General features: G+C 44.9%; 2 protein-coding genes across 5 annotated transcripts; one reads left to right on the top strand and one right to left on the bottom strand.

The window, feature by feature from the left end:
* The first annotated feature begins 48,808 nt into the window (after positions 1–48,808).
* On the top strand, positions 48,809–247,634 carry FARP2 (FERM, ARH/RhoGEF and pleckstrin domain protein 2). 2 transcript variants are annotated; one of them, XM_074964208.1, is made up of 29 exons: positions 48,809–48,993; positions 55,058–55,297; positions 105,687–105,791; positions 108,036–108,078; positions 121,900–121,978; positions 127,650–127,747; positions 129,564–129,678; positions 145,112–145,259; positions 160,450–160,545; positions 177,069–177,232; positions 177,448–177,516; positions 178,569–178,626; positions 179,247–179,502; positions 199,242–199,420; positions 209,422–209,511; positions 218,319–218,452; positions 219,612–219,693; positions 224,479–224,716; positions 229,534–229,664; positions 230,504–230,572; positions 231,001–231,090; positions 232,554–232,574; positions 232,854–232,936; positions 233,907–233,942; positions 235,932–236,050; positions 237,911–238,074; positions 241,295–241,402; positions 242,301–242,452; positions 245,728–247,634. In XM_074964208.1, the coding sequence occupies exons 2-29, from the start codon at positions 55,082–55,084 to the stop codon at positions 245,816–245,818; spliced, it is 3,234 nt and encodes a 1,077-aa protein (XP_074820309.1). In that variant the 5' UTR covers positions 48,809–48,993; positions 55,058–55,081; the 3' UTR covers positions 245,819–247,634. The 2 variants fall into 2 exon arrangements, with proteins under 2 accessions (XP_074820309.1, XP_074820310.1); XM_074964209.1 differs by lacking the exons at positions 232,554–232,574; positions 233,907–233,942.
* Positions 247,635–254,603: 6,969 nt separating this feature from the next.
* Positions 254,604–282,243, bottom strand: STK25 (serine/threonine kinase 25). Of its 3 annotated transcripts, none has more exons than XM_074964206.1 (12): positions 282,016–282,243; positions 281,348–281,472; positions 271,920–272,150; positions 269,963–270,019; positions 267,213–267,321; positions 265,938–266,095; positions 265,452–265,637; positions 265,055–265,200; positions 263,139–263,250; positions 262,466–262,537; positions 258,891–259,027; positions 254,604–256,533 (listed from the first exon to the last, which is right to left on the bottom strand). In XM_074964206.1, the coding sequence occupies exons 2-12, from the start codon at positions 281,375–281,377 to the stop codon at positions 256,494–256,496; spliced, it is 1,278 nt and encodes a 425-aa protein (XP_074820307.1). In that variant the 5' UTR covers positions 281,378–281,472; positions 282,016–282,243; the 3' UTR covers positions 254,604–256,493. The 3 variants fall into 3 exon arrangements, with proteins under 3 accessions (XP_074820307.1, XP_074820306.1, XP_074820308.1); XM_074964205.1 differs by having other exon boundaries at positions 282,075–282,243; XM_074964207.1 differs by having other exon boundaries at positions 281,348–281,428; positions 282,075–282,243.
* Between the last annotated feature and the right edge of the window lie 4,756 nt (positions 282,244–286,999).

Raw genomic sequence — 286,999 nt, 5'->3', positions numbered from 1 at the left:
AAACCCTTCTTGTTACTCTTAACATCCCTCGCTAGCTGCAACTCCAGGTGTGATTTAGCCTTCCTGATTCCATTCCTACATGCCCGAGCAATATTTATATACTCATCCCTGGTCATTTGTCCAATCTTCCACTTCTTGTAAGCCTCTTTTTTGTGTTTAAGATCAGCAAGGATTTCACTGTTAAGCCAAGCTGGTCGCCTGCCTTATTTACTATTCTTTCTACACATCGGGATGGTTTGTCCCTGTAACCTCAATAAGGATTCTTTAAAATACAGCCAGCTCTCCTGGACTCCTTTCCCCCTCATGTTATTCTCCCAGGGGATCTTGCCGATCAGTTCCCTGAGGGAGTCAAAGTCTGCTTTTCTGAAGTCCAGGGTCCGTATTCTGCTGCTTTCCTTTCTTCCCTGTGTCAGGATCCTGAACTCGACCATCTCATGGTCACTGCCTCCCAGGTTCCCATCCACTTTTGCTTCCCCTACTAATTCCTCCCGGTTTGTGAGCAGCAGGTCAAGAAGAGCTCTCCCCCTAGTTGGTTCCTCCAGCACTTGCACCAGGAAATTGTCCCCTACAGTTTCGAAAAACTTCCTGGATTGTCTGTGGACCGCTGTATTGCTCTCCCAGCAGATATCAGGATGATTGAAGTCGCCCATGAGAACCAGGGCGTCCGATCTAGTAGCTTCTGCGAGTTGCTGGAAGAAAGCCTTGTCCACCTCATCCCCCTGGTCCGGTGGTCTATAGCAGACTCCCACCACGATATTACCCTTGTTGCTCAGGCTTCTAAACTTAATCCAGAGACTCTCAGGTTTTTCTGCAGTTTCATACTTGAGCTCTGAGCAGTCATACTGCTCCCTTACATACAGTGCAACTCCCCCACCTTTTCTGGCCTCCCTGTCCTTCCTGAACAGTTTATACCCATCCATGACAGTACTCCAGTCATGCGAGTTATCCCACCAAGTCTCCATTATTCCAATCACATCATAATTCCTTGACTTTGCCAGGACCTCCAGTTCTCCCTGCTTGTTTCCCAGGCTTTGTGCATTTATATATAGGCACTTGAGATAACCCGCTGATCACCCCTTGTTCTCAGTATGAGGCAGGAGCCCTCCCCTCTCACACGCTCCTGCTCGTGTTTCCTCCCGGTATCCCGCTTCCCCACTTACCTCAGGGCTTTGGTCTCCTTCCCCCGGTGAACCTAGTTTAAAGCCCTCCTCACTAGGTTAGCCAGCCTGCTCGCGAAGATGCTCTTCCCTCTCTTCGTTAAGTGGATCCCGTCTCTGCCTAGCACTCCTCCTTCTTGGAACACCATACCATGGTCGAAGAATCCAAAGCCTTCTCTCCGACACCACCTGCGTTTCCATTCATTGACTTCCACGATTCGACGATCCCTACCCCGGCCTTTTCCTTCCACGGGGAGGATGGACGAGAACACCACTTGCACCTCATACTCCTTTATCCTCCTTCCCAGAGCCACGTAGTCTGCAGTGATCCACTCAGGGTCATTCTTGGCAGTATCATTGGTGCCCACGTGGAAAAGCAGGAAGGGGTAGCGGTCCGAGGGCTTGATGAGTCTCGGCAGACTCTCTGTCACATCGCGAATCTTAGCCCCTGGCAAGCAGCAGACTTCTCTGTTTTCCCGGTCAGGGCGGCAGATAGATGACTCAGTCCCCCTGAGGAGAGAGTCCCCGACCACCACCACCCGCCTCCTTCTCTTGGGAGTGGTGGTCGTGGAACCCCCAACCTTAGGACAGTGCATCTCATGTCTTTCAACTGGTGGAGTCTCCTTCTGCTCCCTTCCCCCAGACGTATCATCTGGGCCACTCCCCACAATGGTACCTGTGGAGAGAACATGAAAACGGTTACTTACCTGTATCCGCGTTGCTGGTACATGGACGTTCCCCCTTCTTCTTCTGGAGGTCACGTGTTGCCAGATTACAGACCAGACCCTTTCTTTAGGCCGTTAAAATCAATCAGGTTCTTAAAAGAAGAACTTTATAATAAAGAAAATGGTAAAAGAAGCACCGCTGTAAAATCAGGATGGAAGGTAATTTTACAGGGTAATAAAAAGATTTAAAACACAGAGGATTCCCCTCTAGGCTCAACTTCAAAGTTACAAAAACAGGAATAAACCTCCCTCTTAGCATTGGGAAAACTCACAAGCTAAAACAAAAGATAATCTAGCACATTTTCTTGCCTTTACTTACAATTTTTGTTAACCTAGATGCTTATTTCAGGTAGGGTTTTAGGACATGTTTTTTTCCTGCCCTGGTCCCTCTCTGTCCAAGAGAGAACAACAAAGAGAGTACAACCTCCCACCACAGATTTGAAAGTATCTTCTTCCGTTATTGGTCCTTTTGGTCAGGTGGCAACCAGGTTATTTGCGCTTCTTAACCCCTTACAGGTGAAGGAGGGATTTTATGCTACCCTAGCTATATGTTTATGACACCACTCAAGAAAGAGATCTTGGAGTCATTGTGGATAGTTCTCTGAGAAACTTTTCGGCAGTCAAAAAAGTAAATAGAATGCTGGGAATAATTAAGAAAGGGATAGATAACAGGACAGAAAATATCATGTTGCCTCTATATAAATCCATGGTATGCCCACATCTTGAATAGTGTGTGGCATATGTGATCGCCCCATCTCAAAAAACATATATTGGAATTGGAAAAGGTTCAAAAAAGGGCAACAAAAATTATTAGGAGTATGGAACGGCTTCTGTATGTGGAGAGATTAATAAGACTGGGATTTTTCAGCTTGGAAAAGAGATGGCTAAGGGGAGATATGATTGAGGACTATAAAATCATGACTGGTGTAGAGAAAGTAGATAAGGAAGTGTTGTTTACTACTTCTCATAACACAAGAACTAGGGGTCACTAAATGAAATTAATGTTCTGTTAATTCCCTCTGGGTCACCTGGCACTGGACATTGTTGGAAGACAGGATACTGGGCTAAATGGACCTTTGGTCTGACCCAATAGGGCCATTCTTATGTAAAGTAAGCAGAGAAGATGGGTGATGGGGAAGAGGCAAAATAGCTTTGGAGCATGAAATCCATTTTAGAATATGCCTTTTCAGATGTCACTTTTCTTCTTGAAGGGTGCCAGAGAACAGAATGCTTTTTTTCTTTTCTTTAAAGTATTAAGAGTTACAGAATGAAACCCATTTTGGTAGTTGCTGATCCCATAGACATCATCTGGGGGAGGTACTGTAATTTGTGGAACTAATAACTAAAACTTTCAGGGGTTCTCAGGACAAACTTTTTGATGGCCTCATTGCGGCCACCAACTCTTGCTGGTGGCCGCTTTCATACTTTTTCCTAAAATACTTAATTAGCTTCAGGAAAAACAAATAAATATGCACATATATGTGTCCAAATCATTGTAATTTATTTATTTTGCTAGCTAGTAAGTCTGTTGTGAAAAGTGATATTAACAGGCATACAAGTATCACTTTTCACAACGGACTTACTAAGCCCTGTCAAGCCTGGGGACAAATTAAGCCCTGAATGGGGGGGTCGAGGGAGGCAGCGAGGGCCAGAGGCAATGGACGGGGGGAAGCAGTGGGGAACTGGAACCTGAAGCCCTGTGGCCAGAGCCTGCCGCCTCCTGCCCAAAGCCTGAACCCCACCACCCCTGGGAAGTTGGGGAACTCACCAACTGGCTGGTCCTCCAGCATTGTGCCCCAAGCGTCCATGCGGGGAGCAGGGCCCAACCACTGCTGGCCGCCCCAAGGTGGTGCATCCAGGAGCAACAGGGAGGGGCTGCTACTCCGCGCCCCCCCCCCCCATAACAGCCCAGGAGGTGTGGTTGCAAGAAAAGCCTGTGGTGAGCAACACTGACTTACAGATACATTTCCAGTATATAGGAAGGTGAGATGGGAAAGCAATGAAGGACAGGTCAGATTTCCTTGTCTGATGAGTGGAGATGTCTTCCCTTTTCATAGCTTTTAATGGAAAGAGTATGAGAGAGTCTAAATGTCCCGATTTTCCAGTATGACATCCTTTGCATCAAGATGAAGCATGGAAGACAAACTGTATTTCACTCACTACAAGCCAGGTCCTGGAAGAGTGTGAAAGGAGAGCTGCTCCAGGCCCCAAGGTAACACATTTTTAATTTAGTATTAACAATGTAGCTGCAACAACCCTTTCTCCATTGCTATGGAGGTGGATTTGCCAGTATTGAGTGCTACTTCACATACTTTGTATCTTTGTAGCATATTTTACTATGAGCAGATAATGCACTCTAGCCTTAACTTCGAGGCCATTCTGTGCAGTTGCGCTAAGAGTGACACTGTGCAGGACCGATTCACAAAGTGACACCCACCCTCAGTGTTGTTTCTCGTACTAAAATTTCTTGTTTCAAGTATTCCCACCTGGTATGGCTAATGCAGTGGGTCACAACCTTTTCTGAGCAATGGTTGCTTTTTCCAGTTGGGCCCTAATGAAAGAAGGAATGTTGCAGTGAGATCACTAGTGAGATGACAGCCAGCTCAAGTATCATTCGTGAATACTAGTACATGTCTCAGTGTCTGGGAACCACTGATACAGCTCTTAGAGAGGTGCCATGGTCTATTAAATCAGACACTGGACTGGAAATCAGGACACCTGAGTTCTATTTCTCCTGTCACTTGCCTTTGTGATCTTGGCAAGTTTCTATATCTTTGTGCCTCTTTCCTCTCCCACCCTTCGTCTTGTCTGAGCTCTTTGGGGCAGGGGCTTGTCTCACTGTTTGTACAGAGCCTAGCACAGAGGGGGCTGGATGTTGGTAGTATCTAAAAGCTCTAACTGTAATAACGGAGGTTGCTTGCAGATATTTCTGGTCACTGAGACTTGTTAGCTCTCAGCGGAACAACAGCCATGAGCAAGAAGGGTGGCAATGAAGTTGCTGGGAGCTAAAAGTAATTGGGCAAAGCTGACTTATTCAGAGCCAGTTTCTAAAAGTAGGCAAAGACCTTGTAAACAGAGGTGGGCTAGAGACATAGGGTCTCAAAAAAAAATTTATAACGCTCCCTGGTGGAGCAGCAACTCTAATGAATTAGAGAATTTTAGACACTAACATGCATTCAGGTCATATTTTATCATTCCAAATACCCAGTAATTCCTATAAATAACTGGCTCCTAGACACAGTCTATAACACCATGAGGAATTTTACACTAATGCATTTCTATGGGCAGCAGATCAAATCTCTCATCCACCTGTTAGAGCAAGATGGTTACTTTTTGCTCTTCAAATATGCTTAACCCATGAGAAGTTGTGTAAAGTGCTGGCTGAATCACACCCCTCATCCCAGATGTACTAGATGCTGGCTTTATATGTAATGTGACAGGGTCAGGCAAGAGGTCTACAGGAGAGTGATCCTATTGGGATCCAGGAATTGGGCAGTCGGAAGGCCGCCCACTACTAAAGGATCTCCCACCAGGCTAAGGGGAGGATCCACAGGTCCGGGATACCAAGCAAGTACGGGGGACAGCTAAGGATAAAACAGAGACAGGTGAGGTCAGAAGGCTAAACGAAGGGAACCTGATGGGGACACCAAGCAGAGAACCCCGGACAGTACCCACTACTCCTCAAAGGTATCAAGGGAGCCAGCGGACACCACCCCGAGGAACTCTGCCCGGATGCATGAGCAGATGGAGGATCTGAAATAGGCCCCACAGTCACAGGAGACCCCGTCGGCCAACTTCCTCTCCCTGGTTTTGTAGATGGCCATTTTGGCCAGGGCTAGGAGGAGGTTGACAAGGAGGTCCTGTGACTTCGTGGGGCCACAGATAGGGAGTGCATAGATGAGAAGGTGAGGAGAAAAGTGCAACGAAAAACATAACATGATGTTCAAGAGGAGCCGGAATAGGGGCTGCAACCTGGCACACTCCAGGTAAACGTGCGCCAGGGTCTCCCTCACGCCGCAGAAGGGGCAGGTGTCCGAGACGGGGTGAACCATGCCAAGTACACGCCCATGCTCATGGCTCCATGAAGGAGCCGCCAGCTGATGTCCCCGGCGGGCCTTGGGATCAGGGTGGAACATAGGCTGGCCCACCGGGGCTTCTCACCCTCCAGAGGTGGCAGGAGGTCCCGCTACTTTGTGTCAGGGTGGGACGCGAGGGTGAGGACGTGAAGAGTGTGGAGCACGAGCATGTACAAATGTTTTCTTGGCATGGTCTGGAACTGAACTGGCTGCAAGCCATGCAGCCAGCTCACAGTAAAGGGGTGGGATGGCTGGGTAGGTCCATGGGGCAGGGGTCTGATGAAAAGGTCCGGAGGACCTGGGGTGGACAGTGGGCGGGGTATGCCCTCTTGCAGGACCTGGTCGAGGAAACCCCGAGCAGTGCACCTCCTGAAGTGTGCCGGGGAGTACGAGGTCTGGAGAGCCCCATGCACTGAGTGAGCATCAGGGGATCCAGCCAGTCTCCCCGGTCATAGTCCAGGAGGTCTCCAACTCTGGTGACTTCTGCCAGGACCAACCTCTGGTGCACTGAGGGGGACTTCAGCACCTGCACACGGAGCTGGGGGTTGTGTAGCAGGGGCTCCGCGAGGAGATCCGCCCCCTCAGTGACCGCCATGGACCTGGTCACCAAGAGCAGTTTCCAGGTCTGGAGGAGGTCCTGCTAGAACAGTGGTTCTCAAACTGGGGGTCATGACCCCTCAGAGGGTCACAAGGTTATAACATGGGGGGTCACTAGCTGTCAGCCTCCACCCCCAATCCCCACTTTGCCTCCAGCATTTATAATAGTGTTAAATATTTAAAAAGTGTTTTTAATTTATAAGAGGGGGTCACACTCAGGCTGGCAACCCGGAGAGGTCTCATGGAAGACCTCTTGGATGGATAAAAAGGAGCTGCCGGTAGTATTGGAGCCCTTGGAGTAGCTCAGGAAGGCGTGCGCCAGTACGCTCCACGCCAGACTACCCACACCATAAAGGAGCCTCTGCAGGGCCTGGAGGCGGAAGACGTAGACCTGAGTGCGCAGGCACTTCAGGTCCTGTCCTCCCTCCTCCAGGGGCAAGTGGAGGACCCCTGCAGAGACCCAGTGCAGTCCTGGCCAGAAGAACTCCAGAATCGATGTCTAGAGGTTGGCCAGTAAGCACGGGGCCGGGACCAGGGTGTTGAGCTGGTGCCAGCACATGGACAGGACTAGCTGATTGAGCACCAGTGCCCTCCCTCAGAGGGAGAGGCACTGGAGCAGTCCTGTCCATTTCTGGAGCCGCTATGCCACCCTGCCCTCTAAACCTTGCCAGTTCTTTGGTGGAGATGGATGTGTGGCAGAAAGGTAAATGCCAAGATTGAGCAGCGGACCCGTGGTCCAATGGATGGCTTGAAGCGCGGGTGGGAGGGAGCTCACCTGCCACTCGTCCCCGACCAGTAGGCAAGAGCTCTTGACCCAGGCAGAGGAGGTTGCCGAGTAGATGGCCTGGCAAGCCCCCACCAAGTCGCCCAGGTCCTGGACCTCGAGAAGCACGTCGTCGGCATACGCTGACAGGACCAGCCGCAGCTCCGGCTCTTGCAGCACCAACCCCGCCAGCCTCTGGCAGAGGAGACAGAGGAAGGGCTCGATCACCAGAGCATACAGCTGGCCTGAGAGGGGACACTCCTGCCATACTCCCCACCCGAAGCTGACCGGCTCGGTCAGGGTCCAGTTGAGCCTGACCAGGCACTCCGCAGAGGTGTACAGCACCTGGAGAAAGCCCATAAACTGGGGTCCAAAGCCAGAAGCTTGCAGAGTGCCCAGGAGATAACCGTGGTCCACCCTGTTGAACACCTTCTCCTGATCCAGGGACAGAAGGGCGAACAACAAACCATCCCTACACCCAAGCTCCAAGAGATCCCGGACCAAATAGAGATTATAAAAGATGGTACGGCCTGGGACGGTGTAGATCTGCTTGGGATGGACCACATCCACCAGGACAGACCCCAGCCGCAGCTAGATGACCTTCACTACGACTTTGTAGTCCGTGCTGAGGAGCGAGACGGGACGCCAATTCCGAAGGTTACGGGGGGTCCCCCTTCTTCGGAAGCAAGGTGAGCATGGCTCGCCTGCACGACAGGGGGACGACCCCGCTCTCCAAGGATTTGGCCTAGACGGTGACAAGGTCTGGGCCGAGAACATCCCAGAACACATGGTAGAACTCCACGATCAGCCCGTCCATCCCCAGGGATTTATTGGTGGGCATGCGGCGAAGGGCTTCCGAGAATTCGGCCAGAGTGAGAGGCAGCTCTAGCTGGTCTCAGTCGCCTGCGCTGACCGTCAGGAGTCCGTCCCAGAGCACTCTGCAAGCATCAGGATTGGTCAGATCCGGGGAGAAAAGGCCTGCACAGAAGGCCCTGGGCCTCCCACACAGCTCCTCCAGATCCATGAGGGGGGTGCTGTCCTCTGCGAGGAGGCAAGTGACGTGCTTCTTGGCTCCCCCTCTGTTTCTCCAGGGCATAGAAGAAGTGGGAGCTGCGATCCATCTCCTGAAGGAGGCAGATTCAAGATCGAACAAAGGTGCCCCAGGCCCAATGGTCCTTGAGGGCCTGGAGCTCCTCCCGCTTCTCCTGGCATGCTCCACAGAGGGATGGATCCACGGAGCTGGCAGACAGATGCCTCTCCAGCTCTAAGACCTCCCATTCCAACTGCTCTATCGCCGCATCCCTCCGTCGGCTGGTGCCGTGGGTGTAGTCGCAGCAGAAGAGCTGGGCACACACCTTCCCCACGTCCCACCACTGCCACGCTGAGGAAAAGGTGTGTCTCTGCCCTCACCAGGCCATCCAGAACTCCCAGAAGGACGCCACGAAGCTCACATCCTCCAACAAGCTGTTATTAAAGTGCTGGCCCCTGCCTCTCCCTGCAGAGAGAGGCTGTCACAGGTGATCCGAGAACGGGGCTTGCCGGATGCTGGAGGAGTGGGCCTGTGAAAGGTGACAGCATGATAAGTAAATGCGGTCCAACCGGGAGTGGTGCGACCAATGGGCCTCCAACCAGACAAAGGTGAACATCGAGACGTCATCCGGGTGGTGGTTGCGCCAGACGTCCACTAGGGAGTGATGGTTAACAATCTCCCAGAAGACGTCCGCAGCGGCCGGGCACTGCTCGGTCCCCGAGCAGTCCTGCTCATCGAGGGTGGTGTTAAAGTTCCCGCCCAGGACCAGGCACTCGTGAGGATCCAAGGAGCCGAGGAAGGCAGACGCCTGCTGATAAAAGCGCAGCTGCTCTGGGCCCGATGTCAGGGTGTAAACGTTGACGAGGTTGACCACTAGCCCCTCCATGCGGACCCGGAGGTGCAGCAGGTGGTCCGGCACAGCCTCAGCGACCCCCAGCACCTCGGGCCATAGGTCTGGGGAGAACAGGGTCGCCACTCCAGCCGTACGAACTGTGAGGTGGCTAAAATAGACTCTGTCCCCCCACTACAGCCACCAGCTAGCTTCAGTGGCCAGATCCGTATGGGTCTCCTGCAGGAAAACCACAGAGTACCCCCCCTCCCGAAGGAAGGAGAGCACCTGGCACCTGCGGAGACCCATCCTACAGCACCAGGCATTTAAAGTTGCAAAGATGATGTGTGCCATGGGGAGGGCTGGGTGGGATCCTTGCCGGTAGGGACACAGCAAACTGTGACCTCCAGCAAACTGGAGGCGAGCAAAGAGTCACGGAAGCTGCAGACCTGCTGGTAGGCTGAAGCGGCCTGCCTCCTGGTCCCTTTACCCTCCTCCAAGAGGGTCCTCACGGCCCGGAGGATTTGATGGAAATCCCCCTATCACTGGAGAGCGAGCCGCACCTTGTTGCGGGACCCATGGACATCTTCGAGAAACTCATGCAGCTCTTCTTGCAGCATATGGGGGGCAGGGTCACTGGCCCCCAGCCATCCTCCGTTGGGGCCCCTGTCACAGCCCCGTGGCCTGTCAGGATGGGCAAGCAGCGGACGGACCCCTGGCGTGGTGCCCGATGGACCGGTGCCACAGGGCCCGCCTCAGGCCTCGGTTCAATAGGGGGCGGCGGAGGGAAAATAGCAGCCCCTAGGGAGTCAGGACAGGGGAACACGAAGGCTGCTCCCTGGGGGTCGTCCTCCGGGAAGGGGAAGGAGATGGCCCCGGGGCGGCAATAGCAGCACGGGAGGTGGAGGAGAGGGTGGCGGAGTCTGCATCAGGGGCAGAGCAGGGTCGGGGAGAGGGGCGGAAGTGGGATCGTGGGCCTCAGCAGCCGAGCCACTGGGGGTTGGCACCTCTCGGCTGGGCTTAGGGGTCTGTGGAGTGGGAAGGGGGTCCTCGACAATACTGGGCTCACGCTCCAAGACAGGTGTTGTGGCCACAGCATCCTTAGGTGGAGAATCAGCAGTGGGGCCCCCGCCCGGGAAGGAGGTCGGCTGCCCCACAGCAGCAAGGGATGCCCCTGGTGACTCAGGTCCCGGCTGCGTGGCACTGGCCGTCACCTCAATAGGCTCGGTGGCCGTTAGCAAGGTGCCATTTGCGGCCGGGCTGGTGGAAGAGTCCAGGGGTTCCTCAGAGGCGGGAGCAGAAGCAGCGGTTAGGGGGAGGGAGCATGGGAAGAGGGGGGCCAGGGTGAGGTCGCCCAGATTGAGGCCCGTTGGCAGAGGATCGTCCTCCCCCTGGGTGACTGGGGTCAGACCCAGGGCCTCGATCTCCTTGAAGATGGAGGGGAAATCACCACCCACCACCCTGGGGACCTCTTCGCTGTCACCTGAAGTGACGCTTGCCTCGGATCTTGCGGGGGCCTTAGGTGGCAAGGGACTACATCAGTGGCCCCCTTGAGGAGGGACTCCGGAGGAGGGGCAGTGCTACCCTCCATTGCTGCCATGTCATACCCAGCAAGGCAGAAGGCTTGGTGTCGGTGGCCCCCTTCCTGGTCTTTCAGGGGGCCTCCGCATCAGATGGGAAGAGCGGAGCTCAAGCCTTCCGCTTGCCCCGCTTCCCCTCCACTTGGACCCAGCCCTCCATGGCGTCATCTGTGGGCTGGCTAGCAGGGGTCGGGTTGAGGGCAAGGGCAATGGCACGGGGAGGTAGCGGTGGGGTGGTACAAGGGAGGAAAGATTCCCCCTGGGCTGGGCCCTCTCCCATGCCTGCCAGTACCCCCACTGCACCTCCTCCACAGGCCCCGCCAGAGTGCACGCAGCAGAGGCAGGGCTCTTCCACTCATCTGGGCACACTGAGGGAGGTACCCGTAGGGCCCAAGCTGGGAAGGAGGAGGGCAGCTCTGGGTGCCAGGCAGCCAGGAGTGCCGGCAATGAAGGGGCTGGCACCTGGGGAGGTTTGAGAATAAACAAGATGAGCACAACCAGCCTTGGATTTTTAACACCCAGAAAACCCAATCAGATTCTTAAAAAACAGAACTTTATTAGAAGAACTAAAAAAAAAAAAAAAAAAAACGATAAGAGAACAACTCTGTAAGATCAGAATGGAAGATAATCTTACAGGCAGTCTAAAACATGGAGAATCCCTCTAGGCAAAACCTTAAGTTGCAAAAAGACACAAAAACAGGAATACACATTTCCTTCAGCACAAGCCAAAACAAAGAAAACCTAATGCATTTTCTAGCTAGATTACTTACTAACTTTACAGGAGTTGGAGGGCTTGCATCCTTGATCTGTTCCCGGCAAAGATATCACACAGACAGACAAAAGCCTTTTCCCCCCATCCAGATTTGAAAGTATCTTGATCCCTCATTGGTCATTTTGGGTCAGGTGCCAGCCAGGTTACCTGAGTTTCTTAACTCTTTACAGGTAAAAGGACTTTGCCTCTGGCCAGGAGGGATTTTATAGCACTGTATACAGAAAGATGGTTACCTGTCCCTTTATATTTATGACAAGGAGTAAGGAATGAAGTTGTTTGATCCAGTCCCTGTAGTCTGCCTCTTCATTAACAAACCACACAATTCTGCACCTGTGGCACCAATCCTGGAAGCTGTGGTATAGAAGAGGCTCCAATATTTTACCACCAGATTTTCCACAAAGGTTAGTAAACACTGGTGACATCTGAATCCTGTCTACATTAGTTTCCACCACTTCCTCCACTGGTGATGAAGCTTGCTAATGTAACAAGACCATGCAGCACATCTACTCTAGAGAGCTACTGCATTGCTAACTGAACCAGTGGGATTGCCCTAGTGCCAATGGCAAGGGTGCAGTTCTATCCGACACAACACAGCTCTCTAGTCAAATGTTACAGGTGTCTTCTCTTCTGTATACCTAGACCATAGCTGTCCACAGGGGCATATTGTGTCTCTTGTCTTTGGCTCTACAGAGCTCTTGCTTCTGAAGCCTTGTTTCCATGCCATGGTGGCACTCCATGGCTTTTCTGGGCTCGTCTCTGCACTTGTCTTGGTGCTCAAAAGCAGAGTGACTGTGTCCTCAAATTCTTGTTTCTTGAACTCCATCTCATAAATCCCTTTCAGTGTCACTCTGAAGGCCAAGATTCTCTCATTCTTTGCATGCAGTTTAGGCCAGTGGTCTGCCCCTCATGGGGGTTGGAGGCTAGGCTGATCTATTCAGTGTTGGGCCATCTTTCTAGAATCTAGATTTGTCCTTGGTGATGGTGGTCGTCTGAAAGGAGGAGAAAGAGGTAAGGAGGCACCAGCACATATCCAACACTAGGACCCAAGCAACTTTTTCAGTTCTTTATGGAAGTCATTCCATCTTGGAATTCAACACGGTAAGGACCATGGACTCCCTTACATTTGATTTACTGTTGTCCCCTTGATAGAGGTGCATAGGTGTGGGGAGGGGGGGAAACTGTATAGAGAAGTACAAAGGTACTGACATTGGGTTACTTAGTGCAGGAGTCTGGACAGAACCTCTTTACTGAGGGTTAACACCTCTCTGCTGAGGGTTTCTATTAGAGTGAATGGTGATGATCTCACACAGATGACACAGGATCCATTCTGGAACTGCTGAGGCCTAGTGAGTTTCTGCAGTGGCATGGGGAAATGAACATTCCCTCTTAAATTAAGTGCCACGCTAGATCTTGGGTTTTAATGGAGATTTTCTCAGATTACCCTGAGGACTGTGGGAGAGTAAAATCTAAAATCAACTGTCAGGTTAGTTTGTTGCCCCATACCTGATGGCTGGCAGTAGGGGTCTCAGAAATAGCTGTATTTCCACCAGCACCACCCCCTTGCCTGTACCCAATGACTGGAAGATAGCTAATGTAACACAAATATTTAAGAAGGGCTCTAAAGGTGATCCTGGCAATTACAGACCGGTAAGTCTAATGTCAGTACCGGGCAAATTAGTTGAAACAATAGTAAAGAATAAAATTGTCAGACACATAGAAGATGATTTAGTTGGATGATTTAGTTGGGGATTGGTCCTGCTTTGAGCAGGGGGTTGGACTAGATGACCTCCTGAGGTCCCTTCCAACCCTGATATTCTATGATTCTAAGATCATAAATTGTAGCACAGAAGTCAACATGGTTTCTGTAAAGGGAGATCATGTCTTACTAATCCATTAGAGTTCTTTGAGGGGGTCAACAAACATGTGGACAAGGGGGATCCAGTGGACATAGTGTACTTAGATTTCCAGAAAGCCTTTGACAAGGTCCCTCACCAAAGGCTCTTATGTAAATTAAGTTGTCATGGGATAAGAGGGAAGATCCTTTCATGGACTGAGAACTGGTTAAAAGACAGGGAACAAAGGGTAGGAATAAATGGTAAATTTTCAGAATGGAGAGGGGTAACTAGTGTTCCCCAAGGGTCAGTCCTAGGACCAATCCTATTCAACGTATTCATAAATGATCTGGAGAAAGGGGTAAACAGTGAGGTGGCAAAGTTTGCAAATGATACTAAACTGCTCAAGATTGTTAAGACCAAAGCAGACTGTGAAGAACTTCAAAAAGATCTCACAAAACTAAGTAATTGGGCAACAAAATGGCAAATGAAATTTAATGTAGATAAATGTAAACTAATGCACATTGGAAAAAATAACCCCAACTATACATACAATATGATGGGGGCTAATTTAGCTACAACTAATCAGGAGAAAGATCTTGGAGTCATCGTGGATAGTTCTCTGAAGATGTCCATGCAGTGTGCAGGGGCAGTCAAAAAAGCAAACGGGATGTTAGGAATCATTTAAAAAGGGATAGAGAATAAGACGGAGAATATCTTATTGCCCTTATTTCAATCTATGGTACACCCACACCTTGAATACTGCATACAGATGTGGTCCCCTCATCTCAAAAAAGATATACAGCCCTTCAGAAAAGGGCAGCTAAAATGATTAGGGGTTTGGAACGGGTCCCATATGAGGAGAGATTAAAGAGGCTAGGACTTTTCAGCTTGGAAAAGAGGAGACTAAGGGGGGATATGATAGAGATATATAAAATCATGAGTGGTGTGGAGAAAGTGAATAAGGAAAAGTTATTTACTTGTTCCCATAATATAAGAACTAGGGACCACCAAATGAAATTAATGGGTAGCAGGTTTAAAACAAATAAAAGGAAGTTCTTCTTCACTCAGTGCACAGTCAACCTGTGGAACTCCTTGCCTGAAGAGGTTGTGAAGGCTAGGGCTATAACAGGGTTTAAAAGAGAACTGGATAAATTCATGAAGGTTAAGTCCATTAATGGCTATCAGCCACGATGGGTAAGGAATGGTGTCCCAAGTCTCTCTTTGTCAGAGGGTGGAGATGGATGGCAGGAGAGAGATCACCTGATGATTACCTGTTAGGTTCACTCCCTCTGGGGCACCTGGCATTGGCCCCTGTCAGTAGACAGGATACTGGGCTGAATGGACCTTTGGTCTGACCCAGTATGGCCTTTCTTATGTTCTTATGTGATTGTTTTCGAGCAAATGGCAGGATGACTTAGTATTGTCCGAAACTAACTCCGAAATTAACACATCTACACTGGCAAAGATACAGAGCCGGCAGTTAAAGCGCTGCTCAGAGAGCACAGAAGGAAAACCGCTGTTGTGTGTTCTCACTGCCAGCTGCCTGCACAACAGCGTGTTCACGCTTGCAGCACTTGTGGCGCTATTTGGAGCGGTGCACACTGAGCAGCTATCCCACAGAGCACCTCTTTCTCTTCTGCCACTAAGACTTGTGGGAAGGCAGAAGGGGTCACAGGGCATCCTGGGTCCTGTCCCAATGCCCCGTGATGCACTGTTTTGCATCCCAACAATCCCTGTGCTTCTGCCTGCATTTGGCACCATATTTCAATGGTTTGTGTACTGCGCGCCCTGCCTCTTTCTGGCTGCAGGAATGGATCCCGAGCTGTTGACAAGAATGCTGTTCAGACTGACCAATACGTCATGAGTGGCAGTGGAGTTATTCCTTAAACTACAAAGGCAAGAGGAGTGCAACGTTGATCTCGCCACACATAGTAGCTGTGACACGAGATTGCTTGTAGCTCTCACAGAGGTGCTGACCACAGTGGAACACCACTTTTGGGCTCAGGAAACAAGCACTGAGTGGTGGGATCACATCGTGATGCACATCTGGGGTGACGAGCAGTGGCTGCAGAACGTTTGCATGAGGAAAGCTACATTCATGGGACTGTGTGATGAGCTCCCACCAGCCCTGCGGCACAAGGACACGAGAATGAGAGCTGCCCTGTCGCTGATTGCACTGTGAAAGCTAACTATTCCAGACTGCCTCTGATCGGTCACTAACCAGTTCAGAGTCAGGGAGTCGACTGTTGGACTCGTGTCGATGGAAGTGTGCAGGGCCATTAATCGCATCCTGCTCCAAAAGACTGACTCTGGGCAACGTGCATGACATTCTGGATGGCTTTGCACAAATGGGCTTCCCTAACTGCGGAGGGGCGATAGATGGCACGCGCATTCCAATTCTGGCACTAGACCACCTAGCCACCGACTACATTAATCGGAAGGGGTATTTCTCAATGTTTCTCCAGGTGCTTGTGGATCACCATGGGCATTTCACAGACATAAACGCAGGCTGGTCCGGAAAGGTGCATGACACATGCATCTTTCGGAACATTGGCCTGCCCAAGAAGCTGCAAGCAGGGACTTTCTTCCTGGACCAGAAGATCACCATAGGGGAAGTCGAAATGCCCATTGTGATCCTGGGAGATCTCGCCTACCCCTTAATGCCATGGCTCATGAAGCCATACACGGGGCAACTTGACAGCAGCAAGGAGCAGTTCAACAACAGGCTGAGCGGGTGCTGTACTTCAGCAGGGCCAAACTGCAGATGGATGGATGTTGAGTGCAGTGGGTATTGGGAGTCCACACTACTGGACTGTGAGGAGGGAGGAGTGGAATGCTGTGGGTAGAGAGTGGAGCCAGAAGGTTGATAAGAGTGTGTTGGCGGTGTGGGGGAGCGCACCTGGGAAAGAGTTTTGCAACAGCGGCTGCAGGGGAGGGCGGGCGCGGAGCTGCTCGGTTTGAAGAGATAGTATCTCCTGGAGCATGTCTGCTTGGTGCTCCATAACTGTTGAGAGCTGCTCCATGGCTTCTTTCTGGTGTGCCGCGTTCTCCTTTCATTCCCTCTTCTTGCTGTCCCGCCACTCTTTCACTTCCTTTTTCTCAGCGACGGAATGCATCGTAACCTCATGCATAAAGTCCTCCTTAGTTCTTCCTGGACGCTTTCTAATTCTTTGCAACCTTTCTGCCGCCAGTAACAAAGAGGGAGGCTGTGTTCCCAAGGTCATCTCTGAAGTTTAAATGCAACATTTTACAGAAGCAGTATTGTTTGCAACACAGACAACACTGTTTCTGTGCTTTAAAACACAGCCAGTACTCATACACCTGACACTAACTGGTTGACCCCAGGCAAACACACATAAGCCACAAAATCCCCAAAATGGTGAGTAGCCGCAGGGGCAGGGTCAATCATTGTTCCCGGACCCTGCTGTACACTGGGCACGTGGCTCGTGGGCACTTGGGGAGAGCCAGCACTGTAGGGGGGGCCTGATAATCATTTCTGTCCCACACTTTCCACAGGAGGTGATCATAATGGAAGATATCTTGCTGCTGAGGGTGAGCAGGGAATCAAGGGATGGTCTTCTCCAAGCCTGCAGCTTCCACCCTGGCCCCTATGTGGCTAGCCTCTGTGCAGCTATGGTCCCATCTGACCCCTCGTGACAGCACAGTGGCATGGGAAAGTTACCGTTAATAGGGCAAGAAACAAAGCAGCTCTGCTGAGGAACCTGCGGGAGCGGATTGCCCAGTATCTCCATGAGAGTTTCCTGAAGATATCTGGGGGAGATTCACATGACGTGAGGGAGTGTATCGAAAGCCTGTTATGCTGCTCAAACTAGGCATGAGGTGGGAGACAAGCCTGCTTTCTGCAACCCTCCTGCCCCCAACAACTCTCTTCAGCAATTCCCAAAATCAGATCCACTTACCAGGGGCCTCCTCTCCTGTTTGCACTTCACCAAGTTCCAACTGCTGTGACTGGCTAGCTCCTCCGGGGTAGAAAAGAGCTCCCAACTGCATACATCTCTGGCCTCCGAGTCATCCTCTGCCTCTGGGTCCCCCTCCCCCTCTTCATCCAAGATTGCCTCCTCCTGACTTGGTCCACTCTCGACTGGCAACGAAGCCAACGAAGTATCCACAGGGGACTTCAGAGTGGAGGTGGGGTCACCACTGAATATCGCGTCCAGCTCTTTGTAGACCGGAAGCTCCTGAGCACAGCACTGGAGCGGCGGTTTGCCTCCCGCGCCTTGTGGTAGGCATTCCACAACTCCTTCACTTTGACCCTGCACTGCAACGTGTCCTGATCATCGCCCTTTTCTATCATGCATCTAGAAATCTGTCCATAGATATAATAATTCTGACGGTTGGAGCGCAACTGTGACTGCACTGCCTCCTCTCCCCAAATAATGATGAGGTCCAGCAGCTCTGCATTGTTGCAAGTGGGGGATCGCCTGGTGCGTGGAGCAGGCATGGCCACTTTGCCAAGAAGGCCAATGGCATTTTGGGTTGTATAAGTAGGGGCATTGCCAGGAGATTGAGGGACGTGATCGTTCCCCTCTATTTGGCATTGGTGAGGCCTCATCTGGAGTACTGTATCCAGTTTTGGGCCCCACACTACAAGAAGGATCTGAAAAAATTGGAAAGCTTCCAGCGGAGGGCAATAAAAATGATTAGGGGCCTGGAACACATGACTTATAAGGAGAGGCTGAGGGAACTGGGATTGTTTAGTCTTGTGGAAGAGAAGAATGAGGGGGGATTTGATAGCTGCTTTCAACTACCTGAAAGGGGGTTCCAAAGAGGATGGATCTAGACTGTTCTCAGTAGTAGCAGATGACAGAACAAGGAGTAATGGTCTCAAGTTGCAGTGGGGAAGGTTTAGATTGGATATTGGGAAAAACTTTTTCACTAAGAGGGTGGTGAAGCACTGGAATGCGTTACCTAGGGAGGTAGTGGAATCTCCTTCCTTTGAGGTTTTTAAGGTCAGGCTTGACAAAGCCCTGGCTGGGATGATTTAGTTGGGGATTGGTCCTGCTTTGAGCAGGGGGTTGGACTAGATGACCTCCCGAGGGCCCTTCCAACCCTGATATTCTATGATTCTATGATCAAAGATGCGCTGAGACCACTGCACGCATCACCGAGCAAACAGGAAGGGGACTTTCAAATTTGCACAGGCATGTATGGGGTGGGGCTGACGGTTGGTCACCTGAGGGCAGGGCAGTAGAGTTCAAACCGATGGCCAGAGAGGTGAGAACAGGCATTGTGGGACACCTCCCGGAGGCCAATCGCAGCACTGTAATCACCACGGCATCTACACTGGCACCGCAGCACTGTAGCCATGGCGCAGAAAGCTCTACGCCTCCCCTCAAGGTGGTTTTTTTAGAATGCTGCATCTGCGCAGTTTCTGCGCAGTAAGTGGCTTGGCAGTGTGTGCACCTTGGGAATTACAGCACTTAAAGCTGCTTTACTGTGCACAAACTTGCCAGTGTAGATGGGGCCTCAAGCTTCACAGATGGCTGAAGTGCTAGAATGTTGTTCGGTTCAATACCAATGGGGCAGGTTTTTCTCCCAGTTCTGGAGCAGCTGATGGCATCCTATCTTTCTTGGATTGCACCTTCTTTTTCTTGCACAATGTCCTGAAATGATACTCTGCTGGGCAGAACCGTTAGGCCTGCAGTCGTAAACCAAGGTATTCCAAACCATAAGCTCAGTAGGGGCCATATCTCTTAATCACCCCGAATATGAACAAGTGCCTTGTCATCTGCCTTGTGCCAGCTTTCAGCTTAGTTGTATGATGGCTTTTTCTGAGACATGCCCCCAAATCGACTGTCACGCTGATCTAAAAGGAGTGGTTACTGGTGACAGGTGCATGCAAATGGGATCTAAAGTTTGTGGAGCCCAATAACAGGTGACGTTGGGCCAGCAAAGTCCAGAAATTTGCAGGAGGGGACACGTAAGGGTTAGTTGGTGCACTGTGGTGGAAAAGCTAATTGCACCAGTAGAGCTATTATGCCAGTATTTGATGTCTACCCTGGCACAGCACCAATGACACAGGGGGAAGGGGAGGGAGAAGGGAGGACTAGAGACAACACCGTATTGTTAGCCTTTCTCAGAGCAAGTGCAGTCCAGTTGTGGTATGATTGCCTGTATCTGGTTCATAGCAATTTTGGATGTCTAATGTAACAGGCATGCTGGGAAGTTCATACTTAGCATGCCAATATGCTCTCATGCAGACAGTTTGCCAGCTGAGTTTCGTTGCTTGAAGCATGCCAATCACTAAGTTCATTTCCTCCCACATGAAGGTGATTGCTGTACATCTGGCAAGTCAAGTGAGGTGTCACCTGTCTCTTATGGGGAGAACACTGTGTGTTTCACCAACTTCCTCTAGGCTAACAGAGGTGGCCCTGCAGACACTTCATCTTGACAACCTGGAAGATGGAACAGGTTCCTTAAACCAGGAAGTGTTGGGCGTTGATCATTGTGGGAAAGATTATAGACCCCTTGGCAAGCAAGGACTGTGGGGAGTTGCTAGCTCAGCAGAAACTGTGGCTAACCCCAGAGTTGTCTGGAACTCAGTATAGCTTCACAGAATAGACACAACCTACGTGTTTATGCTAAAGGAAACCCTACAGTCTCGCCGTCCTTCCGTGACAAGCCTAACTCTGTGCACATCAACTGCAGTGATGCAACACAGTTATGTAGGCTGAAGTATGGCCACACCCTAATAAAGCCCAACCTGCCAGATACAAAGTAGTTCTCAACCACAGTGGTCACACTGAGGAAATTGATGGCAGAAGGAAAAGGGCTCTGGATTGACATGTCCAGCAAAAATATCTTGCTGATGGTGGTATGCAGTCCCTCTTGTCTCACCTTTTGCTGAAAAACCTGCTAGATCACCAGTGGAAAAATTACCTAATTTTATAAGTTATAGCCAAAAATTCCTGGGAAAACTCCCACAGCAGTATGAGCAAGCAACCCCAATCTTTCACGGTGAGCTAATCTCTGTATCTGAGATATGAGTGAGTAGACACACCCTGGGAGCTAATGCAAAAAAACCATTAAAACCTAGAATGGGAATATTCCTCACTGTCCCTGTGCCTTTATTAAAATACACTAGGGGAAGTGCAGGCAGTAAAATGCTATGTCCAGTACATATCACTGTTGCTGAGCAGAATTAGGATCTCCTCTGTCATCTTCAGTTAAATGTCTCCACTTTTAAAATGTGCTATCAGTTGCATAGGATCAAGCCTGGATAACTCTGTCAAAATCTGCCCTTAGTGATAGGTTCTGTACATCCAGATGTACACAAGTGTTACAGAGAGCTGAGTTTGGTTTTCTGACTACTACGCAGTTTGGTAAGACTTCAAATTGAAACAGGTAAGCTAGTAAAAAACAACCTTTATAAATAAAAAATAAAACTAGCTCACAGCCACTAATTTACCTGCTTCCAAATATAAAAACTGTACCGCAAGAGTTGATACCACAACTCTATAAAGACTGCTGGATACATTCCATTTCCTTGATTTACACATCTGAAGGAAGTTATGTTCTCCAACCCAAATAATTGGAATCATTCCTCTGGAATGCAACAATTAAAATTCTCATTTTAAAAGTATCTTGCATATACTGAATAACATTGATCCTTTCCCTCTTTTTCTCAAGTTCTTTTGGCATATTGCATATTATGGCAGAGTCCTTAAATATCTTTGTATATATTTGTGCATACTTGTCATGTATAATGACAATTTCAGTCAGAGAAAAATTATATAATCCCACTGTCCATTTCAAAGTAACTAATACATACAATTAGAGAAGGTCAAAACAGAAAAAATTGGTGACTATTCTTGAGAAAATTTGTCCCTTTTCTTTTGTACAATTTTAAAATTAGTTATTTTCACCACCTATATGTACAATGTTCTTTACATGTTCAAAGTAAACCATGCAACCTCCCCTTTGAGGGAGCTAAGTGTTAGACCCACTTTGCAGATGGGAAATTGAAGCAAGTCTTTGTCAGAACCAGGATTAAAACTCAGGACTTCCCGACTCCCAAATGTGTGTTCATTTCTCTCGTGTAGGCCATGCTCAGTGGATAATCTCAATGTTTTGACAGTTCTTCTTCAAGTGCTGTTCCTGTCGGTGCTCCACTCCAGGTGACGATGCATCCTGGTGCCGTTGATCATAGATCTTTGGTAGCAGTGCCTGGTTGGGCTGCATGTGCACAGCTGTTGTCTCGCACCATTGTTTGAGTCTGTGCAGTGCGTGCACGGCCCGACCCTCTCGGTTCCTTCTCAACTGTCCTTGGCTGAAGATGGAGCTCGGGGCAGTTAGCTTCTTCCCCTATTAACAGAAAAATTAGATAAGATTAACTTAGTTTTACCCTTCCCTTTAGATAAGTTAGTTAATAGTTAAAAAAACCAACCAACCAAACTTTTTTCCCCGTTTTTCTTCAAGCTCTCTGCTCCTGTGGAGCAAAAACCTTGATACGTATTTTTGGTCCACTGTGACCTCTCACTCTTTTACTTTAACATGCCAAGCTCTCCTGGTTTTAAAAAATGCAGCTCCTTCATGAGGCAGTGCTGCAGTCCAACAGACACTCACTCTGAGTGCAGTGCCTCGGAGAGACGCACATTCCAGCCAAATGCGCCCACTTAAAAAACTTAAAGGTGAGGGCCGGACGGGACCAAGACCTGCACCTGAAAATGAACCTTATGGAGAAATCTCTCCAGCCCGGATCAGAGAAGGATGTATCTAAACCTTCTCCCAAGTGCTCTCCCTCCTGGTGGGAACCGACCAAGAGCACGGCTCCACCCTCTTAGGAGAAGAGGAAGCAAGCCTTGACCTCCCCACACAGGGAACTTACTAAATAGAAGCGGTCCCCTGCGAGGTTGCTATCAGTGGTGCCGACAGCCTCAACAGTCCGCATGTACGACTCTCCCAGCACCTCCGGCACCAGGCGCACTGCCCATAAGACGAAGGAGGCGAGACATGAAACTACCTATGTCTCCTCAGCGCTGACAGCACTGACACCCTCATTGGAACCAGTACTGGACACACAGCCACCTCCAGTGCTGACACAACCCTCGGTACTGGCACCGACAAACCTCCTGGCACCGGCAGACAGCACAGCAATGGGGCCACCGGCACCTACTAAAGCGAAATACAAGATACCTAAACCATTGGAATCCAATCACAACCCACCAGCGCCGAAACAATTCTTAACTCAGAAAGACATTTCTGTAGCACTGGTGCCAGAATCACCTTTACTCGGCACCGGGGGTTCTATTTTAACCCAACCAACTTCACCTATGGCATATTCAGTATTCACCGATAGCGATAATGATGACCAAAACCAAAAGGCGCAAATGTTCTCACCGCCAGATTCTCCTACACCCCCACAAAAACACACCACTGGGGCTTTACAATACAAAGAACAAGCGCAATGGCCATGGTATGGCCCGCCATGGATGGGCCCCCACATGCCATATCCAATGCAATGGCCACCTTATAAGGCTCACCATGCCTGCATTTCCTCACCACCCAGGGCACAACTTCGGTGCCAACCGGTATCCCCTGTGCAGCTTACATCCATAGACACAGAGGACCCATCAGAGGAGCCTGAAGAAGAGGCCATATCTGAGACAGTGTCCCCAGAACACAACTCCTCCTAGTCTCCAGATGAAGCTGTCATGCCACCTTCACCCACTCCGGCTGACTACTTCAAACAGTTTCAGGAGCTGTTCAAACGAATAGCAATCAGTCAGGACATTCCATTAGAGGAGGTTCAAGAGAATTAACACAAGCTCTTAAAATTTTTGCAACACTCTTTGGCATCAATAATTGCGCTGCCTATAAATGATGCCATCCTAGAACCTGCTGAAAACATATGGCAGACCCCGGCTAGAGTTCCACCAACATGTAAGAGGGTGGACCACAAATATTACATCCCGGCCAAGGGCATGGACTTCCTATTTGCCCACCCACAACCCAATTCCCTGGTGGTAGAGGCAGCAACCCACAGGGCAAAACAACCTCAACACCGATCCATGCCACAAGATAAGGACCACAAGCATTTAGACCTCCTAGGCTGCAAGGTATATACATCATCCACACTACAATTCAGAATAGCCAACTACAGCGCCCTCCTTGACAAGTATGATTTTGACAACAATGGCAAACTTTTCAAATTTACCATAGATATAGCAGAGGACAGGAGAGCCCAATTCAAATTGGTCCTGGTCAAGGGACAGCTGGTCTCCAGAATGGCCCTACAGGCTTCCCTGGACTGGCTGATATGGCAGCCTGTAATACAGCTTCTATGCACAGAGCTTCATGGCTATCATCATCTGGCATCACATAGGAGCTCCAATTAAGGTAGAGGACCTGCCCTTCAACAAGAAGAAACTATTTTTAGCAAAAACAGACAAGGTCCTGTACACAATGAAGGACTCACGAGCTACCCTGCATACCCTGGGCATATACACTGCACTCCCCAAAAGAAAGAGGTATCAGCCATACTGGAGACTCAGGGCACCACAATACAACTGCCTGCAATCCAGACTGTATGAAGCGGCAAGAAACTGCAATAGACCACCCATGCGCAGACAGAACAAATCACACCAGTCGGCGTCCCAACCATCAGGAAACAAACCACAATTTTGAAGGATTGGGTGAGGGTCTGAGTGACCACCCCCTAACACCAGCATTTACCTGCCCATCTGGCCACTGCCTACGTCATTTCCACAATGGCAGAAAATCACGCAAGACCAGTGGATTCTGGAGATAGTGTATTTGGGATACTCTATCCCTTTTACTTCCTGTCCACCTACCCTACCCCCTTCCCTGTCCCTCTGCAGGGACACTTCTAACAAGCACCTACTACGACTCAGCGTTTATCATCTTCTTCAGCTAGGTGCCACAGAACCAGTACCTGAGGGGACTGGGATTGTTTAGTCTACGGAAGAGAAGAATGAGGGGGGATTTGATAGCTGCTTTTAACTACCTGAAAGGTGGATCCAAAGAGGATGGATCTAGACTATTCTCAGTGACAGCAGATGACAGGACAAGGAGTAATGGTCTCAAGTTGCAGTGGGGGAGATTTAGGTTGGATATTAGGAAAAACTTTTTCACTAGGAGGGTGGTGAAACACTGGAATGCGTTACCTAGGGAGGTGGTGGAATCCCCTTCCTTAGAAGTTTTTAAGGTCAGGCTTGACAAAGCCCTTGCTGGGATGATTTAGTTGGGGATTGGTCCTGCTCTGGACAGGGGGTTGGACTAGATGACCTCCAGAGGTCCCTTCCAACTCTGTTATTCTATGATTCTATACCAACACCATACAGAGGGTGGGAATAGAATTCCTTCCATTTCCTAACCCAGAAGAAAAGTGGTGGATGGCGACCGATACTAGACCTACGAAGACTCAACAAATGCATATACTCCCAAAAACTCAAGATGGTCACATTGGGCACAATAATCCCAGTGCCGGAACAGGGGGACTGGTTCTCAGCCCTTGACCTACAAGATGCGTGTTAGGATATAGATATTCAGACCTGTCTGTAATGGCCTATACTCTAAGAATTTAGGTGTATTCTTATCACTTGGCTAGTTATAGAGGTATAAAAGAAAGAATCAAAATCAATGTCTGCCGGTGTAAGAGCCTTCTCTCTCTAAGAGGCCCTGTGCTTCGGCTAAGGCCTTTGGCTAAGCAGCAGAGGCAGCCATAAGCTGCGAAGCGAACGATCACATCCTCACATTCCAAACTAGTCACATTGAAATAAGGTGCTATTTGGCTATTAGGAATACAGTCCTGTCCTGATAATGCCTATCACCTCCAGAGAAAGAGAAGTGCCTAGAAGATGTAAAAGGAAACTTAGTTTGATAGCATCCTATCTGGCAAGAACTCACTTATTAATAGCTGGGATGTGAAATCCTCACTTCTGTATTGTTTTGTCATTATAGTTCCCACTTTGCTATTGTTTGTCTGTGTAATCTCTGTCTGGTTCTGTGATTGTTTCTGTCTGCTATATAATTAATTTTGCTGGGTGTAAACTAATTAAGGTGGTGGGATATAATTGGTTACATAATCATGTTACAATATGTTAGGATTGGTTAGTTAAATTTCAGTAAAATGATTGGTTAAGGTATAGCTAAGCAGAACTCAAGTTTTACTATTTAGTCTGCAGTCAATCAGGAAGTGGGTGTGTGGGGGGAAATGGGAACAGGGAATGGGGGTGGGGAAATTGGAATCATGTTTAGCTAAGGGCAGGAATGGGAACAGGGCCACAGGTAAGGCTCTGTGGTGTCAGAGCTGAAAAGGGGGACACTAAGGAAGGAAACTGGAATCATGCTTGCTGGAAGTTCACCCCAATAAACATCGAAATTGTTTGCACCTTTGGACTTCGGGTATTGTTGCTCTCTGTTCCTGCGAGAAGGACCAGGGAAGTAAGTGGGTGAAGGAATAAGCCCCCTAACAATGCATATTTCCACATCTCAATACATCCAGCACACAAACAATTCCTCCAATTCACAGTGGGACATGAACATTTCCAGTACAGAGTGCTCCCATTCAGTCTCTCCACTGCACCCAGGGTATTCTCCAAAACCCTGGCAGTAGTCACAGCTCACCTACGCAAACAAGGGATCATATTTTTCCCATACCTGGATGACTGCCTCATCAAGGGTCATTCATACAAGGAGACAGAAACAATCACAAGACTCACCATCAACCTCTTCCAGAGACTAGGGCTGCAAATAAATTTTCAAAAATCCACTTTGATACCCACACAACAACTAGAGTTTATTGGGGCTTATCTTGACTCAACTCAGGCCGGAGCCTGGCTACCTCACATCAGATTCCTGGCCATCAAACGCCTCATAGATACTATGTTGATCTGCCGAAGAATTGAGGCACGAAGGTGCCTACAACTGCTGGGTCACATGGCCGCCACCATGTTCATGGTGAAATACGCCAGACTACCCATGAGGTGCCTCCAGGGCTGGATGAGCTCTGTATACAGACCCATCAAACACAGACTTAACATGTTGGTAACACCACCCACCGCTGTACTAAAGTCATTACAATGGTGGACAAAAATAGAGAACATCTGCGTAGGTGTTCCCTTCCACCACAGACTTCCGTCCATCATTATCACTACCGATGCCTCCCTACTAGGCTGGGGAGCACACCTCGCCCACTACACGATACAAGGAAGGTGGTCAACGTCAAAATCACACCAACACATAAACCTTGTAGAACTCAGGACAGTATGAAATGCTTGCCTTCACTTCCCACTGCTCATAAGAAACAAATCAATCCGAATATTAACAGACAATATCGCATGGATGTTTTACATCAACAGACAAGGCAGGGCCCAATCGCGTTCCCTATGCATGGAAGCAATGAAACTATGGAACTGGTGCATCCAGCATCACGTCGACATCTCCGCTTCACGCCTACTGGGATGTCAGAATACTACGGCCGATACACTATGCAGACAATTTTCACAGGAATAAGAATGGGAACTGAATTCGATGGTCGCACAGCAAATATTCCACCTATGCGGATTCCCCATCTATTGACCTATTTGCCACAACATGGAACCGCAAATGCCTTCTCTTGCTCCAAAGTGGGGCTCAGCTCCCAGCTTTCTTGGAGACGCTTTCCTAATTCTATGGGACAAGACACGTATGTATGCATTCCCACTGATCCCACTAATATACAGGGTCCTACGCAAGGTCAGGGACGACAAAGCCAAGATTATCTTAATCGCCCCGGTATGGCCCAGGCAGACCTGGTACCCTTACATGCTGTGCATGTCAGTCTGTCCTCCACGAACTCTCCCGATGAGGTCGGACCTCCTATCCCAAGACAACAGTCAGATCCTCCATCCAGCTGCAGAAGCTGCACCTGAAAGCGTGGCTCCTCCATGGTTCCAAGTACACGAGTTAACCTGTTCGGAACAGGTCAAACACATATTACTGAATAGCAGACAGGACTCCACACACAATACTTACCTTCAAAAGTGGAAATGTTTCTCCATATGATGCCTGCATAAAGGGTTCACTCCCTACACCACACCCCTTCCTGTAGTGCTGGATTACCTGGTAGAGCTCAAGAATTCGGGACTATCATTCAGCTCTATCAAAGTATATCTCACAGCAATTTAATGCTTTTCACAACAGAATCAAAGGATTCTCAGCATTCAACCACCAAACGCTTCCTCACACGGCTTCAGAACCTTTACTCCAAAGTACACCCTTCCACGCCCACGTGGGATCTGAACCTAGTCCTCTGGGGACCCATGAGGCCTCCCTTTGAACCCCTAGCTACCTGCTCTTTATTACACATGTCAATGAAGGTAGCATTCCTAGTTGCCATCATATTGGCTAGAAGGGTGAGTGAAATAAACGCGCTGATGGCCAATCCTCCCTATACAATCTTCTTTAAGGATAAAGTCACAATGTGACCTCACCCTAAATTCCTCCCGAAGATGGTGTCCAAATTTCATATCAACCAGCTGATACACCTCCCCACATTCTACCCTAAACCCCACAGGAGGCCACATTACACACCCTTGATGTCAGAAGAGTAATAGCCTTCTATTTAGAAAGAACAAAATAATTTCGTAAATCCCCTCGACTCTTCGTCTCCACAACCGAATGATCCAAGGGTGGCGCTATATCCAAACAATGACTTTCCAAATGGATATGGATTGTATTCACTCATGCTACCAGACCCAGAACATAGAGCCCCCTGCCAGGGTCAGGTCCCACTCTATTTGAGCCATGTCAATATCTGTGGCATTCCTACACAACGTACCCATTCTGGACATTTGCAAAGCCACCATATGGGAGTCAGATCACACTTGGGATGTGTGACACCATATGGGAGTCAGCCAAGCACTATGCCATCACACAGGATGCCAGGGCATTACTGTCCTCTCCACTGCTACGATGCACATAACTCCAAAGTCCCCCCAGCCATAGTGGGTACTGCTCTACGTTCACCTGGAGTGGAGCACCCACAGGGACAACACTCGAAGAAGAAGAGAGGGTTACTCACCTTGTGCAGTAACAGGTTCTTTGAGATGTGTGTCCCTGTGGGTGCTCCACTACCCACCCTCCTCCCCTCTACTTTGGAGTTCAAGAACGAGGATTCTACAGTAGAGAAGTAACTGAGGCGGTCGGGCCGTGCATGCGCTGCACAGACTCAAACGACACCGTGACACAGCAGCTGCCCACGCACGGCATGACCAGGCACTGTTACCGAAGATCTCCAATCAAGGGCGCCAGGGCGCACCATCACCTGGAGTGGCGCACCCACAGGGACACACATCTCGAAGAACCTCAGTTACTGCACAAGGTGAGTAACCTTGTTAGCACATGTGACTCCATTTTGGTTTGGGGCCCACCATTGTCTAAAAGCAAGCACATCATGCACCAGGAGGAGTGTTCCTTAGATACTGCATTCCTGTGAAAATCCTCCTCCTTGTCTCCAGCCTGCCTTGACTCCCGGTATCTGTTCTTTGTCTGTCCCTAACTCCCTATCTCCTGGCCTTTGATGTGAGGCCTCCCATCCTGATAATAAAAGTTACTGATGCATCGCTTTAGGACCGTGCTGTGTAATTAACATACTAGTTTAGCACGAGAAATGCACCAAGCAGGGATAGGTGGTAGACAAGAAAAGGGTTTGTTTATTGGCTAAGGTTTCCGATGCACGAGGGCAACATGCTTTGCTAAGAGGTATATAACTTTTGTATAATCTGTATTCGGGGTCCCCTCCTGGCTAGCAGGGGGCACCACGCTCGAGCGTAATAAACTTGGTGTTTTTTGGGAACTCTGCAGTTGTGGACTTTGTTTATGTGCCTCAGCCTAGATTTGAACTGTGCATGACCTATCAGGTATAATTCGTAGCATTTGTGTGCGTGTCCTACCAGGTGTAATTCGTAGCATTTGTGTGCGTGTCCTACCAGGTGTAATTCGCAGCAGTTGTGTGCGTGTCCTATCAGGTGTAATTCGCAGCAGTTGTGTGCGTGTCCTATCAGATATAATTCGTAACAGTTTTGGCGACCACGAAGGGACCCTAGGCTCGCCCCGACAAGTGAGACCGCACTCCTCCTCTCGGACAGCTCCAGCCGGCACAAGGTGAGTTCACCTTTGAGAACTCCGAGGAGTGGGGGGTGTAAGCCGTCGCTTAGGCGATAAGTTGGCACATTTGGTGTCCTTTTGGTAGCCCATTATGGGTTCTGGGCAGAGTGTAAGTAAGGGGACCCCTTTGGCTGAAATTCTCGAGAATTGGAGAAATATTTCTGGTACCCTTGGGTTAGGTAGGAAGAAAGCTGTAATTTTATGTAAGGTTGAGTGGCCAGCACTAACAACTCAAACATCTATTGAATGGCCACTGGATGGGTCCTTTGCTGGGGATAAATTAACAGCGCTTAGGAGGAGGCTGGAGGACAAAGCTCCAGCCCAGATGGATTATTGGTATGTATGGGACAACTGGGCTTATGCGCGTGCGAAAGGACGTCCTCTTTCCTCCTCCTTTTCCTATCTGTCTCAGGGGTCTTCAGCCCCGCTCTGTGCTATGCATGTTTCTTCTCCTCCCCGGCCTGCTTCTGCCCCTCCCCCGGCTTACCCTCGGCTTTCTGACTTATGTCTATCACCTCCTTGCTTGCCACCGCCCAGCCCGTACGGGCCCACCATTGACCCGCCGGTTACTCTGCAAGCTCCCCTCATTCAGCAACCCCTTGTTACTCATGGTACGGACGGCAGTGAATGGCTAGCCTTCCCCTATGTTCACCGCCCCTTTGGCCCAGGCAATTTAGTAACATGGCAACAGCGGATGCCTCGCCTGCGTGATGATCCAGAGAAGGTTCTGCAAACCATTCGGTCTGTATTTACCACATTTAATCCTACATGGGGAGATGTCCAGGTAATCCTGGACACACTTTTTACCCCTGATGAGAAATATTCCATTCTGGATGCTAATAGGCGCTGGGCAGGGGAGGATAGTACCCGGGCTTCTTGGCCCCTGACTGATCCCAATTGGAATCCTAATGTGCTTACTCAAATGGGCCTTTTAAAGGCGGGTAGAAGTGGCCTTTTAGAAGCTATATGCAAAGCTGGTAGTAAAACGGCTAACTGGTCTAAAATCCGTGAATGTCAGCAAGAGCTTACTGAGCACCCCTCCTCCTTTTTGGCTCGGTTGTCCAAACAAGTTCGTGTATATGGGGGCGGTATAAACCCTGAGGCGGAGGAAAACCGTCCTATGATGGTCTCCTTTTATGTAGATCAGGCAGCATCAGATATAAAAAAATATTTTTCTAGGCATGTTCCCGATTGGGCAGGAAAACCCCTCCAGGAGGTAGTCTGCCTGGCCACCTTTATGTTTAACGGCAGAGACGAGGAGAAAGCATGGGAAAAATGTAAACAGAAGAAGGAGGAAGTAAGTATGTTAGTTGCTGCCTTGCAGGTTCCTTCAGGAAACCAGCATTGGCAAGGGCGCAGAGAGATGAGAGGAAGGGGGCATGGACGGGGGACAGGAGGAGGGGGAGGTTGGGGTAAAGTGAGGGATGGAAATTGTAGTTATTATAAGCAACCAGGGCACTGGAGGAGGGAGTGTCCCCTGCTTCCCCGAGGAGCTCCTTGGAAGAGCCAGGTAGAGGCTAATCCTTCTTTTCCCCCTAATGCCCCCCAGAACCTTGTTGACCCCCAGTGACAAAGGCGGAGGTTTTGGGAACCTTGGGAGAGTTGGAATGGGATTTGGGGTTACAGTCGCAAATTTATATGAAAGTTGGGGAACAGCGTGTGCCTTTTTTAGTAGATACCAGGGCCCCCTCTCCACTTTAACTTTTGTTCCGGGCTCTCTGTCCGATACCAGGGTTTGGGTGCAGGGTATAGAAGGCAATCCCTGCCCGGCTCCTTTATCCTACCCTGTCCCAATCGAGCTTGGTTCTTTAAAGCTATCACATAGGTTTGTTGTAATGCCGGAGGGCCCCGCGAACCTCCTCAGGTGGGATGTGCTGGGCAAACATATATTGCGCCCCCGAGGGGCTCCGCATGTCCGTTCCGGACTTGGCGGTTGCTTCTCTTATGGCATCGGTTACCCCTATTCCTGGTGTGCCCTCTGAATTGTCCAGTGTTCCCCACACTTTGTGGAGCACAAATCCTACTGATATGCGTCTTCTTAAATCAGCCATTCCAGTGAGTCTGGAAGCAAGGGGCGGACCGCCTCCGTCCGTAAAACAATACCCCTTGCCGAGGGAGGCGGAAGAAGGCATCTCACTTCTTATTGACAGCTATTTGACTCAGGGGGTTTTAGTCCCCTGCAGTTCGCCCTGTAATACCCCCATTCTTCCAGTAAGGAAGCCTAAACCGGGACAGATGGGCATCCAGTCTATCAATTTGTTCAGGATCTATGGGCTATAAATGGTTATGTTATAGCCCCCCATCCAGTTGTCCCTGATCCGAGCGCCATTCTAACACTGATTCCTCAGTCAGCCACTTGCTTTACTGTCATAGATTTGTGTGTGTGTCCTACCAGGTGTAATTCACAGCAGTTGTGTGCGTGTCCTATCAGGTATAATTCGCAGCAGTTGTGTGCGTGTCCTATCAGGTATAACTCATAACACCTTCTCTTTCTTTTTCAGTCATAAAATTAAAACTATACACTGGGGCAGATCTTCTTCTTGTTGTTGTGTTTGTACAGTGCCTTGGGCAATAGGATCCTGGTCCGTTAGAGGGGTTCCTAGATACAGCTGCAGTTCTAATAATATAGTTTCATTCTAAGGCTAATGTAGATGTTGGAGCTGATGCTTTTTTGTCATGTAATTAGGGTCACGTACCACTAGGGGCCAATATATTACTGTATTTCAGATACCTGACTCTAGTTTACTCATGCCTCTACATACAGGATATGTGTAGAACAATCTGCTTTTCTAGTCTCAATTCTCGACTGGGCTTCAGAATAAGATGTACATATGGATCAGTAACCATCTTTGCTTTTGCATGCCTCATTGTATGTATGCCTTTCATTTTGCATTGTTGGGACAGAACTGCTGCCTGCTGTAGGCTGAATTTTCCAGGCAGTAGGAACTAGTTTGATCATGTAAACTGATCAGCCTAGAAGGAGAAGTTGTATAGCAAGTGTCTGCATGTGTGCGTGTGCACATACTAACACATGTTGCATTTAATTTGTTTCTTTTAATTGTGTGACTTTCACTGATAACTGAAACTACAGACTTGTCTATGAAAAGTCAAGGTATGTGATGAAATCAAAGAACACTTTCTATAGCATCTGTTGTTTCTATCAGCATGCTTACAGAAATTTTTCCCACATGTATGTGCATGCACCAGTTTAACAGAATGGCAGAGTAAGCAAAGTTTAAAGCCAGACACATAGCCCAAGGCCAATGGGTTTTAAGATTTTAATTAAAAGTGAACTGTAACATGTTAAAAGTGGGTTGAGCAATTTTTATCTACACCATGTTTTTTTTTAAATCTGTGTTAGAGTTGTGTTCAGATCCTGCTAGGGGAAGTCTCTGGTGCAGTGTTCTAAAGGGGAATATTTTGAAAGCCTTGTTCAGCATTGGTGTGCTGTAAGGATTCTGAAACAACATGGTGGTAAAAACACCAGCGCCCAGTCTGTAGGATAGCTTCCTCTAGGGTAGAATCATAGACTCATAGAATATCAGGGTTGGAAGGGACCGCAGGAGGTCATCTAGTCCAACCCCCTGCTCAAAGCAGGACCGATCCCCGACTAAATCATCCCAGCCAGGGCTTTGTCAAGCCTGACCTTAAAAACTTCTAGGGAAGGAGATTCCACCACCTCCCTAGTGTTTCACCACCCTCCTAGTGAAAAAGTGTTTCCTAATATCCAACCTAAATCTCCCCCACTGCAACTTGAGACCATTACTCCTTGTTCTGTCATCAGCTACCACTGAGAACAGTCTAGATCCATCCTCTTTGGAACCAGCTATCAAATCCCCCCTCATTCTTCTTTTCTGCAGACTAAACAATCCCAGTTCCCTTAGCCTCTCCTCATAAGTCATGTGTTCCAGTCCCCTAATCATTTTTGTTGCCCTCTGCTGGACTCTTTCCAATTTTTCCACATCCTTCTTGTAGTGTGGGGCCCAAAACTGGACACAGTACTCCAGATGAGGCCTCACCAATGTCGAATAGAGGGGAACGATCACGTCCCTTGATCTGCTGGCTATGCCCCTACTTATACATCCCAAAATGCCATTGGCCTTCTTGGCAACAAGGGCACACTGTTGACTCATATCCAACTTCTCGTCCACTGTCACCCCTAGGTTCTTTTCTGCAGAACTGCTGCCGAGCCATTCGGTCCCTAGTCTGTAGCGGTGCATTGGATTCTTCCGTCCTAAGTGCAGGACTCTGCACTTGTCCTTGTTGAACCTCATCAGATTTCTTTTGGCCTAATCCTCCAATTTGTCTAGGTCCCTCTGTATCCTATCCCTACCCTCCAGCGTATCTACCACTCCTCCCAGTTTAGTGTCATCTGCAAACTTGCTGAGGGTGCAATCCACACCATCCTCCAGATCATTTATGAAGATATTGAACAAAACCGGCCCCAGGACCTGGGGCACTCCACTTGATACCGGCTGCCAACTAGACATGGAGCCATTGATCACTACCCGTTGAGCCCGACAATCTAGCCAGCTTTCTATCCACCTTATAGTCCATTCATCCAGCCCATACTTCTTTAACTTGCTGGCAAGAATACTGTGGGAGACCGTGTCAAAAGCTTTGCTAAAGTCAAGGAACAACACGTCCACTGCTTTCCCTTCATCCACAGAGCCAGTTATCTCATCATAGAAGGCAATTAGATTAGTCAGGCATGACTTGCCCTTGGTGAATCCATGCTGACTGTTCCTGATCACTTTCCTCTCCTCTACGTGCTTCAGAATTGATTCCTTGAGGACCTGCTCCATGATTTTTCCAGGGACTGAGGTGAGGCTGACTAGCCTGTAGTTCCCAGGATCCTCCTTCTTCCCTTTTTTAAAGATGGGCACTACATTAGCCTTTTTCCAGTCATTTGGGACCTCCCCCGATAGCCATGAGTTTTCAAAGATAATGGCCAATGGTTCTGCAATCACATCCGCCAACTCCTTTAGCACTCTCAGATGCAACGGATCCGGCCCCATGGACTTGTGCTTGTCCAGCTTTTCTAAATAGTCCCGAACCACTTCTTTCTCCACAGAGGGCTGGTCACCTCCTCCCCATGCTGTGCTGCCCAGTGCAGTAGTCTGGGAGCTGACATTGTTCGTGAAGACAGAGGCAAAAAAAGCATTGAGTACATTAGCTTTTTCCACATCCTCTGTCACTAGGTTGCCTCCCTCATTCAGTAAGGGGCCCACACTTTCCTTGACTTTCTTCTTGTTGTTAACATACCTGAAGAAACCCTTCTTGTTACTCTTAACATCTCTTGCTAGCCAGGTGTGATTTGGCCTTCCTGATTTCACTCCTGCATGCCTGAGCAATATTTTTATACTCATCCCTGGTCATTTGTCCAATCTTCCACTTCTTGTAAGCCTCTTTTTTGTATTTAAGAGCAGCAAGGATTTCACTGTTAAGCCAAGCTGGTCATCTGCCATATTTACTATTCTTTCTACACATCGGGATGGTTTGTCCCTGTAACCTCAATAAGGATTCTTTAAAATACAGCCAGCTCTCCTGGACTCCTTTCCCCCTCATGTTATTCTCCCAGGGGATCTTGCCCATCAGTTCCCTGAGGGAGTCAAAGTCTGCTTTTCTGAAGTCCAGGGTCCGTATTCTGCTGCTCTCCTTTCTTCCTTGTGTTAGGATCCTGAACTCGACCATTTCATGGTCACTGCCTCCCAGGTTCCCATCCACTTTTGCTTCCCCTACTAATTCTTCCCGGTTTGTGAGCAGCAGGTCAAGAAGAGCTCTCCCCCTAGTTGGTTCCTCCAGCACTTGCACCAGGAAATTGTCCCCTACATTTTCCAAAAACTTCCTGGATTGCCTGTGCACCGCTGTATTGCTCTCCCAGCAGATATCAGGGTGATTGAAGTCTCCCATGAGAACCAGGGCCTGCGATCTAGTAACTTCTGCAAGTTGTCGGAAGAAAGCCTCGTCCACCTCAGCCCCCTGGTCTGGTGGTCTATAGTAGACTCCCACCACGACATCACCCTTGTTGCTCACACTTCTAAACTTAATCCAGAGACTCTCAGGTTTTTCTGCAGTTTCATACTTGAGCTCTGAGCAGTCATACTGCTCCCTTACATACAGTGCAACTCCCCCACCTTTTCTTCCCTTCCTGTCCTTCCTGAACAGCTTATATCCACCCATGACAGTAGAAAAATGCTTATGAATTTCCCTAGTTGGAGCCAGCAGGTTTTTGCTAACGTTTAGCACATCTGATGCCATCCCCATGTGGATAATGTGGATGTGATCAGTCAGTGTTGAAAGTAGTTTCCTTTAACATTGTTTTGGTAATACTATTTAACTTTCTGAATTAAGCCCACCTTAATTGATTAGTCTCGTTATAGTTGATATAGGCAACACCCATTTTTTCATGTTCTCTGTGTATATGTATCTTCCTACTGTAGTTCCCACTGCATGCATCTGATGAAGTGGGTTTTAGCTCATGAAAGCTAATGCCCAAATAAATTTGTTAGTCTGTAAGGTGCCAGAAGTACTCCTCCTTCTTTTTTCTCAATCGAGGTTCACTTGGCATTAGTGGGGTCAGCACTTTTATTGGAATTTAGTGTTTGAAAGGAAAAGTCATGAAAGAATTCATATAGGAAAATTTGCTTTTACTACTCATCATTCATACTGGTCATTTGGATCAAAGCTCAGTTTGCCCAAAACAGTTCCTCTTTGCCTTTTGCTTATTATGGCCAGTGTAAGGATCAACTTAGAATTTATTTCCTTTGATATTATCACAGACAGAAACAAGCTTTGCACCATCTGGAGTACAACAGGGCTGCAAATAAAAAAAAATGTGACTAATTGTGCAGTGCTAATTGAAACTTGATTGACTTCCCTTGGCTCTCTAGGTGATTTTGTTTGGCATACACATGGCTGCCTGAGGAAGCTCATATGTCCAGGGATTCAAATAGGCCACATCTACTCTGAGGTGGCTGCATCCAAATGGTGGAGGCTGTTCCAGTGGGTGTACTTGTGAAGAGTTAGAGAGAACCCAGCAGTTCACAGAATTATCAATGCAACAGTCACTCCCCCGCCCCGCCCCCGCCCCCGCCCCCGGAATAGCCAGATCCACACACTACTTGAAGGATGTTATTCACCAGGTGGAGTGCTGCTTTTGGGTCAGGACCAAGATCACAGACTGGTGAGGCCAAATATATGCATGTGTTCCCCAAACTTGGGGCATATGGCAATGACTGCAAAACTTCCAGATAAGGAAGGAGAATTTCTGTACCTCTGTAGTGGGCTACAACTGACACTGCAGCATTGGCCCATGAGGGAGAGAGTTCTCCTCATGGAAAAGAATGGTAGTTGCCTTGCAGAAAATGTCTATCCTGGGGATTATTCCTAGCCAATTGATCATCAGATTGGGGTAGGACAGTCAACCGTGGGTGCTGTTGTCATGGAAGGTGTACATGGCAATACACTGTGAGCTGTAGCAGACACGTGACCAAAATGCTAGAGAATTACAGTTGGGGTGTTCTGCCTAAGGCCTTGTCTACACAGGGACATCCAGGAAAGTGGATTTGAAGTGAATAAATTAAACCACACTAACCTCCTGTGTGAACATCCTCATTCAGGTGTTCACACAAATACAGATTAATTTTCCTGGATGGCCATGTGTAGACAAGCCCTAAATTAGCAATGTGCAGTGCACACACTGAGATGGATGGTGGGGAACTGGGGATGGATTGTACAAATCATTGGCCTAAATGTTATTGGTTGTTTCTATTTTAAGTCATATCTTCCTCTTGTGGGGTGCTTCTGTGTGTGTAGTAAATCAGTTTTAATAGTTGTCTGTATGTTTCCCTTGCATGGTGAGGGACTTTATGAAGTAGAGAGAATCTGAGATGTATTAATTGCACAATACTCATTACCATTTGCAGCTCTGTTTCTATTTATATATGCCTTTTGGTTTTCTGTGACTTATTAATATTTTTTATTTGTTCTGGTGAGATATTAGGAGGAGGGAGTTGCTGTTGAATTGATATTAAACTATGGTATGATTATACTAGAAAGGCACTTTTAATCATCTACTTTGTTATACAAACTCAAGTATAGAGTGCAGTTGCAATATCAAACCAAGGTACCATATTTAACTACAAGGGCAATACAGCTGAGTCAGAGGGCCCTAGGTAGACATGGTTAACCGCAAGCTAGCAGGGTTTCTGTGGAATTGAGCCACCTGATAACCTGGCTGCTTTCAATAAACCACAGGAAGGAATGTGAGTAAGTACTGCCTCTTAGATGAGTGTTTATAACCCAGAGCAGTGACTTAGGTAGTGGCTTTATTTTGTTAACTAGAGTTCAGTGCTGTTTGCCAAAAGCCTTATGGAGACACAACCTGTGCGTCTGGATGAAAAAACCCTGTTGTTGTTTTTTGCTTTAGTCTGATCGAAGAAAGCCCATTTGTTTTTTGCTTTATGTCCAGACTGTGGCTAAAGACTTTTTCCTAATGCATGACTGGAGACCTCAAAAGGAAGGGCGTTTGTAAATAAACGGCATCTTGCTAGTATTAAAACACTACTCTGCTCATCATGGTCTCATTGCATAACTGCAGCTGTCCAGTTGACTAATTAGGCCTTGTCTGCACTAGCAAAACTCATACTTACATTTCTTCACTGGTGCAACTGTAGACAGAGTGTGCCAGGCTTAGACTACATGGGTGTTAAAAATGCCTGAATCCTATCTACACTACAGCTTGCACCAGTAGGGAATTACAGGTCCAAGTTTTCCCAGCATAAGTGCACCTGTGCATTTTTAAAAGCATAACTCAAGTGGTGAACAAATTGATAGTGAGTGTGTGTGCCTATTTACTCTAACTGGTTGGGTTTTTTGGTTTTGTTTTGTTTTTGTCTCTTTGAAGAGAATTGAGCTGGGTCTGTTTAGCTTGGGAGGGAAATGCCACAAAATAAAACTCCTTCAATGCATCAAACTTTTCATCCTCTACTGTGGTTGCAGAGATGGTGGCACTTCTCCACAGCTCTCGTTCAAGGCAGCTGTACTGAAACAGGAATGCTGGCTTTAAAATCCAAGGGCCAGGAAATGATCTGCAAGTATCTGGGTATTGTAAAATAACTCCTGCTAATGTGCATGGAAACACTTTTGGGGGGAGGGGCAGGGAGAGAATGGGGAGCAAAATACTTAAATTGAGGCAGTGTGCTGCAGAAACTAAGGTAATAGTGAAGAGGATGTGGTTAGGAGAAGGATAAGACCAGATAACACCGAACACAGCTTTAACATTAACTATCTGTAAAGTTTCAGAGTGGTAGCCATGTTAGTCTGTATCAGCAAAAACAATGAGGAGTCCTTGTGGCACCTTAGAGACTAACAAATTTATTTGGGCATAAGCTTTCGTGAGCTAGAACCCACTTCATCAGATGCATGGAGTGGAAAATACAGGAGCAGCTATAAATACATGAAAGGATGGGAGTTGCCTTACCAAGTGTGAGGTCAGTCTAACGAGACAATTCAATTAACAGCAGGATACCAAGGGAGGAAAAATAACTTTTGAAGTGGTAATGAGAGTGGCCCATTTCAGACAATTGACAAGAAGGTGTGAGTAACAGTAGGGGAAAATTAGTATTGGGGAAATTAGTATTAGGTTTAGGTAAAGTAAAGTGTCTCCTGATTATCCCCCAGTCCTGCTTTCCACATCAGAAAAGTGGTTTTGGAAAGAGACAGGTTGATAATTAGGTGAATTTATCTCAATTTAATAGCTCTGTGTCCAGCTAAACTCCACGTGCCATCATGAACCTATAGTACGTGTTCGGGAGATCCAAGTTTTCTGCTTCAGTGGTGAGCAAAATGGCTAACAATAGGCAGAACTGAGAAACCTGTGCACTGGATATGTGGATACAATAATAAGCAGAATTTTGTTTAGTGCCATCTCATTACTAGAATCATAGAATATCAGGGTTGAAAGGGACCTCAGGAGGTCATCTAGTCCAACCCCCTGCTCAAAGCAGGACCAATCCCCAACTAAATCATCCCAGCCAGGGCTTTGTCAAGCCTGACCTTAAAAACCTCTACCTTCCTAGGAATCCATTCCAGTGCTTCACCACCTTCCTAGTGAAAAAGTTTTTCCTAATATCCAACCTAAACCTCCCCCACTGCAACTTGAGACCATTGCTCTTGTTCTGTCATCTGCTACTCCTGAGAACAGCCTAGCTCCATCCTCTTTGGAACCCCCTTTCAAGTAGTTGAAAGCAGCTATCAAATCCCCCCTCATTCTTCTCTTCTGCAGACTAAACAATCCCAGTTCCCTCAGCTTCTCCTCATAAGTCATGTGCTCCAGGCCCCTAACATAGAGAGTTGGAGCTTAGGAAATTACACTAGATTGTGTAAGCAGCAGGGTGTTGACACTTCTAAGGAATTTGCTCTTTAATGATTGTTTCATCTCTTTAATTGTTGTTGTGTTTTTCTTTTAAGGGAGTTTTTCAAGATGGACTCTACAAATTTACCCTCATGGGTTGTGCCAACTGGCTGCAGCTGAGGCTATGCACTTAAACTGCTGCACTGTAGCACTTCAGTGTAGACACACCCACTACAATGACAGGAGGGGTTCTCCCATCACTGTAATTAATCCATCTCCCCAAGAGGCAGTAGCTAGGTTGAGTAAAGAATTTTTCTGTCAGTCTAGCACTGTCTACAGCGGGGGTTAGGTGGCTTAACCACATCGCTCCGGGGTGTTGATTTTTCACATCCCTGAGTGATGTAGCAGGGTTGACTTAAATTTTTAGTGTGGACCTGGCCTTAGATAATGTAACTGTAACAAGCAGAGCCCATTGGAGTGCTCACATACATCTCCCTTCAGCGTTCTGAACAGACTATAATCAGACGCGTGGTATTCCAGCCACCTCAGTTCTTTTTAATACTTTACCAGATCCCACTTGTGAACCAGTCGATTCTCACCAGCCCCAGGGAGTTTGGCAGATGATCAAGAAGATGATTTGACCCACCAGCTAAAACCCAAATCCCGCAGCTCCAACTGTGACAAAGCTATTGCCTGGTGGACTAGCATGATCCTCCAGGATCTCCAACTGTGCATTCTTTTCTGTAATGGGCCAGTTCTGCAGGAGGATATCCGTATGGCGCTTACATAGCTTCCTTTCCTGCTGCAACTCCTGTTTCAGAGAAGCTACATGAATTATTTGCATCAGTCTTCACTGCAGAGGATGTGGGGGATATCCCCACACCTGAGTCATGCTTTTTAGGTGACAAATCTGAGCAACTGTCCCAGATTGAGGTGCCAATATAGGTGGGTTTTGGAACAAATTGATAAATTAAACAGTAATAAGTTACCAAGACCAGATGGTATTTGCCCGAGAGTTCTCAAGGAACTGAAGTATGAAGTTGCAGAACTAACAGCTGTGGAATGTAACCTATTGCTTAAATCAGCCTCTGTACCAGATGACTGGAGGGTAGCTAATGTAAGTCCTATTTTTAAAAAAAGGTTACAGTGGCAATGCTGGCAATTACAGGCCAGTAAACCTAACTTCAGTACTAGGCAAATTGCTTGAAACTGTAAGAACAAAATTATAAGACAGAGGTATACACCATATGCTAGAAGTCAACGTGGCTTTTGTAAATGGAAATCATGCCTCACCAATCTCTGAGAATTCTCTGATGGAGTCAACGAGCATGTGGACAAGGATGATCCAGTGCATAATATAGTGTACTTGGACTTTTAAAAAGCCTTTGACAAGGTCCCTCACAAAGGCTCTGAAGCAAACTAAGCAGTCATGGGATAAGAGAGAAGGTCCTCTCATGGATCAGTAACTGGTTAAAATATAGGAAACAAACGGGAGGAATATAGAATCAGTTTTCAGAATGGTGAGAGGTAAATAGCAGGGTCCCTTAAGAACCTGTACTGGACCTGTGCTGTGCAACATATTCATTATTTATCTGGAAAAGAGAGTGAACAAGTGGCAAAATTTGCAGACAATACAAAATTATTTGGGAGAGTTAAGTCCAATGCTGATTGCATAGTTACAAAGGGATCTCACAAAACTGGGTGCCTGGACGACAAAATGGCAGATCACATTAAATGTTGATAAATGCAAAGTAATGCACATTGGGAAAACCTAATCCCAACTATACACACAAAATGATGGGATCTAAATTAGCTGTTACCACTCAAGACAGAGATCTTGGAGTCATTGTGTATAACATCTTGATCGATCGGTCCTTCAGCCCTCATATAGTTTGCACCAATCACAACACATCTTCCATTCTTCTCTTATCCTGGCCTTCCTTCTCCATGTGCGGCCATGCCTTTTTGCAGTAAAATCTTCCCATCTCTTTGGAAGTCAGCTGAGTGGTCGTTTTAGTTCCCTTGGGTACCACTTGGCGACAGTGAGCCTAGCTATATGCCCGGCCCATTGCATTTTACTGTACCTGCTTTCAACAATGACATCCTACACTCCATTCTGCTTCATTGGGGACTCAGTCATGGACTGAAATCCTCAAATTCTTCTTTCCATTGCCCTCTCTGTGACAGACAGTTGTTGCTCCTCTATCTTTGTCAGAGCCCATGTTTTGCTGCTCTACAACATTGCTGGCAGTATTGTTGAGTTAAAGAGGTTGGCATGTGTTGCCTTGTTGTTTTTTCCTTAGAGGACATCCTTGATAGAATTGAATGTGCACAAACCAGCTTTCTTTCTTCGTGAGAGTTCGCCTTCCTGATCGTGGCTCATGTTAATTTCTTGGCCCAAATAGACGTATTGTTCAACTTCTTTTATTTGTTCTCCCTTGACTATTATTTGGGCTTTTGGCAAGGCGTCAGATCACATAAATTTCATTTTAGAGCAGTTAATTTTCAGTCCTACTTGGCTGCTTTTTGTGTCAAGTTCTAGCAGCATTTTCTGTAGTTTGATAGTGTTTTCGGCAATCAACACGATATTGTTCATGAATCTGAGGTGGTTTAACTGCTCTCCATTGATGCTGATTCCACCCTTTCAGTTCATCCGCCTCATTACCATTTTGAGGCGGGTTGTGAAGAGTTTTGGTGACCTGTCTCCTTGCTTCACACCTTTTTTGACTGGAATGCAAAGGGGAGTGTCGAACAGAGTTTGCTTCCTTTAGTAGCTTGATGTAATTTGTGTTGATACCCTGCTCTGCAACAGCTTTCAGCACTGCATTGATCTCTACTCTGTCAAACGCTTTTTCATTGTTGATGAAGGCAATGTATAAAGGGAATTTGTATTCCCTTGGGCGCTCAAATAGCTGGTTTATAGTGAAGATATGATCCAATGTACTGAAATTCCTTCAAAAACCTGTCTGTTCTCTCGGCTGCTGCTCATCCACACTCTGTAAGAGTCGGTTTGTTATTATTTTGGTCAATAGCTTGTAAACTCCTTCCAGCTGGATAGTATCTTCTGCATTTCCAAGTAATGGCTAAACCTCTGAGCAAGGGTTTTCAAGAGGTCATGGTCTCCAGCTCTTATCATTTTGGTTGTCAGTCCATCTTTTCCTGGAGCTTTTCCTTCCTTCATTTGGTAAATTGCATGTCTAACTTTGCGGCCGAGAACTGGGAGTACATGCTCATTGGTCTGTTGAAGTGTTGGTAATGGGACATTTATTTGAGATGTCAACAATTCGGTGTAGAAATCTTTACAAACCACTTCCGTTTCTGTTCTGTCAATTACTGCTTTACCGTCCTTGTTCTTCAGTGCCATTATTGTTGACCTGTACAGCATCAGTCCCTGTTTGCATTTTTTGAGGTTTCTATGATCTTCAGATGTCTTTAAGAGCCTTTAATTTCAGTACTTCTCGAAGTCCTCCTTTAGTCATCTTCTTATCAGCTTGCAGAGGAGGGAGCACTTGAGTTTGTCACCATCATTTTGCTTTATATTCCTCTTCTTCTCTAGCAAGAAAAGCAGACTTTGACTCCCTTAGGGAACTGATGGGCAGGATCCCTTGGGAAGCTAATATGAGGGGGCAAGGAGTCCAGGAGAGCTGGCCGCATTTTAAAGAAGCCTTATTGAGGGCGCAGGAACAAACCATCCCGAAGTGCAGAAAAAATAGCAAATATGGCAGGTGACCAGCTTGGCTTAACAGTGAAATCTTCAGTGAGCTTAAACTCAGAAAGGAAGCTTACAATAAGTGGAAATTTGGACAGATGACTAGGGAGGAGTATAAAAATATTGCTAGAGCATGCAGGGGTGTAATCAGGAAGGCCAAGGCACAACTAGAGTTGCAGCTAGCAAGGGATGTGAAGGGTAACAAGAAGGGTTTCTACAGGTATGTTAGCAACAACAAGAAGGTCAGGGAAAGTGGGGGACCCTTACTGAATGTGGGAGGCAACCTAGTGACAGATGATGTGATAAAAGCTGAAGTACTCAATGCTTTTTTTGCCTCCGTCTTCACAGACAAGGTCAGCTCCACTGGGCAACGCAGTATGGGGAGGAGGTGAGCAGCCGCTAGTGGTGAAAGAACAGGTTAAGGACTATTTAGAAAAGCTGGACATGCACAAGTCCATAGGTCCAGATCTAATGCATCCAAGGGTGCTGAGGGAGTTGGCTGATGTGATTGCAGAGCCATTGGCCATTATCTTTGAAAATTTGTGACAATCGGGGGAGGTCCCGCATGATTGGAAAAAGGCAAATATAGTGCCCATATTTAAAAAAGGGAAGAAAGAGAACCTAGGGAACTGCAGACCGGTCAGCCTCACTTCAGTCTCTGGAAAAATCATGGAGCAGGTCCTCAAGGAATCCATTTTGAAGCACTTGGAGGAGAGGAAGGTGGTCAGGAACAGTCAACATGGATTCACGAAGGGCAAACCATGCCTGACCAACCTGATTGCCTTCTATGATGAGATAACTGGCTCTGTGGATATGGGGAAAGCAGTGGATGTGATACAGCTTGACTTTAGCAAAGCTTTTGATACCGACTCCCACAGTATTCTTGCCAGCAAGTTAAAAAAGTATGGATTGGATAAATGGACTATAAGGTGGATAGAAAGCTGGCTAGATTGTCAGGCTCAATGGGGAGTGATCAATGGCTCGATGTCTAGTTGGCAGCTGGTATCAAGCGGAGTACCACAGGGGTCAGTCCTGGGGCTGGTTTTGTTCAATATCTTTATCAAGGATCTGGATGATGGGATTAATTGCACCCTCAGCAAGTTCGCAGATGACACTAAGCTGGGGGGAGAGGTACGGATAGGGTCCAGAGTGACCTAGACAAATTAGAGGATTGGGCCATAAGAAATCTGATGAGGTTCAACAAGGACAAGTGCAGAGTCCTGCACTTAGGAAGGAAGAATCCCATGCACTAGCAAGGTAGAGAAAACGGGGAGCGGAGATAAAAAGGCGCCACCCACTTGTACTCACCCGGCAGTGCTCTGGGTCTTCAGCTGCGGGTCAGGCGGTGCTCCGGGTCTTCAGCAGGTCTTCAGTGTAGGGTCCTTCACTCGCTCCGGTCTTCTGTGGCACTGAAGGACTTCCCCACCCCCAGCCACCGAAATGCCGCCGAAGACTGGAGCGAGTGAAGGACCCGACGCCAAAGAGCCACTGAAGACCCAGAGCACTGTCTGACCCACTGCCGAAGACCCGGAGCACCGCCGGGTGAGTAAAAATTAAAAAAGCGCCAAAAACTTAAAAAGGCACCACTTGTGCTTGGTGGGGGAGTGGCCGCTGCCCTGCTCCCCCCCTAGCTACACTACTAGCACTGCTACAGGCTGGGGACCGACTGGCTAAGCAGCAGTTCTGGAGAAAAGGATAGGAGGATTACAGTGGATGAGAAGCTGGATATGAGTCAGCAGTGTGCCCTCATTGCCAAGAAGGCCAATGGCATATTGGGCTGTATTACTAGGAGCATTGCCAGCAGATTGAGAGAAGTGATTATTCCCCTCTATTTGGCACTGGTGAGGCCACACCTGGAATACTGCGTCCAGTTTTGGTCCCCCCACTACAGCAGGGATGTGGACAAATTGGAGAGTCCAGCGGAGGGCAACAAAAATGATTAGGGGGCTGGGCCACATAACTTACGAGGAGAGGCTGAGGGAACAGGGGTTATTTAGTGTACAGAAGAGAAGAGTTAGGGGAGATTTGATAGCAGCCTTCAACTACCTGAACAGGGGTTCCAAAGAGGATGGAGCTCGACTGTTCTCAGTGGTGGCAGATGACAGAACAAGAAACAATGATCTCAAGTTGCAGTGGGGGAGGTCTAGGTTGGATATAAGGAAACATTATTTCACTAGGAGGGTGGTGAAGCACTGGAATGGGTTACCTAGGGAGGTGGTGGAATCTCCATCCTTACAGGATTTTAAGGCCCGGCTTGACAAAACCCTGGCTGGGATCATTTAGTAGGTATTGGTCCTGCTTTGAGCAGGGGATTGGACTAGACGACCTCCTGAGGTCTCTTCCAACCCTAATATTCTATGATTCTATGAAACAACTTCAAGCCCGGGGGTACGGCAGCACCCCCAGCACTCCTAGTTCCAGCACCTATGCATTGAGGAGTGTTGTCTCTTAGGCATGCAATACACAAATTTCAGATCCTTCTTTGGAGTCAGTTTTCTTTAAGAATGTTGAATCCATCTGGCTTAGCTCTCAGTGACTCCTTCAGCACTATTACTTGTAACTGGTCTGCCTCTCTTTACAAGCCTTCTGAGTGAAAAGTGAACATGTCAAACAACTTGATGGAGTTTACTTTTCCAAAACATGCCAAGCATCTTGTGTGTGCATTGGAGTTGGGAAAACCAAAGGGGGTGAGTCTGTCTCTTAAATTCTAGCTGCTTGATCTTTGGATCCATATTCCTGGAATCAAAAGATGATTGTATCGAACTATGTCTAAAAACCTAAACTAAGCTATTTAGATAATGTTTTTGTTCTTAGTGTAAAACTTTCCCAGTCTAAAAGGCACTGAAGAAAAGGATCCAGGTGAAGCATAATGGAGCAGTTCCTGAACAGTCAACTAGACACAGTAGGAAGGAACTGTGGCAACTGGAGTACTTCACGTTCAGAAAGTTCATGAACGCTGAGGGGAGGGATGGAAGAAGTGTGTGAATGTTCCAGCGGCCCCCTACTAGTTAAACTGCCACTGTGTAAGATGCTCCTGGTGGCTGCATTCCATGAGCAGGAATATACAGAGGCTACTCGAAGACGGTGATTTCTCAGTTCAATTCCAGTTGTGCATGGAAGCATTAATGATGTGTATCTCTTGTTTTGTGCTAGATTTTCTGGGAGATGGCAGTGGTGCAGGGATTTCTGCTTACGAACTGTCAAATACAATTTGTAGTTTTTCTTTTATTGGACCAATGATGGGGAGATCAGTGAAGATTCTACAGGCTAAAGGCGCCGTGATGTCTATTTTGTTTGGTACATGGTTTACATTGCATGTGTGGGTTTTCTATTTCTATAACTGGGAACTACAGCGGATATCCGGGAGACAATGCAAAGTTATTCTCAGCATTTCCTTTGTCTTTAACCCCCAATTTTTTGTCTTATTCCTATTACCTTTACTTCCTGTTTAAGGGTAGAACCTGGTGAGATCACCCTATCATATAAAAAATGCTATTATGTAGCATTTCTAGGTGGGTGAAGTTTTTGTTGCTGGCCACTGTATGAAGGAATAAGGCCCTGACCCCTCCTGGGGCACCAAGTGGGTGGAGTTTTGAAATCCACAAGGCTCCATTGCAGCACCAATGTCCCAAATTGCAGTATTCACCTTTTGAAACAAGCATATAAGTGTGCATGAAAAAGCTGAATAACACACACAACTTTTAATGTTATGTTTTGTTTGAAGCAAAACACGTATTTCAGGATTTTTGTTTACTGGCTGAACCTAGGATCTATTGGATATTTGAATAATAACACCACAGACCATGGTATATCTTTGCAAATAGGATTGTCAGTTCCTGGGATTCGTCAACTCCTGTGTCTCCTGTGGGTTTCCTCTTCATCTACATTGCATTTGAACTGTTTCCCCCCACCTTCCCAGCAAGCCAACTGCCTTTTAATATTGGCAGGAAAGGCTAAACATTTTTAAAGGCAGCTTTAAGCCCTCACCCTGGAAAAGTACACACTGCTTATGCATATTTGAAAGTGATAGGGAAATGAATTAAACGGAGCCACCTAGGAGAAAAAATAGTCCCCTATACTGGAATAGGAGTTCTAGATCCTCTTTCATTATCAGGAATATCTTCCTTGCTTATGTATCAGTGGGTATGCCATACCTCCATCCTTTTGAGTGGCAGTAGATTGGTTCTTAGGGTGTGAGATATGTAGGGCCCTGAACCTGCAGTCTTATTCATGGGGCCAGACTCTAGTGTCCACGTAAAGCCCTATTAACTTCAATCCTACTCTGTGTGCATGGAAGGGTCTGTACACGTGGATCAGATTGTAGGCTTGGTGGTTAAGGTTGCATATTTGTAATTTGACAAAGACACAAACATGTCAATGGGTGTTGCATAAACGTTTCTTTTTAAAGTGGACTGTGAAATCTTAACAGTTTCAGTGGTATAACTATCACTGCACTTAAGAAAGTGGGATTGAACAGATAGAGTAGGCATATAGAAGCCAAACATACAGCTTGGGTTCATATGATTAACTTTTGTTTTAACTTTAACAAATTCTTGTATTTATTTCTAGAGGGAGAGGGAACCAGAAGAAAGGCAGGCTGTGGTAGTGTGGTGTTTAGATATTGCTTGTAATTATTAGAATGGGGAGCACTGGCTGTTGGGAGTCTGAAAGGACAGGAAACAGGAAGGGGGGGAGTTGAAGAGGCTGAGGGAGAGCTACTGAGGGTGCAACAGCAGCTTGGAAAAGAGGTTTCCACTTTAAAAAATAAAGTCCTGTTGAAGTTTGTTAGTACCTTGCCTGGCCACTACAACAGGTAGGTAGCTACCCCTCCTAAAGGGCACTGAGGTTTAAACGTCATTGCTTTGCTTCTGTTACTGTGCATGAGGCCCAGCTCCATGGCGCGGCAGCAGGTCCATGGCTATACAGTCCCCTTACTGTAGCTTGTGTGGGGGCAGCACCACACAAACTGGGAGTGAAATGGGCAGCCTAGTGGGCGTGGTACCGAGCCTGGCATTAATCTCATTGCTCGCTCAGCTACCCGGGTAACTGTCCCCACACAGCTAGACTCTTAACTATTCCTCCCGTCACAGAAGGAGAGTGACAGCCAGCGTCTGGACTTCAACCCGCACCCCTGATGCCTCCTGATGTGCTCTAGCCGCTAGGAGCCGCTCGGCTCGGCCCCGCCCCGCCTACGTGGGCTTGTGGGGAGCCAATTGGCAAGCTCCAGCCTCCCAACTTGTGGGAAGCGCGGGTGTGGCTCCTCCCCGTCCCACCAGATCGTGGGGTCGGTGCTGGCCAATCAGGGCTGGGTCCGCTGGGACTGCGGCTGGGCTCGTGATGGCCGCCTGAGGGGCCAGTGTGCGAGAGAAAGGGCCGGAATCCAGGGCGGGCGCGAGAGCCGGCGCGGACGGTTGGAAACAGTGGCGTATGAGGTAGGCGCGCGGTAGGCTGCGGGGGGGGCTGTGCAGACAGTGGGGGTCTGGGAGTGCTGGGACGCAGCGGAGCGGCGAAGCCGCCGCTCGCCCGGGACGGCTGAGTTTGGAGACCAGTCCCCGGCGGGGCTCTGGCCCTGAGCAAGGGCCACGCGGGTCTCTGCCTAATAGCCGGGCTGCTCCTCCCTCTCTTCGGCCCTTCTGGGGGTGGGGTGAGCTGGTACCTCTTACTTCCGCAGTTGAGAGGGGATGTGGGGCTCATAGGGCTACGGGGACCGGGAGCGAGCCTCTGTTCCGGGGGAGGTGAGGGAGCGAGCCTCTGTCCCGGGGCCCGAGGGGTCGAGTAGCGCTTGGAGACTCTGGATGCGGTGACAGCTCCTATCCCGCGCTCCTGGGGGGGCCGCACGGGAACCGGCCCTGCAGCTCCTTTCCTTGCCCTCGGTGCCCCTTTTCGTTTCCCCCATGGGACAGGCAGAGCCAGCAAGCCGAGGGTGTGCCGGAACAGATGGTGCCCACTGCCTTCTGGGCGTGGAGAAAGGTGCTCCTTTTCTGTCCTGTAGTTATGGCCCACAAGCTGGGTGGGGGCGGGGAGAGCCAGGGACGTGTTCATAAACAAGCTCTCCGTACCTGTGGCAGTGGCAGCAAATCAGTTTCCCTGTCTGGCTGCTGAAAGGGTATGCCCATCTTCCCTGATCATGGGTTGGCCGTTAACATTAGCTGGTGCCAGCTCCTTGGGGATATGTCCCGTGGAAATGTTCACTTGCTTTCTGACTAGCTTTTGGAAACTTAAAAACATCCCCTTCTTACCCCCCACCTAAAAAATCCAACTCCCCACACAACAAAAAAGTTGAGTGCATTTCATTGTTGTAGAAGCTTCTTTTATTACACTCTAAATTAGGGATGTAAAATATTAAATGGCTAACCAGTAAGGATTAGTCTTACTGTTAACCTGTCCTAACCATTAACCCCCTGGCTGGCCACCCCAGGCGTGGCCCCAACCCATCTCCATTTAATCTGGTTAAACAATAACCATTTAAACTGTTAAAATTATAACATTTTAAAAGATATTTACATCCCCTACTCTAAACACTTCTAACTGGCTTTTAGGGTTTAGCGCTTTGCCTACCGCTGAACTTCTGGAGGCTCCTATAGAGAGAAGGATCACAGTTGTTTAAAGTGCACAATGATGGTATTGTTTTGCACTGTAAGACAGAAAGTGAAGAAATATTGATAGTCTGTTTGAAAGAGCAAGATGTGAATGTGCCAGAGAATCAAGTTGTCATTTATAGTAGCTTATTTTCTTGCCAAACAATATTTTAAAATAAATTGCAAAATATGGAACATTCTTCAAAAAGTTCCTGCCCATGTGTATCAAAATCGTAGTGACGTTTTCATACTGACTTTGTGGGAAATGTTCTGTGTGTTCCAAATGAACCAGCTGGGAGATGCAAGGCACTCTGTAACATGTTTTTCAGGAATTATGCTTGAAAATTCACCACAGGTTCTTTTAACACACTGCACAGAGGGGTTTTTTGTTGCTTGTATATGTAAACTATTTTGCAGTTGTGACGTTTTTATAATAGCTTTAAATTTCTTAGCTAGAAAAAATGTTATGGTCTTATAATGTAGTGGCCCAAAATTAGAAATTACATTCTGCATTAAATATAAAAATTAAAGGCAGATTGCAAGTTTTTTCTTATTTTAAAAACTGCTTCAGATTTTAAATCCTTGGTTTAAAAAAAAAAAAAAAAGAAGGTAACGTTTTATTTTGAGTCCAGCAATTAAAAAAAATCAGAAGTACTTCTCACTATGTAAGGCTGGAAATCTGTTTCCAAGTAAAATTTTAAATTTGGTTTTCCAAGTATTGTACTTATACTGTGCTTATCACTATGGTATCTGAATGCCTTTACAGCATTATCTAAACATCTAATTGAAAATGGCATTTCAGAGTTTACTGCTGCTGCTGACTATCTTACTGCAAAGTATGTTTCTACATATCAAATTTGTTATTTATTATGAGTTTAACACTTAAATGATCACTTTTAAAGTTAAATATTTGTGTCTTTCCTAATAACTGATCATTTATTTGATTGTTATAGTGGAATCCCCACTTTAAATGTTGGTAGCAGTAGAGAGGACAGATTAGGGAAAGGGAGAAAAAAAGTAAAATAGAGGGGAACATAGGCAACTTCATGGCAACCACAGGGAAAGGTTTAATTGATTACGTGCAGTTTAAGGCTAGAAGGGACCATTAGATGATCTAGTATGACCTCCTGTATGTCACAGGCCATTCAATTTCACCTGGTTACTCCTGTCCTGAGTCAAAATTTCAGTCCTCAGAAGATTGAATTGTTGTGTGCCATAGGCAGAGAACAGGAGAGATGGAGATGCTGCCAGTTGTGGGAGCCCTTGCAAGTGTCAGGAAATTGATTAGATGGGATGTGACCCAATGATCCTAGCTAGTGATCCATGCTGGGGACGAAGGTGACAAACTTCTCAAGGTCCCTGCCAATCTGACCAGAGAGAAAACTCCTTCATAACCTTAAATCTGTAAATCAGTTGAACCGTGAGCATGTGAGAGAGAGACACCAGTTAAGCATTTAAGAGAATATTCTTTATACCACCTCAAATACGGTCCACCCTCTCTGGTGTCCCATGTTCAGCAGTGGCCAATGCCTGATGCCTCAGTTAAGGTGAAAAAAATAAAATAAGTAAATCCCAGACTATATCTGGCCAATTGTGCATCAGAGGAAAAAATTCCTTCTTGACCCCTGGCGGCAACTGACTGAAACCCAGCAGTATGAAATTTGGTTATACTCATTGTCTTCAAGTGGAGCTGCAAGTGTTACATGCATGCTGAGAGTGATGCAGAGCTACCTGTTCTCTCTGTGGCTCATGAAAGGAGGGAATGAACAGGGGGATTCATAGACACCAAGGCCAGAAGGTACCACCACAACCCTCCAGCCTGACCTCTTGCACCAACAGGTGATAGAATTTTTCCCAGAAGCTGGATTAAAGCACATCTTCTAGAAAGACATTTAATCTTGTTTTAAAGGCTCCAAGCAATGATGAGTCCAATACCTCCCTTTGTGAGGTGCGTGTTTCAATATTTAATCCCTCTCACTGCTAGGACACTGTCTTGTATCACGGTTGAGTGTGTATAACTTCAGTTTCCAGCCATTGGCTCTTGTTATGCCTTTGTCTAGGACAGGGGTGGGCAAACTACGGCTCGCTCCGAGAAGTGGCCGGTACCACAACCCTGCGGTCCCTGGGGGAGGGGGAGATCGAGGGCTCTGTGTGCTGCCCTTGCCTGTGGGTACCTCCCCCAAAGGTCCCATTGGTTGGGAACGGGGAACCGCGGACAATGGGAGCTTTGGGGTAGGTACCCAGTGCACGGAGCTCTCTGCCCCCCCTCCCCCAGGGGATGCAGGGATGTGGTGCCGGCCGCTTCCCAGAGTGGCGCGGGGTTGGGGCCCAGGCAGGCAGGCAGGGAGCCTGCCCTGGCCCCGGTGCACACTGCTGCCACCCTGGCGCTGCTCCAGGTAAGCAGTACCGGGCTGGAGCTCACACCCCAAACCCCTCCTGCACCCCAGCTCCCTGCCTTGAGCCCCCTGCCCGCACCCCAACCCCCTTCCGCATCCCGCACCCATCCTGCACCCCAGGCCCCTGCCCTGAGCCCCCTGCTGCACCTTGCACCCCTCCTCTGCCCCAACTCCTTGCCCTGAGCCCCTTCCTGCACATCACAGCCCCTCCCACGACCCGCACTCCCTCCCGCTCCCCAGCCCTACATTCATGGCCCTGCATGCTATTTCCCCACCCAGATGCAGCCCTTGGGCCAAAAAGTTTGCCCACCGCTGGTCTAGCAGATTGAAAAGCCCCTCACAATCAGATATCTTTTCCACATGTGATTACCTATGCACAGTGATCAAGTCACATCTCAACTGTCTTTCCAATAAGCTGAATAAACTGAGCTCCTTAAGCATCGTATTATAAGGTTTGTTTTTCAGCCCTATCATAATTTTTGTGGCCCTTCTTTGTACTCTCTCCAGTATTTCCACGTGCTTCTTGAAGTGTGGGCACAGAATTGGACACAGGATTCTAGTAGCAGTCTTGCAGATGCTTTGTACATAGGCAAGTTCACTTCCCTAGTTCTAATTGATACTCCCCTTGATATATATTCATTGGGAGTGGCTCTGAGATGTTACCACCTCCAGGGTTACTGATTAGCGAATGATACTGCTGTACATATTTCTCATCAGAGGCAATGGGTTGTCATTACATGATACAAGTAAGCATATGGTTTATCCTTGTAAACTTTGAATGGAGTGGGTAAGGGAGGGATAGGGGGACTCTTTGAGGAGCTGGCCAGGGTAGCAACTTCACCCCCTATCAAGGCACCTGCCCTCTGATCCTTAAAATGGCTTGTAATCTTTAGGTCCTATTGAAATTGTTATGAGGGCCAAAGTTAAGTGTGAATTACCTGATAATAACTAGTTGGGGATACTACCTGAACTGGGGCCAAGAAAAGCTGTGGCCCATTTCCAGACTGGGGGGTACTTCTTGGGGAAACTCAGATTATGTCATACTGGCACTTTGCATGCCTCACGGGCAGCTGTGTTAGATTGTGAATCCAATTCAGGGTCTTAGTTCTAATGTATAAAGTCCTTTATGGACTAAAGCATAGGTGTCTTGATGACCATATCTCCATCAGTGACTCCAAAGACTGCTGTGCTTAGAAGGGGCCCTATAACTGACTGAGAGCTTACCTAGGGATGAGTTCTTTAAAGCCTGGGCTGGGCATTTGGAAGGTCTTTGACTGTGGAAATGTTTCACCATGCATCAGGAGGAACCTGAGTCTGATGTATTAAATTTAAGGAGTGTTGCAGAGCACCTGAAATGAGGAGTCATGGGGAATGACAAATGTATTACATTTGTATTTTGTGCCTCGATACTATCATTAGGACTTGAAAAATGTACAAGATACATGTTAGCTAGAGACCTTTACATCCAAATCCAGAGATAGATACGATAAATTTGGGGGGTAGGAGAAGAGAGACTACTTCCCCATCAGTGTTCAGAAGCAGCACCCATGTGATAAGTCCAGCTCCCCTGATACCAGCTGCTGGGAAGTGGATTTTTATCACAGTGCTGATCCTACATCCTGCCTGGGACTTGATTTTCTGTTTTTGTTTTTTTCTTTTTTTTGTGTGTGCATTAGCTTCTGGCTAGTAGCCATATTGTAAATTTGAAGTTCTAACCACTGGCAGAAATTAAGAGTTTTCTGTCTCATTAGTTGCTTCAAACCCTTCTGGGTTCTGTTAGGTTAGACGTTTTTTGCTGCAAGATGAGATGTCTCCACTACTCTACTCCTTCCTCAGTTTCCCTTGTTTGGGTCTTTTTCCTCTGAGAATAACTTAACTTGCTACTGCTGCTAATAACTTTCTCTTCAGAATAGGGACCATGTCTAATGCTACATCTATATAGTGCCTAATATAGTAATGGTGCTGTAATATAAACAATAATTGCAGTAGAATGAAACGGACTTGATTCTTGACATTTCACAGTTGCCTGCAAGGTTCTGAATAGAAGTAGTGAAAACATCAGAGCGTTAATTTAATTTAAAGGGACACTGTCTCAATTTAAAGGGACATGTCAGTTTGAAATCCAGTCACTTTAAAAAAGGCAATAGACTTGGTGCTAGTCATTCCCTGTTCAAGTTTCTTCTCACTGCTTGCTCCCATGTTCTCTGCCCATACTTTCCTGTTTCCTGTCCAAATTCCTGATTGACTGTTTGGTTTGTTACTGCTTGTTTTTTGTCTCTGTTTTTGTTTTTTTCTTCCCTAATAGTTGGCTTTTTCAAACTCATTTTGATCAATTTTATTTTTTTAAATATTGAAATTTGATTATTTTGGTAGTTGAACAAATAAGTACATGAGGACTCCATGTATAATTTTTTAATGTAGAATTATGCTTTCCGTTTGTAGAATCTTCATTTTGAAATGTTATTTAATGAAAAATATCTATCTATTTTTTGTTAGCCATTAGTCTCTATATTCCCCTGTAGGTATTTGGACATTGCTGTTGAATAATGGGAGAGATAGAAGGAACGTACAGAATACTGCAGACTCCTGGTTCTCGTTTGGGAGTCCAGAAGAATACTGGAGTGAGTACGCTGGAGCCAGAGCAGAACCTTTCTACAGCAATGGCAATGACACCTTTCTACAGCAATGACAAAATGCCTGAGAGGGATCTACCGATCAAAATAAAACTGTTGGACAACACTGTGGAAGTACTTGGTGTTGAGGTAGGAAAGAGGTTCAGTCTGATTTCAGATAAGTTTAGTTTCAGGTAATGTAGAATTTACTGTATATACTGGTGTATAAACTGACAAAATTTCAAGGGAACTTCTGGAGTGGAGGTTCATATAAGACTCAAGGCAAGGGAAGAGAGAAGCCTCTGATCCTCCTTCAGATCATTGAGCAGGTCCCCAAACAGCTCACTTGTAAATATACCTAATTTGCTTATCTAAGACCTGCAAGTGTGGAGCTTATAAGGAGCATAGATGTTGGTATCAGAATTATGTATTTAAAATAACTTCAGTTTCACTGAACAAATATCATAAAGATGTCACACTGGTATGAGAGTTTGTTAATATGAAGGAATGTACAGTAATTAAGAATGTTAATGGTTGGGTGGTTTTTTTTTTTTTTTGTTTTTTGTTTTTTTTTGCATTGCTGGAGCTTCAGGTATCCAGATGTGACCACTTTGTTTTAAACTTTCATGTCTCTCTTGGAGATCTTGCAAAATTATTTTTAATTTCCTGATTAAAGACGTAGTGCTCTCTTGACTTGGAGGTGGGGAAAGCCTGAAATCTGTTTTCTTAAGTCCAACTTTTTGCACTTTCTTCAAATGAATTTGTGACATCAAACCACACAGCTTGGCAATTTTGAGTGTCCTTTCCACAGTGATCTGACAGTGCTCCCTTAAAGGTTAGCCTTGGCATCTAGGTCTTTGATGCTGAGTCAGTATTATGGGTGCTAAGTAACTGAGGCAACCTTTAAAAATTAAAAATTGTGGGGTTGCTGTAGGAACAACTGAACGTAATCTGTTTCTCCTCTTTACTTCTTCTCCCCTCCTCTCTTCCTCCCCTTCCCCACCCACCCAGAAAGTAAACTAAAAATATTTCACAGATAATAGGGTTAGAAAACACCTTTCTATTTCAGTTAAGATACACTCAACTTTCAGGTTATTCTACATTAGTAAAATCCTGACTCTTTTAGAGCAAATGTACAAAGCTTTAAATTGCTGTGCAGACTTCAGCCGGTTTTACTAAAAATAAGCAAGAAGAGTGACCTCACTTAGAAATGTAGAAATTGGTAGTTTTAATTTGCGTGATTGTCTGGATGTTTAATGGGGTAAGAAACAAAAGCAGCTCTGCCGAGGAACCTGCGGGAACGAATTACCCAGTATCTCCATGAGAGTTTCCTGGAGATCTCTGAGGGAAATTCCCATGAAGTGAGTGAGTCTATCAACAGCCTGTTCCGCTGCTCAGAATAGGCATGCTGTGGGAGACGAGCCTGATTTCTGCAACCCTCCTGCCCCCAACAAATTGCTTCAGCAATTCCCAAAATCAGATCCACTTTCCAGGGGCCTCCTCTCCTATTTGTGCTTCACCAAGATCCGACTGCTGTGACTGGCTAGGCTGCTCTGGGGTAGAAAAGAGCTCCTGACTGCATGCATCTCTGGCCTCTGAGTCATCCTCTGCCTCTTCCTCCCCTCCCCCTCTTCATCCAAGATTTCCTCCTCCTGGCTCGGTCCACACTCAACTGGCACATGAGCCAACCAAGTATCCACAGGGGCCTTCGCAGTGGAGGTGGGGTCGCCACCGAGTATCGTGTCCAGCTCTTTGTAGAACTGGCAGCTTGTGGGCGCAGCACCAGAGTGGCGGTTTGCCTCCCGCGCCTTCTGCAGCTCCTTCACTTTTACCCTATACTGAAATGTGTCCAGGTCATGGCCCCTTTCTGTCATGCACTGTGAAATCTGTCTGTAGTTATCATAATTCCTACGGCTGGAGCGCAGCTGGGACTGCACAGCTTCCTCTCCCCAAATGCTGATTAGGTCCAGCAGCTCGGCATTGCTGCAAGTGGGGGATCGTCTGGTGAGTGGAGCAGGCATGGCCATCTGGAAAGATGCGCTTGGCAGTGTGTACGCCTCGGGAGTTATAGTTCAGAAAGCTGCTTTATTGCACAGAAACTTGCCAGTGTAGACGGGGCCTAACTCATTAGCCTCCTCAAAACTCTTCTCTGCTGTGATGTCTACAAAAAACTTGACAATGTTTAGGCTGCTAGTGTGTTGAGACCACTGCTTATCATGCTTATTAATATTTTCGCACTGTCTGTATCCATCTGTTATCTCTTGTCTTATGCTTAGATTGTAAGCTCCTTGGGGTGGGCACTGTCTTTTTGTTCAGTGTTTGTACAGCACCCAGCACAATGGAATCCTGGACTGTGAATGGGGCTCCTAGGCAGTATGGTAATAAAAATAATAAATAAAAGCAGAGTAGACTATATGAATAGTGTCACAGCATAGCAGACATCCTATTGGGCTGCTGTATTAGTTGAGTACAAAGCTCCCCTTTCCTTCCTCTCTTTAAAAGTTAATTTGTCAGATGTCTGGAGAGAGGAGTAACAGCCACATACTGCTGATTGTGAAGAAGTATTTGACATTCTCCAGCTTCTCGGAGTGGTGTAGGGCTATGAATAAGGAATGATATTAGCACCAGCCAGCTAGAGAAGATGGGTCAGGGAATAACGACAAGCTGAGTGGCTACTTTTGTAAAGCAGCCCTGAGAGCAGGGGAAGAACAGTCCTCTGAGCAGCTGCTCCAGGATCAGACGCCATTAATATGTAACTCTTGCCCACTCTCTCTCTGTGCATGTGAGGAGTTTTCATAGAATTAAACAGGTGGAAATTACTAACCGTTTGTGTTTTTCACAAATACAAAATAACACAAAATAAAGTGAAAAACTGCTATTAAAATGATGCCTGTGTCTCCTGTACCATGGGGCTGGGCCTGGCTCTGGGCATTGTGATTTGGTGTGCAGGCTTGCAGTGCTGTTCAGGTTTGGCCCAGGTGCCCCCTATCATGATGATGGGTGGAGAGATGGCTGGCCAGATTTGAGTGAGTGGCTGGCACTGCAACCCTGCAGGCCAAGTTGCAATGCCAAGAGCAGGGGCTGGGGCCAGCCCTGCAGGACAGGAGCTGCTGCTGCAGGGTGAGTGCGGGGTGGTCTTGCTCTGTAGGGCCTCCCCTCCTCTGGGGGCAGGACACAACAAAATTCCCAAAAAATTAAGCAAAAAAATAAAATAAAAAGAATTTCATTGGGCTCTAGAAATTATTGAGTCTGGGAGTGGAATGCTGAATTTTTAGCTAACTAGTTCAGATAAAAATGCTTCTGCATGACTCATGGCTTGTTGATTCAAGTAACAGGGAAAGTTTTTGAATTATCTAGAGCCAAGAGCTCTGTTATGGAGGATTAAATAGGAACACTGCACATAAAGGACAAAAACTCATAATGAGTGGGCATGCCCATGAGCTTGTCTTCAAACTCCCTAAGAGTGGAGGGGGTGTGTGTGGAAGATAGAAAGAATACATCAGAGCAGACTAAGTGGATGTTTGATATCAGTTGCTGATAGACACACAAACTTGTATGTGCAAAAAGAGAGGTCTTAAGTGAACTAGTTATTTGTACTTCTGTCTGGACTTCACTTCTTACAGCTCTCTAAGGAGTGAAGGGGGAATAGAAGGTTTGTGAGACCAATACAGCTGAGAACAAGGGTTGTTGATTTTCAGTCAGTCACTGGAAGTTACATATACAGGAGCTTGTGAGCCTTTTGGAGTTTAAGATGGAAAGCAGGCCACAATTTCTAGGAATGGCTCACTCTGAGTTCTTAAGCATATCTTTATTATAGAGTGGAGCCTAACTGTTCTGGCATTTTGCACAAGGCAGAGTTAAGGTTGTCTGTGTCTGACCTGGTGACTTAGTAGAGCTGACTTGCTAAAGGACTTGAGGGTATGTATGACTTTATTCCTTATTTCTGTACTTTTGGTTTTGAGTTTGGCATTACTGTCCCTTTTGCAAACTTAAGTGGTTCTCACAAAGTATCTTATCTGAGTTTATTTCAATTTCTCTCAAAGGAGATGATTTAATTTACTTTAAATAAAATTTCTACGCACCTAATTCCTTACAGATTATAAATGCAGTCCGGTCAATGTTCAGGTGTATAAGCAGGCAAAATTGTACTGTTCAGTAGTTTTCAGATTTTTCTGTGGATTTGGAAGGCCTTGTTGCTTATCAAGTAAAAGTCCATCATTCCTGAAGAAATACTCCCTGCAATTTTATATGTAATACTTATATATTTAAGTTGAGGAAAAGAAATTCCACTGGATCCTCTTGCTTCTTCAGCTGGTAGCATCATTTGTATTGGCAAATTGTCACCAAATTGAGGATAAGTTTGGGTTTCAGAAACCATACCCTCTAGCTGTTGCAGGTATCTGTTGCATTCAGGCACAGTTGTGCAAGATTGGAAAAGGGTACTAGTAATACAAGCCAGAAAAATGATGTCCTGCAACGAAGGGCAAGATGCCAAAAAACACTTTCTGTACCAAACTGATGGATATTATTCACTTAGGACAAGGCCTTGCTTTTGAAATAAAGGCTTGGCAAATAAAAACCCAGAAATGTCTGTCATTTGTTATCTTCTGGATTTATATTTTATCACTAAATTTATTTTTTTCTCAGATTTTGAAACAAATGTAGCTGCTTGTACCTGCAACTTGGTAGATATCTCTGGGTTGTGCTTGATTTCAGTCCTGAGCTTATTACTTTGTTCAGTTCACTCACTTTTTTATTGTATCTGAATTTAAATTTCCAGTTCAGCTGAAGTTAGGCTCTTTTCGCTAACCTGCTTTTAGATTCCTGAAGGGTTGCTGTAGAGACTTAAAACGCCTTGGAAACCATAACATTTGAGCTCTTCAGTATGAATGAGGTGGATAATGGGAAAGCCACTTGAGATCAGATAGGTAGGAGCATGTCAAATAACTTTCATTTTACTTCATCTGATTTAAGGTAGTTGAATATACATGGCACAAAATATAATGGCTGGCATAAAGAGACAAGGCAGTACAATACACAACAGTGTAAACATTGTCTCTTGTTATGTTGAAAAGTTATGTTCTATGTACTTGAGCTTCTGCACTTATGTTAATTTTATGACTTTGTTTATAACCTTTGTACTTTTCCTAAATCTAATGGTGTAGTACAGCAACTCCTCACTTAATGTTGTTCCGGTTAATGTTGTTACGTTGCTGATCAATTAGAGAACATGCTCGTTTAAAGTTGTTCAGTGCTCCCTTATAACGTTGTTGGGCAGTCAACTGCTTTGTCCACTGCTTTCAGAAAGAGTACCCATTAGAGCTAGCTGGCAGCCTCCCATCAGCTCCCCTAAGTTTCCTGTGCAGCAGCAGCCCAGCAGGCTATCAATTGCCTGGCAGTTCAGGTATCCCTCCCCCCACTGCCATGTGCTGCTCCTGCCCTCTACCTTGGAGCTGCTCCTGGGAGCCTCCTGCTTGCTGTGCAGAGGAGGGGGAAGCGGGGTGCTAATGTCAGGGTCTCACAATATAAGTGTCCCCTGGGTAAGCACCAGCATTGTATATTGCTAATGCTTTTATATGCACTGGAAAGGATCTTGGGAAGGGTTGAAGGTGTGAATGTGGAGTGAAAGATTCCTTTGCAGTTTGCGAGAGACCAAAGGGGGAGGAAGGGAGAAAAGATCAGGTTAACTCGATGCTCCAGCTAGGTCCAAAGATAAGAAGCTGACTCCTGCCCAAGGCCACTGCACACAACAGATCCTCTGCTACCTGCCAAGAAAGACAGCCTAGATTCCAACCCCGACCAGCCGTGAGAAAGGAGAATTGAATGAACAGAACGCAGGGGCTGAGAAAACAAGTGAGACTGTGAAGGTCAGCGACTGGGGAAAACAACAATCTTGCGTCCCTGAAGCTGGTGTGTTTTGGGAAAGCTGAGGAAGCTGCGGAAAGCCGGTTTGGACTGGTACAAAGAGTATGGGGGACAGAGGTCCCTGAATGAAATGCCCCGAGAAGAACCCAGGGCTTAAAAATCCTCTCAGGAGCCAAAGTAAGTCGGAGATCAACAGCGGACCCTGGACGGCCTCTGCACAGGACAGAACTCTTGTCCACCCTTCCCCCTCTTCTTCTCACGTTAGACCTGGGCTTGGCCAGCCCTGGGTTGTGCGTCTGTGAGTATGAAAGTGGGTGCGGGCTCGGGCACTAATGCTTTCTTCCTTCCTCTGAGTGACGTGGGTAGAACCCAGCACTCACAGGCTTAGGCACTAACGCTCTCTTCCTTCCTCTGAGTGACATGGGAAGCACCTAGCACTCACCACTGTTATTTTATTAATAAAGCTTTAGAACTTAGTCACTCCCCTAAAGATCCTGCGGCCTCAGCCTGATCACCTGACGCCCCAGGCAGATTGGTAACTTAAATCTATCACAAGGGTGTCTCCCTTCTCCGCAGAGCAGGGGGCGGGACATGACAGGGCTCAGGATGGAGGGAGCTTGCTGGCAGCAGCAGCTGTCTCAACTTGCTGATCTACTTAAAAAGGCAGTGTACTTAGAGTGGGGTCAGCGTACTTAAAGGGGCAACATGCGTCCGTCTCTCACTCACACACACACGGTGTGTGTCTGTCTGTCTCTGCCATGCTGTGTCTCCTTTTTCCATTCATGCTGCCTTGTAGAGTGTGAGGCTACATTAACAACAATGTTAACCCTTGAGGGCTCATCCGAGTGCTAGTTCATCATTTAGCAGTAAGGCATTCCCTGGGAAATATCCCACCCTCTGACTCCACCACCTCAACCAAGCTTCACAATCATCATTGCTGTATACAGTATTAAATCGTTTGTTTAAAACTTAGTGTGTGTGTGTATGTTTGTGTGTGTGTATGTATGTGTGTTTATATATATATAAAAAACACACACACACACATACATACATAGTCTTTTGTCTGGCAAAAAAAATTTCCCTGGAACCTAACCCCCCCATTTACATTAATTCTTATGGGGAAATAGGATTTGCTTAACATCGTTTTACTTAGCCCTGGTCCACACTATGAGTTTAGGTCGAATTTAGCAGTGTTAGATCGATTTAACCATCCACACGATGAAGCCATTTTTGTCAACTTAATGGGCTCTTAAAATCGATTTCTGTACTCCTCCCCGACAAGGGGATTAGCGCTAAAATCAACATTGCCGGGTCGAATTTGGGTTAGTGTGGACGCAATTTGACAATATTGGCCTCCGGGAGCTATCCCCCAGTGCTCCATTGTGACTGCTCTGGACAGCACTCTCAACTCAGATGCACTGGCCAGGTAGACAGGAAAAGCCCCAGGAACTTTTGAATTTCATTTCCTGTTTGGCCACCGTGGCATGACCACGCAGAGCTCATCAGCAGAGATGACCATGGAGTCCCAGAATTACAAAAGAGCTCCAGCATGGACCGAACAGGAGGTACTGGATCTGATCGCTGTATGGGGAGATGAATCCGTGCTATCAGAACTCTGTTCCAAAAGACGAAATGCTGAAATATTTGAAAAAATCTCCAAGGGCATGAAGGACAGAGGCTATAACAGGGACCTGCAGCAGTGCCGCATGAAACTTAAGGAGCTCAGGCAAGCCTACCAAAAAACCCAAGAGGCAAATGCCCACTCAGGGTCAGAGCCCCAGACATGCCACTTCTATGATGAGCTGCATTCAATTCTAGGGGGTGCCCCTACAACTACCCCACACCTGTATGTGGACTCCTGCAGGGGAGTCTCACGCAACAGGGATGAGGATTTTGGGGACGAGGAAGATGATAGCGCACACTGGGCAAGCAGAGAAACCGTTCTCCCCGACAGCCAGGAACTGTTTATCACCCTGGAGACAGCACCCTCCCAACCCAGCTCCCGGACCTTGAAGGCAGAGAAGGCACCTCTGGTGAGTGTACCTTTGTAAATATAATACACGGTTTAAAAGCCAGCATGTTTAATGATTAATTTGCCCTGAAGACTTGGGATGCATTCGTGGCCAGTACAGCTACTGGAAAAGTCTGTTAACGTGTCTGGGGATGGAGCGGAAATCCTCCAGGGACATCTCAATGAAGCTGTCCTGGAGATACTCCCAAAGTCTTTGCAAAAGGTTTCTGGGGAGGGCAGCCTTATTGCATCCTCCATGGTAGGACACTTTACCACGGCGGGCTGGTAGCACGTAGTCTGGAATCATTGCATAAGAAAGCATGGCAGCGTGTGGTCCCAGTGTTTGCTGGCATTCAAGCAACATCCATTCTTTATCTCTCTGTGTTTTCCTCAGGAGAGTGATATCATTCATTCTCACCTGGTTGAAATAGGGGAATTTTATTAAGGAGACATTCAGAGGTGGCCGTTCCTGCTGGGCTGTTTGCCTGTGGCTGAAAAGAAATCATCCCTGCTGTTAGCCACGTGGTGGGGGGAGAGGTGAAGCGATCATCCCACAGAATCAGGTGTGTGGGGGGGTTTAGTTAGGTTTGTGCTGCATATTAACCTGAAAACATCAGCCCCTCCTTTTAAATGGCCAATATATCTTTTTCAGTTTTACTCTCCCTTTTTTTCTCCCGCAGCTGCAAATGTTTCAACGCTGCCACTAGCATCTCCGTCCCAGAGGCTAGCGCAGATAAGAAGGTGAAAAAAATGCACTCGTGATGAAATGCTCTCTGACTTTATGCAGTCCACCCAAACTGAAAGAGCCCAGCAGAATGCGTGGAGGCAGACAATGGCAGAGTCCAGGAAAGAACAAAATGAATGCGAGGAGAGGTGGTGGGAGCAGCAGGAGAGGTGGCGGGATCAAGAGAAAAGGTGGCGGCAGCATGATGAGAGGAGGCAGGATGCAATGCTGAGGCTCCTGGAGGATCAAACTGATGTGCTCCGGCAAATGGTTGAGGTGCAGGAAAGGCACAGACCGCCACTGCAGCCCCTGTGTAACCAACTGCTCTCCTCCGCAAGTTCCATCGTCTCCTCACCCAGATGCCCAAGAATGCAGGGGAGGGGCCTCCTGGCACCCAACCACTCCACCCCAGAGGACTGCCCAAGGAACAGAAGGCTGGCATTCAATAAGTTTTGAAGTGCAGTGTGGCCTTGTCCTTCCCTCCTCCCCCACCCCTCCTGGGCTACCTTGGCAGTTATCCCCCTATTTGTGTGATGAATTAATAAAGAATGCATGAATTTGAAACAACAATGACTTTATTGCCTCTGCAAGCGGTGATCGAAGGGGAGGGGAGGGCGGTTGGCTTCCAGGGAAGTAGAGTGAACCAAGGGGGTGGGTTTTCATCAAGGAGAAACAAACAGAACTGTCACACGGTAGCTTGGTCAGCCATGAAACTGGTTTTCAAAGCTTCTCTGATGTGCAGTGCGCCCTGCTGTGCTCTTCTAACCGCTCTGGTGTCTGGCTTCGCGTAATCAGCAGCCAGGCGATTTACCTCAACTTCCCACCCTGCCATAAATGTCTCCCCCTTACTCTCACAGATATTGTGGAGCACACAGTAAGCAGTAATAACAATGGGAATATTGGTTTTGCTGAAGTCTAACCGAGTCAGTAAACTGCGCCATCGCACTTTTAAAAGTCCAAAGGCACATTCTACCACCATTCTGCACTTGCTCAGCCTATGGTTGAACAGCTCCTGACTATTGTCCAGGGTGCCTGTGTATGGCTTCATGAGCCAAGGCATTAAGGGGTAGGCTGGGTCCCCAAGGATAACTATAGGCATTTCAACATCTCCAACAGTTATTTTCTGGTCTGGGAAGAAAGTCCCTTGCTGCAGCTTTTGAAACAGACCAGAGTTCCTGAAGATGCGAGCATCCTGTACCTTTCCCAGCCATCCCACGTTGATGTTGGTGAAACGTCCCTTGTGATCCACCAGTGCTTGCAGCACCATTGAAAAGTACCCCTTTCGGTTTACGTACTCGCTGCCTTGGTGCTCCAGTGCCAAGATAGGGATATGGGTTCCGTCTATGGCCCCACCACAGTTAGGGAATCCCATTGCAGCAAAGCCATCCACTGTGACCTGCACGTTTCCCAGAGTCACTACCTTTGGTAGCAGCAGCTCAGTGATTACGTTGGCTACTTGGATCACAGCAGCCCCCACAGTAGATTTGCTCACTCCAAATTGATTCCCGACTGACCTGGTAGCTGTCTGGCATTGCAAGCTTCCAGAGGGCTATCCCCAGTTGCGTGTGAACTGTGCTGGCTGCTCTCATCTTGGTATTCTTGCAGTTCAGGGCAGGGGAAAGCAAGTCACAAAGTTCCATGAAAGTGTCCTTACGCATGTGAAAGTTTTGCAGCCACTGGGAATCATCCCAGACCCGCAACACTGTGCGGTCCCACCAGTCTGTGCTTGTTTCCCAGGCCCAGAATTGGCGTTCCACGGCATGAGCCTGCCCCATTGCCACCAGGATGGCCAAATTGTCGGGCCCCGTGCTTTGAGAGAAGTCTGTGTCCATGTCCTCATCACTCTAGTCACCGCACTGCCATCTCCTTGCCTGCTTTTGCAGGTTCTGGATCTGCATATACTGCATGATAATGCGCGAGGTGTTTACAATGGTCATAACTGCTGCGGTGATCTGAGCGGGCTCCATGCTCGCTGTGGTATGGCATCTGCAGGAGAGCAGAGTTGCAGGGGAAGTGGTGGTTGGATGACCAGTTTTGCAGACCTACTGCACCGTCTGCTTCCAGGACACAACAGCTGAGCGGGCTGCACACTTGGTATGGCGAGACAAGAGCAGCCGAGCAGAGTTGCAGCGGAAGCAGCCCTGCGAGACCACCAGGAGAGCAGAGTGTCAGTGGAAGCGGTGGATGACGACAGTAATATTGAGGACCTGCGAGGTGGATTCATAGCATCAGGAGAGCGGAGTTGCAGCGGAAGTGGTGGATGACGACGATGGTTTGCAGACCTACCGCACCGGCTGCTGAACGCAGTAAGGCGCCTGCATGGAAAAAAGGCATGAAACGATTGTCTGCCATTGCTTTCACGGAGGGAGGGCTGACTGATGACATGTACCCAAAACCACCCGCGATAATGTTTTTGCCCCATCAGGCATTGGGAGCTTAACCCAGAATTCCACTGGGTGGCAGAGACTGTGGGAACTGTGGGATAGCTACCCACAGTGCAATGCTCTGAAAGTCGACGCTAGCCTCGGTACTGTGGATGCACTCTGCCAACTTAATGCGCTTAGTGCATTAGTGTGGGGACACACACAATCGACTGTATAAAATCGCTTCCTAAAAAATCGACTTCTATAAATTTGACCTAATTTCGTAGTGTAGACGTACCCTGAAAGTAGCATTTTTCAGGAACATAACTACAATGTTAAGCGAGCAGTTACTCTACTGCTAGATTGGATATATTGTGCTTGTCTTGTTACATTGTACTTTTATTTTTTATGATGGGTCATCAGAAGTACATAGCTTACATATAAGAATTTGATTTGACCTAGGTCAGGCTATATTACAATAGATAAGACAGTAATTTTAATCTGAATCTTTCCAAGATTTGTTTGTCCAGGTCAAATATATCCATGCTGAATTAAATTAAATGAAGTTAAGGCCAGAATATTTGGGCTTTCTGAATTTTGTGAAGAGCTTCCCAGCTGAGACTTCAGAACTGCAGGGGGGGTCGATTTATCGCGTCTAGTGAAGACGCAATAGATTGACCGCTGAGCGCTCTCCCGTTGACTCTGGTACTCCACTGGAGTGAGAAGCATAGGCAGAATCGATGGGGGAGCATCAGCAGTTGACCTACCACAGTGAAGACACTGCGGTAAGGAGATCTAAGTACATCAACTTCAGCTATGTTATTCACGTAGCTGAACTTGTGTAACTTAGTTTGATTCCCTCCCGCCCTCCCCGCAGTGTAGACCAGGCCTCAGAGTGGGTGAGGGGAAACAATCGGGTCTCCTTTATTTGCGGAAAGCACACTTGATCATTGTTGCATAATTTTTTTTTTTAATTGCACAGCTAACTGAAATAATCTGCACAGACTATTTGCATATGGGAGGTATGGTTTTGTGGCTGAACCACTGGACTGGGATTTAGAAGTTCTGGGTTCAGTTCCTGGCTCTCCCACAGACTAGCTGTGTGAACTTGGGGAAGTCACTGAAACTTCACTTCACTTCATTTTACCCATCCAAATAATAGAGAACTATATTCTTTCCTCTTGTTTGTCTTATCTATTTAGATCATAAGCTCTTTGGGACTGAAATTGTCTCTTATTGCATGGTTGTACAGCGTCTCAGCTGTTGGCGCTTTAAGTGCTACAGGAATGCAGTTTTTTTTACAATTTTATTTTTGTTGTAGTACCTTGTCAGATTGGTTTAGGAGTGGGTCAGTTAACATTAGCATCCCAGAAAATGTAATTTAATTAGATGGAGATCATGCATAATTTATTTCTGCGTAGAATATGACTTCAGTTTTCTTCACTGGTAACTTTTTTTTTTTTTTTTTTTTTTTTTTTAAATCATAGCAAATTTACATCTCTTGGTCTAGGTCTTAGACTCAAGTTAACAAGGTGGATAAAAATCAATGCTTTTTTTGGGGAAAAAATAGGATTTTTTGGATTTAAAAGAGAAATTGAGCAGTGTGCAAAAGGTCTAGAGGGTAAAATTGTTAACCTGAGTCTTGATGGGTGGAGCAATGTCCACAATGATCCTGTTGTATGTGCTTGTGTGACAACAGAAGAAGGGAATGTCTTTCTTACAGAAACAATTGATACATCAGGAAATGCACACACAGCAGAATACTTAGAAGAAGTACCAGTAAAAGCTATAACAAACTGGGGGAAAAATATTCAAATGTCTAGTATGCAGCTTGGTCACAGATAATGCTGCAAATATATTCAAGATGAGAAGAAATTATTTAGAAGAGAGTCCCAAACTAATAACATACAGTTGCAGTGCTCATTTGATGCACCTCCTAGCCAAAGACTTCAGTGTTCCAGAAATAAAGGCTAATGTTGTTGAAATTGCAAAATACTTCCGTAGCAACCACTTTGCAGCTGCTGCTCTGAAAAAAGTGGGAGGAACCAAGCTAACTCTCCCATAAGACGTGCAATGGAACTCAGTAGTGGACTGTTTTGAGCACTATATCAAGAGCTGGCCTAATTTGATGACAGTTTGTGAACAAAATCGTGAAAAAATAGATGGCATTTTCACAGCCAAAGTTCTCAACGTTGTGCTTAAGAGAAATGTTGGACACATGCTGAGTACCCTGAAGCCTATTTCTGTAGCCTTGAACAAAATGCAGGGAAATAGCTGTTTTATTTGGAAATTTGGAAGGAACTGAGTGAGATCTTTACAAAGAGAAATATGCAATGACAGAGTTAAATTACAAGCATTAAAAAAACAAATGGGACAAGCACTATCTCCAGCTCATTTTCTTGCAAATATTCTCAATACTCGGTACCAGGGTCAAACCTTAACTGCTGAAGAAGAGGAGTTGGCTATGACATGGACACCCAGCAATCATCCCTCCATAATGCCAACTATAATAAACTTGAGAGCTAAGGGTGAACCATTCAAGAAATGTCTTTAAAACAGCAAACATATAATCACACCAGCGAACTGGTGGAAGTCACTTAAGCACCTGGATTCAGAGACTGTTGAAGTGATAATCTCACTTTTAACAGCAGTAGCTGCTTCTGCCAGTGTAGAAAGAATCTTTTCTTCCTTTGGACTAATTCATTCCAAATTGAGAAATTGTTTGGGATCTGAAAAAGCAGGAAAGCTTGTTTTTCTTTTCCAGATTATGAACAAAGAGGAAAATGAAGGTGAAGACAACTGAGTTAGCTGCAGAAGCCAGTATTTTAAAAAGAACAGGAGTACTTGTGGCACCGTAGAGACTAACGAATTTATTTGAGCATAAGATTTCAGCCCACTTCATCAGATGCATAGAATGGAACATATAGTATGGAAACAGGAGCAAATTTACCACATCAATCTTCTAAAACCTTGGCACAATCATGAGGCATGCTTAGTCACACAGGAGACCCTTCCCCAGGAGGATAACTTACATGAGCAAGTGAGGATATCATCTGACTTGACGCCGATCCAAAAGATCGAGGCAGCCGACATGATTAATCGCAACCGAGATGTGTTCTCTACAAAACTGGGGCAGACGACTGAGACCTATCACCATATCCGCACGATCCCCGGAGCCAAGGTAACATTGAGACCCTACCGAATCCCAGCAGCCAAAAGAGAAGAAATCAAGGCTGAAGTAAAGAAAATGTTAGAATTAGGGGTTATTGAAGAATCTTACAGTCAGTGGTCCAGTCCAATTGTTCTAGTGCCTAAACCTGATGGTACCACGAGATTCTGTAATGATTTTTGCTGACTGAATGAAATATCCCAGTTTGATGCATACCCCATACCACGCATCGACGAACTGGTTGACCAACTGGGTAGTGCCTGATCCTTGACTACACTGGATCTGACAAAAGGGTACTGGCAGATTCCTCTGACCAAAGAAGCTAAAGAAAAGACAGGCTATTCCAGTACACCGTCCCCCTCTCCCCCCTACATGGGGCCCCGGCCACATTCCAGCGCCTCGTGGATAAGCTGCTGCGCCCCCATACTAGTTATGCATACCTAGATGATGTCATCATCTATACGCCAGACTGGGGAACCGACTTGGAGAAAGTTCAGGCAGTACTGCGCACCTTAAGGCGGGCTGGCCCCACTGTTAATCCCGCTAAATGCGCCATAAGGCTAGCAGAGGCTAGGTACCTGGGATATATTGTGGGAAGGGGCATAGTGAAGCCCCAAATGAATAAGCTAGAGGCAATTCAAAACTGGCCCTGGCCGACCCGAAAGAAGGAGGTCCGCGCGTTCCTAGGCGTGGTAGGCTACTACCGACATTTTATTCCCCACTTCACCACTAGGGCAAGTACCCTAATGGACCTGGTGAAGGCCCGAGGTCCAGACATGGTAAAGTGGACCGACGCAGCAGAGGGGGCATTCACAGACCTTTGGATGGCCCTCTGTAACGACCCCGTCCGTACTCATAGCCCCGGACTTTAACAAGGAATTTATTTTACAAACAGACGCTTCCAAGGTGGGGTTGGGGTGGTTCTGTCGCAAATGGTGGGAAAAGAGGAACACCCAATCCTCTACCTGAGCAGAAAGCTTATCCCAAGAGAACAGAAATACGCAGTAGTCGAGAGAGAATGCCTTGCTGTCAAATGGGCTATGGAGACACTGTGTTATTACCTCTTAGGCTGGCGATTTACTCTTGTGACGGACCAAGCACCCCTCCAGTGGATGCAGCGGAATAAGGAAAAGAATGCAAGGGTCACCAGGTGGTTCTTATCCCTCCAACCATTCCAGTTCTGCATACGGCACAGGGTTGGATGCCACCATGGCAACGCTGATGGTCTGTCATGAGCATACTGCCTGGCGTCCCAAGTTGCCCAACTCTATGGTGTTGAGTGGGGGGGGGAGGGGGGAATATGTGACGGGGCAAGGCCAGATGGCTATAGAGAAGTAGTGGGAGATAGATATATTAGCTCCAGGCTAAACAAATCCCTGGTGCCAGGATAAGTTAAATGGCATCTGCTCCAGGTCAATTAAGACACCTGGGGCCAATTAAGAACTTTCCAGAAGGCAGGGAGAATGCTAGGTTGATTGGGACACCTGAAGCCAATCAGGGGCTGGCTGAAACTAGTTAAAAGCCTCCCAGTTAGTCAGGTGGGTGCAGATGTCAGGAGCTGTGGGAGGAAGTTGCGCTGTTGGAGAGACTGAGCAGTACACACCATATCAGGCTCAAGGAAGGAGGCCCTGAGGTAAGGGTGAAGTGGAGCTTGAGGAAGTGGGGGCTGCAGTGAGGAAGTAGCCTAGGGAATTGTACATGTCATGTTTCTAAAAGGTCAGCTACCATAGCTGATACTATTAGGGTCCCTGGGCTGGAGCCCAGAGTAGAGGGCGGGCCTGGGCTCCCTCCTTTGCCACTCTCCCCCCCCCCCCCCCCGATTAATCACTGAGACTGGGAGACAACAGAGACTGTGCAAGGGAGGATAGCTTCTCCTCACCTCCCTTGCTGGATTATGATGAAAATGGCTCAGTAGACTGACCCTTGTCTCTAGAGAGAGAAGGTTACATGGAGGGTCACAGTGAGCCTCTGAGGTTAGCGAAATCCTCCAGGAAACGTGGGACCCACGGAGACAAGGACAGAGGTTTGTCACTAATATATATATACACACACACACACACACACACAACGTGAAAAGGTGGAGTAAGAGGCTAATTAATTAAAATGAGCTATTATCAGCAGGAGAAAAAAACTTTTGTAGTGATAATCAAGTTGGCCCATTTAGACAGTTGACAAGAAGGTGTGAGGATACTTAACATGGGGAAATAGATTCTCACACCTTCTTGTCAGCTAACACAGCTGCTACTCTGAAACCTGTCAATATTTTGGCTCGTTCACCTGCACATCTACCAATGTGATATGTGCCAGCAATGCCCCTCTGCCATGTACATTGGCCAAACTGGACAGTCTCTACGTAAAAGAATCAGTGGACACAAATCAGATGTCAAGAATTATAACATTCAAAAAGCAGTTGGAGAATACTTCAATCTCTTTGGTCACTCGATTACAGACCTAAAAGTGGCAATTTTTCAACAAAAAAACTTCAAAAACACACTCCAATGAGAGACTGCTGAATTGGAATTAATTTGCAAACTGGATACAATTAACTTAGGCTTGAATAAAGGCTGGGAGTGGATGGGTCATTACACAAAGTAAAACTATTTCCCCATGTTTATCTCCCCCCCCCCCCCTCGCTGTTCCTCAGACGGTCTTTTCAACTGCTGGAAATGGCCCACCTAGATTATCACTACAAAAGGTCCCCCCCCCCCCCCCCCGCTCTCCTGCTGGTAATAGCTCATCTTAAATGATCACTGTCGTTACAGTGTGTATTGTAACACCCATTGTTTCATGTTCTCTGTGTATATAAATCTCCCCACTGTATTTTCCACTGAATGCATCCGATGAAGTGAGCTGTAGCTCACGAAAGCTTGTGCTCAAATAAATTTGTTAGTCTCTAGGTGCCACAAGTCCTCCTTTTCAATATTTTAAGTTTCTCATGTTGACCTGGCTGACAGTCGATTTTAATTTTTTTTTAATTTCATTTAACTATTTTACTTAAAAACAATTTTAACAAAAACAAACCTGATTTAAAAAGACTAGAATGTTTACATTCAAAAATTCATATGCTTGTTTTGTTAAAATATTATATGTTTGCTGTTGAAGAAAAAAATCCAGAATACATAAACGTTGTTTTAGTTAAATAAAACAATTTAAATGTCTGTCTGGTGATGTTCTCCTCCTAATACAGCATGGCAAGAAAATCCTCCAAATATTAATTTTTAACCTGTTGAATTGGAGATTTCGTAAATATCTGCTTCAATGACCTTTGGTAAATGAAATAACCAACCAATCTTTCATTTTCTGATATAGCTGTAAAGCTAATCTGAAAAGTTTTCAAAATAGATAACTTAAATATATAGTGTGTACCTTCTAAAAATTAAACCGACATCTATCTCTGAGTTGTGAAGAATATGTATGAAGGTTATAACAACCAACAAGAATGTACTTTTATGTAGAAATCCATGATTAGATCGAGTCTTCGTGACTAGTGATTTAAATCATGATTTAAATCAAATCCACCCTGCAAGTTAAAAGGAAGTCTCTTCTCCCCTTCAAATATTGTATTCCAATTCTGGGCTTTGTTACTCCTCCTATTGTGTGCAATGACTCTATCTGTAGTATTATAAAATGTTAGAATAAAACCGTACCATTTGAGACCTCTGACCAACTCACGAGGAAGTCCTCTTCCATGCACGAGACTTAATTGTAGCAGAGCTTTTAAAATATTCAACAAATCCAAGTAGATCTACCAATTCTATTTTACATCAGCCCCAAAATTATGTTTTGTGCGAGAATTAGCTTTGTTGTTTCATTCTCCTCTCCCTTGTTATGATGCTTTTAGTAAGTGAATGAGAAGTGTCTTCATTAGAGGGAAATAGTGTGCTTCTCAACTAAGTGAAGGTATTTATCAGTGCGGAGTACATATTTATTCACTTCATTAAGTTTCATTGGGGTTTTTTGGGGGGGGGGGGGGAGTTTGCCCGACAGTTATAGTTCTCAAAAAGAAAAGGAGTACTTGTGGCACCTTAGAGACTAACAAATTTTACTCCTTTTCTTTTTGCGAATACAGACTAACATGGCTGCTACTCTGAAACCAGTTATAGTTCTGTAAATTTTCACTCCTTATGCTGGAAGAAGTACTTGCATCTTGTCACGTTTCCCTGCTCTTAATAGTCAGGGATTATTCTAGGTCCTTGCTGTGGGTTTGGCTGGTGTTGTAGGTGTTTTTGTTCCATAGACTCTGCAGTTATACATTGGGGAAAATAATTTTTTCTGCTTTTTTTTCACTTTTTGGCACTTCTGCCACTGACTTTGTTTTCATATAATTAACTTAAAGCTTTATGAGCTTATTGCAGACACTTTATTTTTTCTCATTTTTGAGTACTGTAAGGCCAGAGTATATTCAACATATCTACTATGTTTGATTTGGCTGTGTCCCTTTTGGACATTACAGGAAAAAACAGAAATAAAGTACTACTGTTGCCTACTGTACAATAGAAGAATGTAGTAGAGCTGGATTCATGTTTTTCTCATTCTTTTGTGATGCATTATAACTTTATGGCTTTTTCTTTTTTGGCATTGCATAAACTTTAAGACTCCAAAGTTGCATTAATACAGAGCTAAAACGTCCCTTCCCATGTTGAGCTGGGGGCAGTTACTTGATACGCAGTCTGGTGAATTTTTTGAAGCTCCCAGTATCCCTTGAAGGGTAACAGAAGGATATTAAAGAAGTCTACAGAGGGAGCATGATTCTCTAATCACATAGCTATCCTAAGATCCATGGAGAATCACACAGATTTTAGGGCAGTGGCACACCTGAGGCAGAACAGCTCACTCAGGAGCTGTTACTGGTTTCCTGCCCACATCTATGAACCATCTCCAAGGGAGGTAGGTGTAGAGTGGGAGTTAATGCTGAAAGAGGAGAGAGTGTTAATCTGTGTTGCAACTTTCTATGGAGATTCCATGGGTTTGCCAGGGCATTTAGGGGGTTGTCTTGGCTCCAGCCCCTATCCTTAGGGCTGGTAGCTCCAGCTCCAAAAGCTGTGGAGATTGATCATGGACTCTGGAGAAAGAGGAGGAGGAGGAATAATTCTTGTTGGACTCTGCTCCATCCCTGACCTAACTGGTGTATACATACTTTGTTCCTTTAGTGTCTCTTGCAGGGATGATTTGGCATGTATTTAATTTGCATTGTATAATGTTTGTTTAATATCCTTGTGTTGTCATAGAAACTAATCTATAACTGTGGAAGAGCTTCAAACTTTTGAATGCGTCACCTGAAATTAGGTGCATTTTAAAAAACCATAGAGAAGATGTGAGAGTTTGGAAAAAGATTTGAAATTAAAATTGCTCAAACTGCCTTTAGTTTGTGTTTCCAGTTCTGTTAAGGTTTCATTTCTTTATCAAAACAGATATTGCATTATTTCCAAGCTCAGTGGAATACATTGGTATCTTTTATTGTTGATAGCTATTCTATTTTAGCTAGATATCTTAACTATGCTAAGATACAGTACTTAGTGCTGGCAAGAAGATTCCCCCCCCCCCCATTTTTTCTTGGCATGTCATTTTGAAGTATTGAGCAAAGCAGATGATGTCTCCACAAATTAGTTTCACTAAATTTGCTTGACTTGTTTAAAAGCATGTAATTTTCCCCTTTATTAAAGCTACTTGTACTTTAACATCTTATTTGAAAGGCTTATTTTAGGCATATTTGTTTTTATATGGTTTTCATACACCTTTAATTTAAAAGGCGTGGAATGAAATTGTGTATACTTAGATATTCATTGTCATTTTAGGTCAGTGGTCTGCTGTGGTCTGTAACTCACCACATTCTTAGATCTTAAAATCAGGAGCTGGCTTAGGACCTTTGGGGCTGCTTACAGGGCAGGCAGTCATCTGGAAGGTTGTACGCCAGTCAGTGATTTCCTTGGTTTTTTAAAGAATTATTTTCAGCCTCTAGCCAGTATATGATGTTATTGATATTTTTAACATCAGTACATTCTAACAATAAACACTGCACTGAAGTTTAAGCATCAGCAAAAATTGCCATAATTTATTACAGGGAAGTTGTGAAGAAAGAGATGTAAATACTAATATATACTTATCAAGGAATCAAAATGCAAATTTGCTGCAATGGGAAATGTGTAAAGGGAACCCCAAAAAGCTTACTTGGACATAACTATTGAGAGATGCTCTGTATTGTATATAATGAGTGTAGTTTGGGAGAAGGCCTGGCAAATCCTCAGTCTTTCTAAGAAGAGGCCCTCCTATAGGAGGAAACAGTGTAACTTTTGGTCTTTCTGGCAAAGAGAGAAAGCTCTAAACATGAAGCTTCTTTTGTGCTCTCTCCCCCCTCCCCCCCTTGCTCTCTCTTGCTTCATGTATTTAGGACTTCATTTCATAGTGGATTTTTCTGTGTTGTAGAGTATTAACAGCTTAAATATGTGGGAAGTGGGAGGACAGACTGCTTCTGAATCCTATTAAACAATACACTAAAAGAATCTAAATGCTATATTAGTAAGCTCAATGTTTTTCTTTTTGACAAGGGAAAAATAATCAAAGAAAGAATCATAGCCAGATGTTTGTCATTGCTCCTGCTTGACTATCCTAAATATGGCAAATAAACGGCCATACAACTTTTTTGTCTGACCTCAGAAGAAAAAGTTAGTAATTCACTATTTGAAATTTGAAGATATTATAGGGTTTAAAAAGAAAGTAATTCAAGCTTTCCAATCTACATATTATATGATTCTACTGTACTTTTTGAAACCTGTTATTTTGTGTTTGGTGGCTTGACTTTCATTTTTCCCATCAGTGCCACTGTTCAGTCTAAGATTCCTGGGACCTAAACATATCCATAATAGTGGACCTTTGACATATTATTATGTGGGAATGCTGTAGTTTTTGTAGTAGTTAGTTTCTTTTATATCAGTCCAGCCAGATAGCATAAAGTCTAATTCAGTCCCTTTTAAAATAAGAGACTTGCAAAGAAAAATAGCTGCTATAAATTGTCACTGGTTACTCTTCTGATTGTATTAATCTGTACAACTCAGTATGTTAGGGGAATGTGATTAGTACTGTCTTGAAAATGAGATTTCTTCTGCATCATGCTGAAGACCGTCGTTTTGTGTTAAGCTGGGGCTTGTGTGAAACCTCTGCACGTGATACCTGCCCGTCATTCAGGAGAAATGTAAGAAATGCAGGTAAGCTCCTTTTGAAGTAAAATAGTTAAAACAATAGATTCATAGATACTAAGGTCAGAAGGGACCATTATCATCATCTAGTCTGACCTACTGCACAACGCAGGCCACAGAATTTCACCCACCCACTCCTGTGAAAAACCTCTCACCTATGTCTGAGCTGATGAAGTCCTCAAATCGTGGTTTAAAGACTTCAAGGTGCAGAGAATCCTCCAGCAAGTGACCTGTGCCCCATGCTACAGAGGAAGGCGAAAAACCTCCAGGGCCTCTTCTAATCTGCCCTGGAGGAAAATTCCTTCCCAACCCCAAATATGGCGATCAGCTAAACCCTGAGCATATGGGCAAGATTCACCAGCCAGATACTACAGAAAATTCTTTCCTGGGTAACTCAGATCCCACCCCATCTAATATCCCATCACAGGCCGTTGGGCCTATTTACTATGAATATTTAATTACCAAAATCATGTTATCCCATCATACATCTCCTCCATAAACTTATCAAGTTTAATCTTAAAGCCAGATAGATCTTTTGCCCCCACTGCTTCCCTTGGAAGGCTATTCCAAAACTTCACTCCTCTGATGGTTAGAAACCTTTGTCTAAGTTCAAGTCTAAACTTCCTGGTGGCCAGTTTATATCCATTTGTTCTTGTGTACACACTGGTACTGAGCTTAAATAATTCCTCTCCCTCTCCGGTATTTATCCCTCTGATATGTTTATAGAGAGCAATCATATCTCCCCTCAACCTTCTTTTAGTTAGGCTAAACAAGCCAAGCTCCTTGAGTCTCCTTTCATAAGACAAGTTTTCCATTCCTCGGAATAGGAGCCACTTCCCAAAACACAGGCCACATACAAGGCCTGTCAGGAACTCAGGTGTGGGCAGAGGGGTTACACTGGGGGCTGAATGCAAATGTTGAGGGCCTCACGTTGTTTTGGTGGAGCTGGCTGTGAGTGAGAGACGGCAGATGCAGCCGTAAACACTAGAGAACCAGACGGAAGGAAGCAGAAAGCCAAAATCAGGCATAGAAGCACATCAGAGAAAGCTTTTGGGTCAGGTGCTGGCTGGAAAGAGGCTTGGAATATTGAGCAAGGAGGCTATTTCCTGTTGTTTGATTCTTACTATGTTCAAGGAAACAGGACATTGTGTGCATTGTTTATATATAAACAGTATTGCATCAAAGAAACACCTGACTCTATCCTCAGTTTCTCCTTCTAATGGAAATAACCTGCAAGACCTCAAACATTAGTTTGCCTCTTGGGTTGAAGGATAACAACATAAAAACTAACATGGAAAGCTAAACAGCTATGTGCATGAAGTACATTATCTTATAAGTAACATCTGATTTTCTTATCTAAAACTCTAGCTTTGGATATTTTGAAAAAGCCTTTATCTTTGTGCATTTGACATCAGGGTGGATTGATTTTAATTTAAATAAATGATTTTAATTGATTGATTTTATGATTTTAAATACAGTAGGAAATACTGATTTAAATTTATTTTAGTTGTTTTGCATTTTTACTTTTTATTTTCCTAAAGAAAAGTTGATTCTCCTTGTTTAGTAACCATTAAAACATGTTTAAGTAATTACATAGCTTACATTTATTCAGATACTTAATTTTTATATTTTGTTAGAAAATGGTGAATGATGCATTTATTTTTTAGATTAATTTTTACTTGTTTGTGTCAAGCTCTATTTGGATGGAAATTCAAACTCAAAAGCGCACAAACAAGCATTTCAGGTTTTTTTTTATTAAATGAAATGTAATCTGAAATAAGAAAAGTATCAAAACATGTTTTGCATTTAAAACTAACTGATTTATTAAGCAAAGGAAGTATTATCTGTAATTAGTGAACTGAACTGATTGTTTTTGGTTACTTTGTCCCTCAAGATTTTAGAAAGAGTAGATCTCATCCCCTCACACCTAGTTTTTATTCATAGGTTTGAAGAGAAAAACAAAATTTCTGGCTTTTTCAACTTCCAGTTGGCTTCTTAACTTTGTATGAACCAGTCTTTGAGCTGAACCAGTTGAATAAACAGAAATGAAGAAAATATTTTCTCTGCATCCACAGGACAGGCTACTGCCGTTAAAAGCTGGTTTCACATTTCAGGACACTCTGGTTACTTCACTATTTACTTCCACTGGTTCGGTGGTTTGACTTTCTTTAAAATTTGGCAAGGCATATGTACTACTTAATATTTTATTTTATTTAAATAATTTTAATAAATTATAAAAAGTTTAGGCCTTAACATAAATTTTAAATTTCAAATTTAAAGATTTATCTTAAATAAGCCTTTATCTAATTTAAATAAACAGACCAATTAAATCACAAAAATCAGATTTAAATAAAAATCTGACTTTTAAAAATATACTTTAAAAAATAATTGATTTTTATCCACCTTGCTGGAGAATTTATCTGAAAACTAAAGACTGATTTAAGATTGACCTTATTCTAACGCTAACGTCAGTTGCTAATGTTTGAATGCATTACACAGGCCCATATTCTGGCTTTGGGTATCTGCACACGTTGCACAGAATATAACCCATGGTCTTTATTAATGTTCTAGATTTAGAGCAAAAAGTGAAACTTGTGGATGGAGACCCGGATATTAGCATTGAGGCCCAGGCAATAGTAACTGAAATAACTTATGTTGTTCAGTAAACTTTCTTTAATTATTCATCATATTTTTGTGAACGTACAGTGGTAAAAGTCTGCATGTACAAATGCTGTTAGTAAGAACCATATAGCACATGTAAATTATCTGTGTTATGTAAATGCCTGGAGACTTCAAAAGTGAGATTAGGACCCCATTGTACAAACACACAAAGACCCTGAAGAGCTTTTAGTGTAAGTAGACAAGACAGATAGGATGGGAAAGGAAACAGGCACAGAGAGGTGAGATGACTTGCCCAAAGTCATATAGCCTGGCAGTGGCAGAGCCAGGAATGGAACCAGCTGTCCTGTGCCTGTCCAGTGCCCTTCTCACTACACTATGATGCCTCCCTAAACCCTTTGGGGGATTCCAAAGTAGTTTTTTCAGGAAAGGCTGATCTCTTGGTAGGGGGTGGGAGGGAAATGAAAATGCATTGTTAAAAATAAATCCAAGTTCACCAATCCATGGTACTTGTTTGTTCCATTGTTGTCAGCTGCATGCTTGAATGCATCCTAGATGACGATTCAAATGCTGGACTGTTGAAATATTTGACATTTCAAATAGCTGAAACTATCAAGCCTGTAAGGTAACACATCCATGAGTCTAAGGGTAAGTCTGCACTGCAATTAAAAAAAAAAAACCGAGGCATCCTTGTGGCACCTTAGAAACTAGCAAATTTATTTGGGCATAAGCTTTTGTGGGCTAAGACCCACTTCCTCAGATGCATGGAGTGGAACATGCAGTAGGGAGGTATAAATACACAGCATATGAAAATATGGGAGTTGCCTTACCAAGTTGGGGGTCAGTGCTAACGAGCCAATTCAGTTAAGGTGGAAGCGGGCTATTCTCAACAGTTGACAAGAAGGGGTGGAAATCACTTTTGTAGTGCTAATGAGGCCAATGTAATCAAGGTGGCCCATTTCAAACAGTTAACAAGAAGGTGTGAGTATCAGCAGGAGGAAATTAGTTTTTGTAGTGACCCATCCACTCCCAGTCTTTATACAGGCCTAATTTTCCCTCCCAACTGTGGTGGAACAAAGTTGCCTCTTACTTGCTCAAGTAATGAAGGTAGTGAGCTTTACAATCAAAAGGTTATTTCTCTAAATGAGTTCCTGCTCCACCTTCAACAAGCTCTGTGGATCTGTTGAGTATTGACCTTCTTTAGGTCACAGAGGAGAGATTGTTGACTGGTTGCACCTTATTCAGTATGACTTCTGTATTTTCACAAGTACAGATTAGTACAGTTGCTGTATGGTATCTCTAGATGCCCAAATACTGCAATGCTAGAGTTCTTTTGAAACTCAGCGTTTAGTGTCAAATAATGGTCCCCTTTACTTAGATGTACCGGAAGCCAAAAGTACAGTACAATTTCATCCCAGTTTCTCTTTTGCATAAAACCCCCATCTTTTATAACCTCCCCATGTCAACAAATGAGTATCTGAAATTAGCAAAAGGTCCAATATACCTAGCCACTCTGGAAAAATGTATTTGCTGTGTAGAATTGATACCTCCAGCAGTGAAGTGGTTCAACTCTTATAAGCCTTTAAGTGGTCACAAGTAGGTTTGATGCTAAAACCTCATTAAGATGACCACAGAAGTCACCTATTACAGGACAGGTTCAACAAAGAAAATAACAGAACGCCACTAGCTGTCACCTTCAGCCCCCAACTAAAACCTCTCCAGCGTATCATCAAAGATTTACAACCTATCCTGAAAAATGATCCCTCACTCTCGCAGATCTTGGGAGACAGACCAGTCCTCGCTTACAGACAGCCCCCCAACCTGAAGCAAATGCTCTCCAGCAACCACACAACAAAAACACTAAACCAGGAATCTATTCTTGCAACAAAGCCCGATGCCAACTCTGTCCACATATTTATTCAAGTGACACCATCATAGGACCTAATCACATTAGCCACGCCATCAGGGGCTCGTTCACCTGCACATCTACTGATGTGATATATGCCATCATGTGCCAGCAATGCCCCTCTGCCATGTACGTTGGCCAGACCGGACAGTCTCTACGCAAAAGAATAAATGGACACAAATCTGACATCAGGAATCATAACATTCAAATACCAGTAGGAGAACACTTCAACCTCTCTGGCCACTCAGTAAAAGATTTAAGGGTGGCAATTTTGCAACAGAAAAGCTTCAAAAACAGACTTCAATGCAAAACTGCCGAGCTTGAATTAATATGCAAACTTGATACTATTAACTTGGGTTTGAATAGAGACTGGGAGTGGCTGGGTCATTACACATTGACTCTATTTCCCTATGTTAAGTATCCTCACACCTTCTTGTCAACTGTCTAAATGGGCCATCTTGATTATCACTACAAAAGTTTTTTTTCTCCTGCTGATAATAGCTCATCTTAATTAATTAGCCTCTTACAGTTTGTATGGCAACTTCCACCTTCTCTGTATGTATATATATATATATCTTCTTACTATATGTTCCATTCTATGCATCCGATGAAGTGGGCTGTAGCTTCAATAAATAGCTTATGCTCTAATAAATTTGTTAGTCTCTAAGGTGCCACAAGTACTGTTCTTTTTGCAGATACAGACTAACACGGCTGCTACTCTGAAACCTATTGAGATAAATGAGAGACTGAATTTGTAGCCAGACTGAAACAAATTACACAAGACAGCAGATTTGAGGAGTTAAGCTTTCTTGTAAAGAAAAGACTTAGATCAGGTCTACACTTAAGAATTAAAAGGACTTAGCTGTGTTGCTCAGGACTGTGAAAAATTTTGCTCCCTGAGCATTGTAGTTAAGTTTACCTAACCCCTGGTGTAGATACAGAAGAATTCTTCTGTTGATCTACCAAACAAGCCTTGGAAAAGGGGATTAACTTTGTTGATGGATTAACCCCTTCCATTGATGTAAGAAACATCTACAGCTGAGAATTTTAGAGCTACTGCAATTTTGAGTGAAGTAATGTAGATTTTTTTTTTAATGTTACTAAAGGGAATGTTTGTATTTAATCAGTCCATTTTAAATTGTGTAAGGAAACAAATAGAAGTTTTGGTTGGTGACTTTTCATTTGAAAAATGTTGTATCATACTTTGAGATCTATGGATGGAAGGCACTCTAGAAATGCAGAGTATCTTCTATCCCTGTGAGATAGATGGTATTAGTCCTGTTTCACAGTTGAAGAAATGAGGTCTGTGGGAAAAATGTGATGTGTCCCCGAAGTCACAGGTCTGAAAATGAAAATAGAATCCTGGCTTCTAATTCTCTGCTTTAATAACTAGACTATGCTCCCCCTCTATTTTGACAGAGTTGAATGTGGTTATGGGAGTGCCCTGGCATACAGCTGTGCATACGTATTTTATTTTAGCAGGCATATAATTTTATATTCTATGTAACGCATGCTAACTTAAGTTTGCCACAGTGGCAATTCAATTATAAATGTTGTTAAAAAGGAATGCTTGGGAAAGATGACTGATGGAAAAACTGATTCGCTTTGCCTTTTTATTTAAATAAAAATTATTTAAAGAAAAATTAAACTTGAATGTAGTCAGGTCAGAGGTACCAGACCACAGCAGTGGAAGCTAAGGAGCTCTTTATTTTAGCCATAGAACAGATACAGTAGCACTGGCAATGCAGGTTTCCCCACATTTTTTCATTGCTAACTTGGAAGTTTTTTCCCTTTTTTGGAAGGCTCTCTTACAGAAATGTGAGTCACTTAGTTCTGTTGGCCATTTAACATTCAATCCTTGGACTATTGGCTGACACTTTTAAGTTACTATTTGTCATGTATTTGAGGACATTGGTACTTTAGGAAATGGACTGAGATTACCAACTCACTTCACATAAAGCCACTTAACAGCCATCTAATGGTAATGATTTTCAGTCACTGCTTACCTGGAACAAACTCACACTAATGACCAAGAAGCTAGAATGTTCTTCAGCTTTTAACAGTACCATTCATCCATTTCCTGGTGATTGCTCTAATTCAGGGATTCTCAAACTTCATTGCACACATGACCTCTGGGAGGGGGTGGGGGGCAAAGCCCAAGCCCCTCCATGCCAGACTGGGGGCCAGGAGGGGGAACACCCAAGCCCCCCCACCCAGGGTGGGGGAAAGGGGGGCAAAGCCCAGGGGCTTCTGCCCCAGGCGGAAGGCCTGTAACCTGAGCCCTGTGTGACGGGTTCGGTCACAGAGACTCCCTTAGGACTGCCACCTGACGTGCTGAATTTACCTCTGAGCCTGTTTTCCCTGCCAGCTTGGGACTCCAGAACCCTACCTAGTTGAGCCAGACACACTAGCCTGTTGCAACACAGATCCAGGTCTGGTCCATGCCCCCAAAGCGGCAGACTTTAACCAAAAACTGCTCAGCAGGTCGCGTATCTCCAACATCCAGACGCCCAGCTTCCAATGGGATCCAAACCCCAAATAAATCTGTTTTACTCTGTATAAAGCTTATACAAGGTAAACTCATGAATTGTCTGCCCTCTATAACACTGATAGAGAGGGATGCACAGTTGTTTGCTCCCCCAGGTATTAATCTCTGGGTTTGTTAATAAACAATAGTAATTTTATTAAGTATAAAAAGTAAGTTTTAAGTGGTTCCAAGTAATAACAGACAGAACAAAGTAAGTCACCAAGCAAAATAAAGCAAAAACATGCAAGTCTAAGCCTAATACATTAAGAAACTGATTACAGGTAAAATCTCACCCTCAGAGATGTTCCAATAAGACTCCTTCCTAGTCTGGGCCCGTTCCTTTCCCCTGGAACAGTCCTTGTTAGTTCCTGCCGACAGCTTAGTTGGAAAGCAGGGGTGTTCTTATGACTGGCAGCTCCCTTTGTTCTGTTCCACCCCCTTTATAGCTTTGGCACAAGGCGGGAATCTTTTGTGTCTCTGGGTCCCCACCCCTCCTTCTAAATGGAAAAGCACCAGGTTTAAGGTAGGTTCCAGTATCGGGTGACCTAATCACATGTCCTATGAGATCACAGCCTCCATTCTTCCTGGGTTGGCCTACACGTACACAGGAAAGTTTGTAAGTAAACAGAGCCATTTACAACCAATTGTCCTAGTCGATGGGAGCCATCAAGATTCTAAGCCACCATTAATGGTTCACACATCGCATAATTAGAATAGGACCTTGGAGTTATACTTCATATTTCTAGCTTCAGATACAAGAATGATACGTACATACAAATAGGAGGAATATATTGAGTAGGTTGTAACCTTTGTTATGATACCTTACGAGAGACCTTTTGCGTAAAGCATATTTCAGTTACATCATATTCACACTCATAAGCATATTTCCATAAAACATATGGAGTGCAATGTCATACCCTGCCAGCCAGTGCTGAAGCCTTCGGGCTTTGGCCCTGAGTGGGGGGGCTCGGGCTTCAGCACCAGCCCTGGTGACCCTGGACATAGAGGTGGTTTTATTGATTTGTAGACTTTTTTTCCATGATAAGAGGGAGACAATGGAGAAAGTGTGAAGATGTCTTTCAGCTCTTGCTGTCAATTAATTGCAGTTAACTCATGGGATTAGCTCAAAAAAATTAATTGCAATTAATCACAGTTTTAATCGCACTAGTAATAATAGACTACCAATTGAAATTATTAAATATTTTGGGATGTTTCTACATTTTCAAATATATTGATTTCAATTACAACACAGAATACAAAGTGTACAGTGCTCACTTTATATTATTATTTTTCATTACAAATATTTACACTGTAAAATGATAAAAGAAATACTAGTATTTTTCAATTCACCTCATACAAGTACTGTAGTGCAATCTCTTTATAGTGGAAGTGCAACTTACAACTCTTTGTTACATTACTTCACTCAAAAACAAAACAATGTAAAACTTTAGAGCCTACAAGTCTACTTAATCCTATTTCTTGTTCAGCCAATCGCTAAGACAAACAAGGTTGTTTACATTTAAGGGACATAATGCAGTCCAGTTCTTCTTTACTGTGTTGCAAGGTATTTATGTGCCAGATATGCTAAAAATTCGTATTCCCCTTCATCCTTTGGCCACTATTCCAGAGAACATGCTAACATATGAATCTTTAGCGCATCTGGCATGTAAATATTTTGCGACACTGGCTACAGCAATGCCATGCGATGCCTGTTCTCACTTTCAGGTGACATTGTAAACAAGAAGCAGGCAGCATGGTCTCCCACAAATGTAAACAAACTTGTTTAAGTGATTGGCTGAACAAGAAGTAGGACTGAGTGGACTTGTAGGCTCTAAAGTTCTACATAGTTTTATTTTTGAGTGCAGTTATTTTTTTGTACATAATTCCACATTTGTAAGTTCAGTTTTCATGATAAAGAGATTACACTACAGTACTTGTATTAGGTGAATTGAAATACTATTTTTTTTACAGTGCAAATATTTGTAATAAAAAATAGTGAGGACTGTACACTTTGTATTGTGTTGTAATTGAAATAAATATATTTGAAAATTTAGAAAACATCCCAAAATATTTAAATAAATGGTGTTCTATTATTGTTTAACAGTGCAATTAATCATGATTAATTTTTTTAATCGCTTGTCAGTCCTACTTTCAACACAACAAAACATTAATAGTAAGAGTACCCAAAAGTTCCATGCTAGAATGTTTGCAGTAAAGTGGCAAAACCTGCTGATGATACCCTTGCACAATTGTTTAGGTTAGCTGAGACTAAATAACTTTATAAGATACTTCAGAATCCTAACTGAGAACTTGTCTTTACTGCAATATTTGCTTTAGGTATAACTTGCCCCTAATAAGACTCCTGCTCTCACACACAGATCTCTATCTTGACTTAAATGGTGCTTTAAACTCAAGGTAGCTGGCCTTTCGGGAGGTGTAGCTTGATGCTCCAGTGCTGCTGATACTTGAGCTAGTAGTGTCCTGGGGATTCAGCTACAGATTACAGTTTGAGTTAATGCACCTCATTAGTTGCTAATCTAATCACTGTGTGTGGCTCAAATTGTGTTTTGCAGCGTGGCTGCTCCTTTGAAATGTGCTAGCTCAAGTGGAGTAACTTGACATAACTGTTGTAGTGAAGACAAGCCCTGAATGTGTAGAATGGGGCTGATGAAATTCAGTGTTGACTGATGCCATGATCTTGGTGATTCCCTAGGCCTCTATAATACAAATAATACACTGTTCTTCTCTGTATAAGTGGCATTTTGGGGTTCCATATTTGTTTCCAGTGACTCAATCGTGAACATTTAAGATGCTTTTTTATCTCTTTGCAGGCCCAGAAACTCTACCTGAGATCTGAAAACCAAGTTATATTCTTTCTGGCTCATGTGCTATCACCAATAATAAAAATTCCGTATACTAAATTCTGTCCTTATTTACATCTGTTGTCTTAATTGGTTTGCATAGGTGTACTGGGGGCACAATATGGTTGTGTAATTGGAATTTGGTTACCAAATCTGATGATGCATGAGCTAGAATAGGTTCAAACTCACGCTCCCATAGATGTAGTGGCTCTGCAAGGCAATGCTGGGGGTGGGGAAGAGGTGACAGAATTTACTTTTGTGATTAAGCAGGTAGGACCTACTTTATGATATGAACCTATGACAGGAATCTGACCTGTGGAGGGGAAAGGTGCTGTTTTCAGGTGGACAGTTTTCTTATCATATTGCACTTTACAATTATTTGGTGTCTTTTTCAATCATTGAGTGTATGATTCTAAAAAGGTTAGTTCTTAAAAAGCCAAACCTTACATGTTCTTAGACTTAACTGATTAATGTGTGCTTTGCTAGATTTGTAAGAACTTGATAAAGTTTAGGACAGTTTGAAAATAACTTATTGAGCGTGCACAGTACGATATTTTCCTGACAAGATAAACTTCGACTTTTTGAGAGTTTAGACGAAACGAGCATTCTCAGGAACACGTGGGCTCCCCGCAGTGCAGCACTACATTAATATTACTTTGTTTTCTATCTTTTCCTTTTGTGGTGGTGTCCATAATAACTTTGTTTGCTATAGCCTTCCTGCATTAACAGACAGTGGAGAACTATGTGCTCTCACACACATGCAAAGCATCCTCAAACTGAGAGAAGAGATGGAAAAGCAGAATGTGCCTTAATGTTCTGAATGGAAAATGCTCTAAAATTGTAAATGTTTTAAGTGCTAACATACTTCATGGACATATGTGCTATAAATATCTTAAATAAAATAGAATTTAAATATTAAAGTTAGTAGTAAAAGAAACCCAATTAAATATCAGATGCACTAATAAATTCTGGAATATATATATATTTTTTGAACGGGGTATTGGCATTGAGGTTTGGAGGAGAGCGTTGGCCTGTACAGTAGTGGAAGCTTGAGCTTAGATGTCTAGGATACTCCCAAGGAAAAACTGCTTTAGTTAGTTATTATTTTGGGATAAAGTTCTGTGAAAACTTCAGCTGGAGCAGCTTCTTACAAGTGAAATTGTTTAAAAAAAAATTAATTTTTCCATTTGAAAATGTGATTTGACACTCGTTTTGGCATCATTTCATTGCACACAGTGTGGATCTTAATATCACCAAAACTATGTGCTATTAATTTTTATTAAACAAGTAATTGTATCTGAAACATTTGCTTTTAAACATTTTTATTGTGTTTTTTGTTGTGAAATGCTTACTATAAGAGACTTTTTCTCATCGTCTAATGAAAAACACAAAAATACTCTCAAATACTTAAATTGTTGTCAAACTGCATATGAAAATATGTAATTAAAAAGTAGCATCTTGAAGCGAGGTGGTGACAACCTTAAATAAGCTCCATAATGTGTCATCAGAATTAGAGATGAATTTGAGTGGAGGGGCATACAAAACAGGTTGTGGAATTTATTTTATGTTTGCATTCAGAACTCCGATGAGTCATATGAAGGTCTATTTAGGCATTGTATGGAAGATGTCTGATATGTCCAAGCATAGAAATCTATCTGTGGAATGCAGGGGCTTCTGTATCAGTCCATTTTGTCAATATACCTTTTTTTCTAAGTTAAGGATACAAGTTACACTCCTTACTTTGGGAGATGGTGTAGCGATCAAAGTATACACAACATGGGAGATGATAATATATTAATCCAATGATCTGCTTCGTAAGTTATTTGAAACAAAATATTTACATCCCAATAGTTCTAGTAACAGGGGTGAAAAAGGACCGCACCTGGTATTTATATTGGTGACATAACTGAGTCTCAAATACCCAGTTGGAAATGTTGAGCTTCGTTGTGTGGACGGATGTAGGTTTAATTCGATTTAACACTGCTAAATCTGACAAATTCTTAGTGTAGACCAGGAGACTTAGGTTTTCCTTTAATTTGCTTGCCAACAGAGGGTCAAATCCTGATGCCATTGAAGTCGAGGGAAATTTTACCATTGACTTCAGTGGGAGCAGGATTATGCTCTAGGTATTTGAGTTATAGGTGAAAATAACTGAGCTCCAATTTTTCCATTAATTAGAATCATAGAATATCAGGGTTGGAAGGGACCTCAGGAGGTCATCTAGTCCAACCCCCTGCTCAAAGTAGGACCAATCCCCAATTTTTGCCCCAGATCCCTAAATGGCCCCCTCAAGGATTGAATTCACAACTCTGGGTTTAGCAGGCCAAGGCTCAAACCGCTGAACTATCCCTCCCCCCATGTTGTTGAAACATCATTCATCCTTTGTCTTTCTTTACATATACCAAAAATGTTCAATTCTTCACAAGGTCAAAATTGTAGCAGCATTTTTTATCTGGTTTCATCAGGTGCAGTGGCTGCCACATATCTCTGGTATCTGTATATTAAAGGAAGCAGTATCCTTTCCCAAATTCTAGGGCTATCAAAGTCTCGCAAGTTACTTATTTGTATTCAGTATTTGAGTAAGTCTGCTAGTTATAATTGGTATTTGAATATCAAAAAGTGGATTAGTTATTTTATTCTGAGATATGATTAGATTCACAACAGCATTTTTTAGGAGTCTAACAGACTAGCTTTACCAGAAGGTTCCTCATATCATTAAAAGAATTTTATTTTAAGGTTAGCTGCTCCATCACAGTCCATTCCCACAACCCTTTTATGCTGGTGCTGCCATCTTAGGCTTCTGGCAAGTTGCCCAGGCAACAAGTGGCCATCACTAGCGTAATTTATAGGGCTGTCATGCAATTAAAAAATTTAATTGAGATTAATCGCACTGTTAAATAATAGTAGAATACCATTTATTTAAATATTTTTGGATGTTTTCTACATTTTCAAATATATTGATTTCAGTTACAACACAGAATACAAAGTGTACAGTGCTCATTTATATTTATTTGATTACAATTATTTGCACTGTAAAAAAACATAGTATTTTTCAATTCACCTAATACAAGTACTGTAGTACAATCTCTTTATCATGAAAGTTGAACTTACAAATGTAGAATTCTGAACAAAAAAAACTGCATTCAAAAATAAAACAATGTAAAATTTTAGACCCTGCAAGTCCACTCAGTCCTACTTTTTCAGCCAATCGTTCAGACAAACAAGTTTGTTTACATTTGCAGGAGATAATTCTGCCCGCTTCTTGTTTTCAGTGTCACCTGAAATTGAGAACAGGCGTTCTGATGACACTGTTGTAGCCGGCATCGCAAGATAGTTACGTGTCAGATGCGCTAAAGATTCATATGTCCCTTCATGCTTTAACCACCATTCCAGGGGACGTGTGTTCATGCTGGTGATGGGTTCTGCTTGATAACAATCCAAAGCAATGCGGACCGACGCAAGTTCATTTTCATTATCTGAGTAAGATGCCACCAGCAGAAGATTGATTTTCTTCTTTGGTGGTTTGGGTTCTATAGTTTCTGCATCGGAGTGTTGCTCTTTTAAGACTTCTGAAAGCATGCTCCACACCTTGTCCCTCTCAGGCACTTCAGATTCTTAAACCTTGGGTTGAGTGCTGTAGCTATCTTTAGAAATCTCACATTAGTACTGTGAAAAGCTCTGCCCTTGTCTCTGTGGGTCCCACGTTTCCTTGTGGATTTTGCTAGCCTCAGAGGCTCACTGTGACCCTCCACATCGCCCTTCTCTCTCTAGAGGCAAGGGTCACAGCCTACTGAGCCATTTTCATCATAAGCCAGCAAGGGAGGTGAGCAAAAGTTACCCTCCCTTGCACAGTCTCTGTTGTCTCCCAGTCTCAATGGTTAATTGGGGGGCAAAGGAGGAGCCCGGGCCCGCCCTCTGCTCCGGGCTCCAGCCCAGGGACTCTTATAGTATCAGCTACGGTAGCTGACTTTTTTAGAAACAGGATGCATACAATTCCCTAGGCCACTTCCCCACAGCAGCCCCCACTTCCTCAAGGTCCACTTCACCTTTACCTCAGGGCCTCCTTCCTTGTGCCTGATATGGTTTGTACTGCTCAGTCTCTCCGACAGTGCAGCTTTCTCCTACAGCTCCTGACACACATGCCCACCTGACTAACTGGGAGGCTTTTAACTAGTTTCTGCCAGCCCCTGATTGGCTTCAGGTGTCCCAATCAACATAGCTGTCCTATCTGCCTTCTGGAAAGATCTTAATTGGCCCTAGGTGTCTTAAATTGACCTGGAGCAGCTGCCACTTGCTTATCCTGGTAACAGGGATTTGTTTAGCCTGTGGCTAATCTGTCTGTCTCCCACTACTTTCCTATAGCCCTCTGGCCTGGAGGGAGGTGGGAGGTGGCTGCTGCTGCTAGGCCCTGGGCTCTTGCTGCTCCTTCTCCAGCTACTCCCCTTGCTGGGCCAGACAACCCCCCCTGCTTCTTTGCTACCTAGCTGCTGGACTCCCCCCGGGTTGTTGCCGCTCTTGCTGCGGTCCCTTGGGGGTGGCCTGCTCCCCAGAGGAGGGGAGTGAGGGACCCCAGCCCCAGCTGTTGCTACTGCTGCTGTGGACGACGACACCACCACCACCACCTATGAGTCCCTCCTGCTTGGCCGGCTGGCTGTTGCTTGCTGCTGCTGCTGCATCGGAGCCACGGCTGCCGTTGAGGAGGACTACTCCTGCTGAGGGACTTTGTGGTGGGGGTTTGTTTACAAACTGAGTGACTTTCCACATCTCTGCTCCTGAGGTGGTGGTGACTTCTATTGCTGCTGTGGGGAGCCAGGGGGAGAGGCATGGAGCCCACCCCCTCGCCCATCTGCTCTCCCCCTACCACCACCACTGCTGCCCCCTCCACCACCCTGCCTACCAACTGGACCTGCTCTTTGCCCCTCGACGTAGCTGTTTGTTTCCCCCCATTTACCATCTGGGACTGTTTGCAGCAGGGAGCAGCACGGACTGAGTTACACAGGTGCATGTGGGTGCACTTGCCTCCCCACCTTGGACTTACCCTCCCACCAGCTGCTTTTGGCTTGTGGGGCCCCCTTCCTTCTGTGCCCCCCAGCGTCCCTGCATTAGTTTGCTCCTCCCCTCCCTGCAGCCTGCCCCACCCGCCACTTGCTTTGACCCTCTGGGATTTTCTCTTTCTGTTAGTTTGCCTGCCCCGCCCCAACCCTTTAGTGTTTGCTACCTGCCCTGGCCCAAACGTTTGGTTTTGGTTTGGTTGCCTGCCCCTCCCTTACACTTGAAGTTCCCTCTTGTGGTTTGCCTGGCCCCCCTGTTTCCCCTGCCCTCCCTTGCTCCCCCCAGCTCAGCCCCTCTTACCTGTGTGCCCATGCCTCCTCCATAAGTGCTTGTTTTCCCTTTCAATTGCCCCTCCCCCACATTGTTCACAGCCTTCCCGATGAAACTGTAGTCCCTGCCCTTCCCAGTGCAGCCGGAGCAGCCAGTATCCCTACCCCACGCTTGTAATTATGCCCCCGCTTTTTGCTCCTGAGCTCCCCCCACCTCTGGCGCCCTCCTCCCCTGCCTACAGCCTAGCAGGGAGGAGTGGTTGCTTCTTCCCTTTCTTCCGGTGCCCCCTGCTGTACTTTCCACCCCCCCAACCTGGTACCCTCCTTCACTGAACACAGCCTAGCAGGCAGGAGTGGTTAGCCCTGTTCCCTCTTCCCCCACCCCCCTGCCCCTCCCACTGGACCCTCTTCCCATACATGTTGCTTAGTGGAGAAGATTGGTTGCCCATCTCTCCACCCCCATATTGGGGCCTCCTTTTGCTACCATGGAGGAGGACCCTGCCCCTGCTCCCACCCCTGCTCCCACCCCTGCTGACCCCGTGGTCCCCCCTTTGCCACTGTCCCTGCCTGCCCCTGCGGCTGACCTCTTGGCCACCACTGGTCCAGACTCTGCCGCTGCCATGGCCCCCCCCTTTCCATGAGCAGAAAGGGCCAGGGGAACAAGAAGGGCAAGGGCCCCACCCGGAAAACAAAATTTCCTGCTGGCGGGGCTGCCCTCCCATCCTTCCTCTGCTGTTCCTTCCACCAGCTCTGGGGGCGCTCCATCTCAGGCACCCAGAGCGTATGCCCAGGTGGCCACTGCCATCCCGCCACGTGTCACCACGTCAACCACCCTGACCCCCGCCTCCGATACCATCTCTGGCGGCCAGGGTCCCTTCCCCTCGCTGACCAGGAGGCACGGTGTCCGCTGCCTCCTGGCGCCCACCTCGCCCCACGTCGAAACGTATGTGCGGGCGTTGGCGCGGGTGGTGGGGCCCACGGCCATCGTGGTAGCCTCCAAAATGTATGGGAAGGTCGTATTCTTCCTGGTGTTGGAGGCCACCGCTAAGGAGGCTGTTGAGAAGGGCCTAGTGGTGGGGGGCGTGTTCGTCCCCCTAGAATCCCTGGAGGACCTGGGCGTACAGGTGGTGTTGACCTCCGTCCCACCCTTCCTTCCCAATGCTGCCCTGTTACCTGCCCTCTCCACCCTGGGGAAACCCATTTCAATCATCAGCCCTCTCCCGCTGGGCTGTAAGGACCCCGCCGTCCGTCATGTCCTATCCTTCCGCTGGCAAGTCCAACTTCAACTGCCACCGGTGGCGCGTGACGGGGTGGCGCTCGAGGGGTCTTTCCTGGTGCTTTACCAGGAGCCCCACTACTGGGTCCATTATACAATGGGGGAGGCCTGGTGCTTCCTCTGCTGGGCAACGGGGCATGTTCGGAGGGACTGCCCCCTGGCCCGGCATGGGACCCCCGAGACCTGGGAGGGTGCCGGCCCTGTCATTGCCGGTGACCCTGGTGGCCCGGCTACTGCTGTCGCCGCCTCTCCTCCTCCTGCCGTAGCCTCCGCTCGGGCCGTGGGGACAGCCCCTCCCCCCCCCCGGTCACGCTCAGAGGAGCGGGCAGGCCTCGCTTCCATCAGCTGTAGGTCAGCGGGGCCTGTGGAGGAGAGGGCAGCGAGACCCCCGCTAGCCAAAGGAGAGGGCCCACCCCAGGGGGAGGTTTCCCTTCCCCCCGCTGTCCTGCCCTCGCTGCACCGAGCCCCGGAACCATCGCCCTCGTCCCCTTGCCCTCCACCTGCTGACTGGCTCTCCATCTCAGAGGGCTGGGTGCTCGTCCTGGGGAAGTGCGGCGCCCACAAATTGTGGGCTCGATTCCCTCCCCTCTAACGAGGAGGGAGAGGAGGTTTGGGGGCTGATGCTGCTAAATCTTCAGCTGCGCCTCCGGATGGAGTCCAGCAGGAGACGCTGACTATGGAAGCCATGGCAGCAGACGGAGGCGATCCTGGTCCCCTTGCCAAGTCCCCCTTGAGGAGGCCTGTGTAGGAGTTCCCCCAGCCCCTGTGACACCTGTGCCCCCTGCCACTGTTGATGCCGGGGCGATCGTTGCCCCGGTTACTGGTGGGGAGGACTCTGGGGCCACGAGGACTGATTTTACGTCCATTTTTGAGGAGATCGAGGCCCTGGGTCTGACCCCGGTCACCCAAGGGGAGGACGACCCCCCGCCAGTGGGCCTTGATCTAGTTGGCAGCTTAGTCCTGCTGCCCCCTCCTCCTCCCTGCCCCTCATCCCAAGCTGTCACCCCCACTCTGTTCCTTGGGGTGCCCCTGGGCTTACCTTTCTGCCCAGCCGCGGTTAGCACTCCATCTGACGCCACCGAGCCCCATGGGGCAACAGCCGATGCTGAGCGGCCGGGCCCTGACCCTGTGGGCATACCCTCTACGACCCGGAGAGAGTGGCTAGCCTCCCCTCCAGAGGGGAGCCCCACTGCTGACTCCACCATGCCTAACGCCGTGGCTGTGGGTGAAGGACTTACGGCAACTCCCATATCCAGCATCAGCAAAAGCCCCCCTCCTGCCCATGTCCCCTTGGCCCTGAGCCCTGGTCAAGAGGAGCCGCAACTCAGCTGCTGGGGACCATGAATTCACCTCTGTCCCTGCTCCCGCTCCTGTCCCTGCTCCCGCTCCTATCCCTGCCCCTAATCCTGCTCCTGGCCCCTCTCCTGCCCCAGCCTCAGTCCATGCTCCCCCTTTAGTCCCTGCCCCATGTCCCACTCCCGCCCTTGCTCCTGCCCCTGATCCTGATCCCGCTCCTGGCCCCAAAACACCGCTTGCCCCGCCCCCTACCTTCCACCTCCTGTGCTATTGCCACCCATGAGGTTGTCTCGTTTCCGCTACCCACGGACAACCCTCGGGGGCAGTTTTCGTCTCTCCTTTTTCTGACACTATGGGGGCTGCAATATTCCCTCTGCCGCCCCCTCCCTTGCTGGGGATGGGGACGGGCTGCCCAGTGCAGTCACACCGGGGCTCTGCCCCCTGTTTGCCTGTCTCCACAGGCTGTGAGGAGCTCTCAGGGGCCCCACTGGAGGATGGCAGCGGTTTGGCTGCAACATCCCCCTCTGTGCTGAGGGATGAGCTGCGCCGTTTCCTAATGACAGCCCATGGATCGAAGGGCAAGGTGCAGCTCGCTCTCCAGCACTGGGGGGACTTCCATTGTGTCCTCCGGGCCGTGAAGGCCCTTTTGGGGTAGGGGAAAGGGACTGGGAGGCAGGACATTGCAGATGCGCTTTTACTGGCAGGCGTCGGCCTTCCTTGGCACTTTGGATTCTCACCAGTGCCTGGTCCTGGGCAGGGACTTCAACACCACCCTCGAGGACCGGGACTGCTTGGGACTCGAGAGTTCCCCAGCCGCCGCAGGCATCCTCAGGGAGATCGTGGACTATGACTCCCTGGTGGATGTCTGGCGCGACCACCACCCGGACGACGATACCGCCTTCACCTATGCCCGGGTGGAGGACGATTGGTCACGCCACTCCTGGTTGGACCGAATTTATTTCTCACGTTTCCATCTGGCACGGGCCCACGCCTCTGGGCTGGCCCCATTCATGGCTCACCACTTGGTGACCATGACGGCCTCTCTCAGTTTTCAATAAAAGCTTGCTGGAGGATGTGGGCTTCATGGTGTCCTTCTGGGAGTTTTGGCTGGCCTGGCGGGGGCAACGATGCGCCTTTCCCTTGGCACGGCTGCGGTGGGATGTGGGGAATGTACGTACGCAGCTCTTCTGCCGAGACTACACCAGGGACGCCAGCCAGCGGAGGGATGTGTGATAGGGCAGTTGGAGAGGGAGGTTAGAGCTAGGTTGCAGCTAGAGAGGCGTCTGGCCTCCGGCCCTGAGGATCCACCCCTCTGCGCAGCGTGCCGGGAGAAGCGGGAGGAGCTCTGGGCCCTGGAGGACCATTGGGCCCGGGGTGCCTTTGTTCGATCCCGCATCCGCCTCCTTCGGGAGATGGATCGCGGCTCCCTCTTCTTCTATGCCCTGGAGAAAAAGAGGGGGGCCAAAAAGCATGTCTCCTGGCGGAGGACGGCGCCCCCCTCATGATTCCAGAGGAAATGTGTGGAAGAGCCAGGGCCTTCTATGCCAGCCTTTTCTGCCCGGATCCGACCGACACCGAAGCCTGTAGGGTGCTCTGGACCGAACTCCCGACGGTCAGTGTGGGCGACTGAGACCAGCTGGAGCTGCCTCTTTCTCTCTGCCTGAGTTCTCGGAAGCCCTCTGTCTCATGCCCACCAACAAATCTCCGGGCATGGACGGGCTGACTGTGGAGTTCTACCGCGTGTTCTGGGACGTCCTCGGCCCAGACCTTGTCACTGTCTGGGCCAAGTCCTTGAAAAGTGGGGTCCTCCCTCTTTCATGCCGGCAAGCCGTGCTTGCCTTATTGCTGAACAAGGGGGACCTCTGCGACTTATGGAACTGGCGTCCCATCTCACTCCTCAGCACGGACTACAAGGTCATAGCAAAGGCCATCTCCTGCATGGTCCAGGACCGGACCATCTTTGATAATTTGTACTTGGTCCGGGACCTCCTGTAGGGATGGTCTGTCGTTCGCCCTCCTGTCCCTGGACCAGGAGGAAGGCTTTCAACATGATGGACCACGGGTATCTCCTGGGCACTCTGCGGGTGTTTGGCTTTGGGCCCCAGTTTGTGGGCTTTCTCCAGGTGCTGTATGCCTCCGCGGAGTGTCTGGTCAGGTTCAACTGGACCCTGACGGAGCCGGTCAGCTTCAGGCGGGGAGTACGGCAGGGGTGTCCCCTCTCGGGCCAACTGTACGCTCTGGCGATTGAGCCCTTCCTCTGTCTCCCCCGCCGGAGGTTGATGGGGTTGGTTCTTTGGGAGCCGGAGCTGCGGCTGGTCCTGTTGGCATACGCTGATGACCTGCTTCTCATGGTCCAGGACCCGGGTGACCTGGTGCTGGTGGAGGCCTGCCAGAATGTTTACTCGGTGGCCTCCTCTGCCCGGGTCAACTGGGTCAAGAGCTCTGGCCCGGTGGTCGGGGACGGGTGGCAGGCAAGCTCCCTCCCACCCGCGCTTCAAGCCATCCGGTGGAGCACAGGTCCGCTGCTTTATCTTGGCGTTTACCTTTCCGCCACGCATCCTTCTCTGCCGGAGAACTGGCAGGTTTTGGAGGCCAGGGTGGGTGAGCAGCTGCGGAGCAGGACAGGACTGCTCCAGTGTCTCTCCCTGTGAGGGAGGGCACTGGTGCTGAACCAGCTAGTCCTGTCCATGCTCTGGCACTGGCTCAACACCCTGAGCCCGGCCCCGGGGATCCTGGCCAGGCTACAAAGGACAGCCCTGGAGTTTTTCTGGCCAGGACTGTACTGGGTCTCTGCAGGGGTTCCGAGTCTTCCCCTGGAGGAGGGAGGACAGGGCCTGTTCTGCCTGCGTAGCCAGGTCCATGTCTTCCGCCTCCAGGCCCTGCAGAGACTCCTTTATGGTGCAGGTAGTCCGGCGTGGAGCATGCTGGCACACACCTTCCTCTGCCACCTCTGAGGGCTCCGATACAACTGGCAGCTCTTTTTTCTTCACCCGCGGGGTCTTCCGTGAGGTCTCTCAGAGCTGCTGGTCTTCTACCAGGACCTCCTTCAGAGCTGGAAGCTCTTTTCAGCAACCAGGTCCGTAGTGGCCACCGAGGGGGCAGACCCCCTCGTGGAGCCCCTGCTACACAACCCCGATCTACATGTGCAGGTGGTGGAGTCTCCCTCAGTGTGCTGGAGGTTGCTCCTGGCAGAAATCAGTAAGGTCGGAGACCTCCTGGACTACGACAGGGTGGACTTGGTGGATCGCCGTGCGCTCGGTCGGCGCATGGGGCTCTCCACCCTTCCAACCCCCCTGTGCATACTCCAGGAGGTGGGCACTGCCTTGTCGCCCCCTTCTCTCGTCTTCCTACGGTGGGCCCTGCGAGAGGGCACTCCCCACTGAAGCTGGTGTGTTTTGGGAAAGCTGAGGGAACCATGGCCGGCCGGTTTGAACTGGTACACAGCGCTTGGGGAACAAAGATCCCGGAAGGAGACGCACCCAACAGACCCCAGGGACTTAAAAACTCTCCCGGGAATTGAGGGAAATCGGAGATCAACAGCGGACCCTGGACGACCCGTGCCCGGGACAAGAACTCCTGTCCACCCCTCCCCCTCTTCTTCTTACGTTACGCCCAGGCTTGGCCAGCCTCGGGTAGTGCGGGTGTGAGTATGAAAGTGGGTTAGGGCTTGGGGCACAAACACTTTCTTCCTTTCTCTGAGCGACATGGGGGAACTCCCAGCGCTCTCTGCTGTTGTTTTATTATTTTATCAATAAAGCTTTAAAACTCAGTTACTTGATGTGCTCCATCATCTCCTCCCCTAACAATCCTGCAGCCTCAGCCTGATCACCTAACGCCTCAGGCAGATTGGTAACATAAGTCTGTCACACCTGTCCCAGGCTTCCTGGCCAGCCTCCGGACAACTACACACTCCCTATCCGAGGCCCCACAAAGTCGCAGGACCTCCTTGTCAGCCTCCTCCTAGCCCTGGCCAAAATGGCCATCTACAAAACCAGGGAGAGGTTGGCCGATGGGGTCTCCTGTGACTGTGGAGCGTATTTCCGTTCTTCAGTTCATTCACGCATCCAGGCAGAGTTCCTCTGGGTGGCGTCCGCTGGCTCCCTTGACACCTTCGAGGAGCAGTGGGCACTGTCCGGGGTTCTCTGCTCAGTGGCCCCCTTAGGTTCCCTTCGTTTAGCCCTGACACCTCTCTCCTGTTCCTGTTATCTCCTTAGTTGTCCCCCGCAATTATTTGGAATCCTGGACCTGTGGATCCTCCCCTTAGGCTGGGGGGAGTTCCTTTAGCTGTGGATCCCAACAGGATTACTTTACTATAGCCATCTGGCCTTTCCCCATCACAGTACCTTCTTTGTATTTTGTCAGATCTGCAGTGAAAGTGTTCTTAAGATGAACAACACTTGCTGGGTCATCATCCGAGACTACTAGAACATGAAATATATGGCAGAATACGCTAAAACACAGCAGGAGACATACAGTTCTCCCCAAGGAGTTCAGTCACAAATTTAATTAATGCATTTTTGTTTAACAAGCATTATCAGCATGGAAGCATGTCCTCTGGAATAGTGGCCGAAGCATGGAGAGGTATACAGATGTTTAGCATATCTGGCATGTAAATACCTTGCAGTGCAGGCTACAAAAATGCCATGCAAATGCCTGTTCTCACTTTCTAGTGACATTGTAAATAAGAAGAGGTCAGCTTTATCGCCTGTAAATGTAAACAAACTTGTTTTAGCAATTGGCTGAACAAGGAGTAGGACTGAGTGGACTTGTAGGCTCTGAAGTTTTATATTGTTTTGTTTTTGAGTGTGGTTATGTAACACAAAATTTACATTTTAAAGGTTGTAATTTCATGACAAAGAGATTGCACTACAAACTTGTATGAGGTGAATTGAAAAATATTATTTCTTTTGTTTATCATTTTTACAGTCCAAATATTTATAATAAAAATAATATGCACTTCGATTTCAATTACAACACAGAATACAATATATATATATATATGAAAATGGAGAAAATCATCCAAAATATATAATACATTTCAACTGGTATTCTATTGTTTAACAGTGCGATTTAAAACTGTGATAAATCGCGATTAATTTTTTTGAGTTAATCGTGTGAGTTAACTGCGATTAATCAACAGCCCTAATAATTTGTTAAGGCTATGGAGGTTAATCTCTTGGAGGGAAGTTTAAATGTGTTGTGTTTGTACTTTGTTTAGGTTAGAAACAGGTTGCTTTCTTTCAGACTCATTGTGGGGAAAAGAATACTTTTGAAAGTGAAAATATAGATAGAATAATATTTAAGTAATAATGTGGGTCTGACAAGTACACAGCCCAAAATAATTGTAATCTGGCCCCAGAAGAGGTGGGAGAACGTAACACTACTTTTCTGTTGCTTATCCCTTAGACAGCTAAATCACACAACACTCAGTGGATGAGATGCATTTCCAGCTATCACTGATAATAATTTATCACTCAGAAGTATGTTCTCTGAATTCAGCTTGTGCCCTGGAAGAATGCTGGTGAGACATCTCTTTTCCATGAAAACTGTTCTACCTGCTATCAGTTGTGTTGAATCAAAAGTATTCCTTTTTGTCACAAGTTTGCTGTCTGATTTACAATAAGATCATTTTGGAGATTACAGATTGGGCACTTCATAAAGGAAATACAAATATGAAAATCAATCCATTCACTAATTTACCAGGCAATGGAAAACGTACCAGTGTGCTTCCGTTGGGATGTAGAATTGCAGGTTGTATTCATTACATATTCCATTTAGTAAGCAAAACAAAAAAGAGGTAGAAAGTTTTATTGGTCTTTCAGTTTTGGTACAAAATTGGTGCCAGATTTATTACCACTGAATATTTTTGTGCAGGAGCGATGCTTTCCTCTGCAATCTCAACCTGTAAGAGATCCCATTTGACTCCAGATTCCTTCCTGTCAGGGAGGCAGGGCTGTAGAGATAAGTGTAACTAAATAGATTGTCCTTCTGTTAATGTGACGGGGAATTTGCTCAAAGGGTAGTGTAGCCCAAGGATGTATTATTTTTCTCCCAAAGACCCTTTATTCTGTGGGGCCCTCTTTAAGGAGGTTTTTTGGGGCAGCAGCAAGTAGAGAATCGGGGGTGGGGGGGTTGGAGTGGTGCAGGGCCAGGAGGGAATGTGAAGGCACAGGGCCCTCTGCATGGATTGCCATGGCTTCTGGACTAAACTCCTTCCCTGTTCTTCATGGACCAATGCCTTGTGGAATCTTCCTCCCATTTGTCCCACTTTCTAAGATGTATTATTTTTGCAGGAAAGGTAATCGGGCCCTTATGACTTTAAAGTCTAATCAGAATTATTTCTAGAACTCTAATAATTCTGCAGAAATATAGATTTGATAATCTCAACAGAGCCCCTTTGTGAAACATTGTTATAACACCACAGCTGAAGTTCATAGGGCCAGGTTTTGCCCTCAGTGTATGTATACAACTGCAATGGCAGAAGCTTAGTCGTGGCAGTATTTGGCCCATGTAATTCCAAATCCTGAAAGGCTAGACACCTGTAACTCCCACTGAAGTCAAACCAGGATTGCGCCTCTGATGAGAAATTTGCAGTATTTGAACACTTTTGGGTGTCTCTTCAAGCCTGAACTGAATATTCAAGTTCATACAAATTTTACTATATGTTGCTGATTCTATTTCCTTTTGGAACATGAATTTTATTATTAACAGTAAGTAATTGTGTCTAAAGCTGAAGCACCATATCCTTTTATCTGCCTGCCACTTTATTTTTCTTTTACAGAAATCTTTATGAACTTCTATAATAATTCTGTAATATTAGTTGTAGTAGACTGTTGGCAGAGCATAGGGAATGCGACAATTTCAGAACTTGATGTGTGCAATAATGAGGAATTCCTATTGAAATGTTTGTGACCTTTAAAGAATCTAGTATGCATTCATATACACAGTTTCCTACACTATCAAAATTCTAAGTACATTATAGAACATGTTTAAGAGAACTTGCCTGGTGCAGCTCTTATGCAGGCATAACTGATATGAAATTGACAGTACAAAATCTAATTTTGAAATTTACAAAATCAAAAGACTTAGGAGTCTTGTCAAACAGTGGAGTTGTATCTTGGCAGATGAACTGGAAATGGGTAAATGCAACAAACAACTTGAGAAACTAAATCAAATTCTCCCAGGCAAAATTTTCCCACAGGACTTGAAACAAAGAATAATGAAATACTTTGTTCGGTCCCAAGCTTTTCTAACTTATTTTCATCAACACATTACTTACTCCTACTCTTTGTAAATGCAACATTCTTTGATACATTTTATATTTAAAGGGAACGCAGTCAACTTAACAATCACATTGCTATCTGAATTTTTACTTAGTACTGTTGCTAGTAACTCCAGAGCTACTGTAATTAAAAGATGGGAGAAATATTTTTCTCCATGTTTTTCATTTTTAACAATTTGATAGTACTTTATATAATTTACAAATTTTATTGTTTCCCTGTATAGTCAGTTAAGTTGGTCACTTTTCCCCTGTGAGTGTCTTTCACACAAGGTGTGGAGAGGGAAAGAAGTATTTGGGAAATAGGAAAAAAGAAAATAATTTGTTTTTAAAAAAAGACAGGAGAACTCAGGAGGCAGGTTTAGTACCTGAACATTTTCTACTTTTTTGTTTTGAAATTGACTAGATTTCAGTATTATAGTGCCTTCTAAGCTTTGGAGAGGGATTCCTACAGTAGGGCTGTCAAGGTTCCTCCCCCACTCTGAACTCTAGGGTACAGATGTGGGGATCTGCATGAAAAACCTCCTAAGCTTATCTTTACCAGCTTAGGTCAAAACTTCCCCAAGGTACAAAATATTCCACCCTTTTGTCCTTGGATTGGCCGCTACCACCACCAGACAAATACTGGTTACTGGGGAAGAGCTGTTTGGACACGTCTTTCCCCCCAAAATACTTCCCCAAAACCTTGCACCCTACTTCCTGGACAAGGTTTGGTAAAAATCCTCACCAATTTGCCTAGGTGACTACAGACCCAGACCCTTGGATCTTAAGAACAATGAACAATCCTCCCAACACTTGCACCCTCCCTTTCCTGGGAAATGTTGGATAAAAAGCCTCACCAATTTGCATAAGGTGACCACAGACCCAAACCCCTGGATCTGAGAACAATGAAAAAGCATTCAGTTTTCTTACAAGAAGACTTTTAATAAAAATAGAATTAGAAATAAGAAATCCCCCCTGTAAAATCAGGATGGTAAATACCTTACAGGGTAATTAGATTCAAAACATAGAGAACCCCTCTAGGCAAAAACCTTAAGTTACAAAAAAGATACACAGACAGAAATAGTTATTCTATTCAGCACAATTCTTTTCTCAGCCATTTAAAGAAATCATAATCTAACACATACCTAACTAGATTACTTACTAAAAGTTCTAAGGCTTCATTCCTGGTCTATCCCCGGCAAAGACAAAATGTAGACAGACACACACAAACCCTTTGTTTCTCTCCCTCCTCCCAGCTTTTGAAAGTATCTTGTCTCCTCATTGGTCATTTTGGTCAGGTGCCAGTGAGGTTACCTTTAGCTTCTTAACCCTTTACAGGTGAGAGGAGATTTCCTCTGGCCAGGAGGGATTTTAAAGGGGTTTACCCTTCCCTTTATATTTATGACAAGGGCAAACTTGAAAATGAAAACATTCAAACAACATGATTCTTTACCAAAAATCTTCTGTATTCTACCTTACTATAATTAGTACTGTAATTATATTTGAATTTAGCAGTTTTTAAATAGAAGTTAGCTTCCTGTTACCTATTAAACCTACTGATCAAGACATTGAGAGAAGAGGCATAAGAAACAAGATAATTTAACAATTCTTCAAATTATTTACTTAGAAAAAATTGTTTATATGCAGAATGCACTGAATAAATAAAATTGACTGATGTATTAAAATGGCAGTAAACATATATTTTTGAAGAAGTTTTCCATTCTAATAAGAAATATTAATTACATAAGAACGGCCATACTGGGTCAGACCAAAGGTTCATCTAGCCCAGTATCCTGTCTTCCGACAGTGGCCAATGTCAGGTGCCACAGAGGGAATGAACAGAACAGGTAATCATCAAGTGATCCATTCCCTGCCGCTCATTCACAGTTTCTGGCAAACAGAAGCTAGGGACATCATCCCTGCTCTTCCTGGCTAATAGGCATTGATGAACCTATCCTCCATGAATTTATCTAGTTCTTTTTTGACCCCTGTTATAGTCTTGGCCTTTACAGCATCCTCTGGCAAAGGGTTCCACAGGTTGACTGTACGTTGTGTGAAGAAATACTTCCTTTGTTTGTTTTTAACCAAAATCATATGAACATCCAGAGATCTGACTCATTCAAGTATACACAATCTCTTTTGAGCAATGCAGATTCCTTTAGGGTACTCAACTGGAAAATCTTACTACCAAGACTAAGTTAAAATACTTTATTAAGGGCATATTGGACGTTCTCCTTCACAGTACCAGAATTACCTGCTGAAATCTAGACTGAAGGAGAAACTGATCATTATCACTGAGTCTTGAACATAAATATTAATAAACAGAAAGGGAAAAACTAGAATTGTTTTTTCTAGAAAACACCTTTTTATAGAGGGTGGGGGCTGTGGTTTGAGTTTCCATTTCTCATTTAGTTTGTATTGCAGTGTTTTGTACAGTGAGAGCACAGCGATGTGCTGCCAAAATTTGAACAAAGTGCTTCCTCAAAAATGTTCCACCTCATTCATTCATACATGCATTTCCCAGGGTAAAATATATTCCTGCCTCATCCAAAAATCCATTAGTTCCTTACTCTTCCTCCTTATCTTGTTAAATAAAAATGTATGTATTCCATATTTCCTCACTCCCCAAACTAATCATTCTCTAATTCTCTCCCCTCCCCCCAAGGTACAAGTATTTCTTGTCCTGCCTTGCTTATCCCTTGTCCTTCCATCTCAAGTAGGTTCCTTTAGGTGGCTCCTCTACCTGGCTACCTTCCATCAGCATTGATAGTGACGGATGTTTTGTACTGTGGCCTCTGCTGGCAGCAATGGTGGTAGGCAAGCAGTCATAGTATCTGGTTTTGAGGTGGTTGGTTGGATGTGGGTGAGGTTCTCTCTGGTAGTGAGCTAGATACTTAACTTGGAGAATAGATTCCGTTTGGTTTTTGAGTGTGTAAGCTCTCCTAGTTGCTCATGATAGACCTAGCTCAGCGAGAGAGATGGGTTTTCGGTGGCTACAGAACTTCTGCCCCATGTGGCTTCAGCTTAGCCTTGTCTCTTTCCTTATCTCTTTTCCTTTTGTGTTGCTGGAGCTATACGTTTCCTCATCCCTATATCCACCATGTGGAACATTCCCCATGCAATCTAGATACACTAACTGATGGGGGAATTCATGAAAGGCGTTCCCCCTCGCAGCAGCTGTTAGTCATGCAATAGTGGGAACAGAGAGACAGCTGAAAATTTGAATAAGTAGGTCCAACTTTAGCATTTTGGGTAGGTTATGAAATTTTTTGCTGTTTCCTCCACTTAATGTAATCAATTTGTATCCATGATGGTTGTGTCTCTGTGCAAAATTGGTATAAAGATTGTGGGGAAAGTTAGCGAGTTGATTCTTTGGGATGTGTTGCAAATTAATTTTACACACACAGCATGTGTGAGAGAGATGGAGATGTTTAGACTCCAGAAGCTTCCTGACACAGAAGTGGAGCCCAGGTGTGTATACCTTAAGACCGTAGCAATCATGTTGTGTTTTTTCCTGGATGTCCTTACAAGAAAAAAAGCTAGACATGAAAGTTGAGATTCTCCATCACAGAGCCCATATTTTAGCTCTGTCAGTGAGGGACTCGTGTGTGGGTCCTCCAGCTCATTCGTGGACCAGCATCCTGTGAATCTTTTCAAATATACATTAGAGGCCATATCTTTGGCCCCACTAAGTCCCACTGTATTGCTCTGGAAGTACAAGGGGGACTTAAAGCTGCCTCAAGTTGCCAGCTGAGGATTTCCTAGTTGAGGGTGAATTCTCATTCAGCATAGCCAACTCTGTGCAATTGCAAGTAATTATAAATTAGAGCAGCACTAAGGTGTTATAACTCATATTGCTGCTCTGGTTTAAAACTATCTCTCCTCTCCCCCTTCAGGTGCACTCAGGATCTGTGCTAATTTATTGAAATACCCACTCGTAATTTTAACTGAGTTAGTGTGTGTTTGTACAGAGCCTAATGCTGGTTGGGGCTTTCTAATGCTACAGTAATATTAGTGATCAATAATACAAAAGTGTTTTCAAACATTTTTTCCACTGCTTTTAAAAGTTAATACATCTTGTTTCCACTTTGTAATAAACTTTGAATTATAGTTAATCTTGTTATACTTCTTATTTTTACTCTTCCAGTCAAAGTGCTATGGCCAGACGTTGCTGACAGAGGTTTATAAGCATTTGAATTTGGTTGAGTCCGACTACTTTGGAATTGAGTTCCAGAACATCCAGTCGTATTGGGTATGTCATGGTTCCTGATTAATTCATTATAAAAAGAATTCAGCTTGGATGAATGCTGCCACCTGACAGTCAGAAGAAGTTTGTGTATACTTGTGGCTATAAAGCTGGTTCACCTATCAATCAGGTCAATGTACTACTTCACAAAATATGTAATTTAAAAAGATACATAGGAAGAGAATCTGATTCATCTTACTCCCTCTCCATCCCAAAATAAAAATAAAAATAAATTATCCATTTACTGATGCTTCTACTCAATAAAGGTGTTAGATCACATTAATTAAATCTTATGGGCTATCAGCCCAGATATTGCCAATTGCTCTTTTTTCTTTTATTCCTTATTCTGCTTGTATTGTTTGAACTCAATCCTTTCCTTTCCCAAAATTTACATCAGAAGCATAGGAACTTTTTGAATGGCTTCTTTACCAACTTTGTGTTTTAAGAGAAGGAATTGACCACACACAGACTCTTCTTTATTATCTTTACACGGTATTGTAGCTTCAGTGTATATATTCCAGACTATGATGAATGTTATAGGTTTTTTGTTCTATTTATGCTGCCCCCATATATTCAAAATTTATTAATTTTTGTCTGAAAATTCAAAGATGTAATACCCTCCCTCTGTGAAAATTAAGTTACTCAAAATGCAGAGTCTCCACACAACATTACGTAGGCGTAATTTGGTCTAGTTAATGTCTTTCATTGCTTTCATTGTTGATGTTTTTTCAGTGTTTATATTGGTGGTAGCTTTTTAAAAATATGAGTGCACATATGTAGGGATTGTGCTTTCTTTCGCTATAAAAGAGGAATAATTTTGTGGAAAACTCTGAAGTCACACTTTTTAGTCAAGCTTTGCATCACCATAGTTAAGTGAGCCAGGCCAAATGTAGAAGGGAAAGGGGAGGGCTGGCACTTAGCCTCCATCATACATGTAAAGCTGAGAATCTAAAGGTATGAGTTGCCCAAATTCCACACACTTTTTGATGTTTGTGTGCAATGGTGTGGTTTCAACATGGTTCCATGGCCCACTCCTTTCAGCATTGGTGGCACAGTTTGCTCCCTTTCTCGTGTGACTCCTTCCATACATTGACGAAGGAAACTTAGCACTATACTTATCACAGTGTTTTTTTTTTTTTTGCAATATATTTTTGTTGTTGATATATACCTACTTCAGGGGTGGCCAACCTGAGCTTGAGAAAGAGCTAGAATTTACCAATGTACATTGCCAAAGAGCCACAGTAATAAGTCAGCAGCCCCCCATCAGCTCCCCCACCCTGCTCCCAGTGCCTACTACCCACCGACAGCCCTGCCAATCAGCGCCTCCCCCTCCCTCCCTGCACCTCCCAATCAGCTGTTTCGAGGCTTTGTTGGGGGGAGGCGTGAGGGCAAGGCAGGCTCGGGGAAGGGGTGGAGTGGGGGAAGGGCCTGTGGCAGAGCCAGGGGTTGAGCAGTGAGCATTCCCCGACACATTGGAAAGTTGGCACTTGTAGCTCCAGCCCCGGAGTCAATGCCTATGCAAGGACTGCATATAAACTTCTGAAGAGCCGCATGCGGCTCTGGAGCCACAGGTTGGCCACCCCTGACCTACTTCTTAAGATTAAATCATGGCTAAGCATATTTGTTTAACTGATGGAAGAAAATTGTTATGCTATTCAGTGAAATAGGGAGGGAGAAATACGTGTTCATTTAGTAAGTACTTCTTACAGTTGGTTTTTGGTTTTGATGTTTTACAACATTTATGACAGGTTTCAGAGTAACAGCCGTGTTAGTCTGTATTCGCAAAAAGAAAAGGAGTACTTGTGGCACCTTAGAAAGTAACAAATTTATTTGAGCATAAGCTTTCGTGAGCTACACAAAGTAAAACTATTTCCCCATGTTTATTCCCCTCCTCCACTGTTCCTCAGACGTTCTTGTGAACTGCTGGAAATGGCCCACCTTGATTATCACTACAAAAGGTTCCCCCCCCCCCCCCCCCCCGCTCTCCTGCTGGTATTAACTCATCTTAAGTGATCACTCTCCTTACAGTGTGTATGGTAACACCCATTGTTTCATGTTCTCTGTATATATAAACCTCCCCACTGTATTTTCCACTGAATGCATCCGATGAAATGAGCTGTAGCTCACGAAAGCTTATGCTCAAATAAATTTGTTCGTCTCTGAGGTGCCACAAGTACTCCTTTTCTTTTTACAACATTTATGTAGCATTAGAGTATGGATATTAATTTTTAACTTTTGTCTCACTTCCAGATTTGGCTTGAACCTATGAAACCTGTCATTAAACAAGTACGAAGTAAGTACATATTTAATTTTTTTTAAAAGTTTTCCTTTAATTTTCAGGAATTTAATTTGGTTTGTTTTCATAGTTGTTACTTGATTTTTATAGTCAGGTTTGCTGGTTTTGTGCTTGTCATTACCATACATAGTTGATTAAACATACATCTACAAACTCAAACCTTCAAGATGGCTTCAAACCCTCTAATAGTATCAAAAATTTCTAGAATATATGGCATTCATAGTTTTACTACCCTATTAAATTACTGCATGCTTTGTGGGCTATTTTGAATTAAATGTAGATGTTTCTTTTTCTAGAAAGCTAACTTGCTGCTTCCTCAGAGACCTAAATCTTGTCCAGTGAATTGCTTGCTATTTGTCCATAAGGTCTCTGTTCTGTGAGGTTTGAATACCCACTTCCATTCACTTAAGTGGAGGCTGAGTGTGTTCAGTATCTCATATATGATTAAGCTCTAAGACAGCCAACAAATGGAAGACTTATTTTCCTCCTTATAAGCCTTCCTTGTATCTAAATCCCAATATATGCTTTGCTTTGATACAGTTAATTTATAAAATGTGACTATCTTGTGTTAGACCACAAAACGATAAAGCACTCAGTTGCTTCCATTGTGGTAACACGTAGTAGCCATAAACCACACAATCTTGGTCTTGTTCCTTATGGACTCTGCAGTAGGGGATTACATTCTTAACATCTCTGAGATATCCTTCTCTAAATGTGGCACGCCATCTCTACAGATAGTGTGAAGTGTATACACAAACTTGAGTCTGATACCAGCTAATGTCTGGAATGTGGGAAATCTAAAGTCCTTAGCTGTGTTGTGTTAAGCCATGACTAACGGCCCTGTTAAACATGGATTCAGAAGGCAGCTATCTATTTAGTTATTTAGGGGATATTTGGAAAATATTTTTTGGAAGAGGGAAATAAAGAGTTCGTATTTGGACTTGTAAACCTTAATCTGGGTGGAACTTCAAATTACTGAGAACCTGTCACTTTGCAATGATATACATCTGGGTAGATTGGATCAGATGCTGTTAGTTTTAGGTGAAGAGTATCAGTCACTTTGTTGGAGCTTTGTTTAGCTTAGGTTGTTTTGATGTGGAAAGAAACAGAAATGTTCTGGTTTACTACACCCAGTTATGTAGGAGGAGGACAATCTCTGTGGTGAAATTGCTTCCAGTCTTTGCCCAATAAGAGAGAGTTGCAGCACGGACATTCTCTGCTTTATTTTTCATCAAAGGCCCAAAGAAAGGATGGAAATGTGAGCCAATATCATTTGAAATCTAGCATGTGCAGCCTAATTCTTCAACCATGTAAAAGACATTCCTCTTCTAGAACAGGATCAAATTGGATACTCATTTGCTGCTTTTAAATGTAGGGGTTCATGGAATCACAAGTGCAGGAATATGTGGTGGATTCCCACTCCTGCCAACAGATTTATTGACTACACTATACAGGGCCTTTCTGTAATAATTTTTGGAGTTATTTTTTTCCGTTGCTGACAGTAGTCTGCGGAAGCTTACGTTAAGGAAGGAGGTCTTTGACAAATGGCCCCAGAACACTGTAGAAAGTTAGTATTTGGAGGTTTCTTTAGAAATTCTTCAATATAAACTGACCAACAAGAAATTGAGATGAACTGACTTTTTAGCTTAAACCCATGGTGCAAGTTTCCAACTTTCATCCTCTTCAACCTTAGAAAAATAAATAAATAGGCATAGTACTAGCTATAGAGAGAGGCTCTCCTGAAGAGGCTAAGTTCATTGTTCAGTCGAATTACCAATGGCAAGTTTCCCTTTTAAAGGATCATCTCCTTATGCATGCCAGATGATAGCTCCTGTGTATTCAAATGGTTTCTCTCTTGGGAGAGGAATTCTCTCCCAAGGAGAACAGTTGACAAAAAATTGGTGGGACCGTCACACTGTCTGAAGTGGCTTACGACCGAGTGTGCCAATCTCAGGGCAGATTGTCAAAAAGCAGGGCAGACAACCCAACCTGGTTGTATGTTCTATAATTACATTTCACCAACCCAGTAACAAATTTGAACTCCCAAAGTACTACAATAGGCTTATAACGGAGTCACAGACAATTCCCTTGGACATTTGTCTGTCTTGCCACCGCAAACTGGAATATATGATAAATGGTCACTTACACCAAAAATCACAAAATATTCAGGTTGCTTCCCATCCCAAGAGACCAGTCACTTACCCTAGATCAATTTGTACCTTAGATTTCACACTAAAGAAAATGTTGGTAGCCAATCCTGTAATAAATTAGCTAAAAGTTTATCATCAGTGGTTTGAGCATTGGCCTGCTAAACCCAGGGTTGTGAGTTCAATCCTTGAGGGGTCATTTAGGGATCTGGGGCAGAAATTGGGGATTGGTCCTGCTTTGAGCAGGGGGTTGGACTAGATGACCTCCTGAGGTCCCTTCCAACCCTGATATGCTATGATTCTATGAAATGAGTTTATCTGAGTTTCAAAAGGTGACACAGTTGTAGTATTCTGTCAATTCAAAATGTGTTTTAGGGCTAACCCATGCCAAACAGCATGGGGATTTCTTTGCTTATGTTTAGGAATCTTTGTCCCTCAGTGTCCAGACAGCGTGAAGGAGATTGTTTCTCCTCATCAGGGATTTTTATCCACTCCAGTTTCCAAACTGATGGGATGAGTTCATGTGTAGGTCTCTCCTTGCTGGAGAGAATTAGGAATACAATCAACAAGGTCTCTGTCCTTTGATGCTATACATGTCATTTGCTAATAATGGGCCATGTTGTGTGCTGAGCACTTTACCTTAATCAATGCTGCTCCTCCTGTTTGCTGAGTTACACAATTACAGAGGTTTACAAGGCAAACACTCAATATAAATCTATACCATGGGCTATAGAGATTATAAGCGAGATCAATACATGCAGCATCCTACAGGCATTTTATAAAAGGCTAAACACATTCTTATCAACTTGACATTTAATATCTGTTTTGACAATGCTAACGCACGGGCAAGCAAGACTGGTTTCCAGCTATACATTCGTAAGTGTTCAGTGAGGCCCAGGGCATTGGCTTGAGCTGGCACCTGGTTTGCCAGCATCACAGAGACACTTATAGGCATCAGCTGTGCAGTCATGCATCTAGCAAGTGCCTGTTCATTCTGTGTGCATCATGTACCATACTAGAATAGACTGGGGAAACTTAGATTTATACTAATATCTGCTACCTAATCGTACTGATGGCCAGGTGCTACCTGGTAAATAGTTTCATCAAAATACTGTCTTTGCAGACCATGGCCCAGAACATGGTGACATGCTAAACTATGGCTGAGGCCATTATCTGCTGACCTAAAGTCTATATTAAATTGAGTCTTTTTTTAGGTCAACTAGATTTTTAGGCCCTAAAAGACATTGGTGGTGGTGGTGACTATCTTTTGTCCCATGTTAAACCTGCAACTGCTGGAAAAGGAGGTTCAGTTTTTTAAAGCTGTTTTTGGGTAACTCCCAAGAGAGTGCTTTTCTTAAGTTAGTACTGAATACTGGAACCCCCTTTCCACACTCTCCTACTTTTAAAATTGACTTGAGAAACAAAACTTGCAGTAAAAGTGTGTGCATTCATGCAGAGAACTTTGAAAGTGTCACTTGTCTGCATGAACAATTTATTTTAGCTATTCTTATGGCATGCTGTGCACAAGGACATTTTGAATGGAAGAATTCTAACAGAACTTATATTGCATGTACAGCTCTTTGAGAATGAATTAACTGCTTTATTGGTTTTAAAATACATTAATTAGCAGGCAAGTATTGAGGCATGGACGAATGAAAACTGAAACTAAGGATTGTTTTTCATATTTTAAATCAACTAACTTTTTCCTTTGTGGAATTGTACAAAATATAGCTTTCCTTTTCAAGACTTTAAAAGGGTGTGGGAAATAGTATGTGTAAATGCTTTCCATTTTATTTTAAATGTCTTAAAAGTAAAATGTGCTTCAATTTCAAGTATGCTTGAAATTCTGTGACCTGAACACTAACAGATGTTTCAGATGAGCAGGTTTCTTGTTTTAAGTATTGCAGTTGAAAACAGGAAATCTCATTCTCCTTCAGTGAGGATTGCTCAAATCATCCAAGTTGCTCAGAACTCCAACAATAATATAAAGTCTTTCCCTGTACTTTCTCTTTTTTTTGGTTAATATTGATGTACTACTTGTTTTTTCAGTGTTTCCTTATGTTTTAATTTCTCAGCAAGAAGATGGTGAGGGTAGGTGTTCAATGGTCTTTAAGTTAATACAGTTCAGACATGATTATAGTTTTAGTGTATGGAGTTTATACAAATCTGTGAAGTAAATGATGTGTATGTAGTTTGGAGTCTTTGCTGACATGTTCTATGGCTGTAAAGACTTTAAAATATACTAAGAACATTACTAAAATTTACACTTGAACCAACCCTCTCTGTTCATCTATTTTGAATATATATAGACTTTTGTACAGTGTTCAATAGGGAGTTTATTTTCAATGACTTTGATAAAGAATATGGCAGTCACATTTGTCAAAGACTAGTTAATTTTTTTTTTTAAAGAACATACATGTTTCCCCTATTTATAATATGCTGTAGTCACTGACTTGGAGAAAAACTGACCTGCTAGCTTTATGGCAAATAACTAATAATCTGCCATTAGAAAAGGGCTTCCAAATTCCTCCAGTCTAAATTATAATGACCCTGGATATATCCTGCCTGCAACGCACATGACCTACACGTTGTGGTAAACCCAGGACAAACAGCTACAAAAGAGGGGTAATAATTAGTCCCAGGGGATTAAAAGGCCCCTCCCTATCCACTGAGGAGAGAGAACCATGGGGCAATAAGGTTCAGCTGGAAAAAGGGTTCCTAGAAAAAGGGTTCCTAGGTAACTAATTAGGTTCAGCTGACTCCAACTACTTGGGACCTTTTTAAACCCTCCCCTCGGTGGTAGGAGGGGGAGAGTAAAGGAGTGAGAGGAGCAGGGAAGCTGCCAGTAGGCTGTTGGCAGCAAGACACCAAACCTTCCCAGTAGGGAGGCTGCGCTCGCTCCCCAGAAGGGAAAGAAAACAAGCACAAGGGACTGACTGAGGAGAGGAGTAACAGGACCCTGTTCCACCTATAAGGATTCGCCTTGCCCCAAACCTGAGTCTCCAAGGCTAAAAAGAACTGAGCCTACTGAGGCGAGTAAGGTATTTTGCCACAACATATATACCCAGAGTATGAGTGTGGTTCTATATGTGCAGGGGGCTTTCAAAGGTCTGGGATGGTACTTTCAAAAGTGCTCAACATTAGCTTAACTCTGCTCCCATTGATGAATTAGGCAATTTTCTTCAATGGAAGCAGAGTTAGGCCAATGCTGAGTGCTTTTGAAAATCCCACTCATAACATCTCTAAAGATGCTCCTGATTTACACAAGTGGTCAGGTTTCAGAGAAACAGACGAATTAGTCTGTATCAGTAAAAACAACAAGGAGTCCTTGTGGCATCTTAGAGACTAACAAATTTATTTGGGCATAAGCTTTCGTGGGACAGGGAAGGTTTATGCCCATATAAATTTGTTAGTCTCTAAGGTGCCACAAGGACTCCTCATTGTTTTTACAAATGGTCAGGTAACTCTATTCTACCTCAACAAGCAGAAAGGGATAGGATACTGACTTTTGTTTTTGAAACCTTATATATATGTAGTTGGGCACTGTCCTGCAAGATGCTCCCAACAACCACTTGGCTGTCGGGAATAGACACTGTCTGGTGTTGACTCTCACAAATAGTCAGTGGCTCATAGAATATCAGGAATATTCTCAGGTGATAGTGGAATGGATTCCCAGTGGAGGGCACCAAAAATATATCTATTCACCATTCTTCTGAACAGCCCATCTTGCAAAAACCTTATTGGTACTGGCAGCTTCTGTGTTCTCTCTGCAGTTTCTCCCCATTCTTTCTAATAGCAAAGGTCCTTACCAAGCTCAGGAGAGGCAAAGCTTCCGTGATCTTAATCACTCTCTTCTAGCTGTAGCAGATCTTGTTCTCTAATTGCTCGGGTGGAGTTGGTGTGAAAGTCTGGCCATATCTGATCCCACAGAACACTGTTTCCTCTCTGCTCCCAGCCAAGGATCTCTCTGTCAGCGTGGCTGCTAAGAGGATAGGAACAGAGAGATTTGTCTGAACATGTGGAAAATGGGGAAATACATTGGGGGTATATGATATTTATAAAATGTACAGGTATCTGTGTGGTATTACCCTCCCTGATTACATAGTTAAATCATAGAGTTATAGAATTATAGAAATCTAGGGCTAGAAGGGACCTCGACAAGTCATCAGTCCAGCCCCTTATGCTGAAGCAGGGCCAAGTAAACCTAGACAATCCATCCAAACAGGTGTTTGTCCAGCAGGTTTTAAAAACCTCCAGTGATGGGGATTCCACAACCTCCCTTGGTAACCAAATCCATAGTTTAACTACCCTAGAAAGATTTTCCTAATATCTAACTTAAATCTCCCTTACTGCACGTTATACCCATTACTGCTTATCCTATCTTCAGTGAACATGAAGATCAATTCATCACAGTCTTCTTTATAACAGCCCTTAAAATATTTGAAGATTGGAATCAGGTCTCCCCTCAGTCTTCTTTTCTCAAGACTAAACATGCCCTTGGTTTTTTAATTTTTCCTCATAGATCAGGTTTTCTAAATCTTTTACCATTTTTGTTGCTCTCCTCTGGATTTCTCTCTAGTTTGTCCACATCTTCCCTAAAGTGTGGCGCCCAGAATTGGATGCAATACTCCAGCGGAGGCCTCACCTCCCTTGTTTTACGTACGAAACTCCTGTTAATACATCCCAGAATATTAGTCTTTTTTCGCAACAACATCACATTGTTGAGTCATGTTCAATTTTTGATCCACTACAACCCCTATATCCTTCTCAGCAGTATTACCACATAGCTAGTTATTCCTCATTTTGTAGTTGTGCATTTGATTTTTCTTCCTAAGTGAAGTACTCTGTACTGATCTTACTGAATTTCATCTTGTTGAAATCAGACCAGTTCTCAAATTTGTCAAGGTTGTTTTGAATTATAATTCTGTCCTCCAAAATGTTTGTAATCCCTCCTACTGTGGTGTCATCTGCATACTCTTCACTCCATTACCCAAGTTGTTAATGGAAATATTGAATAGTACCAGACCAGGCCTGACCCCAGCGGGATCTCCCTAGATACGTCTGCTTAGTCAGATAGCAAACCATTGAGAACTACTCTTTGAGTGTTGTCTTTCAACCAGTTGTACACCCTTTTTATAGTAATTTCATCTAGACTACATTTCCTTAGTTTGAGTGTCATGTGGGGATTGTATCAAAAGCTGTACTTAAAATAAAGATATATCACATCTACTGCTTCCTCCCTATCACTAAGCCAATAACTCTGTCAACGAAGGAAATTAGATTGGCATGATTTTCTTCTTGACAAATCCATGCTAGCTATTCCTTATAATCCTATTATCCTCCTAGATGCTTACAAATTGATTGTTTAATAATTTGTTCCAGTATCTTTCCAGGTATTGAAGTTAGGATGACTGGTCTGTAATTCCCCAGGTCCTCTTTTGCCCTTCTCTAGTCCTTCGGGAACTCACCCATCCTCCCTAAACTCTGAGGTAGTTGTTAATGGTGCCGAGATTGATTCATTTATATCTTATGTACCTTAGGATGGATTTCATCAGGCCCTGCCGACTTGAATGCATCTAATTTATCTAAATATTTTTTAAAATGTTCTTTCCCTATTTTGACTTGTTCCCCCTTGCTATTAATATTAATTGTGTTGAGTATCTGATCACCAATAAACTTTCTAGTAAAGACTGAAGCAATATAGACATTAAATACCTCATTAAAAACCTCAACTGCCTTATTGTCATTCTCCTTTCCCTTTAAGTAGAGGACTTACACTTTCCTTAGTCTTTTTCTTGCTCATAGTGTATTTAAGAACATAAGAACGGCCATACTGCGTCAGACCAATGGTCCATCTAGTGCAGTATCCTGTCTTCCAACAGAGGCCAATAGCCATTGCGCTGTGTGACGAAATACTTCCTTTTGTTTGTTTTAAACCTGCTGCCTATTAATTTCATTTGATGACCCCTAGTTCTTGTGTTATGAGAAGGAGTAAATAATACTTCCGTATTTACTTTCTCCACCCCAGTCATGATTTTATAGACTTCTATCATAGCCCCCCGCTTAGTCATCTCTTTTTCCAGGCTGAAAAGTCCCAGTCTTATTAATCTCTCCTCATATGGAAGCTGTTCCATACCCCTAATAATTTTTGTTGCCCTTTTCTGTACCTTTTCCAATTCCAATATATCTTTTTTGAGATGGGGTGACCAGATCATGCAGTATTCAAGATGTGGGCATACCGTGGATTTATATAGAGGCAATATGATATTTTCTGTCTTATTATCTATCCCTTTCTTAATGATTCCCAACATTCTGTTAGCTTTTTTGACTGCCACTGCACATTGAGTGGATGTTTTCAGAAAACTATCTATGGTGACTCCACGATCTCTTTTTTGTGTGGTAACAGCTGATTTAGACCCCATCATTTTATATAGTTGAGATTGTATTTTTCAATGTGCATTACTTTGCATTTACCAATACTGAATTTCATCTGCTATTTTGTTGCCAGTCACCCAGTTTTGTGAGATCCCTTTATAAGTCTTCACAGTCTGCTTTAAACTTAACTATCTTGAGTAGTTTTGTATCATCTGCAAATGTTGCCACCTCACTGTTTACCCCTTTTTCCAGATCATTTATGAATGTGTTGCACAGCACCTTGTGTCATCACCAGATCACTTACGAATGTGTTGAATAGTACAGGTCTAAGCACACCTGTATTTACCTCTCTCCATTCTAAAAACTGACCATTTATTCGTGTCTTCACCAAGTGCATGGCGGTTGTAGCAGCTTTTCTCCGTCGCCGCCATGTACATGTCTGCCCCTACCTAGACGACTGGCTCCTCCAGGGCCGCTCCCGTCAGCAGGTGGAAACACAGGTGAATATAGTCAGAGACACTTTCGACCAATTAGGTCTCATACTCAACATCAGCAAATCCGTGCTCACTCCAACTCAAAGAATAGAGTTCATTGGAACTGTTCTGGACGTGACTCAAGCGAGAGGATTTCTGCCAGAGATGCGTCACCTGTCCCTCTCACAAATAATCAGCAGTCTTTCCAGCTTCCCCACCACCACAGCAAGGCAGTGTCTCAGGCTGCTAGGCCATATGGCAGCCTACACATACCTGGTTCAACACGCCAGCTTGCGACTCAGACCCTTGCAAGTGTGGCTGGCGTCCGTGTATCAGCTGGGCTGCAACAGTCTGGACGCAGTGCTAACCATCCCTCGGCACACCCTCGATTCACTACAGTGGTGGCTGAATCCTCACGCAGTAGGCGCCGGAGTTCCTTTTCACCCACCCCAACCCACCCTGACCTTAGTTACAGACGCGTCCCGTGTTGGGCTGGGGAGTGCACCTCGGGAGCCTAACAACTCAGGGCTTGTGGCAAGTAGCGGAATTGGCCCTACATATCCACATCAAAGAACTCAGGGTGATCCATCTCGCTTGCCAGGCATTCTTGTCTCGCTTGCAGGGCCATTGCGTAGCAGTGATGACGGACAACACCACAGCTATGTTTTATGTAAATGAAGCAAGGCGGAGCCCACTCGTCTCTTCTCTGTCAGGAAGCCCTCCTACTATGGGAATTTTGCTTAGCCCACTCCATTCTCCTCCAGCCTTCATACCTGCCGGGCATTCAGAACATTCTGGCGGACAGACTGAGCAGATGCTTCCTCACATACGAGTGGTCAATCCGCCGGACATCATCCACTCCATCTTCCACAGCTGGGGGCTTCCCCAAATCGACCTGTTCGCCACATGGGCCAACAGGAAGTGCCCAACCTTTTGCTCCTTCAGGAGTCGCAGTCCAGGCTCGATCACAGATGCGTTCATGATCCCATGGAATGGGCAGCTGCTATACGCCTTCCCACCATTTCCACTGATCCACAAAGTGCTCCTCAAAATCCGCGGGGACAAAGCGGACATCATTTTGATGGCTCCAGCTTGGCTTTGCCAGTACTGGTACCCCACCCTCATGGACTTATTGGTCCAGCTGCTGATACGGCTACCTCTCATTCCCGACCTCATTACAAAGAACCAAAGTCTCCTCCTTCACTCAGACCTTCTGTCTCTCCACCTCGTGGCCTGGAGAATCCTTGGCTAAATCAGGCAGAGCTTGCCTGTTTGGATCAGGTGAAGCAGGTCCTTTTGGAAAGCCGCAAATCGTCTGCTAGGGCCACATACAGGGCGAAATGGAAAAGATTCTCCAGCTGGTGCACCCAAAGGCAGGTGCTCCCATCCCAGGCCCTCATTCCTTTTATCCTGGACTATCTCATGTACCTAAAGGACAAGCGTCTTGCATTTGGTTCTTTCAAGGTCCACCTTGTGGCCATCTCGGCCTTCCATCCAGGCGATTCTGGTCGTTCAGTGTTCGCTAATCCCATTGTGGGTCGTTTCGTGAAAGGCCTGGAGAAGATACATCCCCTGATAAAGCACCCCATCCTGGCTTGGGACCTTAACGTAGTCCTCTCCCGCCTCATGGGTCCTCCCTTTGAGCCCTCCTGTCCACTTCTTTACCTCTCTTGGAAAGTAACTTTTCTGGTGGCTATCACCTTGGCCTGATGTGTGTCTGAGCTGCAGGCCCTCACCTCAGAGCGCCTGTACACGATTTTTCATAAAGACAAGGTGCAACGTAGGCCTCATCCAGCTTTCCTTCCCAAGGTGGTGTCCCGTTTTCATATTAGCCGGGACATCTTCCTGCCTGTCTTTTGCCCAAAACCACACAACAGCTTTCAAGAACAAAAGCTGTACTCGCTGGATGTCAGGAGGGCACTCGCTTTCTACATCGAGCGAACAAGGCTGTTTGGAAAGACAACTCAGTTTTTTTTTTTTTTTTTTTTTTTTTTTTTGCAATAGCAGAACGGATGAAGGGATTATCAGTCTCTTCCCAGCGGCTCTCCTCCTGGATCACCACTTGTATCCGCACCTGTTATGACTTGGCAATAGTTCCTCTACCTGCTATTACAGCTCACTCCACGAGGGCACAGGTCTTGTCGGCAGCCTTTCTAGCCCAAGTACCTCTCCAGGAAATCTGCAGGGCCGTGATGTGGTCTTCTGTGCATACTTTCACGTCGCATTACGCCATCGTCCACCAATACAGAAATGATGCGGCCTTCGGTAGAGCGGTACTATGGTCAGCAATACCTTGACTCTGACCCCACCTCCTAGGTAAGGCTTGAGAGTCACCTAACTGGAATTGATATGAGCAAGCACTCGAAGAAGAAAAAACGGTTACTCACCTTTTATAACTGTTGTTCTTCGAGATGTGTTGCTCATATCTATTCCATTCCCCCCCCCACCTTCCCCTCTGTTGGAGTAGCCAGCAAGAAGGAACTGAAGGGGGGTCGGGCTGGCAGGGTCGAATATAGAGAACCATACCGGCGCCACTCCAGGGGGCTCCACAGGCGGCCCAACAGGTAGCTGCTAGGGAAAAAACTTCCGACAGCTGTGCACATGGTGTGCGCACGCACCTAACTGAAATAGAGATGAGCAACATATCTCGAAGAACAACAATTACAAAAGGTGAGTAACCGTTTTTTAATTTTTTCAGCCTAATGAAGTATTTATTTCTAGAGACACATCACTGAGAACTTTAAAGTGTTCAAGAGTGGTGATCTGTTATTGTCTCTAAATAGGTTTCAGAGTAACAGCCGTGTTAGTCTGTATTTGCAAAAAGAAAAGGAGTACTTGTGGCACCTTAGAGACTAACCAATTTATTTGAGCATAAGCTTTCGTGAGCTACAGCTCACTTCATTGGATGCATACTGTGGCTGCATACAGTATGCATCCGATGAAGTGAGCTGTAGCTCACGAAAGCTTATGCTCAAATAAATTGGTTAGTCTCTAAGGTGCCACAAGTACTCCTTTTCTTTTTGTCTCTAAATAGGAACCCTAATTATTTCACTCTGAGGGGTTTTATTCACATTCTCCTTTTTCCTCCAACTATCCCATGTCCTACTTCCTTTCCTCTGGTTGGGGCTGTAGTCACGATGAGGGTCTTACTTGTCTGATTCACTAAGGCTTTCAGAGTCCTAAGATCTTGAGTTCTGTGGCTGGGAGCTGCTCATGGGGGTGCTGTGACATGGCTCTTCAGTTTAATTTCTCCCATTTATACACCAGAGAGATGATATTATTTACAATCCCAGATTAACAAGTGTGTGTGTGTGTGTGTGTGTGTGAGAGATAGAGAGAGAGAGAAAGGAGGCTAGATTGTCAGCAGGTATAGCGGAACCAGATGTCCCAATATTATAGTGAAAACAGAACAAAATCCTAGTTTCAGTATAATCTTCCAGGATAACAGTAGTAAACTGGGACATTTGGCCACCTTTCTTCAACATTCACAGATCTTAGTCTGCTTATTGTCAGCTCTAGATCATTGTTTTTCTTCATTCTTTATGGTTTCTGAATTGCACCAGTTTGCCTTGTACCTGCCAACATCCTCCAAACAAAAAGTAGATGTTAATGCGCATATATGTGCATAAATTAGCTTTGAAATGGCTGATGGCATGTACTGTAGTGGGCAGGGTATGGCTGTTCCCTGCATGACATATAGGGGAGAGAAATCTGGTATCAGGAAGTGGCATTTTCTCTCCCACATGGCTTGCTCCTTCTTGGACGTTGTCTGTTTTGATCTAGAAAGGAGGTGGGCAGAAGTTGGGAAATTCCAGTATCAGGAGGCCTCGTCTTATTTTTTTGAAGCTAGCTGCCCCAGTCAGCACTAATGGAGGTGCAGGGAGACTAGCCACTTGGGAGTTCCAGAGGCCCTTCTTTTATCCCTCTGGCTCTCTGCTTATTTAAAGTAGACTGTCTCCAGCCTTTTGGGGGCTGAAAGTGGAAGGATGTGTACATCTGGTAGGGATCCCAGTTTCTGTCCCTTGTCTGTGTGTGTAAGCCCTGTGGGGGTGAATCATCTGGGTGGTGGCAATGGTCCTGGGCCCCTTCTTTGGTTAAGAACCTGTCAGGTTTCCTGCTGGCCTCTGTGCAGGTCACTGAAAACTGAAAATTTGGAGGCAGCATAAAATGAAATTAACAAAAACAAGGAACACTAGACCATTTGGACCCGGGGAGTGGGCTATAATTTTAAATTTCCTGAAATTTGTGCCATGACATTCTCACCTATAGTATTACATTATGTAGTTTTTGGTATTGATAGCCGAGGGTGGTAAAATGGCACATGGATTGCATTGCATTATATGAAAATATGGTGTTCTGGTGATAAAGCATGAAAGTAATGATTAAATAATTGTCATTATTATCTCAGTGGAATTACTGTAATTCCTTGTAAGATAGTATATATCTATTAATAAACGTACAATATGCTTTTTAAATGAAGATTGGCTAGTGTTCCGCTTGGCTGAAGAACATTAAGCCTTTTCTTTGATAATCAGACTGCTGCTATTTAGTAACGGTACAGTAAGCAATTATAATATTCAGATCCAGTGACAACATCTCTTAATTAGAGGTGACACAGTTCAATGATCTGAAATGCTAAATTCAAAGTTAACACAATATTACTGCTATTGCTAAGTTTTTTATATCGTAGGTCATTACAGAACATTCTGTAATTCAAACTGCCTGTTTTGTCTCATTCATTTAAAATTCTATTGTTATAAGTCCTTCCCTTATTCTATATAGAGATATTTATGTTTGTAAAACTGTTTAATATTTTTTCATAGGACCAAAGAATACAATGCTTCATCTAGCTGTAAAGTTTTTCCCTCCTGACCCTGGTCAACTGCAAGAGGAATATACCAGGTAAAATATCTTTCAAAGTAATTAATGTTCGTTAGTGGTTAAAAATATGGAAATGAAGGGAAGACAGAAATAAGCTCACCTAAGAGGATATTTTCTCTGTTATAACAATAAAGATTATCTTTTAGGGAAGGTTGGGGAGCATTTCTGTTAGAAAGTCACATTTCTAACAGAAATACATATCTTAATGATTCAGGTGGTTGATGATCCCTGTGGCTGTAAAAACTGGTGGAAGTTTGCATGAATAGATAACAGTGCAGGTCGGCTGGGACAATTTCTGCCTACCAAACATGTCATGTGTTACCATTGAAGGAGGCAGCTGTATAGAGGAAACGGTCACTCTTTATATTGTACATTTATAAATAGTTTCTAGAAGGATTAAGTGATAAATGTTTTAATAAATGGTTAATTGTCAAATTGTAAGAATCCAACAGGTTAGTAGCAGATTACATCTATAACAGCTTCTGCTGATATGCTTATCATATTTAGCATGTTACTTATGTCAGATTTTTAAAAGTTAGTAAATAATTGATATCTTAAGCATGTTACTATCTGTAAATGTACTCTGGTCCTGTCCCTTCATCACCAACAGGTAATGTGATTAGAGAGATCTACCTGTAACAGATCTTCCCTAGGATAGTTGTAATCTTGTCCATCTGCCACTCACCATACCTTTGTTCTGCATCATAGCAGCTGTCTTCCTCCTCCCCCCAACTGGCTCCATCTCTCCTTCCTGGTTACCCCCACCTCTCTATAGTTCTCCCCACCTCTACCTTCTCCTCTTCCTCTCTTCACTTTGATTTTTCCATCCTCTCCTCCTGCCAGCACAAACCTAGGTCCCACATCTGTGTCCTCCTCATAATCTTAGGTGACTCAGGCTTGTAACCTGGGTTTCATATCAGACTTGGACCTCTCTCTAAGGTCTTGAATCCAGGCTATGTCTAAATGTTGCTGATTTTTTTTCTGCATAACATCTCTAAGGCACAGCCTTTTCTATTCATCCTCACAACTAAAAGTCTGTCCTGTTTTGATTACTGTAACATCCTTTTCTCTAGCCTTGTCAAATGTGATCTTGCCCCGCTCATGTCTATTCAAAACGTTGCTTCAAAGAGCATTTCCTAGCCCAATGCTTTGACTGTGTCACCCATTTCTGAATGCATCCGATGAAGTGAGCTGTAGCTCACGAAAGCTTATGCTCAAATAAATTTGTTAGTTCTAAGGTGCCACAAGTACTCCTTTTCTTTTTACCCATTTCTTTGCATCCCTCCACTTACTCTCCGTCCTCTATTGCACTGAGCATAAGCTACTTGTCCTCCCTTGCCAGGCCTTTCCAGATTTATCACTACCATCTCTGTCACTATCAAAATGTCATGTCCCACCTGCAGTAAGGCCATGATGCCACTCTTCATCATCCACTTTCAGTAAACATCTTGGTACCTTCTCCCATGCTGCTCCACTTTTAATGTGTGTTACGATGGATCCCACTGTAAGTGCATATTTATGCAATATTGGAATCTTTTGAACAGCAGGGTCTGTCAGGGTCATGCATGTGCCCTGTAATACCTTGGAGTCCTGTGCAAGGTCATAAAGGATGGAGTGGCCAGGACTCTCCCTCAGTTCACTATTACCTGGCAGTGAATAGTTCACTATTACCTGCCACCTATAGTGGCAGCAAGATGAAACCAACTACTTTATTAGAGTTTCAAATTCATTCCTTTTTTGCTAATTGGGTGAAGAAATTTCATTTTCATTTTCTTTCTTCTCCTTCCTCAAGTTGGACTTAAAGTCTGGTGTCTCTCTTCCCGCACAGTGGGATGAGGCGCTTTGTGCCAACCTTCTTGCCTTATGGCTGACTCAAAACCATTAGGGTTCAAACCCTGCCAGTCTTGTGACTGCCTCATTCCCCTCACTGATGGACAAAGTCATTGCATCTTCTGCCTGGGGGAGAGCCACATCTTGGACAGGTGTTCAGTGTGCTGGTAATTTTCTTTGGGGACCTGCAAGCACAGGCACCGGCTTCCTCCGGGTCCTGGAGCTGCTCAATCTCCCACTCCGCCTGAGACCCTGCCCCCACCCGACCCCGTCCCCCAAACTTCCACCCTGTCTTGCCTCTTTCTGCTCTGCACCAGGCCCTGCCTCCACCCCACCCCTTCTCCCAAGCCCCCACCCCTGCCCCTCTTCTTCCCACTCCCGCTTCTCCTCCACCCTGCCTCTTCCCGCCCAGTTCCACCCTCCCTCGAGCATGCCCTGTCCCCGCTCCATCCTCTTTCCCCCTCCCCCGCCCAGTGCCTCCTGCATGCTGTGGAACAGCTGATCGTGGCGGGAGGGAGGGGGAGGAGTTGATCGTCGGGCTGCAGGCGGACGGGAGGCACTGGAGCGGAGGTGGGGAGCTGGCTGCCAGTGGGTGCTAAGCACCAGCTAATATTTTAGTTGGTGCCTATGGCTGCAAATCCATGCATGTTAGGCTCATATGACATCATCTTGAGCAATCCATACAGGTCACTTCAGACCCAGAGGAAATGACACCAAAATGAAGGCAAAAGAGTCTGTGTCAGCCAGCAATCCATCAAGCAGACATCATACCCAGCAATAGGGTGTTAAAGAAGAAATGTGTGAAGAGGATCGTGTTGAAGCCAGTACCGACAATGTTAATCTCAGCACTGGCAGTGATAGATCCAGCCACCCCATACCCTTCTTACAGAAGACTGACACCCAGAGGCCAAGTGGGACGGAGCAAAAATGTAACTCCAAACGCCAGTCAGGATCATTCTGCAAGGAGGACATAGAACATCGCTTTCTTCAAAAACACAGCCTTCAGATCCTCCACCAAGATGGGAGTGCACTTGGAAAAGGAGACGTGCTACTAGCACAAATGGTCAAGCTTATCAAGAGCCTGAGATATGCATTCATAGAAGCACTGATGTTGCCTCCAGACAGACTGTGCATCGAAGCAGTGACTGTCACTGGAACCAGTACAGAGGTCTCCTCAGTGCTGTTTCAGGCACAATCCTTTCCCCTGGTACAGCTCTTGTTCCAGCTCAGGTGGTAGCTAGGGGATTTCTCATGATGGCTGCCGCTTCTTGGTGTGTTCCATCCACTTATATATCTTTTGCATAAGACGGGAATCCTTTGTTCCTCTGGATTCCCACCCCTCCTTCTCAATGGAAAAACACCAGGTTAAAGATGGATTCCAGTTCAGGTGATGTGATCACATGTCCTGTGAGACCCCAAGACTTCATTCCTCCCAGCCTGACTCACAGGAAGGCCTGCCTGCAAACAGAGCCATCGACAGTCAATTGTCCTGGCTGATGGGAGCCATCAAGATTCCAAACCGCCATTAATGGCCCACACTTTGCATAATTACAGTAGGCCCTCAGAGTTATATTTCATATTTCTAGTTTCAGATACCAGAGTGATACATTTATACAAATAGGATGACCACACTCAGTAGATTATAAGTTTTGTAATCTTACAAGAGACCTTTTGCATGAAGCATATTTTAGTTACATTATATTCACACTCATCAGCATACTTTCATAAAATCATATAGAGTGCAACGTCACAGGATCCACACTGACACATACTCAAAGAATAAAGAACTGTTACTTATCCTTCAGTAACTGCTTCTTTGAGATGTCAGTGTGAATTGTGCAACCCACCCTCTATCCCAGGGGTGGGCAAACTTTTTGGCCTGAGGGCCACATCTGGCTATGGACATTATATGGCGGGTCATGAATGCTCACGAAATTGGGGGTTGGGGTGAGGGCTCTGGCTGGAGATAGGGGCTCTGGGGTGGGGTAAGAAATGAAGAGTTCAAGGTGTGGGAGAGGGCTCCAGGCTGGGACAGGGGGTTGGGAGGCGGTGAGGGCTCCAGCTGGGGGTGCAGATTCTGGGGTGGGGCTGGGGATGAGGGGTTTGGGGAGCAAGAGGAAGTTCCGGGCTGGGCCTGAGGGGTTTGGAGGGAGGGAGGGGGATCAAGGCTGGGGGCAGCTGGGACATGGGAGGATGTCAGGGATGCAGGCTCCGGGTGGTGCTTACCTCGAGCAGCTTCCAGAAGCAGCGGCATGTCCCCCCTCCGGCTCCTATGTGGAGGCACTGGCCAGACAGCTCTGCGCGCCGCCCCTGAAGCTCCCATTGGCCACGGCTCCCGGCCAGTGGGAGCTGCAGAGCCGGTGCTTGGGGCAGGGGCAGTGTGCAGAGCTCCCTGGCTGCCTCTACGCGTAGGACCCAAAGGGGGGACATGCGGCTGGTTCTGGGAGCCATGCAGAGTCACAGCACATGTGGCAAGCCCCCAACCCCGCTCCCTGGCAGGAGCTTGAGGGTCAGATTAAAAGGCCTGACGGGCCGGATGTGGCCCATGGGCCGTAGTTTGCCCACCCCTGCTTTATCCCTGCTTTTGGTGATCTCAGCTAACATGCACTTTGAATTGCACAGGAACTGAGGAAGTGTGGTGACCATTCCACCCTTTATGCCCTTGCATAGAAGCATGAGGAGCCACAGGGCACATGCTCAATCCTGACAGAACTGCTATTCAAAAGACTGTTATCTCGTGCACAGGAGATACATGTGCACCTACAATGGGCTCTACACTGACTATATCAAAGAACCTTAATTATTCTAACATAAATATATAGTTGGGTGTTTTCCCCAACTATAAATTAAGAATAATGTGTACCTAGCAGGTTTTGTGATAGATCAAGAAGGAAACTGATAGTATGCTCATTTTAGAATTTTTTTTGAAGTGGGAAGTTGAGAGAGTCTGTTTCAATTTCAAGTAAAGCTTCTACACAAAGTCCCAAACCATCTGAACAGTGGTCTGAAGGATGGGCTGAGCAGTTAAATTAAAGGCTCTGATGTTACTCCCACAGAATGAATAGCAAGTCAGTTTGTAAGTTTGATGGCTGAGGTTACAAAGGGATAGTATCAATTCTTAAAACAGAGATTGGGGGTAAAAATGCACTTATCACCAGGTACTCACTGTTGAGCCAAGATGGTTTGCCTACAGCATAAGGGCAGGCATGGGGGACAAACTGACAAGTTCTTAAAACACAAGTATTACATCAGCAGACTCACCCATTGCATTCAGTCACATTTCTCCACAACTACTGGTATATCGGCTTGCCTAAAGTTTTTACTCACTGAACAGTCCATGGTTTCTTTAAATAGGTAAGCTCCAGCCAAAGTCTCAAATCCAATATCATCTTTCCCCAGTGCTGTATCTTCTCAGGCTGAGTTAGAAGTTTTAGAGGACCCCAGACTCCTCCCATTCTCTGCATACTTTGCTAATAAAATATTAGTAGCCATGCACGTCCCCCACTGTGTGGGTAGGTGAAACCCTCTGAACCATGACCGAGATCTAATCCTGAGGTCGAAACAAACTTTCTAAAACCTGCTTTCTGATAAGCCAAGCTTTTCAAAGAGCTAGGCTTTTCCTTTCTTTGGTTCCTCTATGTCAGTTGACTCCATCACACTATTAAATTGCTTTATGTGGCCAGATTGGTTAGGGATTTGACGTAGCTATGTTATTTTTTTTAATTTTATGTGATTGTCACTGATAAATGAAGAGTTCTGTTTTATGTACTTTTTGAAGAATATTTGTAGAAGCTGCTTATTATGTAAGTAGTGTTGAGTTGTTTTCTTTAGCTCATCAAAAGATTGATCTCTTTCTTTTTAGGTATCTGTTTGCATTACAAATCAAGAGAGACTTGGCAGAGGAACGACTAACCTGCAGTGACAACACAGCAGCTCTGATCATCTCTCATCTTCTGCAGTGTTAGTATGTTGGCTGTCCGAGCATCAACTGATATTGCCACTGCTAAACTGAACCAGATCATTTATCAGCATATACAAAGCATTACCTGCACCTTGATAATTAAAAAAACAAAAACAAAACCACAAAAAACCCCCCTAAAACAAGTATTTTCTATTTCACAAGTCGAATATTGATAAACTTAACTGGTTAATCTTTAACCTTTTGCATACTGGATAATCACCATGTGTTTAACACAATGAGGATTGGCCAGTTTTAATGGGGTTGAGAAGGAGGCCACTTTGGAGTGTTGTGCTTAAAAGCAATATCGTTTTGGCTGCTGGAAGGTGGGGCTGAGTCAAGACTCTTATCTGTTGTAACTCTCACCTGGCTCTGCCTCCCACTGCCAGTAACCTTGCTCATTTTCTGGCCTGCCCTTCTTATCTGCCTTAATTACTCCCAATGCCAGTTTCCAAATTAACTTCAGGCTACAAGGCAGCGTACCTGTGGAGGGCAGGCAGGAAGTGGAGGGAATTAGAGCAGAAATCTGGCAACACAAGAAAACAGGCCTGATAGTGTGAATATCGTCCTTCTGGGGAAGGACTTGTTGCTAGGAAGAGTTAGAAGGGAGAATTGGAAAAGCAGTGGTGGGCTCCTGTTTGGGAGTGAGGGTGGAGGCTGAATGGACTTGGTTTCTGTTTAGGACCCTCAAGATGCTTGCCCTGAGGGCCCTAAACCCAGATTTTCAAAGGCATTTAGGTGCCAAAATAGCATTGAAAATCTGGCCCTGAGGATTAAAGGAGACAAGCAATGATATATTTATTTACAAATCTTAAATATAAGACAAAGGGGATACATTATTCCTTTCTCCCTTCCCACCCAAACCAAAAATGTTTCAGAAACACCTCTTCAGACACAATAATAAAATATGACTCCATTTATTGGAAGGCCAAACCTATCTTACATAATATCCAATGATTTGTGCTATGAAAACTTGCCAAGGATTTTCTAGCACCACCTTGTGTTTTTGAGAGAACTTCAGATCAACATGGAACAGCTGAGTAAGTATCAACATCTGCGGCCAGGTTGTTTCAGGAGTGAATCTTAGGATGCTGGAAAAGCAAAGGTGACAAAGGAATATCAATATTTTGGGCTTAATATATTTACAAGATGCTCATGTTTAAAACCTCTAGGTTTTATAGGTCAGCCTAATTTTAAACAGGATACTTTCATGGTCTTTTTCATAACTATGTTTAAAAAAATTCTGATGTTTTTATGGCAATCCTTTTTGAAGCTTAAAGTGAAATATGGTTATCATGGTTCTACAAAATTACTCTGAGCTTGTCTACACAGAAATTGCACTGGTTTAACTTAAATCTGTTTAAAACTAATTTAATTAAAAGGTGCAAAGCCCTATGTGGACACTCATCAGTTTAAACCTGGTTTAAATACATTTAGTTTGCACCTGTAAATTACAGACGCAAGCTAAACACGAAGTTGCATTTAAACTGCCCTGCAGCTTTGTATGTAGACCATACTTAAGTCCCAACCATGGTTTCCGAATTCACAGTATTGGAAGGAATTAGTCTGATACGACTTTTTAGAGATAAAGTTAACTCATTGATAGTTTGTTCCTGTCTCTTATGGGAAAACCCCCATGTGAAAACTTGTAAATGTGGGAATGCCAATAAATGTCATTATAAAAATAAATAAACAAGTTAAAGTACTATGTAAATGGTGTTTTATAGAAAAGTTAGAATTGAAGATTATTAACTTTATTTTCTTTACTCAAGTATTGTTTCTTTAAATTCTGACATGTTCTGTTACTTTTTATCGTAGCTGAGATTGGGGATTTTGATGAATCTGTGGATCGTGATCACCTTAAAACAAACCAATACTTGCCAAACCAGGAAAGACTACAAGGAAAGATACTGGAGTTTCACAGGAAGCACTTGTAAGTGCAGATTATTAGTGGGCTTTTTGGAAATGTTATAGTATTACAGCATACTGGTGAAACAGTGCAGGGAAATTAGATGATAATTGTTTGATGGAGTTCAAATATCATGGTGATGGGGGCAGTAAAAGAATCTAGATGCAGGAGCAATGAGTTAGGCCTCATCTACAGCTAAAAAAAACCCCGTTTTTAACCCCCAAAATTACTTATTTATGTGTTTAAAAAGTTCTAGTACAGTTTGATCTAATTGTTGTGTAAATAGTGCCAAACTGTCATGGAATGCCTTTTCCCCAGGAGACTGAAGTACAGGCTATTTACAGTTTTACATATGCTTGCTTCTTCATATAGACGGCGTAAGCTAAATGCTGTTGGTAGGTGGAAGCAAAACCACAATAATGGGATCAATTTATACTCTAAACTTTGCCAAATATAGTAGACTACAGCAACCTCATTAGTGGTCACTCATACAAGGTGCATTTTTTCTTTTAACTGCCATTCATTTTTCTTAGACAAATGAACTCTCATTAGATCCTGCTAAACCCAGGGTTGTGAGTTCAATCCTTGAGGGGTCATTTAGGGATCTGGGGCAGAAATTGGGGATTGGTCCTGCTTTGAGCAGGGGGTTGGACTAGATGACCTCCTGAGGTCCCTTCCAACCCTGATATGCTATGCTATGATTCTAGATCTAATAATGTTCTTAACTTTGCGGGATGTAGGGGGAAATAAGGAGGATGAAAACATGCTGTTCACGTGCAATAACTTTACAATACAGTTTTACTAGTGTATGCATTATCATGATGGCCTTCTTTGCTGAAGACCTTATAGTCTGAATAGTAATGGTTTTAAACTAATTCCTTTTACATTTTAATTTCTTTAAGTGTTTTATAGTTTGAGTAAGACTGTCCCAGAATTTCCAGTTCCAGAATATAATTTCCACTTGCCACTGGTTACATGGGGCGATGCTTATAATTCAGTAATTATAAATAAATTCCATGGTATGGACATTTTATACTCTGCGAAGTATAAAGAGAATAGAAAAGTTGGAAATCTGTGGGACAGAAGTGACCATAAAATAGTACAGTAGAACCTTAGAGTTACGAAAACCTCGGGAATGGAGGTTGTTCAGAACTTCTAAATGTTCGTAACTCTGAACAAAATATTATAGTTCTTTCAAAAGTTTACAACTGAACAGTTACTTAATACAGCTTTGAAACTTTACTATGCAGAAGAAAAATGCTGCTTTCCCTTTATCTATTAGTAGTTTGCATTTAATACATAACTGTACTGTATTTGTGATTTTTTTGGTCTCTGCTACTGCCTGATTGTGTACTTCCAGTTCCAAATGAACTGGTCAGTTTGTATCTCTGGTGCTCATAACTCTGAGGTTCTACTGTACTGAGAAAGTACAGAAATCTGGTGCTACATATTGTGGGATCTTTTAAAAAGTATTTTTGAAGTAAACAGCAAATCCAGTTGCAAATACATTTTTACCACAACTTTAAGATGAATGTAAACACAGAATGGTCAGGAACTGTAAAAATTAATGTTCTCTAGAAATAACTCACTCACATTGCACATACTGTATAATAAAGTATATATTTAACACTCTGATTCAGCACATCTTACCTGTGGTCTTTTGTTTGCAAAATGAAGTACTTTGAGAAGCAAGCAGTGGGAAATGAGGGTATAGGGCATGAAAGGAGGTTCATAAGCGGCGTTCTCTCACAAAATGGTACACGGAATTTTAAACACATATTAAACGTTAACATTAAAGTTAGAGAACCACTGGTTCTAATAAAAACAACAAAGAGTCCTTGTGGCACCTTAGAGACTAACACATTTATTTGGGCATAAGCTTTCGTGGGCTAAAACCCACTTCATCAAGTGCATGGAATGGAAAATACAGTAGGCAGGTATAAATACACAGCACATGAAAAGATGGGAGTTGCCTAACCAAGTGGGGGGGGGGGGCAGCGCTAACAAGCCAATTCAACTAAGGTGGAAGTGGCCTATTTTCAACAGTTGACAAGAAGGGGTGAATACTAAGGGAGCGAAAATCATTTTTATAGTGCTAATGAGGCCAATGCAATCAAGGTGGCCCATTTCAAACAGTTGACAAGAAGGTGTGAGTATCAGCAGAGGGAAATTTAGTTTTTGTAGTGCCTCAAGGACTCCTTGTTCATTTTTGCTGATACAGACTAACACGGCTACCACTCTGAAACCTGGTCCTAATAAGTAATCAAGAACATAATATACATGCAAGATGAGTGAATTAACGTTCTTCTTCGAGTGGTGTCCCTGTGGGTGCTCCACTCTAGGTGTCGGTGTGTCCCTGCGCCGGAGATCGGAGATTTCTCACAGCAGTACTCGGTTGGGGGAAGGGCGCACACAGGAGTTGTCTCGTGCAGCCGTTGGCACCTCCTGTAGCGTGCGCTCCCCCGACCGTCCCCTCAGTTCCTTCTCAACCATCCTTGGCTGCAGACGGAGCTCCGTGGTATTGCTGTCTCTGATACTTTCTGGGGAAAAAAAAAAGTTACATAGGAACTTCTTTGTAGTCTATACTTAGTACGTTGTTTAGTTAGTCTGAGTCTATACATAGTTACATAATTTCCTTAGTTCCTCTTAGAGGTTTTTCTTTTTAAAAAAAAAAAAAAAAGGAGAATCATAGAATATCAGGGTTGGAAGGGATCTCAGGAGGTCATCTAGTCCAACCCCCTGCTCAAAGCAGGACCAATCCCCAACTAAATCATCCCTCCAGGGCTTTGTCAAGCCTGACCTTAAGAATATCTAAGGAAGGAGATTCCACCACCTCCCTAGGTAACGCATTCCAGTGTTTCACCACCCTCCTAGTGAAAAAGTTTTTCCTAATATCCAACCTAAACCTCCCCCACTGCAACTTGAGAGCATTACTCCTTGTTCTGTCACCAGCTACCAATGAGAACAGTCTAGATCCATCCTCTTTGGAACCCCCTTTCAGGTAGTTGAAAGCAGGAAAAGAAAAGGAAAAGAGAAGAAAGAAGAAGACTTTTTCTGTCCTTAACTCCCCGTTTTGGAACAGTTTCTCCAGTTTACCATTACAATTAACTCCCACCCTTATCTCTTGAGAGGTGGGAGAGGCTTAACTGCAGTCATGCTGGGCTCAACAGGATTTTAAAAGTGTGACTCCTGCTGTGAAATGATGCCGGTCTCTGACAGCCACACATCCTGCATTCGCTGTCTGGGAGAAACTCATATCTCCCAGAAATGCATACATTGCACCAAGTTAATAACAAAGGCAAGACGTGACAGGGATCTCTGCTTGAAAATGCTTCTGTTGGAGAAATCCCTTTAACCTCTGCAAGAGACATCCTCCGGGGAGTCTCATAAACCGAGATCCCTGAGCTCTGATAAGGCTCCGACTTCCAAAACTGTCAGGAAGCGAGCCTCGACCTCTCGAGCAAGGGTCCCTCAGAAAAAGAGAGCTTCCCCAGCGAGGTGTTTACCCTCAGTGCTCCACTCATCCGGGGTGAGCACTTATGAGGCACCGGGCTCCTCCGACACCGTCCCTCAGTGGACCCCTGCTGAGCCCCAATGCACAACACTGGAGTTGAGATGTTTAGTCTCCTCCACGGCACCAACTACCCCGGTGCAGAGCGCAGCACAGGCAGCGGCACTGCGATCAATGCTGCCGCCACCGGCACTGACCCAAGACTTGCTGCCGCCTAACAAGCCGAATCCAGTGCTCCAATGCTCGATTGCAACCGCAAGGTGGGACCAGCACAACTCCTGCATCCTGCTGACATAGCAGTTTCTTCAGCACCGCAGTCACCACTGCTTGGCACCGAACACTCCCCGAGCTACATAGCACGGTACCATCCTTCATCTCTTGCACCACTCTCCATGCAAAGTGGTGAGGAAGGAGATGTGCAGGACAACCGCTTCTCCTCTCAACGTTCATCCCCATCACAGATGAGACCTACATGGAATGCTGTGAAGCCTAAGCCTCATCCCTCCGAGCATTCACAGCCCTGGTATGCGCAGCACTGGTCTTACCCATTACCACCTTACCCCATGCAGTGGCCACAGTGGGGTCCTTGGCCCACATACCAGAACCCCTATTCTGGTCCCCCTTCCTCAGCAACAAGAGGTTCCAGAGTACACCCATCATTACCACATAGAGAAACCTCTGACCCCCCTGAGACGAGATAGAAGAGGAAGAGATACTATCACAGGCAGACCTGGATGATTCACCACCTGCCCCACACTCATCTTTTGCACCAGACGAAGTGGTGACACCGTCCACCCCTACGACACCAGATGACTTCAGACAGTTCCAAGAACTCTTCAGAAGAGTAGCAAACAGCCAAGAAATTGCCTTACATGAAGTGCAGGAGAAACAACATAAGTTGTTAAAAATCTTACAACCGGCATTATCGACCAAGATTGCCCTCCCCATGGATGAGGCTATAATAGAGCCTGTGAAAGTAGTATGGCAAACACTGGCATTGGCACCACCCACCAACAAAAGGGCTGACAGAAAATACTTCATTCCAGCCAAAGGCATGGAATTTTTGTTTTCACACCCTCAAGCCTGTTCTCTAGTAGTAGAGGCTTCCAATCAGCACAGGAAACAGCCTCATATCCGCTCCTCACTGCAAGATAAAGAACACAAGAGACTGGACTTCTTTGGGCGGAAAGTTTACTCGTCACCCACTCTTTTGCTTAGAGTTGCCAACGATTCTGCTCTACTAGCAAATTACAACTACTCTAACTATAGTAAAATAAAAGAGCTCATGGAGGACCTCCCCGAGCATAAATGTCCTCAACTCAAACGCCATCATCAACGAGGGTCAGTTAATAGCCCGCACAGCGCTGCAAGCCTCAATGAATGTAGTGGACACAGCTGCCTGAACAACCGCAACAGCTGTGGTTATGAGAAGAACAGCACGGTTGCAGGCTTCGGGAATTCCAAAAGAACTACAGCTAAAAGTGGAGGACCTCCCCTTCGATAGAAATTTTTCTCGTCTCAAACAGATGATGTGCTCCATACCATGAAGGCCTCCCGTGTGACACTGCATACACTAGGCATATACCCACCGCCTGACAAACGCCCTCACTTTACACCATACCAGAAGTCATGAGACACCTCGTTTAACCATCAACAACCACGATACTTCACTCAGAACAGATCCAAACAACGGGCTCAGAGATGACAAGCTCCACAGAACCAGGCCTCGTCCATCTACAGCTAAGCCACAATTTTGAAGTCTTGGTTGAGGGTATGGACGACCTCCCCACACCTGTAGTGCCAACAGATACCCCATCCCACAATTTTGGTCACTGCCTATGTCCATTTTACCATGCCTGGGCTGCGATAACCACAAATCCATGGGTTTTGGAGATCATACAATCTTGCTACACCATTCCTTTCACAGCCATCTCCCCTACCCTCCATCCTTCCCTGTCCTTCTTCAGGGCCCCTCTCACAAGCACCTTCTGCAACAGGAAGTAGACCACCTCCTACTGTTGTGTGCTGAAGAACCAGGGAGGGGTTTTTATTCCAAATATTTCCTGACAGAGAAGAAAGGAGGGGGATGGAGACCAATCTTAGATCTCTGAAAACTCAACAGGTTCGTACTCAACCACAGGTTCAAAATGGTCACTCTGGCCACAATAATCCCAGCGCTAGATGCGGGGTACTGGTTTGCAGCCCTCGACCTCCAAGATGCATACTTCCGTATTACAATACATCCCGCCCACAGATGGTTCCTGAGGTTCACAGTAGGACCCAACCACTACCAATACAGGTCCTTCCCTTTGGACTGTCCACTGCTCCCCCCGTATTCTCAAAAACGCTTGCGGTAGTAGCAGCACATTTACGAAGCAAAGGAATCATAATCTTCCCCTGTTTGGACGATTGCCTTCTCGGGGTGCCAACTGACAAGAAATGGCAGGCATGCTGAAGACCAGAATAGACCTGTTTCACCAGCTAGGTCTACAGATAAACGAAAAGAAATCCACCCCGGAACCAACCCAGCGATTGGAGTTTATCGAAGCTGACCTAGACTCCATACAAGCCAAGGCAATATTGCCAAACCACAGATTCACTACATTGACCCATCTTATTTCCACGGTGACCATCAGCCCACGAACTTCAGTGAGGACATGACCTTTAGATTCTGGGACATATGGCAGCTACGACTTTTGTAGCAAAGTATGCCAGACTCCATATGCGCTATCTGCAGCACTGGTTGAGCACGGTCTATGCACCCAGCAAACTCTCTCTCAACAGACGTGTGACACTACCACCAAGGGTTATCCTTTCCCTACAATGGTGGACACAGCCAGGGAATGTATGCTCCGGGGTTCCCTTTGAACAAGACCCCCCATCAGTGACTATTACAACAGATGCCTCCCTGATAGGTTGGGGCGCCCACTTGGGTCACCACAGTGTATAAGGCAAGTGGTCTGTGACGGAAACCCGACTACATATCAATCTCCTGGAACTCCGCGTGGTACCTAATGCATGCCGACACTTCCTCCCACTCATACGCGAAACCTCAATCTCTATTTTCTCCGACAATGTGGCGTGCATGTTTTACATCAATCGCCAAGGAGGAGCCAGGTCTTACTTGCTATGCGTAGAAGCCATGAATCTATGGAACTCCTCATCCGCAACAATATAAACATTGCAGCATCATACCTACCAGGGTGCCCAAACACTGCAGCTGACAACCTCAGCAGGCACTTCTCACAGGAACATGAGTGGGAAATCCACGACAGTGTTCTCGACACAATATTCCAAAAATGGGGTCACCCAGTAATTGACCTTTTCGCCTCAGCGACCAATCACAAATGTCCACTATTTTGCTCTAGGGCAGGCCTGGCACTGATAGGACAGATTCTTCTGCTGGGCTAAGAGTATAGTTGGATAGATTAACAATATTGCTGGGTGGGTTAAGGGAACCACTGTTGTGGCCCCTTGTGGCATGTAGTAGTTTAGATAGATTAGTGTCCTTTTTCTTTTGTAGAGAAGCAAAGTGTGTGTTGTAAATGGCTTGTCTAGTTTTTGTAAAGTCCAGCCATGAGGAAGTTTGTGTGGAAGGTTGGCTTTTTATGAGGGTATCCAGTTTTGAGAGCTCATTCTTAATCTCTCCCTGTGTGCTGTAGAGGATGTTGATCAGGTGGTTCCGCAGTTTCTTTGAGAGTGTGTGGCACAAGCTGTCAGCATAGTCTGTGTGGTATGTAGACTGTAATGGATTTTTTTACCTTCAGTCCTTTTGGTATGATGTCCATCTGTTTGCATTTGGAGAGTGGGGAAAACTCAGAATGAAGACAAGCAGCTCACACTGCACAGAAAACATTTACAAATGAGAAGCAGTTTAAAAGTAATTATCCTCAGACGTTAGCTGTAGACTAATCTGCACAGACTGGTCTGAAAACAATCTGGTCTAATTTTGTTCATCCATTAAGTAGATAAATCTACTTAGGCTTCCCCAAGTCAATGGATGACTACCTGCCAATTAAAAGTAATTTCCAGCAAGAACTGCCTTCAGGACAGAAGGTCTCAATGCAAGGTTTCCTTACAGCTGTATCCATATGTAGACAATATTTATTATTATCACAACATCCATACAGTAATGGGGAAGATCAAAGTCAAACCCAGATACTGATAAGTGTCCTCTGCTTTATATAGTTTTTAAAACCTACAGTTAATTTAGATTTTATGGCTTGAAGAGGCAAAAGCATTGCATATTTAGAAATTGCATGTGGCAAAGTATCTTGTTCGCCTCAGCAGGCTCAGTTCTTTTTAGCCTTGGAGACACAGTTTGGGCAAGACAGTCCTTCTAGCTGGTACAAGGTCAGGCTATACCTTTCCTCAATCAGTCCCTTGTGTCTGTTTTCCTTTCCCTTCTGGGGAGGGAATGCAGCCTCCCTTCCTGGAAAGGTTCGGTGTCTTGCTGCACACAGCCTACTGGCAGCTTCCCTGCTTTCCTCACTCCCCCACCCTTTCCGAACAGGGGAGGGCTTAAAAAGGGCTCAAGCAGTTGGAGTCAGCTGAACCCAACTGGTTCTCTAGCAACCCCTTTTCAGCTGAACCTTATTAACCTGTGGTCACCTCTCCTCAGTGGATAGGGAGGGGCCTTTTAACATTCTGTGGCGGTCTCTCCCCTCTCCCCACCCCTCCCCGCTTTGTAGCTGTTTGTTCTGGGTTTACCACATCACTTATTGAGTGTTGTTTAAATCCTAAATTGTGAACTGTGTGAGGCAGGAACTGTCCTTGTGTTGTTTGTATAATGCGTAGTACAAGAGAAGTGTAATCCATGTTTGGGGTCCTTAGGTATACTAGAATATAAAGTGTTCAACTTCGGATCTTGCAGAGATATACATCTACAGAGCTGTACCATTAATAGACTATTTTGGCACTAAGTAAACAGATCTGAAAGATTAAATGTAGAGTCCATATTTTACACATAACACAAAATAAATTACTCATTTTAAGAAGCACAATATAAGCTTTAAAATCCTATCTCAGTGAAAACATTTATTTTCCTTTTAATATAGAACTGCTATTGGAAACACTGCTTCGATTTCATGTTGCATTATATTATTCTACTGGTTTTATCAACTGGGGTGAACCCACGTATTAATTATTTGTATTACTATAGTACTTAGAAGCCCTAGTCATGGACAATATCACACAATATCAGCCTGAAGAAATTAAGCATTATCCAAGTAGGTGTACACAACATGCTCTGACTTTCACGTCCACCTACTGAACAGAGCCTTGCGGTACATAAAGTTATATAAAGCCAGACTGAAGTTGCCTATAGGATATACCACAGATAAATGTAGTACTCAGAATAGGGCCAGGCAAGTAAAGGCAGAGCAGAAGCTGCAAATGCAGTAGACTTGAAACTGAGAAAGGAAATAATATGTAGAGGTAGAGGAAAGCCAAGAAACCTGGAGACACCGCATCATGTCAGTAACAGCTCATTCTTCCTTGTCAGACCAGAAGTGTTACCACCAGAAAAGCTAATTCAAAAGTCAGTGTCGTGGAAGAACAAATCACCTCACATATTGAAACACTAAAAATAAGAGAAGCTGAGAAGGAGGAAAAAGGAGGGGAATAAAAGGACAAAGGTGAAAAGAGAAATCAAGAGGACAGAAAAGAAGGCTAGTGCTGTGTGCTGCCATAAAGGAGACCAGGGTTCAGTTTTCTATTCAGGTCTCACTCCTCCAAAGGAAAATGATGAGATATGTGTAAATTGAGGGAAAATGTGGGAACTTCACAAATCAGACTAAAAAGATGAAGGATCCCCAACGCCAGTGAGATAATGGAAAACAAATGGATGGATGTCACACTTATGTTTAGATTTGCAAATGCTTCCAGATTACATCTATTACACAAACATTTTCCAGGAAAGGACAGAGATTTAAAATTTCTAACCAAAATTGCACAAGTAACCTTAATTTTGTCATTTCCTAATTTGACTGTTTCATTTTGCAACATTAACATTCTTTTAAAAATAGGGATTTTTTTAAAACAAAATTTCTTACATTTAAAAAAAAATACAGTAAAGAAATTTCATAATATTCATTTATTTGCTATACAGCAGTAGAATGCTTTCCTCTGTGCAATATGTGCAATCAATAAAATACAAACCATTTTCTCATTCTACATACGCCTTTCTGTATCATACAGAAGTAGGTAGGACTCCTTAAGAGCCCTGCTTCCTTCAGCATGCTCCTTCATAGATCATATTCCATAACCTCCTACCTATGAAAACCAAAATTTCACTCCTATTTATTATCCACACACATGGAATGAAATCTCGAGACAGTGCTGAATCAGTAGAGTTTTCAATTTGTATGAAATCGTCAAATTAGAGATGAGAATGACCTATTAGGTAATAGAGAAGCAGCCGTGTTAGTCTGTATTCACAAAAAGAAAAGGAGTACTTGTGGCATTTTAGAGACTAACAAATTTATTTGAGCATAAGCTTTCTGTCCTATCAGATGCCTGGCACATGATACAGTACTGTGGTGACCTAGAATCCTATTTTTGACTCAAGGAATATTTCCAACACACCTCTGAACAACATACTAACCCACAGAGACCTTCCTACCAAGTCTTCCTACCAAGACTACAAAAAGAAGGATTCTGGGTGGACTCCTCCTGAAGGTCGAAACAGACTGGACTTCTACATAGAGTGCATCCGCCAAAGTGCATGGCCTGAAATTGTGGAAAAGCAGCATTACTTGCCCCATAACCTCAGCCGTGCAGAACACAATGCCATCCACAGCCTCAGAAACAACTCTGACATCATAATCAAAAAGGCTGACAAAGGAGGTGCTGTCGTCGTCATGAATAGGTCGGAATATGAACAAGAGGCTGCTAGGCAGCTCTCCAACACCACTTTCTACAAGCCATTACCCTCTGATCCCACTGAGGGTTACCAAAAGAAACTACACCATTTGCTCAAGAAACTCCCTGAAAAAGCACAAGAACAAATCCGCACAGACACATCCCTAGAACCCCGAGCAGGGGTATTCTATCTGCTACCCAAGATCCATAAACCTGGAAATCCTGGATGCCCCATCATCTCAGGCATTGGCACCCTGACAGCAGGATTGTCTGGCTGTGTAGACTCCGTCCTCAGGTCCTACGCTACCAGCACTCCCAGCTATCTTCGAGACATCACTGGCTTCCTGAGGAAACTACAATCCATCGGTGATTTCCCGAGAACACCATCCTAGCCACTATGGATGTAGAAGCCCTCTACACCCACATTCCACACAAAGATGGACTACAAGCCGTCAGGAACAGTATCCCAGATAATGTCACGGCAAACCTGGTGGCTGAACTTTGTGACTTTGTCATCACCCATAACTATTTCACATTTGGGGACAATGTATACCTTCAAATCAGCAGCACTGCTATGGGTACCCACATGGCCCCACAGTATGCCAACATTTTTATGGCTGACTTACAGCAACGCTTCCTCAGCTCTCGTTCCCTAATGCCCCTACTCTACTTGCGCTACATTGATGTCGACCCATGGAAAAGAAGCCCTTGAGGAATTCCACCATGATTTCAACAATTTCCATCCCACCGTCAACCTTAGCCTGGTCCAGTCCACACAAGAGATCCACTTCCTGGACACTATGGTGCTAATAAGTGATGGTCACATAAACAACACCCTATACTGGAAACCTACTGACTGCTATGCCTACCTACATGCCTCCAGCTTTCATCCAGACCACACCACACGATCCATTGTCTACAGCCAAGCTCTAAGATACAACCGCATTTGCTCCAATCCCTCAGTCAGAGACAAACACCTACAAGATCTCTATCAAGCGTTCTTACAACTACAGTACCCACCTGATAAAGTGAAGAAACAGATTGACAGAGCCAGAAGAATACCCAGAAGTTACCTACTACAGGACAGGCCCAACAAAGAAAATAACAGAGCGCCACTAGCCATCACCTTCAGCCCCCAACCAAAACTTCTCCAACGCATCATCAAGGATCTACAACCTATCCTGAAGGACAACCCATCACTCTCACAAATCCTGGGAGACACGCCAGTCCTTGCTTACAGACAGCCCCCCAACCTGAAGCAAATACTCACTAGCAACCGCACACCACACAACAAAACCACTAACCCAGGAACCTATCCTTGCAACACAGCCCGTTGCCAACTGTGTCCATATATCTATTCAGGGGACACCATCATAGGGCCTAATCACATCAGCCACACTATCAGAGGCTCGTTCACCTGCACATCTACCAATGTGATATATGCCATCACGTGCCAGCAATGCCCCTCTGCCATGTACATTGGTCAAACTGGACAGTCTCTACGTAAAAGAATAAATGGACACAAATCAGACGACAAGAATTATAACATTCAAAAACCAGTCGGAGAACACTTCAGTCTCTTTGGTCACTTGACTACAGACCTAAAAGTGGCAATTCTTCAACAAAAAAACTTCAAAAACAGACTCCAGCAAGAGACTGCTGAATTGGAATTAATTTGCAAACTGGATACAATTAACTTAGGCTTGAATAAAGACTGGGAGGGGATGTGTCATTACACAAAGCAAAACTATTTCCCCATGTTTATTCTCCCCCCCCATCCCCCCGCACTGTTCCTCAGACGTTCTTGTCAACTGCTGGAAATGGCCCACCTTGATTATCACTACAAAAGCTCCCCCACCCACCCTCCCCCGGTCTCCTGTGCTAATAATAGCTCACCTTACCTGATCACTCTTGTTACAGTGTGTATGGTAACACCCATTGTTTCATGTTCTCTGTGTATATAAATCTCCCCGCTGTATTTTCCACTGAATGCATCCGATGAAGTGAGCTGTAGCTCATGAAAGCTTATGCTCAAATAAATTTGTTAGTCTCTAAGGTGCCACAAGTACTCCTTTTCTTTTTGCGGATACAGACTAACACGGCTGCTACTCTGAAACCACTTTAGAAAGTTCCTTCTATTGTAGGTGCAGGCAATTTTTTAAAAATTCTATTATTTCTGACAAGTATTGTGCTCTTTATTGGATAAATTTGAATAGTTAAACTCTGGCGGTTTTTATACGTAATAAAATAGTACTCAAGTTACTCACCTGAGTTTGTGCCTAGAAGTTTTATTGGATATACAGCGTTCCAAATTCTTCAGCCACCATGTTGTAACCACGTTTCTGTAATTTTATTTTTTACCATATGAAGCCCTAACATCCTCTTTCTGAGATTGTGGCATTACACCAGGAATGAGTTTGGCCCATTGTGTTGTACACACTAAGCTTGAAGTTGGGTAACTTGTGAATTTATGGCCAAAATTTACATTTCCAACCTTTTATCACTTATCCCACAGAGATGCAACTTTGGCCTTATCTGCTCACAAAAGTCATACTGTTGTAATTATACTTTATATATATAAAGTTTATTTGCTACATCATACCCAAATTTGATGAAAAACACAATATAGACTAAATCTTTGAAAATATTGAACTCCTTTTGAACCCCCGAAATTTTTGTAGTTGGGAAAAAATCTTTTCAGGATTTTCCATTTTGAAGATTGATATTTTTTCAAAGTCAGTACAGAATAAAGAAGTAGAAACTAGACTGAATGTTTTAACCACCTCATACTCACCCAGAACCTGTGTAGCACAATGATTTTCCAGTATGTAACCAGTTGTAAAAGTCAGAGAATCATGATACCTGCAGTACTTGTTCATATTTAAAAGGATTGCATTCTGAATGGGTTCTGTGGTTGTACTCGTATTAATTTTAAAGATGGTCCATACATGCAGTTAAGAGGTCCCTATTTCCATAAATTCTACTTTAATTATTAATAAGTCGTCTGAACATGTTCAACAGAAAAACTTTACTTTTTAGAAATAGAACAAAGATATCTGGTCTTAATGGTAACTCTATAAACTGTTAGGAGTAAGCATCTTTAAGAAAAAAGGCTAGAATAAGGAAAGGGTATTGCAGGAAAATATTATTCATTTATTTAATTAATGCTCACGTTACACTTGGCACAGGATAGTACACAAAAATAGACAGATCATACCCTAAATAGCATATGGTCTATTCTAAAGGAATTAAATATCTATTATGGGGGGAGAGCTGTTCCCTGGGGGAAAAAAAATTCTGAAAGCATGTTTTAACATGGCATACATAAATCTAGCCAGTGTTGAGGCTAGTCAGTTCTAAGCAAAAATTGCTTAGTTCCTTTACTTTTTTCCAGCCCCCTACCCTTCCTCCATCATCCAGTTTCCTTCCATTAAACTGTTGTATGAAAAATTCCATTTGTTGCCTTTTTTATATTCAGTGCACTAATGTATATGGCAAAGACCGCACTTGATCAGAAATAGTGCTATAGTAATCATTGTGGGATCTTTTAGTATAGTGTTATGTTGCCGAACCTCTAAATTTTGAGGTTGCCTTTGTCAGCCAGTTACACCAAACTCCTATTATAATCAGACCTTTGTGTATTCTGCAGCACTGTGGGACTAAATTGTGTGGCAAGAATTCCTAAATTCCATGGCAATGTTCTTTTTATTCTGGCTTTGTGAAATATCCTTAATTCCCATCTCCATGAGGGTTGTCACCCTCAAACTCACAAACAACTATGACTTACAGTTGAAAACACTAATTTGATGTAAATTTGGCAGTCATTATTTTCAGCAAGGGTTACTTTTGAAGATTGTGTTTTTCACTGTTTTCTGGGCAGTCCACCTCTATGGGTCTCAGCAGTTAAAATGTTGTCCAAGTGGCCTTGCTCAATAGCTCCTTACCTCAGTATGTATCATGGAAATGGTGATCTTGAAGCCAGCTTCAGTATCTCATCTTCTCTGCTCCTGGGGTATTGTCTGTCTATTGTGGTGTTTATCCTGGGAAGCTCAGCTGGACAGTCTACACTTCAGGTTCCACCCAGTCCCTGTCAGCAAGCTAGACTTGACTTGTTTTCCTGCTGACCTGCTGCTGTGCTCTATAGAAGGGTATGCTGAAATCCAGTTGATTCCCCAAGGTGGGGAAAGATGGAAAACAAGAGAAGGTGCAGGCATGTTTTGGCAGTGCAGGAAGATCGGGGGGAATGTCAGATGTATGGCTGCAGGAAACTGACAAATTCCATAGCAAAAAACGTGCTGAATTCTGTGACTGTGGCATCATGAAGTCTGATGGCAAGTCCTGAGGGCCAGTCACGCCTCTCTGAACTATTATTTCAGGCTCTTTGCAAACTCAGAAAGTTTGCAAACCCCATTGGTTTTCGCCATTGTCTAAGCAACTGCAAGGGGTATAAATGTGATATTTTTAAAAGAGAGACCTAGGGGTTTGGATTACAGTTCTGTGGCAGTGGGTAAATTCTACGACCATAGAATCATGGAATGCATAGGGCCTGATTATATTAGGTTTTCCTAGATTTTTTTAAAAATGAAGTGCATATGCTTCGAACATACTGTATACTTAATTTCATACAATGTTATCTGGATAATTCTAATCTGATTTTATAATCCCATTTTAGATTGTCCTGTGTTGTTGCAACATTTGCTGTGTTTCTGTCATGCTGTTTTGCAATATTCTCAACTTCCCCCTTGTTTTCTGGGTATATCGATGTATACCTAAGCAAGAAATAAAAACTGAACAGGATTCCTGTTTGGACAGTGATCTATTGACCTCTCTCTGGGTTTTGAATCAGATAACCTTCATACCAGTTTTCAATTGCTTCTCTGTATCAGTTTCTCCCAGATATATTTTGTTAGTCATATTTCAAAGGTAGCAGTAATACTTTCATGGAGTGAAATTGTCAATGTAAATTAGGCAGAAAATTATTGCTTAGTTCTGGACATATAGATTAATTACTTTGGACCCTTTGGAAGTATTATGAAATCATGTTTTTAATATTCTGTATTTTTATGCTTTTGTTCCTCACTGGAGGGGCCAAACTCCTGCTGAGTCAGATTTCCAGGTGCTTGAAATTGCTCGGAAACTGGAGATGTATGGCATTAGATTTCACCTTGCATCTGACCGTGAGGGGTCGAAAATTAACCTGGCTGTTTCACACATGGGCATACTAGTATTCCAGGTAGGTTGGGGCAATGACACCAGATAAGTACATCTTCCTTTTGATTATAATTCCTTAAGTAACTGTCAAGGTTCCTCCCCCACTCTGAACGCTAGGGTACAGATGTGGGGACCTGCATGAAAACCTCCTAAGCTTATCTTTACCAGCTTAGGTCAAAAAGTTCCCCAAGGTACAAAATATTCCACCCTTTGTCCTTGGATTGGCCGCTACCACCACCAAACAAATACTGGTTACTGGGGAAGAGCTGTTTGGAAACGTCTTTCCCCCCAAATACTTCCCAAAACCTTGCACCCCACTTCCTGGACAAGGTTTGGTAAAAAGCCTCACCAATTTGCCTAGGTGACTACAGACCCAGACCCTTGGATCTTAAGAACAATGAACAATCCTCCCAACACTTGCACCCCCCCTTTCCTGGGAAATGTTGGATAAAAAGCCTCACCAATTTGCATAGGTGACCACAAACCCAAACCCTTGGATCTGAGAACAATGAAAAAGCATTCAGTTTTCTTACAAGAAGACTTTTAATAGAAATAGGAGTAAATAGAATAAAATCAGGATGGTAGATACCTTACAGGGTAATTAGATTCAAAACATAGAGAATCCCTCTAGGCAAAACCTTAAGTTACAAAAAGATACACAGACAGAAATAGTTATTCTATTCAGCACAATTCTTTTCTCAGCCATTTAAAGAAATCATAATCTAACACGTACCTAGCTAGATTACTTACTAAAAGTTCTAAGACTCCATTCCTGGTCTATCCCCGGGAAAGGCAGCATAAAGACAGACAGAGACCCTTTGTTTCTCTCCCTCCTCCCAGCTTTTGAAAGTATCTTGTCTCCTCATTGGTCATTTTGGTCAGATGCCAGCGAGGTTACCTTTAGCTTCTTAACCCTTTACAGGTGAGAGGATTTTTCCTCTGGCCAGGAGGGATTTTAAAGGGGTTTACCCTTCCCTTTATATTTATGACAGTATCTATCAGTAACTTTAATCTACAAATCTCGTCTGACTTTTTTTAATAGCTGACCTTAAATCACAGAACTGTAGGGTCAGAAGGGACCACAAGGGTCATCCTGTCTAACCCTCTGCCAAGACGCAGGATTTGTTGTCTCTAAACCATCCAGGACAGATGGCTATCCAGCCTCCTTTTGAAAACTTCCAGTGAAGGAGCTTCTACAACCACCCTTGGCAGTCTGTTCCATTGTCCTACTGTTCTTACAGTTAGGAAGTTTTCCCTGCGATTTAATCTAAATCTGCTATGCTGTAGTTTGAACCCATTGCCTCTTGTGCTGCCCTCTGTGGCAAGAGAGAACAACCTTTCTCCATCTTTTTTATGGCAGCTTTTCAAGTATTTGAAGACTGCTATCATGTCCCCCCTTAATCTCCTCTTTTTCCAAATTAAACATATCCAGTTCCTTCAGCATTTGCTCATATGGCCCTATGCTTTGAGCAGGGGGTTGGACTAGATGACCTCCTGAGGTCCCTTCCAACCCTGATATTCTATGATTCTATGGGTGCTCCACTGTAGGTGTGTCTACTTCCCTGCGCTGCTGATTAGAGAACTTTGGTAGCTGTGTCTATTGGTCCCGCACATGCATCGTCTCTCCTCATGCCGCACCACCAGGCTAGACACAGTGCGTGGGCATTTACAAACTCAATGACTTTACTGACAAACTGCTCAAGGGACACCGGCAATCCTTTAAAGCCATCATAGAAGAGGGAAAATTAGTAGCAAAAACATCGCTACAATTGGCCCTCGATGCCACCAACACAGCAGCTAGGTCCATCTCCATGGCGATGTGATGCAATGAGCATCATGGCTCCACTTATCAGGATTCCCAAAAGAGGTGCGGTCTATAGTGGAAGATCTTCCTTTTGAGGGTACGAAGCTCTTCACCAAAAAGACCAACGCCTCCCTTCATATCCTAAAGGATTCCATGGCTATCCTGAGGTTGCAGGGAATCTGTACGCTGGAGGAAAAGAGGCATTTTAGTCCCCAGTCTCAGCAGAGACCATATGCGGCTCAATATTAACCTCAGCGCCATTACGAACCACAGAGGAAGAATGGGAAATTCCTGAAGCGCAAACTGTCTGGCCTGTAAACCGCATCCCAACCAACCGCATATAAACACCCCTTTTGATGGGCAGTCGAGGCGCCACGAGACCACTCGCTACAACTGACGCAACCACCTATGGTTGTATACCCATTTGGCCCATGATCGGCAGTGTTCTGCAGTGCCTGGGAATGCATAACGTCGGACTGATGGGTTTTAGAGATCATCCGATCTGGGTACTCCAGTCACTTCACCTCCATAACTCCTCCACAACCCCTTTCCCCGACCCTATTCAGGGACCCTTCTCACAAGAGTTACTATGACTGGAGATAGATTGCTTCCTCCAGTTAGGGGCCATAGAACCAGTCTCATAGCATCTGAGAGGGAAGGGGTTCACCCCTCATTACTTCCTAATATCCAAAAGAAAGGGAGGTTGGAGACCCATATTGGATCTCAGAGCTCTCAACAAGTTTGTCAAGGCTCAGAAGTTCAAGATAGGTACCTTAACAATCATTCCAACATTGGAAAAGGGAGACTGGATTCTTCTTCGAGTGCTTATTCATGTCAATTCCAATCAGGTGTGTGCGCGCGCACGTGCATGATGGCCAGAAGATTTTTCCCTTAGCAGCATCCATCGGGTCGGCCTCGGCACCCCCTGGAGTCGCGCCCTTATGGCGTCTAATATATAGGCCTGCCGACCTGCCACCCCTTCATTTCGTTCTTACCGCCGGTGACGGTGGCTGGAATTTCCCTTGGCTCTTGCTCAGCAAGTTTTCTTCGTTATTCTGTGTATATAGTTAGTTAGTTGTTAGTAGTACCAGTTTAAAGTTTAGTATAGTATAGTAGTTGGGGGTTCCCCCCACCACTCTGGCCCCAGCGCCGTGGCATGCCACGGTCCCCAGGATTTAAGAACTGTGCGGCTTGAGCCAAGTGCATGCCTCAGAGTCATCTGCACTCGTCGTGTCTTTGGTGCGTGGGGGAGACTCATCAGAAAGATTGTTGCAAGATCTGCCGTGAGTTCTGCCTGAGAATGCTTAAAGAATGGAAACAGCAGCTGAAGGTGATCGTCATGGAGACAGCCTTGCGCCCCCACTCTGACCCGGGCTCGAGAGACCCGATCCCGACGGCGTCGTCCTCGACACGGAACGCCCCGGCGCCATCGGCAACTTCGGCACCAAGGAAGGGCTCCTCCAGGGATGCTCGGCACCGCCACAGCGGTGTGGGGAGGGATAGCTCAGTGGTTTGAGCATTGGCCTGCTAAACCCAGGGTTGTGAGTTCAATCCTTGAGGGGGCCATTTAGGGATTTGGGGCAAAAATTGGAGGTTGGTCCTGCTTTGAGCAGGGGGTTGGACTAGATGACCTCCTGAGGTCCCTTCCAATCCTGATTATTCTATGATTCATTCTGATAGTAGGCACCGCTCCCATTCACCGATGCCTCAAAAGAAGAAAAAGCCGGATGACCATTCTCCGGCTAAGCCTCGAGAAGTGTGACCCGAGGCGGGCCTCTCCTCAGCGTCTCCTTCTGGGGCTTTGTCGACTCCTGTCCAGGTAAGGCAGTCGAGTCTGGCCCCACCTCAATCTCCGGCGCCTACACAGCAGCTTCAGCTCCCGTCCATGCCGGAAGCGTACCAGGCCACCAGAGATCTCCTCCACCTGACAGCACCGTTCTCGCCTGCCAGGGAGGAACCCTCAACGCCGACGGAGCCCTGTCCTTCGGTGCATTCTAAGGGAAAGGGATATCGAGGCACGCCCCTTCGCCTAGTCCATCGGCACCTGCACACTCCAACAGAGAGCTTTCCCGCTATCTGAGCTCTCGCCATTCGACACACCAAGGATCGGCTCCTCCATGGTCTTCAGTGTCTGAGACCTTGGAGTCAGAGCCCGACTCCTATAGCTCCCAAGTAGGAGCAGAAGCCATAGAGTGAGGTCAGGCAGAGACAGAAGGGAGCATCAGGTGTGGCCTCCACAGTGGCAGAACCCACCTCATTGGCCCTTCTGGGCTCCCTGGGCTTATCACTAGGGCCAGGGAGGAACCCAGGGCCTACGCTCAGCGGCATCTTTAGTTGCCTCCACCACTTACGTACCGCCTTCCGCTGTGCATCCACACCCGGTGCCTACGTTCCCAACGCTTTTTCCTCCGGCACTGTCGTCGGCACTGTGCTCGACTCCGACTTCGGCACCGGCCTTCACGACATCGACACACCCGTCTCCCATGCCTGCACCATTGTCAACGTTCACCTTGATACAGGCACTTACGGCCCAGGTGCCGATCTCAGTACCGGGCCCCCTGACCCCAGCAGCTCCTGTAAGTGTGCCGATGCAGCTCCCTCCTGCGAGACTGATGTTGACGCTGACATTGGCTATGATGCCTACGGCCCCAGCACCATTATCTGCACCACCTCCTCCGATGCTGCCCCAGGAATCATGTACCCCTCTGGGGCAGACGGTAGGGAGCTTCCACCACTGGCACACGCTTCCTCCTTCTCATTGCCGGATGAAGCATTGGCAGGGACATCCATAGCCCCTGCGTTAGAGGAGAACAGAGTTTTACAGCAGTTGCTCTGCAGGGCTGCCCAAGGCTTGGGCATCAAGGCTGAGGAGGTGGTTGAGGACACGGATCCCATGGTGGACATCCTAGCACCCTCGGGGCCCTCGCGGGTAGCGTTACCCCTTATAAAGATGGTGGTGGACACCACCAAAACTCTATGGCAGATGCTGGCATCTCTGCCACCCACTGCCAAATGCAATGAGCGCTGGTATTTCGTCCCCTCCAGAGGCTTTGAGCATCTCTACTCCCATCCACCTCCAGACTCATTGGTTGTCGATGCGACTAACCAACTGGAGAGACATGGTTTCCAAGATCCTTCCTCAAAGAATAGGGACGCTAAACGTCTGGACCTCGTGGGTAGAAAAATCTACTCCACTGGCAGTCTACAACTTCATATTGCTAACCAGCAGGCCATTGTGAGCAGGTACTCTTTTATAACAACTGTGCTTCCATGGCTAAGTTCACGGAGCTCGTCCCTTTGGACTCTCGGTCAGAGTTCACCGCCTTGGTGGAAGAAGGAAAATTAGTCTCCCGCACTTCACTGCAGGCAGCCTTAGATGCTGCAGACGCTGCCACAAGTGTCATGGCGACAGGAGTGGCTATGCGATGGTGAGGAGCTGGTTGCAAGTCTCAGGGTTACCCTATGAAGTCCAACAAATGAGTCAGGACCTCCCATTTGAGGGTGAGACTCTGTTTTCAGAGAAGACAGACAAATGACTCCACAGCCTAAAAGATTCCCGAGCCACCCTCAGATCCTTGGGCTTGCATACCACCACCACATAGCACAGACATTTCCTCCCACAACCTCCTCAAAGGTTCCAACAGCAGAATCACCCGGACAATTCTAGGAGGAGGAACCGGAGTGGTAGGAGAAGACAACATCCCTCCGCTAATCAAGGCCTGCCCAAAGCACCCTCTGGCTCTAAACCGACATTTTGAGGGTGCGGTCGAGGACAGCACACCAGACCAGAGACTGGATTCACCCCGCCTTATCTTTTCCTCCCCTTTCTACAGTTCATGGTCCTGTATAACTTTGGACCGCTGGGTGCTTCGCACGGTAGAGAGGGGATACTCCATCCAATTCTGTGTCCTCCCACCCTTCCTCCCCCCCTTCCCCGTCCCTCTTCAGGGACCCTTCTCACAAGCAACTTCTCATTCAGGAGGTTCAATTGCTCCTAGCGCTAAGGGCTGTGGAGGAGGTTCCACTGGAGCACAGGGACGAGGGTTTCTATTCCCACTATTTCCTAATGCCAAAGGCAGTCTAAGGCCTATCCTGGACCTGCGCGACCTCAACAAGTTTATGAGGAAACTCAGGTTTCTCATGGTCTCCTTGACCTCTGTTATCCCTTCATTGGATCCAGCAGACTGGTATGCCACCCTCGACTTGAAGGACGCGTATTTTCACACAACAATCGGTTCCCATTACCAATTTATGGTCCTCCCTTTCGGCCTGTCAGCGGCATCTCGAGTCTTCACCAAGTGCATGGCAGTCATTGCCGCCTTTCTGCGGAAACATCAGGTACAGGTGTTCCCATACCTTGATGACTGGCTGATCAAAGGCCGATCCAGGGCATTCATCAGAGCCACCTTCGAGAATCTGGGCCTCCTACTGAACGAGGCAAAATTGACTCTGTCCCCGGTCCAGAGGATAGAGTTCATAGGAGCGGATCTGGACTCAACTCAAGTCAGAGCATCCCTCCCGCAGAAGAGATTCTAGGCTCTCGACGCCATGATCCAGGGTCTCAGGCAGTTCCCCACCACCACTGCGAGAAATTGTCTCAAACTACTCGGCCACATGGAGGCCTGTACATACATGGTTCAGCACGCCAGACTCAGGCTTCGGCCGCTTCAGTCATGACTTGCGTCAGTGTACAGACCTGCCAGGGACAGCTTGGACAGGATCATGACCCTGCCTCGCCCCATCCTCGACTCGCTCCTGTGGTGGACAGACGCTTAGCAGGTGTGCTCAGGGGTCCCCTTCACTGCCCCACAACCATCCCTGACTCTAGTAACGGATGCGTCAGATTTGGGAGGGGGACTCTTCTGAGGGACCACAGGACTCAGGGCTTCTGGTCACAGACAGATCTCTGTCTTCATATCAATGTCAGGGAGCTCAGGGCGTATGCCTAGCGTGTCAGTCATTCTGCCCGTATCTAGAAGGTCGATGTGTATCAGTCATGACGGACAATACAACCGCGATGTTCTATATCAACAAACAGGGGGGTGCACGCTCCTCTCCCCTGTGCCAGGAAGCCCTCAGGTTATGGGACTTTTGTATAGAGCACTCAGTTGATCGACAGGCGTCGTACCTTCCAGGGGTCAAAAATGAGCTGGCAGACAGCCTCAGCACATCTTTTCACAGCCACAAGTGGTCCCCTCACCCGGACGTCGCATCTTCGCTCTTCCAGAGGTGGGGCTGTCCCCTGATCGACCTCTTCGCCATGCAATACAGCAGGAAGCGTCAGCAGTTCTGCACCTTCAAGAATCGCAGTCCGGGCTCCACAGCGGACGAGTTCCTCCTCCTTCTATACGCCTTCCCACCCATACCGCTCGTCCACAAGGTCCTGCTCAAGATCCGCAGAGACCGGGCTCGGGTCATTCTCATAGCACCAGCCTGGCCCCGCCAGCATTGGTACACGTCTCTCCTAGACATAACAGTGGGAGCCCCGATTACCCTGCCGTTTTTCCCGGACCTTCTCACGCAGGATCATGGGCGGTTCCAGTGCCCGAACCTGCATTTGCTGCATCTCACAGCCTGGAGGCTCCGTGGCTGAACCCATCCGAGCTTTCCTGTTCAGAACAAGTCAGACAGGTTCTCTTGGGCAATAGGAAACCCTCCACTAGGGCCACATACCTGGACAAGTGGAAGAGATTTTCAGCCTGGTCAGCTCAGCGCGACTTTCCCCCGGTGCTAGCCTCAGTGCCCCAAATTTGGATTAATTTTTCCACCTAAAGCTGGAAGGTCTCCTCTTTGTCTTCTATAAGAGTACACCTGGCTGCCATCTCAGCTTTCCACCTGGGGGTACAGGTCTGCTCGGTTTTTGCTAACCCCCTGGTTAGTCGCTTCCTGAAGGGCCTCGATAGGTTGTACCCGCACATCTGCCAACCGGTTCCTGCTTGGGATCTTAACTTGGTCCTTTCTAGGCTCATGGGGCATACCTTTGAGCCTCTAGCAGCATGCTTCCTGCTCTACCTCTTCTACAAGGTCACATTCCTGGTGGCGATAACTTCAGCCTGGAGGGTGTCTGAGCTTAGGGCTCTAATGTCTGAGCCTCCCTACACCGTGTTTTTTAAGGACAAGATTCATCTCAGACCCCATCTGGCCTTCCTCCCGAAGGTGGTATCGCAGTTCCACATCAACCAGGAAATTTTCCTCCTGGTGTTCTACCCCAAGCCTCATGCGAGTAGCAGGGAGCAGAGACTCCACACCCTTGATGTCAGCAGAGTGCTGGCCTTTTACGTAGAAAGGACGAAACTGTTCAGGAAGTCGGTACAGCTCTTTGTTGCAGTAGCAGACAGAATGAAGGGCCATCCTCTTTCGACACAGTGCATTTCATCATGGATTGTGGCCTGCATTACCGAGTGCTATAATCTAACAGGGATCCCAGTGCCCCCAATAACGGTGCACTCTACAAGAGCACAAGCTTCATCAACAGCTTTCCTGGCCCAAGTCCCCATCCAGGAAATTTGCAGGGCGGCGACATGGTCATCGATACACACTTTTGCTGCACACTATGCAATTACTAGACAGGCCAGAGTCAGTGGACAGCTCCTACTCCACCTCCTAATTTTGCTTGGGAGTCACCTGACTGGGATCAACATGAACAGCGCTCGAAGAAGAAAAAGTGGTTACTCACCTTCTTGTAACTGTTGTTCTTCGAGATGTGTTGTTCATGTCCATTCCAATACCCACCCTTCTACCCCTCTGGCAGAAGGGGTGGTGGGTCAGCAGGGCTATATACTAGGCGCCATAAGGGCACGACTCCAGAGGGCGCGCAGACTGATCCGACGGATGCTGCTAAGGGAAAAATCTTCTGGCCATTGTGCACGTGCGCTCACACCTGATAGAAATGGACATGAACAACACATCTCAAAGAACAACAGTTACGAGAAGGTGAGTAACCATTTTTTTTTGTCCCTCGATTGCCAGGATGCCTACTTTCACATCTCGATCCTACTAGCTCACAGACCATTTCTCAGGTTCGCTCTGGGACACGACCATTATCAGTACAGAGTCCTCCCCTTTGGGCTGTCATCAGCGCCAAGAATATTTTCCAGAGTTCTCTCAGAGGTAGCTGTTCACTTATGCTTGCAAGGGATAATGGTTTACTCAGAACTGGACAACTGTCTCCTCAGAGCCCCATCTCTGCAAGAGGACATCTACACTACAATACGTTTGTTCACAGAACTGGGTTTTACAGATCAACACCCAGAAGTCAAACCTTACCCCAGTGCAACGCCTGGAATTCATAGGGGCTGACCTAGGGCCCTGTTGGGGGGTATGCTCACCCTGTTCCTCTTTGGGGAATGTAGGGGGATGATCATGGTTGCGATATCACTTTGCTAGCAGTCTACCATACTGTTCTTAGGCTGACAGCAGTAAGGCTCGCAGGTCAGAGGGGAGGGATAGCTCAGTGGTTTGAGCATTGGCCTGCTAGACCCAGGGTTGTGAGTTCAATCCTTGAGGGGGCCGTTTCGGGATCTGGGTCAAAAATTGGGGATTGGTCCTGCTTTGAGCAGGGGGTTGGATTGGATGACCTTCTGAGGTCCCTCCAACCCTGATATTCTAAGATTCTATGACTGACTGCCCTCGGCTTCAGGGCTGTATGGCTTACTGGCCAGAGTCAATATGGCTGCCCTTGGGGTCAGAGTTGTGTCGCCCAATGGCCAGATTCAGGGTGGGTGGCGAACGGGCTAGAAGGATCCCAACTCCACCCGGTCCTGGCCCAGGGCCTTGTCAGTGGTGAGTGTGTTCGCCACCCAGTCAGCAGGGATCTTACCGGAACATGCTTACACGGGTGGGAGATACCACTCATTCTGTCTCCCTGGACCACTTCCTACCGTGTTTCCTGAAGCTGTAGACTGTGTATCTTTGGGGTCTCCGGGTTCCCTGGTGTGGGTAGCTCCCTGGAATTCTGACTCCTGCCAATCGGTTGTAGGTAGCACATCTCTGGTGTAGTCCCTGGGATCTCTGGTTCTTGCAGTTAGGGGCTGTAGTGACTCCTGGCCTGGAGCCCCCACCAGTCGTGCTTCATCCTCAGTGACCAGCCCAGACTGGGCTGAGCTGCTCATCTTTATACTAGCACAGCAGTTGGAGCATGCTCAGCATGGTCCGAGGGACGGGACTTCCTCCGCCCATAGTATGGGATTAAACCTTTCTCTCCTAGTGCGGGGTATGCACCCCCTGTCACAGCACCATACAGGCAAAAGCCCTCCTACCTCAGCACAGGTTCCTATCCCTGGCTTCACTCCTAAACACAATGTAATACAGTCCACAGATACTGCCCTTACTCTGCCTCCAACTCTTTGGACACATGGCAGCAGGCATGGTGGTGATACCACATGCCAAATTCCACATGTGATGCCTCCAACTATGGTTGAGTTCAGTTTACAGACCAAACAGGGACAGGCTGGACAAACCTGTCACTACCCACCAGGCCAAAAATTCCTTAAACTGGTGGAAGGACCCAACCAATGTGTGCAAAAGGATCCCCTTCTCATACATGTCACCATCATTGTTTCTTACCACCGACTCACCACTCAGAGGGTGCGGTGCACATTTAAATGGCCTCATGTTGCAAGGCAAATGGTCACCTACGGAGGATGTCTCTACACTTCAATCTCCTCAAACTGAGAGCGGTCAGGAATGCCTACACCCATTTTCTCCTGCTGATCACAGGATCACATGCAAAGATCCTAACAGACAACATAGCCTGCATGTATTACATCAACCGTCGCGGGGGCCAGGTTGCCCTCCCTGTGCATGGAGGCAATGAGACTATGGAACTGGTGCATCTCTCACAACGTCACGTTATCCCGCGGCTTACTCCCAGGCACGAAGAACTCAATAGTGGACAACCCCAGTTCCAAATTCCCACACTATCGTTTGTGGGAGATGCACCCATCAGTACTCCACAACCTGTTCACACAACAGGGAGCAGTATTCATAGATCTGTTCGCCACTCACCAGAACAAGAAGTGTCCATACGACTGCTCCAGGATAGGGATGGGACAGCAGTCTCTGGGTGATGCTTTTCTTCTCCCCTGGGACAAGGACCTTTTTTCCACCTTTCCTCAGTTTCCTCTTCTGCTGAAGCTCCTATTTAAAAATAAACAGGGATGGTGCTCACGTCATCCTGATTGCTCCTATGTGGCTGAGGCAGACCTGGTATCCTTACCTGACACAGCTTGCGATGTGTCCACTGATCTCTCTCCTGACCTATCTGCACCTCCTTTCACAGGCTCCTGCTTGGTTCCAGCACCTAGAAAGTTCACGCTTAAAGGAAGTACAGGAGGTTCTGTTTACACAGTAGAAAGCCCTCCACACAACGTACTTACTGTCAGAAATGGTCCAGGTTTCAGATTTGATGCATGTCCCAACAAATCTCTCCAGCCTCAGTAACTCTTCCACATATTTTAGTCTATGCTCTGACCCTTAAAAAGTCAGGATTATTCCTAAGCTCTCTAGGGTCCATCTATCAGCTATTACAGCCTTTTATTGGTGCTGTCACACCCAACCACAAAAAGATTCCTTAAGGGTATCATAAATCTCTTCCCTCAAACTCGATTCCCTACCCTTATGTCGGAGCTAAACCTGGTTAAGAAAGGGCTGATTAGGCCCCAGCTTTGAACCAGTGGCCACCTGTTCGCTAACATACCTATCAGTGAAAAAGGCCTTCCTGATAACAATTACCTCAGCCAGAAGAATAGGAGAGATAGCAGCTCTGATGGCGCATGCCCCTTAAACAGTATTCTTTCCAGACAAGGTTTTACTCAGGCTGCATCCAAAATGCATCCCTAAGGTAACCTCCCTGTTTCACATGAATCAATCAATTCACTTTCCAATCTTCTACGCCAAGCCTCACCAAGACAATAGGGAGGTTATACTACATTCCCCAGATGTCAGGAGAGCCATGGCCTTCTACCTTGATAGGACAAAGGCCTTCAGGAAGTCCCCTAGACTTTTCACCTCTGTGGTGGAAAGATCCAAGGGCTCAGCAATATCAGCCCAAAGACTCTCTTAAGTCTTAAGAGCATCTTCGCAAGCAGGCTGGCTAACCCAGTGAGGAGGGCTTTAAACTAGGTTCACCGGGGGAAGGAGACCAAAGCCCTGAGGTAAATGGGGAAGTGGGATACCGGGCGGAAGCACAAGCAGGAGAGTGCAAGAGGGGAGGGCTCCTGCCTCATACTGAGAAAGCGAGATGATCAGCAAGTTATCTCAAGTGCCTATACACAAATGCAAGAAGCCTGGGAAACAAGCAGGGAGAACTGGAAGGCCTGGCACAGTCAAGGAATTATGATGTGATTGGAATCACAGAGACTTGGTGGGATAACTCACATGACTGGAGTACTGTCATGGATGGATATAAACTGTTCAGGAGGGACAGGCAAGGCAGAAAAGGTGGGGGAGTTGCACTGTATGTAAGAGAACAGTATGACTGCTCAGAGCTCCAAAGGTGTGAGCAACAAAGGTGATGTCGTGGTGGGAGTCTGCTATAGAGCACCAGACCAGGGGGATGAGGTGGACGAAGCTTTCTTCCGGCAACTAACGGAAGTTACTAGATTGCAGGCCCTGGTTCTCATGGGAGACTTCAATCACCCTGATATCTGCTGGGAGACCAATACAGCAATGCACAAACAATCCAAGTTGTTTTTGGAAAGCGTAGGGGACAATTTCCTGATGCAAGTGCTGGAGGAACCAACTAGGGGCAGAGCTCTTCTTGACCTGCTGCTCCCAAACCGGGAAGAATTAGTAGGTGAAGCAAAAGTGGATGGGAACCTGGGAGGCAGTGACCATGAGATGGTCGAGTTCAGGATCCTGACACAGGGAAGAAAGGAGAGCAGCAGAATACAGACCCTGGACTTCAGAAAAGCAGAGTTTGACTCCCTCAGGGAACTGATGGGCAGGATCCCCTGGGAGAATAACATGAGGGGGAAAGGAGTCCAGGAGAGCTGGCTGTATTTTAAAGAATCCTTATTGAGTCACATGAACAAACCATCCCGATGTGTAGAAAGAATAGTAAATATGGCAGGTGACCAGCTTGGCTTAACAGTGAAATCCTCGCTGATCTTAAACACGAAAAAGAAGCTGACAAGAAGTGGAAGATTGGACAAATGACCAGGGAGGAGTATAAAAATATTGCTCAGGCATGCAGGAGTGAAATCAGGAAGGCCAAATCACACTTGGAGTTGCAGCTAGCAAGAGAAGTTAAGAGTAACAAGAAGGGTTTCTTCAGGTATGTTAGCAACAAGAAGAAAGTCAAGGAAAATATGGTCCCCTTACTGAATGAGGGAGGCAACCTAGTGACAGAGGATGTGGAAAAAGCTAATGTACTCAATGCTTTTTTTGCCTCTGTCTTCATGAACAAGTTCAGCTCCCAGACTACTGCCCTGGGCAGCACAGCATGGGGAGGAGGTCACTAACCCTCTGTGGAGAAAGAAGTGGTTCGGGACTATTTAGAAAAGCTGGACGAGCACAAGTCCATGGGGCCGGATGCACTGCATCCGAGAGTGCTAACGGAGTTGGTGGATGTGATTGCAAAGCCATTGGCCATTATCTTTGAAAACTCATGGCGATTGGGGGAGGTCCCGGACAACTGGAAAAAGGCTAATGTAGTGCTCATCTTTAAAAAAGGGAAAAAGGAGGATCTGGGGAATTACAAGACAGTCAACCTCATCTCAGACCCTGGAAAAATCATGTAGCAGGTCATCAAGGAATCAATTCTGAAGCACCTAGACGAGAGGAAAGTGATGAGGAACAGTCAACACGGATTCACCAAGTGCAAGTCATGCCTGACTAATCTAATTGCTTTCTATGACGAGATAACTGGCTCTGTGGATGAGGGGAAAGCAGTGGATGTGTTATTCCTTGACTTTAGCAAAGCTTTTGACATGGTCTCCCACAGTATTCTTGCCAGCACGTTAAAGAAGTATGGGCTGGATGAATGGACTCTAAGGTGGATAGAAAGCTGGCTAGATTGTCAGGCTCAACGGGTAGTGATCAATGGCTCCATGTCTAGTTGGCAGTCAGTGTCAAGCGGAGTGCCCCAAGGGTCGATCCTGGGGCCGGTTTTGTTCAATATCTTCATTAATGATCTGGAGGATGGGATTAATTGTACCCTCAGCAAGTTTCCAGAGGACACTAAACTGGGAGGAGTGGTGGGGAGGGATAGCTCAGTGGTTTGAGCATTGGCCTGTTAAACCCAGGGTTGTGAGTTCAATGCTTGAGGGGGCCGTTTAGGGATCTGGGGCAAAAATTGGGGATTGGTCCTGCTTTGAGCAGGGGATTGGACTAGATGACCTCCTGAGGTACCTTCCAACCCTGATATTCTATGATTAAGTGAGTCTTGAATTGCATCAGACAGTGCTACCAAATTCTTAACGTGACCTCCCGCCCCGACCACCGATCTGTACACGTTCCACAAGATTGATCTCTTCATCTGTTGCTTTCTTCAAGGACGCCCCATCACAGAGATCTGCAGAGTGGGGACATGGTCATCAGTCCACACTTTTGCAGAACGCTAAACAATCACTGGGGACTCCACCTCTGATGCCATCTTTGCGATCACAGTACTGTCATCTGTAACTGACCCGACTCCGAAGTCCCAGCCCTCCAAAAGGGGTACTGCTTGGGAGTCACCTAAAGTGGAGCACCCATCGGGATTCTACTCGAAGAAGAAGTTACTCATCTTGTGCACTAACGATGGTTCTTGAAGATGTGTCCCCCTGTGGGTGCTCCACAACCTGCTCTCCTCCCTTTTAATTCGGAGTTCTCGTTTATGACTCGGTGGTAGAGAAGGCATTGAGGATGATTAGCCTGTGCGCATTGGCTAGGCTCATGGCACAGTACAAGGAGAGACCGTGCATGTGCGGGCCCAATGGACATTGCTAATGAAGTTCTCCGATCAGCAGCACAGGGACGTAGACACACCTATGGTGGACCACCCATAGGGGGACACATCTCGAAGAAGCATCGTTACTGCACAAGATGAGTAACTTCTTCTTCTGAAGATATTGATAGCACCTGGGAAACTCAACCCAGGTGAGCAGTTAAATTGGATTTCGTAGAGTTGCCCTTGGGTAGAATGAATAACAGAAAATTTACAAAAAAACAAAAATACCTATCTAAAACTTATATATACCACAAAGTACCTGATATTGTCCTTCAATATCTGCTTGAAGACTATGTTTTCTATTAATCTATGAATGATATTGCAAAGCAGCTAAAGCCTGATCAAAGGAATAAATTGAAAATAGATTTGACTACAATGAATTGTGGGGGCAAGGAGGGACATTTGTTGCTGTTTAAGATACAACTTGACAGTGTAAACATTTCTTGCTAGCCATAAATAATTTTGTTTTTCATTTAGGGTACCACAAAAATCAACACCTTCAACTGGTCTAAAGTCCGTAAATTAAGCTTCAAGAGAAAAAGGTTTCTTATCAAGCTCCACCCAGAAGTCCATGTAAGTCTAGTCATACCTATAGCCATGGCACTGTTTGAAAGAAGTCTTCTAAATGTTAGTAGAAATGCTTAAGTCTATAATTTTGTAAAGCAAGTGGATTTTTTTTAAATGCCCTAAAGGATACTTTTTGGCTTCATCCTTCAGTTATTGTAGTAAAGGTCTCCCCCCACCTCCTTAATGTCCCTACTTTTCTCTTTTAAGGTTTTCCACTTCCTGTATCTGTCTTGGCCCTCATTAGACATAAGCAAGTGTATTTTAAAATATCAAATAGTAACAAGAGTTATGAGTAAATTATTCAGTATGTAATTCCTGTGTATTTTCTTTTTAATAGGAGTGTTGCTTATAGTACTTTTACTTCAGATGTAAATTTGCCTACAGCTAAAACTAGTGTTTTGGGGCCATGTGCTCCCTTTGCTGCATGATTGGGAGAGAAACAAAAGTTCACAAAAGAGGTCTGTTTGGATTGGGTGATGAAGACGAGAGGCTGTTAGGCAGGCCTACCACCAACTGTGAAGTGATGGCCAATCCTGTTTACAGTGACATGTGTTGTCAAATATGCAAGACTGAAGAAGGCATGGCCAGCTATAAGGGGTCGGAATTTCTGAGCAGACACTCTATACACCATGAGCCCAGAACTTTGGAGCTCAATTATGGGGCAAATTGCCACTTGGGAGCTAATGCTGCTTGTTTCAGCTTGCTGCTAGTTTTTTTCTGTGGCTTTAATGTACTTCTGAGTGTTATGTAGTATGTAGTTGTGGCAGCTGTGTGAGTCATGCCGCCCATTGCTGGAGTTAAGGGTATGAGAGGCTCATAAAAGAGCAGGCACTCCTGCAGCAGATGTTTGGAGATCTGTAGGGTTTGGGGCCAGAATTTGCTTCAGATTCCTGGGCTCCACATGGTTGCCAGATTACAGACTCTGCACCTGCACGCCATTGCTAATCACATATAAAAGGGGAGAATGTGGCATGTTTACCCCAATTTACAGCCCCCTAAATTTTTGCAGTAAACTTTTTTCTTCTGTAGGTTTTTCATGGAAGGGAATGAACAGAAATATCCAAAACTGGAGACATGGTAGTAATGGGAGACTTTAACTACCCAGACATCTGTTTGAAAAGTAGTATGACAAAATACATTTCCAAAAAGTTCTTGGAATGTATTAGGGACAAATTCGTGTTTTAGAAAGTGGAGGAAGTAACCAGGGAAACAGTCATTTGAGACTTGATTCTGATCAACACGAAGGAATTAGTAGTGAATCTGAAAGTGGAAGACAGTATGGGTGAAAATGGTCATGAAATAATAGATTTCGTGATCCTAAGAAAAGGAAGGAGTGAGAGCAGCAGAATAAGGACAATGGACTTCAAAAAAGCAGACTTTAACAAACTCAGAACTGGGAAGAAAATCTAAGGGATAAAGGAGTTCAGGATAGCTGGCAGTTTCTCAAGGAGACAATATTGAACTTACAACTGCAAACAATCCTGATGCAAAGGAAAGATAGGAAGACTACTAAGAGGCCAATATGGCTCTATCAGGAGCTCTTTAATGACCTGAAAGTCAAAAAGGAATCCTATAAAAAGTGGAAACATGGACAAATCGCTAAGGAGGAGCACCAAAGAATAACATGAACAAAATCATGGACAAAATCAGAAAGACTTAGGTACAAAATGAGTTATAATTAGAAAGGAACATAAAAAGCAATAAGAAGAGGTTCTTTAAACACATTAGAAGCAAGAGAAAGACTAAGGAAAGTGTAGGCCTTCTACTTAGTGGGGAAGGAGAGCTAATAACTGATGGCATCAATAAGGCTGAGTTGTTTAATACCTCTTTTGCTTCAGTCTTCACTAAAAAGGTTAATGGTGACCAGATACTCAAAACAATATTAATGACAAGGGGGAAGGAGTGGAAGCCAAAATAGGGGAAGGTTAAACAATATTCAGATAAGTTAGATGTATGTTGGCAGGGACCAATGAAATTCATCCTAGGGTACTTAAGAAACTAGCTACAGCAATTTTGAACTGTTAGCAATTACCTTTTGAGAACTCAGGGTGTGGTCTCAGAGGACTGGAAAAAGGCCAACATAGTACTTATCTTAAAAAAGGGGAACAAAGACAACTTGGGAAATTATAGACTAGTCAGCCTAACTTTGAAACATAGAAAGATACTGGAACAAATTATTAAACAATCAAGTTGTAAGCACATAAAGGATAATAGTTATAAGGAATAGCCAGCATGGATTTGTCAAAAATAAATCATGCCAAGTCAACTTAATTTCTTCTTTGATGGGGTTACTGGCGGAGTGGATAGGAGGGAGTGTTGTTATCTTGATTTTAGTAAGGGTTTAGACATAGTCCCACATGAACAAACTAAAGAAATATGGCTAAAATAAATTACGGTAAGGTGGGTGAACAACTGGTTGAAAGACCATACTCAAAAAGTAGTTATCAATGGTTGGCTGTAAAACTAAGAGGATGTATTTGGTGGGGTCCCACAGAGTCAGCCCTGGGTCTAGTACTATTCAGTATTTTTACTAATTACTTGGATAATGGGGTGGATGGTATACTTAAAAAATTTGTGGATGACACCACGCTGGGAGAGGATGCAAACACTTCGGGGGACAGGATTAGAATTCAAACTGACCTTGAAAAATTGGAGAATTGGTCTGAATTTAACAAGATGAAATTCAATAAGGATAAGGCAAAGTACTGTAGTCATGGCATCTAGCAAGTACTTCACTTAAGAAGGAAAAATCAAATGCCACAACTGCAAAATGGGGACTAACTGGCTAAGTGGTAGTACTGCTAAAAAGGACGTGGGGTTATAGTGCATCACAAATTGAATATGCGTGAACAATGTGATGTGGTTGCAAAAAAAAAAAGGCTAATATTAATGTATTAAAAGGAGTGTTGTATGTAAGACATGGGAGGTCACTGTTCCACTCTACTTGGCACTGGTGAGGCCTCACCTGGAGTACGGTGTCCAATTCTGGGCACCACACTAGGAAAGATGTGGACAAACTGAGAAGAGTCCAAAGGAAAGCACCCAAAATGATAAAAGTTTTAGAAAACCTGATCTTTGAGGAGAGGTTAAGAAAAGGCATGTTTTGAGAAAAGAAGACCAGGTGGGAGGGGGGACCTGAGAAGAGTATTCAAATATGCTAAAGGCTGTTATAAAGAGGACTGTGATCAGTTATTCGCCATGTACATTGAAGGTAGGACAAGAAGTAATGGGCTTAATCTGCAACAAGAGGGATTTAGGTTAGGAATTAGGAAAAACTGTCTAACTATATGGGTAGTTAAGCTCTGGAATAGGTTTCCCAAGGAAGTTCGTGGAATCCCTGTCATTAAATCAATACCACATTTAGATGGAGTCTATGCAGTACACAGAATTACCATTGAATTAAAGTTATACTTAAATCTCATGATTTTAATATTGAAGCGTATGTCAAAAAGTTGTTTGCATATTTGATTTCAATAGACACAATTTTTTTCTGGTAAATTCATAGTATTGTAGAGTGTGTAGTTACAGAACAGTGCTGTCTGTGAGCCCAGTTACTATAATTTTATGGTAAGTGTGTTGAAGAATATAATTGCACCTGAGCGTTCTTTGAGTGCTTGCTCATGTCGATTCCATTCTAGGTTTGTGCACACCCATGTGCACAGTTGTCAGAGACTTTTGCCTCAGCAGTATCTGTAGGGTCAGCTGTGGTGCCCCCTTGAGTGCTGTGCTCATGTGTCAGTATATCAGGCACTGCTGGCCCTATGCCCTCTCAGTTCCTTCTTACCGCCCATGGTGGTTGGTCAGAGCACCTCTCTCTCCCTTGCTTCGCAAGTGGTCAGTGGTTTTTCCTACTCTTCAAACCTCGTGTTCCAGCTGTAAATAGTTTGATATATTGTAGATTAGTTAATAAGTAGCTGTTAAGTACTGTAGTTAGTTAGGGTCCAAATGGGGACTTTGCCCTAGGCAGGGCATGCCCCGGTCTCTGGGTTTTAAGCCCTGCTCTGACTGCAACAGGTCTATCCCTGTTAGTGTCCCGTGTGGTAGCTGTCTGAAGTGCCTGAGGGAATCCCACGTTAAAGAAAAATATCACATCTGTAAGAACTTTCCTCCCAGGACATAGAAAGAATGTGACATTCGCTTGAGGGCCCTCCTCATGGAGGCCACTCTTCATCCAGCCTCGGAGTCAGCCTGGCTGGACACAACACCCAACACTTTGGCCTCGGTGAGTAGTGCACCCCTAGCACCGGGCTTTCCCCGGCACTGGTCCCCTTTGCTGGTGCCCAAGAAAAAGATCAAAAAGAGGGACCCGGCACTGAGCAAGTCGGACCAAGGAGCATTGGGCAAAGGCCAAGGCTTGAGCCACGTCCCTGAGACAACCTCCTTACCCCACTAAGGGATCCGCCACTGACTCCAGGGAGCAGTAGGGGACCTAGACTGATGGCTCAGTCAACACCTTATCAGCTCCTGGCACCCAGAGAACAAAGGACTCTTCCACCCTAGCCGGCACCGCGTGCGGTGTTGGAGCCAGTGAAGGCTCCCTACGAGGGCAAGCCAGCCATTAAAGCCTCCCAGAAGGCGAGTGAGCACCACCAGTCTCTGGAGCCAAGGCAGAGCCCTTTGTCGCCATGCCCTTAGTCTCTGCATCAGCCCAGGTCACTGGTTCAGGGCTTCAGATTGCTGGTACTGCGCTCCCGATCTCTGCCCTTGTGCTGGGCCTCACCAGAGAGAAGCGCCGGTCGCCGTACAGACAGCTCTGGTCATCTTCATGCCAACGGTCAGTGACACCGAAACCTCAGGGATGCTCCCCAACAAGGCACCATTCCCTCTACTCCCAGCACTGGTCTGACTATTCGAGCCACTGGCCACCCACAGAGACAGTTAGCTGCCAGTCTCAGGTGTTGATGGCCCCGCCCTGGTCACTGGAGGATTTCTATGGCATGGAGAGGGAGTTCAGCCCCTTGCCGAGACAGTACCATTGCGACTGGGCTCCGGACATTGCATCCGCCTCAGAGATACCAACCTGGCAGCAGGGCCAGTGGGCAGTGCAATAGCCTTACTAGAATGCCTGGGGAATGCCAGTTATGCCTATGCCCCTGTCTCACCAGTCATCGGTTGCCGTGTCAGACAGATTCCAATCGACACCGGCGGCACCGGGCTTGGTGCAGGAAGCGCTGGAAGGCACTGAGATGGAGTGACAGGTACCCACCCGAGACCCCCTTCCTGTGCAGGGGATGTTGCCCCGGGCCCTCCCCTGGTGGTTCAGTCATCATTGTCCTCTCCAGACAAGGTGGTGGCGGAGCCCTCCCGTGCGAGCCCACTGGACGACTTTAAGGAGCACCAAGTCCTGCTCCAACGGGTGGCTGCTAACTTAGGCCTAGAGGTGGAAGAGATGACAGAGCAATCAGACACTTTGTTCAATGTGCTCTCTGCATCCACCGCTGCACGTGTTGCGCTCCTGGTGCCCAAAGGGATCCTGAACATTGCCAAAGCCCTCTGTCAAAGCCTGTTCTCCATCCCACCCACTTCCAAGAGGTCCAAGAAAAAGTATTTTGTCCCTGCCAAGGGGTTCGAATACTTATATACCCACCTGCTCCCGGGGTCATTGGTTGTGTCAACGGCCAACAAAAAGGACAAGCAAGGACATGCTAGTTCCACTCCCAAAAATATGGAGGCCAAGAGACTGGATCTTTTTGGGAGGAAAATGTATTCCACGGCCAGTCTCCAATTCCGGGTCGCGAACCACCAGGTTCTTTTGGGTGTTATAATTTTAACCTGGTGGGACTCCCTCCACAAGTTTAAAGACTCCTTGCCCCACGAGGTGGCCCAAGAGTTTGGGGCCCTTGTTGAGGAGTTACAGCAGTGGCTGAGTGCTCCCTCCAGATTGCCTGGGATGCGGATGATTCGGCAGCCGGGGTGGTCACCTTGGTGGTGGTCATGAGGCGCAGTTCCTGTCTTCAGACCGCCGGCTTTTTCCAGGAGTTGCAGTCCTCCATAAAAGATCTCCTGTTTGATGAAGTTGGGCTGTTTTCGGAACAGATGAACTCGAGGCTGCGTGGTCTGAAGGATGCTCGGGCCACCCTCCGCTCCCTGGGGCTGGATACGCCTCAGTCAGCGAGGAAGCAATTCTGGCTACCCCGCCGCCAAGGCCTTAGTAGCCTCAGCAGGGATCTGTGAGGAGAAGGGACACTGGGTTTAGTCGCTGCTGCCTTTCCTCCTCCCGTTCACCTGTGCAACCTGGCCCAGCGAAACACCATGGCGGCCAGAAACGGTCATATTGAGGGTTCACTCGAGAGCGATGCCCCAGTCACCTCCTGGCACCCGCCCTATCTTTTCTTCAGCCATCTCCGTCCCTACTGTTTGGCCTGGTTGAGAGTCACCTTGGACCGTTGGGTGCTAGAAATTGTGTCGCTGGGCTACATCCTTCAGTTTTCGGCTATCCCCTCTTCCCCGTCCCTCTTCAGGGACCCTTCTCAAGAGCAATTCCTCATTCAGGAGGTGGACAACCTCCTACAACTGGGGGGTGGTGGAGGAGGTCCCTCAGGAAATGAGGGGGAAAGGTTTCTGCTCTCGTTATTTCCTGATCCCAAAAGTAAACAAGGGCCTACGACCCATTCTGGACCTGTGACGGCTCAACAAGTATCTCACGAATTTGAAGTTTTGCATGGTATCCTTGGACTCCCTCATCCCCTCCCTGGATCTGGGAGACTGGTCTCTCTACTTGAAAGATACTTATTTCCATATCTCTATCTTCCAAGGACAGAGACAATTCCCTCATTTTATGGTGGACCAGCACCATTTCCAGTTCATGGTGCTTCCCTTTGGCCTCTCCTCGGCCTTGCGGGTCTTTACAAAACGTATGGCCCCAGTAGCTGCTTACCTGAGGCATCGGAGGGTCCAGGTCTGTCCTTATCTCAACAATTGGCTCATCAAGGGCAGATTGCAGGATTAAGTGCAGAGCAGCCTCGATCTGGTGTGGCACCTGGGCCTGTTAGTGAACAAAAAGAAATGGACCCTTGTACCGGTGCAATGGGTAGAGTTCATTGGGGCAGTCCTTGATTCACACAGGCCAGGGCATTCCTTCCAGAGGCCCGTTTCTGAGCCATGTCAGACATAATCTCCCATGTGAGGGGCACCTGCTCACCACCGCCTGCACTTGCCTAAGATTGCTATGCCACATGGCTGCCTGTACTCACATGGGTACATCATGCCCAGCTTCACTTCCGGCTGCTGCAGGCGTGGTTGACGTCGGTCTACATCCTCAGCAGGCATGACCTGGACCTGGTAGTCAAGATGCTCGACCACATCCGGTCATCACTGATGTGGTGGTTGGACTCCAAATTGGTGTTGCAGGGAGTCCCCTTCATGGCCCCACCCCAGTCGCTAACTCTGATGTCTGATGCCTTGGACCTGGGCTGGGGAGCCAACTTGGGTGAGCTCAGTACACCAGGCCATTGGTCAGAAGTCAGTGCTTCCTCCACATAAATGTCAGGAGCTCAGGGCAATCTTTTCGGTCCCAGTTACAAGACCCGCCAGTCTTTTCGGTCCCAGTTACAAGACAAAGTGGTTCAAGTCCTGCTGGACAATATCGCCCCAATGTTTTATATCAACAAGCAAGGCAGAGCCAGGTTGTCAGCCCTCTGCCAGGAAGTCTTCTGGCTCTGGGACTTTTGTGTGCAGCATGCCATTCATCTTGTGGCAGCACACCTCCCAGGAACCAGAAAAGTATCGGCAGATCACCTTAGCAGAACCTTCTCCTCTCGCTACAAGTGGTCACTCCAGCCTGATGTGATCTACTAGAACTTCTGAAAGTGGGGGTCTCCCTCAGTGGATTTGTTCACAACGTGTCAGAACAGGAAGCGTCTGTTACAGGTTCTGCTCGTTTCGGGGGCTCGACGGGCTCCTTGCCAGACGCCTTCTTACTTCCATGGTTGAGGGCCTCTGATGTACGCTTTCCTGCTGGTGCTGTTGTTTCACAGAGTCCTCATTAAGATCAAGCAGAACAAGGCCAAGGTTATCCTGATAGCCCTGGCTTGGCCTCGCCAGCACCGGTTCAGCTGATGGACCTGCCTGTGACAACCCCGATGCAGTTGCCAGATCTTCTGTTGCAGAATCACAGCCGGCTCCTGCACCCGAATCTGGCAGTGCTGCACTTCACAGCTTGGTTGCTCCGTGGTTAACTACTGAAGAGCAGGAGTGCTCGGCCCAAGTCCAGCAGGTCCTACTGGGTAGTAGAAAGCCCTCCACTAGAGTGATCTGTCTTGCCAAATGGAAACGATTCATGTGCTGGGCCTTGGCCCAAGAGGTTAGGCCTGAGCAGCCCTTGCTGCAGTTAATCCTGGACTACCTTATGTACCTGAAGCTCCAGGGTTTGTTCCTTTCATCAGTTAAGGTCCACTTGGCCGCTATATCAGCCTTTCACCCTCCATTCCAGGGCAGGTCTGTCTTCACTCATAACCTGACGGTCTGGTTCTTAAAAGGTCTGGAGTGGCTCTACCGCCAAGTCTGGGACCCAGTCCCTCCATGAGACCTGAATCTGGTGCTCGCATGGCTCATGAAAGCCCCCTTTGACCCCTTTGCACCCTGTTCCCTTCTTGTAACCATGCTTTAGTGGGTCACAACTGAGGATGCCAAATTCAGGACGAACTGCTGAGAAATAGGGCAAACACAACCCAAAACTGGTGGTTATTCTTTTATAAGCTATACCAAACCAGCCAGAAAAGTAAACTCCTGTTTCACCACACTGGCTAACAAAAAAACATAAAGGCAGTTTCCTCAGGTATTCCAGTTCTTATATCACTACTAAAAACACTGGATTCAGAGATGAATGGTTCTTTATAACCAGTCTCATCAAATAATAGGTTCTTCTGATCCCAAAGGACCAGCCACACACCCAGGTCAATATATAACTTAGATCTTACCAAAAAATCACGCTGTGTAGGTGGTCCATTGTCAACCAAGTGTTTCTTGATGAGCCACTTAATTTGAATAGGCCCTCCAAGATGTGCAGGGCGTTATCTTGTGGGCGTTTCCCCAGGAGCAAACATTTGAAATCCAAGTATAGAGCCAATACTTATAAATTCACATACAAAAATGATAGATGCATACAGATTGCATAACCATAACCAGCAAATCATAACCTTTTCATAGACACCTCACTCGACCCTGTATCCCTTTAGATCCTTGTGTGAGCAATGCACTATAGTGATAGTATTAAAATACTTACATTCTATTTTATATTTAATTACATTTCCTGTATAAACTTGTCTCTGATGCTTAGATAAAAAGCTGTTCTTCTTTGAGTAGATGCAACTGTGTATTCTCCCCGCCTTAAATCATGACTGTTTGATGTTCTGGACTTTCAGGATACTTATTTCCACGTAGCGATCCTCCCGAGCCACAGGAAGTTCCTCAGATTTATTGCGGCTGGCTGGCACTAACAGTACATTGTGCAACTTTTTGGCCAGTCTTCCACTCCACAGATTTATATCAAGTGCATGACTGTGGTAGCAGTGTACCTCAGGAACAGGGGAATTCATATCTTTCCATATTTAGATGGTGGGTTATTGAAGGGCAAATCCAGAGAGGGAGTCCTCTGTCACATTCATGTCACACTATACCTACTCAGTCATCTAGGTCTCATCCTAAACAGTGGAAAGTCAACACTGATTCCAACTCAAACAATCAAGTTTACTAGGGTCCTGATAGACTCTTGTCTTGTCCTGATAGACTCTTGTCTTGATAGTCTCATGTTTGAGACTCTTTCTGCCAACCAAGTGATTACAAGCAATTTGCCACCCATGTCTGGCGCTTCAGTCTCAACCCTCACCCCCAGCCTGAGTATGCTTGAGATTGCTAGGCCATATGGCTTCATGCACACAGGTAGTCCAACATTCCAGATTGTGCCTATGTCCTCTTCAGATGTGGCTGAGGTCAGTCAATCAACCGAGTTATCATCCCTTGGACAGACTGGTCTGACTTCCTCTGCCAGTACTGGACTCCTTATGATAGTGGACAGTTCAAGACAATGTGTGCCAGGGTGTTCCCTTCGCTTGGTCCCCACCAACTGGGACTTTTGTCACTGATGCCTGCTTAATAGGAGCACATCTGGGGTTGCTGAAAGTTCAAAGCCTGTGGTCAGAACAGGAAACTTCTGTGCATATAAATGTTCTGGAACTTTGTGGCATCTACAATGTCTGTCAGGCCCTTTGAGATCACATCAGGGACTTGGCAGTGCACATCCTTACCGACTATACCACCGTGATATATTATGTGAACAGGCAGGAGGGACCTGGCAATCTTCAGGGTGCTGTGACAGTAGGCGATCAGGCTCTGACAGTTTTGCATTGGGGAAAACGTTACCCTCCTGGCTGATTCTCTTACCTGGGATCCAGAATCACCTGGTGGATCACCTCAGGAGAAATTTCTCTTTGAATCATAAATAGTCCGTGAAGCCCAGCATCCTGCAGTCCATTTTTTAAAGTTTGGGCATCCCACCAATCAAACTGCTTGCCATTAGAGATGACAAGAAATGTCAAATCTTTTAATCCCAGGGGTGGGGTCTCAGTCTGGGCTCCTTCCCTGATGCTTTTCACCTGAGCTGGGAATTGGCACTGTTGTACGCTTTTCTTCCAATTCTGATCATTGTGCAGGTCATTCTCAAGCTGAAGTTGGACCATGCCAAGCTTATTCTCATTGCTTCAGCATGGCTGAGGCAATGTTGTTGGTTCTCTGACCTCTTCATATTAATGATTTGCCTTCTTGTATCTGTTCCTTTTCATTCCGACCTCCTGACTTAGCATCATGGTTGGGTTTTGCATTCAGCACTCAGCTTCCTGCATCTCACAGCATGGATACTGCATGGTTAGATGAGGAGGAGGAATTATGTTTGGAGATGGTGTTGGCAAGTCTTGCTCAATAGTAGGGAGCCCTCCACCAAAGTGATCTGTTTGTCACAATGGAATCAGTTCTGGATTTGGTCATTAGCCTGTGGAGTTGTCTGAAGTTGTCTTGTATCCATAGCATTTTGGAGTACCTGTTACACCTTCAGTCTTCTGGTCTTGCACTTAGTTCATTGAAAGTCCACCTGGCGATGACTTAGGGTCTCATCTGTCCATCCACGGAAAAGTCGATGGTTTCAAACCCCATGGCAGTGAGGTTCTTGAAAGGAGTCACTTGTCTCTACCTGTTGGTTAAAGAGCCAATTTCTTTGTGAGACCTTAATACTGTCTTAGCTACTCCTTTGGGGCCTCCATTCGAGCCTCTAGTAACTTCTTCTTTCTCCCTTCTGTGTCAGAAAACTGCTTTCCATGTGTTGATAACATCCACCATGGGTGAGTTGTAGGCTTTGATGGTGGATACCCATTACACTCAATTTTCTAAAGATAGGGTATGGCCGCAGCGTTACTTTATGTGTTTATCCAGAGTTGTTTCCCAGTTTCACCTGAACCAAGCTGTATATTTACCAGTGTTCTTCCCTAAGCAGCATTCACCCCCAGAGGAACATCATCGTCACACACTGGACATCAGCCAATGTTTAGCTTTTTCTCAATAGGAGAAAATAGGACTGAGTCTCAGTAGGACCAAACGTTTCTGCTCCTTATCTTGTTTGTTTATTTCATATGCAGACCAAATTAAGCATTAAGCAGTCTGTTCAGAGATGATCTCCAGGTGGAGAACTTCCTGTATATGCTGCCTCAAAGGGTACATACTCATTCCACAACAGGCTAGGCAACATTGATGGCATTTCTAAGTGACATTCCTATATTGGACGTTTGCAGGGCTGCCACTTGGTCATCTGTGCATACTGTCATAAACCACTATGCCATTACTGCTGCATCCAGATCAGTTGCAAACTTTCGGAAGGCAATCCTGTAGTCCTTGTTTAAATAGACTGCAACCTCTCTCCTCCTATGAGTACTACTTGCAAGTCACCTAAGTAGAAAACATGGCTGCATCTACTCAAAGAAGAAAAAATTGTTACCTACTTGTAACTTTTTTGAGATGTGATGCAGACGTGTATTCCACAACTCACCCTCCACCCCATTACGTCAGAGTCTGTACTTCTGACTTTTGGTACAAAGCCACTGAGGGAGTTCAGGGTGGTGCTGCCCTTGGTGTGGGGCTTGGGCTGCAGGGCATGAGCGCCTCTCCTACAGGTACTTCTAGGCAAAGTTCTCTGGCTCCAGTGTGCTGAGCGCACGCTGCCTAAATTGAATACACATCTGCATTGCATCTTGAAAAACAACAATTACAGATAGAAAAGGAGTACTTGTGGCACCTTAGAGACTAACACATTTATTTGAGCATAAGCTTTCGTGAGCTACAGCTTACTTCATTGGATGCGTGTAGTGGAAAATACAGTGAGGAGATTTTATATACACAGAGAACATGAAACAATGGGTGTTACTGTACACACTGTAACAAGAGTGATCAGGTAAGGTGAGCTATTACTAGCAGGAGAGTGGGGGTGGGGGAGAAACCTTTTGTAGTGGTGATCAAGGTGGGCCATTTCCAGCAGTTGACAAGAACATGTGAGGAACAGTGGGGAAATAGTTTTACTTTGTGTAATGACACATCCACTCCCTGTCTTTATTCAAGCCTAAGTTAATTGTATCCAGTTTTCAAATTAATTCCAATTCAGCAGTCTCTCGTTGGAGTCTGTTTTTGAAGTTTTTTTGTTGAAGAATTGCCACTTTTAGGTCTGTAGTCGAGTGACCAAAGAGATTAAAGTGTTCTCCGACTGGTTTTTGAATGTAATAATTCTTGACTTCTGACTTGTGTCCATTTATTCTTTTACATAGTGATTAGGCCCTATGATCACATCAGCCACACTATCAGAGGCTCGTTCACCTGCACATCTACCAAAGTGATATATGCCATCATGTGCCAGCAGTGCCCCTCTGCCATGTACATTGGCCAAACTGGATAGTCCCATTGTTTCATGTTCTCTGTGTATATAAAATCTCCCCACTGTATTTTCCACTACATGCATCCAATGAAGTGAGCTGTAGCTCACGAAAGCTTATGCTCAAATAAATTTGTTAGTCTCTAAGGTGCCGCAAGTACTCCTTTTCTTTTTGCAGTTACAGACTAACATGGCTGCTACTCTGAAACCCGTTACAGATAGGTAACCGTTTTATGTGGGGTCTCAATTCAGATAAAAATAAAGTGATCCTGAAAGACCTAGGGAAACAAATAGAAGATATGGCAGAGGCGATATCATTAGCACTTTCAATTGAGGAAGTTTGTCTGCCTTATGTGACTCAGGTTCACAACATAAGATGCTTATTAGATTTTCATCTGTTTCTGAATGTCCATATAGCAGTAGTGGCCAAGAGTGCTTTTTTGGTTTCTGTGCTTGGCCATGAGATTGTGACACTTTCCTTTTGACAGGTTTCAGAGTAGCAGCCATGTTAGTCTGTATCTGCAAAAAGAACAAGAGTACTTGTGGCACCTTAGAGACTAACACATTTATTAGAGCATAAGCTTTCGTGGGCTACAGCCCACTTCATCGGATGCATAGAATGGAACACACACACACACACACACACACACACACACACACTCTCTCTCTCTCTCTCTCTCTCTCTCTCTCTCTCTCTCTCTCTCTCTCTCTAAGGTACCATACAAACTGTGAAAGGCTAATTAGTTAAGATGAGTTATTATCAGCAGGAGAAAAAAACTTTTGTAGTGATAATCAAGATGGCCCATTTAGACAGTTGACAAGAAGGTGTGAGGATACTTAATTTAAGGAAATAATTTCAATATGTGTAATGACCCAGCCACTCCCAGTCTCTATTCAAGCCAAGTTAATGGTATCTAGTTTGCATATTAATTCAAGCTCAGCAGTTTCTCGTTGGTGTCTGTTTTTGAAGTTTTTCTGATGCAAAATTGCCACCTTTAAATCTTTTACTGAGTGGCCAGAGAGGTTGAAGTGTTCTCCTACCGGTTTTTGAATGTTATGATTTCTGATGTCAGATTTGTGTCCATTTATTCTTTTGTGTAGAGACTGTCCGGTTTGGCCAATGTACATGGCAGAGGGGCATTGCTGGCACATGATGGCATATATCACATTGGTAGATGTGCAGGTGAATGAGCCCCTGATGGCATGGCTAATGGGATTAGGTCCTATGACGGTGTCACATGAATAAATAGACAGAGTTAGCATCGGGCTTTGTTGCAAGGATAGGTTTCTGGATTAGTGTTTTTGTTGTGTGGTGTGTGGTTGCTGGTGAGTATTTGCTTCAGGTTGGGGGGCTGTCTGTAAGCGAGGACTGGTCTGTCTCCCAAGATCTGTGAGAGTGAGGGATCATTTTTCAGGATAGGTTGTAAATCTTTGATGATGCACTGGAGAGGTTTTAGTTGTGGGCTAAAGGTGACAGCTAGTGGTGTTCTGTTATTTTCTTTGTTGGGCCTGTCCTGTTGTAGGTGACTTCTGGATACTCTTCTGGCTCTATCATTCTGTTTTTTCACTTCATCAGGTGGGTATTATAGTTGTAAGAACGCTTGATAGAGATCTTGTAGGTGTTTGTCTCTGTCTGAGGGATTGGAGCAAATGCGGTTGTATCTTAGAGCTTGTGTGTAGACAATGGGTCGTGTGGTGTGTCCTGGATGGAAGCTGGAGGCATGTAGGTAAGTATAGCGGTCAGTAGGTTTCTGGTACAGGGTGGTGTTTATGTGACCATCGCTTATTAGCACAGTAGTGTCCAGGAAATGGACCGCTTGTGTGGATTGGTCTATTAATATGCAAACTAGATACCATTAAGTTGGGTTTGAATAGAGACTGGGAGTGGCTGGGTCATTACACATATTGAATTTATTTCCTTAAATTAAGTATCCTTACACCTTCTTGTCAACTGTCTAAATGGGCCATCTTGATTATCACTACAAAAGTTTTTTTTTCTCCTGCTGATAATAGCTCATCTTAACTAATTAGACTCTCACAGTTTGTATGGTAACTTCCAACTTATCTGTGTGTGTGTGTGTATATCTATCTATCTATCTATCTATCTATCTTACTATATGTTCCATTCTATGCAGCCGATGAAGTGGGCTGTAGCCCATGAAAGATTATGCTCTAATAAATTTGTTAGTCTCTAAGGTGCCACAAGTACTCCTGTTCTTTTTTCTTTTGAATGCAGATGAATTCATGATTAAGGCTACTATTTAGTCACGGATATTTTTAGTAAAAGTCATGGACAGGTCCCGGGCAATAAACAAAATGTCACAGCCAGTGACCTGTCCATGACTTTTACTAAAAATACCCCTAACTAAATCTTAGGTGCTGGGGAAGAGGGGCGCTCCAACGGACACTGCTGCTCCTAGGGTGGGGGGAACCCGGGGCCTGCTGCTGCTGCTGGGCAGGGGGGCAGCCCATGGCCCCGCTGCTGCTGAGGGGGGCGGCCTGGGCCCCCGCCGCTGCTGGAGGCGAGGCTGCTCAGGCTGCCCTGGGGTCAGCTGCATCAGCCACTGCAGCTGCAGAGGTCATGGTGGTCCCGGAAAGTCACGGAATCTGTGACTTCTGTGACCTCCATGAAAGGTTCGCAGCTTTACTCGTGATTATTCATGCCTTTGTCACTTCAAGACTGGATTACTATAATATGCTGTACATGGGACTATATTTTAAGATTACTTAGAAACTTCACTTGGTGCGGAATGCCTGCTTGCTAAGTAGTGCTTATCAGAGAGAGTTCATCATACCTGTGCCATCCAATCTGCAGCAGCTTCTGGCTTGTTTCCAGGTGTAATTGATGGTGGTGGTTTTAATGTACATTATCCCTATATAGTTGGCGGCTGTGGGTACCTCTGAAGCCACTTAACTCCTCATGTGATACTATGCCAATTGAGATAAGTTAAGACTCTTAAAAGTATGACCCCCCCAGTGTTCAATGGAAGGGGGCTGGTAGGAAGAGTTTTTTCAGTGAGATATCCTCTACTTTGGATTTGCTTTCCCACAAATTTGCATCATCAGTTACAAAAACCTAGACATCTGTTTTTATCTTTGGTGGATTTTTTTAGGTGCAGCCAAGTCTATTAGTAGTTCTTGAGTTCAAACAGTTAAATGAAAGAAGAAATCTAACAAACCCCAGGAAGTAAGATAAGCATTAGCACTTTTAAGAAAACATTTTAAAATAAGCCTTGTGATTAAATATCTTCATTATTTCTTTCAGACACATTACTAATTTAACAATCCACTTTTACTAATATGATCTATATTTAACATAATTTTAAAGGTTTTATCAAGTTTATTTTAAAGCACTTTTGCATTTTTCTAAAGCATGAATAAAAACATTTTAGGATGTTTCAGATTGCACATTTTAAAACTACATTCAAAACTTTACCAAATGCCCCAAGGGCTTAGTAAAATAAAGATTTTTATATGTGACATGGCTCAGACCACATGGAAACAAAAATATTGCAGCCCATTGCAATTCAGTATCTGTGCCATCTGTGGTGGAGTGTACATGCTATTTTCTTGCCTTTCTTCAGTGTTCTTGTGTGTGTTACTTGAGTGTCTGTTTTGCTCCTAGGGTCCATATCAGGATACGCTGGAGTTTCTGTTTGGCAGTAGGGATGAGTGTAAAAACTTCTGGAAAATCTGTGTGGAATATCACACTTTCTTCAGGTTGTTTGATCAACCAAAACCAAAGGCTAAAGCAGTCTTCTTCAGCAGAGGGTCTTCATTCAGATACAGGTATGACGTAGCATAACTCAGCATATTTATAGCACAACCTTTTATAGCTAGGAAATTAAATCATGATGAAAAAGTGCTTTAAAGTAATTCACTGAAGTTAAAAGTTTCAGAATCTGTTCCTGATGCATAACCATTCTTTGTTCCAAACCTGGACATTTTTATCTACTCCTTCTGTGATGATTTTTATAATATTTGTACTTTGCATGGGTTCACAGTGGACGAACACAGAAACAGCTGGTGGATTATGTTAAAGACAGTGGGATGAAGAAAACTCCCTATGAAAGGTAAAACCCATGATTTTTAAAAGGTGACATGAATTTGAGACTCTTGGAGCCCCTAGGTTGATATCCTAAATCTCACTTTTAATGAAATTGCTGCTTTGAGACATTTCTTTTTTTAATTATACAATTCTAAGGAACAGAGGCACAGAGAGGCTAAGTGACTTGCCCAAAGTCACACAGGAAGTCTGTGGCAGAGCAGGGACTTGAAATTGTATTCTGCCTTTGATTTATTTTTTGAATCTCTCTCTCTCTCTCAAGTGTGCACACACACTCTAACTACTAGTAGGAAATGTTTCAAGGAGATGTTATCCTTCCTTTCAGTCCATGTGGTTTTCTTGGGGGTGTATGGTTTACATGAAATGCAGTTAGAAAATGCATTCCAAAGGCAGTCTTCACAAAATAAGAAAAGGTCTACGGGACATTAATCTGGGTGATAAAACCGTGGAAAATTCCATAAAAAATGTATATTGACTATTTGGACTTCTGATCAGCTTCCTGTCTTGAGCAGGGATTTTCTAAAACTGTTACATGGTCTCAAATCACCAGCTTGTATAATTTATAAAAAGGGCTTTTTTTTTTTCCCATGGAAAATGGGTACTATTACGTACCATATATTGTATACAGTTAACTGACAATGTACTTAGCATAAGTGTTGCACATGAATTGACTTGCTCTCTGTTTTGACACCATATTAATTTATGGATATTTGTGTGCTTTGATGAGAAGAGAAATTTTTTAAAAAAAGAACAGACATCTTTATGCTGCCTCATTCTTCTGTTCTCTCATGCCCTTGCAGTTGCCTTTGCGTTCTCCTTTGAAGACATGAATGGTCTGAATCTAGTGTCTCTGTTTTCTGTAATTGTCTTGCTTCTGTGTTTTGTAGTAATTCACAAATATTTCATGTCTTTGCTGTACCTTCATTTACTCATCGCTGAATGGGGGATATAACATCTTTTTACTCTTTTGTGTGGTTGGGTAGAATGAGTGAAGTTGAGTAGGGGAGAAGAAAGGCTGGTTGATTTTTTTAGTTCCTTACAGCATACTCTGTCTTTCAGGAGGCACAGCAAAGCTAGAGTGTTTGCTCACAGTTCGAACACAGATGTGCCAAAACAGGTTAGTCCTGCACCACTCTAAATATTATGGTCAGTAAGACTGACAGCCAGGTTTCCAATTTGGCAGTATAGGGAAAGTTGATTACGTTGTCTTGTTGATCCAGAATCACTTTCACTGTTTAATCTTCATGCCTGTGCATAATTTTTTTCCTGTGGTACTAATTTTAGTGGGTACTTCAGATAGGTTGAATTGACTCACATGGCTCATCTTTCACACTTCACATAATTGAAAAGTAATTTTCATACTTATTCCTTGAGATACTCAGTCCTGTTCATGTGTCTCAGATCAAATGTCTCTGTCATAGAAGCATGTGTTGAAGCAAGCACTTCAGGATTTGGCCCTAAATGTTTTGTGAATTCCCTCCAATCCCATGTGGGTATTTTCTTGTTTGCTCTGTTAGCAGAGGGTTTAAAAATTATGGGAGTAATTTGATAACTGATCATCAGAAGTTGTAAAAGGTGAGTTTTTATCTTTCTGGAGATTTTGGTCTTTTTCTCTATATGAGCTGTATTTGTAGAAAATCTAGTACACACTCTTACTGAGTCAGATATCAGAGGTAGTATTTTTTCTGTGTATGATAAAAACACTTTTTTACCTATTCTATTTTTTTTCCACTTCAGAGTGTCTCATTTACCGAGGGCTTAGGTGCTCCTGAGTCCCATGCCTCAGTATCTGCCTCCTTCCATTCAGTTTATACATCATTCACTACCACTACTGACCTGCCCATCTGTACAGAGACGAATCGTTCCTTCTTGGACCCCAGAGCACCGTACACGAGGAGCCCAACAACAGAAAAGAGTATTGCAACACCATCTGAAGAAACTGGGAAGAAAGCAACACAGCAGCCTGGATCTCCCATACTCCAATCATTCCAAGGTGTTGGGTTTTGTAATGTTGTAGGAAACTGCAGCCTCACTTGTCCTGGTGTTGAGAATAGTTGCGGTTTAAATCTAGAAATAGAGAAGGGTAACAAGGAGAGCAGGGTTATCTGTAAAAATGACAATGATGAGGATGACTGTACCACAGGTGTTTTTATTGCTGATAAAAAGCATCAGTATTGTGGTAGGGGTGACCCTCTTTTCACATTGACAAATTCCCAGCTGCAGGTTTCAGAAGAATTTATTGATGATGACCCAACAGAAATCTCCTTTTTTGCTGGGGGATCTGAGGCATTTTCATATGTGTACAGTGGCTTAGACCTAATAGGGTCTGATTTATCTAGGCATGCATCAGATTCAACTAAACTAACTAAGGATGTTCTTCAGCAAAATATGGTGTCTTCTCAGTCAAGCCCTGACAGATACTCCACAGAAGCAGTAGATATGAACATGGAAGATGAATTTGAATTTGAAGAAGGGAGTGATTTCAATGGCAATGAGAGACCATCAGATACATCGGAATTGTTTGAGGTTAAAGCACAAGCAAGCAGAATGCAAAGCCTTTTGAGTCCTTCTGAAACCAGTTCACTCATAAACAACCGTTCTGAAAGCAGTTCCCTCAATAATTTGCCACTGAATGGTACATCATCCTTTCACACATATAGCTCTGCTAATCATTCTGAAGCTAGTTCTATGGTGAACTTCCCAGCCTACTCGGTTCGCTCTGAATCCAGCTCAGCCTTTCAATTCACTGACATCATTGACCAGTTGGAGCAGCTGAGCTATCCACTTACGACTACAGAAGACTCTACCAGTACAGATACAGATTCCTGGGATTCGGAAGGTGCAGCTCCAATGGATATAAGCCACTTCTTCAGCAATCCCTTTGTTCAAGCAACTGGTGAGAACTTCACTTTTGATTTTCAAAATAATTTAAAGAATCTTGCCCAAGAAGACCAAACAGGAAAAACGCACATCAATAATTGATTGGTAGTTTGATGTTTGAGGTATCCACCTATGCTGTTTGGAACTAGGTTTCAATTCAGAGGTATAATTTAAATAATTTTTGAGGTGGAAAACTTTTATTTCAGTGGCTGGATTTTAATTTGCATAATATAGTTGATTTCTGTTTCTCTCCTCCTCTTTATTTTCCCTTGAAGTATCCCAGCTTTGTTATTGAAATATGCGTATCCACAAAGTCTATAACCAGCTGTGATTTATGCAAAATGCTAAAATTAAGAAACTTCCAAAAGGATTAGTATTGTCAGTTGGGCCAACCAGAATTAAGAAAAATTATAGTCCTATTGTAGCTTACTTTCACGGAAACATGTTTATGTCATGTCAGATTTAGTCTGGTGTGCACTTTCTCTGACATCAGCATGAGATGCTGCCACTTGTATGTCAGTTGTTAACAGGCCAGATCCAATACATAGGTTGTGGTCCTGCAATGCAGTAAGACTCTGTGCTGTTTCTTGAGACAAAGGTGGACAATCTGTGAATCAACCATGAAGATAATTCTTAAAATGTCAAGTTTATGCAACAAAAATGTGGCATACACCTCAAAGAATCAAACTCTTAGATGGCAATTTAGAAGAGGAGCATGTGTACAGGAGCAATTGCGTGCTGGGCGTCATCTGATCTACCCCTGAAGAGGATTGTTGAACTTAAAGGCACATTGTGATCAACAACAGTCCAGCAATGAACAAGTTCCTTGCTGTTTTTCAGCTGTTTGGAGGGAGACACATAGATTATAAAGGCACTTAACTCCTTATTGAACTTTCTCATCTTCTTTGTCTTAATTTAATCAATTACACTGCAGAAAAATGGCTGCAACTTAATGTAATTAAAACTTGCTTGGTCTGGGAGAAATGTTAAAAGATAAAACAGGCAATAGCTGTCTTTAATTTAAACTCTGCAGTGTATTCAGCAGAACGCTATTGAAATAAGATGGCTCCTTTCAGGGAAATAAAGAGTTGGTGTAAAGTTAAAAAAAAAAAAAAAAAGTGAATACCATCAGTCACTGTTTTAATCTTCACTGCTTTCATAGGCATTTTTAGACAGGTGACTTTATATGACATGATTCATAGTGAAAGTATAATTGAAAAGGTGTAAATATAGATTTCAGTGATTGTATCTATTGTACTTATTCATTAAATTAGTGATGGTGAAGGTTATCAAACTTACTTACTCTCAGTCCACCTAATAGATATTCTTGGTAGGGGCTGGAATTCTGAGATGCAAAATTTTGAGGGCCTTGTGCAAGAAACAAGTTTAAAATAAAAAATATCCCTGTAGCAGGTTTGGGGTCAAAAGCATCGCCTCTTGAGGCAATTTGGTTTATATTCCCTGTAGTCCAGATTCTGAACCCGCCTTTCTTAAATGGGATAACAGTGCAATATCACTTCATTGCATTCCCTCCAAAATAAACAGGGTGCATAAATTAGCATAATTAATTTATTCATATTATGTGCTTTCCATTAATGTTTATATGGTGTTTCCTGTGTAAGGGACTGACGTGTTGAAAAGGAACCTTCATACTTGGTAGGCCACTTAAAAATCTCTTAGGGAATCCTAATGAAACATTGCAAGGAAAGGTTTCAGAGTAACAGCCGTGTTAGTCTGTATTCGCAAAAAGAAAAGGAGTACTTGTGGCACCTTAGAGACTAACCAATTTATTTGAGCATAAGCTTTCGTGAGCTGTAGCTTATGCTCAAATAAATTGGTTAGTCTCTAAGGTGCCACAAGTATTGCAAGGAAAGTTCTTTCAATGTGCAATAAAACTTAATTGGGTGATTGTCCCTCATTCACTTATTCTTTTCTTGTTTGTAGTCTGTTCTAATTATTCCTTCTACAGACATGATCGTTCCTTAAAGCATTCAGTATGTGTACTCATTCCACTGATTGTGTTTGAGTGGAATCCCTACTGTTGCACTAGGAGGTGTCAGGAGTTTGCATTTGCTGACTGGCATTAGAAAATCAAAGCATACCTATACCACCATATGGTGAAATATTAGCTGTGCCATTTTTCAAGTGTTTGTGGCTGTTCTGTTTCTTTAAATTGCAGTTCTCTCTCTCTCTCTCTCTCTCTCTCCTCTATATGTTAATCATTTTGCCTCTTGTTGTTGAGCTGATTTCTATTTGTGGAAATGTCAGGAATGTGAAATATGGCATCAGTAAATAGGCAGCTGAAGGAGACAAACTTTTTGTTCTTTGGCTATCTCACCGAGCTGGTGCTGGTCATGCAATAATTAGTTTATTTTTTCATTGAAAAAGGCTTTAATTGGAGAACTCTCTTTTAGGGGATGGAGGGTGGGAGGCAAGTCTTTGGACAGTAATATAGGCAGGGACAATTTCTGATTCTTTTGAAAAACTCCAAGATATTAAAGGTTAAAAATTGCCTTTTGTCTATATGTAGGACTTTGTGTCACAAGGGCTTTCCTAAGGATTGACTGAGTCTGTATTTTAAAAAAAAAACCACAAAGTTCCTCTCCAAATTCTCAGAAGCACTTTGAAAAAGCTCTTTATATATGAAAGCTTACTAATATTTTTTTCTTGAGATGTAGTTAGTCTTTAAAAGGTAGGGGTAGAAAAGTTTAAAACTATCTGCACTTTGCAATCCTGTGTATCTTTTAATGGCATTTACAAACCCCAGGATTTTTTTAAAAAAACAAAAGATAATGCTGTAATTTAAACTCATGCTTCGTTCTTGAAAGATACCATAATGACTGGATTCCAGTTCTTGATTCTTTGGCTTCTAATATGAGACAGATAGGCAATTTTTGGGGGCAAAAAATATAAATCCATTAAAATAATACTTTTAGTGACGCATAACAGCAGGGAAGTCATTTTTTCTTCCACAGCATCTGACTCCATTTTTTTTCCGAAGACCGGGGTTGGGAATACTCTGATAAGGACATGCTGATCAAAACCACACAAGCAGAGCTAAAAGGCAGCATCCAGCTGCTAAAATAGCACAGTAGAGTGGGCAACAGGTATTTCTCCTTTTACATTCTCCTCCAGGAAGCTGGGATATGGGAGACAGAATGGGGAAACACTCTTCTAATGCTGACCTAAATACCATAAGGGGGCTAGGTAACCAAAACTTAAGTGTTGACTAGCAGAATGATGGAGGGACTTCAAACCCCTGTGCTATTGGTGGGGGGAGATGGAGATGTTTCTCTTACGGTTTTTATAATGCCACCCATAATTCTAGAATCTGAATGCCTCCATGTAAAATCAATTAGCAGTACAAAATCCCAAATGAATTTTATAATCTCTGGTTCTTTTCCCTTTTTAGAGTATACAAACTTGGCTTGGGGTAGGGTTGTGTGTTTGTCTATTTAATTTTAGTTAATCGTGAGAGGTTTTGTGTGTTGTTTTTGGGGGCAGGTAGAAGCGGGATGTTAGTCTTGTAGTGTCTTGTGACAGGCTTTGTCAAAGAAGAATGTTTTGTAGCATTTCCTACAGATGGTCAGACTTCAAATTCACTTAATCTTGCTGATCTATTGTCAGGGGAGAGACAGACTCTCAGAAACATCCTCATGGGTGGTGCGAAGATACAGTCCTCTTCTAGAGAGATTATTGGGTTCAGTGCCTTTCAGCAGTCTAGGTGTCAGTTCTAGCATAAACCAGCGTTGCTAGCTAGCTCTTTTCCCTGGCAGCAGTCACAGCATCCTGCCACACCTACTCCTCTCCCCATGGACGTGTCTCTGGTTGGACCAGCCCAGGAAGAAGGTGAGAAGGCAGGCTCTCAGTTCTCCACTTAGGCTGTTTTACCTTGCTAGTACAGTTTGTGATGTGGTGCAATGTGTATTTCAATACCTAAGCATAACATCCTAAATGTTAAACACGCTAGCAGACTTTCAGTTTTGTTTTCAGTTTTTCACAACTTCAGTACTATTAAATAATAGTTGTTGGGATTGAATATTTTTAATCTGAACATAAAAATGGTTGTTTAAAGAAAGTTAATAGTGTGCTACTCAATTTTAAAAGAAGGTGCTGGATACTTACATAGAGAACTATGGTTTTTGGAGAGAAAGGAGAACGTGAGTATGAAAATAAGTTATGGGCACCATGTTACAGATGGATTGGGGTGAGGGTGGGGGAAAGGAATTACATGGGAAACTTTAGAAGATGATCCTTGCGGAGTCTCCTATCCAAGTTCCCCTGAACAGGGAGGATTTTGAAAAATAATGGTGGGAGGCCTGGACACAAGACTCATTTGTTCGGATTTGGGCAGTGGCAAGCCAAAGGCTAGCAGCCTTTCCATGGTACTTCCTGGCAGCATCACTTCTAAGGATGATTTCTGACCTCATGAATGGAAGGCATGGAAGGGACTTAATGTTGGTCAGCTGTCATTAACTACTGCGCAGGTTTCACCTCTGCTGGGCCAATAGCCAAGCCATGATGCGAAAAGCAGCTATTCACCTATACATACTCCAGTATACTATTCTACCCCGCAGTCCACATCCTCATACTTGCAAGTGAAGGGGGAGCATGCCATAGAAACACTGCTCTCCTTCCTCTGAGAGATTTGGGGCCATTCATCCCTTCTGCCTCTGAACTCCCCTACATGGCATGGGACCCTGCATTAGCAACTGTTAAATGTTTAATCAGGTATTTGTATATAAACAAATGCATTTATAGAATAGACATAAACAATAGTGATTCTTCACCACTGTAGCTATAGCCTACTAATGGATTTAGGTCTAGAGATAAGGTATTTGACTGCACTTCACAGTTCAACAGAAAGCCATTTAAAAATGCATTGCAGGGCTTAGAGCTCCATAAAATAATCTGTACCTATATTTCTCTGTATGTATATTTACACCCACTCATCACTTAAGAATATATTTTTCACCAAATGTCAAGCACTATAAGAGCACATTTTAGTCTTGGTATGTGTAGTTATTGCAGTTCATTTGATTTACAAAACAAAGGTCAGAGAACATTCTGTGATCAAACAGCCATCCAGTTAAGTCTTGGTAAAGTTTACTACATTCGTATTAGCGTGTTGTGGTATATACTTCATAATTTTAAAATAATCATGAGTCATTAAAGTAACATTTTGTCTATTTCCCAGAAATTATTCATATTTTATCATTCATATGGAGTAGGAAATATATTGATTTTTCTATCAAGTTTCACTTAAAAGCCCAGTAACCTCAGAGTTACTGGATAAAACAGGTATTGAACTCCCTTATCCTGTGGTATTAGGTGGTGGTGGTTTTTTGTTTAATTTTGTTTGTTGCAAGTCTTGATAAGACTGTGGGAAAACAGTAACAAAAAAAAAATCCTGTTAATTATTATGTTGTTGTTTTAGTGCAAACCTGTTGGTAAGTCATTCCTATTATTGTCATTTTGCAAAGGGTGTTCAGCCTTAATTATTAGATATTAATGGACTGAATAGGTATATAGCACAATTCTCAGTGCAAACTCTCATAGTTGTCATCTGCACTGTAGCCGTTTTAACACTGAACTCATCACAAATGCTATGTGTATATGTATGAGTATACATACGTACCAAATATATGGATATTGTGAGATTTTTACAGCTCCAAATGTATATTGCAAAGTGCATTTAATTCACTTACCTCTCTGTGGGTTATTAGAAGATTAATCTTCTGAGTGAAGAATAACTTAGTGGGTTTTGAATCTGGAGTGCTTCTCAAATAACTAAAACTAAGACGTGTAACCTGTGGAAAGACATTACTGTAAATTCTATGAAATCACAATATTCTACTATAGCTTCAATGTGCAGGGCTCTGACTTCAGTCAGTAATACTGTTTGTGGCAGAGTTCTAAACATTGGTAAGAAAGTCCAAAGACCTGTCACCAGAATGTGCAGGTGTACTGTACGTTCAGCTCACAAAACTACTTGTGCCTTAGCCTGAAGTGATCCCCAGTTTAATAGGTGCTAATCTTTGCAGAAACTAACAATGCAAAGGGGACTGGAATTTCTTAATACATTGATCTTTTGGAACTTGATCTTTTTTTTTTTTTATACAGTAAACGTTGTTGTTGAATTATTTGTTTGGGGAGTTTTACATCTTTGTTTTCTGTTGAAATTGCTGATTATAAACCTAAAGATTTGTACTTATTCAGAACTTTTTAAGTTGTGTGTACAATAAAATGAGGAAACCTTTGATATGAATGACAAAATGGGCTTTTTAGCTTTTATTTTTCTTTACACCTGTGTTTCAAATAGATTAAATGTTGGTTCTCCTCGGCTAAGACTCCAAGGAGTTTTATTATCAGATTTCCCAGCTTAGTTTTCTTTTTGTAGGCATTTGGGAGGGTAGTGTAGACGAGGCAAATAGTGGTCAAGTTACTGTTTTGTTTGAATCCCTTTATTACGGAGTACAGATGAGAAGAAAAATTTAGATTTCATCCTAAAAGCACCATTTATGTCAGAGACATTCTCCTATTAGCTCTGGTTCAGCCTCTCTCTGCAATCTGCTCTATATCCTTATAACTAACCATCAGTGATTGTAGCATAATGCATGGCGACAAGTAGGTCATGTACTCATATTTTCTGTGTTACATGTTCTCCTCCAGAACGGCATACTTAATATACAGCTAAATCTTGCTTGCCTTACTCATGCAAGGTAGTCCCTTTGAAATCAGTGCATCTAGTTACATAAGTAAGGTGAGCTGGATTTTTTTTTTTACTATTGGTTTTAGAACTTTCTGAAAAGTAGAATTGCTTTCCATACTTGAACTGCTTTAGATGTAAAAAAAACCTGTTGCATTGTTTTCTTAGTAGTCAAGGAGATGTCTCTGATTCCATACCAAAAGTGTGTGATCTAGCATAAAAAGATATTAGAACATTAGTCCTATTATGTTGTTACAATATCTGAATTTGAGCTGCTATTTTCATTGCAACATGTAACTGTTTCAGAGGTTCATAAGTTAAGCCCCAAACTGGATATAAACACAGTAGTCATGCATGATCAAGTTGCATGATGGCAGCCTCACCTTAGACTAACCCATGTCATGCTGAAGTAAATATTATACTATATTGATATAACATTTTATAAAAGTTTTTAATATATGCTACCTATGATACTAAGATACTATGACAGGTTTCAGAGTGGCAGCCGTGTTAGTCTGTATCAGCAAAAACAATGAAGAGTCCTTGTGGCACCTTAGAGACAAACAAATTTATTTGCGAATAAGCTTTTGTGGGCTAAAACCCACTTCATGGAGTGAAAAGTAAGATAAGATATTATGACAAATGCAATATGATCTTTGAAGATGCTTTGGTTACTCAAGTATATTTTTAGAAATATGAAAATCAGTAAGTTCACATTCTGATCATAACCTGTAAAATTAAGAGTGAGAATTTTTAAAACAAATTGGGTCCCTCCAGTAAAGTTCTTAAGCAGGAGCAAAACTTTTACGTGTGAGTAGTTCCATTAAGTTTTCGTTGTGTTTAAAGTGCTTTAGTGGGTGAAAGCCATAGTGTGTGAAAAAAGAGTGGAAAATCTATGAAATTAAAAATTGTAGAGGCAAAAGAAATTGCTGAGGGTTTTTTTTAATGCCTCTATAGCCCAACTATTTTTTAAATGATTTTAAAGAACAGTTTTGCACAGAATAAGTTCAGATTGTGGTCTTTCTTTGTTTGTTTTAATTAAAAGCAGTATTTTGAAATATCCAGGAAAAGGAACACATTACATTAAAATGGTCGTAGAGCAGTTTTTAAACTAAGGGCTGGGAGAAAGCCGACAGGTACAGAGGAGCACATGGTACGAACATGCCTTAGGGGAGGATCTATAAATGGAGATTCCGTATGTCCTAATAAGGAGGAGAGGATGGAAGACGATAAAATACAGGTAGGATCTGATGAGAAATAGTCAAAAGAAAAAAGTCCCATTCAATTACGTCATGTAATGGCAGACAGCTAAAAAGGGACAAGTTTTTAAAGTGCTTATATACCAGTGCTAGAAGTCTAAATAATAAGATGAGTGAACTAGAGTGCCTATATTAAATGAGGATATTGATATAATAGGCATCACAGAAACTTGGTGGAATGAGGATAATCAATGGGACACAATAATACCAGGATACAAAATATATTGAAAGGACAGAACAGGTCGTGCTGGTGAGGGAGTGGCACTGTATGTGAAAGAAAGCATAGAATCAAATGAAGTAAAAATCTTAAAAGAACCAAACTATACCATAGAATCTCTATGGATAGTAATTCCATGCTTGAATAATAAGAATATAGCAGTAGGGATATATTACAGATCACCTGACCAGGATGGTGATAGTGACCATGAAATGCTCAGGGAGATTAGAGAGGCTATTAAAATAAAAAACTCAATAATAATGGGGGATTTCAACTATCCCCATATTGACTGGGTACATGTCAGCTCAGGATGGATGCAGAAATAAAGTTTCTTGACACCTTAAATTACTGCTTCTTGGAGCAGCTAGTCCTGGAACCCTCAGGAGGAGAGGCAATTCTTGATTTATTCCGAAGTGAAGGTCAGGTTCTGGTCCAAGAGGTGAATATAGCTGGACTGCTTGGTAATAGTGACCATAATATAATTAAATTTAATATCCCTGTGGCAGGAAAAACACCACAATGGCCCAACACTGTAGCATTTAATTTCAGAAAGGGGAACTACACAAAAATTAGGTTAGTTAAACAGAAATTAAAAGGTACAGCACCAAAAGTAAAATCTCTGCAAGCTGCATGGAAACTTTTTAAAGACACCATAATAGAAGCTCAACTTAAATGTATACTCCAAATTAAAAAACATAATAAGAGAACCAAAAAAGAGCCACCATGGCTAAACAACAAAGTAAAAGAAGCAGTGAGAGGCAAAAAGGCATCCTTTAAAAAGTGAAAGTTAAATCCTAATGAGGAAAATAGAAAGACGCATAAACTCTGGCAAATGAAGTATAAAAATATAATTAGGAAGGCCCAAAAAGAATTTGAAGAACAGCTAAGCAAAGACTCAAAAAAATTTTGCTATTACTTTTTAAGTACGTCAGAAGCAGGAAGCCTGCTAAACAACCAGTGGGGCCACTGGATGATCAAGATGCTAAAGGAGTACTCAAGGATGATAAGGCCATTGCAGCGAAACTAAATGAATTCTTTGCATTGGTCTTCACCGTTGAGGATGTGAGTGAGATTCCCAAACCTGAACCATTCTTTTTAGGTGACAAAAACTGGTTGAAACTATAGTAAAGAACAAAATAGTCAGACACACAGGTGAACATAATTTGTTGGGGAATAGTCAACATGGTTTTTGTAAAGGGAAATCATGCCTCACCAATCTACTAGAATTCTTTGAGGTTGTCAACAAGCGTGTGGACAAGGGGGATCAAGTGGATATAGTATATTTAGATTTTCAGAAAGCCTTTGACAAGGTCCCTCACCAAAGGCTATTAAGCGAAGTAAGCAGTCATGGGATAAGACGGAAGATTCTCTTATGGATTGGTAACTGGTTAAAAGATAGGATACAAAGGATAGGAATAAATGGTCAGTTTTAAGAATGGAGAGAGGTAAATAGTGATGTACCCAAGGGGTCTGTACAGGGCCAAGTCCTATTTAACATATTCATAAATGATCTGGAAAAAGGGGTAAACAGTGAGGTAGCAAAATTTGCAGATGATACAAAACTACTCAAGATAGTTAAGTCCCAGGAAGATTGCGAAGAGCTACAAAAGGATCTCTCAAAACTGGGTAACTGGGCAACAAAATGGCAGATGAAATTCAATGTTAATAAATGCAAAGTAATACACATTAGAAAACATAATCCCAACTATATATATAAAATGATGCTGTCTAAATTAGCTGTTACCACTCAAGAAAGAGATCTTGTACTCATTGTGGATAGTTCTCTGAAAACATCCACTCAATGTGCAGGGGCAGTCAAAAAAGCAAACAGAATGTTGGGAATCATTAAGAAAGGGATAGATAATAAGATAGAAAATATCATATTGCCTCTATATAAATCCATGATATGCCCACATCTTGAATACTGTGTGCAGATGTGGTCGCCCCATCTCAAAAAAGATATATTGGACTTGGAAAAGGTTCAGAAAAGGGTAACAAAAAATTATTAGGGGTATGGAATTGCTGCTGTATGAGGAGCAACTAGGATTTTTCAGCTTGGAAAAGAGACGACTAAGGGAGGATATGATAGAAGTCTATAAAATCATGACTGGCCTGGAGAAAGTAAATAAGGAAGTGTCATTTCCTCCTCCTCATAACACATGAACTAGGTACCACCAAATGAAATTAATGGGCAGCAGGTTTAAAACAAACAAAAGGAAGTATTTTTTCACACAACACACAGTCAGCCTGTGGAACTCCTTGCCAGAGATGTTGGGAAGGGCAAGACTATAACAGGGCTCAAAAAAGAATTAGATAAATTCATGGAGGATAGGTCCATCAATGGTTGTTAGCCAGGATGGGCAGGGATGGTGTCCCTAGCCTCTGTTTGCCAGAAGCTGGGAATGGGCGACGGGAGATGGATCACTTGATTACCTGTTTTGTTCATTCTGGAGCACCTGGCATTGGCCACTGTTGGAATACAGGATACTGGGCTAGATGGACCTTTGTTCTGACCCAGTATGGCTGTTCTTATGTTCTTACAGGATGTTGTGTAATGTGCATTAAAATGTGCTCTTAGCACAGTGGTGTCACTGTTCAAATAATACTTTACTATTCAGATATTCAAGGATTGGTCCAAAGTCCCATCTGAAGTCAGTGGGAGTCTCTCAGTGGTGTTTGGATCATGTCCTAATAGTGCAAAGTGAAACTTTATTCCACACGCTATATTACTTAAAAGAAATTCACATGTAAAATCATATTAAAAATGCAATTAGTGGAATGAAAAGAGGCAAAAATAAGCAACGAATACTTAAAGGGGAAGCATAGTGCAAGATATGTCCTCTGGTTGTTTAGACCAGTGTTTCTCAATGACTGGTTCATGGACTAGCGCCTGTCCCTGAGATCCCTGACACAGTTTAGGAAGGCAGCAAGCCATTCCCTGGTGTCAAAAGGGTTGAGAAACACTGGCTTAGACACAGTGGGGCACTGCCTTTTAATGGTAAATTGAAAGGGTATATTGTCTGCCAAAACAAATTGTGTTGCTTCCTCTGCAGCAACTGATGACCTCATTAACACCTCAGCAATTAAAGAACCTGAATTCACTGCCTTCATTACATTACTTTAGGTGTTAGTAATCGCTTCAAGTGTAGAATGTTTTCAGAATGTAATCTACACATCCCAAATTATTTATTTTTATATCTGTGTAAAGAACCACATTCAGATATATGGTTTTAAAATGTATTTATTTGTGATTTTTTTAATTTTAGTTTGGGATCTTTGAGTGGAGAGCTACTCTGAAAAATAACTGTAAAATGGCATCATAGGCTTTCCAGCTACATTGTGCCTCACTGACTCTGAATGAAATGAGCTCTGCTTGCATGTCAAAAGACTTTTAACTGTCAGATCCTAGCCTGAGTTTGCAGTTCTGGAAGCCAAGTTGTGTTCTTTTTGGCTTGTGCATCATTTGTAGGCCAGATATAATAATTCTGTAGCCCAGGTTCTACCCTCAGACCTGGACAACCTCATTCTTTTTAATGGGGATACACATTTGTAACCAAGGGCAGAATGTGGCCCTAGTAACTAGAACTTTCTTAACTCTAATGTGTGAAAAGAAATAGAACTGAGCTCACCCCCCTAAAGCTGTAAAAGCTTTACACAGCTGACCAGAGGGAAAAAAGAATATAAATATATTTTTGTCACTAATGTGACAAATGGCTCTGAATGCACACAGAAAACATATCTGTTGAGGGTGCTATTTTTGCAGTCACTTTTAAGAGAAGAACCACACTTTAAACAGCCTTTTATGTATTGTATGTATTTTCAAATACTTTCTGTTCATCTTCCTTTTCCACGCTATTGTGTAGGCATTGGAAGACATACATAATGTTTTCCTTCCTAAATACTGTGAATTTGATTTATTTTGTTTATTTCATAGCTATAACATTAATTTTATGTGGCTTACTATGTATGTGAATGTTTGTTTTTTAACAATTTATTACATCTCAATAAACACAGTCCTTGGCTCTAAATTCAGGGTATTTTAAGAGGTAATATCTCCTGATTGTTTTCCAGTTCAAACTATGAAATATGGATAGTACAGTAAAAATGAAAGTGGCAATCTAGTTGATAGCACTAGAGGAAGACAAATTGGAGAGTATAGAAAGTGGCTGTCGTGCATCATTGTCAGTTTCACTTTAATCTTTAAACCTGACCATTACAATAGTGATATCTCTCTGGTGTGGCCTCGTGCTGTTGTCCCTAATGCTGAGCCAGAAGCAGTTTTCTGCTGATTTAACAAATTTGTGCCTCGTAGAATCATAGAATATTAGGGTTGGAAGAGACCTCAGGAGGTCATCTAGTCCAATCCCCTGCTCAAAGCAGGACCAACACCAACTGAATCATCCCAGCCAAGGCTTTGTCAAGCCGGACCTTAAAAACCTAAGGATGGAGATTCCACCACCTCCCTAGGTAACCCATTCCAGAGTTTTACCACCCTCCTAGTGAAATAGTGTTTCCTAATATCCTAGACCTCCCCCACTGCAACTTGAGACCATTGCTCCTTGTTGTGTCATCTTCCACCACTGAGAACAGCCGAGCTCCATCCTCTTTGGAACCCCCGTTCAGGTAGTTGAAGGCTGCTGTCAAATCCCGCCCCACTCTTCTCTTCTGCAGACTAAATAACCCCAGTTCCCTCAGCCTCTCCTTGTAAGTCATGTGCCTCAGCCCCCTAATCATTTTTGTTGCCTTCCGCTGGACTCTCTCCAATTTGTCCACATCCCTTCTGTAGTGGGGGGACCAAAACAGGACGCAATACTCCAGGTGTGGCCTCACCAGTGCCGAATAGAGGGAAATAATCACGCCCCTCGATCTGCGGACAATGCTTCTAGTCATACAGCCCAATATGCCTTGTTGGCAACGAGGGCACACTGCTGACTCTCCTCCAACTTCTCGTCCACTGTAATCTCCAGGTCCTTTTCTTCAGAACTGCTGCTCAGCCAGTCGGTTCTCAGCCTGTAGCGGTTCATGGGATTCTTCCTTCCTAAGTGCAGGACTCTGCATTCATCCTTGTTGAACCTCATCAGATTTCTTTTGGCCCAATCCTCCAATTCGTCTAGGTCACTCTGGACCCTATCCCTACCCTCCAGCATATCTACCTCTCCCCCCAGTTTAGTGTCATCTGTGAACTTGCTGAGGGTGCAATTAGTCCCATCATCCAGATCATTGATAAAGATGTTGAACAAAACCGGCCCCAGGACTGACCCCTGGGGTACTCCACTTGATACCGGCTGCCAATTAGACATCTAGCCGTTGATCACTACCCATTGAGCCTGACAGTCTAGCCAGTTTCCTACCCACCTTATAGTCCATTCATCCAGTCCATACTTTTTTAACTTGCTGGCTGGAATACTGTGCTAAAGTCAAGATATATCACATCACTGCTTTCCCCATATCCATAGAGCCAGTTATCTCATCATAGAAGGCAATCAGGTTGGTCAGGCATGACTTGTCCTTGGCGAATCCATGTTGACTGTTCCTGATCACCTTCCTCTCCTCCAAGTGCTTCAAAATGGATTCCTCAGACTTAGAACCATGCCCCTCTGGCATGCTTCCCACCCCCTTTTTTCCTGGCACTACTGGTTGAATGAGCACGTGGTTCTTCATGTCATGTAACAACTTTCCAGATCTTTGCCTCCTATCCTCCTCCCTACCCTCACTTCCCAAGTTTCAACTGGACAGGGGGATAAATTCCTCGTAGTTCAGGGAAGTAATAACTACTGGTACTCTGAGCACACTAGTTGGCCAAGCTAACGAGGAGCCCTGTAGCTAATAAGCTCCTTATTCTTCAACAAACTAGTCTGGATTTTAGAGAACAGAAAAGTACTTTAAACACATTTAAGTGGGGAAAAAACATACATTTTAAGAAGATAATTATGTTGAAGAGGGATATGAATCAACTGTGTCCTTGAAGAAAACATTAAAGGTTGGATATAGTAATTACAGCAACTGAGTTAAAAGCAAAGTATTTTTTAAATGAGCAGACCCCAAACAACCAAATCCTGCTAATGACCAATGTTGTATACAGTCCTAAACTGTATTTTTTTCCCACGAACTTCAGTTTGGCTGCTCACATCCCTCTTCAATGAAGGTAATCAGCTATTAGAAAACGGATTCCCAGTCCACATGTAGAACGTGTTTAAGGTATTTCAGTAATGGCTGTGTGCAAACAAAATCTTCGGCATGTTTGGATATATTTAAAAAAACTGTAGGTGAACAAGTTTTGATTTTATGATTATATATTGGTCTGGGACGTTAGCTTCTTAGATAAAGGCCATTGCTCTTCCTTATGGCCTTGTGAAAGGCGATCTTATGAGCAAACACCAATACAATAATTAACATTTTACTAATATTGGTACAGCAGCTATAGGATAGAAATTTTCAAAAGCAATCCACATCGGACTAATTTTGCATCCATTGACAACAACGGTAAGGTTCAGGCAATATTGAGGGCTTTAAATTTCCCACCCATATCTATAATTTTATATACACACACCTATACTAGCCCTTTAGGACAATTCGTATATGTCTTTGTTTGAAACATGTATCACTATTTTTAAAGTAGCAATATTTTTAAAGGTACTGAGTTCTTGGTTTAGAGCATACAGCTTGTTGTGTCAAGCATACATGCAAAGTTTATTGATTTCAGTGTGATTGCGCAGGATGTGAAAGCATAATTTTATTCATTATATCTAGAGCAAGAGCAAATTGAGAGTTTTTTGCATGCTTGTATGTGCATCCCAGTTTCATAATGCATCCCCCATTCCTGCTTTATATTAAAAGAAAAACTGCAGTGAGTAATTGCTCATTCTTACTGTCGTGTGTTTTGGCTTGATGAAGAAGATTAAAGAGGCTCTGTCAACTAGATACCAAAATCTGCCTTTCTTAAGTAAAGTAATTCTCTTGTAATATCCATTGATACTGATGCCTGCTTTTTAGGGTGGGAATACTTCAGTGGGCCATCATCTGCCCAGAACAGAAACCAGACAAACATTTTGATCTTATTGCCACCTACTTATAAATATTTAGCAGGTTTCTACCTTAAACAGCTGCTGAAAATGATGGGCACTTCCTGAACTACTACTTGGATCCTTCCATTATCTTCTCTCCACCAGAAGAGGCTACAGAGCCACTCCATGACTTGCCAGAGGATTTCCTCACTGCTGCTCTAGTAAAAGTTCATAATAAATTTGTAATAGGTTTCTGAGAGAAATGAAATTGAAATCTGCATTTGTAATGTATTTTAACCCATTTTGCTGACTGTAACAGGTGATATGTGCATTTGTATCAAACTCTTAAAGTCACATTTCAAATAAAAAAAGTTCCTAAAAAATTAGGGTGTTGTGTGAGATTTTACAATCCTTTCTAGAAAAGAGAAGATTGGGGTCCTAAATAGGTTGCTATTGTCCCTTTAAAGAATTTTCCAGTAGCATAATCCTACGTATTATAAAACTGCAATTGTTGTAACATCTTCCATGAATAAGTCATTGTATCCCAGTGACACAAACATGATAGACACTGTTGCCCTACACCCCCAATGCATAAGGACACAGGGGAGAATGGTCCCTGCCTAGAAGAGCTTACAGCCTAAGAAATATATTGGATTTAGACCTAGTTTATCCCTTTTCTAAAAATCTTACTTGAAAGAAAACACCTGGTATCTACATTTTTGAATGTATATATTTTCAGACTTAATTAGTTGAATATGCCTCTGATTTTCATAATCTTACATTAATGTCAAGAAAAATAGTATTTGAAATCAGATAAAGAAGAACAAACGTCTATTTAGATTAATTTCCTGGGTTTCTCCCCAGATTTTGAGCTGGTAACGTGAGTCAATACTGGAACAACTCATTTGAAATAGGCTGCAGGAAATTATACCTTGTTCTCCCCTTGTCTCTGAATATTATTGCTTCCATCAGGAAGTAGTTGAGACCACAACATTTGGAACAGTTGCAGCCTGATGCTAATTTCTGAGTACATAGGAAGTCTTTATGATTTCTATGGCACTTTTGCTGCACTTTTTTAATGTTAAAAAGGATAATTATTTCCCATCTCATTTTAACTTCCTTCATTCACATATAAAGGCAAACTTCCAGTAAACTACTTTCCCTGCAGTATTTTCATATGTAAAAACAAATGTTAGCTATTGTTACTTTCCTGTGTTGTAGGTCTGGTAGACTAAAAGCAATTGAAATGAGAAAATACACAGGGGCAGAAACAATAGGCACTTGATAATGATTTTGCTGAAGCATGTTAATAGTTAACTTTATAGCCTTGATAATCTGAATCTCTTCCAGGTGACCGAGTGCAATGGCGTTTAGGTTCCTGCATTTGTCAATGTGAAAATATGCATTTGCTTCCTCATCATAGTCATGCTGCAGCCACGCAATTAAGTGGTTTTGCTTCCTGAGTCAAACAGCAACCATCTCTTGCCAAAAGTGTATCAAAAAGCTTATAACTGGCTCTCCTTCAGTCAGTTAATCTCTGCTTTTTATTTTCTGTTAAAAGATATTGGGTGTTTCATTTACAGTTCTGTTCCTGTGGACTGATATTTTTTGAATACATATAGTGTAGGGGTTTTTTTTATTGATTTTAGTAATCTGACTATAGGAAGAGAATCTGTCTGAAAAGCTAGTATTGAAATAAGAAAGGTCACAGTATGTGCTGAGATTACACAAAGTGGATTTTAAAGTGGGAGTACCAGTGTGGAGAGGAGCATTAACTGGTGTCAACCTGGAATCTGTTTTATACTGACAACATGTAATCCCCTGAAAATAGGGGGTTATAATGGGAAAGATGGATTATTATGTAGAGAACATTGTGTAAATTATAGCAAGTTTCAGAAGAGCAATTGAGCTGTGTCTTCGGAGGAACGAGCACTTGCTGTATAGCCCATTGTTCCAGTAGTAGCTCTGAGGCAGTTTGGTCTAATGGACTGAACACAAGTATCAGAGAAAGGAACTCCTGAGTTCTAATTCTTAACTGTCACTTATTTGCTAAGTGGCCTTGGGCAAGTTACTTAGCCCCTGTTTCCCATCTGTAAAACAAAAATAATAATACCTACATACCACGGTGGGGTGTTGCAAGCATAGGTTAGTGTTTGTAGAGCACTTTGAGGGTGGAAAGCATTACATCTTTAACTGGAGTATTGTGTCCAGTTCTGTGTGCCACATTTCAGGAAAGATGTGAACAAATTGGAGAAAGTCCAGAGAAGGGAAACAAAAATGATTAAAGGTCTAGAAAACATGACCTATGAGGGAAGATTGAAAATATTGGGTTTGTTTAATCTGGAAAAGAGAAGACTCAGAGGGGACATAACAGTTTTCAAGTACATAAAAGGTTGTTACAAGGAGGAGGAAGCAGAATTGTTGTTCTTAACCTCTGAGGAAAGGACAAGAAGCAATGGGCTTAAATTGCAGCAATGGAGGTTTAGGTTGGACATTAGGAAAAACTTCTTAACTGTCAGGGTGGTTAAGCACTGGAATAAATTTCCCAGGGAGGTTGTGGAATCTCCATAATTGGAGATTTTTAAGAGCAGGTTAGACCAACACCTGTCAGGAATGGTCTAGATAATACTTAGTCCTGCCATGAGTGCAGGGCACTGGACTAGAGGACCTCTCGAGGTCCCTTCCAGTCCTATGATTCTATGATGAGTTCTTAGTACTGGTTCAAAGGTCTAGTTCTACAGAGTTTGACTCCTTATCAGAGGGAGGGTTTAGGAAAACAACATTTTACTTTGTCTGAAAAATTGTGGTCATGATAATTTGAATAACACATGTCCCTGTCTTTATTTTTTGCCCCCACAAAATAAATCATCTAGAGCAAAGCGTCTTTGTCTAGTTATTTGCTCCCTGTACCATCCATAGCCTTTGAATTAGTGAAGAATGCTGCAAGATTTTCTTCTACGTAGCTAAAAATTCTGTATGCTGCAATGTTACAAGATCCGTTTTATTTGTTGAAGCCAGTAAAACATTTAGCTCAAATATTTAACAAATTTTGTAGATTTAGAGAGCCAAAAGGGGAATATAGTATGTGGTCCCTGTATGTCTAGCAACATATTTCCCACTTCCACAAACACAGATATTGAGATCAGATTTTCCACAAATTCTGAATGCATGAAAGATTTTTCCATTCCTTCCTTCCCCACCTCCCTTTGCTCCCTGCTTTCTAGACATTTGATTGTTTTCTGAAGGAATACAACTACAATAATGTGTCCTCGCTTCTCTCTGGGGCTAAAGAGAATTCTAATTTTAAAAAAGAAAAATGTACTCTTCTGTAAAAGTAATCCATAGTGATCACTATTTAACACAATAAGGGGGAATTGAGCCATTTTATTAGTCCCTATCCAGTTTCTGTTCAATAACTCAAACTATATCTGCCAGCTAATAGCTCAATTGTATAGATTACTCAATTATTCCAAGAGATTTCAATCTGCTTGAAAATGTTTGTGTGCCAATTTCTTTGGCATTTTTGAAGTAATATAAAATTACAGTTTTTGGCTAATAATGTCTACATTGCTGTTAGGCAAGTGGGCTTTTTTAGATGAAGCATTGTCATAACATATGTTTTCTCATTTCCCAATCCATCTTCCCTTCCTTCTCCAATTCTAGACCTCTCAATGGACCACCTTCAGCTCTCTTCCTTCACATTGAAGAGTCCACAGAGCTTGAACCCCACATTTCAGGTGAATTTGAACCCAGCTGGCCAGGGTTCATCTCCTCTTCTGAGTCCTGTCCTGAGCGATGCTGGCAGTGCCCGGGTAGAAGAGGAAGAGGAAGTAAAATGCAAGGTAAGGCAATGGCACTACAGAGAACCTAAGCAATGAGTGAGGAGCGTGTACTGATTTAGCATGGATTCCGATACAATTCTCTGTATATTCTTCATTACTATTAACGATATTCTTTGTGCTAATACGAACTTAGTGTTAGTGTTTGCAAGCTCCTACATCGAAAATTCAGTGGGAGTATGTTGACCCTTGGATCCCAGAGTCTCATGCATTAGAACCTCATGACAGGATAGTCCTCCTCGTTGCTGTTATTGGAGTCATGTGTGTGTGTGTTGTTAAGCACAGCATAATCCTTGTCTATGCACAGTGTTGTTGTATTTAACATTGTCAACTGATTGGACTGTCCTTGTCTACACTGAAAGTTTAACGTCATGTTAGTTAAAAATTTGTTCTAACCTGATTTAATTTCCCAGGGTGGACAAGGCCACAGAGCTAAAATCTGTTCACCTACAGGGCATGCAGCAAAAACTACTTAGGCTTTATCAGAAGGTGAGGTTTGAGTGCGGAGCTTTCAGTCATTTTTGAGGGTTGATGAGTGGACTGTTTTTGACACTGTATCAGCTAACAATTACTTTGTTATATGTCTTTTTAAATATTGACCTGCGCTCAGTTCTATGACAGGCATATCATATATAAAAGGAAATAATAAAACAATCGTGACGTGTGTGTGTATGTGTATTATAGTGGCACTCAGTCTTTTTCCATTTCTGTCACATGTACCTCATTTTTCAAAAGTGTAATATCTCAGCAATTCCCTTTGTATTGAAACTCATTTATAAAAGTTTTTAAGCCTTGGGGTGAATTTTTGTTGCTAATTGATTTTAGTATGGTCAACTTCTGAGAGTTCTAAAGCTTCAGTTTCCTCTTGAAAATAATTTCTTAAAATGAAACTCATCTTAAGTTTCATGGTAAATTTTTACAGGCTATTTATGAATACCTGGAAGATGGAGACTTACAATGGGAATACTAATATAAATGTGTTGGTGCTGATAGGTGCTGCTGTAATTTTATAGAAATATCAGGGCATGAATGTGTCACTTAAGTTTTTATATGCTAAGAATTGTCTTGTATTTTAAAATCATAGTTCCATTTACTAAAATTAAATCATTGCACAAGTAAAGGTAAGTCTTCTCCAGCATTTCTCTAAATTACAAAACTCTTGTCCTGAGTCTGAAAATGTTCAGTAGCCCTTAGTTTCTCATTGCTTTCATGTGGTACCATGTGCTTGCAGAACTGCAGTGTTAATTCTTTTTTGGTACTTGCACTGGGTTTCAGGAAAGGGAAAGAGGCTCAGTGGTGGGGAAAGAACAATAGGATTTGAGAGGGAAAATAGAAATAGCGCTGTAGTTGGCACCTGACAGACAATTTAAAAGATGTCATTACCATGCCTGCTCTGCAGTGTAAAGGGCATTAGGTGAGGGTTGGTACACTATCTGGAGTAATAAATACCTTTTTCCTTCTTATAAATATTTATTTTAAAAGAATAATGAAATGTTAAAGACTCTTCAAAGGGAGCATTCAGAGACGTGTAAAGGTTAGAAAATAAATTCAAAAAGATGCTAAAGTGGAGCAACTCCGCCCCACCCCACCCCCCCCCCGCCAGATTTTAGCTTGGAAATGTTTGTAGTGGCCAGGAAGCCACACATCATCATCCTGCCATTGCTGCTGCAGGCACTGTGTGAGTTCTCTGCATGCTGGTTCCACACCATATGCCCTTGTTCCATCTAGGATGGGTGCACCCCGCTCTACCTATTAGGTTACAAAAAATGGAGCAGATATGAGCAGAATGAGATATTCAGAACTAATGCCAGGCACTTACTACAGCTGCCCCTTATAAGATGGAGGGGAGAGAAGAAAGGTGGAGGATTGTGTATGAGGAACGTTTGAGGAAGAGAACTCAGATTCTAAGTTCTTCAGGGCAGAGACCATCTTTTTGTTTTATGTTCATACAGCACCTAGCATGACGTTTGGAGCTACTACAATACAAATAATGATAGAGTTAGAGGAGACAGAAGAAAGTTGAATAACTTTGATCTTGTCAATAATGAGGAGAGTCAGTCCATGCATGAGGGAGGGCAAAAACAATAGTCAGAGCCTTAATTACCTGGTTTACAGGAGGAAATGTGGGTCTGAGTGGACGTTGTAAATCTAAGGCCTGGTCTATACTACAGAGTTAGGTCGTAGGAAGCCGCCTTATGTAGCCCTGTTAATGTATGTGTCTACACTACCGGGTCCTTTATGCCGACCTAAGTCACCTCTAATGTCCACTTCTGTAATCCACTTCTGCAAGAGGCATAGCACTTAATTCAATTTTCATGGGTTGACAGCAAGGTAGTGCAGACACAGTGTTGTGGAATCATAGAATCATAGAATATCAGGGTTGGAAGGGACCCCAGAAGGTCATCTAGTCCAACCCCCTGCTCGAAGCAGGACCAATTCCCAGTTAAATCATCCCAGCCAGGGCTTTGTCAAGCCTGACCTTAAAAACCTCTAAGGAAGGAGATTCTACCACCTCCCTAGGTAACGCATTCCAGTGTTTCACCACCCTCTTAGTGAAAAAGTTTTTCCTAATATCCAATCTAAACCTCCCCCATTGCAACTTGAGACCATTACTCCTCGTTCTGTCATCTGCTACCATTGAGAACAGTCTAGAGCCATCCTCTTTGGAACCCAAAGATGCCAGTGCTCATCTGTGACTGCTCTGGAGATCAGTCTCAACTCTTCTGCACTGCAGCCAGATACACAGGAAACAGCCCCTCCTCTGCTAAAGCCCTGGAAATTTTTGATTTCCCATTTCCTGTTTGATCAGCATTGGGAGCATGCCAGCTTGAGCACAGGTGATCATGGAGACTACACGCCCAAACATGCTCCAGCCTGGTCTGCACAGGAGGTGGTGGATCTCATCGCTGTGTGGGGAGAAGAGTCTCTGTGCAGGCAGAGCTCCGATCCAGCAGAAGAAACACTGACATCTGTGCAAAAATAGCTCATGGAATGGGAGAGAAGGGCTACACAAGGGATACACAGCAATGACTTGTGAAAATAAAAGAACTTTGCCAAGCGTACCAGAAGGCACGGGAGGCGAACAGTTGTTCTGGTGCTGAACCCCACACATGCTGGTTCTATAATGAGCTGCATGAGATTCTCGGGGGTGACACTACTAGTACCCCCACAAGCAACGTGGACACCTCACAGATGTGAGAGTCTAGGAACAACAGGGAGGACAATATGGAGGATGAGGAAGAGGAGGAGGAGGAGAATGGGAGCAGGCACGTGGTGGATCCATTCTCCCCAAGAGCCGCAAAATATTTTTAACCCTGGAGCCCTGTGGGTCGCAGGATATCACAGTGGCCAACCGTGATGCCGGGGAGGGCACCTCTGGTGAGTTCACAGTTATAATCAAAGTCCAATTAAACTTTAGCAGGCACACACATTCAGTGGTATTGCATGTTTACTGTGAAGAAAAAGTAAGCTGCTTTGGTTTTCTGCTTACCAGAGGCCGCTCCCGCTATGCAGAGGGTGGTCCCCGGAAAAGACTGTTTATGTGGACTGGGATAGCCTGGGAATCCTCCATTGATATCTCTAGGAAACTTTCATGGAGGTACTCTACAGTCCTTTGCATAAAGTTTTTGGGCAGGGAAGTCTTATTTCTTCCACCATGGTAGGACACTTTCCCATGCAACCCCTGAATTAATTCTGCTGGCATCATTGCGGTACACAGCATAGCAGCATAAGGACCAGGTCTATTCCAGGACACTTGCAACATCATCTTCCTTTCCACCTCTGTTACCCTCAGGAGACTGATATCACATAGGGTCGCCTAGAGGAAACAGGGGAATTTCTCATTAAAAGTGATTTTTACCGGAAAAGAGCATGTAGACCAACCCCTCCCCCCTCCCACCCCCGCCGCCCCATTCCGGATTGCCAAACCACGTGGCCACTAATGTGCCTTTACTGTGGTCGGCATGGGTCAGCAAGTTTTTTAAGTGGCTGATAGGGGACTGGGGCCCCACATGTGAGATTCTGCCATTTGGGAGTGAAAATGTCTCTCTCTCCCCATCCAACCCCCCCACCCCCCGCCCCTTCATAAACAGCTTCCCGTGATGCTATGGGGAGGGGCAATTGTTTGACTAGCTACCTCTGTTCCTGTCATGAGCCTTCCATAAACTTCATTAAAAGTGCGGTCACCCATAACCTGGGGTGGGAGCTACTCCCCATGGCTGGAACAGCAAAACGGTGCAGTGAATGGTTACAGATTCTGATTGTTATGGCTTGCACCTAGTGTAATGGAGGGGGGGTTATGAAAACAGCCTTGCTATGGAAATATTTTATGCATGTAAAATGGTCCCTTTCTTTTTTCCCATGACTGACAGCTGGAAATGCATCCTTCAGCATGTCATCAACACCTGAAAGCAGACTTTAGCTGATTAGAAGGAGGAGAAAGAGAACACGGGAGGACATGTTCACTGAGATAATGAATGCCTCTGGGACAGCTGACCCAGAGCTGAGAGCTTGGAGGATTTCACTGTCTGAGAAGTTAGACATGGACATGGAGAGCAGAAAAGCTTCCCATGAGCATGAGTGTGTGGCACCGGATGAGGTGCTTCAGATTATGGGGGACCAATCAGACATGTTGAGGCATCTGGTTGAACTGCAGGAACAGAAGCAGGAGGGTAGAGTCCCTCTGCAGACCCTGGTGGACAGCCAGCCAGCCAACATCTGGTGCAGAATCACCCTCCCCAAAGCGTTCCATGAGGCATGGGAGAAAAGTCCATTATCCCTTTCACTTAACTCAGGGGACGGGTACAAGGAACAGAAGGTGCCCATTCACAGAGCTTTGATGTTGACTAGAATGCGGTGCTATGTTACACAGCTGAAAATGTTTCTCCCGTTCCAACTTTACAGCCCCTTTCCCCAAGGCTAACTTTTTTTTCTGTTCTCCCTCTTTACTTATGTTTGTTAAATAAAGTAAATGGATTCGAGAAATAAATGTTCTTTATTGAGTAGAAGCTGTAGGCTTGGGTGGGGTTGGTGGCTTTACAAGGCAAGTGAAGCTTTGGGAAAGCACAGTGCAGACAAGAAGCTCACATTACTGTGACTCATTGTTGAAACGGCTTTCAAAGCCTTGTGGATACGTAGCGCCTGGGCTTTTCTTATCGACTTGGTGTCTGGCTGCTTAAAAATGGCTGCCATGCGATCTGTCTCAACTGCGCACCCCTGTGGAAAATTTCCCCCTTTTTTCCCCACAGATATTATGGAGCATACAGCAGGCAGCTATAACCATGGGGATGTTCTCTTCACTAAGATCCAACATTGTTAGTAAACTTCTTCAGTGCCCTTTTAAATGACCAAAGGCACATTCAACCACCATTCTGCACTTGCTGAGCCTATAGTGAACTGTTCCTTACTGTTGTCCAGACGGCCAGTGTATGGCTTCATGAGCCATGGGAGCAAGGGATAGGCTGGGTCCCCCAGGATAACTATAGGCATCTCAACGTCATCAATGTTCATTTTGTGGTCTGGAAAGAAAGTCCCGGATTGCAGCTTTTTGAACAGACCTGAGTTCCTAAAGATGCACGTGTCATGAACCTTTCCCAACCATCCTACGTTGATGCTGGTGAAACGCCCCCTGTGATCCACCAGCACTTGTAACACCATTGAGAGGTATCCCTTTTGGTTTATGTACTCTTTGGCAAGGTGGTCTGGTGCCAAGATGGGGATATGCATGTCACCTATCGCCCCAACGCAATTAAGGAACCCCATCGCAGCAAAACCATCCACTATGTCCTGCACATTTCCCAGACACACTACCCTTCGTAGCAGAAGTTGATTAATGGCCCTGCACACTTGGAGCACAGCAGCTCACACAGTTGATTTACCTACCCCAAATTGATTCCCCACTGACCGGTAACTGTCTGGTGTTGCAAGCTTCCGAATAGTGATCACCACTTGCTTCTCCACCGTCAGAGGAGCTCTCATTTTTGTGTTGCTGAACTGCAGGGCAGGGGAAAGCTCTTCACAAAGTTCCTGGAAGGTGGCTTTCTGCATTCAAAAGTTCTGCAGTCACTGTTCGTCATCCCATACCTGCAAAACGATGTGGTCCCACCAATCAGTGCTTGTTTCATGGGACCAGAAACGGCACTCAACAGAGTGCAGCTGCTCTGTGACTGCCAGCAGCAACTGTGAATTGTTTCTTTTTCAATGGCTTGCAGCAGGGCTGCTTGTAGGACATTGCTATGTTCCACATAGCAGACCCTACTTCGCCTCTGGAAATAATGCAGGAGAAGGCGCGAGGTGTTTGAGATGTTCGCAGCAAGAGTGCACAACTGGGCAGGCTCCATTCTTCTGGGGTTATGGTGTACACACGGCAGTTTTAAGATGCGAAAACCACTGGATTGTTTGCCATTGATACGAGGGAGGGAGGACAGTGCATTATGGGATACTGATGCAATATTCCCATTCTCCCCTGCGACAATGTTTTGGTCTCATGAGGCATTGCACAAACTTCCCAAACCACACTGTGGCAAATTACACTTTGGGATAGCTACCCACGATGCACTGCTTTGAACATTGATGCAGGCACTGTTAGTGACACACTCAATCGAGACAATGAGCATGATGTGGCCACGCCCAATTGACTTAATTAATTCGGAGGCTCGAGGTCAAATTAGATCAAGTCGGCTTAATTTGGTAGTGTAGACAAGCCCTAAGACAAAAGGAAAGAAGAGAATGAGTGTCACATTTATCATGCTAATAAGGTGCTTCCAAAGATCATTCACTTTTAAAATATTTTCTGGGAAAGAATCCCCAATCTCCTTCCCCATCCGTTTCCTCCCTGCAAAAATTTAGCATGTTGTTTTTTCCTCTCTCTGAACTTCTTTCCTCCTCAGTTGGATTCTGATTTGGCTGCTGCTCAGGTAAAGATAGTGATATATAGGCCAACCTATGAGTGGTATGTACATGCATCAATCAACTGACTGACCTCTTTGACAGATAGTGGCCTCTCTACCTGCCCTGTATGATTAAGCACAAAGCAGAGCCTAAAAAAAATAGCATCTCTTATATTTATTACCCTGTCTAAAAGCCTGTTTGATTTATTTCTTCCACTTCTTGGGTCCCAGTTTGTGTTCAAATAATTGAAATCTCTCATTAATACCATTATGTTCCTTTTGCAAAGCTTTTTAATTTTTGCTGACTTTTCTATTGCTCCTTCTGATGAAGCATCTTATAGCAAGCTCCTCTGTCAACTTATTTCCTTTATTGCATTTAATCTCAAAATAAAATAATTCTACCTCATCCAGAGTGGTCTCACCAATCTCCTTATTTCACTGCTTCCATCCTTTACATATAAGTTACTTATCCTGTTCTGCCCCTTGTCATCTGAACAATATATCTTTCAGTATTAACAATGTTGTTGCTCTCCAAGTATGTCTCTTCCTTGCATTCATTTATCACCCTCCAAATTAGTGCTGGCATATAATAATTTTGGAAGGCACCTGCACTATCCCCCTACATCTTTCCTCCTTCCCTGACATCTCCATCTCTATTCTTCCTTCACTTCTCCTTTCCAAACCACCCTCTTCCCCATACATGCTCAGTTTTCCTTTCTTACTCACTTACCCCAGGTTCTTCTATCTTTCCATTGAGACCACAGCAGGCTTGAAAACCCTCCTAGTATGGCTGGGGGTGGAGAGGGGTGGGGAGAATTGCAAAGGAGAGAAAAAAGAAAAGGAATACTTGTGGCACCTTAGAGACTAACCAATTTATTTGAGCATAAGCTTTCGTGAGCTACAGCTCACTTCATCGGATGCATACTGTGGAAAATACAGAAGATGTTTTTATACACACAAACCATGAAAAAATGGGTGTTTATCACTACAAAAGGTTTTCTCTCCCCCCACCCCACTCTCCTGCTGGTAATAGCTTGTGTAAAGTGATCACTCTCCTTACAATGTGTATGATAATCAAAGTGGGCCATTTCCAGCACAAATCCAGGTTTTCTCCCCACCCCCCCACACAAACCCACTCTCTTGTTGGTAATAGCTTATCTAAAGTGATCACTTTCCTTACAATGTGTATGATAATCAAGGTGGGCCATTTCCAGCACAAAAGGGGGGTGGGTGGGAGAAAACCTGGATTTGTGCTGGAAATGGCCCACCTTGATTATCATACACATTGTAAGGAGAGTGATCACTTTACATAAGCTATTACCAGCAGGAGAGTGGGGTGGGGGGAGAGAAAATCTTTTGTAGTGATAAACACCCATTTTTTCATGGTTTGTGTGTATAAAAACATCTTCTGTATTTTCCACAGTACGCATCCGATGAAGTGAGCTGTAGCTCACGAAAGCTTATGCTCAAATAAATTGGTTAGTCTCTAAGGTGCCACAAGTACTCCTTTTCTTTTTCGAATACAGACTAACATGGCTGTTACTCTGAAAGGAGAGAAAGGAGCCTGGAGGCCCAAAGAACCTCCCGTAGGTAGGTGGGTGGCCAAGATTGGACCTGCAGAGGCCTGTAGATGAGGTAAGTGGCAGCTGCTGGGAGACCAGCATTGAGATAAGCGGAGCAGAGCTGTCTGGTCAGCCAGGCTCAGGGGACCTGCTGTGCAGAAGCTCACAGCACAGCAGTACCATTGGTGCAGAGGTCAAAGGCAGGCTGTTCCATCTGGTACTCCTTTTGTCACTGCCTTTGTCACCTACGCTGAATGCATTGCTGACATCACACGGCCATTCCTAGGAGCACCCTGTGCATAGTTTGCATGTCCCTAAGTGGATCTCAGCTCACAATTGTCACTCTGACTTTTTTTGCTTTGACAAATCTATGACTTTTCCTAAAATTTACTCCTATAAACTTAGAGCCCTAATTGTGTTCTGTGATATACTGAGCACTCACAGTAATTATGGCAGTGATGAGTAGATGTGAACACCTCTAGCACAATATTTACTTGTAATTTAAAGAGGGGAATAATGAAGATGACTGGATTGTACAAAATGGCATCTTGTTTCTCTTAGCAGAAATTATTCTAGCAATGTATAAGGAATTAGTAAGGCCACATTTGAAATGTGATGTATTGTTCAACCTGTTTATAAATAGAATATTTTTAGAAATGAAAAAAAGTACAACAGAAGGGAGTCAGAAAGTTAAAGGAACTATGAGATCTCTGTTGTTCAGAGAGGTTAGAGAAACTATGGTGTACTGTGGAAAGACTGTTTATGAGAGGGAGCCCCACTGAGGTTATACTGCTTTTTGACGGGAATAGAAAATTGATAAAATAAGACTCTTTAGGTTAATGTCAGGTAAAATTATGCAAGATGATTATAGGTGTCTAAAGTAAAGCTACCAAAGGACCAGATTCTGATGCCTTATTCACGTTGACTAGTTTCTTATTCCGCAAGTGATCCCACTGAAGTTTAATGGGATGACTTCTGGAGGAAAGCGCTCCTGAACTGGAGTAGGGGTATTAGAAATTACAAGAATTTGGGAATTTCTTTACATCAGTAGGAGTCAAGAGCTTTGCTAATTAGTGTCACCTTTGAGTAAATGAAAGCAGAGTGATTCGGAAACTGACAAAACACTGATGCTGTTGTATTAGAAACACAAGTCGTACTTAAATTTATTACAGAATCATTTAAAATCTGTCAAAGCTGAAATAATACCTTTCCCACTTTTGTAAAGTGCTTTGAGATTTTGGAATGAAAAGTGCTATCTAAGTGTAAGTGGTATTGTTATCTAATTTAGTTTAGAGGTTTCTTTTAGACTCAAATAAAAAATACTTTACAACAAATTTGTTTGTCTGAGAAATCCAACACTGATCTGGCTACCAGTGCTCTGGAAATGAAACATTCCATTTTTGGAGCAGGAGGTAACAGTTTTGCCAAAGTAACATTGCTTGAATTCTCCCCATGAGATACAGTAACTGGTTGAAAGTGAGTTCATGATTAAACATAAGAAATGTAATATATGTATGTTTGTTTAATTCTAATTGGTAGTTTTCTTTTCTTTCAGCAATGTCCAACAGACAAGGTGTATTTCATAGCAAAGGAGATTCTTGCTACTGAACGGACATATGTGAAAGACCTAGAAGTTATTACAGTAGTAAGAGTGTTAAACTTTCTTTAATGTTCTTGTTCCTCAGACCAGGTTTTTAACCATTAACTTGAAAAAATAGAAATTCTTCTTTGAGTGCTGTCCCTGTGGGTGCTCCACTTCAGGTGTCGGTGCATCCTGGCACCGTCCATTGGAGATTTATGGTAGCAGTGTCCGTGTGGGTCGCATGTGCACAGTAGGCATCTTGCTGTGCCATTGGTGCCGTGTCTAGTGCGCGCATGACCTGAGCCATCCAGTTCCTTCTCAGCCATCCTCTGCTGAAGACTGAGCTCAGGGGCACTGTTCATCACTCTCGCCAAACTTTTAAAAATAGCAGTTTAAGTAGTTAGTCTTTCTAATATTTGTAATTGGTGTTAGTGATAGTTTTAGTAAAACAAAAAAAACATTTATGTTCCCAGTTTACCCTCCCCGTAGTTTCCCCACACCGGAGTCAGTTAACCGTTAAGATGCCTGACTCCCCAGGCTTTAAGCAATGTGGCTCTTGCCGCGAAGCAGTGCCTGTTTTGGACGGACACTGTGTGTGTGTCCGAAGTCTTCGGGAGGCGCATATCCTGCAAAAGTGCACCCACTGCAGTAATCTGAAAGTGAGAGCCGTGCGTGACTGAAATCTCTGCTTGAAAATGATACTGATGGAGAAATCTCTCCAACCAGAGACAGACCAACAGACCTCCTCTCTGGGCACACCCCCCCATCCCCCTGCAGGGACAGGAGATGTACTTCCTTCTAAAAGACTGAGGAAGAGGGTGCAGGCGTCTATGCAGAGAGCACTGCAGAAACATAGGTGGTCTCCTGCCAGGTCACTACTGACACATGCTCAAGTGAGCACCTACGATGCTCCAGGCACCACCGAGTCCCGAGCGAAGGAGGCAGAGTCAAGGCACAGACAGCGAGGTGTCTCCTCCACAGCACCGAATTCACCCATAAGAGACTCGGTACCAAGCATCTCCTCAGGCACCATGCCCCCCCCACACCCCCCCCACAGCACCAACATCGCAGTCGGCACTGGTTGAGAAAACCAAGTCGGCACTGACCGTGCCAACTAAACCAACACAACAACTGATGGCACCAGTGTCATCACCGATAAGAGTGCCCTGACGGTACCGATATCAGAATCATCACAGAATCTACTGCAACAGAGTGACTTAACTGTCTCGTAGGCACCGCCGTCCCCACTATTCGGTACTGAGGGCTCTCCTGTAAGTTATAGAGGAGATCGCCATACTGTTCATGACGCAGTACACTTGTCCAGTGAAGATGATGATGATGATGTGCAGGAACCATTCACTTTCTCACCGCACCACTCATCACCGAAAGACCACTGACCATCCTGGAGCCAGATGGGGCCCAAATACCCTTAAAACCATCCAGTTCAACCGTGATATGGACTGCAGTGGATGTATCCACTGATGGCCTTCCCAATGCAATGGACACATTGGGAACCCTGGGCAACTTACTGGGGCCCCCACTCCAGGCCATCCATGGCTCATAAAGAGGCAAGCTGAGGTCTAATCCCAAATTTCCCACCCCTCAGCCAAGTGAGGCTCAGGATGTTGGGGTTAACACAGAAACAGGCACTGATCAGGAAGCGACATCTCCTGCTCACAATTCTTCCTCCTCCCTGGATGAGGTAATCATGCCACCACCGCCTACCTTGGCAGATGACTTCAAACAGTTTCAGGAACAGTTTAAGCAGGTCAACCAAAGCCAGGACATCCCACTGGAGGAAGTGCAGACAAACCAACACAAGTTGGTACAAATGTTACAACCTTCATCTACTTCCAAAATTGCATCATTGATGGGCAGAGCAATTTTCGAACCAGCAGAAACAGTCTGGCAGACACTGGCCGCAATTTCTCCGACATGCAAAAGGGCAGATAGAAAGTGATATGTGGGTGGACTTGCTCTTCTCGCTCCTACCTCCCAACTCCTTGGTAGTTGATGCCGCTAATCAGTGTGGCAAACAACAACAGTTTAGATCGACCCCATAAGATAAAGAACCACAAAAGGCTCAACATCTTCGGGCGAAAAATTTACTCCTCAGCGACATTACAGTTCCAAATCGCCAACTATTTGGCCTTACTGGCTAAATAAAATTATGATAATTATGGGAAACTTAGCTTGTTCTCAGTGGAGCTCCCCAAGCAGAAACAATCACAATTTCAGGCCATTGTAAATGAGGGTCAACTCATAGCTAAAACAGCCCTCCAAGCGTCTTTGGACATCATGGCCAGGGCAGCCAGAACCATGGCCACGGCTGTAGTTATGCACCGGGTATCCTGGCTACAATCCTCTGGCATACCTAAAGAACTCCAATCCAAGGTCAAGGACCTACCTTTCGACCGAGAGAAACTATTTTTGGCCAAGACGGACGAGGTGCTCCACTCAATGAAAGATTCTCGAGCCACTCTTTGCAATTTGGGGATCTACACTCCACCTGCGAAGAGAAGATGATGCCAGCCTTATTAAATGGAACAGGGATTCCTCTTTCAACCGACAGCAACAGAGGCAATTCAAGAATCAAAGACAATGCCTACGTTTGCAGGGACGGAGAACACCTCAATCTCAACCATTGACTTCTCAAACAGTTCCACTCAAACAACAATTTTGAAGTTTTGGTTGAGGGTGTGGATGACCTCCCTCACCAGGCAGTGCTTATACCAGATCCGTCCCCATGCTTTGGTCACCAGCTTTACCCATTCTACCACATCTGGGCGTTAATAACCATGGACCAATGGGTGTTTTAGAGATCGTAGGATTGGATATACCATCTCCTTTACCTCCCGACCATCTACCCTCCCCCCCTTCCCCGTCCCTCTTCAGGGAACCTTCTAACAAGCACCTGTTGTGGCAAGAAGTCAATCATTTTCTACAACTAGGTGCCGTGGAATGAGTACCTTCACAATACAGGGGGAAGGGATTCTACCCCCAGTACTCCTTGACCCTGAATAAGAACAGGGCATGGAGACCTATCTTGGATCTCAGGAAGCTCAACAAGTTTGTACACATTCAAAAGTTCAAGATGATCACATTGGCACGATACTTCCAGCACTGCAAAAGGGGGACTTGTTTTCAGCCTTCAACTTCCAAGATACGTATTTTAATATTGCCATATACCCTGCTTATAGGAAATTTCTGTGATTCTCAGTAGGACACAAACATTTCCAGTACATAGTACTACCATTCGGCTTATCTACTGCACCAAGAGTTTTCTCCAAAACCCTAGCGGTAGTAGCGGCACATCTACACAAACAGGGAATTATGATCTTCCCTTACCTGAATGATTGCCTTCTCAAAGGCCCAACTCAACAAGAAGCACTGGGCACAGTCCAGATGACAATAGCACTCTTCAGGGATCTAGGGCTACAGATAAATGAAAGAAAATTCAATCTAATCCCTGTCCAGCAATTGGACTTCATTGGGGCGCATCTCAATGCCATAGAAGCCAAGGCATCCCTGCCCCTGAACAGATTTGCAACTCTGACAAACCTTATCTCAGAGGTAAGAGTCAGCCCCCAAATAGCAGTTCGTACTGTCCTGCAACTGCTAGGACACATGGCAGCCTCAGTGTTTGAGGTACAACATGCAGGATTACATATGCCCTGCCTACAGGGCTGGTTACGCTCTATCATAAATATAGAGGAAAGAGTAGCATAAAATCCCTCCTTGGCAGCTGTACTGAATTGCCTTACCTGTAAGGGGTTAAACAGTTCAAATAACCTAGTTGGCACCTAACCAGAAGGACCAATGAGGAAAGAAGATACTTTCAAATCTGGGGGGGAAGGATTTGTTTGTTTGTTCTCTTTGTTGTTCCCTCTCTGGACGGAGAGAGAAGCCAAGCAGGTACAGCATCTCCTGAAAATATACCTGGAATAATCCATCTAAAATCACAGAAATTGTAAGTAAGGCAAGGAAATGCGTCAGGTTATCTTTTGTTTTAGCTTGTGAATTTTTCCTATGTACAGAGGTAGTTTTATTCCTGTTTTTGTAACTGTGAAGCTGAGCCTAGAGGGGAATCCTCTGTGTTTTAAATCTTTTTCTTACCCTGTAAAGTTCCCTTCCATTCTGATTTTGCAGGTGTGATTCTTTTACTTTTTTCTTTATAATAAAGTTCTTCTTTTAAGAACCTGATTGATTTTTAGTGTCCTGAAGAAAAGGGTCTGGTCTGTGCTCACATTGCTCAGGCAATTGGTTGGTATATTATTCTCAAGCCTCCCCAAGAAAGGGAGTGAAAGTGCTTGGGGGGATATTTTGCGAGGATAGGGATTCCAAGTGACCTTGCCCTGAATTTTTGTGTACATTACTTGGTGGTGGCAACAATACCATCCAAGGACAAGGAAAGGAATTTGTGCCTTGGGGAAGTTTTAACCTAAGATGGTAGAATATTAGCTTAGGGGGGTCTTTCAGAGTGGGGGGGAACCCTGACAAATTCCGTATACATACCCAGCAAGCACAGACTGCACAAACGACTTACAGTACCACCCTGTATCCTGGACTCTTTACACTAGTGGACAAGACCAGAAAATGTATGCATGGACATCCTGTTCCAACAGGAACCCACATCAATAGTAATCATGACAGATGCTTCACTGATAGGCTGGGGCACCCACATGCATCAGCACATGGTTCCAGGCAAACGGTCTTTTGCAGAGACTCAGCTACACATCAAAATACTAGAGCTATGCATGGTCTGCAGTGCCAGCAGACACTTCCTGCCTCACATAAACAACGAATCAATTTGCATAATGACTGACAACATTGCCTGCGTGTTTTACATCAGTTGCCAAGGGGGCCATCAATCTCATTCATTATGCACTGAAACCATGAAACTGTGGAACTGGTGCATACACCACAACATAAACATTTCAACATCCTACCTTCCCGGCTGTCAGAACACGAAGGCAGTGGTGAGCTGGAGCTGATTCGCACCGGTTCACTAGAACTGGTCGTTAAATTTAGAAGCCCTTTTAGAACCAGTTGTTCCGCGAGGGACAACTGGTTCTAAAAGGACTTCTAAATTTAACCAGCCAAAAGTGGCCCCTTAGGCGCCGACTCCACGGGTGCTCCAGCCCTGGAGCACCCAAGGGGAAAATTTGGCGAGTGCAGAGCACCCACCGGCAGCTCCCCAGCCCCAGCTCACCTCCGCTCCGCATCCTCCCCTGAACGTGCTGCCCCGCTCTGCTTCTCCACCCCCCCAGGCTTCCCACGAATCAGCTGTTCACGCGGGAAGCGGGGGCAGGCTGAGAAGCAAGCGGCGGCATCCCGCTCAGGCCCAGGGAGGCGGAGGTGAGCTCGGATGGGGGGGGGCGCGAGGAGGGCCGCCCGTGCCACAGCAGGTAACCGGCGGGGAGGGGGACGCGCAGGGGAACTGCTCCCCGCCCCAGATCACCTCCGCCACCCTCAGCCTGAGTGTGAAGCCGCGGCCTGCTTCTCAGTCCTCCCCGGCTTCCCGCCGAACAGCTGATTCGCGGGAAGCCGGGGGAGGGGGGCACGGAGAAGCAGAGCGGGGCGGTGTGTTCAGGGGAGGAGGCGGAGCAGAGGTGAGGTGAGCTGGGGCCAGGCGTGGGGTGGGGAGCTGCCAGTGGGTGCTTTGCACCCACCAATTTTCCCCATGGATGCTCCAGCCCCGGAGCACCCAGGGAGTCGGTGCCTAAGGTGCCACTTTTGATATGATCAGTGGGGGAGCAGGCGCTCCCCCTGCTCCCCCCCAGATACGCTCCCCCGCCCCTAGGAGCCAGAGGGACCTGCCAGATGCTTCCTGGGAGCTGCCCCAGGTAAACACCGCTGGGACTCCACACCTTGCCCCCCGGCAGGTGCCTCTGGCTCTTAGCGGTGGGGTGGGCACCCACTACGGTGGCCCACGAGACCCTCCTGCCCGGTTCTGGGGGCAGTCAGGGGACAGGGGAAGGGGGTGGATGGGACAGGGGTCCTCAGGGGCGGGGATGGGCAACGACCCCCTCATGGGGTGAGGAGGGAACCCGTTGTTAAGATTTTGGCAGCTCATCACTGCACGAAGGTAGACACGCTCAGCAGGTACTTCTCTTGAGACCACAAATGGGAAATGAATGAAGGAGTCCTGCTATCCATATTCTGCCGGTGGGGCATTCCCCTCATCGACCTGTTCGCATCTCCAACAAACCACAAATGTGCAATGTTCTGCTCGAGAGCAGGAATGGGACCACAATCACTGGGGGACGCCTTCCTCATCAAATGGGATGTACAACTCATGTACGTGTTCTCACCGATTCCCCTAATATCATGTGTGGTACACAAGATATGCCTAGACAAGGCCAAGGTCATCTTCAGAGTCCTGGTGTAGTCCAGGCAAGCATGGTAGGGATATGGCGCACATGGCAATATGTGCCCCTGATGCACATGGCGATATGTGCCCCTCAAGCTCTCCCTTGCCAAATGGACCCACTGACTCAGAACAACGGTCGCACTCTTCACCCAAATCTGGAGAAACTCCATCTACAAATGTGGTTCCTGCGTGGTTCCATTATGGCGAACTAGCCTGCTCGGAACAAGTCAAACATGTATTACTAAACAGCAGGAAAGTGACCACGTGTAATACTTACCTTCAAAAATGGAAGAGATTCTCCTCCTGGTGTCAAGAAAAACACATACCGGCCTCCACAACACTGCTACCATTAGTGCTGGAATACCTACTGGAGCTGAAATGCTCGGGTTTAGCAACAAGCTCGATGGAAGTCCACCCGGCCATTAGAGCATTCCATCATAAGACTGATGGGACCTCAGTCTTCGCACACCCCATTGCTAAACACTTCCTCAGGGGTCCCCAGAACATTTACCCAGAGGTTTGCCAACCTACTCCGGCTTGGGACCTCAGTCTGGTATTGAAAGGACTCACCAGAACACCATTTGAGCCACCTGTTCTCTCCTATTGCTTCTGCCAGAAGGGTGAGTGAGATAGGGGTTCTCATGGCCGATCCTCCCTATACAATATTCTTCAAAGACAAGGTCATGCTACGTCCGCACCCAAATTTTCTACCAAAGGTAACATCATCCTTTCATATGAACCAACCAATCCATCTTCCTACGTTCTATCCCAAGCCTCATGAGACTCCAGCAGAGACTGTCTTGCATACATTGGACATCAGGGGGCCATTAGCGTTTTACCTGGAAAGGACCAAACCTTTCCAGAAATCTCCTAGACTTTTTTCATTTCTACTACCAAGCGTTTGAAAGGCTGTGCAATATCCACTCACTGTCTAAATGGATCTCTACATGCATTCAACATTTGCTGTCATATTCGGAATGCGGACTCTTCTACCCACATCAGAGTCCATTCCACAGGATCAGTTTCAACCTCTATAGCGTTCCTAAACAATGTTCCAATACTAGAGATTTGTAGGGTGGCCACTTGGACCTCTGTCCACACATTCACTGAGCCCTATGGAATCACGTAAGATTCCAGGGCTGATGCCATAGTTGGCCTAAGCATACTTACCTCTACGACTCAAATGAACCTGAAGTTCCTCCTGCCTTCCGAGTGGCACTGCTTTACAGTCACCTGAATTGGAGCACCCACAGCACTTGAAGAAGAAGAGAGGGTTACTCACCTTGTGCAGTAACTGAGGTTCTTCAAAATGTGTGTCCCTGTGGGTGCTCCATTACCCACCCTCCTCCCCTCTACTTTGGAGTTTGTCGCTAGGACTCTGTGATAGAGAAGGAACTGGAGGGCTTGGGTTGTGAGCATGCTAGACGCGGCACCAACGGCACCACAAGATGCCTACTGCGCACGCACAACCTGTGCGGACATTGCTACCATAAGTCTCTGGTTGATGGTGCCAAGACGCATCGATATCTGAAGTGGAGCACCCACAGGGACACACGTCTTGAAGAAATTCAGTTACTGCACAAGGTAACTGTTTGGGAGTCACCTACAGTGGAGCACCCATAGGGATGCTACCCGAAGACAAAGAAGAAGTTACTCACTTTGTGCAGTAATGATGGTTCTTTGGGATGTTTGTCTCCATGGGTGCTCCACAACCTACCCTCCTACCCTCTACTTTGGAGTTTCGCTAATAAACACTGCGGTAGCAAAGGTACTGAGAGGGAAATGCCTGCGCATGCTAGCTTGCCTCATGGTGGGTGAGGCAATGCACATGTGTAGATGGGACGGACTGCTATTGAAATTCTCTGATCGGCAGCGTGGGGATGCATGCACACCTACAGTGAAGCACCCATAGGGGGGACATATCTCAAAGAACCATCATTACTGCACAATGTGAGTAACTTCCTCTTCTTTCACCTGAGAAATTCTAAACTGTACATAAGATAACTGAAATACCTGGCTCCTCAAAGACATAAGGTATGTTCCCTTCCTCCCTGTGAAAACACTGAGAACTAAAGATATTAAGAAAAAATATATAATACAAAGCAAAATGTCTTCAACTGCTGAATAACTCAGTTTACTGTTACAAGCTTTACAAAAGAACCATTACATTAGTGCTGAAATAAAAGCAGTTATACAACACTGGTTGTGGGAAAGTTCCAGAATCACATAATTTACTATGGTTGTAGAATGGTCTATCTGCATCTTGCCACTGGAACATGGAATATGCCTATGGCTGGGGCCAAATGACTTGCTTCAAGTTTTTGAAGCTTGACGAGGAGAGAAATTGCATCTTTCTTTATATTCTCTAGATGATCTCTTCCCTAGACGTTTCCCCTTCCCTCCTGCTCTTTCTCTCCCTGTATCTTCAGGAGCTAAAATTCAGATTGTCTGTTAATAACTTTTGACAAATGATCATTATTTATATTTTCTCCTGCAGTGGTTCCGCAGTGCAGTCATCAAGGAGAACGCCATGCCTGAAGGTCTGATGACACTGCTCTTCTCTAACATAGATCCAATCTATGAGTTTCACCGAAGTTTCCTGAAAGAAATGGAGCAGAGGCTAGCACTCTGGTAAGAATTAATAGAGCTGTATGCTCAGGCGAAGGCTGTAGATGATCCTTCAAATCTGTACAATTTGGCACTTCTGAAACTGTGTAAAAGGAATAAATGAAGAGGTGTTTTTAAAAATATAAATTATGGAAGGGGAAAAACTACAGCTGGAATACTCTTAAAAGGCCACAGTTTCATGCATTGTCCCCACAATCCCTCAGATTTGTACATGTAAATTATATAATGGCATGCCTGACCACACTTTTTGTGTATAGTTATGTACTCAGCACACACAGATGTGAGTTTTTTGTAGCAGAACCTATTGCTCCCTGTTTCAAAATTTTGACCCCGTTTTCCTGGCCCTAGCAAAGAGAAGAAACACAAGGTCAAAAGGATAATAGTACATGTTCTTTGGGGTATTTTACTTTGTCTGGTTAAAGTAACTGGAAAACAAATGTTTCTATGAATAAAAAATGCATAAGCAAAGCTATTATTTCTCACAGAACAGCTTTTCTGATTTTAGAGAAGGGATTCCAGGACCAATGACCTTTGTGTTATTTTCTGTAGCCCGAGACATAGCATACTGGAATCCAACTAGCCATCATAGGTCCAATGTGCTACGTTCTGTTCATGGAATTTAATTGATTTAGTGATTTTTCTACCTCTTTATAGTAGCAAACCAAATTTTCCCTGTGTAGACCATGGATTTCATGACGTGGTGGTTGTGCCTCAGCTTGTGAAGATTATGCCATAAAGGGCATAAGCCAAATAATTGTATTCGGTTACAGCAGCCTAGTTCTGAAAGAGCAGAAGTGAACAAATACAGTGTACAAAAACTAACAAAAATAACTCAAACTCAGATGTACCCTGTCAAGACTATTTTTACAAATCTCTGAACAGTTATACTAACCTCATCATGGAGTTAATTTCTGATCCTTTCCTCATGTGATTGTGGGGTAGGTGTGGTTGTGGTTGGTTGTTCTTTTTTGTGGCCACCATATTTGCTGTTCCCCATGATTTCAACTGAAGTAGGAAGCATGGGGAGATGGATGGCAAGGCAGAATACTAGTCTTGTCTCCTTTTGTTATCCAAAAGTCATCTTTAGTACACTCAAAAAATTGTGTATCCAGGGCCCTCATCTTAGTACAGTTTCTCATTCCATTGTTTGTGTTTATTTCAGGGAAGGACGATCCAACGCTTACGTGAAAGGAGATTGTCAACGGATTGGAGATGTCATGCTGAGGAACATGTGCATGCTGAAGGTAGAAGAATTGACTCTTGAAATTCTGAGATTTTAAGTTCAGTATCACTTATTGACAGGGTAGTAGTTCCAGTTGTAGCATTTTCACCCAACTCAGTGATGTGTAAATTAATTGATTATGGTTTGTAAATTACTTTAAAACAAAATTTAACAGGAGACTATTTGCAGCAACTAACACTGCCATTGTATTTTATTCCACCTACATCTAAGACCAGATAAGAGCTGGCTGTTTAGAAGACTAAGCATTTGTCTGCATGAGGAGATTAAACAGCATAGATATAAAGGAACAATTATTCCACTATAGTGATGCCAGTGTAACTCTGCTCTTTTTTTTTTAAACTCTGGAGTAATTATTCTGGAATGAAATAATTTTTATTCGAGAATAGTGTTCACACACAGTTATACCAGCATAGTTGTAGCAAAATTATTATTCCACTATAGCTATACTGGTCAATTTCCCCATGTAGACAAGTCCTAAGAAAGAAAATTCCAAGGCACCTCTGCCTGTTCTGGTCATTCCATAGATGCAATTGCTGTTTTCATATTGGGGTATTTTGATGTCCCTCAGTCATGTTCTTTCCATTTTTCTTATCCACAATATACTGTGGAAAAGTAACAGTATACTGGGTTCTTCAGTCATTGGAGTTATCCGTATCTGCCTTTTTGATCTATCTTCAGTTTGTTTTTATAACACGAACTATAAGAGATGGTTAAAAATACCATGGTTTTGATGCAACCAGTCTCTACCATAGTAACTAATTTCTACAGAATTTTTTATCCTCTGTCTCAGTGGACATCTGGTTTTGTTTGATTTTTGTGTGTGTGTGTGTGGGGGGGGGGTGTCAGTCCTGCTGTCTTTAAACTACTTTAACTTTGGGTTCCATTCCAGGTTCTGGAGAGGAGTCTTTACTATAGTGGGCACAAATCCTTATGCCAGTCTCTTCCATACTCCTGGATCCACGACCCTGTCTCCACCTCTCTGAGTTCTAGTCTCTCTCTTTCGGGCTTGCAGTCAGTCCCAAAGCTTACTCTGCTTAAACTGGTTTTTCATTTGCTTGCAACCTTTACACATGTCCACATTGCCAGTACTAGCTCCTTTCTCTTTGATTGTTAAATATTATGTAAACTCTTCGTAGATTGTAAATTGTAATTACTACTAAGCAGCAATAGCAACTGTATTGTAACTTTTTAATTTTTTCTTTCCAGATTCATGTTACTGTTTGGTATGGCATATACTCAAAAATTAGGAAACACCAGAATTAAGGCTGCCTCTGCAACCCTAATTCAGCCCCCTTGTGTTATATGCATTATGATAGTCATTAATTATCTGATCACATACTGTTTTTTCCACAGGATGCCTGCCTCATTCAGGGCACAGGATGGCTCTCTTAATGAACAATTATTCAATATTTCCTTTTATCCTTGTTGTTTAATATGTGGCCCCAGGCCATCCTGTGAGATGGAGGGTCATCTGCATTTTAGAAATTGGGAACTGAGTCACAGAGAAATAAATATGAAAAATATCTCTTAATTTTGGAATGTCCCATTTGAAATACCTTGGACCTAATTTTTCAGCATAATTAGCATCATATATCACTTTATATAGAATCATAGAAGATTAAGGTTGGAAGAGACCTCAGGAGGTCATCTAGTCCAACCCCTTGCTCAAAGCAGGACCAACCCCAACTAAATCATCCCAGCCAGGGCTTTGTCAGGCCGGGCCTTAAAAACCTCTAAGGATGGAGATTCTACCACCTCCCTAAGTAACCAATTCCAGTGCTTCAGCACCCTCCTAGTGAAATAGTGTTTCCTAATATCCAGCCTAGACCTCCCCCACTGCAACTTGAGACCATTGCTTCCTGTTCTGTCATCTGCCACCACTAAGAACAGCCTAGCTCCATTCTCTTTGGAACCCCACTTCAGCTAGTTGAAGGCTCTTCTCCCTTTTAGTTAGGTGCATCCCATCTCTTCCTAGCTATCCTCCTTCCTGGAACAATATCCCATGGTTGAAGAATCCAAAGCCCTCTCTCTGACACTACCTGTGTAACCACGCATTTACCTCCACAATTCCATAGTCCCTACCTGGGCCTTTTCCTTCAACAGGGAGGATGGACAAGAACACAACTTGCGCCTCAGACTCCTTTATCCTTCTTCCCAGAGCCACATAGTCTGCAGTGACCCACTCAAGGTCATTCTTGGCAGTATCATTGGTGCCCATGTGGAGAAGTAGGAAGGGGTAGTGGTCTGAGGGCTTGAACAGACTCGGCAGACACTCAGTCACATCCTGAATTCTAGCTCCAGACAAGCAGCACACTACTCAAGTCTCCTGGTCTGGACAGGAGGCAGATGGATGACTCCATCCCTCTTAGGAGGGACTTCGTGACCACCACCACCACCTGTCTCCTCCTCTTGGGAGTGGTGGTCGTGGAACCCCCATCTCTAGGACAATGCATCCCATGCCTTCTGGTCAATGGGGTCTCCTTCTGATCCCTTCCCTCAGATGACTGTTCCAAACCATTCTCCGCCATAGTACCTGTGCAGAGAGCCTCTATCTGCGTTGGGGGTACATGGGTTCTCCTCTTTCTTCTTTTGGAGGTCACATGCCGCCAATTTTCTTCCCTGTTCTGCACTGCCCTCTCTGATTCTTCAGCATGCTGTGCCTGCAGTACCAAATGCTGACTTCTGTCAAGAAAATCTTCATTTTCTCTGATGCAACGCGGGGTTGATACTTGGGTCTCTAGTCCTTTAACCTTCTCTTCCAATATGGAGACCAACTTGCACTTCGTACAGACGAAGTTGATTCTACCCTCTGCGAGAAAGACAAACTATATGCTATATGTTCAAAACACTGCTCCCATTGACTTCAGTTGCAGCTGAGTGGTTAGCACTTCTGTAACCCAGATCCCAGGGTCTCAAGTCAGACACCCAGAAAATGAAGAACATGCCATCAGTGATCACCTATCAAAAGTTTGGTTTAAGTGACTTGCCCAGCATCACATTGGAACTCTGTGTCAGAGGCAGGGATAGAATCCAGTTCTCCAAGGCAGCATTCAAATGCCCTAGCCATGGGACCCTCCTTTTTCCCCCTACAATCCCACGCCTCATTGCTACATACCATATAAATTCTGCAACAAATGAAGCAAGGATCCTACAGACAACAGCCTCCTTGGCCATACAGTGCTAATGCATCCCCAGATCAGGCCCAGCCTGTGCACCAAATGAGGCAGGTGTCCTGTGGAAAAAACAGTATGTGAACAGATAATTAAAGACTTTATCATAATGAATATACACAAGGGAGGCAAATTGTATAGGCTGAGATTCAGGAATCTTGGGTTCTATTTCAAGTTCGGGAGGGGAGTGTTCTCTGTCCTCTCTGGTCCCCTTCAAGCTTGACCCCTTCTGCCCCAACCTCTCCAACCTGTCCTTGGTCTGATCTCTTCCACACCCCTGGCTCCTTATCCCAATTTCCTCACCTTAGGCTTCTCATCACGGACCCAGTTGTCTTGCCCACCACGTCTCTCCCTTTTGGGCTCACTGTCAGAGTCCCAATCTCACCCCCACCCCAACTCCCAGTCCCAGTTTCCTTGCCCAGGCAGTGCCAGTTCTCCCCTCCCAACTCGTCATCTGATCTCTTTCCACTCTTCCCCACTCAACCTCTGCCCTCCAGTCATGTCCATGTCTCCCCACCACTGCCATCGGTTCCCAGTCCCAGTATCCCTCCTTCGGCTCCTTGTCCAATCTTAGTCTCCCCCATCATCTCCCTGTTTCCTTATCCCAGTTCTTCCCCAGCTTCTTGTTTGATCTGTCTCCTTGGCCCCCCAATACCCATTTCCCTCACCCCACCTCCGTCTGGTTTCAAGTCATAGAATCATAGAATATCAGGGTTGGAAGGGACCTCAGGAGGTCATCTAGTCCAACCCCCTGCTCAAAGCAGGACCAATCCCCAATTAAATCATCCCAGCCAGGGCTTTGTCAAGTCCCAGTCCCTTTATACAGCCAGTCTTAGTTTCACCTTCGCGTCCCAGCTCCTTGTCCAATCTCAGAGTTCCTCCCCCATACTGGCTTCAGGTTTCCTCCCTGGTTCTCCTACCCACTCCTGGTCTCTCCCACAATGTCTCCCAGCCTCCCCTTCATCCTGTTCCCCAGCTCCCGCTCTCAATCTCCTTGCCCAACCACTACCAGTCTCACCTGTCTTCTTGTACCAATATACTCCTTTCCCTCCCTCCAGTCCGACTCTTGTCCCCTTTGCATTCGAGTCAGGTGCCTTCCTCCTCCACTCTGTCTGGGCGTCAGAAATAGCTAAACTGTTTTGATTGAAATTTTCCAGAAAAAAAAATTCAGCCTGAGGCAGATACCCAGCAGGAAAAATTTCTGCCCAAACAGTTAAAGTTTGGGAAAGTTAAAAGCAACTGAAAACAGAGTCTTGTAGTGGGAAGTGTCAGGCAATCTTAATAATAGGCAGTGCTACCAACACCACCTATAAAATATAAGTAATGACCCTGTCCAGAGAACAAAAGCCAGCTAGCCATATATGAATATATTTATTAGAGATTTTTAATAGAGCAGTTACGATATATGGTACAGTATTGCGAATGTTTATTTTTACCAACAGTCAGGGCATATACAGTTTTTGTTTATATCGTTCATGTTTCAGTATTGTAAATAAAACTGAAGATGAGGGACAAGGGGATGCTAGTGTTTCTTGGTGTCCATTGGTCAAATCTAGACCATGTTAAGGGTTTTTCCCCAGTTTCTAGTCATTCCTGTGTCTCTTGTGATCCAACAGGAGTTTACCAGCTACTTGCAGAAACATGATGAGGTCCTGACAGAACTGGAGAAAGCAACTAAGCGCTTAAAGAAACTGGAAATGGTTTATAAGGAGTTTGAATTGCAGAAGGTTTGCTATCTGCCACTCAACACTTTCCTGCTCAAGCCCATCCAGAGGCTGATACACTACAAGCTGATCCTGGGGAGACTTTGCAAGCATTACACAGTAGAACACCAGGACTATGCCGACTGCAGGAGTGAGTGAACAGTGAGCTAGTCTGAATTCTGTTCTCTCCTTTACATCCTTTGCATTTCAGCATCTCTTAGTGAATCCAGAAGTATTGCAGCTCAGAACTAAATGCGAAACTCCTTTCCTTGACCTAGCTTTCCTCAAAAATTTCATTATACACAGAACTCACCCTCTCTTTCTCTCTGTCATGTGGATGCAAAAGCAAGCTTGCCACCTAGAAGCTATCCTGTTTCTCCTGCAGGCTGAGATGGAAGAGAGTGTTTCTATTTTTATGGATGTGACAGTTGCTCACATAGCTATGGAGATGGGAGCTGTATAGGTATCTAGCTCTCTTGACTGAGATTTGCAAAGCAGTCTATGAGATTTAGATACATCTTCTATTAAATTTAATCCCCTAGATGGCCTTGAAAATCTCAGCCTAAATATGTATTTTTCTTATGAAGATATGTCTTGTAATTGTTCCGTCTGGGTTCTGCCCTTTAGCTTAGGAGACATTCTTCAGAACTGTCAATAACAGGCAATCTGGTCCATCCTTCCTCTTCGATATTTCTGCTTCCACTGAAGAACTCTAGATTACCTGTCCAGTGTTTGAATGTGACCAGCACCACTCAGACAAGTGCCTAGCAGTGAGTTTCCCTTGCAGAGGCTACCATGTTCTCAGATGTGCTAGCTCCTTTTGCACTTTTATTTGGCTTCCCTTCTGTGTTACAGACAGACAGAATCATAGAAGATTAGGGTTGGAAGAGACCTCAGGAGGTCATCTAGTCCAACCTCCTGCTCAAAGCAGGACCGACACCAACTAAATCATCCCAGACAGGGTTTTGTCAATCCAGGCCTTAAAAACCTCCAAGGATGGAGAGTCCACGACCTCCCTAGGTAACCCATTCCAGAGCTTCACCACCCTCCTAGTGAAATAGTGTTTCCTAATATCCAACCTAGACCTCCTCCACTGCAACTTGAGACCATTGCTTCTTGTTCTGTCATCTGCCACCACTGAGAACAGCCACGCTCCATCCTCTTTGAAACCCCACTTCAGGTAGTTGAAGGCTGCTATCAAATCCCCCCTCACTCTTCTCTTCTGCAGACTAAACAAGCGCAGTTCCCTCAGCCTCTTCTCGTAAGTCATGTGCCCCAGCCCCCTGATCATTTTCATTGCCTTCCGCAGGACTCTCTCCAAATTGTCCACATCCTTTCTGTACTGGGGGGCCCAAAACTGGATGCAATACTCCAGTTGTGGCCTCACCAGTGCCGAATAGAGGGAAATAATCGCTTCCCTCAGTCTGCTGGCAATGTATGCCGTTAGCCTTCTTTGCAACAAGGGCACACGGCTGACTCATATCCAGCTTCTCATCCACTATAATCCCCAGGTCCTTTTCTGCAGAACTGCTTCTTAGCCAGTTGGTCCCCAGCCTGTAGCGGTGCAAGGGATTCTTCCGTCCTAAGTGCAGGACTCTGCACCTGTCTTTGTTGAACCTCATCAGATTTCTTTTGGCCCAATCCTCCAATTTGTCTAGGTCACTCTGGACACTTGTGGGGAGGGATAGCTCAGTGGTTTGAGCATTGGCCTGCTAAACCTAGGGTTGTGAGTTCAATCCTTGAGGGGGCCATTAAGGGATCTGGCCCCCCCTCCCCCCCCAAAAAAGCTATATTTGCTATGCTTTTCTGAAGTTCAGGGTCCATATTTTGCTAATCTCCTTTCTTTCTTTTGTGTGGATCCTGAACTCAACCAACTCATGGACACTGCTGCCCAGGTAGCCATCCACTTCTACTTCCAATTCTTCCCTGTTCGTAAGCAGCAGGTCACGAGGAGAACGGCTCCTGGTTGGTTCCTCCAGTAGTTGCACCATCTCCCTGTATACTACTGACAGGTGCCATTTGAGCACCTTTAGAGCAGGGAATCTCTTTGTTCAGCTACTGCTGGTGGAGGTCAGAGTGTCTTTTCTCTGAATGGTGCCCTGTTGGCATAGCACTCAAGCAACCCTTTCTCAGAGTGGCTTATTCTTATTTCATCTCCCGCTGCTGGTGTGATTAGAAGCAACCTTCTCCCAGGCCACTGAGCTCATGTTTCCAGGCAGTTCCCTGCTTTTGGCCACTCTCTCTGAGAAGCTCACCTTCCCACTACAGGGTACGTTGCAACACCATGTCTGAAGTACCTTTGTTTCAGCCCAGCAGAGGTGAGCTGCCCATCAGAAGCAGCTGATTGCAGCACGGCAGATCAGCAAAAGGGACCACAAGCAGAAAAGAAGCTGGTATAAAGGGCATCCAGCTCACTCCTCCCTGGCCTACTGTTTGTCTACCCACCTAAGACAGTGATATCAGTGAGAGCAGATAGCTAAATCCCCATCAGCAGCATGTTCAGGATGCAGTTGAGCAGCTGCCAGAATTGTAATAGGATTCACCACTTTTTCTGCATGTGAAGAATTGTCTTCAGTCCAACCCCCAGTTCCTGAAGGAGAGGAAACCATCAATCATCTTGTGAAAGCTTGTAGACTTTGATTCTGGTAGACATGGTCATCTGAGACCCAGTCCTAATACCTCTCAGATGTAACTTTCTGTCTCAAAAATCAGTGTTTCACCACAGTACAAAGTTTGACAGCTAGATTATGAAAGGCTCGTTCTCAAAGCCAAGGGATATTTGAATCAGACTGGTGTTCTTTTTAATGATGGCAAGGCAGAAATTCATCTCCATGACGTATGTAAGGGTGTGAATAAGATACAGACATGGTGTGTGGAACCTGGGACATGAAGATTACAGCATCCCACAAATTCTCCCATTCAAACTCATTGGCCTGGAGTTGGGAGTGTTCGCTAGTTTCCTGAAAGTGCAGTGTCTGCACTGGATGATGTAACAGACTCAAATAACGGAAAACTGGTGCTGCAATCATATATAATGGGATTTCTGAGGCCATCCAAATTACTGAAGTCTCCCAACCTAGTTTTTTCTTCATTGAATGAAAAGTCATTTTAACTATTCCAAGAAGTATCTTGCCACTTTGCCTATAAAAATGGGTTTCCTTGTTTCTTTTACCCCTGCCAGGAGGGCATCAGAACTACAAACACTGCCTATCTTCCACTGGGACAGGAGGTGCTGTGTTTTTCCATCTGGCTTCATGGCTAAAGGTCCACAGAGTTTTACTGTTTTTTTCATCTTTTTGCCATCATACAAAAAAAACAAAAAATGACACGTTTAATGTCTGGAGAGCTGTCTACACTGAACTAAGAAACTTGGCTAGTCACCAGCACTATTCCTCAAATGCTATTCAAAATGCAGGGAAAAGACCTCAAATTCCCATTGATAAATGGAGCCTGGTGTGCATCACAGAATCATGTATGACAAAGAGCATTATATGACCGTTAGACATAATGTACGTTTTAGGAGGTTAGCATAAATAGAAGAAAACTGTGGAATCAATATCTGGTTACCGGACACTGCTAATCAGACCTTATGGTCTCCGTTGAAGACATTTTTGGGAGAAAGGGCCTGCATGCTGTGATTGAAAATTAAGATAACACACCTGAATTAAATTTCCCTTAATTATAAATATATTATTAGGTAATATGCGTTTCACACACTGACCCCAGTCACTTTCCAGGCACAAAAGGATTACCAGAAGTGCCTTCCTGAAACACAGAAATTACCAGCTAATTTATTCTCTTGGATAGCATGTCTGGTAATTCTTCCCTCTTTTGAGTAAATATATAGCTTTCAAATGCCCCTTTCACACAAGTAAACCGAAAGTATTGGTTAGTCAATGTTGAGTTTGACAAGTTAGAAGAGGGAAGGGAGAAGGGGAAAAAAGTACTTCTGATATTATTGCATGTGATTGACAGCTCTGGAGACTGAACTCTGTCCTTTCCCAGGACAGACAAACTGATTAGCAAATTTGCTATCGAAGAGAAAATAAATTAAAGTGTGAGAAAGAGCGTGCACGCGTGTGTGTAAAATTTTTTTTTGTTGGACCTACAAAAAGTATGGTTTGCTCATTCTACTTGTTCTACAGTCATTTAAACAGTGATGATATTAGTCCACAAAGAAAGATGTTTTGGCTTAAAATGCTGTAAATTCAAGTTGTGAAATTAATACAGTCTAGTAAATTCAATACCATTTAAAATTCATAGAAAATGCTAAATGGAAAAGTACAAAACTGACAGGAAAATGTTTAAGGTCAAAGCATGCGTTCACTTGTGTTTTAAAATTGCTTTAGTTTGGGGCTTTATCAGTCTCATGCCATACTCTGGTACCATCGTCCCTGTATTAAAGCAACATCATCTTCAAAAGCACCACCCCAGAATAGGAGATTATATTAACAGTTGTTAGTAGCAGAAAGAAAAAGATAGCTTTAATGAGTACTGTTCTATTTGAATAGAAAAATCCTTTTCTCCTCTGCCATTGCCCAAAGCTTTTTTCCTTTTCACTTTTGACAGTCTTTAATATTTTTAAGCCTAGTTGGAAAATGAGTCCTTGCTTCCTACTGTGGAGGAAAAGATGTAATACTCATCAGAAACTCTTGCTTGGTTAAATATATAAACGTAGCAAAGAAGTTGCCATACCATATAGTGTAATATTTTCTAACTTTCAAAGTAACGTATTGGTTACATGGTAATTACTTTTGGATTTACAAATTGTAATTACCTGGTAATCTCCAGAAACATGTAATTACCATGAAGTTGCATGATATTCTCCATGTGATTAAAAATAAATGCATACATAAATTTGAGCCCTTTTAAATGAGTGTTACAAAATAACTGATGGTAGATTGATGGCTAGGACCTCTGGCTTTGTCTGCGGAGCCCTGATCTGTGTTGGTGTTGCTTTTCCTGCAGATGCACTGAAGGAGGTTACAGAGATGACAACTCAGCTCCAAAACAGCCTGATCCACCTGGAGAATTTCCAGAAGCTGACAGAGCTACAACATGACTTGATTGGCATTGATAACCTCATAGCACCTGACAGAGTAGGTAACTTTCTTTGCTTAACTTCTAAAGCCTTTATTGGCTTTGACTACTTAGGAACAACGTTTATATGACATACTTATTTACCTGCCACAGACTTTAACTATGTGTTTATCTTAAAGCCTGTAAGGGTTCTCATAGGATATGTGCCTGTATATCAGGTCACATTTTCCCCTTGTAATGGTACTGTAAGGAACAAAAACAAAAATAGTTCAACTTAGGTTGATATTCCATTGCAATACTCTGAGTACAACAGGTACTCGGTGAGCTGTTATGATTGGCCCTTGGATAAGAGGCAATACATTACGTCACCAAACAATGACCACACTGCTAGGTCTGCTGGTTCAGTCTCTGATTTACCTCTGCTTTAGAGTGGCCTGAGAGAATATGGAGAATATAGCATTGATGAGAGGAACATCAACAGAGTAGGGACCACAGTGTTAGCATTAACTGTGAGTATCCGTGACTTTGGGAGGATTTTTTAGATTCTAGGTATATTATTTTTCTGAATGCATCCGATGAAGTGAGCTGTAGCTCACGAAAGCTTATGCTCAAATAAATTTGTTAGTCTCTAAGGTGGCACAAGTACTCCTTTTCTTTTTACATAGTAGTAGTGTGGCACATCAGAGAACTAATGGACAGTTTAGTGTTCTATAAGGTTAATGGGGCATTAGTTCAGTAGCCAGTATGCTGAAGTCCAGCCTTTTATCAGTAATTGCCTTTTCTCACTTACTCCAAATGGTGTTGGCAACAAGGAGAAAGTTGGGAAAAGGAAGAGACCTCAAAACTCTGTGCACTTGGAGAAAGGCAAAGCTTGATGTAACTTTCTTTTTCCCCACAGGAATTTATCCGGGAGGGTTGCTTGTACAAGCTCACTAAAAAAGGTTTACAGCAGAGGATGTTCTTTCTGGTGAGTGCTTCCTTTGCTGTCTACACATCAAGTGTCCTCAAGGCATAGCCACAAACTAAGCTGTTTTTCAGGGATTGAGTCCCAGTACAGAGATGATGGAGCTCAACATGCTAACCAAAAGTTCACTGAGTTTCTTCTCATGGTATATGGAGGACAGCAGTAATCCAGTCCATTTTCTGACTGTTTATTTACACCCATTTATTTAATTTAGGTACATTTAAAAAGCCTTGTTAATATCAAGCTCCATTAGAGAAACAAAGCAAATTTTTTAATGGAAATGGACAAAATTGGTAGAGAAAGAAACTTTATTTTCATGCTTTTAAAAGGTATTACAAACAATGGTGAACTTAAATGAAACATCTGTGTGAAAAAAGTACCTGTTAATATCTTTTTAAGCATACAGGTTATATTCCTCCTTCCTCTGTCAGTTCTCAGATATGCTGCTGTACACAAGCAAAGGAGTCACGGGTACCAATCAGTTCAAAATTCATGGATACCTCTCTCTGCATGGCATGCTGGTAAGTAGTTTCTTTCAAAGTGCACCACAGCATTGGTTAAATAAATAAATAAGCCACTGTGCACTGAGGCCTCTTGGCACATTCACTTCATGCAGTTATGCTGAACTAAAGTCTCATCTGCTGGTTGGGAGTGAGGTGTTTCCAGGCTGTTGAAAACAGCCTCGCTGCCAGGGTTCTCAAAGACCATGGAGATGTATGAGTAGTGATCAATGGCTCGATGTCTAATTGGCAGCCGGTATCAAGCGGAGTGCCCCAGGGGTCAGTTCTGGGGCCAGTTTTGTTCAACATCTTTATGAATGATCTGGATGATGGGATTAATGGCACCCTCAGCAAGTTCGCAGATGACGCTAAGCTGGGGGGAGAGGTAGATACGCTGGAGGTTAGGGATAGGGTCCAGAGTGACCTAGACAAATTGGAGGATTGGGCCAAAAGAAATCTGATGAGGTTCAACAAGGACAAGTGCAGAATCCTGCATTTAGGAAGGAAGAATCACATGCACTGCTATAGGCTGGGGACTGACTCGCTAAGCAGCAGTTCTGGAGAAAAGGAGCTGGGGATTACAGTGGACGAGAAGCTGGAGGAGAGTCAGCAGTGTGCCTTCGTTGCCAAGAAGGCCAACAGCATATTGGGCTGTATTAGAAGGAGCATTGCCAGCAGATCGAGGGAAGTGATTATTCCCCTCTATTTGGCACTGGTGAGGCCACACCTGGAGTATTGTGTAAAATTTTGGTCGCACCCCACTACAGAAGGGATGTGGACTAATTGGAGAGAGTCTGGCTGAGGGCAACGAAAATTATTAGGGATCTGAGCACATGACTTATGAGGAGATGCTGCGGGAACTGGGGTTATTTAGTCTGCAGAAGAGAAGAGTGAGAGAGGATTTGATAGCAGCCTTCAATTACCTGGAGGGGGGTTCCAAAGAGGATGGAGCTAGGCTGTTCTTAGTGGTGGCAGATGACAGAACAGGAAGCAATGGTCTCAAGTTGCAGTGGGGGAGGTCTAGGTTGGATATTAGGAAACACTATTTCACTAGGAGAGTGGTGAAGCACTGGAATGGGTTACCTAGGGAGGTGGTGGAACCTCCTTCCTTAGAGGTTTTTAAGGTCCGGCTTGACAAAGCCTTGGCTGGGATGATTTAGTTGATGTTGGTCCTGCTTTGAGCAGGGGATTGGACTAGATGACCTCCTGAGGTCTCTTCCAACCCTAATCTTCTATGATTCTATGTGGACTGGACCTTTTTCATGCTTTAGTCTGTGTGTGAAGCCAGCGGATGAAGGGTTCATTCTTTTCACCTCACTAGCAAAGCAATCTGAAGAGAAATCTTGTTTAACTCTTAACTTTTGCATGACTGTTTGAGACTGATCTGGGAATGCTGATCTGTGCTGTTGTTTTTCACAACTAGCCATATCAGCTCTTCTACCTCTTCTTCTAATGGAGCTATTCTTTGTCTGTTTGACTTACAGTTAATAGTGCTGGATCCTCCGGTGAGTAATAAGATGTACCCTGGTTGAAGTTGCTCCTTTCCGACCCCATTGGCTATGGCATTTACACAGCCTTCAGATGTTGCACTAGAACTATAACACATAGATTCCTGTGTAGAACCAAAATAGACTTTGAGTGCTTCTGAAGTAGCTGACTTCCATACTTGTTGCAACTCTGAAGTCATGGTGTTGTGAATTAGTTCCTATCCAACCAGAGAGAACAACTTGGGTACATACCATTGCACAGTGAGTGATGAGAGAAACCTTTTTTCTTCATGTTAGGTGGAAGAGAGTGAGAATGAATGGTCTGTCCCACACTGCTTCACAATCTATTCAGCTCAGAAAACCATAGTAGTGGCAGCAAGGTATGTAGTTCTTCTTCCCAGCCACAAGCAGGTAAGAGCCCTTGGATTAAACATTTGGCTGCTGATTGCAGGGGCGAGGGGAGTGCTTCATGGGCCCTCAGGAAAGCATGGTTTTGACAATAGATATAAAACATTCAGTATTTAAATACCTTTTATTAATGTCATGTCACAGAAAGGAGTATTTGATCTAACCAAACCATGAGTTCTTAAAGGGACAGCAGCAGAAGTGACATTGCTAGTGCATTGTTTCCTGATGAGCTGGCTGAGCTTGCAGTGAAAGCCTTTAACCAATTGATTTAAAACAGGAAAAGGGGGAAAGATACAAGTAATGCTATTTGGCAATCTAAACATGAACATATTTTAGAGAGCCAAGAAAACCCTAACCCCAGTTAAAATGTAGAAAATGAAAATGGGATTAAGAAGTGCAAAATTCCTGGGCATTGCACAAGCCAGGAAATGAGATGAGTTCAAGGATGGCTTGTAAAGTAAACAAAGTTCTTTTCAACTTAGCCCTTTCGTCTTTTAGAAAATTGAGTGTTAGCAGCTATTGCTCTCCCTGCTGGACAACACAACAATAAATCAAGACCCTTCCCTCATATTACAGCGTTCTGGCAGATAGTAAAAGACGTGATCTAGAAGGACTGGTACATAAGCCAGAGAACTGATTTACAAAAGTAAACTTTTCTTCTGCACAATATTCAGTTCTCTGTAATTTTCTTTTTTTGTAAGTGATTAGAAAACAGAATATTTTCATGACCTATAAGATAAATCTTGCAGTCTTTATTCAGTCATTACTGAGGGAAGTCTCAAGTTAATTCAGTCTGAGCTTTGCAGTTGGGATTGATACTTTTGTATGTCAATTTTGCAAGGCAAAACTTTACACTAAGGTGATAAATATATGCTGTAGAAAGGACAGGATGTACAAAGAGCTTGGCTAAATTAGTGAGAACCTAAACTTTTCCATTTCCAGATTTGGAGCATATAAATTTGTTACCTCAATGTTACAGTAAGTTTGTATTTCATTGTATTTCACTACAAAATGTGTAATATTTGTTGTTAAAAAGACTCTTTTAAATCTGGATTGGTTTATTGGTTTACTGTCACTCCGGTTTATTGTTTTTCTTTATACTCAAGATGTAATCTCTCTATACTCCAGATGTAAAATTTAATTTAGCATTTCTACAGTCTCCTAGAAACAGACCCCAGTTGTTCTTGTGCACCTAAAATTCCCATGGGATTCAGTTGAAGTTATGCATGCACGGGTGAGGCAGAATTGGAGCCCTTAATCTAAAGGTTACATATTCTTTGTAGTTTTTTTTATTCAGCTAGTTTCATAGCTCCTAATGTTAGCAAAAGCTATTGCCAAACATTTGTGAAATCAAGTTTTTAATGGCTTACCAGTCACTTATTTTATATTTTGCATATTAGCAAAAGGACTAAACTAACCCTTTTCGAGTGCTAGCTTACCTGAAAATGTCAGTTTTGAAGTTCAGCCATTTTTTAGTCAATTGTGAGCCAAAAAAGCTTAGAAATATGCTTAAAATCGGAAGAATATATAATTTTTTTCACCCTGTCATAACTTGGAAATGTTTGACAGGATTTTTCTAAAACTTAAAAAAGAGCAAATGCTTTGTCTTGATACTAAAAGGAAAAAATTACTCTGTAGCAACTATTCATATATAAATATGACCTATGAAGTTCTTACCCAGTAATCACAGTGTCATCCATATAATCTATAAATGGTTTCCATATGCTCTGGAATAAATCTTCAGCATCCTGCATTCTCTATTTTACTCTGAAGATGAAAGCTAAAATAGATATACTTTTTAAAAGAAGTGCCATCCTTCAAATGCTTCAGTATTATCATTTTCAGTGTCATTCTACCTACCCAGTTTAAGATACCTTCCTTTAATATGATCTTCAGTCTGAAAATATTTCTTATCTCAAAAAGTAGATTAATCATAAAGCCCATATAAAGAATGATGATATTCCTTATAATTTCATCTCAAGATTTGTGTGGGCACACAACCCTAGAACATGCCGTTAAAATTATACAGCAGTTGCGTCTGACAGGTCCACTGTCAGTTGACACTGCTGTCTATTCATTCTCTCACCTTTTCAGTATAGATTGTGTATGATTTTTAAACTGTTATTTTAAACTTGTGTCTTCAACTGCTTGGTAATCATAAACTCTTAACTTCTCCCTACTCCACCCTCCCATTCGGTGTCTTACATTTTAACGGCATGCTGCAATATATTTACCAGGATTATTTGTAATTAGATGTTTGGTGAGCCCTAAACTTGATTTTCCGCATTTAAAAGGCCAGATCCCCATCAGAAGGCTTCATAAGGAATCACTTAGTAAAGTGGTCACCAACTAAAAAGTCAGCTTTTGCCAGCAGTTACCACACATAGTTATCTGAGGTGACTAGCTTTTCCTTATATTTAGTTGGGGATTGGTCCTGCTTTGAGCAGGGGGTTGGACTAGATGACCTCCTGAGGTCCCTTCCAACCCTGATATTCTATGATAGTTACCACCAATGTCTCCTATTCTGTGTGATATAGGTTGGAAAATGATGTTTTTTTTAAAAGGGCTTCTGTTTTAAAAATGTAGGTACATCAGCTCCCTTGAGAGTAGTGTCATAGCTCAGGTCTGGAGGGAATTAGGTTCGGGGGAGATCAACTTAACTAAGTTACCATTGCACAGGATGGGCCAGTGAGCATTGCAACTGTTCTCTGTACTTTCCTAACAAGCCCCGATTGATTTCAGATGGGGAGGAGTGAAATTTTCTATGACTTTGCACACATGAAGTTGTGGAACGTAAATCCCTGTCAGGAAAGCTGCTTCTGTTGCTATATGATAAACTGTGAACAAACATCATATTTTGGTAGCTCAAAATGCTGGGATATCAAAGTTTATCTTCGTTCAAAAATCTGGCACTAAATCCCAGTCCAAAACCAGGATGCTTAGCCAGCAGCACTCTTTGTTTTGCAGTACCCGTCAGGAGATGGGGAAGTGGATGGAAGACCTTAACATGGCGATTGAAATGGCCAAAAAATCTAGTGAGAAATATGACACGTTTTTGGAAAGCTCCATGTATAATCGTTCTAACAGTAAGTAGCATTTTGCTTTGTTATTAATATGATGCCAGTGGTGCTGTGATCCCTGCATCCTTCCTGTCTGAGAATTTGGAAGATAAGTGGTATATACTAATGGAGTGCTCTTTCCTCTTTTTCCTTATAGTAGACTCCCTTAGCTAGAGTGATGTTTCTGGTATTTTGAGACTCAGCAGATAGAAGTTTGTGCTGCAAAATAATATGTTTTGCATGATCCATAATCCACTTAAGCAGAGGTGGGCAAACTACGGCCCGAGGGCCACATCCGGCCTGCAGGACCGTCCTGCCAGGCCCCTGAGCTCCTGGCACGGGAGGTTGTCCCTCCTCCCCCGCAGCCACGCCGCTGTGCGGCGCAATGCTCTGGGCAGCGCAGCTGCAGAGCCCAGCCTGACCTGACCTTTCAACTACCTGAAAGGGGGTTCCAAAGAGGATGGCTCTAGACTGTTCTCAGTGGTAGCAGATGACAGAACAAGGAGTAATGGTCTCAAGTTGCAGTGGGGGAGGTTTAGGTTGGATATTAGGAAAAACTTTTTCACGAGGAGGGTGGTGAAACACTGGAATGCGTTACCTAGGGAGGTGGTGGAATCTCCTTCCTTAGAAGTTTTTACGGTCAGGCTTGTGCTCTGTGCTGCGTGGCACAGCTGCCTGTCCTGGTGCAGCCGCGCCGCCAGCCACCGGTGCTCCAGGCAATGTAGTAAGGGGGCAGGGAGCGGGGGGGGGTTGGATAGAGGGCAGGGGAGTTTGGGGGTGGTCAGGGGCGTGGATAGGGGTTGGGGCGGTCAGAGTGCGGGGAACGGTGGGCGGGGGGGCAGGAGTCCCGGCGGGGGGCAGTCAGGAAGGAGGGGAGGGGTTGGATGGGGCAGCGGGGGGCGGTCAGGGGTTAGGGAGCAGGGGGGTGGCTGCGGCAGGGGTCCCGGGGGGGGGCAGTCAGGAAGGAGGGGAGGGGGTTGAATGGGGTGGTGGGGGGCAGTTAGGGGCAAGGAGTCCAGGGGCGGTCAGGGAGAAGGTGGTTGGATGGGGCAGGGGTCCCGGCGGGCAGTCAGGAAGGAGGGGGGTTCGATAGGATTGTGGGGGGCAGTTAGGGGTGGGAGGTCTGGGGGCGGTCAAGGGACCAAGAGCAGGGGGGACGGATGGGGCAGGGGTTCCCAGGGGGCTGTCAGGAAACAGTGGGGGTTGGATGGGGCAGGAGTCCTGGGGGGGCCATCAGGGGGCAAGAAGCAGGGGGGGTCGGATGGGGGTGGGGGCCGGGCCATGCCTGGCTGGTTTGGGAGGCACAGCCTCCCCTAACCGGCCCTCCATACAATTTCAGAAACCCAGTGCGGCCCTCAGGCCAAAAAGTTTGCTCGCCCCTGCCTTAACCATCTCTTATTTTGGAGAATATTCCTCTGTTTAACCACACAGTGCTTTTTCCAGTCCATAGAACCTGGTATCTTTGATGGACAAGAAGTTCCTGACACACTCTTGTCAGTCTACAAGAGGCTGTTTTTACCATGGTCTGTGATGAAGCATGTGACATTCCTTTTTTCAGTGAATTTTCTCTGTTGCACAGTGAGAAGGGGCTCTTTCCAAGTCAGATTCTTCTCTGAATGTAATATTGTAAAGCACATGCTCAGCGTTTTAATACAAGCTGCATTTTTGATTTCTGTGAGTCAGATCCCCCAAACACAGTTGGATTGTGACAGCCAGAATGATCTGTTCAGTGTGACTTTCAGGAGCTGTGTAACAAATTCATGCTGATGTCTGTTAGTGTTGGGTAGATTCAAGAAAAAGTTGCAGACATTCCGAGGAATCCCAGGTTCTGCCACAGGCTGTGTATCACAGTTTTCTTAAAACTGCCACTGAATTCTCCTTCCCCAGGATCCTCTGATGAGGTCTCTCTAGAGCAGGAATCTGAAGATGACATACAGTCTTCTCGTAGCTCCCTGGACAGGCAGAGCCACCACCGTGCCAACACTACAATGCACGTGTGCTGGTACCGCAACACCAGTGTCTCCATGACTGACCACAGTGTGGCCGTTGAGGTACCCTATAGGACACAGCTCTCACATCTCAATGTCTGTCTCAGCTCATTCACCACCTGATCTTCCTCCACTATATGTTTCTCTTGCTATCAATCATTTCTGTGGTCATCAGAGAGTGAGTGAGTGAAAGGTTAATAAATGTTTGAACATGCATGTGTGTCTGTGTGTGTATATATGTATATATACACATGTTGCTACCCCCACCACAGTGTTCTTATTCAAGAGAGTGTTTTGAAGAAAAAAAATGTAAAAGGAAAACTAGGAAACTTCTAGGACAGAATTTTTAACGTGAGTTTCTTGCGATCCTTAGCCTCTCCAGAGGGAACTGACTATTTTTCTCTTTCTGCCAGTGGTGTTCTAGTTTAGGGTCAACCCTGAGCTACCAAACCCTGGGATTGGGTGCTAATTAGCTACTGTACTTCCTTCATTGTCCCTGGACTTAGAATCTGCTTTACTCTCAATATTTTCATAAAGTTGAACTATTTCTCCTTCGAGAGGGTGTCTGCATATTCCCATTTGTGCGATGTACCCTCCCTGAACCAGCCCTGCTGAGCTTTGGGAAGCAGGGAGAGCCATTTCCATTCAACATAAGTGTATCAAGCTATTTATAGAGACTTGTTCTATGTTAGCTGGTGTGCCAGTATTCAGTGTGTTAGAGCTCACTCTGCCTGTGTTTCCACCATAAAATTCTGCAGGGCTGCCACCTGGATTTCCGTACACACACACAGCATTACTCTTGACTTCATATCTAGATTTGAGGCTTCCTTTGGGAGGCAGTTCTGCAATCCTTGTTTAGTTAGACCTCCCCTGCCCATCTTCCAGGAGGATTGTACTGCTTGCTACATTCCCACAAGTAGGAATATGTAGTAGTTGCCTTGAAGGAGAAAACATGGTTACTTTAGTAACTGCAGTTCTTCGAGAATGTTACCTTTGCATATTTCCACCTTCCTATCTTCCTGAGAGTTCTATTCTCAAAGCATTCAGGTTTAATGGAAGGAAGTGCAGCTGGGCATTAAACAGGAGCACCTAGATTTTCATGGTTTACATAGCAAACTAATAAGCTCATTGTTGGAAGTTTTATATACCTTTTACATGGGCATGGAGACCCTTTGTCTGTCATCTTGCCAGCAGTCAAACTGGATCCCATTTGAAGGAAGCTGGCCTTGGTTCCTTTGGCAAATTTATGAGTGCCACCAGATCACTGGTTTCAGAGTAACAGCCGTGTTAGTCTGTATTCGCAAAAAGAAAAGGAGTACTTGTGGCACCTTAGAGACTCACCAATTTATTTGAGCATAAGCTTTCATGAGCTACAGCTCACTTCATCGGATGCATACTGTGGAAAGTGTAGAAGATCTTTTTATACACACAAAGCATGAAAAAATACCTCCCACCACCCCACTCTCCTGCTGGTAATAGCTTATCTAAAGTGATCACTCTCCTTACAATGTGTATGATGATCAAGTTGGGCCATTTCCAGCACAAATCCAGGTTTTCTCACCCCCACCCCCCCCCCCACACACAAACCCACTCTCCTGCTGGTAATAGCTTATGTGGGGGGGGGGAGTGAGAAAACCTGGATTTGTGCTGGAAATGGCCCAACTTGACTATCATACACATTGTAAGGAGAGTGATCACTTTAGATAAGCTATTACCAGCAGGAGAGTGGGGTGGTGGGAGGTATTTTTTCATGCTTTGTGTGTATAAAAAGATCTTCTACACTTTCCACAGTATGCATCCGATGAAGTGAGCTGTAGCTCACGAAAGCTTATGCTCAAATAAATTGGTGAGTCTCTAAGGTGCCACAAGTACTCCTTTTCTTTTCACCAGATCACTGTTATAGCTGAAGTGCTGTGAGCTTTATACCACTGACTCTAGGATTGCAGTATGAGTTCTCCCAGCACCTTTTTGCTTTGCTCTGTATTTCAGATTCTAATACAATACTTTTTCACATTCCTTTGTTATTTATCAGATGCTTTTCTTACATCACTTTTTCTTCTTCTAAAGCTCTACTTTCTCTCTCTCTCTCTTTCTCTGCTCAGTTTTCTGCTCTCTTGCTGTTTCTCCAGAGCTTCCTCCTCGCTATTTGCTGGGCCAGACCCGTCGGCCCAACACAGTCACCCATGTTTGCTGGTATCGGAACCAGAGCCTATCCCTGTCTGATTACTTATGCATGATTCAGGTAAAAACACCTCTAAAACACTGAGTTGAGTCCAAAGCAGAAAAAAATTTTAGTTCCTCTCACCTTCTTCCCTTCTCACCTGCATCCTAAACATTGTGCAAGTGTCAGAATGCCTGACGCATGCAGAATGGAAGTTGTAATGTTTGGTGATTGGTGTGGCAGTCCATTGATATCTTTGTCTCACCTTCCAAAAATAGCCCTGTTATCCTTTCAGTTTATGCTACACCAATCTAAACTCTGGGCTTTCTTTTTTCTTTTTCATTAGATATAAAATTACTATGCTGTCATTTCTTCCTGTAGTTTTAGCCATATCTATTTCTCTTCTCACTGTACCACTATTCTATTACTCAGGTTCCAGTATACTAGGATATTAACTTAAATAATGCTTCCTTGCAACATGCTGTCCACTCCTAGCTCAGCTTTATGTAGTCATATCCTAGTCCAGAACTCCAGTGTCAATCAAGAATCCTCTTTTTCTTGTTTCTTCTCATGTTCTATTTTTGATCTCACACAAATAAACTGAATGCAGGGTCTTGGTGGATGTTGCCAATTAGTTCTTAGCATGTTTCAGGAAGACAGGATGCAGATGACGACAATAGTAGGGCTAGATTTTTGGGAAGCTCAAGATCATTCGCTTCTTAATGAGGTGCTATGGATGGTAAATCATTGGTATAATAAAATTAAAAACCCATACAGTAACAACTGGTAAATAATCACATAATCAAGTTGAACCATTTTCTGTTGAGGTGAAAATGCCATGCATATTTAACTGTTTTGCAATGTGAAAGGAGACCATTTTGTGTAGATGGCAAATTGACAATACAAAAATGTGCTAAGGCATTCCATCAGTAACTGAAACATCTTAGAAGCCTCTCAAAGCATAGGAACAGGACTGTCTGTTAATTGTTCTGCATTATCTAGAAGCAGCCACAATAGGGAACATCAGTCAGGATATGGAATAGTGCCAGCAGCAGCATTTATCTTGTTCATGGGGAGAGTGATCTGCGATCTCATATTGGTTTTCTTTTTCTCCATTGCTAGAATCAGCTTTCAGGGTACCTGCTGAGGAAATTCAAAAATAGTAATGGCTGGCAAAAGCTCTGGGTTGTCTTCACCAACTTCTGTTTGTTCTTCTACAAAACTCACCAGGTATGCTATAGTAGTGGAACAGTATGGGGACAAGGGGTGAGATACTGGACAGAAGACACAGGTATAGCTCTTTACTGTCCTCTAGGTGCATTTTGCAACCATCTATCATCTGTACTGAATTGCCTAATTCCAAAGGCATGTAGCAAGAAAAATAGCAAGCAGCAATTAATGGAGTCAGGCTACATAAGGCTACGGGCCTTTCTCTCGCAGCGTTAATCAGGATATCCTGTTTTGTAAGTGGCATTGAACTTGGAAGTGTGACGGGTGGGAGTCTCTTGAAGTAGTGGCTAAAGGAGGTCAAATTGATTAATGAACCTTTCACCTACACCTTTCCTTTTCCTTTGTGTTTAGATGCCAGTCCAATCTCCCTGACTCCTTTTAAAGTTCAGCACAACTAACGATTTGAAATAGGCCTCAGGAATTCCTGTGACAGTGGAGAGGTTTCTGCATGTTTCTGTAGTGAATATTTCCACAATGCTACCTGCACCTTCAGTGCTCATTAGCCCAATAAACCTCTTTCATTTTAAATGGGCTTCTTGCCTTAAGGAAACAGTGTTATTGGGAACAAAATCTTTGTTTTGGTGTGGGAATAGTCCTCTGGATTTGAGAGAGACAGTGGGGGAAATCCAGGAGACAGTGAGTGGCAGGGGAACAGAGGCATGTAATTTTATTAAAATAATTAAGCAAGCTTGGGGAAAATTTCATCATAATTTACAACATACGGGTCTCAAAATAGATGGAAAGGCAGCTTCTCTTCTCACCTCCTGCTTCGAGAAAGTAAAGCCATTCTTGACTGTACAATATGAAAGATCAAACACGTGCTCTGCGATTGCTGTCCATGTGCTGACTGATAAAGGCTGGCTTTCACCAAGAACTGCACTGTTTGTCTATGTTCCAGGATGATTATCCGTTGGCCAGTCTCCCACTACTTGGCTACACAGTCAGCACCCCAGTGGAGGCAGATGGCATTCAGAAGGATTATGTCTTCAAGTTGCAGTTCAAGTCCCATGTATATTTCTTCAGGGCAGAGAGCAAGTACACCTTTGAGAGGTAACTTTATGCTTCCTGCATCCATCTCAGAGTCTATATTTGCTTTAACCACAAGTGGGTAGTCCAGAGTTGAGATTTTAGATTCCAATCCTTGTTGCTCTGCACAATCCACGTACCCCCATGGGGATCCACTGCATTCCTAGAAAGAGAGAATCCTTTCCCTCACCATCCCTGATGGCTGCAAAGCTCCTCTGTGGTCACTGCTTCCATTCCCCTTCCGAGGGGACTAGCTGGTGGCACAGGTGCCAGCTTCCAAGTTTCCCCGGGGGTGCCCAGGGCCCACCCCCCCCTCCACCCTTTTCCCCCAGCTCCCTCCCCTGCCTCTTCCCACCCCCACTCCGCCTCCACTCCCGCCCCGCCCCTTCCCGCCCAATTCCACCCCCGAGCGTGCCCCGTCCTCACTCTTCCCCCTCCCTCCCAGAACCTACTGCATGCCGTGGAACAGCTGATCCACAGCGGGCAGGAGGGGGAGGAGTTGATTGGCGGGCCACCAGCAGGCAAGAAATGCTGGGAGGGATGGGGAGGGGAGCTTGGCTGCTGGTGGGTCCTGGAGCACCCACAGAGTCAGCGCCTATGGCTGGTGGTTCTGCCTAGTTGGAGATCCAGCTTCCTTCTCCACTATGACATACTAGAAATCCCAATGAATCTGGGTAACGTAGCATGTGTGGAGGTATATACCCCGTGTGGGCACCCATCACCTTGCCCACCATGTCCCATAGTATATCCACACTGGGCCCAGGCAGCCTTTGACATACAGTTCATTGAGAGAGGTTATTATTTAGGTACAGCAGAAATCTTTTTGTTTTTCAAAGAGAGAGGGGGCATGGTATACAGGTTAGAACACAAGGCTGGGAGTTAGGAGTTCTGCGTTCTATTGCTGTCTTTGCAACTGTCTTGTCCTGTGACGTTTTTTTGAATGTTGTTTATACTGCAATACATTCATACTCAGAACTTGCATTTTTAAATTATACTGTATGCAAGAGAACTAGGTGTAATCTTATACACCAGTCAATTGAACCAGAAAACTGAGTTACTTCTAGAAACCAGGAACATAATCTCTTGGGCCAATATTATTTTGTGTTCTCCCTATATTCCCTTCTACCTCCTGTAAGGAAAGAGAAGTCTCCCCATCCCCACTTGAGAGCATCAAACTCTTGCCAGCAAGTTCCAAATTGTATGGGTCACAGTGTTATGGAATAGTTCCAACCCTGAGTCCCTATCTTTTTGACTTTTTCAGAAAGTGAGTTTAAGAAAAATCTCCAAGCCACATATAATTGATTTAGAGTTTTTCTCATTATTGCCATGTTTCTCCCAGTAACAGGATTCCTAAGTATTGATTTCCAGAATGATAGCCAGAGTGGGACATTTTTTACCCATTTTATAAGAGTTTCTTTCCATACTGTAAAGAAGAACAGTCTCAAATAGTTCTCAGTGGCCAAGGATAATCTCTTAAATGAAGAGAGCTTTCCTAATAAAAATACAGGAGAATCCAGTGAGCCTGAATACAAAACCAGGTACATGGTGCTAACTTCCCCAAACAAGACTGCACTTGGGCACCATCACCCATGGTGGGTTCAGTCTTCTCTTCAGGTGGGGCGCAAGCCCAGTACAGTTTACTCCAGGGAACAGGAGAGAGACAATTTCTGTATAATTTTCATACTGAGTTTTTCTAATACAGTCTCTAGTGGATATTTTAGGTATTGCCTTGTGGCCTCCATTCCAATGTTGGTTATCTCCAGAGGTATCCTCCCAGGTTTCTCTGACCTTGGGTCTAACAAAAGATCTGGTTTCATTTAGTAACTTGTTCATGGAAGATATTAATCCTTTTCATGGTCCTAAAACGCTTAGAATAGACTTGAGGGGCTTGAAAGTGTTAGATATTTACCTAAGAACATGAGTCAGTGAAATGTTTCAACTGGAGAAAGGCAATTAAATTAGATCTAGGGCAGGGGTTCTCAAACTGGGGGTCGTGACCCCTCAGGGGGTTGCGAGGTTATTACATGGGGGGTCACAAGCTGTCAGCCTCCATTCCCAAACCCCACTTCACCTCCAGCATTTATAATAATGTTCAATATAAAAATAGTGTTTTTAATTTATAAAGGGGGTCACATTCAAAGACTTACTGTGTGAAAGGGGTCACCAGTACGAAAGTTTGAGAGCCACTGTTCTAGGAACTCTTTATGTAAGTCTGTGAATGATTATCCAAAGGGCCAAATATGTTTGCAAATTATTTGGTGCCAGCTGCACTCCATACCTTGAATATAAAGTTGGCTGTTTGATTGAAATAGGGAGTGGTTCAAAATAAACTTCCATGGTGTTAGTGATGAGAAATCACCTGACTGTTTGCAGGTTGTCCTCGCATGTAACTACTGGGGAAAGAGAGTCTGATAATCAGGGTAATTGCCATGTTGAAGGAAGAAAACATAAAACGTCCTCACTCCTGGAGACTGCTGACTCCTGAAGAGAATTACATTCCCTCTAATGCAATGCAGTTGACAAGCCAAGTAATACCTGCTTCCAGTCCACAACTACTTGACCTCCCTCTTTTTTATTTATTTTTCTAGGTTGCAACAGGCTAGTTAGCATCCTGTGTGGGACTTTAACTTTCCAAAAGAAGGTTAAAAACAGACTATTCTGAAAGCAACATAACTGATCATGTGTATATGGTACCGTGTATTATATACAAGACATAATTGTCACTTTGGCTACTTTGATCCTGCCAAATAGTGTTCTGATTCTGAGCCATTTTAATATGTTACCCTCAGTTTGTTCATTAATGTAAGGACATTACATACACTGTGTGATGCTGATCAGGTCCCTTCACCTCTCTTTGTACCCCGTTTTTCCCTCTGCAGTAAAATGGTGTTCAGACTGCCTACCTCACAGGGGTTTGCAAGCTTTAGTGTTTTTAAAGGGTATGTGTCTGCACTTTGATTCGGGGGGTGATTCCCAGCTTGAGGAGACATCCAGCACTAGCTCTGATTGAGGTAGCTCACTAAAAATAGAATGTAGTCATGGCAGGGGAGCAATGGGAAGGGCTAGCTGACCTGAGTACATATCTAGCAACTGATGGGCATGTACTTGGGTTGGGTAGTGCCTCCCCTATTCATGCTACCATGGCTATGCCCTCTATTCAACATGCTAGCTCAGGTCTCCTCAAGCTGGGAATCTCTCCCCCCCACCCCAGCTCAAAGTGAAGACATACCCAGAAATGTTTTGTAAGCAAAGAACGTGGCCTTGAATGTTATAAATGTTCTGTTTTTCTCTCTTGCCAGGTGGATGGAAGTGATTAAGAGAGCCACAGATTCTCCAGGGAGATCGAGCCTGTTGATTCCCATGGATGAAAAGGATATTCACACAAACTGAAGGGGGCAGAGCTGGGTCTCTGCTGTCGACGTCTGTAGTGAGGGGGGATGGAACCAGGAGTGAGGGGTTGATAAAGCAGTAACATGAGATGCTTGTTTCCACCTGGTGTGGAAGTTAGATGAACAAGGGGAGTGATGAACTGGGGTCACATCAGGTTAGACTGGACTAGAAGATGTAAAGTCTGCTACAGTCAAAGCTAACTGGAGAGGTAATGAACCTTAACAATGGCTGCAAAATTCCCACTCTGTAGGAATCCCATGGTTTGCTGTGTGCGAGAATTAGGTTCCAGTTACGGGTTCTGTATGGTATACAATGGCATGTCCTGATGGAGACAGATGACCATGTTCATTGTGATTGGGTGTGTCAGTTGTGTTTTTTGGTCCGTAACTGCAGATATCAGGCTTTCTGGCTCCCAGGAGTTCCCTTCTGACACTTAGTGTTGCTAAACCTCTGGACTGTCAGCTGCTGTAGCTTCAACCTGCTGGCCACAAACTTCTTGGACTAACTGAGAATCTGCAGATGTACCCAGCCGGAAGGCCTGAATTCACTTTAATTTCAAACAGAAAATACAGCTGCTGTAGAATTACGGAGCTCTTCAGCAAATTGCCATGGCAACAACTTCACTTTTTTGTGGGGGTGGGGGGAAATGGGGAGAACATGAAGCTTTTAGTTTTATAGGTGTCACATTTTACAGCTTGGAGCAGGAGACCTGTATGAGAGAACACACACGGTTTCCTTAGAGCTCAGAGCCTGCCCTGCTGCATGCTGAGAGGGGCCTACCAGACATAGTTATTATACCCCAAGAGTCCTCTGCATCCCTCATGGAGGGGAGGGCTCCTCTTACAAACCCTTTAATCACCCTCCGCTAGTGACGCATTATTTAAGGCAGGGATGGTCAAAGTACTAACCAAAACATCCTCCAATGCAATATGTTGCTGCTCTTGAGTGGTATTTTCAAAGGTTCCTAAGTGATGTAGGAGTATAAGCCCCATTGAAAGTCACTGATACTTGTGTTCCTATGCTACTTAGGTGTGTTTGAAAATCCCAGCCCTTATCTCTCTGGAGGTGCCATCCATCTTCAGTTTTAACACGGTGTGACAGTCACTTGCATCAAGGTGGAGCATTATACCCTGGCACCTGCTCTCTGTGGGTTGTGCCATCATATTCAAGATAAAAATAGTTTCAATCTGCCCCACTTCCTGCAGATTTGCTGTTTCCTTTGGCTGCTGTGCAATGCAGCACTTGGTTGGGCAAATTATGGATGCCCCTGATATGAAGACTGGTAAAGTTGTAATAAGCTAAAAGTAATAAATGCTGCTGATAGGTAACATGGCTTAAAGGGGCTGATTTATATTTCAGGTGGAAAAATATTTGTGTCAGGGAAGAAACAATAAGGTGTTAGAGATTGATAAGAAAGTGCTGTGTGTTGCGAGGATGGCAGAAACAGGAGGAAAGCAGACACCTATGGAACATGGGAGGTGCAGGGGCTTGCATGTGCAACTGTTTCCCTTGAGAGAGAGAGACTCCTGAGTTGTGTTGGTTCGAAGTCTTATATATGCTGGATGGGAAAGGACTAGGATCCCAGATAGAGGATTCTAGGTAGAAGATTTCATGACCTTTCACTTGGCACCTTCTCCCATAAAGAAGCAGAGACTGGATCAGTGCATCATAATAACTGTTGTCCATTGTAAGTTAGATGTACTTTTTTAAATTTATTAGTGTCTTTAACTAAAATGTAGATGTATAAATGTGTGTTTCTTAGCCATTTCAGCTGTAACCTAGCTGAGTGTAAATGTCATGGTGTTGGAAATAAACAGCTGCTCAGTGTTAAGCTCTGTCAGTGTGCCTGTGTTCACTCTAAAGCTTTCCTCTCTTGGGAAGGTATGTGACATCTGCATGCAAGCTGGGTAGTTAGGTCCTTTAGAAAGAGTCACTGGTGGGACAGTCATCTGTTCTAGGCGAAATACATTATTCATGAGCTTTGCAGTGATCTCTGTGGATCCCAGAGTAGGAAGCCTGTGTGATGGCATCTTCAAAGAATTACATGTGTGATTTTTCTCCTCTTCAGAGCTGATTAAACCCTCTTTTTCCTTAGCTCTGCAGCTTAAGGGAAGAGGCTTTGGACTCCGTAACAGGTGGTTGAGCGTCTCATGTCTTCATCTGTTTTCCTGGATGATGCTCTGCTCGCCTCTTCTTCCCAAGAACAGTAGTGCACGGTATGAACATCCAGGGTCTGTTTGAAAGGAATGAGTGAAACCAGTTTAGAGTGGAGCTTCTCTTTTGAATGAGAAGTCCCCAGCCTTCCTCCTTGGGATTTCAGCTGCTTGTTAATCTCCTGCAGTGGGGATCTGCAGAGCAATTTTCATGAAGGAGAAAAGAGGATTACCTATCAGTAATTGGAGTTTTCTGAGTATGTCCACACTGACTCTCCTCTATAGTCTTTTGCTTAGACTTTGAGACAGAGAGGAGCAAAGAGACTGTTAGGAGCAAAGGGCCTTTTACAGCAATGGTTTAAAACATTGTTTTTTGTATAGCCCTGGTTATCTGCTATTGCTTTTACTTCTTTAAATGATTCCATGGCTTGTGAGTGTGGCATGCAACTTCCTACATTGTAGATGTGCAGAGGCAATGTGTCTGAAAACCCTGTTACTGGTAAGTTAGATGCCTTTCTCAGCCTTGCCCCAAGTGGGCATTTTCTCACATCATCTGGTATTACTGATCACCTGCTCTGAAGAGACAGAGACCTGGAATAGCAGGGAGGATTATGTTACATTGGCAGAGCTGTATAGAAAGAGCTTGCACAACACCTCTGTACAATGACTGGCAGTGATTTGCTTTCTCAAGAACCAGAGTTTGCCACTCTGCAAGCAACAAGACTCAGTGACATCATATATTCCATACATGCTGACTGGGCCTTTTAGTGCCTCATTGATTTAGTACAAAGATGGGCAACTGTGGCCCAGAGGCCATACTAGACCAGTGGATCATTTTATTTGGCCCACCACAGCCCAGCTTGGGGTAGGTGATCTGGCAGCACCAGAGCCAGGAAGAGGAAGGGGTGGCACATCCTGGGGCAAAGGCCCTGAGTGTGCACAGACACATTTGTCACATGATGCTGTGGTGAAAGCCAACAGATCAGAGCAGCGGGTTGGGTCCAGCTCTCAGCAGACAGGAGCTGCTGCTGCAGAATGAGTGCAGGATGAGCTTGCTCTCTAGTTCACCCTGGTGCGTCCCACCCCCGCATCATACCGCCTGGCCCACCAAAGTGTGTTAGAGGATTCTTTAGCCCTCTACTACCTGAAAGTTGCCCATCTCTGATTTAATCTCTTCAAAATTTTCTAGCCTTAAGCAACCCAGTGCACTACCATCTACCTTGTATATTAAAAGAGGAAAGCCCTGAAGAATCATAGAATATTAGGGTTAGAAGAGTAAGTTATGTGCATTGACAAGTATTGCATTATTGATTTTCACCTGATTTCACCTGATACTGTTTGAAAAAGCTCTTGAAAAAAACTAGGACTGTCGATTAATCAGTTAACTCATGCGATTTAACTCAAAAAAAAATTAATTGTGATTAAAAACTTAATTGCGATTAATCACAGTTTTAATCACACTGTTAAACAACAGAAAACCAATTGAAATTTATTAAATATTTTAGATTTTTTCTATGTTTTCAAATATTTTATTTCAATTTACAACACAGAATACAAAGTGTATAGTGCTTACTTTATATTGTTATTTTGATATTTGCATTGTAAAAATGATAAACAAAAGAAATAGCATTTTTCAATTCACCTCATACAAGTACTGTAGTGCAATCTCTTTATGGTGAAAGTGCAACTTACATTACTGCACTCCAAACAATGTAAAATTTTGAGCCTACACGTCCACTTAGTCCTACTTCTTCTTCATCCAATCATGAAGATAAACAAGTTTGTTTACATTTACGGGAGATGCTGCTGCTTACTTCTTATTTACAATGTCACCTGAAAATGAGAACAGGTGTTTGCATGGTACTGTTTTAGCCGTCATTGCTAGGTATTTACGTGCCAGGTATGCTAAACATTCATCTGCTGCTTCATGCTTTGGCCACCATACCAGAGGACATGCTTTCATGCTGATGACGCTCGTTAAAAAAATAATGCATTAAAGACTGCACTCTTTGGGGGAGAATTGTATGTCTACTACTCAGTTTTACCTGCATTCTACCATATATTTTGTGTTGTGGCAGTCTCGGATGATGACCCAGCACGTTACTCATTTTAAGAACACGTTCGCTGCAGATTTGACAAAACGCAAGAAGGTACCAATGTGAGATTTCTAAAAGTAGCTACAGCACTCGACCCAAGTGCCTTCCAAAATCTGAGAGGGACGAGGTGTGGAGCATGTTTTCAGAAGTCTTCAAAGAGCAACAGTCCGATGTGGAAACTACAGAACCTGAACCACCAAAAAAGAAAATCAGCCGTCTGCTGGTGGCATCTGACTCAGATGATGAAAATGAACGTGCGTCAGTCCGCGCTGCTTTAGATCATTATCGAGCAGAACCTGTCATCAGCATGAACACACGACCTCTAGAGTGGTGGGCAAAGCATGAAGGGACATGTGAATCTTTACCGCATCTGGCACGTAAATATCTTGTGACGCTGGCTACAACAGTGCCATGCAAACACCTGTTCTCACTTTCAGGTGACATTGTAAACAAGAAGCGGGCAACATTCTCTCCTTCAAATCTAAACAGACTTGTTAGTCTGAGCGATTGACTGAACAAGAAGTAGGACTGAGTGGACTTGTAGGCTCTAAAGTTTTACATTGTTTTATTTTTTTTTTAATGCAGTTATTTTTTTGTACATAATTCTACATTTGTAAGTTCAACTTTCATGACAGAGAGAGTGCACTACAGTACTTGTATTAGGAGAATTGAAAAATACTATTTTGTTTTTAACAATGGAAATATTTGTAATAAAAATAAATATAAACTGAGCACTGTACACTTTGTATTCTGTGTTGTAATTGAAATCAATATATTTGAAAATGGTTTTAACAGAGCGATTAATCGTGATTAATTTTTTAATCGCTTGACAGCCCTAAAAAAATATTTGGAATCAGCCACTTTCCACCCCTATCCTGGTTGTCAGTTACAAAAAATGTGATCTCTCAGGGACTGGGATGTGGGTGGCAACAGCTATGCTAGTATTTTGGAGAGTACAGGGGTTCTACGAGGATGTGAGTTTCTATGCCAAGAGCCTGTTGTGTAAAAGTTACGGTTCCAGTTCATTATAAAAGGGAAAAAGTCATTGCTGGTGGGATTCAGGTCGTGAGGTGGGAAGCCTGCTTTTAATGGAGATCAAAGTAACCCTTTTTTTGCAGGCCAGACCAGCCAACCAGATGAGAGCAACATGTGGGTTATTAGTTCGTGTAACCTCCTGGATTTTCATGTAGAGTTCTCCTTTCAGGGAGACTCGACACACGTTTGCTTTTAAATCTCCCATATTGTGGGGCACAGTGCTTAAGTTCAACAGTAGGTATTAGCTTTCACCAGCTCTGGAAAAGATGTCAATTAAATACCTAATGGGGAATTCTGATGAATTTTCTACATAGAAAAATGACACCCTAAAGGATTCTTTATCGATCTTGGCTACTTATATGGTCCCCGTTACCACAGTGCCTCACAGTCTCTAATGTATTTACCCTCAGAGCACTCGTGTTTGGCAGAGCAGTGCTCTTGTGCCCATTTTATACACAAGGGACTGAGAGCCAGAGAGGTTAAGTGACTTGGCCAAGGTCACACACGGAGTCTGGCAGGGCAGTGAGTTGAATCTGCTTCCTGATTTCCAGGGTAGCTGCCTAATCATTGGACTAGCCTTATCTATGGCAAGAGGGTTTTGAGAGTTGATATTTGCTGACTTCTGCCCTGCACGCATGCAGTCTGCAAAGGCTCTAGTCTCAGCTGCTGGAGAGGCACAGCCTTCCCTAGAACTGGAGGCTTGCTGATCTCATGGAGCACCACCCTGGTATCAAGCGATCAGAAAGTGGATGAAATGTTCTCCCATCACTGGAAGAAAAAAGCAGAAGCCATTAAAGTGAATAAGAAAAAAATGATAGCAGAATTTGTTCCTTGGAGGAAGCACAGATCATAAATGGTGTGTATGCAATTAAAGGCCAGGCATGTGGACTGCAAAACAGAACTTACATTAATGAGAGCAAAACACGGCGGGGGGAAGGTAGACAGGCACAGCCCTTTGTAACTTTCAGAGGTGAAATTTTGTCCCAGATTGCTTGATAAGAAGGAGGCTATGCAAAGGAAGGCAACAGGCATAAAAGCCAATGGAAGAACAGTGACAGCCCATCAGAAGAGGTCGAAAGAGAGTGAGGAAAAGAATGTGTTCTATATACTTCTACACAGAGCAGGGGCAGTCCCTCTGTAATGGTGAGAGCGAGAACAGGAGTGCACTGGAAGATTTCTTCAAGGAGTAAGTACTTATCTACCAGGATGCTGTCTGGCTCTCATCTATTGGCAAACATCCAAGCTGGTATTAGCATGAGCTATAATCCTGTAGATTCTTAAACATGTTACTAACATTTACTGGATTGAGTGATTGCTTAACACAAATGTCCTCTTGTTCCACTATAAACTCTTCAAAACTGTATAGTATAACTGCTTCAGTTCAGAAAACCACGACACGCTCAGTCCTGATTTGTTAGCCCCTATTGTATTTGCTTGTGCGTTAGAATGAAACTATTCCTTTAGCTGCCCTTTGAAAGAATACCTACTTCTGTAGCCTCATTTTGCAGGATGTTACTTTCCTTAGCTGATTTAAATGTTCTTCACCTCCTAGCATTCTGGATAATTTCATGTGTGTCTCCTGTTTGTTTCATGTTGGTCAGACCAGTCCAGCAGCATGTCTGCTGAAGTTTTTTCAGCACATGCTGGATTACCAGGTGCCCACCTTGTAGGCATGTTTGTTTGTGCAGTGCCACCCCACCTTCAGCTCCAAGGGGACAACTACTTTCAGTGTGCCACATGCAGCTGTGTGAGGCGAAAACACCCCATCATTTAGCTGTGAACATCTAAGATTTCAAACAGGATCCACAGGTAGAGGAAGTGTCAGAGAGAGAGAGTGCACTTTCAACCCTCCTACTTTAGCTGGCTGTAAGCCTAGTTTAGAAAGAGTGGCTACCCTATTTCACAGAAACTACCTTCATCTCATTGTCACCTCCCATACCGAGCCTCTCCTCTAGTCAGTATGCTAGACAATGTAACAGTATTCAAAGGTGTTGATGTTATTGGACTAAACATGCTGTCCTATTTTATTTCCAGTTAAATAAAAGGTTTTGCATCTGTTTTTTAAACTGGTTGTTGGACTGACCCAATCACTGTCCCCTAGCTGAGAACCAGATTCTGCTTTTCTCTTGCTTAGAATTCAGTAAACTGTGACTAGATTAGGAAATACTTAGCGCTTAATCCACTACCACAGCAGCAGTGTGGAGCCTGATCCCAACCAGCTATAATTGTTTGCATGTTCCAGTATGGATATTTTTGACTTGCCAGAAACTATGACCATGAGTGTGACTTTGAGCAAATAGTTCTCTCTCAACCATTTCTCCCTTAAGTAAAACCGTGTAGGCAGAGCTATCCTATAGTAGTTTTCAATATGGGGCTTAAGCCTAAAAACTGCAGCTCCGAAATCATTCAGCAGAAACTGTAGTGAATGCTTCCAAGCAGCTCAGTGTTTCTTTGGAGCACTACAGTGAGTAAGTGAGCTGTAGCTCATGAAAGCTTATGCTCAAATAAATTGGTTCATCTCTGAGGTGCCACAAGTACCCCTTTTCTTTTTGTTCTTAGCACTGTTGTTTTGCTGTATAAAGAGCTATGGCAAAAAGCTTTCATTGTATTATATTTCTCCCCAAGCAAGGATACTTGAGGTGCCCCAGATCCAGTAGAACTTTCACTTTACATCAGAGGCCTGATCTCTCATCCCAGGACTGTATCTTTCCCCCAAATCACCCAACTACAGGGATTCCCAATTTCCTGTTGGGTGACAGGCCCCCCCACCAAACTGCATAGGCTAGCAGATGAATAGCCTCCTTGATGCTCTAGCATCCGTTGTTTTGTCTCAATTCCTTCTGGTTCTCTGTAGCTGTTTTATACTACCCCTCCTCCCCGTACAGCTATATTCTGCTCGGGGGTGGTGTGCTACAGGAGAACAGAGTAAATGTTCTACCACTACATTTTTATGCAGAATTGTTGTTCCTGGGTTTGGCTATAAGAGGTGCATCTTTAGAGCAGGAATGGGGAAAGATCTTAAGCTGGCAGCTGCTTTAGAAGCAGGGTAGACATCAGGGTCAGGCAGCTTTCTCTGCCACACAGTCACCCTCATAAACCATCATTTTTCACTGCTGAAGTCATCTTATGTTACATTGTAGCTGTGAGCCAACATTCCTGCAATGTAAAGACCACTGAAGCAACTTCAAGGGAATAGAGCAAGTATTTCCTTCCCTAAAAAGGTGGCACGTGAGAGAGCTTGGCCTGTAATTTTCAACTCCGCTCTGGCTCAGCAGTGCTGAGGGCAGGGAGGGTACACTCATACATCAGCAGAAGTCCATTTGGTTTATGAAAGGTCTGTGATGTTTGCTGAAGCTCTCAAGGCTTTGCATTCTGTGTAATTGAAAGCTACAATAACCACTACTTTAATTTGTTACTTTATTGAAAGTGGCAGATCCCTTTCAATGCTCTCTTAAAAACTAACACCACTGTTGCTTTGAATATTGCAGGAATTTATGGGGATTGTTTCCTTAAAAATCATCTTTACTCATGACACTGCAGTGCATGTGAAGAATAATACAAGGTACCTTATTAACACAGTATGCTACCATCATGAACAGCATAAAGTTAAAAGCAGCAGGAGACTTTCCCTTTGTTGAGGGTTCCCTTTACTTGTCATTGTGCATAAATACAGGCTCCATGGCTACCTCTGTACACAAAATAAACTCTGCTCCACAACTGAGCTCTGTGCAAGAGATGACAACAGCAGCTATTTTCTACAAGACAAGCAGCGTTAACACATTGAGCCTGTATTTATACATCAGAGGAGCAGGTAGGAAGCATAATCCACATTTACCTGTTAAGTGGTCTAATTTTTTAGAGGTGCTGAGTATCTGCAGCTCCCATTGGCTTCTAGGGGAGCTGTAGGAGCTACCTGAAGTCACATCACTTATGTGAATATAGATTTAGCTGCTTAGCTTTAGGTACCCAGCTTTCAAAATTTCAACCCTGTCTCTTTACAAGCCTGGTTTCCTTCCAGATCCTTGGAGTATCTTGTATACAAATCTATGAAATAAAATGGAGAACTGAAATTCCTGGCTAAACTAGCATTGTCAAGAAAGCAAAACTAGTTGAAGTTGCTCCATGGGAATACCTTGAATGACCAAAGTATCTATCAACATTTCAAAGCAATATGAGAGATGCAGCTTATTATCTGGACTGTACTTCTGGCTGAGACTGTTGGCTTCAAGTCATTTAGAGCAGAGTTTTAAGAAATGGTTCATGAGAGTAAAGAGGGGGAGAAATTGACTTTGGTATCCCAATCACAGCATTTGGGATATAGCCACCAAGGAGCAATGATACCAGCCATTTAATAGGTAAAGTAAAAGCTGAATTTTCTTCAATTGAGAATCATTGTAAAGAATTTCAGACTAACCTTTTAAACATCTTTGCATGACAAAGGTCCCTTTTCTAATGCACTTTAATCTTAGTGTTTAGTCTGTCTCACCTTAGGAGAGTCATGGCGCTCAGTCTGCCACAAGCCAACGCACCTGGTATGTCTGCTGGCCAGTTGAGAAACAGCAGGAGGAGGCTCTGAAGGGAGCATAAGCAACTCCTAACCCCCATTTGAGAGAGTTTTAAACCAAATGCAGCTGCCTTGTCCCTTCTGCTCTATGGAAGTGAGGCAAACTTTGCTCTAGTGTAGCTTAAGTAAAGCAAGGCCTAGTTAAAGAGTGATATCCCCAGAACCGCTGGCAGAGCAGTCAGCAAACCCATCCTGTGAAAGTGACAAAACAACACAGCTACTCTTGAATGAAAAGTAGAGGGACAGCAGCAAACTTACTTTCACTGCTACTAGTTAAAGCCTTTGTTCCACTAGTGTCTGAAGGAGTTGAAAAAATCCTTGTGGGGCTAGAGTGCCGCTCTGACTCCGCTAGAATGCTGTAGTGTATGGAAAGCCTGGAGCCATCTGCACTCCTTGTGGATTACCATTTACCTACACTTCCTTGGGGGAGAGGAGAAGGCTGAACCCAACATACTTCCCTTTTGAAACATCTGAGTACAGGAGAACTTCCCTCTTGCTCCACCAGCCAGGATTTTACCTTTTAACAAGCTCAGAATCAAATAAAAAGGATACGTCCACAGAGAGCACAATTAAAAACTCCATTAAGAACAGTGTAAAAACAATTAGACCACCCCTCCTTGGGCTCTGCAAAAGGTCTAAATTGTACTTGCATTGTGACCCCCACCCTTCGTTGTCATGGAAACATGTATAGATGAAGGCTCTGAAATGTCCTGGAGTCACAATGTTACATCCAACAGCAGATGACGGTGGTCTGGATTAGAGATGTAGTTCTTATGATGTTGGGAAAATCCTCCCTCCCCATTAAAGAGCAGCAATGACTGTACTGGTCAGCGGGCTGAAGTCAGGTGGTTCCGGCTATGTGAAAACCTGGGGAGAAGGGAGGAAAAGGACAGATAGGTGACATTGGCTGCACTCACCCATTTGAATGACACACTAAGAGGTTACAACCCCCCACACCCACCAGAGACTATGATGGACAGTGATAGAAGAGGCACACTGCATACTCCTGAGTTTCATTTGATAGACTAGCAAAGCAATGGCAGTTGTCTAGCTAGGCAAAAAATAAAAGCAAAGCCCTTGAAAAAGGTGATGATTAGATAACAGTACAGGAGGGCATTTTCTGCCATGTGGTTTGAGTAAGCAAGCAACTCAGAACATTACCCAACTGCAAGGGTAATGCTTAAGTGGGATGGGAGTGTCAACTTAGCTCCAGGAAGGAACTATAGAAAATTAATCAGTATTCAAAGGTGATGACATTTCTGGAGTCATATACAGCCCAATCCCACCACACCTAGGCAGCTGCTAGAAAGAATGCCTTTGACTTCATCCTAGATAGTAGTACTGCAGCCCATTGGCTTGCCTGGCAGTTAAGACAGACTGAAAATATTGTGGCTTTGTAAAAGATATTCTCTGACTCAGGTGTATAATGGGCTTGCTACAGGCATCACTGGGTGAAATTCTATGCTTGTGTTACGCAGGTCAGGTTAGTTATCAATGCTGCCCAATATAATAATAGGTTTTAAGAACCTGAAACCCTATACTTCAACTTTTTTGCTTCACCTTTACTTATAAACTTTAAAGGATTTAGCAGCAAAGGACATCAAGGGTTCTCTCTCTCTAAATTAGAATTATTGAGTTTCAATTTCAGTCTGCCAGCAAAAAAAAGGAACTAGCAGTGTGATCACAAGCGACAGCTTAAGCTTTTACTTTCTCAGCCCTCAAAAACTGATATTAAGATCCCCAAATTAAAAAACGCAGAAAAGAACCATTTCTATATATTAAAGGAAATGGCAAAAGCAAAAAAAGGCAACGTCATATTTAAAACTATTCTTGTTATTTAGTTCCTTTTACATTTCTGTTGAGACACACAGGCACTCTGGTGGTTCATTATTCTGTCAGCAACTCCTGTCAGGCCTGACATACTCACTAGACTTGTGTACGAAGTTATAAATATGTGCTAGAATTATGTTCTTCAAATGTGTTTTGCAAGCAATGCATAAGCCCAGTTTACCCTAGACAAAGGAATGGGAGTTCACTTGTCTGATCAGCCTGGCAGATGCAATGATAGTACATTTATATATGAAGTAAACAAAGCTAACAAGCCTGGGGTGGGGGGACAGCATGGCATCTACACCCTAACAGGAGGGAGAAAAACTTTGTCTGGGCTTACTTTTCAAAGAATACATTCAAAGGTTTATAGGACTATCAAAAGAAGGGAGACAACCCCATAGTTATTCTTTACCTAAAGAGTCAAAGAAACCAAGCATATGTTGGGTCCATATTTGGGAAGATGCAGGGGGTTAGTTTCTTGGCTCAGAATATTAATGGAAGCAAAATCAGCACTCAGTTTTTTGCCAACAGCAGAGCCTTCAAAGTATCATAGCTTCAAAACGACATGAAGGAAGTTACACCTCATCTGCTTAAGGAGTTCTGCTTAAAATCTAGCAGAGTTTTAAGAAATGATGTGTTATTAAACATTTCTTTGTGTATAAGCAGATCAAAGGATAAAAATACTCAGCAATACAGATGAAATAATACATGCAGTTTTAAATCCTTGCAAATACAACAGAACATCCAAATACATACAGAAGATTTTCCATTTCCACTGTTTGTTACTTTTGTCTTATTCCCCTTCAGCTGCCATGGTGTATGTAAATCCAAGACAAGGTGCATCCCCTTCCCTTCAGTCCTCTGAAACTGACATAGCTCAACTCTAATCTCTTCAGACCAACATGACTACAACCACACTGCATCCATAGCTCCACTGGTTAGTCCAAGCAAGCTGCAGTTAGCTTTCATGGCTCACGTGTTTGAGCTCCAACAGTTCTTGAAAACCGATTTTGAGAGGATGTGGTGAATGGTCTGAAGTATAAACGAATGATATGGTACTCAGTCGCACTAGCTGGGCTAGTAACAACCCATGACCCATCATGCATCAGAGCTGAAAGTGGCTAGTGGCAGTATCGCTTGATGCTCAGGACACCAGTCATATGCTCTTCACACCTATGTTCAGCATTACAACACATCATAATGGAGAATGAGTCAAAGTAGTGTCTTAGACACCTCAAGGTTTGCTTCAGTCAACACACTTGCTTCTTGGATGTTTGGGCTACTGAATGACAAATCCATGCCTGTCCTGTGATGTTACCATAACACATCCGAGCCACTGAATTTTCAATGCATGCCCCTATTCCCCTTCCCACATGTCAGAGTTTTTTTTTTACCTTTGTATGCGCTCCACCATGTGTGCTATCAGTTTGTCAGAGATGCCTGGGCAGGACTCCTCAGCCAAGCTAAAGGCATTCTCCAGCTCCTCCATAGCTCCCACATTCCCTCCAGTCTGCTTGTGCTTGTCTTTCAGCTGCAATCCAGAAACACTGTGTTAACAGCCTGTGACATCTGAAAGCATTCACCGAGCAGATCATCTTAGAATGAATATTAAGGAGTGGTTTTGTCTTTTCAATGTGGTTTTGTTGGGGGATCCAGGCAACTAACATGTAGGTTCCTACAAGCCTCGCACCCCAGGGCTTTCTCCTCTCTGCATAGGAATAAGGGCAGACCAAGCAGAGCGAGTTTTCACACACTTTCTGAACATATTCCTCCACGTGCTACTTAGCTTCCCACCTCACATAGCGAGACAGTCACAGCCAAGCCTTTAACAAAGCAAACACCTTGCCAAGTTTTCCCCCACACAAAGTAAGTGTGCTGGATACTGCACTGGACTGACAGCCCTGAGGTCCAAAGACCAGGAACCACATAGCAGTGCAAGCTTCTCTACATCACACTGTCAACCTGCCTCAGTGTGGCTACCTTTAGAGCAGAGGACAGTTCATCGTCCATGCTCACTCACTGATCTCTACAGAGGCTACTAGAGCGGTGCCATGTGTGGTGATGGATTTTGTGAAGAACAGATACTGGACTGACGCAACAGAACACTCCCCATAACAACCTGGGTTTGTTTTGAACTAATTACCTAGTTGGAAGGTGGATTGCTGACAAGTCTCAGACCTTGAGCTAGCCGGTCCCTCAATCTAACATAATCCCGAAAGAGAGAGATTCCCCCATGCAGAGCATTGACATAATGCCCGTGTGCCATTGAAATGCTCAAGAGTGGAGCACAGGCCTTGTCCTAGCCTCTGCTTAGGAGGGAATTTTATCTTACATGAGAACTCTTTGTTCTATCTTTCATGAGCTCATGCAAGTTGCATGGTGCAGTCATTTATTTAAAGTACACAAAGAGCAGAACATTCAGCATTAGGAAACTCCAAGCCAAGCACCATTGCTACATCAAGACAGAACTGGACAACCTATTCACTGCTTATGACATAACAGATTTTCCAGGCCATGAATAGCTTGTCTGCTATAGCCTCTTTCCCCCTTCATTTGGGTAACTTTCTCCAAGTCCAGCCGCAAGAGTGCCCTGCACAATCAGCCTGAACTCTGTGCCTTTCCCATAGTATATTCCACTAAACAAAAAGCAAAGCTGAAAGAAGAAGCTCCTCTTGACACTGCAATATCTATGCCAACTAACCACCGTCTAGGTCAGTTAAAAACCTTCTTTACCTTCATCTTGACTATGCTGATTAAGTGGCTTTAACTTGTCCTCATAGTTCCTTGCATGTAATCGTAGGAGCAACCTAATTCTTTGAGTTCACGTTCCCTCTCACAAAGACAGAAACCAGGACAAGGCAAATCTTAATGCTAATCTGAGGCTGGGACCATCCCTATACTCACAGTCCCCCTACTGGAGGAAAACTAACTTCATTTAACAAGATACACATCTGCCTTCCCTCAATGAGTGAACTGCCATTTCACACACAAAAAAAGCCTCAGCTGTCACAGCCACCCACGTACTTCACTATTTATTTATATGCAGCAACCAAGGTTGGGGAATGACAGACAAGCAGCACTGAGAACTGCTGGACTGAAAAGTCATTCACAATCTCACTTAAGGATCTACTTTCACCTCCACTTGATGAAAGAACTCAAGTGCAGGGTCTCAGGGGAAGGACAGTGGGATATGAGGCCTTTCCTTTGCTAAGCTCAAGTGGTAGAAACCCACAAGCCACTAACATCTAATGACCAACTGTTCAGTCAGACCTATATAGAGCTCTGTGTAGCTCAAAAGCTTGTTTCTTTCCCCAACAGAAGTTGGTCCAATAAAGATATTACATCACCCACTTTGTTCAGTGGTCTGTGATGGGAGCTGGTTTGGTTTTTCAAGGTAAGGAAGGGAAAGTGCCTTAAATATTTTGTGCATTTTGTAAGCGTGTTCTAAAAGTTACCCTATAAAATGCAAGCCAAGTGGAAGAGCCTTCTGGAACTTAACAGGGTTGAAGCCAATGTGATTCTGCAAACCTATGAAATTTAATAGTGAACTTCCTATATGCTAGTTAAAAAAAAAAACCCTCGAAAGGCTGTAGGTCATTAAATTTTATAGGTCTGCAGAATCACACTGGCTCATCCCTGTTAGGTTCTAGAGGGCTTTTCCACCAGGGTAAAAAATAAAACAAGATTTGAAAACGTGCACAATCTATTCAAACACACTTACCAATGCCCCGGGCCTGAGGCTTTATCCCAGTCACATAGGGATGGAAGCTGTGACAGGCAGGTTGCTTTCTGAGGCAAGTCTACTTGACACTGGCCTAGAGGCTTTGGGGATATTATTTTCAAGTGTGGGTGCCTGAAGAATCCGCTCCTACAGAAGCCAGTGGGAATTGCTGGTGCTCAGCACCTCTGAAAATCAGACTACTTTCACTCAGATGCCTGCCTTCGGACACCTGAATCTGAAAGCACTTGCTGAGGGGTGTGACTCTCACTGGGATTTTACAGTGCTAAGATATTATGGGGGCCACAGAAGCACAGGAGATATGTAGACAGGACCTTGACTCTCCTGTCCCCCACCAGTTACGTGCATACTGTTAATCACATAATAGAAGCTCTAAAAGGCACCAACATTGCAGCAATTAGGACAAGTTTATGTTTTATAGTTACTTCAGGTCCTTTGCACCTCCCCCCACTCCATCGCTTGCATGGTGGCTAATTCCTTAGCAATTCCTCTGCGAATCACAGCCAGGCCCAGCTATTAAAGAACCAGGATAAAATGTGGGATAGATGGAAGGAAGGTCTAGAACTCACAGAAAGCCAATTCTAGATCTAACTTCTCTCACTGGAAAAATGCAGTTTTGGTGACCTGCTGTGGGCAGCAGCATGTAGCGGGGGAAGACAAAGTGGGTGCAGATGGCATTAGGCAGGGGATTTAAACAGAGTAACAAATAAATAAAGTTGCCCAGTGTTGGCAAACCCTGATTCCTGCTCTGCCCAAGCAGGACATGTCTTAACCTCACACAGGTGAGGGGACTGCTGAAATCAGGTATTCTCCTAGCACTAGGCATGTGAGGGAATCTGTATTGGGAGAGGGACTTGAGGAAGGCCAGGCTACCAGGCAATCAGAGAGGATGATGCAGAGAAGGACAGACATTCCGTAACCTGGGCCCATGAGGCTCACGTAGAAGAGGGAAGAGCTGAAAAAACAAGGGCAAGAAACTGTAGGCAGCACTGTACTCCTGCCCAGGGTAGGTTTAGGCAGGACAGGTATATTAGGGACAGCTCTTTTAAGCAGTACATACAGAGTTGGCTTTTCTGAACTAAGAGATGTTTCACTACCCCCTGGCCCCGCCAGGCACCCTGCTCCTCTTCACCCTCAAGAATCCCTCCCATTTACACGTTTCCCGAACAACTACCCAGCTGCTTCCCCTTTACCTGCAGACATCGCAAACAAAGAAAACGGCCTTCTCACCTCCCCAAAGACTGGGTGGACAAGCGTGGAGAGACACTGTGATCGGGGCTGCCGCTTGATGGGCTCAGCAGACTGGAAAGCAAAACACGGAGAGATGATGAATACATGCAGCAGACATACCCATGGAAGGATGCATCCCAGCCCAAAAAGGTGCTTCAATCTGCCATTTCCCTTGTGTCTGAAACACATCTCCTCCCAGAGATCAACATTAGCTATTCTTCTTTACAACTGGAGGAATGAGACTGGTTGGCTAGAAAGGCTAGTGCTGACTCCTACTGGGGAGTCTCCATCATCAGTAGCATCCATTTACTTAGAGAGAGAGACAGGACAAGAGGTGCTACAGTGTCAGCAGAGGTGATGCACTAGGCACTTGTGAGCACCAGACTGTTCCACATCCTAGTAGCTGTTACAGCAGCATTACCGGCATCCTTAACGGGGGCTCCCCAACCCATCCTCAGAGAATGAGCCTTAACTGTCAGCATCCTGGGGGCACGGAATATGCAGCCCTATAATACTGCCCACACCATGCTCAGGTGCCAGGCTGGGGGCAACATTAGAAAATTAAGAAAAAAGAATGTCATACAAGTGCACTGAAAAGGTGGCTGTCCCTGCTCCTAGGCTCCACTCATTTCCTGATCACCCTGTTTTTTGATGACAAGGTCAGCAGACTGACCTTCTGGGAGCCATGGAGAGCTATTCCTTTGTGCAGTTTAAGGGAACTGGGGCGAATAGTTGGTGGGAACGTCCAGATTGGACCCTGGTCTCCATCTTCTGCGTCTCCATCACTAGAAACAGAAGGAGAAGGAGTTCGACATACAGCCTGCGCGATGTATCACACACACACAGGACATGAACCCTTCCATTTCTGAGCCCTTATGCTCCCAGATGATGCACTACAGCCAGCCATAGTTACCCTTTCACCCCAGGGCTCTGGGCATTTTGCAAGGGGGCAGAACAACAGCTGCCACTCTAGGTGCACTGGGAAAATTTAATTCAAGTCAGTCTAGAAAATCTGATTTGATCCAAACTGAAACACCTTCAGATTATCAGACTCTCTGGTCCATACTGGTCATTGCATAGAGCCAGGCTCACTACCATTTTAGTTCTTCTAGTTCCCAGATCCCTGCATGAACCAAAGACATAAATCTGGTCTGTCAGAGACCTATAGTAAAGATTCAGGAGTAACTAGCAATTCTAGATGCCCAATCTGAGGCACTAATAGGGTTTGATTTTCATTAAGTTCTAATCACCCAATTCAGAAGAGTCAGGCCCCTTTAAAGGGTCTGAAATTGCCCATCCCAAAAAACAAAAATCCACTTGTCACTGTTAAGCATTTTAACCTCCTTATATCAGTTTAGCTACAGGTAGCAGGACCACATCCAGCTACTGCAGGGGTGGCCAACCTCAGCCTGAGAAGGAGCCAGAATTTACCAACGTACATTGCCAAAGAGCTACAGTAATACATCAGCAGCCCCCCATCAGCTCCTTCACCCACCCCCCGCTCCCAGCACCTCCCACCCACCAGCAGCCCCGCCGATCAGCACCTCCCCATCCCTGCCTGCACCTCCCAATCGGCTGTTTCGTGGCATGCAGGAGGCTCTAAGTGGGAGGGGCGAAGGCATTGCAGGCTGAGGGGAGGGGACGGGAAGGGGTGGAGTGGGGGCAGGGCCTGTAGCAGAGTCAGGGGTTGAGAAGTGAGCACCCCCCAGCACATTAGAAAGTTGGCGCCTGTAGCTCCAGCCCTGGAGTCGGAACCTATACAAGGAGCCGCATATTAACTTCTGAAGAGCTGCATGTGGCTCTGGAGCCACAGGTTGGCCACCCCTGAGCTACTGCAATATGATCTCAGAGCTACATGCTCTGAACATAAGAACGGCCATACTGGGTCAGACCAAAGGTCCATCTAACCCAATATCCTTTCTTCTGACAGTCGCCAATGCCAGGTGCCCCAGAGGGAACGGGCAGAAAAGGTAATCATCAAGTGATCCATGCCCTGTCACCCATTCCCAGCTTCTAGCAAACAGAGGCTAGGGACACCATCCCTGCCCATCAGCCACTGATGGACCTATCCTCCATGAAGGCTCTTCTGAAGTTAGGTAATGTGTTTAGCTGAATGCCTGTTAGAGATAAAGAAGGTAAAAGACTAGGAGTGCTCTATGGGCTAGGTGGCACAGTGGGTTAACCTACTAGCCTTACACATTTTGGGACCTGGATCCAAGCCCTATAATACTTAGCTCATAAAACATTTCTTTTCTCCAGCCAATACTTTTAGCTCCTCACCTACATTGATCCAAAACTGAGCAAAGGCTCCACAGTAGCATATGAGGAGGGACCAAATGCAAAGAGAACTGCAATACTATATACTCAGATATCTATATGTTGCTCCCCTAACCAGGGCTTGAAAGTCTATCAGATGCTCACTACCACGAAGAAGATGGGGAACAGTCACACCAACCTGGCTCAGGGATCCTCCCTCTCCCTTCCCCACTTAATTGGGTCTCTGTGCTCTGAAGTGGTAGTGAATAGGATTTGGGAGGATAGGCCACAGCAGGGTATTGAGGCGAGCACCAGGGCAGGTGTCATACGCACATGTCAGAATCACCAGAGCTGGAGTCCTCTCCATGGCCCTCTGACTTCCAGCGCTTGAATCGGTCAATCAGCTCCATGAGGAATGAGGTTTTCTTGGTATAGCGTGTGATGAACTTGTGCTTTAGCAACTCTTTAGCAGTTGGCCTCTGTGGCAAATCAGGAAACAGAGAGTATGCTAAACCTAGCAATAGTCAAGATCTGCAAGAGCCATGACTAACACCCAAAAGCTTTCTGCCATGCCTGCTTTTTCATTTCGCAACCTGCTGCTAATTTCTCTCCAAGACTGTAGCACTAACATGTCCTTCTGCTGAGGATTTCTAGGCACCTTTGGACTCTGGAGTTCTGTGTCCCAGACACTCCATTCTATCTGCAGCAAGAGGAAGGAAATTATACTTACAAATCTAGGGTCCTTGTTGAGACAGGCTTCCACAAATTCTTTGAAGGGCTTGCTGTGATGTCCCTCCAGTGTTGGAGGGTTGTTTTTGGGGATCAGAAAGAGCACCCGCATAGGATGCAGGTCAGAATTCGGGGGCTCTCCCTTTGCGAGTTCAATGGCTGTGATTCCAAGGGACCAGATATCTGCCTGAGAGAGGAGTGAGAAGAGTGACGTCAGAGAAGCGAGAAGTGCTATGCTATGCACTTGGCGGCTAGCAGAAGGTGCATGCAACATTCACTTCACTGAAGGGACCAGCCTCACCTGAGGTCTATGGGGATTTAGTCACAGGCTTCCCCAACAGACCCCAATCCCTCATATGATGAGGCCACTCGCTTGAGACAAGGCTCCAATCTTTATGTTCATCCTAGTGTTAACATAAGCATGTAGTATTACCTAAGTAATGCAGCAATAAAGTGTAAGAGCCCTTCATCTACCCCACCAACTCACCTTAAAGTCATAGGCAGACTGTTTGATGACCTCTGGTGCCATCCAGAAGGGAGTCCCAACAAACGTATTTCTTTTGATCTGGGTGTCCGTCAGCTGTCCAGCCACACCAAAGTCAGCCAGTTTCACATCCCCTTGTTCCGATAGCAGCACGTTGGCAGCTGTTCACACAAACAAGAGTAAGTCAAATGGTTCCTGAAACTCCTGTAACCAACAAGGAATCTAGTGGCTCAGGTTTTTGAGACAGAACTCCCAGCTTTGATTTCCAGATTCAGTATCTTAAGCAACTCGAAGCAGGTTCATGCATTTAGGGGAAGAAGGGGAACATTTATCTGGCAGCTCCATGACTAGTTTTGAAGGAACTCCTGGAGGCTGAAGGAGGCCCTACAGCACAGGGCCTCATGAAGAGTCATTGGAGACCCATCCTGAAACACCCTGAAAGGGCCTGATTTTCAGTGGGTGAGTGCTCAGCACTGGTTGAATATTAGGCCCATCTCAAGTTGGGCCCCAAGTCACTAGCCACTATGTTCTTTTAATATTCAGTGCTCTCACCCTCTCTGCCCAGTCAGATACTCTTATTGAGGTCACCATATCCCTCCTGCCCCATGCCCCCACGACTGTTTGATCTCAAGCATGATGCAATGGAAGGAAAGTAATCCAGCTAAGCTTTTGGGGGCAGGAACTTTGTCTCTGTACCGCATGGCATCTAGTACACTTGGATGCTGTAAGATGAGAAGCAGGAGGCAATAATGGCAGCAGCCCTTCTGTTTCTAGCATAGTTGTGCTCTTCTCATGCAGGCTTCAGAGCTCTCGGTGGGGCAGCTCCAGTCACACATACTGAAAAAGTTTCCAGCCACAACAATAGAGCCACACACAAGTCGTGTCCATAATGATCAGCACTCAGACTACTCAGGGTCTTACATACAGAAACAGAAGCTCCAACTCTAACCAACAACAGTCAGCAGGCAGTTGAGCAAATCTGCTAACTCACCTCTCTCTGGCAACTCATCTCCCCTTGTTCCATGTCCTCACCCAAATCACAGGTACCAGACTGATGCTGCTGACCCTCCACCCTACCCCAAGTCCTAGATATAGGCAGAAACTCATCCTCATCTGCAAGAATATGAGGTTTATGATCTCAAGAACAAAGTACTGATAGTAAACGTAGTGGATTACAAAGCAATTCTGGTTGTACCCTCAGTTTGCTTCTGTATGTTTGTCTAAGGGCTGGTGGGATCATCACTCAAGAGCAAAGGGGATGTGTTCTCCAAGCCTGACCTTTGATGTCCCTGTGAATCTTCCTCTCAGAGTGCAGGTAATCTAAGCCCTTGAGGATTTCTCGCAGGATAGTGGCAATGTAGGTCTCTTCCAAGGGTCCTGGCTTTAGCTAAACATGGAAAAAAAGTGGGGAGAGGAATGAATGAGAGTGTTTGGAGGGAAAAAAGGAAGGAACATAGGCATTAAATAGAAGTGAAGAGGTGAAAGAATGACAGAGGGAAAAATAAGTAGGAGGAGGGAGGGGAGATGATCTGAAATTTCCTACACAACTTTTATGACAGACATTCACACACCACTAGAGTGATTCCTAGCAGGTTCCACGTTTCCTGACCTCAGTTTGTAACACAAAATCTCCTCCATAGCAGTGTCAGACACCTGCTGGCAGACATGCCAATCAGGAAGTCTACTTCAGTGTTTTATACCCCCACCATTAAATATAAGAATCAAAATCAAGGTTTGCCACACTCCTCTGCTTTAGGCTGGGAATACATTACACATACAGAAATATAAAGATCCAATCTGTCCAAGGCTCTGGGTGCATGCGTGCAAGCGCACAGCATTTCAGCTGGTGCAACAGCAAGAGAGATGCTTCTGAGGCAAAGCAGGATGACAAAATCCCACCCTAGCTGAGTTCTCAGCCTTTCCAATGTAGTAACTGAGGCCCTGACCCTGCAATGAACTCTGTGCAAATGCCCCCCTGAAGTCAGTGGGGTCCAACAGCATTGTTCTTATTGCAGGCTCAGGGCATCAGTTATTGCACTGGAAAGGCTGAGAACTCAAAGAATTCTCTGCTAAGGTGAGTGCCACGGTGTGACTGTCCCCTTTAAGAGGGAGCAGGGTCCAGTGCCCCTCTGTCTGAATTGCTGCTGCCCAACTGGGCTTAGGAGAAGGCAACTGGTCTTTATAAAGAGGCAAACAGGATGTGCTAGGGGGAAGACAAAGTGAAGATGCAAAGACTTAGAAGGCTCCTGGAAGCTGCAGTAGAGTCTTAATACTTCAGGGCTATCCACTGCCCTCTCTCAACCCAGGCAGGTAAGGAGAGAAGCCTGAAAAGCTCTGGAAGAGAGAGTCAGAGAGCAGACTTCAGGGGACAAGATTCCACCTAGGTAGGGCTGAGAAGGATGATATTGGGTCTGTGAGAACTTTATTTTGATTGGCACAGTTTATGATAATAAACCAGGGTATTAATGGAATTCCTGTATGGAGTTTTTAAGGAGTTCAAGAAAGGAAACTAAGGCAGAGTGTGGTTGAGCCACACTTGCCCAGATAGGGGCGCTATAGGTCAGGCATGCCTTTTTATATAGAAGAACAAGATTTGACACTGGAATTCCATCACCCCACCCACTCTTCACAGATAGGCAGGGCAGGAACACCCCAAAGTTTAGATTCATTCTATTTAATCAATTGTGTATCACAGCTGGTATATAAACATCTGCTAAGTGTGACTGAGGACTGCCTGTGGAGTGTTTGAATCATCCCATTTTAGTTAGGACACACTAAAGGAGTTACCAACATGTGCAAGAAAAATGAGTTATCCTAGTCCTTCCATTGTCCCACTTATACATGCATTAGATCAATGGAGGTGCAGGGGTGTCACACAGCAAAGTTGAGACCCACATGTGTTCTGCATCTCTATTCTTTAGCGCAGAAGGGGGCAAACTATGGCCCGACGGCCACATCCGGCCTGTGGGACCGTCCTGCCCGGCCCTTGCGCTCCTGGCCAGGGAGGCTAGCCCCTGGCCCTCCCCTACTGTCCCCCATCCCTCACTGTCCCCCCTCCCCCTCAGCCTCAGCTCGTCATGCGGGCAGCACGGCTGGTTCCATCCGGGCAGCTCCTGCTGCTCTGAGCGGCATGGTAAGGAGGTGACAGCGGCACGGGGGTTTGTATAAGGGGTAGGGAGTCCCGGGAGGCAGTCAGGGGACAGGGAGCAGGGGGCGGTTGGATGGGGCAGAGGTTGGGGGGGGTGGGGCGGTCAGGGGATGGGGAACGGGGCGGGGGTTGGATAAGGCGTGGGAGTCCTGGGGGCCGGTCAGGGGGCAGGGGTGTGGATACGGGACAGGGCAGTCCAGGGACAGGGAGGGTTGGTTAGGGAGTGGGAGTCCTGGGGGGCCTGTCAGGAGACAGGGAGCAGGGGGGTTGGATAGGTGGTGGGGTCCCGGGGGGGGGGCAGTGGGTCCTGGGGAGGGGCAGTCAGGGGACACGGAGTGGGGGGGTTGGATGGGTCAGGGGTTCTGAGGGGGGCAGTCAGGGGGCGGGAAGTGGGAGGGGACGAATAGGGGGCGGGGGCCAGGCTATCTGGGGGGCACAGCCTTCCCTACCCAGCCCTCCATACAGTTTCACACCCCGATGTGGCCCTCTGGCCAAAAAGTTTACCCACCCCTGCTTTAGCATCTGGTGTAGCATGGATATAGTGTCATTCTAACAGGACAAGCCAACACTGATTGTAGGCGACAGGTTATTTCAGAAATAGAGCAGCAGGGTGTGTTGTACAATGGTGCTTAGATAGGTGGGTACAGACTTCCCAGAGGGTCATAGAGCAAATGATTTCTCCATCCTGGCATAAAACAGGCTTTGTAGCCAGCATGCCTGCTCTGCATTGTCTACTCCTTAGGCAAATGGCTCTGAATAAGACTTAGTGGGGCTAATAAAAACCAACTTTATGGTTGTTTCACAAACTAAGGTTCCAGCCTCTGGTTGTGGGCCACATGTGTCCATGTGTAAATAGATTAGGACTGACCAAGCTGCTTACCAAATCCAATGCTGAGCCTCCACCCAAGTACTCCATGATTATCCACAGCTTGGTACTCTGCAAGTGAGGCAGGAAAACATGTTTGGGTGAGCACTGGACAGTGTGTTAAGATTAAAACAAAAATCAAACCTCAATCGGGCCCTACCCCACCAGCCATGAAACTTGTGCACAGCTCTTCACTCAATAGACCAAACAGGCACTCAACCTCCACAGCCAGACTAGGACCAAGTCAGGCAAGCTTCCATTCATTCCTCATTGACACAGTACTGCTGCACGGAAATTAGACCCTGGGAGGAATCCCATCACACACTTCCCTTCCAACCTTTATTTTTTTCTAAGTGAATTTAGTGCTCAGTCTGGCACCTTGGAGACAGGCAGCAGCCATGCAATCTTCCCCATGTGCCTCTATCAATGTATCTCCAGCTGGTCCTAGAAACAACCTCTCTAAGGGAGGGAGGGTAGTTTTTCAGTCCTTGGCCTCACTAGAGGCTGCCAACAGGGATGGTGGTTGAGCAGCATCCACATTTTTTCACTAGACTTTCAACTCATCTTAGATACGTCTCCAAACAGCCACCAGATAGTGGTGACTTCCAGTCACTAGTGGCAGCTGAGATAAAAAGCTCCTGACCTCATTATCGTTCCCCCAGCAGATCTAGTCTCCTACTCAACCCAACATTGTTTCTAAGTGTTACACTTGGTCTATTTCATTGTTCCCTCAATCTCCCCGTTTTCATGCACCCTTTGTTTCACTGACCTGTTGTATTCTGTGCAACCCCTAGAGTGGGAGCTCTCTGGGGTAGGGAGTGTTTTCTCTGTCATGTCTGTACAGTGTCTAGCACAACAGGGCCCTGATCCTTGATTGGGGTTCCTAAAGGTTACCGTCATATACGTCAACAGTAAAAGCAATACCTTGCTGTTCATCCCTTACAGTATTACAGACTGGTTTAAGTGAGAAGCTGAATGAGTCTGGCAGCCTCAAACCATTTGAGCACCCAATCCCACTTGCAGGGTTCAGTGAGATTGACAGCCTTTGTTCAGACAGGCCAAGGTAATTGGCAGGTGTGCTGAGACAAGGGCTGGGCTGCCACTTCACACTGCCATGCAGGGGATTCATGCAGAGAAGAGTGGAGGCAGACTGGGCTCTACTAGAAGTAGTGCTTTCTGCAACTGCCATGGTAGCCTCTACAAGAAACCCAAGTTAGGGCCCCAAACCCTGAGAATAACCTGGCTCCCTTCCTCGGTGGTTCTGCACAACTCATAGTATTCCTGAAAGTGCCTGTTGAAGGAGCAACTCCCAGAAGGAAGGGAATGGGATTGGAAAAAAGATGGAGCATAGACTATCACAGAACTGTAAAATCAAAGTCTCAGACCTTCTGCTTGCTAAACACTAATACACAATGCCAGGGGAAAACCAGAGAGGAAAGCCAGACAGCAGTTTATGGGTATAAAGGCAACATATCTTCCAAAGCTGTATTGGAAGTGGCGATTCTCCTTTTTGGAGACAAAGTTTGGGTCCCCAGAGATGCAAAGGCAACATCACTGAGGACTCTAAAGCCAGAAAGAGAATCCTCTAGGTGAAGGTGGGTGGGAGCTGGGTGGGAGCTACCTCCTTTATAGGAAATCTGTTTGGGGGCCTGTCTCTTTGATGGAGCATTCTCGTTCTAGCAGAGCCCCCACTTCTTTGGGTGAATTGTATATATGAGGATCATTACAGTGTGTTCTGCAACAGCCAAGATCCACAATAGGGCAGGTAAACACAATGGAAATTGCCATTACACCCTTCCCGCAGTTATGATGTTCTTTGCTGACAGTGCAGCCCACCCCTGCTGGACATCCATCCTGCAGCTATTAGTCACAAGCCCCAGCCTGCTTCCTGCTGTTCTAGGATACCATCCCCACCCACAGATTTATGAGCTAGAGTACTAGGGAGGCTCTCCCCCGTAGCAGCTTTGACTACCTTCAGATAGGACCCATAGTAGCGGGTTATGTAGGGGCTGTCACACTGACTGAGCACAGTGATCTCCTGTTGGATGTCCTCAATTTCATCCTCCGCCTCCTCCAGGTCAATGATCTTGATGGCAACCACCTCCTTGGTGCGGTTGTCGATTCCTTTGTACACCTCACCGAACGAGCCTTTACCAATCCTCTCCAGCTTGGTGAACAGTTCTTCTGGGTCCACCCTGGAGTGCTAACCGAAAGGCAGAGACAAGGTGAAAGGGTCAAACCATAAGCCACCCACAGGGCTCTCTATTCTAAAACAGGGTCATTGTCACCACACTGACTCCCACTACCCTTCTATGAGAGAGCTCATCTTATAAGGCATCCTCAAGGTCCATAATAGACCTCCAGATATATGACAGGAGGTCTTCCCGCACACGGGCTTACCATGGTACCACCCCATGCCTGGGAGAAACGAAAAACGATCTTAGACCAGTGGTTCCAAAACTGTGGGGCATGCCCCCTAGGGGGCATGGGGAACGTTCCGGGGGGTGTAACGGGACCCAGCCAGCCCCAGGGGCAGGGAGGGAGTGCCAGTCAGCCCCTCTCTGCCCCAGCCCCACCCCCAGCCACGGCCCCCAGCCCACCCCCATCCGCGGCCCCTGACTGCAGCCCATCTGCAGCTCTGCACCCGACCACGGCCACAGCTGCTGGCCCTCACTGTGATCCAGCCCTGGTTCTGCTCCCAGCCCCACCCCCAGTCTTGGCTCCGCCACAGCCTGGGCCCCCAGCCAGGGCTCTGCTCCTGGCCCCGCCCTACACTGTGGCCCCAGCCTTGCCCCCTTACTCCGTCCAGATCCCTCCCTCCCTCCCCCAACAAGCAGCACCCCCTCTCCCAGTCCCTGGGTGGACATGGACAAGGGGGGGACGCGACCCTAAAAGTTTGGGGACCGCTACCTTAGCCCTCCAAGTGCATAGAAAGGGGTCTCTGAAAAAACTGTCAGCTCTTCGGGCGAGGGACTGTGTATTGCAAAGGACCTCTGTACAGTGCCTAGGACAATGGGGCCCTGACCTGACTGGCCTCTAAGCAGTACTAGACTAGAAGTGTTTAATAACAATGAAAGATTGTTTGCTGTATGCGTACAGAAATGTAGACTCTGGAGTGTCAGATCCAGCTTTCTGTTCCTACAGCCTAGTGAGCATGTTGTAACTGAGCCAAATGGTATCCCAAGACCAGGGCAAATAGAAATCCAGTGGGATATCCTCCCACCCCAAGTCTGCAGTGTTTTTTGCAGGGAGATTAAGAAAGAGGGGGATGTTTTCTCTCCCTTTTGCCCCTTCATTTTACTATCAGATTTCACCATAATACAAGGGCAGCTGCTCAGACTTACTGATTACACCACCCCAGTGGAGTGCACCATTCTTTTGCTGTTGGCAAGGTAAGCGCCACTCCATTCTGAAGGAAAGCAGCAAGGATCCCAGAAACCTGAATACATCAAAAAAGTAGCTGATCTGCTGCTGAGTATTTCTTCTGGACAAGCCTTTCAAATGAATGGCATGTCCAGATGTGACAAGCACATTCAGCCTCACTAAATAAGCACATTAACTGGGATGCTTCTAATGTGATGACCCAGAGAGTAATATTAGCATTTAAATGGTCATAATTAGGCCTCAGAGTTAACACTTCATTACTATGAATGTGGGTGGCTGGGAAGTCTGCATCACTCTTTGATGCCATTTCATTCGGCCCAGCTGCAGACTCAGAGGTATTGCATTGCTTTGCAGTGGTAAAAGGCTCTTTGTGATCAGAAGGGCTTTCTTAAAGGCAAGTCTAGGTTCTGGAAAATCCTGCATGACTTGTGGGAAATAACCAAGCAATTACGATGTATGGGTTTTCACACCCATGGCTTCTCAGAACAAGCACATGATACATACTAACCTACAAACACCTCAGTGAGGGACCATTCCCTAGCTAAACTTTGAATTCAACTGAGATTTCATCTGCGGTCAGGACAGCTGCATTTTCCCATTTCCTCACTGGGTTCTTGCAGCTGGTCCTCAATGAGTGCCTCAGTTGATGTTTAATAATTAAACCAATTGGGCACATTAAGAAGCCTTTGGACCGGGCACAGCAGATAAACAACCCTTCCCAACAATATTACATCTCCACACAGGGCAATAGACAAGGGCAGCCAGCAAACTCAGCTAGCTGAACAGGATTTTAATATGCTTTTTAATCTAAGATACCAAACATCCTCATGCATCCATGGCAACACCCAAACAGTGCTGCACTTTCAACAAATATATGTTGGAAATGGAGTCGGGGGGGGGGGGGGGGGAGGGGAGAAGTGCAGCATTGAGCCGTAGAGGTGAAACGAACTAGAGATACAAGCAAGGACTGGAGTGTGGGGTGGAGGAAGGAAGATGATCTAAGCTAGAGAACATGGGTGATAGGATAGCATGGCCACAGTCTTGATGAATGGCCAGATGTGCTGTCTGCAACCCACTGCACCTGCAGGATTCAGCTTACCCTTGCACCAGTAGGGATGGAGCAGACTATTAAGGATACTTGGCTCAGAAAGGGAAGTACTATCCACATGGCCCATGTGCAGACACTCCCAGGCCCTCCTGTCTGCAGAGTGATCAGCATTCATGGAGGGAGAGGGCAACATCCATACTGAACACTGCATCTTGAAAGAAAGAACACTATAAAGGGACGGGGGGGGGAGGGGGGAATGGGGACTGGGGAGTTTGATGTAGAGCCAGGACCAATACCTTCCTGTTCATCAAGTCTGACTGAAACAGGCGGGGGGGCGGGAGGGGGAAGATATGCAGCTAACATGCAGTTGGCTGCCCTCACATTGCTCACTCTGCTGGTGTTTTCTACCCCTTCCCCATCCTGTGTCTGGCTGGCTCTTAGCTCATCAGGGCAGGGACCATCTACTACTGGTTGTTTACTGCCTAGGACAATGGGGTCCCATTCTTGGTTGGCCCTTATGCATATGAATAATAGTCATTAATGAAGTGACTCTGGAGCAACCATTGCAGAATGTTGTTTGGGGACTGACAAGGGTATGTTGTGGGCTCAGCGATCTGATCCAGATCCCAGTCTCATTGTTAACAAAACAGGCGGGCGATATTTAGTTCTGGTTTTGTCTTGTGTTTCATGAGCACTGCAGAGACTGAAGTGGGCAGCAGGGGGCTAAGCTTCTGTAACAAACATAACACAGTTTAGAGTATTGCTGTATTGGCCAAAGGTGTGGGAGACTGCACAATTCCTAAAGGCAGGAATTGTGTCCCATCAAGTTACACAAAAGTCAGCACCTAGAATGGCAAACTCCAAAGTTCCCAGCTGCTTTAGTGCAGACCCAAGAACCACTCATACTTGTAGCAGACTACCCTTTGCCCAGGTCTGGGAGCGGCACATGCCTGTCTCAAGCTTTCTTTGTTTGAGGAGAGAACGACCAAATGAGACCACCAGGAGCTGATGAAAAGTTTCTCACATGTATTTCTGAACAGGTCAGTACAAGTCCCCCAGCTGCAGCGAAGCCGTGACCTAGTGAGTTACTCTGCCAATGAGTGAAAATTCAAAGGCCAAATCCAGCAGTTACTCTGGACACTGACCTCCCATTGGAGACCAGGAGAGTTTGGGCATGCAGACTGAATGCAGGAACAGATCACTCATGCCTTCGCCCTACCTATACAGAACAGAAACAGGAATAACATTGTGACGGGTTCGGTCACAGAGATCCCCTTGGGACTGACTGACTGTCACCTGACGTGCTGGAATTACCTCTGAGCCAGTTTTCCCTGCCAGCTTGGGACTTCAGAACCCTGCCTTGTTGAGCCAGATGTGCTAGCCTACTGCAACACAGACCCAGGTCTGGTCCATGCCCCCAAAGCTGCAGACTTTAACCAAAAACTGCTCAGCAGGTCACCTATCTCCAGCACCCAGACACCCAGTTCCCAATGGGATCCAAACTCCAAATAAATCTATTTTACTCTGTATAAAGTGCATACAGGGTAAACTCATAAATTGTTTGCCCTCTATAACACTGAGAGAGATAAATCACTTTTGTTTAAGTATAAAAAAGTAGGATTTAAGTGGTTTCAAGTAATGACAGACAGAATAAAGTAATGACAGGTTTCAGAGTAGCAGCCGTGTTAGTCTGTATCCGCAAAAAGAAAAGGAGGATTTGTGGCACCTTAGAGATTAACAAATTTATTTGAGCATAAGCTTTCGTGAGCTACAGCTCACTTCATCGGATGCATCCGATGAAGTGAGCTGTAGCTCACGAAAGCTTATGCTCAAATAAATTTGTTAGTCTCTAAGGTGCCACAAGTCCTTCCTTTTTTTTTTTTTGGGGGGGGAGAATAAAGTAAGTCACCAAGCAAAATAAAGCAAAAACACGCAAGTTTAAGCCTAATACATTAAGAAACTGAATACAGGTAAATCTCACCCTCAGAGATGTTCCAATAAGCTTCTTTCACAGACTAGACTACTTCCTAGTCTGGGCCCAATCCTTTCCCCTGGTACAGTCCTGGTTAGTTCCAGCAGACATCTCAGGTGAAAAGCACGGGTTCTCCCTGACTGGGACCATCCTTTGTTCTCGTCTACCCCCTTTTATAGCTTTGGCACAAGGTGGGAATCTTTTATCTCTCTGGATTCCCACCCCTCCTTCTAAATGGAAAAGCACCATGTTTCAGATGATTCCACCATTCTTCCTGGGTTGGCTTACACAAACACAGGAAGGCTTGCAAGTAAACAGAGCCATTTACAATCAATTGTACTAATCAATGGAAGCCATGAAGATTCTAAACCATCATCAATGGCCCACACTTTGCATAATTACAATAGTACCTCAAAGTTATACTTTTTATTTCTAGCTTCAGATACGAGAATGATACATACATACAAATAGGATGAACACACTCAGTAGATTATAAGCTTTGTAATGATACCTTACAAGAGACCTTTTGCACATGGCATATTCCAGTTATATCATATTTACCTTCATAAGCATATTTCCATAAAACATTATGAAGTGCAACGTCACAAACATAACTCAAGTACTGATAGTCCAGACATATCAATTCTGAGATAAGCTAATACTACCCAGTAGGAAAGCTCTACTGATTTGCAGCTACTGCTACCTCACAATATATGACAGGAACAGTAAGGGTCCATGCTCAGATTGCCTACAACAGAATTCTGTCCAGCCTATGGCACAGTAACATAAGTGAAACTCAGCGAGATTACACCAGGTTAATGAAATATCTCTTCAGATGTCCCCTGTGTGATACTGTTCCATATCTGTACAGCACCTAACACAATGGGATCCTGGTTCATGACCAGCAACAAGTAATAGTGAGAGAAAAACTCTATTGAAATGCCACATTACAATTTGCTGAGCCTTTGCACAGATGCTCTAGTTGGCTTGCAGGCAAGCTTCATGCATGCTCACACAGTGCTGAGAGACGGAGTGGAGAAAAATCTCAGCATCACCAATTTGAATGCCAACCGGTCTATATGCTGTTCTCAATGCTAAGAAATGAACTGTCCCATGCTTCACACAGAGAGCAGCCAAACACAGGTCAGGCTAACTTAACTATGGTGCATTACAAGAGCCCACCTGGAATCCTTCACCACAAGGCAACACAATCGAAGTGAGCAAAGACAGCTCAAATATAAATTCCTTAGCATCCATCCCGCAGCTGCCAACCACGTTGAAATCTGGGATGGAGGGAGACAATGCTCTATGAGACTCTGTTGGGGGGGAAGGGGAGAGAAAGAACATTTCATCCTGACTGCTTGAAATAGGGGAGAACATTCCACTCTGATCTCAAGGGAGAGGAGGATAATTATATCAAGGCAGCTCAGGGCAAAGAACAATTTATCGTGCCAGTTGAGGGGTCGGGGAGAAAGGCACTCTATTGTGACAGCTGTGCAGGAACTTTCCATCGTGACTGAAGTAGCTATGTTTTAAACAAAGCAAATCACTGCAGATGTCAGGGATTAAGAAAAGCGGCATTTTAAGAGCCAACTTGGCAGCAATCCCAAGCATTTCACTGTGAGAAACCAAGGCTTGGCAGCTCTATTAGGTCTTGCTGCTGAGGTGAAAAGTTGTAGATGTGACACCTTTAAGCTCTGGGAGTGGGCTGGAGAAGGGAAAGTCCCCACTTTGAACAGGCTCTAAGTACAGATGAGCATATTTGGCAGACACAGAAACCAAAACTTTTCATATCCAACCAAGAGCCTCAATACCAGGCAAAGCCTTGCTTTGCTGCAATTCACCTGGCCCGCTAAACAGATCTGCCTACAGCATCACCTGCTGGAGTCATGCTCCAGGCTGATGTGAAGGAACCCAAAGGTGCTTATATACAATGAGAGAAGTCAGAATTCTCAATCTGGGGCAGATGCATATACAAGAATTGGGGGGCACAGCATCTCTACCCTTTCCACATTTCTATCCTGGGCCCTCTTCCCATTTAGCAAACAATGGGAATCACAGATTTAAGCCAGGAGTTAAGACTTCCTCATCTATGCCACAACAATTTAGAAAATAAACACTGCTGATGCCACACCCTACAGCATGAGGGCGAGTGGTTGCAGAACTCCAGGCTCCCCAGAGATTAACACCAGTGTATTTTACTTGTGTACAGTCCTTGGGCTCAGGTACTCTCTAACCACGAGGGCAAATATTCAGGGTTTCTCTATGCCACAGCTGGAGGAGGGAATCAAGTTTAAGGGAGTGCAGCAATACCTTGTGTAACATATTAACCTTTCAGTCTCGAATGGAAATCAGTACTTTTGCAGCAGACCAGAGGTATTATATGTGGAGATGTTTGAAAGCCACTTGTCAGTATCATTTTAGTGCAGTTTTTCCATTGTCTGCTGATTCACAGAGGGAGGGTCTCACTGATTTTTACAGTCCAGCTAAATAGGGCAATTCCTATTATAAAAATACTTTGCATTTTTATAATCTTCTATCCAAGTGCTTTCCAGACACTAGTTCTCATAACAGCTATCAGATAGTGACGTATTACTGAAGCACAATCTCTTAAGACTTTTACAAGGTCACACAGGAAGCCTGCAGCAGAAGTGGGAGTAAACCCAGATCTGAGCTTCAGCCACAAGTTATTACTTGCATTACAACAGGGCCTGGAGGCCCCACCAGAGAATGGGGCCCATTGTGGTGGGTCCTGTACAAACTCAGTGAGTGCCCTCCCTTGAAGATATTACAATCTAAATAGACAGGACAGACAATGGACAGGAGGGGACAGAGGCACAGAGATGGGAGTTGAATTGCTCAGCATCACATAGAAGGTCCGAGACAGACCAGGGAATAGAACCTGAGTCCCAACCCAGTGCCCTATTTGCTGGAACACCCTGCCTCTCTCAAGTCTATACTTAGTCTTCAATCAGCTCATGACATCAACAAGCCAATCTCTGAACATAGGTGGACATTCTTTACTTGACAGATTCTTGCTGGCCCTCTACAGACCCCTACTTATGTGGAGCATTGGTTCACAGTCTGGGGTTATTGAGCAGCTCTGGGGGTTGCTTTCTTGATGACTAGGTGGAAGGGGAGTCCCAAACACTCTTTAATTTGTTAAGCACTGGAACAAATTGCCTACAGAGATTATAGCATCTCTGTCATTGGAGGTTTTAAAGAACAGGTTAGACACACGCCTACCAGTAATGGTTTAGTTATTCAATAGTCCTGCCTTGAGTGCAAGGGACTGGACTTGATGATCTATTAAGGTCCTTTCCAGTCCTACACTTCTACGATTCTGTTGGAACATGGGGTCATGGTATGGAAAAGGCTGAGAAACCCTGATGCAGACTATAATAATGAAAAGATTAGGCATAATTTATACTGGCAACTTTGGACCCAGTATTCACAGATACAATCTTGCAGCAACTAAATCCAGCCAAACAACCCCACCAGTTTCTCTTGCTATTCGTGATCCAAGTCAAAATTACTCTTCTTGCTTCTGATTAACTTCCTTCAGCCTTAGTCCACTACCCCTTCATCTAGTGCAAGCTTCTTACCTGTCCCTACACATTCATGCAGGAGCCTTCACCTTCGCAGCGCCTGCATCTAACAGCCTCATCAATTCATCTGCTGCATGCTTACATATATAAGACACATTTCACATGAGAATGGCCAAACTGGGTCAGAAAAAGGTCTATCTAACCCATTATCCTATCTCTAACAGTAGCCAGTGCCAGGTGCCTTCAGAGGGAATTAATAGAATAGGGCAATTTCAAGTAATCCATCCCGTTGTCCACTCAAGATACTGACAGTTAGAGGCTTAGGAACACCCAGATCATGGCGTTGTGTCCCTCACCATCTTGGCTAAACCCCATTGATGGATGTATCCTCCATGATTGTATCTAATTATTTTTTTAACCAAATTATACTTTTGACCTTTACAATATCCCCTGGCAATGAGTTCCACAGGCTGACAGTGTGTTGTGTGAAGAAGTACTTCCTTTTGTTTGTTTTAAAATATTAATTTCATTGGATGACTCCTGGTTCTTGTGTTATGTGAAGGGGCAAATAACACTTCCTTATTAACTTTCTCCACATCATTCATTATTTTATAGACCGCTCTCATATCCCCCCTTAGTCATCTCTTTTCTAAGCTGAACAGTCCCAGTCTTTTTAATCTCTCCTCATACGGAAGCTGTTCCATACCCTTAATTATTCCTGTTGCCTTTCTCTGTACCTTTTCCAATTCTAATATGTTTTTTGATGACTAGAACTGCATGCAGTATTTAAGGTGTGGGCGTACCATAGATTTATATAGTGGCATTATGATACTTTGTCTTATTATCAATCCCTTTCCTAATGGTTCCTAATATTGTTAGCTTTTTTGACTGCCACTGTACATTGAGTGAATGTTTTCAGAGAACTATCCATGACTCCAAGATCTTTTTAAGTGGTGACAGCTAATTTAGAACCCATCATTTTGTATGTATAATTTAGTGTCAAACAGAACAGCCTCTCATCCATCTCCAAAGTTACAGGCTCCATCTACTTAGTACAGGATGCCCACTGTGGACGTTACTGATGTACATATAGTCTATTATACTAGGAGGCAGTCATTCTATAACTCAGACTTTGTGGGTCTGTCCCATTTCTTATTCTGCTTCCCCTCAAATGCTGCGAGAAAAATACTCCCTACTTCCCTAAGGAGGACACAGTTATATTTAGGGAGGTATTGAATCTATGCCAGTCTCATGCTTCCTGCCTCCATGTTCTTGCAGTGTCAAAGTCTGATATCGTCAGGGAGCATGACAGCAATCACTTAGATAAGAAGAGCACAGCTGAGAACACACTCAGGACATTCCCAGTTTGGTAAATAACAGTACAGTTCTTAAAAGATTTTGCTTTAAGGATTTTTATAATGTTTCACAAACAAATTCTTATCACCTACCTCGTTAGCAAAATCCCTCAGATGAGCCATGGCACAAGGATGCTAAGACATCCACTTCTGTAAAACCAGGTGTCTGGGGTCCTGTAGCACAGGGATGGAGCAGCGCTATTTCAGCCACCGAACAGCTGCGATGGGCAAGAATACAGCTGCTATACTCGGAACTCCTGGAGTCTAGCTTGCTCCCCAAAATGCTACCTCCTCCTTTATCTACTACTCCAGGGTGATCTTCCCAACCCATTCCCAAAAGCACCAACCCCTTCTCATATCAGCAGAACAGCCCTGGATGTTTCAAAGACATGAGAAACTTGGTTTAAACAGGAAGGAACAGTGCCAATGTCCTTAACGCCCCCTACCACCTCCACTTCCGATGCTGCTCTGCAAGAGCCCTGCACTGGCCCCCTCTCCCTAGTGCCAAGCCTTCCACCCTTCCCCTAATAGCCTGCCCAGCCTGGACCCATCTCCCCAGTGCCCAGCCTGCCCTGACACTCCTCCCCAGGGCCCTGCGTGCCCCCTCCCCCTCACAGTCTGCCCTGACACCCCTCCCCAGGGCCCAGCGTGCCCCCTTCCCCTCACAGCCTGCCTCGACACCCCTCGGCCCAGCCTGCCCCCTCCCGCTCATACCCTCCCCTGACGCCCCTCCCCTCCAGTGCACAGCCTGCCCGCCCCACCTTGCCCGTGCCCAGCGCCCTGGCGGGGCTGCCCAAGCCCAGGCGGCCGACAGCCCCACCTGACAGCGGCCCGCGGCCCCGCGCTCAGAACCGCCCCCACAGGGACTCCATGGCGAGCTCTCGTCCCGCGCGCAGCCGGTTTCTATGGGAGCTACCCTGCCCGGGACACCGAACTCAGCAGCAGCGGCGGGGGGAGACGCAACAACACCGAAGGGGTAGGCACGCCGCACAGCCTCCTGGGACGTGTAGTTCTCTCTCGGCCGCCCGCCAGGGCGGAGTCAGGCTACGGACTACAATACCCGGCAGGCAAAAGGGAGTGATGGGCGAGGGACGGGAGAGAATGGAGGCTTCTGGGACTTGTAGTTCGTTAGCCGTCCTGCTCCGCGAGAGTGCAGCAGCCTCCGGGGGAAGTGAGGACTACAGCCCCCAGCAGGGGGGGAGGCCTGCCTGCCTTCCTTGTTTCCCAGACTTGAGTAATGCCCTCACACCTTGCCTGGTCTAAGAGCAGGAGTGGGCAAACTTTTTGGCCCGAGGGCCACATCTGAGTGGGGAAATTGCATGCAGGGCCATGAATGTAGGGTTGGAGCAGGGGGTTGGGGTGCAGGAGGGAGTGCAGGATGTGGGAGGGGGTGTTGTGTGCAGGAAGGGGCTCAGGACAGGGGGTGTGGAGTGCGGGAGGGGGTGCAGGGTACGGCAGGGGGCTCAGGGCAGAAGGTTGGGGTGTGGGAGGGGTGTGGCAGGGGGTTGGGGTGCAGGGTGCAGAGTGTGGGCACCAGGGTGGTAGCAGTGCGCAGCGGGGCTAAGACAGGCTCCCTGCCTGCCTTGGCCCCGTGCCGCACCACTCCTGGAAGCGGCCAGCAGCACGTCCCTGTGGCCCCTGGGGGAGGAAGGAGCAGAGGGCTCTGTGCGCTGCCCTCCCGGGCAATGGGAGCTGTGGGGGGCGGTGCCTGGAGGCAAGGGCAGTGCACGGAGCTCTCTAACCCCCCTCCCCCAGTGGCCACAGGGACGTGGTGCTGGCCGCTTCCATCAGCAGCGCGGGGCCTGTGGCGCCATGGGGGTGGCAATCCCGCGGGCCAGATCCAAAGCTCTGACGGGCCAAACCCCTTTCCGAGAGGCAGACACAGACAGACACACACAACTGATTCCCCGACCCTGGGGTTCCGCCTTCCCCTGACATTCTCCATGGGGCCCTCATGGGGAGGAGGGGAGAACCCCTCACACCAAGGCACCTTTTCCTTACGCTAAAACCATACTGGACAAAGCAAAGTCCCTCAGTACAAATCCCATCCAAGGTAGAAAGAAAAATTGTGTTCACTGCCCTCTGGTTTAGCATCTTCTGTGGGCCTCTCAGCTTTCCTGCTCCCCACATCCCATCTGCCTGTCCTCACGTTTTCCCCCTCCTGGCTAGAAATTAATACAGGTCCCAAAGGGACAAATGGATTGGGGTTAGAAAGAGGACAGTTAGTGGTCATTAAGAGCAATAAAAAATAGGTGCAGAGGAAAGCTGTGGAGGAGAGGAGCATGGAAGCCTGTTGACCCAAAACAAGAATGTGTTTGGGAAGAACAGCTATGCAGTTAGAGCATGAGGGAATGTAACCCAACCTGCTGCTCTTCCTGCTAACACCATCTCTCCCATGGAAGTGACTCACTGCTGTCCTTTGTCAGACAATCCTGCTGTCAGGGTGCCAATGCCTGAGATGATGGGGTGCCCAGGATTTCCAGGTTTATGGATCTTGGGTAGTAGATAGAATATCCCAGGTCGGGGTTCCAGGGGTGTGTCTCTGCGGATTTGATCTTGTGCTTTTTCAGGGAGTTTTTTGAGCAAATGCTGTAGTTTCTTTTGGTAACTCTCAGTGGGATCAGAGGGTAATGGCTTGTAGAAAGTGGTGTTGGAGAGCTGCCGAGCCCTGGGCGCCCCATCATCTCAGGCATTGGCACCCTGACAGCAGGATTGTCTGGCTATGTAGACTCCCTCCTCAGGCCCTACGCTACCAGCACTCCCAGCTACCTTCGAGACACCACTGACTTCCTGAGGAAACTACAATCCATCGGTGATCTTCCTGATAACACCATCCTGGCCACTATGGATGTAGAAGCCCTCTACACCAACATTCCACACAAAGATGGACTACAAGCCGTCAAGAACACTAACCCCGATAATGTCATGGCTAACCTGGTGGCTGAACTTTGTGACTTTGTCCTTACCCATAACTATTTTACATTTGGGGACAATGTATACCTTCAGATCAGCGGCACTGGTATGGGTACCCACATGGCCCCACAGTATGCCAACATTTTTATGGCTGACTTAGAACAACGCTTCCTCAGCTCTCGTCCCCTAACGCCCCTACTCTACTTGCGCTATATTGATGACATCTTCATCATCTGGACCCATGGAAAAGAAGCCCTTGAGGAATTCCACCATGATTTCAACAATTTCCATCCCACCATCAACCTCAGCCTGGTCCAGTCCACACAAGAGATCCACTTCCTGGACACTACAGTGCTAATAAGCGATGGTCACATAAACACCACCTTATATCGGAAACCTACTGACCGCTATTCCTACCTACATGCCTCCAGCTTTCACCCTGACCACACCACACGATCCATCGTCTACAGCCAAGCTCTGTGATACAACCGCATTTGCTCCAACCCCTCAGACAGAGACAAACACCTACAAGATCTCTATCAAGCATTCTTACAACTACAGTACCCACCTGTGGAAGTGAAGAAACAGATTGACAGAGCCAGAAGAGTTCCCAGAAGTCACCTACTACAGGACAGGCCTAACAAAGAAAATAACAGAATGCCACTAGCCGTCACCTTCAGCCCCCAACTAAAACCCCTCCAACGCATTATTAAGGATCTACAACCTATCCTGAAGGATGACCCAACACTCTCACAAATCCTGGGAGACAGGCCAGTCCTTGCCTACAGACAGCCCCCCAACCTGAAGCAAATACTCACCAGCAACCACATACCACACAACAGAACCACTAACCCAGGAACCTATCCTTGCAACAAAGCCCGTTGCCAACTGTGCCCACATATCTATTCAGGGGACACCATCACAGGGCCTAATAACATCAGCCACACTATCAGAGGCTCGTTCACCTGCACATCCACCAATGTGACATATGCCATCATGTGCCACCAATGCCCCTCTGCCATGTACTTTGGTCAAACTGGACAGTCTCTACGTAAAAGAATAAATGGACACAAATGTCAAGATGTCAGATGTCAAGAATTATAACATTCATAAACCAGTCGGAGAACACTTCAATCTCTCTGGTCACGCGATTACAGACATGAAAGTTGCGATATTACAACAAAAAAACTTCAAATCCAAACTCCAGCGAGAAACTGTTGAATTGGAATTCATTTGCAAATTGGATACAATTAACTTAGGCTTGAATAGAGACTGAGAGTGGCTAAGTCATTATGCAAGGTAACCTATTTCCCCTTGTTTTTTCCTACCCTCCCCCCTCAGACGTTCTTGTTAAACCCTGGATTTGTGCTGGAAATGGCCCACTTTGATTATCATACACATTGTAAGGAGAGTGATCACTTTAGATAAGCTATTACCAGCAGGAGAGTGGGGTAGGGGGAGGTATTTTTTCATGCTTTGTGTGTATAAAAAGATCTTCTACACTTTCCACAGTATGCATCCGATGAAGTGAGCTGTAGCTCACGAAAGCTTATGCTGAAATAAATTAGTTAGTCTCTAAGGTGCCACAAGTACTCCTTGACTTTTTAAGGGGAGCAGCCTGAGGGGAAAATGTGGCTTGAGCCTTTTTATTGCTTTGTTATGACAGATAAGAAAAGATTAAAATCCTTTCAGAGCTTCTTTAAGTGTGTGGAGTGTTTTCCCCCTGCTTGGTTTGTATTCTAGGAGCTCATGTCCTGTCAAGGATGGAAGACGCTATGATAGGGATGGGCAAACTTTTTGGCCAGAGGGCCACATTGGGGTTCCGAAACTGTATGGAGGGCCACGCCCCTAATTGCCCCTCTGGGACCCCACCCCCTATCTAACCTGCCCCAACTCCTATCCACACCCCTGCCCCGTGACAGACCCCCAGGACTCCCATGCCTATCCAACCGCCCCCTGCTCCCTGTCCCCTGACTGCCCCCCCGGGACTCCCTGTCCCTTATCCAACTCCTCTGCTCCCCACCCCCTTACCGTGCCGCTCAGAGCAGCAGGACTGGCAGCCATACTGCCTGGCCGGAGCCAGCCACACCGCTGTGCTGCCCGGCAGGAGCTCGCAGTCCCGCCGCCCAGAGCGCTGGCTTAAAGGCGAGCTGAGGCTGCGGGGGAATGTGGACAGCAGGGGAGGGGCTGGGGGCTAGCCTCCCCAGCCGGGAGCTCAAGGGCCAGGCAAGATGGTCCCGCAGGCTGGATGTGGCCCATGTGCCATAGTTTGCCCACCTCTGCGCTATGATGACTGAGCGCTAGTGTAAATGATGATCCCCAGGGAAGAAAGACTTTTTCCCTGGAGAGGGAAATTTTTTTTTAATCAGGCTGTTTTAAAACACTTAGATGTTTAAAAAACAAAACAAATAACTCTAATGACAAACTCACATTTTGAATAAAGAAAGCCAAGGTTAAAGATTTAATAGTCTCACCATCCAAGGCAGGTGCTGAGAACTAACAGCAAACATTGTTTAGACATTTGAGTGCTCCTCCAACAAAGCCAGGAGATATCACATTTTAAATGCATGATATTTTTAAGAATAAAGAACCACCATAGTAAAAGATCAGTCCTTTATACATCCCAAAGAACCAAACCCAGGCAGCAGGCCAATTAAAAAAAAACTGCTTTGCAGGTCACCTTTAATACTTGACTTGAAATCTTTTCCAGCTAACAAACCATGGTTCCCTGGCATACGTGCACCCTCACTGTTTCCTGCACTCATGGCTTTTTGCACAAGGCTGATCCTCTGATCCTTAATTGCCTCTACAGTGACCCCATACTAAAAGCTG

This window comes from Natator depressus, chromosome 9 (genome assembly GCF_965152275.1).
Source record: "Natator depressus isolate rNatDep1 chromosome 9, rNatDep2.hap1, whole genome shotgun sequence".
Lineage (NCBI taxonomy): Eukaryota > Metazoa > Chordata > Testudines > Cheloniidae > Natator > Natator depressus.
This window is presented reverse-complemented; position numbering and strand designations above follow the sequence as displayed.

What these genes read in the sequence shown, in the direction of transcription:
- FARP2 (XM_074964208.1), top strand. Translation starts at nt 55,082, where the DNA reads ATGGGAGAGATAGAAGGAACGTACAGAATACTGCAGACTCCTGGTTCT. An exon ending in GAGTTTCACAGGAAGCACTT is followed by an intron (nt 129,679 to 145,111) that starts GTAAGTGCAGAT and finishes TCCTCACTGGAG; the next exon opens with GGGCCAAACTCCTGCTGAGT. An exon ending in GGGTCTTCATTCAGATACAG is followed by an intron (nt 177,233 to 177,447) that starts GTATGACGTAGC and finishes ATGGGTTCACAG; the next exon opens with TGGACGAACACAGAAACAGC.
- STK25 (XM_074964206.1), bottom strand. Translation starts at nt 281,377, where the DNA reads ATGGCTCATCTGAGGGATTTTGCTAACGAG. An exon ending in TCAACAAGGACCCTAGATTT is followed by an intron (nt 265,201 to 265,451) that starts GTAAGTATAATT and finishes GATTTGCCACAG; the next exon opens with AGGCCAACTGCTAAAGAGTT. An exon ending in CTCTCCATGGCTCCCAGAAG is followed by an intron (nt 262,538 to 263,138) that starts GTCAGTCTGCTG and finishes TTTGCTTTCCAG; the next exon opens with TCTGCTGAGCCCATCAAGCG.